The sequence below is a fragment of the Panthera leo genome, chromosome C1 (assembly GCF_018350215.1).
Source record: "Panthera leo isolate Ple1 chromosome C1, P.leo_Ple1_pat1.1, whole genome shotgun sequence".
Taxonomy (NCBI): domain Eukaryota; kingdom Metazoa; phylum Chordata; class Mammalia; order Carnivora; family Felidae; genus Panthera; species Panthera leo.
Genome location: NC_056686.1, coordinates 70,075,144 through 70,335,458, shown reverse-complemented (window position 1 = coordinate 70,335,458; position 260,315 = coordinate 70,075,144). Strand labels below are relative to the sequence as shown.

Genomic DNA, 260,315 nt, shown 5'->3' with positions numbered 1-260,315 from the left:
TAAGAAGGCCCTCAGTAAACTCTTAGTAACCATTTATTACCAATTACGTTAAATTAATTTAACAAACATTTATATTATGTGTACCGTATTCCAAGTACTGTACAAATAGTAACTCGTTGATCCTCAAAACCCTGGGAGATAAGGTAGCTTTACTGTCATTATTTAACGTGGGGACAGGTAAAACTGAGGGACAGAGAAGTTAAGCAACTTACCCTATGTTACACAGCTATCATCTGGTGGAAGCTGGATTTAAACCTATGTGGATGGTCTCCAAAGTCACCATTTGTCTATAACATTGATCAGAAACCTGTGGATGTTGTGGTAAATTGCTTTCTCACCATTTGAAATCCTTGACTTGAGCTACAAGAGATACAGTTTACTTTTTTAGGAATTTCATTATACTATAGTCCCCCCCCCCCTTATCCACAGTTTTACTTTCCATGGTTTCAGTTACCCATGGTCAGGAAGCAGATGATTCTCCTGATGTATCAGCAGAAGGTCAATAGTAGCCTAATCAAGTCATAGTATTTACGTCGTTCACCTTATTTCATCTCATCATGGAAGGCATTTTATCATCTTACATCATCACAAGGAGGGTGAGTACAGAACAAAAAGATTAGATAAAGACCACATTCACATAACTTTATTGCAATATATTGTTACAATTATTCTATCTTATTATTAGTTATTGTCAATCTATTATTGTACCTAATTTATAAATTAAACTATAACATATGTATGGATGCAGAGGAAAACTGTATCCACAGGGTTTGATACTATCCATGGTTTTAGGCATCTACTGGGATTCTTGGAACATATCCCCCATGGATAAGTGGGGGAGGGGGGTGGGGAACTACTGTATTGTTTCGAGGGTTCCCATGAAATCCAAGTATTATGAAAATAACAGAGAAAAAAGGGTTTGGACTAGATGTAAGGTTTTGTGTCAGCATGTAACAATGTTGCAACAATGTCACATCTTTCCAATCACATTTAGTTTTGTGTTGTAGATATGACATTTGCCCTACATACATGGAAAATTCAATAAATAGCATTAAGCCACATATAGACCAAATTAAAGACAACTTTTTGATATACTTTATTTTGGGAGGGACTCTATCTAGAATCCTGGAATATTCATACTGTCCTCATTGTTTAAAATGTGTGCCTTTTTAGAGACCAGCTTTAATAATAAAAGAGTAGTTATAAACATAATTTGTTCCATTCCTTAACATGATTTTGAGTTCTAGGTCTCTAATAAGAGGGCAGCCATCTGTGTTGCAAATCATTAATTTTCAAAGGAGACAGTTGACAACTGTTACAGAGTTAGATACATCATAACTACATTCTGGAAAATTAATAAACAAAATATTCAGCTTTACGAAATTTCTCCCTTATGCAATTTAACTTTATCACTGGTTAAGAAAATAAATGAATTACTAATAAAGAAAAAAATGATCAACAATTAGAAATATCTTGTGATTTTTCTTTCTTCCTTTTACTATTATTTGTTTCTTATATTAGCTTACATGTTTCTCTGATTCAAGGAAGATTATACTTTAAGAGTATAGTTTCATAGTTTTCAATTAGTTGACATTCACAATCATTTAATTATAATTATATACAAGCTGGTTGTTTATTATTAGAGAAGAAATCTCTATAGGTGACCATCATTTATAGCACATAGAAAACTATGTTTCACGAAGTTTTTTTATATACTAGAAGAGGCAGAAATTTCATTAACTGTTCAGTTATTCTTGAATGATTAGCGTTAACTAACATGAGACAATTGCTATCCTTTGCCACTGATGACTTTCCTATAACCTAGACAAGTACAAATATAGAACTAAATCTTATTTCCCTAGGAAAGCAGACACAGTAAGAAGGGAATCCTATAGAGAAAAGACTTTAAATCCTTTTCCATATAATATTTTACCGAAGAATCTGCAGCACTATGTAGCAGAGAAAATTGTATTTTGCTTTGGAAATAATTAGTTCTACATTTTCTAATACTTTATAAAAACATTTCACATGCCATTTTTTTCAAATCTGACCCTCACAACACACCTACGTAAGCTAGAAAGACTAGCCCCATTTTACAAATGAGTAAAATGAAAGTTCAAAGAAGTAAAGTAACTTGGCCAAGATCATTCAAATGGTGTCAGAGCACTAGATTTTATGCCATTTTGTGCAAGACAAATGTAATCTCAATCCTCATTAGATTAGGTTTTATTACCCCCATTTTACCAATGAGAAGAATAATGCCTAGGACCTAAGAACCTTGGCCCTTTTCTTCCTAGAGTTCTCTCTTCACTCAAGAGTGGAAAAGTGGAGAAGAATTAGTAAATTATTATTGCTATTTACTTTGTAGTTTTTATTATTATCAACTTGATTTCCAAGACTTTTTAAAACAAAACACCCTCAAAAGTAATGTATGTCAGAAATGTTTTTCGTTTACAATCACCAGGACAGATAAGCTGAAGTTGATAATTATTGGAGAAGATGACCAGGTCATTTATTTTTATATTGCGTTTTACATAAAATAAGTGCAAGTAAAAATTTATTAAACCATCATGAGATTGATTATTTTGAATGATAACCAGTAGTCCACAGAGTCTGATATTTCATTGTTACACAGTATTGTGTGTCCTAAACCAAATGATACCACATTAAATATCAAGCAAAGGGCAGAATAATACTTTGGAAATGAGGAAGTAATTTTATAGTTAATAAGTTACAAATATTATAATTGTTCAAAGCGTTGTAGTACAGTACGAAGTACTTGTACAAGTACAAGTTTCTTCTTGGGGATAATTCTAACCCCTTTGTTCGATAACAAATTTATTATCTGAAGTTCAGTATTCATCTTTTTGGGTATTTCTTTACAGATGAAGAGACTAAAATAGTTGACTGGTTAAGAAATATGCTCAAAGTTAACAAAAATGGGTTAGTAACAGTAGAATTGCAGCTTATCTCTTGTGTAAAATTTAGAACACAAACTGAAAGTGATTTAAGAAAAAAAAAAGAGAAAGCATGGAGGAGAGAACAAAACCAACAACTTTTTCCCTCTCTTAATATGCAATACATTTCCTCAGAAAAGATATGTTTGTTTTTGGATATTCAGGTTTTACTAGTGTGTTTTATCAAAACTATGGCTAAATTTCCACTCTTTCAGTTTTGTGCTGTGCATTTTTTGACAGTACCTATAGACCAAAAAGAACACCCAAATCAAAAAACATTTGTTTCTTTATGAAATCATGGAACAGATGGGGCAAGAGCTTTCATGAAATCTCAGCTTTTATAATTTAAGCCCATCTTTGGCCAACGTGCATCTGGCCCACTAAATTAAAATTACATTCATAGTATTGACAGTAACAAACCAGAGTGGAGTGTCATGAGTTAGAAAAGGTTTGAGTTTCGTATTCAGAAAAATCTGGATTTATGTTCTGTTATAGCCACCATCTGTGACCTTCACATAAATTATTTAATTTCCCTTGTTCTTTGTTTCCCAAAGTGTGAAATTATATGGATTAAATGCAATCATCTGTGAAAAGTACTTAGGATAACTTTTGTTATACAACTGTAACCCTACGTTCACCTTGCAATAACATGCAGTGTTTTCTTGTATTTATATTATTACAGCAATCATTCGGAGAGTTCCTACTGTATACAAAGCATAATAAGGGTACAAAGATTAATAAAACCTGTTCTCCTCCCTCAGTTTCTCTGTAAGGCAAGATGGACATGTAAGTCATTAAGTAAAATAAGACAAGTTTACTTTGTACTATAATATATATATAAACAACCCAGTGAGAAAATGTAAAGGAAAGTGCTGTTAAATCTCAACCACATGGAGATTTTAGCATTGGATTTTGCTGTTAAATGGGGAAAGATTACTGAGAACTAAGAACAGCATAAACAGAGTCTTGCAGGACAATTATCCCTCGATCATACTAGATCAAATGTTATAAAAGGATGTTGTAAGAGTTGCCACCTACCCACTGAAATGTAAGCTATTTTGTCATCACTGTATTTACTGTATCCAGAATGATGTAGGGTACATAGTAAGTATGCAATAAATATTTACTGAATGAGTGAATAAATGAATGAATGGCAGTTTCAGACTAGATAATGCTAATTTGGGGGAAGCCCTGGGTGGCTCAGTCGGTTAAGCATCGACTTTGGCTCAGGTCATGATCTCACGGTTTGTGGGTTCAAGCCCTGCATGGGGCTCTATGCTGTCAGCTCAAAGCCTGGAGCCTGCTTCCAATTCTGTGTCTCCCTCTCTCTCTGCCCTTCCCGCTCACACTCTGTCTCTCTCAAAAATAAATAAAACATTAAAAAAAAAAAAGTGGGCTTTGTTCACCACGCAATAGAGAACCATTGAGGATATTTAAGGAAAAGAGTAATATAACCTCACATTTTATTAATAAGGTAACTTTGATAGTGTGATGGTTCATACAGGATGAACATAAATAAGATTGGCAGCAAGCAGACCTGTAAGGTAGTAGTTGTAATAGAAGAACTACATGAAGTCATTGAGTAGTGTAGCAGCAGTGGGAGAGAAGAAAAGATACAGGTGAGACATTTGAATGTAAAATCAATAGGATTTAGTAACTGTTAAGGCTCTCTAATATAATGCAGCAAGTGATACAAGCCCAATTCAAAGTAGCTTACAAAAGATTAGCAGAATTTTTGAGTCAAAGAACTGGAGAGTTTAGATTGTCTATGGCTTTAGGCTTAGGTAGATCCAAGAGTTCAAAGGTATTTATCTCTGCTATCTGTCCTAAATATGCTATTATATATTGATTGTGTTTTGCCAAACAGGCTCTCTCCATGTGACAGATTTATATACTTCCAGCTTAGCAACCTGAAGATCAATGCCTTCTCTTTCCCAATATCCATACATTATACATATTATAGTATGGGGTGCCTGGGTGGCTTAGTCAGTTAAGCATCAAGCTCTTGGTTTTGGTCATGGTTCATGGGTTCAAGCCCCGAATCAAGCTCTGTGCTGTCAGTGTGGAGCCTGCTTGGGGTTCTCTTCTCTCCCTTTCTCTCTGCCCCTCCTCCCTTGCTCTCTCTCTCAAAAATAAATAAACATTAAAAAGTAAATATTATAGTATTTATGTTTCATTTATATAATTATAATAATATAATAAACATTAAATTCTAAATATTATAAATAACTATACATACTGGTTCTGTATAATCCACATGACCATTCCTGTGAAGAGAGGAAGCAAGGTACCATGACTGATATGGAATGAGAGAAGTGCAGTTTTCTAGAAGAAATTGTCAAATAGGGTAGACAAAAGCAACAGATACCGCATACATTGAAAATAAGAAACACTGCTTTCAATCAATTTTCCATCCTGGGTGACTGGATAACAGAAGTCAGGAAGGAAGGAGAGAAACTAGTTTTTAATTTAATGGGAGGCGTATGACTTGGGTCATAGTGAGGTTGAGTTGGTAGTGTAAATGCAGATGATGAATAGCAGGCAAATGTTGAGTTAGATGAATACAGAAGTTGTGAATTCCGTGTAAAGATGAGAGCCAAAGCCACAGCTCTGAATGAAATCTCACTGAAAATGTAAAGAATGAAAAAGCTGCCGAGAATGGACAGTTATAGAACAGGGAAAAGAAAGGGGGTCCAAGAAGGAGCCTGGTGTGGTAAAAGCCTGGAACTGTCAGACAAGCTGGGAGAAAAACAGGAAATGCAGTCACCGAGGTCAAAAAGAATGAGAGGGTACTAATTTGACTGAGTGCATGCCAGGAGTTAACAAATAAAAGCAAAATATGGCAGAATATACAGATGCTTGTAGGAAAGAAAAGAAAGCTAAAGAATCAGGCTTGGCACATTCAAGAGCCAGGCAGCTCCAAAGAGTCGAAATAGTTGTTGCTGATCGACATTTTCTGTATGATAGCCAATGGAACAGCAAAATATAGATTGTTTTCAGTCTTGTTCTTTTCCCACAATTCAGTTTCTAATGAGAGAATTCCATTGGCCTATCTTGGGTTCAGTTTCTGCTTCTTACCCAGGATAAGGCAATTAGTTAGCAGTCCTGGGACTCATCAGTGGAGAAGCAGAAATTTCCCATCTTCTAGATGAACTAGAAGTTAAGCACTCTGTAAAAGAAAAATGTCCACTAAAGAAAATGTATTTAACAGTGTTAGTAAACACAAGTATTTCTCCTCAGTGGTACTGTAAAGAACTACTCCTTCTCCTCCCTACCACCCAAATGTGATGGACTTTATCATAAAATCATAGAATTTTTTGGTTAAATATGTGAGAAATATTCTGTTACCTGATGTGGTAGACAGAATAATGTCCTCCCAAAGATGTCCAAGTCTTAACTACCAGAATCTGTGAATATGTTACCTAAGTTAACAAAGGGAAATTAAGATTGCAGATGGAATTAAGGTTGCTAATTAGCTGACATTAAAATAGGGAAATTATCCTGCACTATCTTTGTGGGTCCAACGTAGTCACAAGGGTCCTTAACAGTGGAAGAGGGAAACAAAGAAGTTGAGAGTGATGCAATGTGAGGACTCTACATCATTGCTGACATTAAACATGGAGGAATGGAGTCAGGAGCCTAGCAATGTGGGCAGCCTCTAGAAGCCAGAAAGGACAAAGAAACTGACTTTCTCCTAGAGTCTTCAGAAAGGAACACGACAATGCTGACACCTTGATCTTAACCCAGTGAGACCCAGGTCAGATTTCTGACCTACTGAACTGTAAGGTAATAATTTTGTGTCATTTTACTTACTTATTATTTATGTATTTAAGTGTTTATTTTTTGAGAGAGAGACAGAAAGTGAGCAGGGGAGGGGCAGAGAGAGGGAGACACAGAATCTGAAGCAGGATCCAGGCTCCGAGCTGTCAGCACAGACAGAGCCTGATGCGGGACTTGAACTCCCAAACTGTGAGATCGTGACCTGAGCTGAAGTCGGGCACTTAACCGACTAAGCCACCCAGGTGCCTAATTTTGTGTCATTTTAAAAGCCACCAAGCGTGTGGTAACTTGTTACAGCAGCAATGGAAAACTAATACACCTCACCCCATTTTCCCTGTTTTAAAAATAGAAGAGAGTTAGGTTAAGTGATTTGTTAAATTTTCTGAGGCAACACCAGGACCAAAACCCAGGCTTTCAAGTGCTCTACATTTCACACAGGTGTGTTAGAAATTCTTTCCACTAAAACTCATTATTTGGAAACACTGATTTCCTGGAAACAGGATAAAGGAGGAAAAGGTAGTTTAATTTTCTTCTAAATTATTCTGTTAAAAAACTATCAAGTATCCAACTAAAGAGAATGAAGTTAAATATGATTTTTTAGTTTTTGTGATCTGGAACTTGAAGGAAGGGGTTATTTGAATAATATATGTGGAATGTGGCAGAACCATGGTAGAAAGTTAAGGTCATTTTTCAATTTCTTTTTTTCTTTTTTCTTTCTGTCTTCTTTCTTTCTCTCTCTGCTTCCTTCACTCTTCCTCCCTTCTTTCTTTCTTTCTTTCTTTCTTTCTTTCTTTCTTTCTTTCTCTCTGGCTTTCTCTAAGAAGTGATGAATCTTGCTATATAAAAGGTACTGGGTTTTGTTTTGTTTTTTTTTTTTTTTTAATAAGTATCTCTGCAAGTTTAGGAGTAGCTAGAGAGAGCTGAATTGCTCAGTTCAATTAAGGGGGAATTCAAAATTTCAGAGTAATCCAGGAGGTAGGGAATAAAGGAGATGGAAGGGAAGAATTAGCAAGATGTCAGGAGACTAAGGTTTTTATATGGAGTGGTACAGACAATGGCAGCTAAAAAATCTAACATGTGATTCCAAGTTGTGTCCTACATGGCATTTAATCCTGGCACCAAATCTTCAACTAAATTTTTGCTACATGCAACAGCTTTGTATTTGTGGTTGCTCTGAAGGAGATGATAATGTATAAAGAGCCATTTTTACCTTTGCCTTAAAATTATAGCAAAGAAGTGAAAAGTCATAAGGTATTATACAATAAGGGACAAAAATTGCTCAGAAGCACAAAATCAGACCCAGAAAGGTCCATGAAAATATAAACCCATCAGAAATTTGTTTGAAATCATAAGGAGGCCCTTGGATACTAAAATGCATGTGATAGGCATTTGAATCAATTTTTTTGTAGGGAGTTAAGAAGCTGGATTGACTACAAAATCACCACCACCACCACCACTAACACCACCACTGTCAACAGTTCTCTTGAACAGAGACAGAAGATTCTCTACATACCAGGCTCTGCACTAACCTTTAAAATATATCACTTCATGTAACTCACACAGCAGTCCTATAAAGTGGGAACTGTTACAGTCCCATTTCACAAGATGAACATGAGTCATAGAGAGGTAAAATAACTGTCCCAAGATTTTATACCTAGGAAATAAAGAACTAGATATACTTCATTTGAACCCAGATCAGTCGCATTACAGAAATTTAATCATTAAAACCAGCATTTCCAAAAGTCTAGTCTAGACCATCTGCATGGATATGATTGGGGAGTGTTTGTTTTAAAAATGCAGATTCCTGGTGGGGGGGTGCCTGGGTGGCTCTGTCCATTAAGCATCCAACTTTTAATCTCAGCTCAGGTCAGGATTTCACGGTTCCTGAGATCAAGCCCCGTGTCAGGCTCTGAGCTGACAGCATGGAGCCTGCTTGGGATTCTCTCTCGTACTCTCTCTCTGCCCCTCCCCACCCCATGCATGCTCACTCTCTCTCAAAATAAATAAATTTTAAAAATGCAGATTCCTGGGTCCAATTCAAGTTTATTAAATCAGAATCTTCTGTGTGAATTCTAATTAATCTTCCTCTTAACAAAGTATGATCCTTATGTATGTGTGTAATCCTCATGTAACTTAAGTGTGATCCTTATGCACACTTAAGTTTGAGAACCACTACCCTACTGTGTTGCCTTCAAAGCCAAACTAACAGTCCCAATACAAGACTGGTCAGGCAACCTTTGAGAATACTTAGGATAGTACTGGACTTCTGGAATTGGTACTGAAAATTTATCTAATATATTCATTCTCTGCTATCTCCTTATATAGAATATGGGAATCAGTGAGAAAAGAGTTGAAGGTGGAAAACTTAACAATTATTGAGTTTTACCTTGGGCCATATACTATGCAAAGCCCTTACATTAACTCATTTATTTCAAATAATTATTCAAGCCACCCACCATACCCAGACCCCAACTTACAGATAACACAGAGCTATAGGTCTTTAGATTTCTTTTGTGTAGACAACTGCATTAGCCGTGTAGCCAATCTCCCACACCATCTGTCACCTTTCTCCGTATTTTCTACTGGAACACTAAGTGTTCCAAAATTGTTAAATAAAGTATATCTAACAAAGAATGTGTAAAATATAAATGTACAAATTCAATAATAGTAATAAGCCAAAATTAATATACCCATATCCAGACCAGAAACGGAATATTACGGTATCTCAGATGCATGCTATGAGACCTTCTCATTCATTGTCCCTATCTAAAGATACATAGTACCCTGAATTAGTCATTCTCTTGCTTTCTTTTATATTTATTGTGGGACTTTTGTTTTTATTTGTATTTTGCTACCTAAGCATATATATAGCTCTTAAAATACACTCTTCAGTTTTGCCTGGTTTTGAAATTTATAAGAATTTGTAAGAATTATTCTGTAACTTGCTTCCTTCACTCTAACATTGTTTTTGAGTTACAATCATGTGGATGTATATACTATAATTCATTCATTTTACATATTTGTAATATGAGTATACTTTTATATGAATATACCATACCTTATATACTTTTATACTGTTAATATATGGATATACTGATTTGCAGACTGTTTCTATGATTTTTAAACAATGGCAATAAGTATTCTTGCTTATAAACACACATATTTGACAATTATTTAGGTATATAGCTAATTGTGGAATTGTGGGGGTGTAGAATTTAAGTGTGTCCAATTTTCCTGTATGTAGCAAACTGTTTCCAAAAGTGGTTATACCAACCTATAGCCAATTCCTATTGCCCCACATCCTCATATACACTTACTGTTCTTTAATTTTTCCATTTTAACCAACCTGGAAAGTGGTTTAATTGTCATACTAAAGAAATTGAATATAAGTGCATATATTTGAGAGCCACTTATGCATCCTTATATGTGAAATTTCTATTTATTATTTTAACCCACTTTTCTATTGAGTTATTAGCTATTTTCTTATTGATTTTCAGGGGATCTGCATATTTACTGAATCCTAATTCTTTATAATCTATACTATGGCAAATTATCTTCTCTTCATTTATTATTTGAGTTTTTACTTTGTGATATATTTAATGTATTCAAATTTTTATCAGCTTTATTGAAGAAAAATTGACATATAATGAACTGTATATATTTAAATGTACAATGAATTTTTAAAAACATAATATACACATAAACACACACCCCTGAGGCCATCACCACAATCATGATATTGAACATATCCATTATCTTCAAAGTTTCAGCATGCCCCTTTGTAATCCTTCTCTCCCACCTCGCTTTGCCCATCTATTTCCAGACAATGACTTATGTGCCTTCTCTCATTATAGATTAATTTGTATTTTATAAAATTTTATATAATGTTCTCATGCAGTCTGTACTCTTTTTTTGCCTTCTTTCACTTAGCATAATAATTTTTAGATTAATCCATGTTTCATGTATCAATAGTTTTTTTTTATTGCTGAGTAGTATTCTACATATGGCTGTATTTATACCTATTGATCAACCTTTAGGTTGTTTTCAGTTTTTGGCTAGTTCAATAAGGCTACTATGAATATTTGCTTATAAGTCTTCATGTGGACATATACTTTAATTTATCTTGGGTGAATACATAGGAGTAGAATGGCTGGATTATATGGGACATATATGTTTAACTTTTAAAGAAACTGCTAAATTTTTTTCCTAAGATAGTCTACCATTTTACATTCCCAATAGAATTGTATGTTGCTCTACATTAGCACTTTTAATTTAATTTAATTTTATTTTTTAACAATTTTTTTTTAATTTTATTTATTTTTGGGACAGAGAGAGACAGAGCATGAACGGGGGAGGGGCAGAGAGAGAGGGAGACACAGAATCGGAAACAGGCTCCAGGCTCCGAGCCATCAGCCCAGAGCCCGACGCGGGGCTTGAACCCACGGACCGCGAGATCGTGACCTGGCTGAAGTCGGACGCTTAACCGACTGCGCCACCCAGGCGCCCCAGCACTTTTAATTTTAGATATTCTAACAAAATACATTATCTTACTGTGGTTATAATTTACATTTACCTAATGACTACTGATATCAAATGCCTCTTCGTGTGCTCATTGTCATCTATGTGTCTTTTTTGGCAAAATGTCTGTTCAAACTTTTTACCTACGTGTTACTGGTTTTTTTATTAGTACATTTTTGAAAGTTCTTTATATATCTTAAATACAGGTGTTTAATCAGATTTGGTTTTACAAATATATTCCTTCAGTTTGTAGTTTGCCTTTTTGCTCTATTAACAGTGTGTAGTTTGCCTTTTGCTCTCTTTCAAAGAAGTTCTTAATTTTAATCAAGTCCAACTTATCAATCTTTTTTACCATGTATTTGTGTCCTATCTAACAAATGTTTGCCCTAACCTTAAGTCATGAATGCCAAACTCTGCTGAATTCTATAAAGCATTTAGGAAAGAAAGAATATCAATTCCACACAAAATCTTCCAGAAAATTAATGAGGAGAGAATACTTCTCAACTCACTCTATGGGGCCAGCATTACTTTGATGCCAAAATCACGTAAAGATATTGCAAGTAAATAAAACTACAGAACAGTATCAATTATGAACATATATGTAAAAATTCTAAGTGAAATTTTAACAAATCAAATACAACAGTGTATAGAAGGGATAATATATCATGGTCAAGTGCGACTATGTCCTACAAATGCAAAGTTGTCTTAACATTTGAAAATCAATGTAATTCACCACATTAACAGAGTAAAATAAAAAACATAATCATTTCAATAGATGCAGAAAATCATTTGACAAAATCCAATTTCCATTCCTGATTTGGAAGAAAAAACAAAACCTTTCAGCAAACTGGGACAAGGGAATTTCTTCAACCAGATAAATGCCATATACAAAAATCCTACAGCTAATGTCATACACAGTGATGAAAGATCAAAATTTTTTTAAGGTTGGAAACATGATGAGGATGGCTGCTTTCACCCTTTCTATTCAACATTTTACTGGAGGTTCTAATCATTGCAATTAGGCAAGAAAAATAATAAAATCCATCCAAATTGGAAAGGAAGAAGTTATATTTTGTTTGTTTGAAGAATATTGTGTAGAAAACACCATGAGATTTATAAAAAAGCTTTTAGAACTAATAAATGAGTTAGCAAGGTTGCCTGATACCAGGTGGTTATTTAAAAAAATTAATAAATAATGTTTACTTTTTTTTGAGAGAGAGAGAGCAAGCTCTCTTGGGCAGAGAGAGAGGGAGACACATAATCCAAAGCAGGCTCCAGGCTCTGAGCTGTCAGCACACAGCCTGATGTGGGGCTCGAACCCAACTATGAGGTCGTGACCTGAGCCAAAGTCGCACGCTGAACCGACTGAACCACCCAGGCGCCCTTCCCCCCAGGTGATTATTTTACAATCCATTGTGTTTTTACATTTTAGTAATAAGCAATTAGAAATTGAAATTTTAAAAATACAATTTACAGTAGCATCAAATAATATGGGATGCTTAGGAATAAATCTGACAAAAGACGTGCAAGACCTATAAACTGAAACCTATGAAACATTACTGCAAGAACTTAAAGAACTAAATAAATGGAGAAATACACCATGTTCATGGATCAGAAGACTCTGTTTTAAGATGTCAGTTCCCCCCAACATTCATCTGTAGATGCAATACAATCCCAAGCAAAATTACAGTAGGTTTTTTATAAAATTGGCAAGCTGATTCTGAAATTCATATGGATCACAAAAGATGTAGAATACCTAAAACAACTCTGAAAAAGAACCAAGTTGGGAAACTTACCCTACTGGACTTAAAGATTTATTATAAAATTACAGAGTATTAGGGTTCTCCAGAGAAACAGAATAGGATATATAGAGATATATATAAGAGGAGATTTAATATAGAAATTGTCTCACACAGTGCTGGAGGCCAGGAAGTCCCACAATAACTGTCTGCAGGCTGGAGAACAGGGAAAGACAGTAGTATAAATTCAGTGTCTGACAGCTTGAGAACCAGGGGAGCTGATGGTGTAACAGTCTTCAGTTTGAGACCGAAGGTCTGAGAGCGCAAGAAGGCGGCACAGCTGCTATAAGTCCTGGAGTACAAGGGCCCCAGAACTGGGAGCTCGGGTCACTTGTGGGCAGGAGAAAATCGATGCCCCAGCTCACGAAAACAGGCGTCAACCTTCCTCTGCCTTTTTGTTCTGTTTGAGCCCTGAACAGATTGGTTGATGCCCACCCGCATTGGTGAGGGTAGATATTCTTTACTCAGTCTACTGATTCAAATGCTACTCTATTCTGGCAACACCCTCACAGACACCCAGAAGTTGTTTCACCAGCTAGCTGGGCATCCTTTACCCTAGTAAAGTTGAAATATAAATATTATGTACAGTAAATCAACAGAATGTACTATTGGTATAAAGATAGACAAGAGACCAACCGACCAGAATAGAGAAAGAGACTTATACATATATTTTCAATTGATCCTTCCCAAAGGTGCAATAAGGTTAAGTTACATATTCAGTGGAGAAAGATAGGCTCCACAGCAATTAGATATCCATATTAAAAGAGCTTTGATCTATATGTCATACAATATAGAAAAATTAACTCTGGGGCGCCTGGGTGGCTCAGTCGGTTAAGTGTCTGACTTCAGCTCGGGTCATGATCTCACAGTTTGTGAGTTCGAGCCCCGCATCAGGCTCTGTGCTCACAGTTTGGAGCCGGGAGCCTGCTTCAGATTCTGTGTCCTCTCTCTCTGCCCCTCCCCTGCTCATGCTCTCTCTCTCTCTCTCTGTCTCAAAAATAAATATTTTTTAAAAAAAATTTTTAAAAGAAAAATTAACTCAAAATATACGATATACATAAATGTAAAACCTAAAACTATAAGAGGTTTTCTAGTTAGATTTTGCTATAAGTGTCTAATATTGTTGCATAGTTGTCCGAATACATTCTTCGCATTATTTCACTGTTTGAATTTGTTTATACTTACTTTATGGCCAGTTAAATGGTCAAATTTTTTACATGCTACAAGTCTGCATGAAAAGAACTCTTCCAGTAATAAGTAGGAAAACCTGTTCCATGGCAGCATGTCCTACTGTCAACTCTGAGCTATTGAGCTTCCTCATTTGTGGATTCCTCATTGTCTCAGTGAAGAATGTGTCCTCTGGGCTCTTCTACAAAACAAAGTCAGATGGTGGGTTCTCTAGTCTCACATTAAATATCTATTCAAACTTCTAACATCTGGAGCTTTCTGAGTCTTTCTTTAATACTGTTCCAAAGCATTTCTAATATCTCCACCTCATTTATGTAGGCATCATCGTGTTCAAGCTTCAAAATGTTGTCTCAAACCATATTAGGACTGGCTCCAGGCATCCTTGCCAGAATGTTGAATCACAAGAAATGAGAAGATGTTCCCTGTGTCAATAAAATTTTCCCTATCCAGTCTTACATTTCTATAACTTCACTACCACCAGTCTATTCCCACAGGTGTTCCTCTAGTTCCTATACATACTTCTTAGCCATAACTTGAAATTCCTTTTGTGTATAAGGTGCAGTCAACTCTCGGTGTTTGAGGTAGTTATTTTCTATAAAGTCATTGAGCCATTACTTGTAGGATAAATACATAGTTAGATTTCTACTAGTCTGGAATCACAACACTTTCCTCAACTAATAAATACACACCTTGATTTATGTATGTTTCTGTTTTAAAATACCTTATTTAATATGTATTATTTATTCATTAACCTTGAACTCACAGCCAGTAGCACCATAACTCATGACTGAATGAAGCTAATCTAACATATACATTTACTCTGTAAGACATCACACCTTTCTTTCACTTAGTAACACTAGATAGCATTTCAAAACTACCTTTAAGGGCTATTTTATTTTATTTTATCTTTAATTTTTTCAAGTTTTTTTCATTTATTTTTGAGAGAGAGACAGAGAGAGCAAGCGAGGAGGGGCAGAGAAAGAGGGAGAGAGAAAATCCTAAGCAGGCTCTGTACTGTAAGTGCGGAGTCCAACGCGTGGCTCGAACTCACAAACCGTGAGATCATGACCCGAGCTGAAACCAAGAGTTGAATGCTTAACTGACTAAGCCACCTAGATGCCCCTGGGGGATATTTTAAACAGAAAAATCACCATCAAGAAACACAAAAATGTGAAAACATGACACTAAACAGACCGGAAAAGGACGCTTGTTTATAGTAGGAGTACTGAAACAAGAAGGTAGAGCATGGTCTTGTTTGACTTCAGCTTGTATGTGTGCAACAAGCAGCTCAAATTTTTTGCAGCTATGTGCATGATGACAAACGACCATGAAAGTTCTGTGAGTACTGATTTTGGGTTACAAATAAATTTTAATTGGTAGGCAAATTCACAAATATAGAGTCCATGAATAATCATGATTGTACTTTCTCCTCAAGCAGAAACTACATCTATCTGTTCAAGGCAATGAGGAGTGGAGAAGGTAGATCTTAATAATGACAAATGTTATCTTTGAGGCATATGTCTCAGATGAGGTTTTTGCAAGATTTTTAGCTAAGGGGAGATTGCTCTCTTCTAACAAGGGGCAGGGGTCTGTTCTGCTCTTTGGAGTAATTCTGATGGGTATTAGTTTCAGGCTTGCCTATGAGTTTTAGGATCCCATCCTTTTCCTATCAGGGCCATGACTTGACATTGGAGACCTGGAAAGGCTGAGCATTCCATATTTGTCATAGCACTGATACTTTACAAACATCTTGAGTATAATTTTCATAGAGCTTGCAGAAGATAAGGATCATCTTAAACAATACTAATTAAGTCACAAATATATGAATTAATAGCTGGATGACCTGAGCTTGTCTTTTTTGTCTTCAAGGCTTCTAAAAAAGTTAACAAAAGCCTACAGCAACTCCACAGTTCTTATAATTACCGTTGTTCCCATACTTGCCAAATGCCATAGCTCTCCTGTAATCCAATCTTTATTTTTCACCTTGACCTAGCCCAATCCCAATCTGCCACAAAAAAGAGAGAATAGCCAGCAAAATTCTAAAAACAAAAAGCAAAGAGAGAACTAGCTTTATTTATCAGATGTTACAATATATTTTAAAGCCAAGGTAAAGAAGTTACATCAGCATCATAGTGACATAAGACCACCATGGTTGTTTCTTTCCTTCTCACAATGAAGGGAACAGCATCTGTTCCCTTTGACCTGCATCATTGCCATTTGTTTGGGTTATTTAATTTGTCAGTTTGAGGGAGGTGGCGTAATTTGAGCTTTACAGAATGTTGATACCACTTAAAATCATTTTCTCCTTTATCTCTCTTAATGAGGTTTCCTGATATTCCATCTTCCAGTCCCTGCATTTGGAAAGTGTGTTGGATTGGAGAGTGAAATTGGTAGATTTGAAGTTGTTATTATATGAGACTTCAGTGCTGGTGACATCTTCTGAGGCTCTGCTTGGGTCATACTTGACCCCATGGGGTAGGGGATACAATGAAGACAGGGAAATCTTCTGGGAGCCTGATACCCTTCCCCCTGTAATGCTGTTAAGAAGTAGGGAGGAGGGAGTCTCTTCAGCTTTTGGGGGAAAAATGTTTTCCTAAGTACAAGGAAGCAGTGATGTACCTTACAAATTAAGTTTCATTCAGGCCTGAGTTATAGTACTATTGGTTATGAATTTAATGTGTTATTTCCCCCTCCCCAAAAACAAATACACAGAACCTATCCATGAATAAAAGGGACTTTGTGGGAGCTGTGTGATCCAGCACCACAGCTCTGGGCCAAGGGCATCAGGAGGAGTCTCACCCACCCATGCATCAGGTAATATAGGCAGATGGACCTTGATCTTGGCTAGAGACATTGAAGTGATGCATTAACTAGCTCCAACCCCTCTTGAACCCAGTCCAGGAGCCCCTAGAGAACGCTGATTTAGACCGTTGTTGAAGTCTAGGTTTCCAGAGGAGAAGATCTAGCACTCTGTTAGAGAAAAATAATGTAAAATTTGAGTTTAGATCCATTGGAGTAAGAGGAACAGTTTGATTTTACCCAAATAACTCCTCCCCCAAGGTGGCACAGTTTAGGGCTAAGAGAGCTCTTCCTGGGCCCATGATTTCTCCTGTGGGGCAAAGGGAGAGAGGTATGAGTGAGTACCCAGCTTCCACAGCTGTGTGGATGCTACCAAAGAAGCTCATTCCTCTCCCACCGCATTTAGAGAACTAAATGCTGAGCTCCATCACTGGAGGGCGGGAAAAGTCTGGGGAAGTGACACATGACTCAGAGGGCATTTAAGGGACAGTGGGGCCTATTTACTGCATTATGAACTCCATCAGGAAGTCTGTCCACAAAGTGCTGAGAAAGCCTCATCTGTGGATACCCCCAACTGACCCATGGGCAACCCCAGCACCTGTGTGCCTCACCTACATAGCCTCCCCACTCTGTGGCCAACACCCTGTGCAAGCTTTTGAAGATGGTGGGCAACAGCAAGCTTTAGAGGATGTCTAGTGAGCATGCAAAGCAGAAAGCAGGCCCAAATCTGCCGGCCAGCTAGAGACCAAAACTTGAGCTGTGGCACCACTTTTGGGAAAACAAAAGAGGCTGTCAGCATTGGGCTTGGTGTGTTGCAGGATTGAGAGAAGCCATAGTAGCTTAAGAATTCTGCCACAAGAGGGAGCAAGATGCATGGAGCAGATGTATTCATGGAAGGTCCGAGAAAAACTCAGAATCTCTAGCAGGCCTGATGGAAGGTACTTCTCACCCAAAGGCATTTACTATAGACTGGAGGAACTGATGCTACTTAAAATGAGAAGACAGCAACACAAAAATCCAAAGAACATAAAAAAATTCAGAAAACATGACACCACTGAAGGATCACAATAATCTTCCAGTAAATAAACCCAAAGACATGCAGATCCATGATTTACCCAATAAAGAATTCAAATTAGCTTTTTAAAGGAAACTCAATGAGCTACAAGAAAACACAGAAAAATTCTTCAATGAAATCAGGAAAACAATACATTAACAAAATTAGAAGTTTAACAAGTAGTTATAAATCATTAAAAAAAAAAAATTCTGGAACTGCAGCATTCAATGAATGAAATGAAAATGCAATAGAGAGCACCAATAGCCGACTTTATCAAGCAGAAGAAAGAATCAGTGAAATTGAAGACAAGAACTTTGAAATTATCCAGAGGAGAACAAAGGAAAAAGAATGAGATAGAGTGAAGAAAGTCTACCTAATCTTCAGGGTACCATCAAAAGGACCAATTTGCAAATCACTGAAGTTCCAGAAGGAGAAGAGAAGGGAGGAAAAAAGCTTATTTAAAGAAATAATGGCTGAGAACTTCCCAGATGTGGGAAGAGATTTGAATATCCAAGCTCATGAAGCTTACAGGTCACTCAGCAAAATCAACTTAAAAGAAGGAGGGTATTTTCAGTGGGTATGCATTCATAAGCATTCATAAGCAGACCTATCTGGGACTGGAGTGCAAAACATGGGCTAGAATATAGAAGAAAGTAAGTTGTGTGGGTTTAAATTCTAGAGGGCCTATAAGGCTTTTATTAGAAATTTTAATTGGATTGGACTGGCATTTGGAGACCATTTTATAGCATCTGAAAAGGAGAATATGATAGTACAATTTTTCCTTTAGGAATATGACTCATATTGTAATTTTCAAGTTAGGTTGGCCCAGAGAGTATACTATCTTTTTGAGACTTCCAATACAGCAAAGTAAATCAGAACACCAAGAAACATTTGTAGTTGATTTAATGGTATTTATCTATCTCTTCTGATTAATATTGTAGTTCCGATGAAAATAAGAAGCCTCATATATAGTCTCAGTGAAGGAACACACAGAATATGGTAGTGAACAATCAATATAATGTCTTTCCTGGACCCATGCCCCTTTTTAAACAACATTTTCTTTGAAGCTTAAAAATAAGAATAAAGATCCATTTTCATCCTCAGGGTGTGTGTGTGTGTGTGTGTGTGTGTGTGTGTGTGTGTGTGTGTATGTGTGTGTGAGTGTGTGTATGTTTCTAGATTTTGAAGACAATTACAAAGTCAAGAAAGTGTTTGGGATTTTTTTTCCTTTGGTTAGCCTAGATACCAGGTAAAACTAACTAGGACAAAATGCAGTTTAAGATCTCTCTGCAGTGTTACACTGGCTAATTTCTGACAACTTGCATATTCTCAAAGGCTTTGGTATGATGATGAAATATAGTTTCTGAATGGAAATAAAATTTCTATATTCCTTAGACTTAACAAGCTCTTCAATTAAAGACATACAATATTTACAAGAAAAAAGATCCAGAGGGAGAGTTCTGTGATTCCCTTGAGATGCTAGGTCTAATTTCTGAAATCTAAGCTATTTTTTTTTCTGGTTTCAGAAAACTAAATCGACAGAGCAAGTAACTTATATCATTTATCTTGTTCTTCTAAAAATACCAAAATATTCCATTTTTATCTTTAGAAAATAGAAGTGGCCCAAATAATTGGAGAAAAAAGGAAAATAATTTCTAGGCTTTAAATAAGAGGATCTGAATAAATCTAAAATTGATGATTTTTCTCCTGAAATATCAAAGCAAGAAAAAATGTGACTATACCAACATATCTAGAATATTCTAATTCAATTAAAGGAAAGCATTCTGCCTTTAGAAAGGGCATCTTTAAAAAGGGGGCATTATGCATAATTTTCCAATACAGAATCAGTGACTGTATAAAAATATTTATGAAATAAAGAGAATGAGATCTGATTCATGCATTTTTACTTCAGGTATTCTCTTAAGAGGGTATTTTACTACAACTACATTTCTAGAATAATGGACAGATGGCCATGGGATAAAACATGGGCCATGACCTAGAGAAACTTGATAGTATCTGGAAGGTTAGATTAAGTATTCTATAAAAGTAGATCTTTAAAAGTGCACAATAGGGGCGCCTGGGTGGCTTGGTCGGTTAAGCATCCGACTTCGGCTCAGGTCATGATCTCACGGTCCATGAGTTCGAGCCCCGCGTCGGGTTCTCTGCTGACAGCTCAGAGCCTGGAGCCTGTTTCAGATTCTGTGTCTCCCTCTCTCTCTGCCCCTCCCCAGTTCATGCTCTGTCTCTATCTCAGAAATAAATAAACGTTAAAAAAAAAAATTAAAAAAAAAAGTGCACAATCATGGGCCATGTCTGGTTCTGGAAATTTCAGAAGTAATTCCAGTCTACTGAAAGGAGAACATGAGGAAAAAAATGTGCACTTGAGTAGAGCATAGGTACAGAGCTGGAACTCTGGAGACAAAGATAACAAACACTGCTTTCAAGATCAGTGCTTGTGCTGGGATCAGATGCTTTACATTTTTATTCTATCGACTTTCTAACCCTTATTTCCCTCATCAACAAAATGAGAGAAACTAGTGTCTACTTTATGATGTTGCTGTAAAGATTAAAATGGAATAAGTCATGCAAAATTCTTAACATAGCGTATTATACAAACTAAATGCTAAATAAAAACGTTGATCACTTCTTGCCAGCATTGTTGCCACAACTTCCGTATCAACCAGATTCATTCAGAGAAGAAATACAACGCTGAGCTATATTGAATAAGGGACTTATGATATGGGGTAAACTTAACACAAATGTAGAAGCTCATCGAGAAGTCTATGTCAGACTGTGTGGCCTTTGCACCTGGTGGTGGGCCTAACGTCACTATAGGTTAGCTGAGCTGGCAGTTGAAGGGAGCTGGGTGAGAACTGGGGGGAGAGCAAGAACAATCTAGATCTTACAATGATGGCTAGAACCCATGGGAATAAACTGGATTCCATGAGGACAACTGGAACCTCCATGGTGTGAGGGACCTTTGGGAGAATCTGGTGTTCTTTACTATGGAGTTTCACTCATACCTGGCCCCAGGACACTAGAAGAGATCTGAGGAGAGCTGGAAAAGCTGTATACCCTGATTGTATCCCACACCAACAAGGTTAACTATAAGATCAGCAATAACAAGTCTGAGCAGCCGTCCTGATGGTGCCCCATACCAAACTTTAGAACACAAAAATGACAACTTTAAAATTTTTTCCACTGAACAGATTTGAGGACATTTCTCTTGTGGCCAACCTTAGCCTGAGACTACATAGGAAAGGGGATTACAGGAAACAGATCCAGCCTGGATAAGCTGAAACCGTAAAAAGCCACCACAGTTCACCTCCTGTCAACTTAACATTTGTACACACTTCTTTAAACTAGACTTAACAATCAAGTAAAGATGACAGCAAAATCAAGCTTCCATCTAACATGTTGCCAATATTTCTTATACAACCCAAATCATGCAAACTCTTTCTCTAAAGGAGATACAAATTTCCTTGTACATTGGATCATGTCCATTTTTTTTCTAGATGGATCAGAAACACTTTTGATAACCTATAACTTAAATTCTGAGATACTTGGCTAACTATTATTAACACATCTCTGTTAGATAATTTGCTTACTTCCGCAACTTGTCATATAGTTGTAGCTGGTATCTATAATCACTACCTTGTGCTACCTGTTTGCCCTCAGCACATACCTTGGTAGGTCATTGTTCCTTCTTTGATGGGTGACTAAAACTTTCATTTCTGCAGGGTCTGGTTCTTTAAGCGTCCTGCATATATTGGGTTGTTGTAGTTTTCCATTGACTTATTTAAAACAGCTTTGTTGAAGTATAATTTACATGCCATAAATTTTACTATTTTTTTGTGTACAACTCAATGATTTTTGGTAAATTTACTGAGTTGTGTAACCATCATCAAAATTCAGTTTCAGAACATCTCCATCATCCCAACAAGATCCCTCTTGTCCCTTTGGAAATAATTCCCTATTTCCACCCTCAGAGCCAGGAAACAACAAACCTACTTTATGACTCTGTGGATTTGCCCTTTCTGGAAATTTTATATAAATGAAATCATATAATATGTGATCTTTTGCATTTGGCTTCTTTCAAGTAGCATAATGTTTCTGAGGGTCATCCATGTTGTAGTATGTGTCGGTAGTTTTTTCTTTTGAGTTATATCACAGAACATAAAAGTATTTTCAGTTGCTCCCAGTGATCTCTTGCATTCCAGACATACTCTTCCTTATTTCATTGTATAGTAGCAACACGATGTTTTCTTGATAGTCAGAATCAATCACCCCAGTAATATATTTAACTCTCTTTCTTGGTGATTCAAAGGCATAACAAACCCCAAGCAGGCAGGTAGCCATCTCAACTTCTAATTTAATGGAACTGTTGCTGTGTCTCCTGGTGGAAATGGGCCACACTTGGGAACTAAGAATTCTTAACCAGCAAAGCCCAAACTCTAGATTAGCAAAGCCCAAAGTCTAGATCAGCAGCCCAGTCATAGACACAGTAAGCAAAAATTTTCATAGAGGATCACAAAGGGAAGTACCTATGTAAAGAGGGAAAATATGCAACAACAACAACAATATAAAGCATGACTATATAGGTACCTGAGGTTGCCTAATTTGTTTGCATGCCATTATAATCCACCTGGTGGGGGTGTGATATCCATTTGGGCCCAGGAATTCTGAGCTGATAGGAAATGACTGTTCTCTTTGCACAATAACATAGAGTTATAAGGCAAACAAAGATATTATTTAAAATTTTTGTGTATTATTTATCATTTTTTGTGTTAGTTTTTATTTTAAAATGTTGCATTAAAATATTAGTATTTATTATTAAGTTTTTTGACACTCAAATTTTGTACTGTAGTTGAGTGCTTCGTTCATCTCATCCTAATTCTGGCCCTGAGGTAATATTGAGGAGAAACATTCCCATTTAAGCCAATTGATTCCCAGGCCTATAAACTTTTGCAAATGGGAGAGCATCATATATTGGTCACTGATTTAGAACACACACTGTATCCTATGCGACATTACCCCAGCCTTGTAAAGTGTTGTCCTCTTTTGAAAACATGTTTTATTTTTTAAATTTTTTTCACAGTTTATTTATTTATTTTGGAAGAGAGAGAGAAAGAAAGAGAGAGAGTGGTGCAGAGAGAGAATCCCAAGCAGGCTGCATGCTGTCAGCACAAAGCCAGATGCAGGGCTCTCAGAAACCATGAGATCCTGACCTGAGCTGCGATCCAGACACTTAATGGACTGAGCCACCCAGGCACCCCCTAGCTGATGCTTTTAACTGAAACTTCAAAAGGCTCTTCCACTTCAGAGTAGTGGAGTACTTGATCAGACCAGTGAATTCCATGTTTTTGTTGCCATACTTCATTCACTATAAAATGAACCTCCTGATGAGAAGCAATGTGTGGAATATACAGATGGTGAATAAGGCATTCTCTAAGTTCATAGATGGCTTTGGCAGAAATGTTGCAGACAGGGAAGACAAATCCACATCTTGAGTATCTATTACAGTAAGAACAAAGTGCTCTGTCTTTCAAGATGTAAATAGGCAATACAATCAGTCAGGAGCTTCTTTGATTCCCCTGGGGAATGGCCCCATATGGTTGGTAGATTAATTAGCCAGCTCAGCCTTGGTGACTAGAAGTCTGTGTTGCTAAGCAAATATATAACCTTTATTCCTGCTGCCTTGAACAATTTGTCATGATTGTACTAGACAAGGATGAGGTGGCTAGGGAAAGAGTTTGACTGATGGCCACAGAATCGGTCATCATGTCCACCTGATTATTGAAAGCCTTTTCTGATGAGCTTGTTCTTTGGTGAGTATTTACCTGGAACACAAATATTGTCATTTCCAAAAACATCAATCTACATATAGTACCTCCTGTCAACTAGTTTCCCAGTTGTGTTGCTACCAATTCTCTGGCCATCTAATCAAATCATTAGGCAATGTTCATGACTTAGAGTAGACTTCTACCTCTGGTATGCCAGAAAAATGAGCAACCAGATATACTGGGTAAAGTTCTACCCACTGGAAGGATTTCCTTTTAAGGCCTCTCTAGAGTGGGGCTATAGTGCTGTAGTAGTCCACACTCCACTTTTGTGTAGTGTCAGCATATCATGCAGAATAATATGTAAAATTGAACATTTTTTTCCCCTAAGTCAACTGGCCATAGGGAACATCCCATAAGAGGAAGGAAAAATTTTAGCAGGAATAGAAGCTGTGGTACCTGGGCTATTTGCTCATGAAAACTACTTGTATCTTCAGGACCTTCTCAAGACCACAGTCTCATACATATAACTTTTATTTTATGACAGAGTGCTATTGTGCACACCAACATTTATGACTTGGTGGATTAGACAACACTCAGGTCATGATGGACAGCTCTGGATACATGTTACTTTATGGTCCATGGTAAGTCAATATTCCCTTTCTACTAGGGCCCAGTAACAAACCAGACGCCATTTCTTGAAAGAGGTGTAGTTCTATTTTGAGGGTGGCATCACTTTGTTCCAAAATCTTTCATGTCTGCACCGTAGTTCACTTATACATACCTGTCAAAGGCTCCATGTAGCATCCTTGTTTACTACATATACTTTCAGCACCATTACATTGCTGGGTTATATGACCCAAGTGGAAGAGCAGCTTGCATGGCAGCTTGGCCTATTCAAGAACCTTTATTTCTTCCAAATCTCATTCAAAATTGGCAGCTTTTCTAATTACATAGTAAATAGGTCAGAATAGCACAACCAAATGATTATTATATATTATCTCCAAAGTCCAAAGAAGCACACTAATCGTTAAGCTCTTTTCTTAGTAGTAAGGAGGCCAGATACAACAACTTGTCTTTCACTTTGGATGGGATAACTTAACATGTTCCTAGAAATGAGAAATTAGAACCCTAAAATTCACTGAGGTGTCAGGCCTCTGAATTTTTGTGAATTTATTTATTACCACCTGACATTCATGCATCTTACCAAAATGTCTAGAAGAGTTTCTACTTTCTGCAGACCAGGTAAATCATCAGGATATCATCAGTGAAATATAGCATAGTATAGGCCTATGGAATGTAGAAGCCATTAATGTCCTAAAGACTAGATGTTGGTATGGGATGAAGAGTTGCTGTAACGAGGTAGGAGCATGAAAATATATATCGGTCCTAATAGCTGAAAATAAACTGTTTATGACAGTTTTCCTAATAGGTTTAGAGAATAAAAGCATAAACTGGATCAACGACTTATATACAAGGCTCAGGGATGTGTTGATTTTCACTAGCAACAACACTTCATGTGAAAGAGGTACTGCAACTGATGTTAACATCTGATCAAGTATACCTTATTCTGCTGTCATTCTCTTCTCCAAGGCACATTTATCTTCTGCATGGGTCATGTCTATGCTTGAAACACTCCAATATCTCCCTCAACCTATAGGACAAAATCTAAAATCCGTAGCCTTACATACAAGAAACACCTTGTATTTTTTTCTCATTTTGTTTTATGAGTTTTAAAGATTTTTTCCCTTTTATTTACTGAATTTACTCTATTTTGAGTATATTTTTTGTACATGGGTAAGTACATTTTTTCATATAATTTTTTTATGTGAGTTGCAATTTTTTAGCAACATCTATTGAATATTTCATCCTTCCACCAATCATTTCTTATTCTATTCTTGCCACATACCAAGATTCCATATATTCATGCATCTATTTCTGAGTTTTTCATTTAGTTCCATATGTATGTATGTTTTGTTGTCCCCTGAGCCATTGGGGAAGTCCATGGAGAAGGTGGCATAAAGTCTTCCCTAGCTTTATTTATTTATTTTTTTTAAGATTTTATTTTTAAGTAATCTCTACATCCAACGTGGGGACTGAACTGACAACCCCGAGATCAAGGGCGGCATGCTCTAATGACTAAGCCAGCCAGGCACTCCCATCCCCAGCTTTATGTAACTACCTCAACTCTGTTGTCACCCCTGCATGGCACCCATTCCATGGGTTTAGCTCCTTATACAAATGTTAAAATCCCAGCTCTCTGTTTTTCAGGACTATATTCAGTCCTGATAACCTTACAAGTTATTGCTCATCCTTCTAACTTTTCAATTTCTGCTTGTTTCTGGCACTTTGGATTTTCCTTTCCTTAATGTTGAGTTCACCAATAAGTTGAAAACATATTTTGTATTTTATGCAGTGTTGTGTTTAACACAGGTACATGGTGTGTCTTCCATGGTAAATCCATCATATCTACCACATTTCTATCATTTGGGATTTTCTTTTCTTTCCTTGAAATTATTTTCTCTGCTCCTAAATTCTCCACCTACTGGCTTTAATATTCACTGCTTCAGGACAAAGTAGATAAAGTTCTACAACAAAGAAGTTTATAGAAATGTTAAGTGGAATTTTTAAAACACTCAGCAGGCATTACAGCCTGAAACCAAAGAGCTTTTGATTCTCAAGGGCTAGGAATTCAGAGGAAAGTTGTTTGTTTTGGTTTCTAAAAAGATTTAGGTTGGATCATCAAAGCCAAAGCCTGTAGGACTAGAGAATAGATATTATAAAAGATAAATGTTGAATAGAGCAAAATGCAGAATAGACATCAGCTCCTCAGAAGCACAGAAAATAATTGACAATCAAAAAGTCAGTATATCTATAAGGGAGTCACTATAGCAGGAGGCCAGAGAACCCTGTAATCAAGTTACAGGTAGACCACCCAAAATGGGGAGACTAGATGAGGATACAACTGAGTCTCAAAGAGTCAGCAAGCCTGTGAGAGCCAGTGATGCCTGGGGTAATTATCTAGTCTCACTCACTCCCAGACATCAGATCATCAGCAGGAGAGGCAAGTAAGGATAAAAGTGCATCAAGGGAACCAGAAGCCCCTCTTCCACTATGATGATAATGTCTAACATTTACTGAGCATTTACTATGAGCTAGTACTTGTTCTAAGCATACATACGTTTTATCTAATTTAATTCTAACAACCTATGAGATTGGTAGTGTTATTATCTCTATTTTATTTTATTTTATTATTATTTTTTTAAATTTTTAATGTTTATTTCTGAAACAGAGACAGAGCATGAGTGGGGGAGGGGCAGAGAGAAAGGGAGACACAGAATCTGAAGCAGGCTCCAGGCTCCCAGCTGTCAGCACAGAGCCTGACGTGGGGCTCGAACTCACAAACTGTGAAATCATGACCTGAGCCGAAGTCAGTCGCTCAACCGACTGAGCCACCCAGGCGCCCCTATTATCTCTATTTTAAAGATGAGACGATGGGGCTCCTGGGTGGCTCAGTCAGTTGAGCATCTGACTTGTGATTTCAGCTCAAGTCATTGTTCCCAGGGTTGTGGGGTCAAGACCTGTGTCAGGCTGTGTGCTAAGTGTACAGCCTGTTTGGAATTCTCTCTCTCTCTCTCCCTCTGTCCCCTCTCCTGCTCTCACATGCTCTATCCCTCTCTAAAATAAAAAAAGTTGAAAAAAAAAAAGATGAGGCAATGAAATACAGAAAATTCAAGGTTATATTGCTAGAATTTGATAGATTCAGGATTTTATTTCCTTTGTTTCCAGACACTACGAAGGAAAAAAAAAATGAGGAGATAATGCTTGAATTTCAGGATGAAAAGCTAGATAGGGGTTTGAATTTGAAAATAACTTACATCCTGAAGAAAATTGCCCACAATAGCCAATTTTTTCCAGAGAAACAGAGTACATGCATGTGCACGTGCACACACATACACACACTAATTAATTAATTAATTAAGGTATTCATTATAAGGAATTAGCTCACACAATTATGGAAAAGTTCCATGATCTTTATCTGCAAATTAGAAACACAAGAAAATTAGTGGTGTAGCTCCAATCTGAGACCAAAGGCCTGAAAACCGGGATAACAATGATGTAAATCCCAGTTCAAAAGCAGAATACCAATGTTCCAGCTCACACAGTCTGGTATAGAGAGGAAATTCTCTGATACCTTGTCTTTTTTCTCTTCAGGCCATCAGCACATTATATGAGCCTTGCCAACATTGGGGAGGGAAATCTGCTTTACTCGGTCTATCTATTTATTTATTATTTATTTATTTATTTATTTATTTATTTATTTATTTATTTAAATTTTTATTTTATTTATTTTATTTTAGAGAGAGAGCATACAAGCAGGGGAGGGGTAGAGGGAGAGAGAGAGAATGTTAAGCAGGCTCCATGCTCTGTGCAGAACCCAACAAAGGGCTTGATCCCATGACCCTGGGAATATGTCAATCTACCAATTTAAATGTTAATCTCATCTAGAAACATCCTTACATGCCTACCAAGAAATAATGTAACAACTATGTGAGCATCCCTTGGTCCAGGCAAGTTGACACATGAAATTAACTACCAGAAATTTACCCATAAAATTAACCATTACAAGTCCACCCTTTGTCAACTTGGCAGCCATATGCATCTTCTTAAAGCATACTTAATCTCCAAATGAAGACAACACAGGGTCATAATTTCACCTAACATCATACAACTATTCTGTATACAACTGAAATGCACTAACCCTTTCCCCTAAAGGAGATAATATCCTTAAGTCACGTTTACTCTTTTCCTTGATATCCCATAACATAAATACTATGGTGTAAGATTAATAATACTTTATTTATAAGTCAATATATCATATGTTAAATGATAGGAGAATGAGGGAGGGAAGAAGTCAGAGATATTTGCATATATATATATATGTATGCATACACATGTATACACAAACATGTTTATAACAAAATAAGGAGGAATACTCATTACAATTAAGTGCACATTTCTTTAACTGGTAACATGGTCGTAGCTGGTATTTATAACTACCTTCTTCCACTACACATTCTGTAGTCCCTTCAGAAAGCACCTAAGCTGGTCTTGGTTCTTACCTGGTGGAATGACCAAAATCTTCATTCCTGAAGGATCTGGGCCATTAGTAGTCCTATCTGGATTGGATTATTGTAGTTTTCTATTGACCATAAGTCACAGAACATGGTAATACTAAAAGATGTCCTGAGGGATTTCTTGTATTTCAGACACACTGGTCCTTACCTCCACTGTGGGGTAGCAGTCCAATTTCGCCTTGGTAGTCAGGATCAATCACTCAGCCAGCACAGTAATTCCCTTCTTCATTTTTTGATTCAGGAGCATGAAGGAGTCCAAAGTGGTTGCAAAGCCCAAACCTTGCTCCAGCCCTGCAAGATATTTCCACCTAGCTGATGTCATAACCAAGTTTTGAAAAGGCCATTCCAGTGTTCTATCAAAGCAGCAGCTTCCTGATGGTGGGGGATCATGATAAAACCAGTGAATTCCATGAGGATGGGCCCATTGCCATACTTCTTTTTGCTGTTATCTTAACTGAATAAGTTAAGATAAGATATATGTGTGGATAAGGCATTCTGTAAGTCTACAGATGGTAGTTTTAGCAGAAGTGTTAAATACAAGGAAGGCAAATCTGTATCCAGACTAGTGTCTAAGCCAGAAAGAACAAAATGAGGGAAGCAATCCAAGGTAATCAATCTGCCACCAGGTAGCTGACTGATCACCCTGGGGAATGGTGTCATTTGAGGGCTCAGTGTTAGTTTCTGCTGCTGGTAGACTGTATACTCAGCAGTGGTTACAGTCAGGTAAGCCTTAGTGAGTGGAAATCTATGTTGCCGAACCCATTCATAACCTTCATCTCTGTCATCATGGCCACGTTGTTCATAAGCCCATTGGATGATGCAGGGGTGAGTGGGGAAAGAAGCTGACTGATCGCTATAGACATTTATTTATTATTATTACTTTTAATGTTTATTTATTTTTGAGAGAGAGAGAGAGACAAAGTGCAAGCAGGGGAGGGGCAGAGAGAGAGGGAGACACAGAATCTGAAATAGGCTCCAGGCTCTGGGCCATCAGCACAGAGCCCAATGTGGGGCTCGAGCCCACAGACCATGAGATCATGACCTGATCCAAAGTCAGATGCTTAACTGACTGAGCCACGCAGGCACCCTTAAATTATGATCTATGATGAACATTGGAATTATCCAGAAATAATTCACCTAGAGGAGACTGGATGAAGAGAAAAGAGAGACACATATGGCCAAAGAGAGTAGAATTAGAACGACTGGCTATATGAAGTTAAGGTCAAACTAAATTCCACTAAATTTAAGGAGGAATTTTCTAGCACAGAAACCTCTCTCAAATGATGTAGGTTGCCTCAGGAAAGAGTGAATTTCTCATCACTAGAATTGTTTAAACTGATACCATATAGAATATTCAAATACTGTATAGAGAATTGAGCCAAAGGACATTAGGTTCCCTTTTCAAGCCTGATACTTTTGCCAGTAAATGTCCTCCCCCCTTTGAATTTTGAAGATATATGCTAAGAGCTCTCTATGGTGCATATGGAAGCCAACCAAAGATGCTTAAATGATTAAGGATGAGTATGTGTAAATAATCTGCATAATCCACATGGTGAAATATGAAGCAGGAAAATATCAAAGCCTCAATTATACCAGTCCATTTTTGCTAGGTGTGGCAGTTACAAACAGTCCCAAAGTCTTGATGCCTTACTGTAAAAAAGATTTCTTTCTTACTCTCATTACATGTTAGCTGAAGACTAAGTAAACTCTGGACCACATCATCTTATCTTATAGGCCAGACTGAAAAAAGAAGCCTGTACTGGAACATTGCTGGAATTATGGAACCACATGAAGGCCCTTAATACTTCTGCTTATTAAGTATCACCATTTCCACTCCATTTCGTTGGTCACAGCAAGATATATGGCTAAGCCTACCATATACGGCTGGAAGGGTGGCCATGAAAGAGAGGAAATATTTTGACTACACTTCAACATACTACATGAAATCATGTAGTCATGGTTTGACATTTCACCATTCCCCCAGTGACATAAATGATTCTAGGGAGTAAGAAAAACTTTTTTATATATAGCATTTATTTTGGAAGTGTTTTTTCCCACCAAAAAATAGAGTAACCTAAACACCTACTACCCACTTCACTGCAGAAAGAGAAAATGGAACTCCCAGGCATCTAGAGCAGGGATATTTGCAGGAAAAAGGCATCTCTTTACATTTCATCATTGTCTGTGAAGAAACTTATAGAAATATAAATTTACATGGCTACTTAATATAGTTAATAAAGCCTTTGTGCTTTAAAAATACAATTTTGAGAGGAGCCTGGGTGGCTCAGTTGGTTGAGTATCCGACTTCGGCTCGGGTCATGATCTCACCGTTCGTGAGTTTGCTGACAGCTCAGAGCCTGGAGCCTGATTCAGATTCTGTGTCTCCCTCTCTCTCTGCTCCTTCCCTGCTCACACTCTGTCTCTTCTCTCTCTCTCAAAAATAAATATACATTAAAAATTTTTAAAAATAAAATTTTGAATAACTAATCATAGAGATAGAGACTTCTCTGTAAGTCCATAACCAGAACTGTTTGGATGATGGCTATATGACCCTGTTCACGTGGGGACTGCACAGCTGGGTAGAGGAGCTGGTGGTAGAATTGGATCCAAATGAAAGAGGTAAGAAGAGGAAAGATTTCAAAGGATCTTTTATATCAAACTAAGAATCTGGACTTACTTTGGAGGCTATCGAGAGCTAACAAAGAGGCTTTTTAAGCAGGCAAGAGGCAAGATCATCTTTGAGAGGAAGCTACTTGTCCTCACTTCCTTGTTCCTTTTCTCATGGGAATTGGAGTGAGTGTCAGTCCTGTAAATAAGGACAAAAAAGATAGAAGAAACCCCAAGGACCTGAATGACCTTGTGGAGCAAAGGCACTTAGAGCCCATCTACCAGCAGACTGTTTGTTACATGGAGATCATTAGTTTCTATTTTGTTTTAGCCATTGTATTTTTCTCTCTTGATTATTTATAGCAAGTAAGCCTAATACATGAAATAAGATACCTGGTACAATGTCAATCAACTGTAAAAAACTCCCACATTTTTAAAAGACATAGAAGGATAAAATGTATCATTTAAAGGTGCTGTCTAAAAATTTGATTGTAATTAAGCTTTTATTCCCTTGGTACAGAAATCATCACACTGCTATAACACGAATGTCTATTGTTTGAATTTCACACATCAAATTTATTTGACTTTTGGAGGAATACATTGTGAGTGAAAGTAGGGGTTTCTCAAGTATGTTTTTATTTATTTATTTTTTTAATTTTTTTTTTAACATTTATTTATTTTTGAGACAGAGAGACAGAGCATGAACGGGGGAGGGTCAGAGAGAGAGGGAGACACAGAATCCGAAACAGGCTCCAGGCTCTGAGTTGTCAGCACAGAGCCAGACGCGGGGCTCAAACCCACGGACCGCGAAATCATGACCTGAGCCGAAGTCGGACGCTCAACCCACTGAGCCACCCAGGTGCCCCTCTCAAGTATGTTTTTAAAGACATCATGCCTTATGAGTGTTATGGCTCAGTTGACCCTCAGAAATTGTACCGCGGAGTACTTGTCTTGGTACCAGCACCAACAGAGCTCTATTTATCTGCCAGACAAGGCAGGGAGTCTGCTCCCACAATAAGTATACTGGATGTGTACAAAAGGTTTCAATCTGTATAACATAATGCAGCGATGGTCACAATGCTAGAGAAGCAGGGAAGATAAGTGCAAACAAAAAGAGAAAAAGCATTTTTATGTTCACAAAGAGGCCATGTTTCTTTTGCTGCCTGACGACCAAATCTTCCACCCAAATGTATTGAATACACCTAAAAATTCAGCCAGTGTTATTCTGGTACTTTTTTCATCTCCCAGGTTCTCTAATTGCACACATGATACTAGGTCCCCTGAAACTCCCCTGATCAGATTGTTTCCCCCTACAGTTACACCCCTGAATTTATATTTCCATAAATAGAAAGCTGCCAACTGAATTAAATGATAGGTGGACTTCAAAAGATCACTAACCTAGAAGTCAGGCTCCTGGTTCCAGTTCTGCTATGCATTACTATGTGACTTTGGTCTGGTCCCTAATTTTTATTTATTTATTTATTTATTTTTAATGTTGATTTATTTTTGAGAGAAATAGTGTGAGCAGGGGAGGGGCGGAGAAAGAGGGAGACACAGAATCTTTTTTGTTGTTGTTGTTTATTTATTTTTGAGAGAGAGAGAGGCAGAGAGAGAAAGGGAGACACAGAATCTGAAGCAGGCTCCAGGCTCTGAGCTGGCAGCACAAGCCTGATGCGGGGCTCAAACTCACAAACCGCGAGATCATGACCTGAGCCGAAGTTGAATGCTTAACCAACTGAGCCACCCAGGTGTCCTATGGGTCCTAATTTTTAAATGACAGAATTGATCATTTCCTAATAGCCATATTCTCTTATTCTATAAATATGGGTGTTATAAGAAGAATTTTATCCATAGGGAATCAAATTCTTTGTTTTAGCATATTCATTTCATGAATACTACATACAGAAAAGAATTTGTGGGGTGCCTGGGTGGCTCAGTCAGTTAGGCGTCCAACTTCAGCTTAGGTCATGATCTCATGGTTTGTGACTTCCAGCCCCACGTCAGGCTCTGTGCTGACAGCTCAGAGCCTGGAGCCTGTTTCGGATTCTGTGTCTCCCTCTTTCTCTGCCCCTCCCCCACTCACACTCTGTCTCTGTCTCTCAAAAATGAATAAATGTTAAAGTTTTTTTAAAAAGAAAAGAATTTGTTGCCAAGGGTGTATGCATCATATGTTTTCATGTATTTTAAAGTGGAAATTCCAAAATTATGAGACTTAAAAAAATATTCAAAAAACTTGTATTGAGTAACTGCTAAGTATAAGGCAGACTTGGTTCTGTCCCCCGCAGAGCTCAGGGAAGACAGATGTCAAAAGAAATAACAACATGCATGATGAGAAGTAGAGTAAGCTTTGGCTGTATAAATTAGGGGACTTAGGATAGTCTGTGGAGGAGACAGTGTTGGCAAAAAGAGAGAGAGGTAAGTTTGGAGAATGACTTTTAGGGAATAAATGAGCATTTCCTTTTTTCAGACGTCGAGTTTAGAGGTTGTGTAGACCTGGGTTTGAATTCCAGCTCTGCTACGCACTCTGTCATCTTGGGTAACCTCTCTAAACCACTTTTCGTAACTGTAAAATGGGGATGGTAACAGTACCTACCTTATAAGATTCTTAGCAGGATTGGATGAAATAGTGCTGTATCTAACACAATAATTATACCAGCTAACGTTATAATTGCTGTTAATGAATAGTATTGTGTCCTTGGCTCTCATCTAGCATTGATTTTGGTCTTTCAGCTGTCCTCGGGAGTCCTACAATTGGTGACATAGTCCATAGTTGGACTAGAAATTTTATTTTTTTAGAAAATTTTTAAGTTGCAAATTTGCAAGCAATCTGTAGTGTATGTGAGACAAGGTTTCATAAAACTTTCCTGGACTCTTGCCCCCACCCTTGCCCCAAGATGGGAGGCAGAGAAGGGAAGCAGGAAAGGAATGGGGAAGGAGCAAGGAGCAAGACCTCTCAGGGAGCCCAGCATATGTCCCAGAGCCCAACACAGTGGACCCAATTGCCATCCCAGTGAGATGTGGATTTGACTTTGTTTGCAAGATATAAACCTATGGTAGGTCATGACCTGTTTAATTTCAGATAGTGATCAAAAGAACATGAATTGGCAAAACAGAACAAACATAAAAAAGAATGACAAAAACAATGCTATGAGAGGCAAGAGAAAGTTTTTTTTTAGCTCAATTGTAGCCACATAAGAGAAGGTTGTATTCCATCCAAGTCAACCAGCAGCGTATCTCCTAGCTGCTCCCATGTTTCTGCAGGCAGACTTTCCAGTTTGTGAGACAATGAGGTGTATGCAGTTATATTTTCATCCCTTCTACTGGACCATTCCAGCTTCCTTGACAGCTTAGTCTTCAGTATTCCAAACCAGCTTCGGTTGCCTGAAACTTCTATCTTTCTATCAGCCATGATTAATACAGCATAATATGATACACTATAATATGATACAATATGATATGATAATACTGTACAAAAGAACACAGTTAGTTTGGGGAGAGCTGTGATCCTCTCCAGAATTAGTATATTAACATTTAAAATAACAAGGTGGTTGACACTCACCTCAGCACCTAATCTGGAATCTGAACTTATTAGAAATTGACAATAGTTATCATTTATATACATTAATTTTTTCATTTCTTTTTACTTCAAAGAAGTAGATAACTGTAATTTAACTTTTCTCAATGTTTTGAGGGTTTCTTTGGTAGAATTCTCCCCACAGAGACCCCAACCACTTGACAGAGAAAATAATAATAAATTTGAATTTATTATACAAACCAATAATAAAGTAAAAACTAATGAGGTGATGAATTTTATTTTGCATTCAGCCCAGTATGAACAATTAGGTATCCTCTCCTTGGGTATTTTCAGCCAATCTCTTTCTGAACTTCTAAATGATACTGACATTAATATCATTATTAACATTGCTATTTTTAATCTATCACTTTATAAAACTTTTGGCCAAAACCACCCTGAAGACCATCACACCTTGATGATTCTGACTTCTGGTATTTCTTTGAACTCAAGTCAGAACATGGTATGGTATGGCAGGAACATTCAGGGGGAACCTCCATTTGTGGACACCACATGGCTTCAGTGACTCTCAAATAGAAGGCTGAGAGAGGCCCTGGAAGGACACACCAAAGTGCTCCTTAGACACAGTTAGTCCAATCTTTTGGGGACATAGGTCATCTCCTCTCACAAAAGATAAGCATTCAATCTCACGAGAGATGACCTAAGGGCAAAAGCTCTCCACATCCCTTTCTTCATATTAAAATATCATTAATTTCTGCATTAATGACTTTAATACAAGATGTCAAAGGAGCAATTCAGTAAGACTCAACTTGTATTAATTTGAGATAAATATAAGAGAGGTAAAAATAAAGTGGTTGCAGAGAATTATCCGAAAAGAAAACTGGAAAATAAGGTAGAACTGGAGTAAGATTTGAATCATTTCAAAGATGAATTAAGAAAATAGCTCAAAGAGAAAGGGAAAAATGGCAGAAGTTTCTTTCAGCTGAAAACCTTATACCTTGAAGTCTTCAATTATGCTACATGGTGACAATGGAAGGCTTTATTTTCCTACTTAACACTCCCTGCAGTAAACCAGAGATGACAACATATCATTTGTTTCTCAAAGTAAAAAGCCAGCCAGACATTAAGAAAAACTAGAATTGCAAGGATTTTTGCCTTTTCTGAGCTAGTTTTTTTGGCTATTGGTATTGTTAAAGTAAAGCTCCTACTGTGAGGTGAAATGCAGAATGTTTTAATTTGTAACCTGGGATTTTTTTTTTTTTAAGTTTATTTATATATTTGAGGAGGGGGGAGGAGAAAGAGAAAGAGCAAGCAGGGGAGGGGCAGAGAGAGAGGGAGAGAGAAAGAGAATCCCAAACAGGCTCCATGCTGTCAGCACAGAGCTGGACCTGGGGGTTAGTCCCAGGAAGTGTGAGATCATGACCTGAGCTGAAATCAAGAGTTGGTCGCTTAACCAACTGAGCCACCCAGGCGTCCTGTCTACCTGGGATTTGTCTTAATTACACATGGTAGGATGCAAACAGAAATGGCTGTTATGAAGAAACTTTGTAGTCACAGATCCCTAGAGCCAGAAGGCCCAGCACACTCTGCAGGGCCACATAGGGAATTATCACAGTCCATCTGGAGGCAAAAGCAGGAGGGGAAAATGTGGGCAAGAACCTTACTATGGTTTCTGAGGTAAGGAACAGGAGAGGTGAGGTAAGCAGGTTTAGGATTTGCTAGTGTGAATAATTTCAGCAGTCTGTGGGAGATATGGGCTAGTTTTCTGGCACCTGGCCCTGCCTGGTTATTAGGGCAGAGTAAAAGTGGCCCTGAGTTTGAGAGCCCATTAGAGGAAGTGGTTGATTGTGTGGGCTCTTAATTGGTAGTTCGCATATGAAAGACAGGCCAGCAGCTTGCTGTCTCCAGGATTTAGCTTTTCCTATGAGTGGTAGTCCTTCCAGGTTCAGCAAGGCCCCAGATGGCAACGCATCAGTACAGAAGCTAGGGAGCATCATTATTGCACAGAAATATGTCATACTTCATAACTGACTCTGAAAAAAATACAGCCACAATTCATATTAAAAATATAGAAAACTGAAAAATTTTGAAGTTCTCATCAATATGTAAAAGCCATATCTCATTTGTTACACTCACAGATTTATATAAATGGTATGACATTTGACTAAATGCAAATTGTTGCAAAACTAACCACTCTGTACCTTTCTAAAAAAATACTGTAAGAAAAGCAAATACCATTTTTTCATACTAAATTATTTAACTTTGGCAAAATAAATAAGTAAATAGCTCAAAAATCTAGTACAGGTAAGAATATTGTGACTGCTTATTTAAATCAATCATATTTCCAGACCTTTAAAGTGACCAGTCAAATATGGCTCAGTGATAACTGTCAGAGTCAGGATTATACAACCCCTCATATAATCAGGTATCTCTGTGATAATGGACCAGTCTCCTTTGTTGGGTCCTCTTCTTGATCTTTTAAGTTCGGAATGCCTTAGGGCTTAGTTTTGGGGTCTTTTCTATGAATATACATTTCTCAGTACTTTTGGCTAGACTTATGACTTTAAATCCCATCTATGTGTTTTTAACTCCCAATTTTATTTCTCAAGCCCAGATATCTCTCCCAAATTCCAAACTCATACATCCAACTTTCTACTTGAGTGCTTCACTTGAATGTCTAGTAAATGTCTCAAACTTAACATGTCTAAAATGGAACTCCCTCTTGTCTCCCCACCAACCCCTGCCCCACCCACCACCAAACCTCAGTTAATGTGTGTCCATATTTCCAATTAGTCAGAATGAATAGGACCTTCTCGACCCCTCTTTTTCTCTCATATCCCACCTCCAATCCATAAGCAAATCCTTCTAGACAGACCTGCCCAGCTTTCACAGCTCTTTTTTTTTTTTTTTGCTGGTGCAAGCTTGGGAACCTGAAGTTTATTTTAAATCTCAAACAGTTAAGTGTTGTTTCAATCAGCATTCATAGTCTCTTTGATAATAGAATTTCACCAGAAATTTAGGAGGCTCTTGATCTATTTCTCTGCTGAATTTCCTCATTGATTTTTGTGTTCTATTAACTTCTACATTTGATCCTTTATTAACTATGATTATTTTAAAGATTCTGTCTGATAGTTGTGACATTTGTGTTTATTGTTTATTGTTCTATCTCCTCTCAGTAGGTTGTTTTTTCTTGCTTTTTAAAAGTCTTGTTGGGTTCCTGGGTGGCTCAGTCGGTTAAACGTCCAATTTTGGCTAAGGTCATGATCTCATGGTTTGTGAGTTTGAGTCCCTCGTCGGGCTCTGTGCTGACAGCCCAGAGCCTGCTTCAGATCTGTATCTCTCTCTCTCTCTCTCTGCCCCTCCCCTGCTTGCATTCTGTCTTTCTCTCTCAAAAATAGATAAAAAATAAATTAAAAAATTTTGTTTAAATTAAAAAAATAAAAATAAATGAAAATAAAAGTCGTGTAATTTTCTTATTGACCTGTGAGACATTATGCGTAGGACAGCAGAGACAAGGTAAATAGTATTTACTCCTGGATAGGGGAATACCTCTTCTTCCGTCAGACCATTAATGTGGGTTTGAGTTGATAAGGTCAAAAGCTGAATTAGGTTTGGGTATTGTTTTTGCTTTTTTTGTCTTCAGTGTAACACGGGCTTAAAATTCAGCAATGGAGCTAGTACTCCTTTGTGCTTGGGATGGGAGACAGAGTGCGGGAGGGTTTCTCTAATTGGTTCTGCTCCACTTTTAACTTTCAGTCTCTACTCACACTTTTGCCGCTTCCCCAATGGTAGAATGCTGTTGCAGGAGGGATTCTCTGTTGTCCTGTTGTAGCCTCATTCTCTGGCAGGCCCTGTTGTAGCCTCATTCTCTGGCAGCTGGTGCTTGGAGGTTGAGCTTTCTCAGTATGTCCGCACATCCTACCTGTGGCAACCAAACTCTGCCTTGGATCTGGGGTTGCTCTTGTGCAGGAGTTTCTTTTCTCTCCTCCAGTGGCAGCGGAACTTTGGTAACATTCAAGATCCAAGGTGGTTTTCTGCCTCTCCTCCAGAAGCAGGTGAATTTTGCTGCTGTTCCTTCCTTAGGTGCAATGAGGTTTTGTCTAAAACCTGCAGGTAAGAGGGTTTGCTCCCCCTCCTCCTAGCGATTTAAAGTTTTTGGTTCACAGGAGAGAAGAAAACAGGGAAGCAAATAAGGCCTTGTGCTCATTTCCCAACAGTCACCCATTACTTCTTCATACCTGCGTATGGCTCTCTCAAATCTCCCTCCCTGCTCCCAGTCTTTTTGTGAGCACCCTATAGAGGTCTATGGGAAAACCTGAGGATGAATGCAATCTCCCTTTGTTTCTGGGATGTTCAGCTATCCCAAACTGATGCATCAGCCCACATGTATCTTTAATTTTTTAAAAAAAATTAGCTATTCTTTTTCTTACTCGCTTGCCTGGTGGCAGCCAGTTTTTCCCCTACTCTGCCAAAGGTCAAAAGGTTCAGGTGTTCCTTCTCTCCTTGAAGGAACTCGTGCCTCATTGCAACTCAGATTACTCAGTTGCCTTGTGATCTCAATTCTTTGAAGCTCAACGAAAGTTATGCTTTTGTAGATTGACTACACTTTTTCCTTTTAGTGTTTAGCTTTAGTGTGATAGTCCTTACAACTTTGTACATCCTAAGTGGAAGCTGAATTATGTTCTTTTCCTTTTTTTTAAGTTTATTTATTTTGAGGGAGAGAGAGAGAAAGAGAGGGAGAACTGAAGCGAGGAAGGGGCAGAGAGAGAAGGAGAGAATCCCAGGCAGGACCCACATTGCCTGCACAGAGCCTGATGTGGGGTTTGAATCCATGAACAGTGAGACCATGACCTGAGCCAAAACCAAGAGTCAGACGCTTAACTGACTGAGCCACCCAGGCCCCGCCTGTTCTTCATCTTTAAGTTATAGAAATTGCTTCTGGATAATTTAAGCAGAAAAGACATCTTTAACATGTTGATACTGGGGAATCAATAAAATCCATGGGTAAGTTAAAGAATCAAGCTCAAATTATACAAGAACTAGAATAATTCCAAGTGTCCAGACAACAAGGACTACTTAATTATCTTGCTAAGTTACCTTTACTGGAAGGAATGAATTCCAACTATCCTCTAGATTCAAAGTCCTGGAGAATCTCTGCTTTGTTAGTTTTGTCCTCGTGTTTATCTTTTGGTTTTAAGAAGACACCATGTTTATACAAATGGTAGATAGAAATGCACCAAAATAGGTGTCATATCACTGGTATAGGATGAATATGTTTGAGGCAGGCAAGAAAAATAATTTTCTACTATGCTTATGAATATTGCTGATTTGCTGATTTTAATCTGTTACAATCAAGATTTCATTTGTTTGTTCAGCAAATATTTATTGGGTATTTGTTATATGCAAGACAACGTTCTTATTGGAATTATAGGCAAATGACCACAAAATAAGAAAGGTTTTATGTATCAAATTATCCATTTTTGGATGGATTCTGTTTTTGTTTGTGTCCTTCCATATTCCTGGTTTTAGTTTTGAATATTTAGATAATAATGAAAATGTGAAATGCTAATCTATTTTGTTTTGGCAGTGAGTTATAAGAGAAGAATCGGCAACAATATTAGGGAACCTATATTGCAAAACTATCATGTGGATTATTATATGATACTTTAAGGAAAAGAGAATAGCCTTGGAAGATAAATGTTCCCTAGTTTCAAAAATACTTAAATTTTTTTTAACATTTATTCATTTTTGAGAGACAGAGCACAAGCGGCGAAGGGGCAGACAGAGAGAGAGAAACAGAATCCGAAGCAGACTCCAGGCTCTGAGCTGTCAGCACAGAGCCCAACACGGGGCTTGAACTCATGAACTGTGAGATCATGACCTGAGCCGAAGTTGGACACTTAACTGACTGAGCTACCCAGGCACCCCAAAAATACTTTCTAAAATTTTGTACCATGAGATGAATTTCACTAATTATTCTCTATATCCTGAAAGTATTGTGGGATCTATTAGTCTTGGCAGTGATTTAAGCTGAAAGGCAAAGTCAGAGGCAGTACAGAACTATATTTGATAGAATTATTTGTTGTGAGTCAGATTTTCATTCCTTATACTTCTAAGGAAATTACTCTTCTTGGAATGTGAGGGTGAGCCAAAAGGTTTGCAATTTTAATTTTGCTTGGCAAATGGAACGGGTTTTCCTAAGGAATTAGCCTGGTGACAAAATGTCATATGTCTGGGATACTTGGATCCACAAATGGGATGGAATATACTAGCCTCTCTTTCTTGGTAAGGCAGTAGAATGGAACAGTAAGGATGGGAGCTCCTCCACAACGTGGGGGGGGGGGGGGCTCTAATTCACAAACCTTGAAATCATGACTTGAACCGAAGTCGGAAGCTCAACTGACTGAGCCACCCAGTTGCCCTAGACTGGGTAATTTTAAATAACAAAATTTATTTTTCATAGTTCTGGAGGATGGAAATCCAAGATCAAGATGTCAGTATGGTTGCCTTCTGGTGAGGGTCCTCTTCCTTGTTCATAGCAGGCACCTCTCATTGTATCCTTACATGGTGGGGGGCCCTAGGGATATTTCTGGAGCTTCTTTTATCCAGGCTCTAATCCCATTCATGAAGGCTCCATCCTCATAATTTACACAGCTTCCAAAGGCCCTACCTCCTAATACCATTGTCTTTGGAGGTTAGGATTTGAAGATACAAATTTGATGGGTGCGTAACATTTAGATCACAGCAAGGAGAAATATGGAAATGCTCAAAAGCATTGGAAAAATAAACACTATACTAAAACAATGGGGAACAGCAAAACTGAATTCAGAAGAAAATGTGTTGCCCTTAATTATGGAAGCAGAAAGGTGAACAAAGAAGGAAGGATATAAGTACTTAATGAATTCAAGTAAGAACAAAAACAACAAAAACAAAAACAAAAAACTTTGAAGAGGGAATTAATATTGATAAAGGCTGAGATTATTAAAATAAATAAAATAGAAAAGAATAATAAATTCAAAGATGGACTCATTAAAGAGATTAATAAAATAGATCAATACCATGTAAGTATGATAAAGAGAAGAGAATGAAATAAAAATTAAGCAAGATTAACAATGTGACATTAGGAAAGAGATGAAAAGAATTTTAGGTAAACACTAAAGCTGACTCTGGAGCAGTACATTAAAAAAAAGAAAAAACTAGAAAAGAATACTTACCTAGGAAAATGTACATTATCGCTAATGACATAAAAGAGGTGAAAACTTAAGTAGACCAATTATTATAGAAGACATGGAAGAAGTGATTAATGGTCTCCTATTGAAAAAGGCAGCAGGCAGATGGATTCACAGCTGAATTTTTAATCTGACCATTGAAGAATAGATGATTCCTATATTATTTAAACTATTGTGGGACTTGGAGAAATATTGAAAGTTCTCCAGTTAATTTTATGAACCCAGAATGTCTTAAATACAAAAGCCAGAGAGAGAATGCAACAATAGCAACAATGACAAAGTACAGGCCAGCTTCACCTCTAGCTACAAAAGCCACATGTTTAAATAATATATTAGAGAACAGAATGGTGGAGTGAATCAAAAGACTAATCCACCATGACAAAACAGTCTTTATAAGAGGAATGAAAAGACAGTTCAATTCCAGGAAGTCGATCTACATATTGATTCCATTAAAAATTAAAGGAGAGGGGCGCCTGGGTGGCGCAGTCGGTTAAGCGTCCGACTTCAGCCAGGTCACGATCTCGCGGTCTGTGAGTTCGAGCCCCGCGTCAGGCTCTGGGCTGATGGCTCGGAGCCTGGAGCCTGTTTCCGATTCTGTGTCTCCCTCTCTCTCTGCCCCTCCCCCGTTCATGCTCTGTCTCTCTCTGTCCCAAAAATAAATAAAAAATGTTGAAAAAAAAAAATTATTAAAAAAAAAAAAAAAAAATTAAAGGAGAAAAACCCAACCATTATCCATAGGTTGTGGGAAGACATCAGACAAAGGTCAAGCAACTGATGCCAAGGGAAACTTGAAGCAAAACAGAAACAGAAGGAAATTACTTCAAGTAACGAAGAAAAGCCCAATAACATCTTAAATGGCAAAAATTAAATCTTTCACTTAAAATCAGGAATGAGGGGCGCCTGGGTGGCTCCGTCGGTTAAGCGTCCGACTTCAGCTCAGGTCATGATCTCACGGTCCGTGAGTTCAAGCCCTTTGTCGGGCTCTGTACTGACAGCTCACAGCCTGGAGCCTGCTTTGGACTCTGTGTCTCCATCTCTCTCTGACCCTCCCCCATTCATGCTCTGTCTCTCTCTGTCTCAAAAATAAATAAACATTTAGAAAAAAATAAAATAAAATCAGGAATGAGACAGACATCGCTATAATCACTTGTATTGGTGATTCCAGTAAATGTAAATAAAATAATGGATGTAAGTAATGGAAAAAGAGATGAAGTTCCAGATACTGATGATATGCCTGTCTTCTTAGAAAACCCAAAGATTCTCCTGAAGAAAACATGTAATAAGAGACTTTGGTGTGTTGGATTAATAAAAAATAAATTATAGAAATAAACAATCTCTCTCTCTATTCAGGTCAAAATCTCATAGAGGAGGAAATGGGAAGAATATTTCATTCAGAAGACAAATGCTAAAAAAATAATTTGGTAAGAAAGGTGCAGAACGTATATGAACAAAACTATAAAAATATTCTTGGGTGGGTGGGTTTGGGGTTGCGGATTTGAGCCCCACATTGGGCGTAGAGATTATTTACAAATAAAATCTTAAAAAGTAGAAAAATGTTCTTGGGAAATGCAAGATAAAATATAAACAAATGAAGAAGCCTATTTATGTTAGATGGAATAACTTATTGTTACAAACATGTTAATTCTCCAAAAATTAATAAGTTAATTTAATGTTGTTTTAATTTGTATCTTTTTTCTCTTATGGAAAATACCATGTAATAATTGAAAAGAGTTCCAGGTATCTATATATAATAGTAATTGTGAATGAGTATAATCTTTAACTTGAGAATTTTTGAAGAATTTTCAAAATGATCAAAGTAATACTGAAAAAGGCAGTTAACAATTTTTTTTTTAATTTTTAAGTATATTTATTTTAAGAGAGAGGGAGAGAGAGAGAGTGAATAGGGGAAGGGCAGAGAGAGAGGGAGAGAGAGAAATGCCGAAGCAGGCTCCCCATTGTCAGTACAGAGCCCAAAGCAAGGCTCGAACTCAGAAAACCCTGAGATCATGCATGACCTGAGCTGAAACCAAGAGTTGGATGCTTAACCAGCTGAGTCACCCAGGCACCCTGGCAGTAACAATTTAATAAATACATTTTTGTATAATAAGTGTAATTATGTGTAGTGGGTTTCATTTATCTTTTTAAAGTTTTTATTTATTTATTTTGAAAGAGAGAGAGAGTGGGGTGGGGGTGGGGGGTTGCAGAGAGAGAGAGAAGGAGAGAGAGAGAATCCCAAGCAGGCTCCACACTGTCAGTGCAAAGCTTGATGTGGGGCTTGAACTCATGAACTGTGAGATCAGGACCTTAGCCAAAATCAAGAGTCAAACGTTTAACTGACTTCAGCCACCCATGCTCCCTGTATAGTGGGTTTTAAATACTGGTCTCCCATTTCCTTTTCAACAAGTGGTGGGTGGGGTTAAAGGGTTAAGTGTAGCAGACTGGACGTTTGTGAGCCACATGTTGTTCTTGTCCTGTATGGTGTGGTCACACTGGTCAAATGATTGTGCATTAGAATCACTTATGGTGCTTAATAAGAATACAGATTCCAAGGTCTCACCCAAGAGTTCCTAAAATGAGAATTTTTAGCAAGAATTTGGAAACACTGGCTAACTCTATGCTGCAATGGTCGTTTCTTGTTTCAGCGTTTCTTTTCTGAGCAGAGAAACCTAGAAAAGGGTACCCAATGTTTCCACTGGGAGGACTCTCATTTAAATCCTCTTTAAGAAATGACTCATTTCCTTTGAAGAATGAGAGTTGAAAATAGATTTTAAAACAGATACAAAATAGATTTTCTATTGTAGAGGAAAATGCAATGTACAGCTTGCTTTCTATGTAGCAGGAGGCAGTAAAAGTATGTCGAGAGTGATGTCATGCATTGGTTTGGGTTTGAAACCTGGCTTTGCCACTTTCTAGCTGTGTTACCTTTGACAAATTAATTGTTGTAATTCTCAGTTTCTTCATCTGTTAAATAAGGCTGAAAATGGTACTTCACATAATAATAATACTTACCTCAAAAACACTATGACTTAAAACGTGATAACTAGGGGCGCCTGGGTAGCTCAGTTGGTTAAGCGTGCAATCCTTGATTTCGGTTCCGGTTGTGATCTCATGGATCACAAGTTCTGACCCTTCATTGGGCTCTGTGCTGACAGCACAGACCGTGCTTGTGATTCTGTCTGCCCCTCCCCTGCTCAGGCTCTTGCTCTCTCTTTCAAAAATAAATAAATAAACATTAAAAAAAAGTGATAGCTAAAAGCAAACAGAAATGACACTATTAAATATTCTCAATAAGAGTAACTTGGGATGTTAACATCACCACACACCTTAGTGTGTTGGCCAACACATAGTTTGTATTAATATTTTTATTAATAAATTAATATTAATAAAATTTTTTATTAATATTAATAAAAAATTAATTATTTTTTTGCCATATATGTATTTTTTAATTCCAGAGAGAATTTATCCAGTTCTGTAAGACTGTGAACAGTATATTCCATGAAAATCCAGAAGAAAATGATTTGTATCAGGCCATTGCACAGTAACCACTCTGCTGCTGCAGATCTGGGAAGTGGGGCAGGGAAGTGTCAGCTCTGAAAACCGCTTCCCCAAATGTGGGAAGGAGCTGCCGGCTTCAGCTCTTTCTCCGGAGGGGGACTCAAGTTTTGCAGACACCAGCACTGGGAAGATGCCTTAGGACTCCCAGACATTTCCTTTATTTGACAATCAGCGATTAGTTCTTATCCACCTGAACTTTCTGTAGATTTTTGAAAGTGGTGACAGGTACACAGGTAACCAATGTATAGAGCTTGTTTGGTGAATCCTCATCCTTGTTATGTTTTCTAGACAACTGCACATGGATATGGAATGGAACACCCCTTATTCCTTTGGCCCAGACAGCGTTGTTGAGCCTGGTGTCAATGCACATATCTGTCGTTCCCCTTTCTTTTGTGGTAAGTTTCCGGATCTCTTTGAGTGCCCAAGGAGTACATTTCTTGAAACCCACTCCATCGTTGCACTTGTGGAGGTTGATGGTGTATTCTCTGGTCACTACTTCGCTGGTAGCAGAACGGCCCTTCTGTCACCCTTCCTTGGGGGAGCCATTCTGAAGGGCCAGGTTGGAAAGGAGTTACTTAGTTATTATTGAATCAAAAAGTTCAACATGGTGTGGCTCACCACTGTAGTTTTATCAAAGGTACTAAGTATTTTCTTTCTCTTTGGCTCTCTTATTAATATCATTTTAAAAGTGATATTATTTGAATGTCCGCATGTCATGCTGATTTTGTGAATACAAATAAATTCACCCTAATAATGCTGCCTAAATAAGATTTAATAATCACCTTAAGTTTAATAGTCATCCCTTCCCGCCCCCAAGCTCCCTCATTTGGGACAGGAAATACTCAGCTGGGTCTCCCAGGTGCTCCAGAATAATTCCACTCATGCTCTACGGCTCTGGGTTCCTAGTCAAGACATTTGACTGTATATTGGCCACCAATGCCCTTTATGAGAATATGCCTTCACTGGTGGAGCCATTCCTTATTGGTGGCAAGGTTGCACAACGATCTGTGGCAGACTGGGTGAGAGAATGGCCCTCTCCCTGGTTCTGTGTCACTAGGGCCCATAGTAATATATCTTACACTCGATATCCCACAAAGTCATTTGTGAAAATAATTCCTCAGTTTCTGGCCCTAACTTCTTTCCCCAACATGCTCAAAAGCATTTGCAGACTCTGTGGGAGAGTAGGGAATGCAGGCATCACACCATTCCCTCCTTTCCTTTTGCCAGTTTCTCAAGGTCACGGGCACAGCATGTCCCCTTCCTTCTTCATTTAGAAATACACACTCCACGAAGTTCAACTTATATAAACGGATGGCTGGAGATGTCCCTGATAACCAGGTTCTAAATCCCAGCGTGGTCTCAGGTAAACCACCTGAGACCTTATCCTTCTTTCTTATATCCCTGTCAATCAGACAGAGAATACTAATTCCAAAGGCATCTTGGCTACTTGTCTCCTTTTGTGTCCCCTTTGAAAGTGAAACAACTGCATGTGGAGAGAAGAGTCACACATTTCGGAGGCTGAAGCCATCCCCACCCTGAGTCATAGCTGCCTGGCCTCACTAGGGATCTAGACACCGGCTCCTCAGCAACATGGAGCTCTGGGGATTTCTGTTTTGCTGGGACTGATGTGTGAACATTTACAATAACAGTCAACATAAGAACAATGACACAACATAGGTAAGGATTTAATTTTATTCCTTATTTTTCAAAAAGCTTCCTTAACATGATGTGACAGTTACTAATGCCCTATTACTTTAAGTTCTGCTAAAGTATATGAGGACCCATGACATTACGTCCATTTAAAAACTCTTGTTCTTTTCTGGGAAGAACAATAGTGCAAAGTATAATATTGAACAATAGTTAAGGGGTAGTGTAAAGCACAATACAGTGTAAATGATGATGTAAAAATGATTAACAAAAAGGCAGTGGAGAATTTCTCCTCACCTTCACATGACCCAAATCATGTATTTTTTGTTTGTTTTGAAATTGATGTTTCCACGTTAGTTCTGAGGGAAGTACAGCCTCTTCTTTCTGATTCCTATTCCTAACCTCAGGGTGACATCCACCTTAGATACTTAAGTATCCGCAGTTTTCATAAAGAAGGGATAAGTAAACTCACATTCATGGACCAATCATGGTTATGATAAAGCTTAGTATATGTTTCCCTGAGGCATTCTAGTGGAAAGGCACTAGTCCGATTGCAATGCTTCCTCTGCTGCTCATTATCTATGAGATGTGAACCCAGCATGACAAACTTTCTGAGCCTAGTCTGTTTAAAAACTAGCAATGATATTGGGGCACCTGTGTGGCTCAGTCGGTTAAGTGTCCAACTTCGGCTTAGGTCACGATCTCATGGTTCCTGAGTTAAAGCCCCGTGTCTACCACTGTACTGACAGCTCAGAGCCTGGAGCCTGCTTCAGATTATGTGTCTCCCTCTCTTTGCCCTCCCCTGCTTGCACTCTCTCTCTCAAAAATAAGTAAACATTAAAAAAAAAAAACCTACCAACAATATCACCAATTTTACAGGAGTTTCTAGAAGAATAAATGTGGGAATGCAAGCTAGTGCAGCCACTGGAAAACAGTATGGAGGTTCCTCAAAAAACTAAAAATAGAACTACCCTACGACCCAGCAACTGCACTACTAGGTATTTATCCAAGGGATACAGGTATGCTGTTTTGAAGGGGCACATGTACCCCAATGTTTATAGCAGCACCATCAACAATAGCTAAAGTATGCAAAGAGCCCAAATGTCCATCGATGGATGAATGGATAAAGAAGATGTGGTATACACACACACACACACACACACACACACACACACACACTGGAGTATTACTCAGCAATCAAAAAGAATGAAATTTTGCAACTACGTGGATGGTACTGGAGGGTATTATGCTAAGTGAAATTGGTCAGAGAAAGACTAATATCATATGACTTCACTCATGAGGACTTTAAGAGACAAAACAGATGAACATAAGGGAAGGGAAACAAAAATATAAAAACAGGGAGGGGGACAAAAACATAAGAGACTCATAAATATGGAGAACAAACAGAGGATTACAGGAGGGGGTGTGGGAGGGGGGATGGGCTAAATGGGTAAGGGGCATCAAGGAATCTACTCCTGAAATCATTGTTGCACTATATGCTAACTAATTTGGATGTAAAGTAAAATAAATAAATAAATAAAATTAAAAATTAAAAAATAAAATAAACATTGAAAACAAAGAAGAATAAATGAATAAAACTGGAAACAGTCTCAGTACAGTGTTTGGTCCATAGTATGTGCTCAGTTTATGTTAAAAGATTATGTTAACTTAAAAACGGACAAATCTTAATCCAGAGAAAATGGCTTTTAACTGTGGAATTTCTACCGGGGGGATGTATTTTGAGGGTTTTTTTTTTTTTTTTTTTTTACTCCATTAAATTACATTTTAAAGGTAGTTGCCAACTCTGTTTTTTTTTTTGTTTTGTTTTGTTTGTGTGTTTTGATAAAGAAAACTATACACTTGTCTTAAATTTTACCATGGTCTGAAATGAGTCTGCTTAAGCCTGGTTGTGACCTGGGCAGGGACCAAAGGACCACAAACGGGCTTTCACAGCAGTCTAAGACATGTCCCGGTGGGAACTTCTCTTCCCAGCTCTATGAAGTTCATTTCATATTAGGATACTATCTCCTCCCCATTCCCAAGACACTAATCTTTAAAATGGTGAACAATGAGCCTGACGTATTTTTGACTTTCTTTAATAATCTTTTATAGAGCTGTTAAAGGGGCTTCCTAAGTCCACATTTTTTTCCAACTGCCGTGTTTCAACATTTGTGGAACGACCGTAAACGATTCAAAACTGTCCCTTATTTTCCTGGATCTACAAATCACCTATCGGAGGGGGCCCACCTGATTTTATTTTCTAACTTTCAGGCTGGGCGTGGATACCTTTTAATTCTTTGCTCCACAAAGATGCTTGGGTAAAAGGTCTGAGGAACCCCTTCAAGGACTCAGATGCCCCCTCTGATTTGTGGTAAGACGTCTGGAGTAAGATATGCACCAGGAACTGGCGCCACCGGGCCCCACCGCGGAGCAGAGGGCGGCACGAAGGCCGGGCTCAGGCCAGCGCCCTTTCGCATCCCCCCAGGAGGGGACACCGCCCAGGCGCACCCGTCGCTAGGTCCACTGTTTGCCGCGTTCGAAAGGAGCCCTGAGCGGGACCAAGGCAAACCGGGAGGGGGGGGTGGTGCCCGGAAAATCTAAAGGATTGTGTTAGTCCACAGCCAGGGAGAGCAGGGGCTCCTGGGTTGGTACCTTCTGCCCCCCACCCCCCAAGCCCTCCCGGCGCTGCTGGGCGGCGGCGGAGTCCCCTCGGCCTTGGTTTCTCCCAACCGTCGCCGGGCCTGGGCGCCCTCCGCGTCCGCCCCTCTCCGCACGTCGCGCACCCCCGGTCGCAGCCCACTAATGGTCTGGCCCGTCGGTAGCCACCACCCCCTTCGGCAGCGACAGCTGCTCCAGCTGCTCCGGGTGGAGCGCCCCAGCCCCGAGCCGTGGCTGCCTAGGGTGGCGGGCCCGCGGAGGGGAGCAGCGGACCACCAGCTCTGGCTGCGGGGTCCGGGGGCGACCGCCCGCGGGGATCCGGGACGCGGGGGAGCCGCAGACCGGCCGCCTGCAGCGCGGAGGGAGGCGAGGACCGGGGCTGGGCTTTCCTCACCCGGGTGAGTACCTGCTGCTCCGATCCTCCCAGACCCCCTTTCACTGCCCCACCCCACCCCGAGGTGTCGGCCCCCCCACCGGGGACGGTCACAGCTCTAGGGACACTGGCTCCCGTGGGAGCAGCCGAGCCGGGAGCTCGTACTGTTAGGGCTAATGATTCAGCAGCATTCGTGCCCCGAGAGAGATTTGGGCAGAATGGGGGAGGGCAGGGGGACGGGGTCAGTTGCTGTGCTCTCACCTCAGTTTCTAGGCTTCAGAGGTGCCACTGGGCGGGCAGGGTCGGGTGGGGTGAACCAGAAAGCTCCCTGCTGGCTTGTTCTGTATTTTGTCCTTTTCCCACAGCATGGTACGAACCTCTGTGAGTGTGCGGTGCAGTCTTCAAAGTGTGTCAGATTAGTGTGTTTTTCGCACTTGCGAGTGAAGCAGGGGGCCCTTGTCAGTTCCTTTACTTCTTGCTCCATTAGACGCCTAATTCATGCCTTCGTCCACTCAGTTTTTCTTCGCCTAGCGTTTCCCTGCTAATGTATGAAATAGATGCTGTATGCAAGTTGTCTTGTGTTCAGAGTGGGTTTGATTGGTCTTGGTATAGGAGGAAAAGATTTAAGGGAGGCAGGAAATAATACTTGCAGAGCCTGGACACTTACTTTTAGATAATATTATTTCATGAAATCATCACAACAACCTAGAACCAAAGGTGGAAAGTGAGGAGCCTGGAAGTTAAATTACATCCTCAAGGTCACAGAACAGGAATTTGAATGCAAGTCTCCGTGACTCCAAAGCCCATGGATCTTTCACCGTAACAAGGAGTTGTGTGTCCCAGTGTAAGTGTACCTATATATGGTCTATTAGATGTTCAACATAAAATTAATTTTCATGTGAGTAATCTCAAACAATAGCAACAACCTGTAAACTAACTGTGTATGGAATTATTGTTCTTTTAGTATGAAAGAGCATTCTTTGAATTGCATGGAAAAAAACCTATTTTCTTAGAAACCATATGCCAAAAAATAATATCTGGACAACACTGCATAGAAGAGCTAGGTCATAGCAGGAGATGTTTAACACATTTTTGGCAGTGATAAATGGTGGTTGCTCAAATGTTGGAAAAACCAATTAGGAAAGTTAAAAAAAAACCGGGAAATATTTTTTTTCTTCTTAAACTTTAGAGAAAACATTTGCAATGAGAACAGGTATTTAGTTCATGGGATGTGTGACTGAACTATTTTTGTGGGGTGTGTCATCCCATGATAGGGTGACAGATAAACTCAGACTGATAATGTTATTTGATTCGTTACAGCTGTGATTGGGCATAGTAGGTGATAACTCCATTTTACAGACTAAGGAACTGAAATACAGAGAAGACTCAAGATCATATAGCTAGTGAGTGGTGGAATCTGGACAAGCATTGACTTAGCAAAATAAGTGCTGTAGCGAAATGTAGTTCTGTATAGTGGGAAACTGCATTGATTTATTTTTGCCCTGCCCTTCAGAGTCAACAGTTATAATTGACCTGTGTGCTCTTTCTGAAAAAAATAATGGATGCTGGGTTTTGCTTTGTCTATTGCTTGGCCATTTGGTTTGCTTTGACTTATGATTTATGTATTCTCTCTTAAGATATGAAACTCTTGTTGATGTCTCTGGGGGCAGGTTGCTATAGTGCAAATGCTCATTATTCTCTTAGTACTGGAATAATATTTGATGGCAGATAGGAACATAATCATCTTAGTCCATCATGTATAGAGTATTGAACTACTTACATTGGAGAATTATTAATGAGGATATTGATAGACTAAAGCCCACTGCCTAAATAAGGCCATAAAATGGAGACACAAATTTGTATTTGTTGTTCACCCAAGACCTTAAGAGAAGTAGGATCTTGTGATTAGTCTTAAATTTGATTCCTAGGAAGTCATTTCTTTTTGTTCTTTATATGGCTGTAGACTCTATCCTGAACCTTGGTGAGGCATCTTGCAGTCCAATCTGTTTAATTCCCAGGAGGACAGCAGACTTGGTAGGAATAAATAAGCAAAACTACGATCCCACTACTATTAAAAAAAAGCAAAAGAAAGTACGTGTCCTAGTGGTGAAGGGTCAGTGGGAACCTTTTAAAACCAAGGCAACACATTTTATTTAGATAACATCACCGAGTATGAGTATAATACCAACCTGGCTTTAGCACTTCATCTTTTCTCTCTCCTCTCTCTCTTCCTGTATGTCTGAATGTTTTGTCAAATGACTATGGTCTGCAAACCATTCAAATTCTTGACTTCAAGGACCTTAAAGTCTAACTGGGGAGATATTTACTTACACAGGAGTAATTAACAAAATAATTAGAACTGGTCTAGGACCAAAAAAAGGTGGTGCTATGAATGCTATATCAACACCTTAAGAAGGAGAAAGCATAGAGATGGGGGTTCATAAGAGGATCAGGAAACTCTTCATGGATGGAAGTGAATTCAGTCACTCTGCAAGATGGGAAGGGTTTGGATAGGTAAAGAGAAAGCCAGACAAGGAGGTTCAGCTAAGTGCTCATAGACTATTTGGCTACCCAGTGACAAATTGTGAAGAACCTTACATACCAGGCAGGGAAATCCACTCCTCATCTGGTAATCATAGGGAACTAATGTAGGTTACTAAGCTCGCTAGGTTTCTCTTTGGCTAGTCTTGCTCACATTCTCCATATTCCTTGCTCCAAGTGCTCTTCCAGAAAATACTGTATTTCCTGGGTTCTGATATTAAAAAGGTCAGTTGTCAACTCAACCCAGAAGGAGTTTTCTATTCAAGTAACATTTTTCCTCTTTCAGAGAAGCTTGCCTTTCAAAAAGCTTTCCCTTTCCATTATAGATTTATGAACAATTTGGAAGCTATAAGAATATGAAAAGGCAAAAAATCACCATGCTTGTACTAACAAAGATAAGCAAAGTATTAATATTTTGATGTGATTCTGATGTTTCCTTCCCCTCTTTTTTCGGTGCATAGTTTTAATCATGATATATATATTCCTTTTTAAAATATTTTCACTTTACATTTTATAACATTAATTTTCACTTAATTACAACTAGACAGTCAACTTCTAAAATATCTACATAACATTCCATTAGGTAGATGTACCATAATTTCTTAACCATTCCTCAATGTTGCTATATTATTGACGATAATAAGTAATGCTGTGATGAACATCTTTGTTTGTAAGCTCTTTTCTATATTTTAGAAATTGGTTTCTTAGGATAGAGTCTCAGAAATGAAATTCTAGGTTAAAAAGTATGAATTCTTAGTTTAAATTTTTTTTAAAAAATTGAGATATAATTGACATATAACATATTAGTTTCAAGTGTACACCATAATGATTTGATATCATTTGATATTTACATATATTACGATTGATCACCACACTAAGTCTAGTTAATATCTGTCAACACCCAGTCACAGCTTCTTTTCTTGTGATGTGTAGTTTGGCTACTTTATGCAAGTTTTGAAGCTCTATTGGATTCATCATGTTCTCTTTGGACATTACAAATTAAATATAAGATATTGGCATATTATTAATTAATAACAGTCACTCCTGTCTGTGGTTCCTCAGATTATACTTTTTCAGGCAACCTCTTCTTTTGATTGGAGAAACTACTTAAATTATTGGTACTGGGCAAAATAGGTGAAGAGGATAAGAGGTATAAGCTTCTAGTTATAAAATAAAGAAGTCATAGGGATGAGAAGAAACAACTGAATGTAGTCATAGAGAATATAGTCAATAATATTATAATAATATTGAATGGTGACAGATGATAACTACACTTATTTGGTGTAGTGGTGAGCATTGCCTAATGTATAGCGTTGTTGAATCACTGTGTTGTACACCTGAAGCTAATGTAATATTGTATGTCAACTATACTTCAGTTAAAAAAAAAAATCTTGGGTAGTGAGAAAGGCAGGCGTAGGGGGCCACTGTGGAGAGATGGCAATAGGTTGGAGAACATGTTTGGTGAGAGCCAGCCAGACGGAGTTGATAGTCAGAGAAGGGAATACATGACTTTCTGGTTTTAGCACTGTGTCTGTGGACCTCGACTCTCTCCCCTTTAGCCTCCCCTACGGCATCTACCCCACCCTTATCTCTTTGAAACTTCACCTTCTTCTGTCCGCCTGTATCAGGTTTCCAGGTCTCCAACTTCAGTATCCTGGTAATGCGAGGCATATGAACACACTCTTGTACTCTAATTTAGAGAATCCACATAGGTGAGGGAGGGAACTTCAGATCTCCTTCAGGTTCTCAGCAGAAGCCCTGGGTATAAGGTACAAGAGAGTGTAGTGAACATTGATGATTTCTGCCCCTTCCCCATGTACACTGCTAGAGATAGTCTTTGAGATCAGGGTCCATTTGGACACACAGAGAACATTCCCAGCATTTCCCTTTGGGATTCAGACACTTCCCTTCCCTTGTTATAACTCTCCACCGAAGGAAATCTCCCTCAAGGAGAGAGACTAACCCCTAACCCCTAACCGCAGCAGTTGTAGGGATGGAGTAACATTACCTCCTCTGCTTTGGCCATCTCTTATTCCCCCAGTCTCTCACCTTTGCTTCCTCTGAGTCCCACCTCCACCTACTTGGAATACCGGAAGCCAGTGGGGACGTCATTAAGTTTCTCTGAGGACCAATGGAAGGGGAGTCACTGGGATGTGAATATGCTTTGAGGGCACAAGTAGGGAACCTGCACAAGTATGTAATATGTCATCAGTTTTGGGAGATCTGAAAGGAAACAATGAAAACTGAACCATCAACTTTACAAATCCAAAATAGGCACCCTCTTCCCCTTTTTAGGACCTGACAGATGATTTCTGGTGGAAGCCGGGCATTGAGGTACACAGTATTTTGGGAAGAATTTGCCCTGTGCTTAGTTGAGAACTGTTATTTAAAACAATTTCCTTAAACTTTAAGAAAGTGGTAAATTTATTTCCATTCCTCTCAGGCATTATCTGTCAAAGTTGAACTGGGCATAGCCAGCCATTTCCCTAGGGTTAACTCAAAAGTTAAAAAACTTAAATTTAAATAGGCTTGCCTATTTATTCTCCACTGCCCTTATTTCTGTTAATTCCCATTTGACGTTATTATTATTATAACACACTCCTGCCCATAGTACACATAGTAGTTAACAAAGCCAAGGTGTTGAGATTGTTTAGGCTCTGAGAAGGTGAGTGATAAATCTGTTTTACTCTTTTTTCCTTCACTCTGTACTTGCAAGTGACTGGTTGGCCTATGTTCCTTTGACTCCTTTGAAAGTTTAGAGTTAGGTGGTCAGGTGATCACTGGGTCTTCTCTAAGGCTGACTGAAAGCTCTGTGAGAACTCCTTCCTTTGAAATTGATGATATTCTTGGTCGGCTGGGTGTGCTGAACTGTCCACAATGTTTGGTTTTTTAAAATTGTGTTGTGGCTCCTGAGCTTCCAAACTTCCATGTTATTTTTGTTCCTCTGCTTAGCCATGTGAAATGGAACATTATTTTTGACAAAGGATTCTTTTGAACATTTCCATCTCTTTTACTCACTACTTTGCAAAGCCTGACCTATGTCAGGTCTAATTCAGCCAGATGGAATTAGCTTATTTTTACATGAATTCTCCTTTTCCTCCATTAGTGTATTTCTGTGAAATTGACTTCTTAAAGTAAATTCAGCATTTGTAGATTTGGAAGATGGATCAGCAGTAATCCAGGCAGCAGGTTCAAGATTATTTTGAGGTTTTTTTGTTGGATTAGAATTTTAGAGCTGCTTAGATATATCTCTCTTTTAAGGTAGCACTATCTTTCTTTTGTAAGAGGAGTGAACCCACTTAAAACTTATTTGTGTAAAATCTGCTTTAATTGATGTGGTCCTAGTACTAGGTTTGACTGATTTTGTGTTATGAATGGTTATATGTGTGGAGTATTGGTAGGAAAACGTGGATTTAATTTACATCATTGCATTTGATGGGAAAATTTTCATGTGTAATTTTGTCGTTATTATTTAAGCTAGTTTTTTCAAGGTACTTAATAAATAAAATCTGTAACCATGTGTGATTCTCATAGTGATTGCTAAAAAGTCAGGACAATAATTTTAGCACACATCTCAGTTTATATTTAGAGTCAGTCAGTCTGCAGTTACCCAACAAATATGTGCTAGCTACTCTGGAGAGGAACGATAGAAATTGGACACTTTCTATATTCAGCTTAGTTTACATGAAACCAAATGGGGGCATTTTCATTTAGCTTTTAGATTTGATCACATGTAAGATGACAATATGGTATTTAGGTACTTAGCATGTCTCAATCTAGAATATTAAATATTCTTTCCTCCATTTCGACAATATAAAAAATCAAGTGAGAGAAAAAAAACGGGCATAATTTGCATGCACATTCATTAAAATTAGTCTACAGCTGCCCCTTTAGATACTGATTTTGACAATAGATGCTAGCATTTACTATTATATGTAAATAAAAGGATAATCTTTATTCATTTAATGGATAGTTTTAATGGTTTTACTTTTAGGGTATTTGAGGAAAAAAAATAGCTTGTCAAATTCATTGAATACTTTTTAAAATCTCTGACATCTACATTTACTCCATATCAGCATCCCCTTTGGTCAGCAAACACATTTCAACCCATTATTTTTGGTAAGTTGAAACAAGTTATTTCTGGAACTTGCTACAAAAGGATACTAGATGTCTTAAATATTAAGGAAAGCTTGATGTGCAGGCGAGGGGGATCAGTGCTTAAAATCAAATGAACTGTATGCATGTAGAAAAGCTTTTTCACTTGTCAAAACTCAGTGCCAAATGAGTATTTTGGGAAGAAAGAAAAGTTTACTGCTCCATATGTGAGGGGGCTGTCATTTCAGAATAGAAGGCATTTTGTCTTTTAAAAATTTATCTTGGGTATAGAATATGTGAGAGCTATTTTCTTCCTTAACTAAGGAATTAAAAGTTAAATGTTCTTCATTAGTTATAGTAGGGCATACTTACTTCAATAACATGCTTGAGAGTGTGTTTGTGAATTTTGTTTTTAGTATCCATAAGGAACCAGAATAACTATAAATATGAAGTAAGGTTCTTAAAGTTAGCTTCTACTGGGAATAAAATTAAGCAAATATACTTAGCAATATCTATGAATATATATATTTAGATGTCCAAATAAAATTACCTAATGGTCCAAGAGTTTTCCTCTCTTTAGTATGACTGTACATATTATGGTGGTATGAGAGCGATTATCATGCTTTCTAGAAGAAAAAAGTAATAACTTTTTCTTTCAGAGCAGTATGAAAATATTGGGATTTATATAATTTTTTGGGTTATTTCTAACATTTTGTAAGTATTCCACAAATGCAACTTTTCCTTCCACTTAATATTTGGTATTATTTTTATATAATTTTTTATTGTGATTAAAAATTCATGACAAAATTTACCATGTTAACCATTTTTAAGCATACAGTTGGTAGTGTTAAATATATTTACATTGTTGTGAAGCAGATCTTCAGAAATTTCTCATCTCACAAATCTGAAATTCTGAACTAATTAAATAACAATTCCCTTTCCCCATCTCCAAGCCCTTGGTAGCCACCATTTTATTTTATATTTCTATGAATTTTACTACTTTAGATACCTTAGATAAATGGAATCATATAGTATTTGTCTTTTTGTGATTTATTTCTTTCACTTAATGTCCTAAAGCTTCATTCATTTTGTAGCATATGTGAGGATCACCCTCCTTTTTAAAGCCTAATAATATTCCATTGTATATGTAAACCACATTTTGTTTATCCATTCACCTGTGAATGGACATTTGGGTTGCTTTCACTTCTTCACTACTGCAAATAACATAGCTGTGCAAATATCTCTCTGAGACCCTGCTTTCAATTATTTTAGATACGTACCCAGAAGTGGTATTGCTGGATCACATGGTAGTTCTATTTTTAATTTTGAGGGAAACTTTCATCCGTTTTCCATAGTAGTTGCACTATTTTACATTCCCAATAGTGTGTAAGGGTTCTAATTTCTCCACACCCTCACCGACACCAGTTATTGATTGATTGATTACTTGATCCATTGTAGCCATCCCAGTAGGTATGAAGTGATATCTCATTGTGGTTTTGATTTGCATTTCTCTGGTGGTTAGTGCTGTTGATGTCTTTTCATGTGCCTGTTGTCTGTCAGTACATCATCTTTGGAGAAATGTCTATTTAGGTCCTTGGCCCATTTTTTAATGGGTTATGTGATTTTTTTTGTTTTTGAGTTGTTGGAACTCTTTACATATTCTGGATATTAACCCCTTATTGGGTATATGATTTTCTCCTACTCCATAGGTTGTCTTCACCATATTAATTGTGTCCTTTGATTTACAGAAGATTTTTGTTTAATGTAGTCCCATTTGTCTATTTTTGCTTTTGTTTTTTATATAGCATTGATTACTTTGAGCAGTTTAAAAGTGCATTGACAGGGGCGCCTGGGTGGTTCAGTCAGTTAAATGACTTAATTTCGCCTCAGGTCATGATCTTACAGTTTGTGGGATCAAGCCCTGCGTAGGGCTCTATGGTTATAGTGCGGAGGCTGCTTGCGATTCTCTGCCCCCATGTGCGTGCGCACACTCTCTGTCCCATTCTCTATCTCTCAAAATAAATACATGAACTTAAAATAAAGTATATTGACAGAATTATTTCAAGTTGCTGTTTATTAATTCTTTTCCACCTTATTCTTTAAAGTCCACATGATTATTTTTGAGACCTTATGTGATAATGACTAGTGTAATTATTTAACAAATTAAACCGAATTTTGATAGGAGTCCCTTTTAAAAATATCCAGTGTAGTATTTATTTGCTATAATTTACCATGTGTTAATAGGAATTGTCTTAAACTTATGTATCAATTTAGGGAGAATTAACATCTTTACCGTGTTGATTTTTCCAGTCTGTAAACATGGAATGTCTTCACAATTTAGGTTGTCATTGGTTTATTAGCAATTTATAATTTTCATTATATAGATATTACCAATGTTTTGTTAGACTTATACCTAATTACATCATTTTATTTGGAGTGTCTGTAAATGATATTCATTTAAAATGTGTTCTCATTACTTTGTTGTCAATACCTAGAAATGTAGTTGGTTTTTGTGGGTTGATCTTGTATCCTGAAATTTTACTGAACTCACATTTTGGATCTAGGATTTTAGGTCCTTTGAGAGTTATTTATTTGTTTATTTTATCATCTGCAAACCACGACAGTTTTCTTTCTTTCTTTCCAATATGTTAAGGTTAAAATAAATCTTTAATTTTTTTTTTTTTTGCCTTATTTCAAGAGCTAGAACTTCTCGTATTGTGCCAAATAAGAATGTTGAGAGTAGACATTCTTGCCTTGTTCCCAATATTAAAGGAAAATTATTCAGTCTTGTACTATTAAGTATGATGCTAGCTATAGGTTTTTTGTAGATGTATTTTATTAGGTTGAGAAAGTTGCCCTTCTGTTTCCAGTGTGCTGAAACTTTTTATCCTGATATTGGATATTGAGTTACATCAAATGTTTTTTCTGCATTAATTGATATGCACATATGATTTTTTTCCTTAGCCTATTGGTATGGTAGATTACATTGATTAATTTTTAAATAGTGAATGAGCCTTGCATACATGGAAGAAATCCTGTTGGGTCATATATACACATGACACACACACATACACACACACACATTGTTGCATACAATTTGCTAAAATTTTATTAAAGATTTTTGCATTTAACTTCATGAGAGATGTTGGTTTATAGTTTCCCTTTTGTTGTGCTTTCTTTATTTGGTTCTGGTTGTTAGAATACTACTAGCCTCATGTGGCACTAAGAAACTATAGTTTGTTGAGTTTGGATGTTGTATCAAATTCAAATATCCATAATTAACTGAGGAGACTATTAAAATACTTCTTTCTCAGGGCGCCTGGGTGGCTCAGTCGGTTAAGCCTCCGACTTCAGCTCAGGTCACGATCTCGCGGTCCGTGAGTTCGAGCCCCACGTCGGGCTCTGGGCTGATGGCTCAGAGCCTGGAGCCTGCTTCCGATTCTGTGTCTCCCTCTCTCTCTGCCCCTCCCCCGTTCATGCTCTGTCTCTCTCTGTCTCAAAAATAAATAAATGTTAAAAAAAAAAATTTAAAAAAAAATACTTCTTTCTCCTACTACATATACTTCAACCAAAACAGACTCTCATAATGAATGCAGAAGCAGATATGAGAACTTCAGCTCTGTGAAGAGGATATTACAAAGATTTTAAAAAGTACAAAACACCACTCATTTCTTTTTTTGAAAAAATTATAGTTATTTTAAAGTAAGATCTGTTTTTGTTAACCCATAATGGTTTTAAACATCTATCAATTTTAGTTTCTTGTAGGGTCAATATTAACAGGTATAACCAAAATCAAAGTCAACAAAATTAAAAACTGTAAAGGGTTCCAACACCAAAAAAAATTGAGGATCAGTACTAAGGCAACCAAGGCAAGGAGAAAAGTGAAGCCAGAAGTGTGGGCGTGTGCGTCTCACACTCGGCTGGGGGTTAACCGACTTGTTCCATGTGCGCATTTTCCTTTTTTCTCCACTAATACTTTCATTTCACAAAAGACGCTTTTTCCTCCACACCTTCTCATCAATATGTACTCCTCTCTCTTAGAATAAATATGGTAAAAAGGCCACGAGAACCCTACAATACAGTCTTTACAAAATGAAATCCCTTAAAATTATCCCCACTCTAACATTAATAAATCCACATATGTTTATGTAACTATATTTTAAGTTATAAGTTATAATAAAATAGAATAACAGTATTACTTCAGCGATTGCTTATGCAAGGATGAAGTAATTTAGAATGTTTTGTCAAGAACTGACTCAAAGATGTTATAAGAAACATTTCAACTGCTGTCCTTTGATTTTGATTATTATAAACGGCTTTTCTTTTGTACTTCACTACTTTTTAAAGTATAATTTATATATAGTAAAATGTACAACTTGGCGAATTTTTGCAAGATTTTGGTAAATGCCATTTGAAGATACATAGTTTGTAACAGGATGTACATGTAAGATGAGATGAAAAAGAATCTGAGAATATCGGTGAAGAAAAAAGTGAGATGAAATGAGCTAGGGGAAACATTAGCTCACAAAATCCTGAACTCCGGTATGTTTATTAGAACTGGGCACACATTTAATTCCAAAATTTCTAACTTCCAGGCAAAGAGGAAAACGTGAAAGATTTAATGATTGAGAAGCTCATTTATGAGAGGAGCAAACAAATTGCCTAAGAGGAGCAAAGTTTTTCCTGTCTAGAATCCAGAATGAAGTTTCTGCTATATATATATATAATATATATATATATATATTATATATATATATATATATATATTTTTTTTTTAAGTGGATTCAGTATAGCATAATGCAAAATGTCCTCAACAGCCTTACACTGAAAGTCAGCAGGATTCTTTGGGCTATTGGGTCCTTCATCTAGGCCCATTGTGTGGCTCTGTGTCTCTGGGAGAAATAACCTTGTAAGACCTGATTATTTTCTTCTCTAATATGAGAATAACATCTACCTTGAGAGCATTGTGATGTAGGTTAAGATTGTATGTGCTCAATGAATAAGCGTTCTTCCTAAAGAAGTTCTGTTAGGGTGGCCGTGACCAGCAGTGTGGTGTGGCCAGGCACACAACTCTGACAATCTGGCTTAATCTAGGGAATGGCCATTACGGTGGCTCAAAGAATGAAGGTTCTTCATATCTTTTCAGAATTCCTTCATACATACCATTTTTCTTAGCTGAGATTTTGAGGGGTAATGCATTTGAGGTTTTATTCCCTCAAATTATTTGTTTTTGGCCAAAGAATGCCATGATTTGGGAGCCTGCTGGGCTGAGTGATGGGAGTTTACCTAATATATGGTACCTAAACAGAAGGCCATGCAGCCCTGCACTGAAGTAGATGAAAGGAATGACTCTAGACTAGTTTTAAAACTTCCTCCAAAGTTAATTTGACATTTGTTCCAACACACACAAGTGGGTGATAGAAGTCGCAAACTTGTGACATGGAATTTGGCTCCAAATGCCCGTCTAAGCACAGCCTTCTGTACACATAAAAGAGATTCAACTACCACTTCCACCTCTCTTACAGAGAAATGTTAATTTTTTTTTTTTCCTCAGACCAAAATATTTTGTCTAGAGTGTTTTTTAAACCACCAGTCAAATCTCTATTGAGGGAGGCTGAAACCAAATGGTTGGGGTTTGGTAAATTCTCAGTTAGTAGAAGTTGAATTAGGCCCTAGACTTTATGAACAGAGCAGTAGAATTAGTTTGTAGTAAGTGTGCAAACATTCCAGAAGGTTAGTTTGCTTCCTTAGTGGTCTTTTAAAGGCAACTCTCAGAACAAGATAATAGGTGTTTGATTTTTTAAAATCTTCTGAATCTTTGCTAGAGTAGAATTTTCTGTCAGTAGTAATCCCCTGAGAATGCCTTAAGCCTACAATCTGTATATATTTTCCACATCATTAAAAGCCTTTTGGGGCTACCCACAGAGGACTAACTCAGATTCACTGCCATGTCTGCAGGCTGCTGAGGGTACAGCACGTTCTCCTCTCTGCTTCCTGGGGCTTACAAGATAATGAAGGGCCCAGATCTTGCTTGTCAAAACTAATTTAGTAGGAAAGTCATGGTCTTAAGTTCAGAGCCAGTTAGGTACTTTTAATATGTGTTGAACTAACAAATGAATTTAGAATCAAGTTTATATCCTAGGCCCCATAACTGTTTTGAAATTATAAGCAACTAATTTGATAATAACATAGCTAAATGTCTTTCATATTAGAAATTTCCATTTTCATCATTGCCAGATTAGAATTTCTGGGTTTAAATGAATAATCATTTATTTATAATATAAATAATATAATGTAGTCTTACTGACTATGTAATTATTAATTATTAACAACTAATTACTAATATATACTGTTATATATTATAATACAATAAATTTTAATTCTCACTTACTACTTCTGCAAATATGAAAACAGCTCTTGCTTTATTGGAATGCCTTCTGGTATACTCTTGATTTAAACTGATCCTTAAGGGGCGCCTGGGTGGCTCAGTCGATTAAACATCCCACTTCGGCTCAGGTTATGCATGACCTCACGTTTCATGAGTTCGAGTTCCGCATCAGGCTCTGTGCTGACAGCTCAGAGCCTGGAGCCTGCTTCAGATTCTGTGTCTCCGTCTCTCTCTGCCCGTCCCATGCCCTGTCTCTCTCTGTCTCTCAAAAATAAATAAATGTTAAAAAAAAATTTAAAGTCCTCAAAAAATGGGTTATAAAATGAATTACAAAAGTCAATTGCAAAGAAGTTTTGCAAGATTGAAAGATTACATTTGTGCTAATTATTTATTAATCGTGCTTTCATCATCATATTTGTAGTGTCTCATAGGAAAGCTAGATGAGTGCTTGATTTTTGGCAAAGAGCATTTCTTCTCTATAATATGTAAAATCTCCAATATACCATTTTAGAGGGTGACTAAGAGGGACAACCAAAAGGGACACCTACCTTCCTTCCTTCTCTCCTTCCTTCCTTCCTTCCTTCCTTCCTTCCTTCCTTCCTTCCTTCTTCTTTTCTCTCCCTTTCTTTCCCTCCCTCCCTCGCTCCCTCTGTCCCTTCCTTCCTTCCTTCCTTCCTCCCTCCGTTTCTTTGTGACTATAATTTATGTGTCTCATTTAAGTTTTGGATGTGGTTCTGGTTTAGGGTCCCTTTGTTAGGTTGCATCCTTTAATTTCTCTGAGGAGCCAGCTAAATGGACTGGGAAGCTGAGAAAGAAAGCTTCTTTGGTTCATATAGCACCCTCCCCCCTTCTTCCCACCAGCACATTTGTAACTCAATCTCCCTTTCTGACTAGTGTTCACATCATTTTTATCCTGATGGTCTGCTTATCCAGTTTGCCTCATATTCCATAATAGATGAAGGGTTATTATTTTAACCCTATGATGTTTAAGTATATATTTGGTGGGTGAGATAAATATTATATGAAATCTAATACACTAAAATGAAGAAATAAGAAATTATTTTGTTATAGGCTTCCTAGAGGGAGTTATATTTAAAGTACAAACCTAGGGGCCCCTGGGTGGCCCAGTCGGTTAAACGTCTGACTTTGGCTGGGGTCATCATCTCTTGGTTCATGAGTTCAAGCCCCGCGTTGGGCTCTGTGCTGACAGTTCAGAGCCTGGAGCCTGCTTCAGATTCTGTGTCTCCCTCTCTCTCTTCCCCTCCCCTGCTCATGCTCTCTCTCTCTCTCTCTCTGTCTCTCTCTCTCTCAAAAATAAATAACATTAAAGAAAAATTTTTTAAAAAGTACAAACTTAAATATTTAGTGTAGAATAGGTGAAATAGTCACATAACTCTTGTTAGTGGAATTAAATGAATAAGGAAAACATCGTTGTATCCTAAAAACATACCTAAGCTGTCCAATCTTAGGGTCACAGTATGGCTTTGGAAATTATTACTCTGTAGCGCCCCCCACGCCTTTTTTTTTTTTTTTTTTGGCCTCCAAAGCACCACATTTGAATTAAGATTCAAATGTAGCAAGCTGTAAGCTATGTCTACTTACAGTCCTTCTGTTTACGCTCCAAGAGGAAATTCTTGGCTTATGACCAATTCTTTACCCTCTTTGGACATCATCAGAACTGTGGATGCTGCAGCCTTTTCTTCCTGAGATGAATCAGCGATGCTGTCTGGCAGTCAGCTCCAGCCGTGGCTGGCTTTTGACTCTAATAGTTGGGCCCATAATGTTACATGAAGATGCATAATGTAGAAGATCGCTGAGCCACTTGATTTGGGCCAAAAATTTGAAACAAAGAAATGGTATGTGGTTTTCTTTTTCACATTTTAAGATTGCATAAATTTATAACTACAAAAATTGAAGGCTAACTTTGCAGAAAGACTGGCAGAATTTTTTAAATGGATTCCTGAAATAGATTTTTATGGAGCATGCTCTCTGGCATTCTTCCAATTTTAATTTTCATTTCTATCTTATTATCATTTTAAATTATTTTTTTCTAATGGTAAATAAACTTTAGTTCTAGTTTATTTAAATTTATATGTTGTTTCCATACTACCTGGTACTTACTAGATCTAGCGAATGGTATCTGTTAAACATCTTGATTATTCAGATTACTGTGATAATATTCGACTTTTGGCTGGTCAGGAATATAAAATATTAAAACCATATTTTTGTGTATTTGTATACATATATTTACATATTTTACATATTATATATATTTTAAAAATACTTTTTTGAATAATTACATGGTTCCAATATTTCAATAAAGAAATGGGAAAGACCTGAGAAAATGCCTTTATTTAGATGAACATAGGTGATAAAAAGACTACGATGGAGTTCAGAAGTTAAGATCAAGAGACAGTAAATGGTTTTTTGTTTCCTTTGGATTGGCATTTGAGTAAAAATGTTTTTTCCCTATTACCATTCATAAAATGGAAACGAACCACAACTTATTTAGGGTATTTTATTTGGTGAGTGTTCATAAATCTATTTTCATATCATTTCATTTTATTGCAAGTATAGAAACAGGAATTAGAGAAGGCGATTTAATATTAAAATAGGTAAGAGAGTAGACTGGTATAAACCATGTAAGCTAATCCATTAGAGTCAGTTTCAGAGTTTGTCCTCCTTCTTTTTTATGTAGGCTTTGGCAGACAAGAATATCATCTAGACCAGGTGTGGATAAACCAGATATTAAAGTACCTCTGATGCTAATTTGTGATTATTCAGAAAGAAAATTAAGATTCATTCTTAGTTCTGTATCTCCAAAATTTCACGAGTAAAATAATAGATAGCTGCTGTCCCTAACTGTAAAAAGTACTAAGCTTCACTATGTATCAGGCTCTGTGTTCATATTTCTGAGAATGAGAGACACTGCCCTTTCCAACAAAGAACTTTAAATCAAATACTTTAAAAATATGATACAGTGTAGTAGATGTTGTAACTGGTGATGCGCCAAAGAACTATTAATTCCATTTAGGAGATAGAAGGCAAAGAGGGACAACTAAGCTGTATTTGAATGCTGGGTACTGAAGGAAGATGTTCTAGGATTAAAGAACAACATAAGTAAATGGACGCAAATCAGAAAATGAATAACTATTTCAGGATTGTATTTTTATCCTGTAATTTTATCCCTACCTACAATAACTTTCAAACATATTTGGCTGCAACTCATGGTAAGAAATACCGTTTACTACTTGCCATAGCATACACACACGCACACACACACCCGCACACACACACACACACACAGAGATAGAAATAAAAGTTTCTAGACTCAGTACTTACAGTTAATACTATTGCATGCAATGCAATCTGGCACTGTTATATTTTTATCTCTTCTGTTATTTCATTTAAAAATGTTTACTGAGGGGCACCTGTGTGGCTCAGTCGGTTTAGCATCTGACTTCAGCTCAGGTCATGATCTCACAGCTCATGAGTTCAAGTCCCGCGTTGGGCTCTGTGCTGACAGCTTGGAGTCTGGAGCCTGCTTCAGATTCTGTGTCTTCATCTCTCTCTGCCCCTCCCCTGCTCATGCTTTGTTTTCTCTCTCTCTCTCTCTCTCTCTCTCTCTCTCCCTGTAAAATAGATAAACATTAAAAAAATTTTTAAAAACTGCTTACTGAATGTCACTAAATTGATTTCATGAGCCTCTGGGTCTCAAGGTTCATTTTTGAAAGCAAAATAAAAACAAATACCAAAGCTCAGAATTCATGGGAGGCCCTTTCAATACCAATATGCAGATTTGCAAAGGAACTATTTGACTTTTTTGTCAGCAGAGTTTGAAAATTGTAAGAAACATACTGATGGCTTTGGGATATTTGCAGTTCAGAAGGCAACATGGTATTGTGCAAAGAAAGGTTTTGAGAGTTGAACAGTTCTCTCCAAGTCTTTGGCAAGTTACTGACTGTATCTCTCTGAGTCTCAGTTTTCTGTTCTATAAAATGGAATTAGTAAAGTAATCCATAAGGACTAAATGAAATAACGTATCTCTTTAAACAGCAGTTGGAGTGCCTGGGTGGCTCAATCGGTTAAGTGTTTGACTTTGGCTCAGGTCATAATCTCGCGGTTTGTGAGTTCAAGCCCTGCGTTGGGCTCTGTGCTGACAGCTCGGAGCCTGGAGCCTGCTTCAGATTCTGTGTCTCCCTCTCTCTCTGCCCTTCCCCTGCTCATAGTCTGTGTCTCTCTCTCTCAAAAATAAATAAACAGTAATAACAGCAGTTGTCAAATTTGGCTGTACATTTAAATCACATGGGAGATTTAACAAATTTCTATGCCCAGGTTGCATCCTAAACCAATTAAATTGGAACGTTTGGGGCTGGGACCCAGGCATCAGTATTTGTTTTTCTCTTTTGAAACTTAATGCTCTTTGAATAGAAGCTTTCCAAATACCCTCCCTCTGGGTCTTGGCAGCTACCATTTTATTTTGTGTTTCTACTTGTCTGACTTTTTTAGATACTTCATAAAAATGGTACTGTGCAATATTTTTACTTCTGTGACTGGATTATTTCATGTAACATGATGTCCTCAAAGTTCATTCATATTGACATATATGGCAGGATTTTTATCTTTTTTAAAGCTGAATAATATTCCATTGTATGTATGCACCACATTCTTTTTGTCTGCTCATCCACTGATGGACATATAGGTTGTTTCCACATCTTGGCTATTGTGAATCATGCTGCAATGAACATGGGAGTGCATGTATCTCTTTGTAACCTTCATTTATTTTAATTTTTAAAATTTTAATTCCAGTTAATTAACGTATAGTATAATGTTATATAACTCTGATTTAAATTATTTTAGATAGATACCCAGAAGTGGGATTGCTGGATATGGGGTAGTTCTTTTTTTAACTTTTTGAGGAACCTGCCTACTGTTTTTCCCAGTGGCTATACCATTTTATATGCCCCTAACAGCATGCAAGAATTCCAGCTTCTCATCCTCATCAACATTGGCTATCCTTTGGTTTTTCTTTTTTTGATAGTAGCCATTCTGATGCGTGTGAGATGATATTTCTTTGTGGCTTTCATTTGCATTTCTCTGATAATTAGTGATGTTGAGCAACTTTTCATATACCTGTTGGCCATTTGCACATTCTTTGGAGAAATGCCTATTCAACTCCTATGCTCATTTTTAAATCGTTTGTTTGTTTGTTGCTTTTGAGTTGAAGGAGTTTCTTATATATTTGGATAATAAACCCTTATTAGATACATGGTTTGCAAATATTTTCTCTCATCCAGTAGGTTGTCTTTTCACTTTTTTTTTTTGATTGTTTCATTTGCTGTGCAAAAGCTTTTTACTTTGATGGAGTCCCACTTGTCTATCTTTGCTTTGGTTGCCTGTGCTGTTGGTGTCATATCCAAGAAATTATTGCCAAGACCGCTGTCATGAAGAATTTCCCCTCTGTTTTCTTTTAGGAATTTTACAGTTTCAGGTCTTACATTTAAGTCTTTAACCCATCTTGAGTTGATTTTTAATGTATTGTGTAAGATAAGCGTCCAATTTCATTCTTTTACACGTGGCTATCTAGTTTTCCCAACACTATTTGTTGAAGAGACTATCCCTTCCCATCGTTTATTCTTGGAATTCTTGTTGAAGATAAGTTTGCTGTATTTACATGGCTTTGTTTCTGGATTTTCTAATGTTCCATTGGTCTATATGTCCATCTTTATGCCAATATCATACTGTTTTAATTACTATTAAGTTTGTAATGTCTTTTGAAGTCAGGAGGTATGGTGTCTTCAGGTTTCTTGTTCTTTCTCAAAATTGTTTTGGTTTTTTTGGGTCCTTTATAATTTCATATGCATTTTAGGATGGATTTTTCTATTTCTGAAAAAGAGGTGCCTTTGGGATTTTGATAGGGATTGCACTGAATCTGTAAATAATTTTGGGTTGTATGGACATTTTAACTGTATTAATTCTTCCAGTATATAAACATGGGATTCTTTCCATTTGTTTGTGTCTTCTTTAATTTCTTTCCTCAACGTTTTGTAGTTTTCGGTCTTTCACATCTCAGTTAAGTTTATTCCTGAGTATTTTACAGGCATTGATATTTTTTAAAACTCCTCTGGTGCAGCCTATGTTGAAATGCCTCATTGTGAAGGCTATATAATGCAATGTGTGGAACACAGAAAGCATTTGGATCATGTCTGGTTTCCTTGGTGAATAATACCAACAATTATGAATAGCTAACTTTTTTTGTGGTGCCTACTATGTTTTAGGCAATGTGCTAACAAACACATTTTGTATCATGTAGAAAACACTGCGTTTTGTTTTTGTTATTGTTCTGCCAAATAATAGATTACCATATGGCTGACACAAAAAGGGAGAGCACTGCTTATTAGACAGGAAATGGCTACTTTTATCAGGAGCTTAGTTACCCACATAATTATTTCAATGAGTTATGGAGTTAGCTTTCATTGAACAGCCTCAATAATATAGATTGAATACTTTAAAATCATTTTAGATTAAAGTTTAAACTTTACAGAGTGACTTACAGGGCAGATAGAACAAATTAATTTGTTACAGATAAATAATACCTCAAATATGTAACAATCCTAATTTTAGCAGAAGTATATTGACGTTACATAGTGTATTGTATCTGGTATATATTTTCTAGATTGTACAAAGAAGTGAGTATTAACCTACAAATGCTTCTGCCATGTTATTATACACTTGACACCCAAATCTGTTAGGCTTAATGTCATGATGACAAGAACATTTTTTTATGTGTTTATTAGCAAGAACTATATTTTCCATTGTATGAAGTAGGTATATTTGGTAATTTTCTGTTGTTTGTTTTGATTTTGGTCTTAGAAAGCTTATTTATTTTACAATATTATTTTTCTATAGTAACTGCTTTAAAAAGAACATGTTAATTATGTATTTCAAATATATAACTTATTCATTTTCTTTGCATCTAAATAAAAATTTACTCATTCTTATTATAATCTTAATTTGCTTTTTTTTTTTTAAGATTTTATTTTTTAAGTAATCTCTACACCCAATGTGGGGCTCGAACTCACAACCCTGAGAGCAAGGGTCACATGCTCCCCCAACTGAGCCAGCTGGTTTTCAATAACAGCTTCTATAATGGTGGCTGAGAAAGCATTCTTTTAAAAACTGTATTTGTAAAATCAACGGGGAAAAAAAAAGAAACCATTCTTTTTTCATGGGTGTATGTGTTCTTTACATTTAGTATATTTTCAGATAACAACAAACCATTTCCTCTGTCCAGTAAATAGATTTGTAAATTGCTACATCAGCTTTGCTTAGATGAAATGCAGGCTTATTTTACCTTTTCCTTTGTGTATTTTCTTTCAACCTATTAATTATTAAATCATTTGTAGGATACCTATAGTTCTACATTTAAATGAGTTAATAGATGTTATGTTATTAGAATAGTATCTGGTGCTTATTAAGTATTTAGTACATGTTACTCATTGTCTAGTGCTAGTGACTTACAAAAATGCATAATGCAAAAATGTGCTATGGTAGAATCAGATATTTGCAAAGGAAGTTAAGGACCTAAGTTTTGGAGCGTCTGGGTGGCTCAGTTGATTGAGCCTCTGACTTTGGCTCAGGTCATGATCTCATAGCTCCTGAGTTTGAGCCCCTTGGGGTCTGTGCTGGCAGTGCAGAGCCTTGCTTGGGATTCTCTCTCTGTTCTCTCTCTCTGACCCTTTCCAACTTGTGCTTTCTCTCTCTCTCAAAATAAATAAAAACAAACAACCAAATGAGAACTTTAAGTTTTGTGACTGAGAATAAACATTTGTATTTCTGCTTGTTAGTGCACCTAAAAATGAGATGCTTAAAAAACCAACAGGCATCATATATTCAAAGTTGAAATTAGATATTTAAAGTTGAAGTGTCTGATTGTATGTAGAAGGAGAAATTAGGTTTTTGAGGTTTTACAGATAATTTAGCTTAAGAAACTTTTCTATTAAGGATATTAAGAAAATTAAAGAATTTTAAGCCCTAAGGAAATGTTTAATCCTATGCTTTTGTTAGCCTTTGTAAGACACAAGATTAAATTCACTCAAAAGCAATAGAACAGTTTGGAGGTAAAATATTAGAGAATGGAGGAACATTTTCTGAGTGTAGGTTTTGAATGAAGGATTATTTTTTTCCAGAGCATTCCAATATGATAGGAACCAAGCTAGGGATAATTCCCTTGGATTGGATTCTAGAGTTTGTGAGAAGTATCTAAACCATGGAGTTGAATTTTATGAAGACTGGCATGTGTCGTCAATGTGATTATCCGCCTTGTCGTCTTATTCTGCTGTCATCATTCTCAAATTATCTCCTCTGACATTGTGGAACTATAAGAACCTCTTGTGATTGAAAATTGAAATATAGAATGTGTCACACGGATAGGTTTTATGTCAGAGGCCATGAGATTTACTTAGGATTAATGACTAAGCATGTTTTGTAGAGGGTAATGAAATCATATTTCCTATGTGGCTGAAAAAGCTGGCTTGATTTTGCTAGGAAGAAAAATTTAACTTTCCACCCTTCCCTCCCACCTTCTTCTTTCCTCTTTCCTTCCTTACTTTTTCTCTTTCTTCTTCCTTCCTTCATTTCCCTTTCGGAAAAATTAACTGCATGCATATTCCCCCGTTCCCTTTTATTACGAGCTTGAGATGTGTTAAAATGATGCTAATAAAAAATAAACCATGGCTTTGTTGGTCATTAGCATACAACTATGTGTTGTTTAAGGTGCTCTGCCGTGTCTGTCCTCAACTTTATTGATTTCTAAAATGAAGGTAGTGCTGATTGAGAGTTTACTGTGCAAGTCCATCATGAAAGGAGAGATTTGGTGAATCTGAATGTGAATAGCAGTAGAGGGATAAATTTGGGGCCTGGTTGCAGGGAAGTAGAGGGATCAAGGTTTTAAAAAAGCAATGAGGGGTGCCTTGGTGGCTCAGTTGGGCGTCAGACTTTGGCTCAGGTCGTGATATCCAGGTTCGTGAGTTTGAGCCCCGTGTCTGGCTCCGTGCTCACAGCTTGGAGCCTGGAGACTGCTTCACATCCTGTGTCTCCCTCTCTCTGTGCTCTTCCCCCACTTGCACTAGGTCTCTCTCTCTCTCTCTCTCTCTCTCACTCAAAAATAATTAAACATTAAAAAAAATGTTAAAAAAGCAATGAACTTGGTGCTGGATCTGTGTTCTAGTTGTAACTGGTATTTTGCATGGCCTTAAGCAAGTTAACTAACTTCTTAAATATCAGTTTCTTCATTTGTCAAATGAAAAAATAAACAATCCTATTAAACCGGTCTTATGGTGTTGTGAAGGGCAAAGGGATTAAGAGTGTGAATGCCTGAGTAAAACTGTTCTCTGCACATAAATGGAAGGACAGGAGTCTTACCACTTGTGGCAATGTAACTTCATCTATTCATATGCAAAATGGGAATGATAATAGTGTTTTTGTATCATGTTTTGGTGACCTACATAATGTATTTAGCATAGTGCTTGGCACAGAGCTTCATTCACTTATTCAACAAATATTTACTGAGAGTTTACCTTGTCCCAGGTGCTTTTTTAGGTTCTTGGAATACACCTGTGAGCAGAGTCAAACAAAACCCCTGTTCTTTGCAAGTTTATAGGCTGATTAGATTAATTAAAAATAATGTATAATTGGGGTGCCTGGGTGGCTCAGTCGGGTAAGCGTCTGACTCTTGATGTCAGCTCAGGTCATGACCTCACGGCTTGTGAGTTCGAGCCCCGTGTTAAGCCCTGCGTTGGGCTCCGCGCTGACAGTGCAGAGCCTGTTTGGGATTCTCTCTCTCTCTCTGCCCCTTCCCCGCTTTCTCTGTCTCTCTCAAATAAATAAACTTGAAAAATAATGTATAATTACTACAATAGGTGCTATGAAGGAAAGGTACCTAATGCTGTGAGAATAACGTCAGGGAAGTTGGGCTGTCACGAGGCAAAGGCCAGGAACAGATGGGGGTGGAGTCCAGTCAAAAAGAATAGCATGTATAAAGTCTATGTAGTGGGAATATGCAGCGGGTGGTTGTGACACTGAGAGTGGCTGAGAATCAGGCTGGAAAGATAGGCAGGCTGGTAGGCACTTGTATCTGTTAAGGGTTCCTCCCATCAGGGAAGCAGAATCACTAAAAGGGATATGGAATAAGACATTTATGATAGAGATAGGAAGTTTACAGAGGGCTCGTATCTTGTATCTGGTGGTAGGTCAGCAGAGCTGGCAATCAGAAAGAACAACTGGACGTGAACTAGAACCCGCTAGGATAAATTGGAGCCCATAAGCACAAACTAGCGCCTGTCGCTGATTCCTGCCCCCTCCAGTCTTGACGGTGGGGGTGATCTCCAGGAAGAGCTGGTGTTCTTTGATGTGGAGCCTCACATGTGCCTGGCGCAGGAGGCTAGGTGTGCCAGGATTCAGGAAACTGAAGAAGATCCGGCAGGAGCTGGAGGAGCTGCAGGCTCAGATGCTTTCCTCCGTCCACAAGGGGAGCAAGCACGTCGGTGTCGACACGCACAAGCTCCGGCAGTGCGTGGTGCCTCACACTGACTTTTAGAGCATAGTGGCTGTTGCTTTACTTCTGCCTTCAAAATTGCATGCAGATTGCTTTTTTGGTGAACTAACCTGAAACTCATGTCTAGGAAATTATTTTTAACTCACTGGCTCTCAAACATATTTGAGTTTTTTTCTCCCCACTAAAACAAAAACCAAAAACCAAGAAAACCTAAAACTTACCTGTAGACCTTTCTGTTAAACTACACACCATCTTTTTTTCCCCGTTACTACTTTTTGAAGGTCATCTCCTCCTCCTGTCTAGTAAACCCATGGTAATCTGACTTTTTCTGTTGCTATCCTCAAAATAGTCATGACGTCCACTTTCCTAATAAATGACTACTGCTTGACCTTTTTCTTTTTGGATCTTTCCTTCTGTAGTACTCATATGGTTGCCTATACTGTATCTTTTTGCAAGTCTTGTTCTCCTTTGAATTCTGTGACCCTGGAATCTCTTCATCCTCCGATTTCTGATGATTATGTATTGCTACCTTTCTAAAACTTGAGGTCACAGACACACAAAAATGTATGTAACATATATAAACTTCGCAGATCCTAAGGGTACAGCTTGATGGAATTTTAAGTATGTATACATTTAGTAAACATCACCCAGGTCAAGATATGGAACATTTCTAGCATCCCAGAATGTTCCCTCATGACTATTCTCAATCAATGATCCCGAATCCTGCCTAGACTTGGCCTTTGTTCTGACTTCTATCACTTTAGACTTAGTTTTTACTGTTCTTTTTTTCCCTTTAATTCCAGTATGTTAACATACAGTGTTATATTAGTCTCAAGTGCATAATACAGTGATTTAACAATTCTGTACATCACCCAGTACTCATCATGAAAGGTGCATTCCTTAATCCCCATTACCTATTTCACCCATCCTTCCAGCCCTCTGCCTTTTGGTAACCATCAGTTTGTCCTCTATAGTTGAGTCTGTTTCTTAGCTTATCTCTTTCTCTTTTTTCCCTTTGCTCATTTATTTTGTTTCTTACGTTCCATATATAGGTGAAATCATATGATATTTGTCTCTCTTTGGCTGGCTTATTCACGTATTGCTATACTGTCTGGCTCCATCTGTGTTGCTGCAAATGGTAATATTTCATTCTTTTTTAAGGCTGAATAACATTCCACCCATTATACACACACACACACACACACACACACACACACACACACACACCCCACATCTTTTTTATCCATTCATCTATTGATGGATACTTGGGCTGCTTCCATAACTTGGTTATTGTAAATAATGCTACAATAAACATAGGGGTGCATGTATCCCTTTGAATTATGTTTTTGTGTTTTTTTGGATAAATACCCAGTAGTGCAATTACTGGATTGTAAGGTAGTTCTATTTTTAACTTTTAAAAAATATTTGAGAGAGAGAGCGAGAGAGCGTGAACATGAGTGGGGGAGGGGCAGAGAGAGAGAATCCCAAGCAAACTCCGCACTGTCAGCGCAGAGCTCAATGTGGGGCTTGATCCCACCAACCATGAGATCATGACCTGAGCTGAAATCAAGAGCCTGATGCTTAACCAGCTGAGCTGCCCAGGTGCCCCTATTTTTAACTTTTTGAGGAAACTTCATACTGTTTTCCCCAGTGGCTGCATCAGTTTGCATTCCCACCAACAGTTCAAAACAGTTCCTTTTTCTCCACATCCTCACTGACACTTATTGTTTCTTGTTTTGTTTTGTTTTGTTTTGTTTTGTTTTTTCCATTCTGACAGGTATGAGGTGATATCTCATTGTAGTTTTAATTTGCATTTCCCTGATAATAAGTGATATTGAACATCTTTTCATGTGTGTGTTGACCATCTGGATGTCTTCTGTGGAGAAATGTCTGTTCATGTCTTCTGCCCATTTTTAAATTGGATTATTTGTTTTTGGGGTATTGATTTGTGTAAGTTCTTCATATACTTTAGATGCTAACCCTGTATCATTTGCAAATATCTTTTCCCATTCTGTAAGTGGCCTTTTAGTTTTGTTGATTGTTTCCTTTGCTGTGCAGAAGCTTTTTATTTTGATGTAGTCTCAATAGTTTATTTTTGCTTTTATTTCCCTTGGCTCAGGAGACATATCTAGAAAAGTATTGCTATGGCCAGTGTGAGAGAAATTACTGCCTGTGTTCTCTTCTAGGATTTTTTTTTTGAAAATTTTTAAATGTTTTTATTTATTTTTGAGACAGAGCATGAGCAGGAGAGGGACAGAGAGAGAGGGAGACACAGAATCTGAAGCAGGCTCCAGGCTCTGAGCTGTCAGCCCAGAGCCCGATGTGGGGCTCAAACTCATGGACTGTGAGATCATGACCTGAGCTGAAGTCGGACACTCAACCGACTGAGCTACCCAGGCACCCGTCTTCTAGGATTTTTATGGTTTCAGGTCTCACATTTAGGTCTTTATTCCATTTTGAATTTATTTTTGTGTATGGTATAAGAAAGTGGTCCAGTTTTAGTTTTTCCCATTTTTGAACCTCATGTAAATGAAATCATACAGAATATATGGACACACTCTTTTGTACCCGGCTTTCTTCACTCATCATTATGCTGTGTTAAATTCATGTTGTGATTAGCTGTAGTTAATTCTTTTGTATTGTGCAGTTCCATCATATAAATATACCACGATTTATGTATTCCTTTTACATTGATATTTGGCTTGTTTCTGGTATTAGGCTATTATTACTAAAGCTGCTGTGAACATTCTCGTTTAGGTCTTTTGGTAGACAAATGCCCTTGTTGGGATTGTTTTCATTTTGAGATAGAAAATGACAGTAAGTATGAAATGTCTGAGGGAAGAGCTTTGACAATAGGATCTGGAGTTCTATGGAGAGTTAGGAACTAGAGGTCTAACTGGTCTAAATCCATTCATCCCATCTCTTCTTTTGTCTTTCTCTTACCTTCTAATTTTAGGATGTCTAGGACTGTTGATGGGTTTTGCAGGGGACTAGAATGGGAAGTTTCTTACTGGAGGGGCAGAGGCATCAAAACCTTAGAACTAGAAGAGCTAGAAGATAGGACTGAGTGGGCTGTAAAACTGTACAGTCCACAAGATGCATTCAGGGATGGGGTACAGAGCCAAGAGTGTGGCACTCTCCAGGGAATGCAGTAGAGTTGACAGTCAATTAAGGTTCCAGCTGTGGGCCACTGAGAGGTATCCTGTGGGTGTGAACCGCATGTGACCATTCCACATCAACTCCATCAAACACACGCACGCGCGTACACACACACACACACACCACAGACACCCAATCTAAGTAAATGTAGAATACCTGCTATGCAAACAAACAATATAAACAATTAAAGTATACTTGCTGTGCACTACCAAATCTCCTAGTACCACCCACCAAAACCAGATTGTCATTCTCAAATCCTCCACATAAAACTGGATCCCAGACCTTGCTGAGAACCAGTGCTAACATTTTAACTTGTTTTTATATGATAGGTAGGCCATAGATGATCTATTGGTTGAATTTAAAGGGCATTTGTGGATCCATCCTCAAGTAAGTGATAATTGAAGTCTTCGGCACAAATAATGTAATTTAGGGATAGTTGTTTGAGTAGAAGCTCTCAGTGCCTTGCCCATATCCCTGGCACCTTACCATTTCATTATGCTCTTCCTACTTCCAGTTGTCTGCCAATATCTACATTTCTTTTCCTAGGGCTTTTGAGGACTTTTCTAGAAGCCATGGGACTAGGGGCCCCTTGCCTGTACAGGCTGCCTTCCCCCAACTCTCACTCTCACTCCCCCGGGAGGACTGGAAGTACCAAGAAATTAATACCCACTCCACCCCTATAGCAGCCCTCAACAAATGATTGGGTTAACTTTGAAATGGTTGTATTTTACCCTGCTTCTCAGAGTTCCCTAGGGGATTACACTCCAGCCACCCACAATGTAGCTGGCTTTGTAACATAACCTTTATTGGCTGCCTTCCTTTCCCTGTCTCATTTCTCTGCTCCATCAGTATTTCCTTCACTTCTCTAAATAAACTACTTTTATGTAATCCTCATTCCAGAGTTTGTTTCCGGGGAACTCAAAACTGAAACAGATTTTTTGGATAATACCCACAGTAAAAGGCAGGAAAGGGAAGAACTACATGTCATTATTATTATTATTACTTTGATTAGCAATTATTTTAATTTCTGACTGTGTCCTGGAGTTTCTGTGTTGTGGACATGCTGTTGATGACCTCAAACCTGACATGGCCAAACTGAAATCAGTACTTAAAAAACACAGTGCTCCTGCTTTGATTAGGAGAAGAGTCCTAGGATTTTACCTTCTTTTGATTTGTCTCTAAAAGGAAAAAAAAAAATTAATGAATTCAGTATGTACTACGTGTTCCTAATTTTCTCTGATTTGGGGTGTGAATAGCACTTCAAACAAATATAACCTGTACTGTAACTTCACTGCTAGCTATTTTTACTTGACGATCTGAGTGTTGGCTTGAATTCCTGGGATCTGGGATCAGTTAGTTTACATTTTGATTTACTCCAGAGGTGTTAACTTCAGAGGTAGTTTAGCAAATATTCCAAGTACCAAAATAAATGTAAAATATTGTAATCCACGCTCACAATGCTTGTGTACTACTTAAGAATCAGTGTCTTTTGGAATTAGTCAATTTTATAGATTTCTTTTAAGAGGTTTTTATTATTATTTAGAAAAATTCATCTTGGCGTAGGATTCCTGATTGATAATTTCCATACCTTCGCTTTAAAATATCCTGAACTTTCATAAAACAAATGCGATGTGATGTGACATGGAAGGTAGATAGATGGTGAATATAATATCCCAGTTGAGGTTTATTTGTTTAGGTTTAGTAAACTAAAGTGGATCTTCTACAATTGTATCATTCATGCATGATAAAGTAAATGACATTATTTAAGTTATTGTGAATCATCCATATTCTTTCTCAAATAATGTGCCTGCCACATGAGTAAAAGTTCATCATAGTCAATTTTAGTGACCATGTAATAACCCATTGTTGGCCAAATCATAATTTACTAAATTTCTCTGTTGGATACATTTAGGTTGGTTTCAGTTACAGGTATAAATAATGTCTTGATATACATCCCTGTTCACTAGTATTCCTCAACATATTAATTATGGATTCCTGAACAATCCATCAATATTTTGGGTGATTTTATTAGGATAGATTCCTAGACGTGGAATTAGTAAGAGCATAAATGCATTACATATTTCAGGTTTTTGCTGCGCTTTTTAGTTGCTTTCTAGAGTACTTTGTTTAGTGACTGAAAAAAATTATAGGCTATTTAAAATAAGTAAACTTACTGTTTTGAGTTTGATTTCAGTTGTTGGGATTTTAATTTATTTTGCTAAGTTTTCTAATGTTAACAGTACTAAAGTCAATTGGTTGTTCTTAACGTGATAATTTATGTCCACAAAAGTGATATGTTTAATTTTGTATTATCTGAGCTATTACTTGTAAATAACACCTCAAATTTATTGATATAAAAATCAATAACATTGATTGGAGTCAGTATTACCTAGAGAGTAAATTGTGAAATTTAACCAGTGTCTGTCATGACTAGCTTGTTCTAGTGTATTTGCATCCTTGCTAGAAACCTAAATATTTTATATACCAGATTACTTTATTATCTCATGGTCATTTTACTGACAGTAAACCTGAGTAATGTAACCAGGAAAGTACTGACATTGAGTATGATTAAGTGGATGTTTTTGATAAATTTCTAAGAATATCCATGTTTACTTTTAGATCATAATTGTAAACAATAAAATTGAATAGAAATTTTTTGCAATAATTATTTAAAGTTATGAATTTAATTCAAGACGTATTTATTTATGGAGTGTCTACAATGCTCAGAAGGTGTTTCTGTATTCAAGGGAAAAGTACTCTTTTGTGTAAGTTTTTCTTATTTTGCATTATGATGGATAAGAATATTCTTATTTTGAGAATATAGATTTTTTTATTTTTTGCTGTTTTTTTTTTTTTGAAAGAGAGAGCACACGTGTGCGCAAGTAGGGGAAGCATAGAGGGAGAGAGAGAGAATCTTAAGCAGGGTCCATGCCCAGCAAGGACCCCAATGCGGGGTGGGGGGGTTCAACCTCACCATTGTGAGATCATGACCTTAGCCGAAATCAAGAGTGGGACACTTAACTGACTGAGCAATCCAGGTGCTCTGAGAATATAGATTTCGTATTAAAATAAACATCTGCTTATCTTTAACTCATTCTTGTCAGTAAGAAGGATAAATTATATAAAAATAAAGTATAATTGTTATAATTAACTATATAACTTTAAAGTTCATTATTAATATTTCTCACTACAGCTTACTGTCTCTTTGGGTGAAGGAAACTTCCATTTGACGGTGTTACAGATTGAGATTATGGAGTCAGTGTTCTTGTTTTTCTTTGACAGCATCAGCTGGGACTTCTGGGGGGGTTGGGGGGTAATCATGAGGAAGCCTGAGTTGAGAAAAATACCTCTGTTCCCTAGCCTCAGTGTCACAAGAGGCCAAAGAAATGATAATTTTCTAGGCCAGTATCCTAGCTGACTTCTATTAGTGTTTGTAAACCTCTTCTTGGAACTCAGCTGCTTCACAGTCTCCCCTAACTAGAACCCCGTTGTTAGTTCTACTTCTTAGTAGATAAAATTAGCTTCCGCATAGCCAAAGTGAGTAATGTCTTCATGGAAAACATGAATTCAGATATAATCTGTTTGCCTTTGGATCTCATATTAAAATTCTTATCCTCTTAATGGGTGGGTGAGATGAGTAAGGAGGGCAGAGAAGAAAGGGCAGGCAACTTTATTTGGGGATTAGGTGCGATGGAGGGTAGGTACTCATGATTCTAGTATTTTTCTGGCCCAGTAATGTTAGGCAGGGTCGCAACCACGACAGCTGTAATATTGGTCGTCCCTGATTATTTGCCATGGAGCTTGCCGTTCTTTTTGACAATACCTGTGGGCATGGTGCTTTCCCCCACTTTGCTCCAAATCAGGTCAGTTCCCTATGCATCAGAACTGGTGCCTTTCATGCTCTTCTCAGCCCTGGTGGAACTGCTGCACCGATGGGCGTGGAGGGTGGTGGTGTATGGGGACGGCTCCAGGCGCGAATGCCACTTCCACCGCTCTTACCCAGAGCTCAGTATCAGTAGTTTTTGTTGAATAAAACTTTCTTGTATGCCGTTGGACATTTTGCAGGGTCCTGAAGAGGTTTTCTGACAGTTCTGTGCAGTTTTATCATTGTTGTGGGAGAGGAGAATTGCTGAACTCCTCACCCCACCCCAAAATAGGAAGTTTCGCATTCAGGGTCCAATTTTAATGGGAATGTTGGAAGTTCTGTTGGGAGCGAGGCCTGAGTAGTAAACCTATCCAGATCACAAATGCCCTAAATTATCCTTCTTTATTCTTTTTCTTTTCTTCTTTTCTTTTCTTTCATTTTTTTGAGGCCAAAGATTTTAGAATTTTAGAGCTTAAGGGCTCTTAATTTCATTTTCTCTTTGTTCAGATTAATAACTGGAAATATCAGTGCCTTATGCAGTTACCACACAGGTTGTTGGTGTCAGAATTGGATTTGGACATGGATCACTTACTCATTACTTCCCCTTGCCCTGTGCAGGAGCAGGTACTGTTGTCCTTTCTCTGCAGGCTTAACTCTTTGCCCCTGAGGCAATCGTGCCCAGTTCAGAGAGTACATGAAGATTCTCAGCCCTGCTGGAGAGTGAGGTCTTCTATGAGTTGGGCTGCCTTGAACCAGATTGGGGCCTAGCAATCTTATTCAGACTCTCCAGGAGATTCTGGTGCATATTTAATTTTGAGAACTGCTGGCATATAGTAAAGGCCTGAAACGTTGTTGCAGTTGTCATCAGTTCTATACAGTACAAAGTCTTTTGGCCAATATACCATTATTTTTCATCACAGTTAAATCCATGTTCGTTGTAAGACATGTTGTTTTATTTCCTTGGGAAAAAAACCCTCTGCAATTTCAATTATGGAACAATGCTTACTTAGTATAACTTTATGCATGTTGGAAGAGCCTTTGAAAGGTAATTTTAAAAATAGCATTCATTACTTTATGCGTACAAAAAAGGAAAATATAAGTAAAATAAATTGATCAAGGTATTCCTTAAACTTCATTTTCGAAGACAAACACTTGAATCTCTTCTTTATTCACTGTCCATGTTTTTCTGAACAACCTCATCCTCTGTGTCATGAAGAGTTGGTGATGCAACATTTCTTTTTTTTTCTTTTCCTTTTCCTTTTCTTTTTTTTTTTTTTCTTTTTAAGAGAGAGAGAGAGATGGAGGGAGAAGGAGGGGGGGAAGGTCAGGTGGGGGGAGAGAGAATCACAAGCAGAATCACATGTCAGCATGGAGCCTGACATAGGGCTCAAACACATGAACCGTGTGGGATCATGACGTGAGCTGAAAATCAAGAGTCAGATGCTTAACTGACTGAGTCACCCAGGCACCCCACCTTTTTTTAAAGGGCAATGCAACATTTCTTAAAAGAGTGTTCCATTATTATGTTTGGGGTTTTCTCTCCACTTCTGGCATGGATTCTGCAGATTTTGATGTGTATGTGCAGGCATATGATAATTGTGTCAGGATTGCCACCTTGTAAGATCATCACAATTTTAGATGTTGTTAAGTGTTAAAAAAAACAGTATGCTCTCTGTCTCAAAAATAAAATAAACGTTAAAAAAAAATAAAAAAAAACCAGTATGGTTTAAAATCAGAGAAATATGGTTGTAATTATGGAGTACTCTGTGTTATCTACTCACTTCCTCACTTCTATTCTAGACATAGGTCCCATAGTTTGTTCTTTATACAGTGTCCCATTCATTCTCTGTATGATAATCTGCTATCTTTAAGTTGGTCTATATTTTCTTCCAGAAACTTCTTGTCTGAAGGTGTATCTTCAAATGGATTTTTAGTCTCATGAAATGTAGCTGACCCTATGGAATAATGAATGTAGTAGTCAGGGTTCTCTGGAGAAGCAGAACCAATAATATATATATGAAGAGAGGTTGAGAGGGATGGAAGTGGGGAGAGGGAAAGAAAGAATGAATGAGTATGAATTGGGTTATGTGACTGTGGAGGCTGACAAGTTCAAACTCTGCAGGGTAGTTTGGCAAACTGTGGACCTAGGGAAGAGTTGACGTTGCAGCTCAAGTCCAAAGACAGTCCGAGGCTGACTTTCCCTTCTTGGGGGACTTCAGTCTGCTTACTCTGAAGGCCCTCCATTGATTGGACGAGGCCCACCCACATTTTGAAGATGTGAAGTGCTATTGAGAGTGCAGAATATATACACTACACAAGAAGCTTATATTGTAGTTGTTCAAAGAAGACCTTCAAGTGAATCAAATAACAGCAGAGGAAAATAATGTAGGTAGAGATAGTATTTAAAATTGTATGTCAAGTGTATATTGCTATTGTAAATTCATCTTTTTTTTTTATATATTTTTAATGAAAAGAAAACCGTTTAATAGATTGGGAAAATATAAATGAAATTAAAAAAAATAATCTGTTGGTATAAGTTCCAACAATGTAACATAGTCATCAAAGCCAGTTCAAAACAGAAATAGATGATAATTCTGCAGTACAATGATTATAAAATTGCTGTAGAGAATGCACATTTTTTTCTAGACAGGCTTATATATGGATAATTTTGAATACTAGGTAAGATTAAAAAATAGTATACCCATGTGCCTATGAGGCACAACTGAAAATCAGCTTTGTTGATTTAGTATAATCCTTAACTTATAACACTGAGATGAATGTTTTGGATATATGGTTACATGCATAATTTTACAGATAGTTAGGGTCAACTTTCATTCTTGAGTGTATTTATGTTGATATTATTGTATGTCATATAGGTTTTCGATGACTTCTTGTCTTTTGATTGGTTTGGAATTTGCTAAGTAATTTCTCTAAAAGCAAATGTATGTATTGAAGGCCAGGCACGTTTTTTCTCACTAGAGCACCTACTAAAATGATGGTATTAAAAAATGTTTATTGCCTTAATTAGAAATGTAATGAAATAATGAAGGGAAAAGTAAACTTTTAAACAGATTGGTGATACACCTTTATAGTATTCACTTACTCCATGTAAGAAGGAGAAGTCGAGGCTAAGAAAGAACAATTAGACAAGTTTGTACTATTTGAGAGTATCACATCTGTGGATATTATGTCACTGTGTTCTGGTTAATTTCAGGCACCATTTCTGCATTCCATTAGTGTTTGCTAGAATAAAAGACCAAAATAGTTCTTTTCCTTTGAATTTCCATAAAAGGACTAGTTTCTCATCAAAGATCATGGTGCCAGATAGATACAGTGTTTTTAAATGCCTGGAATGACTTTTGGTAAAGAGTCTTACTTTTTTTTTTTAAGTTTTTTTTGTTTTGTTTTGTTTTGTTTTGTTTTGTTTTTAGTATTCTCTACACTCAACTTGGGGCTCGAACTCACACTCCCGAGATCAATAGTCTCATGCTTTTTTGAGCCAGCCAGGTGTCCTGAAAGATTCTTACTTTAAAATAGGCCAAGTTTATTAAAATATAGTTAAATTTAATTATTTTTCTTCATAGTGGGCCTGTCATAAAGGCTACTAGTATTTTATTTCTTTCCAAAGATTGATTTTATAAATCAATTTGCACCTAGCTTAGTGATCTAGAAACAAAATAGCCTAGTTATTCTTTTCCTCCTTGGGTCTAACGGTTATACACATCTTATTTTAGCTGATGGAGGTATGCAGCGCATTATATGAACTCAGCCTGTACATTTTCCTTTTCCTGTATTGATTTTCTAAACTTTGACTGCATGAGTCTCAGACCATGGCATAATTTTACTGGGCTTTAATTTAATTTACAGGGGTCTGAAAACTATGACAAATATACATGATACCAAAAGTTAATAAAATTGAAAATTTCTTACTTAAAGTTCAAAACCTCCCAACAAATTGTATCCCTCTGATGTGGTAACTTCAGGCTCTGTGTCTGAGATTGAAGAATATGTAAATTCAAAGACATTTTTAAAGCTGCTGCCTGGGAGCCAATTGTCTCACAGAGGAAACATACAATGTAGCCTCCTCTTATTTCACTTGAATTGTGGCATTTTATGCAAGGATATTTTGAAGTAATTCTCTTTATTTAAAAAAAAAAATGGAACCTAAGTTCATTAATATTTGTATTGGTTAGGCACCTGGTTTAAGCAAAAAAGAAATTTGTTAGTTTATGTGACTGAAAAGTTCAGGAATGTGTTATCTATCTTTCTGCCTCCTTTATATAACTTCATCCTCAGGTTCTGTGTAGGGGTGAGATGGGGACCACCAGTGCAGGTACGTATGTTCTCAGATTCAAATCCAGCTCAAGAGAGAACCTATATTCTTTAAGAATCTGAAAATGAGTTCTTGGCTTGAGTCTTGCTGGTCTTAGTTGGATCCTGTGTTCATCTCTGAACCAATCCCATGATCAAGGAGATGGGATTCCTCAGTAATTTTAGATGTAAGTCATTTGCCCAGTGTTGGGGCTGAGATCAGCATCCACCCCATTCAAAGCACATGGATCAAGGCGGAGTCGTGCTTTATCAGAGGAAATTCAGATTACTGTTCACAGAAAATGGGTAAGTGTAGGCTGTGGCAAATGATAAATGATAAACGATAAATGATCGAGGCTGAGTAGTGCTTTATCAAAGGAAATTCAGATTACTGTTCACAGAAAATGGGTAAGTGTAGGCTGTGGCAAATGATAAATGATAAATGATAAATGATCGAGGCGGAGTAGTGCTTTATCAGAGGAAATTCAGATTACTGTTCACAGAAAATGGGTAAGTGTAGGCTGTGGCAAATGATAAATGTCCAAGGGCAGTGTGCTAGTGACTTTGCATTTAGGCTGCTATATCTTGTTCAGAAACCAAAATAATAATTCTATTGGAATAGCATGTCCAATACAAGGTTCATTTAGATGGTGGTAACAGAAACGTAAAATAACAATAGCTTAACAAGATGGAGGTTTATTTTCTCTGGACATAGTCAGTCCAAGACTGATAAAGCATTTCCATGACAAAACCAATTTTCTTTGAATTGCTGCAGCTCCTGCAATTGCATTTACATTCCAGGATGGAAGAAAAAAAAAAGCAAATAAAATGAGTGTCCACCAGTTGTCTACGTTCCTGTTTAATAACTCCCACTTATATCTCATTGGCTGGAACCTGGTCATATGGCCATGTACACTTGTAAAGAAGTCTGGGAAATGTGGTTATATAGATTGGTACAGTGCCACCTTAATAACCCAGTCAATATTTTGTTAGTAAGGAAGAACGAGTGAATGGCTATCAGGCAGGCAGCTGGTAGTCTTTCAACATGTGTTAACTTATTAACCAATATGGATGACATAGGAGGCTTGTTTAAAAACCCAATGAATTTTATATATTTAAGATTTAAAACTTGTTTTAGAAATAGATAAAAATATAAACAGTAAAAATAATCATACCCTAAAATTGGCAACGAGGTATGCATTGAATCAGTATCAAATAAGGTCAGAGGAAGAGTAAAACATGATTCTAATTTATCTGTCTCTGTTTGGCTATAGTGAGGTCCTCTGTCAAGATAAGGAACATAAGAGGAGTGCCAGGTTTTCAGTGGAAGTTAAAGAGTTAAGTTTTGGACATTTAAAACTATAAATGTTGGCATCAGATGACATTCGGGTGATGTCATTTGGTCACCAGCTAAGCAGCTGCACATTTTGATATCTATTGTGCATTTTCTGGCAGAGAACAGAGAACTGGATATTTTAGAAATTCTCCATTTCCCCCAGTCCCTCTGTTTCACCTTGTGATCTAGGTTACTGAAAGTTAGGGAGAGCTAGGTCCAAAGGACCACAGTTCCAACTCCGTAGCTTAGAACAAGAGAAGTCTTTGTGTCGTCAAGCATAGGTTGGGTGTTTTGAGGATATGAGGTTCAGCTGTCTTAGATTTGGTACTGTTCTTTGCAGGGTGAGGGAATGGGAGGAGGCAAATGGATTCACAAGAGGAGTGATATATGCAAAAACTAACTGATAACATCACATGTTATTCCTAAGGAGCAAATGAGACTTTTTTTAGGCTACTGGAGAATTTTATAGAACTGCAGTATTACATTCTAAAGGAAATGTACCCAAAGAGGATTTTGTCTCTACTTAAGCCTTTGATGGTTACATTATCAAGTCACCTTGTCTTTTGCCACTTTGTTGACTGAATTATGGATGTTACTTCTTTGAACTTTATTTAGTTCAACATTTACTGAGTAAGCTTTTTGCCTTTTTTCATTATTCTAAGTACTGAAAATAAAACAACTATTAATAAGGGGAAAATGCCTTCAAGGTATGCTGTGTTATCATTTCCTATTTATCAGTTTCTATTGTTTTCATGTCATACTAGGCTAAATTTAAAGACAAGACATTCCACAGAGCCTAGTGGACATTTTGTTTGGATGCTGTAATTTAACCAAAAACATTGAACCAATACTAAGCAGGGTAAGGCGATTTGGAAAACAAATAAGCAGTACATTAGTGAGAGCTACTGTTGCTCAAAGTCAATATTAATTGTTACTAGAATGAATAAATAGTTCTTCTGTTTGTTTATTCTTATATAATGTCACACTTGGCTTTCTTTCAGGTTTTTAGAAGTGGTTGATCAAATGTTTTTTTCAAGTCTAAAACACTACAGAGCTAGCTTTTGGGAATATACCCAGTCTGAGAAACGGACACAGAAGTTTCTGTGTTCAGGAAGTAAGTAGCTTCTCTGAAAACCTTTCTAATTTATACACACAATGAGGGGTGCCAATGTACTATTGTTAGGATGGTTGTTTGGGTGATGTCATTTGTTCACCAGTCAGGCAGCTGGGCGTTTTGAAAATCTATTGTAATTTCTTGGCAGAGAGCACAGAAATGGGAGCAGTCAGCTTTGGAATGGACCTTTCTATGTTTAATTAAAATCATTTTATTTATGAAAGTAGAGGTTTTCCTTATCTACAGTCAATCACTCATTCTGTTGTGTTATTTTCTATTTTTTTTTTTCTATCTGTCCTTTTCTGAAAATATAAAACTGAAATCACCTTACCCGACACAATGACTCTTCCTTCTGCAGGCATTCTCTTGATGACTGGTGCCCGCTTCTACCCAGATCCTCTAAACCAGAAATCTCCAAGTCATCTGATATCACCTTTCCTTTCTTGATCACCAACTGTAGTAGCAGTATCCCTTTGCCCTGTGTCTGTTGCTTTTATCTGTGATCAAGCTCGTACCATCTCTCTTCTGGAGAACGATGTCTTTGTAACATCCTCTCAGGACCGGGTCTCCATTCTTGCCCCGTCCTATCCAGCTCCCGTGATTACTGCCAGTACAATCAATTAAAAAGAAATTTAGGGGACGCCTGGGTGGCTCAGTCAGTTAAGCATCTGAGTCTTGATTTCAGTGCAGGTCATGATCTCATGGTTCATGAGTTTGAGCCTCACATTGGGCTCACTGCTGTCAGCACAGAGCCTGCTTGGGATCCTCTGTCCTCCCATCTCTCATGCGGTCTCTCTTTCTCAGAAATAAACATTAAAAGAATATTTAGATTGTGTTACTCCTCTTAAAGTCCTTCAGTGACTCCACATTTCTTATGAGTTAGGATCAGACCTAAATTTCCGACTTAGAACATAATTCTATTCTAAGGAGACATGTGATGGTTCAAATGAAAGAATCTTGGCCATTTTACTTTCCCTATTGTTTCAGAAGGCTAAACCATGATAAGGGTGCATTCATTCTTTATGTTAGGAATGACATATTCGATGCTCATCCTCTGTAGAACAGGACTGGCTGTTGCCTCCTCCTCCTCCTTTCTTATCTTCCCCATGTAGTTCTTGACACTTATTTCATTATATGTTCATTTCTAAGTTCTCTCTCTCCCTCTCTCTCTCAATATATACTATATGTTATTTATGTACTTTTAAACCTTGTATAAATAGTATACTACTATATGTATTCCTCAACTTTTTTTCATCTGCGTTATTTGTGTGATTCATCATGTAATTCTAGTTTGTTTATTTTTACTGACGCATAGTACTTTCGTTGCATGCGTGCAGCAATGTACCACAATGTTGATGTTCATCTGCAACCCCTCTCCCCCATTTCTCAGCTAATCATGACTGTTTCAGATCAAGTTACCATGCTCCTGGCCCGGTGCTTGAGAGCAGAGGGTATATTATTAATCTTTGTGGTTACTGTTAATCCTCATATGTGTAATGATTTTTAGTAGACTGCTTATCTTTAAAATGAATGTCTTGGTTGGTCACCATTGGTGGCTGATTTGGGCTCAAACAGGGGTATCAGTTGCCTTTGTAGATTAATAAAACCTCACCTCACTTAGCTGTCTCCAGTAGTAAATCCTTTGTAGTAAGGAGAGATCCTTTGTAGTAAGTGTCTTCCTTTCCAGCTGTTCAGAGTCCTGCTTGGCAAATGCTTTCTTTCTAAGTCATGCACATGTTTCTACTTAAAAAGACCAGTGGGGAAGGAGTAGACTCCAGCAGTGGTGTCCTCCACTTTCCTGGAGTTTGCCCCTGCCACCAGCTGTTGGCCCGTAGTCCAGTAGTTCTCAAACTTTAGCCTACATCAGAATCACCTGGAGAGCTTGTCAGTTGTTGAGCCTCACTCAGCCTTGGAATGTGATTTGAAAATTCTGGGCTTGAACCCAAGAAAATGCTTTTCTAATAAGTGCAGGTGATGCTGATACTACTGTTCCTGGAGCCACACTTCGAGAATCTGTGCTCTAGGCCAACATTTCCTAATCTTTATTTTATTTTCTTGACTCGTGGAGCCCTTTAACATTAATATGTAATTTCATATCACTTACGTGAATTTTAAAGTCACTGTATAATTTTGTAATTTTTACATGTTATAAAGAAGGGCTTTAAGCTTAAAAAAAAAAGTGTCAGCTTAGTATATTAAACATTGTGGTCCCCTAGAGTCTTGCTACTCAAAGTGTGGTCTGTGGAGCAGCATACCTGGGAACTTGTTAGAAATGCAGACTCTGAGGCCCCACCCCAGAACTAATGGATCAGAATCTGGACTTCAACATCGTAGTTATATAGTATTCTCAGATGATTGGTATGCACATGAAAGTTTAAGAAGCCACTGGTCTAGAGCTCACATTAAATCCAATCCTGATAATATCAAAACAAATAAGAAACATTTCAAATTTTAATGTTTAAAAATTGGCGCATATTTCACTTACTTTCATTTTCTTACTGTCACTTAAGAAAAGCAGTATCTCAGGGCGCCTGGGTGGCTCAGTCGGTTAAGTGTCCGACTTCGGCTGGGGTCATCGCCTCTCAGTTCATGAGTTTGAGCCCCATGGCAGGCTCTGTGCTGACAGCTCAGAGACTGGAGCCTGCTTCGGATTCTGTGTCTCCCTCTCTCTCTGCCGCTCCCCCACTCACACTCTGTCTCTCTAAAATAAAATTAAAAAAATAAAAGAAAAAAAGAAAAGCAGTATCTCTTTGCAAATAAAAATAATATATCAAATTTGGTTTGGGGACCAAGTGCTAAAATTTAGTGATGTGTTACAGCACAAAAATAGATGAATGTATTCATGACCTGATGTCTGGAAATATTTCTTTTTCCACACAAAAAAATCAACTGCCTCAGTGTGCCTGTGTGGCCCAGTTGGTTAAACATCTGACTCTTGATTTTAGCTCAAGTTATGATCTCAGGGTTCATGAGTTTGAGCCCGCGTCAGGCTCTGAGCTGACAGTGTGGAGCCTGCTTGGAATTCACTCTTTTTTCTCTGTTTCTTCCTCTCTCGTTCTCTCTCTCCTTCTCAAATAAACATTAAAAAAAAAAAAATCAGCTGTCTCATTTGATAATTTTCCTGAAGTAATAGATTTCTGACTGCTACTTGTAGTAACCTCTCTGCAATAATACGTTATGTGTGTGTAGAGTGTTTTTTTCCCCTAAGTAAAAGCCTGATTGGGTATGATTTTTGTAACATTATTTTTCAATTATTTTGAAGTAGTACTAGAAACATCTTTCATGAGATAGTTACAGTTTAGAAATCCGGAGAGGATTATTTTGAGGCAAATTTGCAGAATTATCATTTAAAAATGTTCTTATACCTTGTGTTTCAATATCATTGTTCATCATACCTCTTTTTTTTTTTAATGTTTATTTACTTTTGAGACAGAGAGAGACAGAGCATGAACGGGGGAGGGTTAGAGAGAGAGGGAGACACAGAATCTGAAACAGGCTCCAGGCTCTGAGCTGTCAGCACAGAGCCCGACGCGGGGCTCGAACTCACGAACCGTGAGATCATGACCTGAGCCGAAGTTGGACGCTTAGCTGACTGAACCACCCAGGCGCCCCAGTACCTCTTTTCTTCAAACAGCTGTCTATAGGGATAATAATAACGGCACCTTTTAGGTTGTGAAGATCAGAGTTTTAGATGTAAAAACCTAGACGAGTGCCTGGCACATAGTATGTTTAACATTAAATGACTGAAATCACCCGATCCCTTCCCTTTTCTTTCTTGTGTTCTTCCTCTTCCTCATCAGTGTTGTTACAGTCCAGAGCAGGCGAAGGATAGAGAAATTTAATTATCCATTGTATAAAATTAAGGGGTATACTGGGCCTAGTACAGGGTCTCGCTATCTTTTTTTTTCTTCTCCAGGCAGAGGAGAATACTATAAAGTGGAGCTATGGAGAACTAGAAAATATTGCCCAGGGGGAGGTAGCAAGGTTCAAATAGGGAGTTTGTGATGGTTGTTAGTGTTACTGGTCATATGATAAGATTGTACTTCCTAACTCTTGTTGGCTGGGGTCATGTGACTTATTCAGGCCATTGACATGTGAGTAGAAATTTTGTGTGTCATTAGTTGCCTATATAAGAGCCTCCAAAACTCTTTCCCTCCGGTACAGTGACTGGTTTTAGGATGATGGCTGCTCTAACAGCTTGGCTTCCTGTGTGACTGTGAAATGCAGAGCAGCCCTGCCAGTCTTTGGTTGATATGTAGCATGATTAAGAGATAGACCTTAGCTGTTTTAAGCTCCTGAGATATGGGGGATATTTATTATTGCAGCAAAATGTAGCCTCTCCTAATATAGATTGTTGTTTTGAGATCTGAAAAGTCATATTATTAGTAGGATAGCAAGTATGGAAGGGGGACAGGAGTAACTTAGATGCCAAAAACTATGATGCTAGGAGACAAGAACCCAAGAGAGTCATCAGCAGTGTGTGCAAATCTAATGTCTGTCCTGGGGACACAAGGTGGAGAGAGGGGTTGGGATCTCCCTGCCCCTCTTCTCTCCTTCTCCGTCAGAAAATTGATACCCTATCAAAAGTACATAAAACTGGTTATATACACTGTGAAACATGTTTGTTCTCCTTGTCAGTGTGAAAATAGTAATTTTAAAACCAATGTAGAAAATAAATACATAGGAAAACCAGGATTTAGGAAGAAGAACCATATTGGAGGGCTTAGACATTGTTCAGTACCACAGAAATGGTATGTCTTCTCCATTCCTTCCCCTTCACACATGTTCATATCCTCATATGCTTACAGGCACATATGTGCACATACACATCAGATTTTTATCAACTCCATTTGTATTCAATCCATCTGGATTCAAATTTCACATTGCAACTCTTGGGGTACCTGAGTGGCTCAGTTGGTTAAGCATCTGACTCTAGATTTCGGCTCGGGTCGTGATCTCATGGTTTGTGGGTTTGAGCTCCACATCAGGCTCTGCGCTGGCAGTACAGAGCCTGCTTAGGATTCTCTCTCTCCCTCTCACTCTGCCCCTCCTTTGTTTGTGCTCTCTCTCTCTAAATAAATCAACTTTAAAAAATAAAAAATAAAAATAAAAGGCTCTTCATTAAATAAAAATAAAATGAAATTGTAACTCTTCTCCTTACTTTCCCCCCACGTTCCTGGTCTCCTAATCAGTTGTGTTCCCCCCCCCCCCCCCCAGTACTTAGCATTTTCTGACGTTTACTTATTTAATATGTTTGCTGTTATTGTTAGTCTCTTCCCAACTAGAGTGTAAGCACCACAAAGAAAATTTTTTTTTTTACCTATTTTGTTCACTAAGAACAGTGGCTGCTACATAAGAGTATTTGTTGAATTGTAGTACCTTCATGAAGGAAAAAAAACAGGAAGACAGTCTGGATATGGATAGCTGCCTTGGGGTTCTAAGAAGACAGATTAAATCTGATGCAACTTTGTGATCTCAACTACATTTTAAACCACAGCTTGATTCTCTTGCTCTCATTCTCTAGCTTTTAAAACAGCTCCAGTCAAGCAGAATTAAGCTTCTTTGTGAAATCTTTAATGTGTCATGTTTAAAGACTGAATTTTGAAGGTAGCATACAAAGTGGGAAATGTCATGGGCTTTAAAGACAAGCCACTTCATTGTCACCTATTAGGTGTGACTTTGGGCAAGTTACTTAGCCATGAAATCTAAATTTTCCTATATATAAAATGGGAATAAAACATACCAGGGCATTTATTAGGTGGACTAAATACACATGAAGTTATGTGAAAAATGCTTAGTACACAGGAGGTACTGGTTTATATTCGTTTCTTTCTTCTTCCTTCTCATCATAAAAACAGCTTTTATTAAATTTTTATTTAATATAATTTTACATATTTTCAACTTAACCCTAATTTTGGTTCCCACTGACCTTTGGTTAAGATTACTAAAATTTAGGGGCGCCTGGGTGGCGCAGTCGGTTAAGCGTCCGGCTTCAGCCAGGTCACGATCTCGCGGTCCGTGAGTTCGAGCCCTGCGTCAGGCTCTGGGCTGATGGCTCGGAGCCTGGAGCCTGTTTCCGATTCTGTGTCTCCCTCTCTCTCTGCCCCTCCCCCATTCATGCTCTGTCTCTCTCTGTCCCAAAAATAAATAAAAAACGTTGAAAAAAAAAATTAAAAAAAAAAAAAGATTACTAAAATTTAGTAGTCTATGGTAATTAGAATTCTGCCAATATGTTTGAAGAACCCATTCTATATAGCATTCACTGGGCACAGATTCCTGGGATGTTGGGAACATCTGAGTTTCTCTCATAATTTCCACAAAAGGTGTTTGGTATTCATCTTATTATCAAAAATACCAACCAATGCTATCCTCATTGGTTGGTATTTTTGACTGTAAGGCTGGAGAAAGTCAATTTCTTCCTTTTGCACAGTAAGAAATTAAGTCATGTATCTGTTAAGTGGCAGAATAAAGGATAAGAATCGAAACTGACCTCTTGTTCAGTGCTCTTTCTGTCATATTATATTTTGATCTAAATGACATGCAAAGTTTGGTGGGTTTGTTATTAACATTGTAATGATGAAACAAATTTTTATCACATGTATCTTACTTTTTCAAAAGGTAATAGCGCGGGATACTAATGGCTGTACACGAAAGAGTGTCTCCTTTAGCTGTGCACCTGCCACAACAGGCTGCCACCACTCGATGCATATTTCCCCCATGCTCTTCTGTTATTTTACCCAGATGTAAACTTCTAGGTACTTGGCCTTTTTCACTTAAAAATGTGAAAGTAGTATATTGTAAATGATATGTGTTTGTTTCTCAGAGCCCCACGACCACCTCTGGTTACTGCCAGGTGGCATCATGAACAAGTACTTACTTGGCATTGTGTGAGGCAATATTCTAGCCTCTGGAAGTGGAGGATTGAAGAAGATAGAAGAAAACCAGAACCACTTGTCTTCACAGAGCTTACCTTCTTAGTTTGTGGTTGGTGATATGATAGGGGTACAAATAATGGTCTCTGTGATAGACCAGAAGAGGGAGTAATGAATTTCTTCAAACATAATCAGAGGAAGCTCTAAGGAAAGAGTGGAAATTTGTGTCTGGACTTTAAGTGATGGGTTCTAATTCAACAGAAAGAACTGGGAAGAAAGAGCACTCCAACACAAATGTATTGGAATTACAGCTTTTTGTGTTTTAGTCTTATGTATCTATTGTTTTGCATGGTAGCCCTTGAACTTCTACATTCAAGGTGCCCATTTGCTTGACATTTCTGAGAATTGAGTCCTTCTGGAAATGGCTTATTTGCAGAACAAAATTGCTTATTTGTCTTAGAAATCAATTTCTGCTGATCTTCTAATTCTTTTTTTCCCCAATTTGTTTACTTCAACTAGAGATGAAGATTTTAATGGATGATTTTTTCTTTCTTTCTTTCTTTTTTTTTTTTTTTTTTTTTTTTTTTTACCTATTTGGCCTTTTTAAATACAGGTTCCAAAGTTTTCTTCTTTGTTTTACTTTTTTCTTGTCTGTGTATGTTATAACTAACTATTATTGGCTTCAGTGTCACTATGTGCTCGCAGCAGACGTTGTCAAATTTGGCTGCATGACACAATTATATGGAGAGCTAAAAAATGCTGATGCCTGGGCCCCACTTGGGTCTGGGGTGTGGCCTTGGCACTAGGAGTTTCAAAAGTTTCTCAGGTGATTCTACTTTGCAGCCAAGCTTAAGAAACCCTTGGCTTGAAGTATTTCGGAGGTAACTGAAACATACTGTGTGCTTCTGGAAAGTAGGTAACCATGGCTCATTTAAGTGATGTGATCAATCTTGCCGTCTCACATCCTTCACTAGGGATACAATGAAATAATTAGAATTGAGATAGTAGGATGAAATTCTTGAGTTTGTTAAAGCACTCTTACTGTTATTCACCAAAATATAAATGCAACTAAGTAAAGCATATAAAGATAGACTAAATTTAAGGTCTTTAAATTCCTGTGTGGTGAGTGAAGAGATAACAGTTCCTGTTTTGAGCTCTATACTAAAGCTGTTTGGCTCATTATTTAAGTCAGAAATTAACAAATCTGTTTTTAGAGCTGATAACAATTACTAACTTATTGTCAACGTAGTTTGGCAGATGTTGTCTCAAACTCTTCTTGACTTTGTCACCTACTTTCGATGTAATACGTACTCTGTTACCATAAGAGAATCTTTGTTTACTCCAGTAACAAGATGTTGGACAAGGACTTGTAAACCCAAATAGTTACCTCCCTGAGTTATCAAAGAGCTACCAGAAAGAAATCACACTGAACTTTAGACCACTCCTTTCTTTTATTCTGAAAAGTAATCTAGTCTATTTCCAGCTTGGAATTGGGAGCTGAGGTCAGGCTGGGGATGTTTACTGTGACTTCACTGTTTGATTTTGAAGTATTGTGATCTCCCACAATACACCCATATCTGGCAGTTTTGCACTGCAACTGGGTTACCAAGTTTTTGTGTTTTTTTTTAACATCTATATAGCATGTTAGCACGGGGTCTGAAAATAGTGGGGCTCTGTGAACAGTATGAACAATCAGTCAGAATTGGGTTCAAAGCCTAGGTTTCTATTTATAAACTGTGTTACCTTGATATATTTAACTTATTTAGCCTTGATTTCCATATCTAGAAAACTGCAGAAATGGTATCTCAATTCCAGGTGTGTTAATTAGGTAGGGTATTTTAGATTCTTAACAGTGCCTGTCCACAATTGTTCTGTAATAAGTAATAGTTAACTAGTTTTCATATTGAATTATTCTAGGTAATTATTCTAGTAAAAATGATACCCAAAAACTAAGTTCTAAATTTTCTTTAATAATGAATCCTATTATTAATAATGACTATTGAGGGTGATGTATTAAGAGTCACATTTTATATAGCTGAATTTCTGATAAACCTGATAACCTCCTGATAAAGGTATTGATACCATACCTTTGTTTATCATGATAGGCTTTATAGTTTTTCATTGTGTTTAGAGACATTTTACAAGAACTTAAAGATTCTTACAACATGAAGGGAGAAATTAGAAAGTTGACAGTATAGACTGGGCAATATAGTATAGTCAGGGCATAAATACCTAGGTTCATACATACACAGTGAAAATGAGTGGAGTGTAATATAGGCCTTGCTGAGGTGTAGCCGAATCAAATGAGCTCATTAAAAAATGTTTATTGCATTCCTCTGTGTGCCCAAATAAGATCAGCATAATGATGACTCCTCTCATTTTCTGCCTTTCAAAATTGTGTTCATTTTTTAAGGCACAATTCAAATGTGGTCTACTTTATGAAGTCATCAACTCCCTCCCTACCAACAAGCCCCCCTCACCCCCGCCACCCCTTCATGAGGAATCGCTTTTCTCTGTATTTCGTTGTATGTGATCTCTGCCTTGGCAGTCACTTCGCTGTGTCATGTTAAAAGTGATGCTGCACCTAACTTTCAGGTGTTGGGTTGAAGGTTGTGTGGGGTCCTAGTTAAGGCACTGACTTTGACACCAGAGAGTTGTTCACTTTAATCTCCACATTGTCACTTTTGTGTAAAGATTTGCCCTTTCTGAGATCAATTTACTTAACTGTAAGCTAGGGATAAAAGCTTCCACCTCATGGTTTTGCTGCAAGATTAAATGGCTTAAGTGGCCTACGATAGTCAGCGTTCAGTAGATGATAGCGAGTGTGGTTATCGTCATTATTTGTGTATGGCATGCTATTTATTGTGTGTAAATATGATATGTAACTTAAATAAAACCTCCTCCTCTAGACTACACTTTTTAGGACAGGGAACTATCACTTGGCATTTTGCGTAAGGTTTTATAAATTAACAAACATTTGTTGATTGAGTACAGTAACTTTCACCTTCACTTGACTTTTAAAGACAATAGAAAAATTTCATCAGAGTTGTTTTCTAAAATGACTTTGTTTTAAAATCCCTACAGGTACCTTCTCATCCCATAACTTCGGTGTCCTGAAATCTGAGGATTCCACCAAGATAATATGATAGGAACTTTCAGTGATTTGGAGCTGTATCCTACTTAGACTCATGCAGGCCTTCCAGATTTCCTGAGAGCTTGGTACAGCAACACACACTGGCACAGGCACAGACAATAATGCCATCTCTGCCTCAAGAAAGAGGTAAGCAGATTGACTTAATCACACTACAAAATGTGGATATATTATAGATCATCACTGAATTTTTTTTTAAGAATTAAAAATTAATTGAGGACTTTTAAGTAGAATTTATAATTTTACTTTTTTTTTGGCGGGGGGGGCATTTGTGTTCTCTGCTATGGAATTTTTGTTATTTCAGTGATATTTGGCTGGTTTACATTTCTTTTAAAGTTATTCAGGGACCCTCTCCCCTGGATCTGAATACAGAATTGCCTTATCAAAGCACAATGAAAAGGAAAGTCAGAAAGAAGAAAAAGAAGGGAATCATTACAGCAAATGTTGCTGGGACAAAGTTTGAAATTGGTAGGTCTCCTCAGAATCATAATTGTTGGGGAAACTGGTTTGATGTTGAAAACAATGTAGAAATTCTGGAGATAATAATCTTTTGTGTAATTGATTTTTTTTATGTTTATTTATTTATTTTGAGAGAGAGAGGGCGAGCATGAGTGGGGGAGGGGCGGTGAGAGAGGGTGAGAGAGAATGCCAAGAAAGCTCTGTGCTGGCAGTGCAGAGCCTGATGCAGGGCTCAAACCCACCAACCATGATATCATGATGTGAGCCGAAATCAAGAGTCAGCTCAGCTTAACCAACTGAGCACCCAGGTGCCCCTGTAATTGATTTTTAAATGTATTCTATAAAATTTTCTATTTTATGAGACATTTAACATGTTAATAATCAGAACATCAATGTAAACATTGCTAAAAGCTTTAGCTATTAATGGGGTAGTATTCAATAGATGTGATTTTGATTAATACTTAGTTTTTAAATCAAGTATCAAATCAACATGAAACAGATTAAAATGTTAGATGCAAAATAAAAAAACACAAAATTTGAGATTTTTATTAAACAATGAGAACCTGGCTTAAGGAGTAAAAATATATTTCTGTGTTTTAAAAAATTCTTTTGATGATGCTGTTGCTTTTTATTAATGAAATTGCAGTTCTTATGTGTAAACAGTATCTGTAGTATAGAGAATAGATAAGAAGAATAATCATTTTAAATTAAGATACATTTGTCCAGCATTGCAAACAAAACTCTTAACAAATACCGTAAGTACTCAAATAATCTTCCTCTCAACCATTTTGCACTAAAAGTTAAGGAAAATCATGTGAACCTCAAGGATGTTAATTATTCTTACCCTTATTAATCTTTGGGAATCTCATTTCATTTACAGTAATTCACCAAAGTTCTTGAGCAATCAGTGGAATACTTCAATGGAATTGAGGTCCCCTGATACTCTGTTCCAACAAGTGGTCCTCAGAGGAAGGGACTTGAAGCAAGTTAGCATGGGAGGGTGAAATATGAAAGATTCAGGGTTTATCTGCAGCATGTTTTCTAGGAACAAGAGTAAGGCGACTGTTGTTAAAGTGATTGATGGGTGGTGTTAACTTACCCTCTTGCTTTTACGGTTCTGGCGGGGTTCATAAGGAGCCTTGATCTATAGGAGAGTGTTTCAGTGCACTTCCCTGTCACTTTCCCAGGAAGTCTTCCCAGGGCTGAAGTTGCCTTAGCATTCTTTATAATGATTCCTACCTCCTTGCTGAGCCTGCTCATTTGTGTTTAACAAAATTCCTGTAGGGCCTTGAATCGGGGACTGTTGAGAGAATACAGTGCTAACTAAGTATAGGGGAGGGAAAGAGAGAATGGACCATGTGTCTAGGAGAAAATGCTACCTTGCTTTTCCCTTATTTAAGCTAGTGAATGCAACAGCGTACTTCTTACAATTTAATTACTGCTTCCTTGACAGTTGACTTATATAATGGAAATACACTTAAGCCGTTAGTCAACACACCTGTGTTTTTGCCCTGGTGTTGCCTATTTCCTCAGGCAGAAAACCTTGCTATAGTTCTAATAGTAATTTTTTATAACCATTGGCCAAACATTTCCACGTGTATTATTTCACTTAATCTTCCAAATAACCCTGCATATAGGCTGCATTACTCCCTTGCTCCCTTTCCCCCTGTCTTCCCTCACTCTAATAGTGACTTTGAAGTGGCTAATAGCCATAAGAAAATATGCATGGAAAAATAAAAACAGGAAAATAGGATGAATCTTGTGGCTGATAAGAATACAAAATACATTCCTTGAGACCCTCTATAGTTAGAGATGGATTTGACTCGCAGCCTCAACCGAAGCAAATATTAAAACACAATCCACTCTAGAATGCACAGCAGGAGATAAAATCATACTGGTTATTCAAAGGATATAGGACTTCTGTGTTCCTGTGTCTTGAGAGAAGTTTTTCTTATAGTTCCTTATGAAGACACATTGTGGAAGAGTGAAGTGCATTTCCACAGTTCTATAATTAATACATTATGACATTTCACATGGTTTTCTTAATATGTCCTTTATAGCAGAGTTGAAGAAACAAGCCCAGTGAGAGTTAGCAACTTACCCAAGTTCATACAGATGGCGAAAGTGGAACTTGAACCTGAATTCATTTCATTCCAGATTCAGTTTTCTTTTTACTATATCATGCTGCCTAAGTAAAGTAAGAATTGAAATTTAAAATGAGAAACAAATGTATCTTCTGTATCTAAAATTTAGATAGTTGCATGGATTCCTATTTGTAAAACTTCTGCTTAGCCTCTGAAAGCTCTATGGGTCTAGGGAAAAAAAATCATGGGACAAATTGTGAGGAATGTATTTTTGGTAATTTTTATTAAATGGGGACAAAAAAGATCCGAGAAGCAGGTATGTGATATGCAAAGGGAAATGTGAGAAAGTGGTTCATATGGTTAATCTCTATTGTTCCAGTAGGGTGTTTGGCTTGGTAGAAGTTCAATGTGGAGGCAACTGTTTCACCTCCTTTTTAAAAGAGAGCTCCTAACACATCAGCCTTATAGGCATGGAGTTAGGCTTTAGGTGTCAACAACTTTCTATTTTGAAACGACACATTGAAGGGGTTTCTTTTCCATGTAGTGGAGGATGATATCCTTAAAAGATTCCAACTGATTTCTAAAATTTCAATTCAAACAAAAATTTGATTAAATAAATTAAACTTAACTGGAGAAAAAAGTGACATTTTAACTCCCGACATTGTATTTTGAAGTTCGACTTTGTCAGCTCTCCAAGCTTTGAACTTCATAATGAAAGAGACTTATATATGACTGACCTTACATATTTGATTTTGTGAATCTAAAGAAAGAGTAGATCTTTTCCACTATGGCTATGTAACCTGAATGTCCTCAGCCTCACTGGTTCATGTATACATTTATGACCACGTTTGAGTAGCTCATTATACCTCCTCCTTCTAATTGCCACCTGCTCCAATCCTCTCTTTAAGGTCTTCTCAGTGATTTCTGAGCAGCCCCAGACAGTGTCTCTCCTATACTCAGGAGCAGGTCTACTCTTGGGCTGATGCTCTGGCCTCATTATTTTTTTCTGCTTATGAGCCAGTTAAAGGAGTCTCCCAGACTGTGTGGCTATTGCCCTTGCCCTTCCTGGGAGCCCTACGTGGCACGGCAGGTCCTGAGGCCTCAGCTCACTAACGCTGCATGGTGGTCTGGGGCAGACCAGAGAAGAACAGCCCTTTTCCAAACTCTTGCTTTGTACATTTTTACCTGGGCCTTCAGAACAGCCCCAAAGGTTCCCAAGCCTCTCATGGAAAACTACTGCTCCAGCTGCACATTCCTCCCCCAGCCCCAACTTCACCCACCACCAATCACTGTTCCCTCCTTTTATGTCTGGGTTCTCAGAACCAGTGCATAAAAAGCCCTTTCCTTCTCCTCAGCCAAATAAGCAATCAGAGTCTCTAGGACTTGAGACCAACAGGTGTCTGTTCATCAGTTTTATGCCTGAGCCAGGTAGATTCAGACAACTGACCCCCAATTACCATTTTACGAAGGGTACCAGTATGTTTAAAAACATTTAAAAATAAAATGTTGAAGTGCATCTATACAGTTACACCATTCTATGAAGACTCAGAATTTTCGTTTAGTTTTTAAAAATATTTATTTATTTTTGAGACAGAGACCGCGCACGAGCGGGGGAAGGGCAGAGAGAGGGAGACACAGAATCTAAAGTAGGCTCCAGGCTCTGAGCTGTCAGCACAGAGCCTGAAGCAGGGCTCAAACCCACGAACCACGAGATCATGACCTGAGCCCGAGTCAGACTCCCAACCGACTGAGCCACCCAGGCACCTGTGCTTGTCTTTATTCTAAACTTGAAATTTGTTGGATATTAATTGTGATATTCAAGTCAGAGAGGGGCATATAAATAGTTTGTACTAAAAAACAAGCTTTCCTCTGAGCATAAATTCTTTCAATAGGATTAAAGGGTTAGGAGCAGATAGGAGGGCCAGTTTCTAGATCTCTGCTGTGAATTCTGCTTCATTATTTCATATCCTGGGTCAACACAGCTGACTTGGTTTTAACTGCTAAAAATAATTTGAACTGGGGAGGTGGAAAGTAAAGGATAGGTCTAATGATCAGGGACTATTATTACCTTTTCCCTTTTGTACCTAGCCCAAGGTCACAAAAAAGCCCTGAAGTACATTTTCCTTAGTAGAGGTGTTGTCTCAGCTGTGTGTATGTTTTCACTGTGCCATGAATAATCCCTGAACTCTTTAGCAGTGTTGTGTACCCGCTAAATCTCGGAGGGCTGAAACCAGGGATTTTGAGTGCAACCTAAAAACAGTTCTCAGTTACTGTGAGTATAATTTGGCCCTAGATAAATTGTTGTAACTAAAAACAAGGTTATGCTATAACTAATGGATATTTTGCAAGTGAAATACTGTGAGATAAAATTTGCGCATATCAGAAAATGTTTCCACAACGAATATACTTCAGAAGTATTTTAATTTTCATTTAACATAACCATTTACTTGCAGTTCGTTTAGTAATAGATGAAATGGGATTTATGAAAACTCCAGATGAGGATGAAACAAGCAACCTTATATGGTGTGATTCTGCAGTTCAGCAGGAGAAGATTGCCGAGCTGCAAAATTACCAGGTGGGGAATTAATCATGACCAATTATTGGTTATCAGGAAAGTTATATGAATTCCATTATAATTTTACTTAGATAGGGTTGGTTCTTAATGTGTTGACATATTAAATTTCAGTTCTAACTTACCCAAACAACCTGTTTTGTTGCTGTCCGGTTGTACTGACTCGTCACATAAGGCCTGAATTCTTTCAAATCGAACTTTTAACATACCATGAGATCATGACCTGAGCCAAAGCCAAGAGTCAGATGCTTAACCGACTGAGCCACCCAGGTGCCTCATAACCTCTTTCCATCTTTAAGGAAGAATGAATAGGAGAAAAGTCTTCCTACACTGCTGCTTTGTGTTATGCTTAAAGATGGGTGATGTGGAGTAGCTTGCACAGACAGATCAGGAACTAGAAGTACCTTACCATGTCTGCTATGTGCAGTCTGGCTTCATTCTTTGATTTTTAGAATGTAATGCAAGCATATTAAAAAAATAGACATCAAACTAAAAAGCCAAATACACAGAACTTTAGAAAACTGACATTTTGTATAGTTCTTTGTTAGTGTGGTGGGAAATACAAAATTGACCATAGGGAACAAACAAGGCCATTTTCACCAATATTTATACAATGCTTATCTGTATGAATATAGAAAATTGAGGATAATAGAAATAATTTGGACATAGAATTACTAGTTATTTGACACAGAAAATTGTAACTTTGATACCTGTGTAAATACCCTTTTCTGATTTCTGAAAAAATTTGCAATTTCATTCTTTGCTTATTGTAGATTCTTGAATTCTACAGATTCCTTGTAGGTCATTTAATTTTAAATGTTTTACGTTAATAGCTTTAAAAAAATATTTAACTCAGAAGATGGATGTAACTCTATTATAGTATAAATGAATATATTCATTAAGTCAATGAGAACATTAATGTTTACCTTTTTATTTTCCAGAGGATCAACCATTTTCCAGGAATGGGGGAGATCTGTAGAAAGGATTTCTTAGCAAGAAATATGACCAAGTAATCTTCATTTACTTATAATAGAGAATTTCTTATAATTTTTGAAATTTGCATTTTCAATATTATAGTGTATCTTTCACCAGGTTACATTGATTTGAAATGATACTTTGATGGAAGAGAGAACTGTAGAGTTAGCAGGGGTTAGAAGTTCCCTGGTTCTTCCTTCACTTTACAGAGGAGGTAACTGAGTGTCACAAAAATGACTATCTTGCACAAGTCAAACAAATAGTTAATAGCAAACCTGGAGCAGAATCCTAGTCTCCAGAATCTTAGGCTTCTTTTTACTGCAGTTTGGCAACATAATACACTGTGTGTGTGTGTGTGTGTGTGTGTGTGTGTGTGTGTGTATTCATATACTGGTTGTTGAGCATCTAACATGTGCAAGACACTGTAGTAGGTGAATTTGTATGCATTCATACATATAGACACATGTGTATGTGCCTACCCAGGGATATACATAAATTTGTCTGAGACCAGTGTTTGGAGTAACAGTCTTTTATAGGAAACACTGTTCACAAGTTCTCAAGTGCTATACCAAATGAACTGCAGAATTTTTAACGTGATGTATATTTATATTGATTACATTGTTTTTAGTTTAAGGAAGTTAAGTGATAATTTGAGAACATTTTTAGAAAGAAAACTCAGAAAGGTTAGTAACCTTGGTGTGTAATTAGATATTTATATGCATCATGTGACAGTTTATACATCCATTCCCTCAACAAATATTTTTTGCATATCTACTGTAGACTAGAGACTGCTAACTTTGAGGTAAAGAAGACAAATAAAGCCTAGTCCCTGCCTAGAACTCAAATTTTAATAAGGGAGAAAGAGTGATACATATAATACAGTTTGATGGTGCCACATTAGGGGCAGAGTCAGTGTATGGTGGTGACAAAGATGATGACAGAGGTCATTTCTAGGAGAGCAGGGAAGGCTTTCTGGAGAAATGAAAATCAAAATGGATATCGAAAAGTATATAAGAGTTTATTCTTTGAAAAGAAGTCAAGGAGTCTAGGCAAAAACAACAGTGGTAGAAACTTTACGGAGGCTTAAACCAACATGATATGTTTGGGGAACTTTTAAGCAGTTTCTGTGGTTTTATAGGGTGTCAGGAGGCTTAGCCTGAGATGATGCTGGAGATAAATGCAAAGGCCAGGCTGCGGATGCCATGTAACTATATTTTGTTCAATTATTTAATTATTGATTCTTTAATCTATTTAACTACTCAGCAAACATTTGTGTTTATCCTGAGAGAAGTGAGACTTTTTTTAATGGATTTAAGCAGAGAAATGATATGTTTTAGATAATCTTGGTGGGACTATAGATAATGGACTCAAAGAATGTAGAAAGGAGGAGAAAGCCCTGGAGTAGGTGATTGTCAACATCTAATACACTAAAGGAGAGATAGTGGTAATGGGGAAGAGAAAATACATCTGGAAAACACGAAAGAGATAGAATTGACAGGACTGGAAAGCTGCTGTGATGTGAGAATCCAAGGGGAGTAGAGAAATGTTCAAGATGACTGGTAGGTAGCCTTCTGGTTTAGGAGATCATGAAGGTACAACACTTTAGTAACATAGGGATTATAGGAAGAACGGACATCAGAGGAACGGAAATTACCTCTGTAACGTTTGGGACGTGTTTCACTGAAGTCATTTACTTTCATCTAACACATACTTATTAAATATAATTTTTATATGTGAGTCACTGTGCTGGCCTCTGGGCTCATGAGGTGATCAAAAGCAGACTTGAGGCTTTTACAACATTGGGTTGCAACTGTGATAAGTGCTATGAAATAAAGGTACACAGTTGTAAGTCAGTGCATAGTGAAGGACTTCTGGCTTAGGGAGGCATTGGAGACTTTCCCCAAGGAAGTGATGTGGAAGCCTAAATCTGAATCCTGAGTAAGAGTTTATTGGTAAAATGGTATATAACAGCTTTCCGGGCAGGAAGAATAGTATGGGCTAAGGTCATGTTTGTGCAAGAAAGCAGGAATAGTCAGGATACTGAAATAAGGCCAAGTGTAGCTAGAGTACAGAGACATAGATGGGGACCAGGAGAGATTAGTTGAAGTGTGATGTTTAGGATTATAGTCCTTATCCCAAATTCCACAGGAGAGGAGGGGGAGATGAAATTGGTAATATGAGGAGATTTGCATTTCAAAAAGATCATTCTATCTGTTTTGTAGAGAACAGAAGTCTGTATGGTCAGGAGAGTCAAGAAAGTTGAATGTAGACCCATTAGTAGGCTATTAAAAATAGGCAATTTCTTATTTTTATAGAATCTTTGGAATTCTCCTTAAGGAAAAAATAATCTTCTATTAGATTGAGAGTTATGACCTATTTGAGAATTAACTAAATTACATGTTTAATATCATTTAGTAAATCCATGACAGCTATGAGCAGAAATTATTCCATATTTCCAAATTCCAAATTTCCAAAAGAGACTGCATGTCTCTTTTGAAGCTATCCATTTTTACATCAAATGATTTGTGCTAGATTGCTAAATGGAATAAAGTGTTTCTCTTCAATATATGTGTGCTTGGATTTTTTCCAAATATATGTGTGAAAGAATGGTATCACTCATAAATACTATATGATTAGTTTAAAATAGATTATTTTAATGAAAACTTTAAATTGATCTAATTTCATATCATTGGTAAAAATATAATAAATACACTTAAAGGTATTGGAAACAAAAACATGGACATTAGCACTGTTACTGTGCTTCCTTTAGATATATGTGTGTGTGTGTTTTCCAAACCAGTCAATGTTAGCCTATATTGTACTGAAATTAATTAGCTTGTTGGCTTATTCTGGATTTGATAGATGGAGTTGGTAATTACTTCCCTTATTATAATGGAAATATAAGTTTTTTACAGAGTTCTTTTGAAAGAGCACTTGAAATATAACCATAGGAGCCTACAGTTGTGGAGGCCAAGTGGCTCATGCATTCCACACCCTCCTTTTAGAATTTAGGCCCTACCTCTGTGCATACCATATATGGTGCTTCCATTTTAGTTTTGACTAATCTCATTTGAAGACAGTGTCATCTCATCTATAAAAGACTTATGTACATTTATTAAAAAGAACTTCCTTGAAACAATCAGATTTTCTTTGATTATATTTTAAAATATCTTCATTTTCAGTGGGAATCAATATGTACAAAACGGTTAACAATTGAGATTAATGAAAAGTAAACATTTTATACCTAGTTTTATCCTTATGTTTCAAATAGGCAGCCTGGTTTTTAGCAAATATAAAAATATCAGGACATACATTGCAGCCATAAAACCACATGTATAGGCATATGTAGTTCATATGAACAAAGAAACACAAACTTCTAGTATACTTAGGCTTCACATGGTTTTCTCAGAAAGGTAGTTAAACTTCAAAAAACACTGGAGTAAAAGATGATCAAAGCCACTCCTTGAGGACTCAAAATCATCTTTAAAGAAGCAATATGAATGGCACACCATTTCCTGGTACCCGTCCTGTCATCCCAGATGCAGAGTTAATTACTATTTCCACATATTACCTTGCCATGTATGTCTTTATTGTATCTATCACATTGTATTTAATAGCCTATATGTGAATTCTTTAGAGTTAAGACCATATTAAATTATCCTAATATCCCCAGTGCCTAGCATAAAGTATATACTTAAATAATCTACCAATATATAAATTAGTACATAGGACAGAGGTTCTTGTCTATTTTTTTTCACTGATGTATCCTTCCAGTGTCTAGAATAATGCCTAGCACATAGTAGGTGCTTTACAGACATGTGTTGAATGAATCAATAAATGAAAAGAAATGGAGGGAATTTAAATCCTTGTAATAAATGTCAGTAGCACAGAGAAAGAAAATTTAGACAAGTTTGAATGGAAATTACTTTTCATATTATCTCTAATTTACAGAATGATCAAGTCCCGGCCTCTGGATTATACCTTTGTTCCTCGAACATGGATCTTCCCTGCTGAATATACACAATTCCAGAACTATATGAAAGAATTGAAGAAAAAGAGAAAGCAGAAAACTTTTATAGTAAAACCAGCTAATGGTGCAATGGGTCATGGGTAGGTATTTATCACCCAGAACATATAAAAGTTTTTGAAAAATTGGGGAAAAAGAATAAATGTGAACATTCATTCATGGTTGAATATGAAAAAAATAATAAAATGGGTCTTTGTTGCTTTTTTGGTACTAAATATAAATATTTAATGAGCCATTTTACCCTGTCCCACAGGCTTCAGTAATTCATTTTAAAAATTAAATCAACAGGTTGTGAGACTTTAATAGGAGACAATAAAAAGATGTCTTCTAATTTTTTCTTAAACATAGAATTTTACATTTATAATAATTTAAGAGTAAACTTGGAGGGTAAAATTCAGTTGATGTGGTAGACCTAAACTGACTCAAAGAAAGAAATGGCAAGGGACTTACTCTTTCAATACCTAGAAATTTTAAAGCAAAATATGTATCCTCTTTGCTTTACAAATAAGTTTTTTTCTTTAGGTACCATGGTAATTGAATTGAAATTGAATAAAGCACATTTTAAGCTAAGACATGTTTAAGAACTAGACATGTTAGCTGAGCATAGATTTTACAACTTAATATTCCTGTTTCCTTTTGCTTTCTAATGTTAGTTTATTGCAATGTTTGTTTGTTTGTTTGTTTGTTTCAAAGAAAATGTGGCTGAGGTTGCTTTTAATAAAAACACATGAGTTATTTTAATTGTTTGATTAAAAAAAATTTTTTTAATGTTTATTTTTGAGAGAGAGAGACAGAGAGACAGAGAGCAAGCTGGCTAGGGGCAGAGAGACAGGGAGACACAGAATCTGAAGCATGCTCCAGGCTCTGAGCTGCCAGCATAGAGCCCAACGTGGGGCTTGAACTCACAAACTTTGAGATCATGACCTGAGCCAAAGTCAGATGCTTAACGATTGAGCCACCCAAGTGCCCCAGTTGTTTGATTTTTAAAATGCTGTGGTGAAAAAAGATGTTTGGAAATGTAACTGCCAGGTAAATTATTGTTCAACAAATTTCCTTGTAATTTTTAATCATAATTTAATCAAATTATTTTAACCATGGCTTATGTAGTATTAGTGGGAATTGTATATTAATTGTTTAAAGTTGGCTTGCTAAATGCTTGTATCAAAGGAAAATTTTTTGGGTGGGGCTTAGTAGATGTTCACATATTTCTAAATTTTAATGTTAATCATGTTTATATTTATATGTGCTAATATTTAATGTCAAAACATAAATAAGTAACAGTTTGGTTTGATGACAGTATAAAAATAGCTGAAAAAGCATACTGTATACATTCTGTGCTTCCAGAGTTTATCTCATGTAATGTAGCTGTACATAGTAAGGGACACCTCTCTCTGTGGTGTCCTTGCTGGTCTTCTGTTTAGTTGTTCTATCCATTATTGAAAGTAGAGTATTGAAGACTGTAACTGATATTGTTGAACTGTTTCTTTTTTCAATTCTATTGGTTTTTGCTATATATGTTTTGGAGCTCTGTTGTTAGGTGCATATATGTTTATAATTACTATGTCTTATTGATACATTGTATTTTTTATTATTATATATTGTCCTTCTTTGACTCTTGTAATAATTTTTGTCTTAAAGTCTATTTTGTTTGATACTAGTTTAACTACTCCAGCTCTCTTTCGGTTACTGTTGGCATAGGATATCTTTTCCATTTGTTCATTCTCTTTGAATCTAAAGTGAATCTCTTGTAGACAATGTGTGGTTGGACTATGTTTTTTTGTTTGTTTGTTTTTGTTTTTGTTTTCGTTTTTGTTTTTTTAAATACATTCTGCCAAGTCTTGGCTTTGCTTCTATATAGCGCTGTCCTTCTTTATGTTGTTTTTGTCATGAATTATATTTGCATATATTGTGTGCCCATCAACATAGATTTAAATTATAGTTTAATGCAATTGTATTTTAAATAATATAAGGAAAAAAATAGTTTCAAACCTAAACTACATTAATAGTGACTTTTATATTTACTTATGTAGTCACCTTTACCAGGTGTTTTTTATTTCTTTGTGTGGATTTGAGTCACTATTTTGTGTCCTTTTATTTCAGCCAGAAGGATTCACTTTAGCATTTCTTATAGGCCACATATACTAGTAGCAAACTCTTACCAGTTTTTATCTGGAAATGTCTTAATTTCTCCTTCAATTTTGAATATTTCTACAAGATAAAGAATTGTTGGTTCGCAGTTCCTCCAACCCCCCCCAACCCCCCACTCCTTTCTGTCAACACTTTGAATAATAGGTCATCTCACTGCCTCTGGTCTCCATTGTTTCTGATGAAAAATCAACTGTTTATCTATTGAGGATCACTAGGGTTTGATAAGTAGCTTCGTCTTGCTACTTTCAAGGTTCTCTTTGTCTTGGCTTTGGACAGTTTTATTATAATATGTTCTAGTGTGGATGTCTTTGAGTTTTATCCTACTTGGAGATCATTGAGGTCTTTGGATGTGTAAGTTAATATTTTTCATCAAATATTTTTCTCTCCTCTCCTTTTGGGATTCCCTTTTGAAGCTCTGTTCATTTTTTTCATTCTTTTTTTTTTTTTTTCCTGTTTCTCAGACTAGTTAGTCTCAATTGACCTAAACTTTAAATTCACTGATTTTTTTTTTTACTTCTTAAATCTTCTGTTTAATCTCTCTAATGAATTTTTTGTTCCATGAATTTTTTTTAACTCCAGAACTTCAGTTTGGATCCTGAAATAACTTCTTTCTCTATGGACATTCTCTATTTCATGAGATATCATTCTCATGATCTCCTTCAGTTCTCTGTACATTGTTTCCTTTAACTATTTGATTTAAAACAGTTGATCTAAATAGTTGATGGTCTAGTAAGCCCAATGTCTGGCTTTCTATTAATTGGTAATTTTCATGCCTATGAGCCATACTTTCTTTTTTCTTTGCATGACTTGTAAATTTTTTTATTGAAAACTGGACATTTAGAATGTTAATAATGTAGCAACTCTGGAGATCAAATTCTTCCTCCTTTACAAGGCTTTTCTTGCTGCTTATTATGGTTGTTCTTTATTTGTTTAGTGATCTTTCTGAAATAATTTTGTGAAGTCTGTATATTTTGTTGTGTGTGGCATTGAAGTTCCTGTTCTTTTAGGTCAGTACTCACCTGGTAAGTGAACAGAGCTTTCCTCAAACACTTGCAGCCAAAAAACAAAGAAACAAAAACCCAAGAAAACCTCCCCCAAACCAAACACTCCCAATCTTTGCAGATGGTGTGTGTGTGTGTGTGTGTGTGTGTGTGTGTGTATGTATATTGGGACATGTCTTCAACACTTAACTAGACAGTCTACAACTCTGCCTTATTCTCATTTCCTGCTCCTTCATTAACAACCAGAACCTGATGGACCTCTCAAGAGAGCTTTGGGTCTCTCAAGTCTTTCCTGAGCAAGCACTTAGCCCTGGGCACACACATGGTCTTCTAAATTCTCAGAAATGTCTGAGTTTTTCAAAGCTTTTATTCCCCCAAGATTCTCATACTTTACTCTTTCTTCCCAATCTTTTTAGTTAGTATATTGGTTTCCCCAACCTTTATTGGTTGCCATAGGCAGCAGGAACTATAATGCATTTGTCTTTAAAGGTTTTCAATAATGCACTCCCTCCCCCCACCTCCATGTAGCTGCCTCAACACTGGGAGAGTTCCCGTTTAGACAAAATATAATCAAGTTTGAGTTCCTTCAGGATATGACCACACAGGTGAAAAACAAACAAACAAGCAAAACAAACAAAAAACTACCACAAGAATAAAGTCTATTCTGCAGTCTAGAACCAGTACTTGTACTAGGAACATGAATTATTCTTCAAGGCCACTGCTGAGCCGAGGTTGAGAGATGGGACCAGAGTGAGTTAAAATGCCACAAAGCTGTTTTACATAGATTCAGCTGTTTTTTTGTTTAAGTGTTCCCTGGTTGTCACAAGCTTTTGGTCAGTTTCCAGAGTTCCAAAAAAAGTTGATTCTGACAATTTTTTGGCTGTTTTTGCTTTTGTAGGGGGACAGACTTTGGAATTCCCTACTCTACCATTTTTCTCTTTAGTATTATCTGTAGCTTTTTAAACATCTTGACACCATATCAAATTATCCTTTTAATTCTTTTTTTTTTTAACTTAGGATTTCTTTGATAAGAAATGGTGACAAACTTCCATCTCAGGATCATTTGATTGTTCAAGAATACATTGAAAAGCCTTTCTTAATGGAAGGTTACAAGTTTGATTTACGAATTTATATTCTGGTAACATCATGTGATCCACTGAAAATATTTCTCTACCATGATGGACTTGTGCGAATGGGGACAGAGAAATACATCCCACCTAATGAGTCTAATTTGGTAAGTGACACCAGCTAGAATCGATGATTTTATTCGTTTGTTCAACATGTACTTTTTAAAGTACCCATTGTTTATAATGATTATATGAATCCAAGTCCCTTTTCCCCAGTTTTTATAGTCAGGAATTGTGTGCATAAACAAGACTGCTTCTAATTTATAGACAGCTTTGTGAAAATTAGAAAGAATGATGTCTCCTCCAGCAGGCTAATTAGGAGAAGGCACTCCCTCTGGGTGCTGTGAGCATAAGGATGGATTTCAAAGCACACACGTGTATGTAAAGGGCTTGTGTAGAAATGACATATACACATGTGTATACAGTGACCCTATATAAAAATGGATTTCAAAGCACATATGTGTATACTTTGGATAGAAATGACTTATTTAGAGATATATGTAGAAATAATATCTCATTGAGAAGTACAGACAAAGTGTCATGGGGTTGAGTTTCGGGATAGTTTGTGTTTAGCTCCTTATGGAGAAAGCTTTGAGGAAGCTTTACATAAAAGGTACAGTTTAACATGTAGGATGTGGGAGAAAGTGTATGAAACAGAGGAAGCAAAAGTTATCAGAAAGTAGAGTTAAGTTTTGTTTGCACAAATGAAAAGATGGTAAATTTACATTCACCAAATGTAAAGTAGAGACATAAATTGGCAGTTTCTGGGTGCATTTTAAAATCTATTAAATGGAACTTTCTGTAGTTATTTTTCCATTAAGATTTCCTTTGTGCCGTCATAACATATAACTGTGGTTTATAATTTATGAAGGTCAAGCTGTAATTCGTTATGACAATTTTTCATGCAAATAACAAACTTTGATTTATAGTAAACTGTAATTTATTATCTATACTTAAAAGTTTAGTTAACCTCTACCCTGTTTTTGGATCTGCTAATTATAGTAAAAGTTACAAGTAATTAAGTATCGTTTCCCATTTTATCAAAGGCATGGTTATTGTTCTCTTCCAATGTTATACACAGAATTAATTGCATTAAGAGTGGTCATATTTTAAAAATTACATAATGACTGATCATAAATGTTGCTATGTTCAATTAACTGAGAAATATAAACCTGGCAAAGGAAGAATAAGGGAACTGTCAAATAAGGGAACTGTTTCCACTGGAAAGGAAGATAAAAGAAAGAACCATCTCTTTAAAGGTCATAAGGTGTGAATATATCCAGTCACCAAGTAATATTTGAACTCTACTGCGTTCCAGGCATTGTGCTGGTTTTGGAAAAACAGTGACCAAGACAGATACAGTGCTTGACCTCTCAAAAGCAACAGTCTAGTGGGGAGGCAGAAAATAAAATAAGCAGTTATAATACCTAATGGTAAGTGTAATGGTCTAAGAAACTGAGGGTGCTATGGCAGTGCATAGCAAGAGCATCTAACCCAGTTGGAGATAAAGGTTAGAAAAGGAGTTCGTAAAGTGAAATACGAACAACGAAGGGTCAGCCAGGCGTGGGGGGGGTGGGGGGGTGGTGGGTGGGATGGAACTCCAGAGAGAAAAATGGCCCAGAGATACGGTATATCTGGAGAAAGCAGACATGTTCAGTACTGCTCAATACAGACTATGAAGGGGTGGGTGTTCAGAAATGAGTATGAAGATCCTAGAGCACAGATCTTTCAGAGCTTTTTAGGCCATGTCTAGGATTTGGGGATTTAACCTAAGAAGAAAGGGAACATTAAAAGATTTTAAAGAAGGAAAGGAGGAATGAGATTTTTGTCTTCAAAAGTTCACCTAGTCTGTAGTGTGGGGAATGTGAGATGGGGGTGTAGATGGATGGGGGAGGTGAGGGTAAGGAAAAAGCTGTTGTTTATACTAACCACAAGTGAGAGAAAAGATGGCCTTATTTGAAGTAACAGTAGTAGGGCTAGCCAAAGAATAAGAACATAGATCTAAGATACATTTATGATAACATGGATAGCATTGATATAATAATATACTGTGAGGTTGGATTTGTAGAACAAAGGAAAGGGAGAGAGAAAGTAAGGATAAAAACTCAAGATTTTTGGCATGGGCAGTCAGGTAGATGGGGTGTTATTCACCATGATAGGTAATATAGGGCTATTAAAGGTCTTGCAAGCTGGTGTGTTTGGTTCAACATGCCTGCAAGGGCCTCCAAATGGATCTATGCTATAAGCATTTGGATGTATAGTATAGGTCTGGAGTTGAGACAAGAGAACTGAGCTATAGGCCTAATTTGAGACTTGTCAGCTCTTAGATTATAATTAAAATAATTGATGTGGGGAAGAATGGGTTATAATACATGTGAGGCAGGTAGTCATGTTTTAAGAGAAAAGAGTAAGGGAAGACATAGGAAAGGGTGAGATATGGAAGCTCATTTAGGTGACAAAGTGATTTATTCTAATATTTTAAATTATATGTATATGATTTACTTAAGTACGCTGAGTTAGGAAATCATAAGGAAAGACCATGAGTCAGCAAATGTATCTCACTTTGCCAAGTGCTTTTGAATCATGTACTCTGTGGCTCTGGGTCACATGTACGAAGAATGATCTCCTAGATAAATGTCAATGTTCCTTACATATCTTTAAAATTCAAAAGTTCACTTTTTTCGACTTCACGATCAAGTTCCTAGATTAAGATATGAAAAAGTAAAAAAAAAAAAAAAAGAAGTACAAAATTTTATCTAAAGTGAGATCACAGTTATGTAAAAGGTAAGCTTAAGAAAAAATGCTGGAAAAAATAAACCAAAATGCTCTCATTGGTGGTTTTTGGATGGCATAATGCTGCATGTTTGTTTCTTTTTCCTATTTCCAATTTTTAAAATAGTGAGCATATATTTTATAAAGAGCTGTGTGTGTTTATAAGAATTAAATATGGGTAAACTACATATAAGGAGATCATAAGACAGAATTTCAAACATTGAAATATAGTAAACATTTATTTTTTGCTACCAATGTAGCAGTTGGCAGGTTCTTGAAAAGTTTTATGCATCCCAATTCATTGTATTGAGCCTATATGCTAAAAAATAGGGTGGAGAATATTTATATCCTATTCATACCTTGCAGGTTGCTATTTGATTTATAGCTGTTTTCACTGCTTATGGCTAATGTCCAACTGGCAATAAAATGCTTAGAAGGGGATTTTTGTCAAGGTAGATGTGAAATTGGAATTTCTAATCCTACTTACAAAGCGACTGTTTTAAGAAAAATGCACAGTTCCATTTCTTACTCACTTTTTTCATTAGGATAGCTAGAGTTTTTATTACTGCTAATATTATTTATCTTAAAAAAATTCTTGCCAAATAGAGAACCCCCTCAAAAATTATTTTCCAATTTTTTTAAATTTAGAAGTGATTTCTATTTTGGAAACTAGGAAATGCTGTAGTTTGATTAATTTCCTTTTTCTTCAAATCAAGCAGTTAAAATTAGACAAGTGTAAGATTTATGCTCTTTCTTTCAAATATCACTTAGTTTAAAGCTTTTTCCAAGTTTCATTAGGGCAGAGACTGTGTCTGTCTTGTTCATCTTTGTATCCTCAGTGCCCAGTACAAGTTCTTGGAGATAGTAAGTAGGCACTCCTTAAATATTGTTTAATGATGAAAAAATAAATTCTTAATTAGCAATGGCGCATGGGTCAGTAAACAGCATGTAGCTGAGATGATAAGTTCTGCACATTTGCATCGAAGATGTGAATACTGTAGATGGAAGTAACTGCAATGGAAATAAAATATGATGCAAATATACTTTGCTATTAACAAGCCTAAATAATAGCCATGTACATGAAGTATTTGTTCATTGTGAAGCACCCTGCTATTTAAAGTAATTTCTGAGAATAGGATCATGAGGGCAGAATTTATAGATTTGATGAATGTCTATGATAGATTGGTAGGGAACCATTAGATGTGTCTTAGTTGACAGTTACAAGAGGTTTTAAATTTTGGATTACTTTTCCGGTTTATTTGAGGATAACAGTATCAACAAATGTAAGACTATAAAGAGACCAAGGCACGGCAGCTCCAATAAAGAGCACTATAAATTTATACTGTTAATCATTTGGACTCTGTACAGCATTGTGTGGTGCCTCTGTTTGCTGGCTGTAAGTGCACTCTGTCTTGCGAATGAGTTCAAGTGGCCTCCTGGTCAGCGTGGGAGGGCAGAGGTTGTGTTTGGTAGTCCTGCCTTTTGGTTTATGCTACTTACTTGAACTTTTTTTTTTTTTTTTTTCTTTTAAAAGATATAGAATGCTCTGTCAGAAAATGCCCTTCCCCAAACAAATTTGGGTGAAAACTGTAAGTGACTAAAGATGTTAAAAATAAATATGAAAACTGGGGCGCCTGGGTGGCTCAGTTGGTTGAGTGGCTGACTTCGGCTCAGGTCATGATCTCGCAGTCCGTGAGTTTGAGCCCCGCGTCGGGCTGTGTGCTGACAGCTCAGAGCCTGGAGCCTGTTTCAGATTCTGTGTCTCCCTCTTTCTTACCCTCCCCCGTTCATGCTCTGTCTCTCTCTGTCTCAAAAATAAATAAACGTTAAAAAAATTAAAAAATAAATAAATAAATATGAAAACAAATAGCATTTTTCCTGCTTAGCAATGTAGAATTTCATGCTTTCATGTAATTACTTTGTATATTCGTATTATTTTAATACTTTAAAAAATGCTTATTTATTTATTTTGAGAGAGAGAGAGAGTGTCCAAGTGGGGAAGGGGCAGACAGAGAGGGAGAGAGAGAATCCCAAGCAGGCTCTGCGCTGAGCAGAGCCCAATATGGGCTCAATCTGATGAACCATGAGATCATGACCTGAGCCGAGATCAAGAGTCAGACACATAGCCAACTAAGCCAATACTTTTTATGGTAGATACATTTTGAATAATATATAAAGTAACTTTGTAGATGACTATATTTGTAATCCTTTTATTGGAAATTTGCCGTTTTGCTTAATTTGAAACCTAAGTCATCGTGAAATTGTCAATTTGTATGTTTTAAATTTTAAAAATGTCTTTCATCTTTGGATGCTTTATGTTCTGTGAAACCTCACAGTTCTAGAGTCTCATAGGTGATAACTTTGGTTCTTACTTGTTACAGACGCAGTTATACATGCATCTAACAAACTACTCTGTGAACAAGCACAATGAGCGTTTTGAAAGGGATGAGACTGAAAACAAAGGCAGCAAACGTTCCATCAAGTGGTTTACAGAATTCCTACAAGCAAATCAACATGATGTTGCTAAGTTTTGGAGTGATATTTCAGTAAGATTATACCATTTCACAATTATAAGTGTCTTTCCTCAGATTAAAGGATCATCAGCATTTTAAATAAAGAACAGATTACATTAGGTTGGACAAATGAAGTATTGTCATGAAGGAGGTAGGAATTATGACAGACCTTGATGAGCAGTGTTTCTTCTGCTAGGGATGGGAGAAAGGGGTACTAGGTATAAGCAGAAGCATAGATGTAGGGGAATAGGGAAAAGTGGCCCAGGTCAGCACATATGGTATTTGTGGGAATTTTGTGGGGATTTATGGCTGAAAAGATATGTGGAGGCAAAATTTTAGGTCTGAAAATCAATGGTTAACTTGGTAGGCAGTAAGGATTCAATCTTTCCAGATTTTAAGGGAGAAGAGAAATAAGGCCAAAGACCCTGAATTTAAAAGATAAATCTGAAGATGGGTGTGGGACGGGTTAGAGTAAAGACTAAGAGTAGGTAAAGGAGGGCACCGGGGTGTAGTTTAAGTGAAAAGAGTGGCCTGAGGTGAACCAGCTCAGAGTAGAAGAGGTGACAACGAAGTAAACATTGAGGTTAACTGAATGTCCAAAATCGGGGAGAAGTATTCAGAGATTCCTCTGCAGTTTTAAGGAGGAGTTATAGGGAGCATGGGTTGGCTTTATCTGAAGTAGAGTAGAGAGGAATTAATTTTGAAAAGATGTAGAGCTTAGTTTTGCAAGTGAGGGAAAAGAGTTCTATTCATTTATTCATTCCATTCATTCTTTCAGTCACTCAGTAAACATTTATTGAACCCATAACCTTGTTTCTGACTGATAATTTGAAGATTTAGAAGATACAGCTCCAGTCCTCAAGAAATGTTAGAGTTTTGTAGGAAAGACCCACATACAAATTGTTAATAAAATATACCATAGCACGTACAACAGAGGCATGTGTTGGATTTTGTGGGAATGTAGAGGAAGACCACATATAGTAACTTTCCGTGGGAAGGGATAGGAGGAGGACTCCCAAGAGGCATTGGCACCCGAACTAAGTTTGTAAAAGTTCATGAGGCTATGATAATGAGGTCTAGAGATTTATTGTACTTGAAATATTTTCTCAGGTAGAAAGATTAAGCAGGTAGTTAAAAGTGCATGTTTGAAGCGTAATTGATAATTAAAGCCATGGCAGTGGGTGACACTGCAAATAAGGGTAAAGAGGGAAAAGAAGCAGATCTGAGAAGATAACCTGGGTGAAACTGCCCCTTTATAAATCCTAGCAGAAGTATCACAATGGTATTCAAAGTTAGAAGAGTGTGTTTCTTGAAAGTACTTAATACGATAGGATTATGCAATATGATTTAGCTTTTCTTTGGGAGCGGATACTGTATAATTTAAATAAATCTATCACAGAAAATGCACATGAAAGTTTATAGTTAGTTGAATTTAGTTCTCTTGAGATAATTAGAAAAATCAGCGTCATTAGACTTATCCTTTTCTTGTTTTGTTGGTTGAATTTCTTATACCTTATTTTCTATATCACAGAATGTAAATCCAGAGGTCCTTTGGTGTCAGATAAGTAAAAGGAGTGAAATGGTCTGGATAGAAGTAAATAGAGTATGCAGGGAACTATGGTAACTTGAAGTGTATGAGAAGTCTGAAGGGGGTGGACACTACTCAGCACCAGCCTTTTGTTGCCACATGGTATTGTGGGCCCAGTGTGGTTCATTCTTCTAATTTGACAATAGAAGCTCTAAGTCTCCTGATTTATTAAAATGTTGACACCACATTTAAAACTTTTTGAAAATGTAGGGGCTCCACCAAAAATGTGTATCAACTGGATTTTGTTGGAGGCCCACCAACTTGTTGACTTTCTATCCTATCTTCCTGGTGGCCTAAATACATCCAAACAAGAAATTTGATGACAATTCATTCTGTGTTTATTTATCTACTTATTTATTCTATCAAGGCCAATTTTGCAGAAATTCAAAAAATATTTTAATAATGATGGTTTATTATGTCAGATGCATCAGAGGTGTGAAATTTGTTATTGCACGAATAACAAATGGAAGATCATACATGTTGATACCTGGATGATTTAATGAATGGATCATTTGATGAATAGCTCAGCGAGACCAAGAAGGTTTTATATGCCCTGTGATACTCCTTTTTTGTTGTTGTTGTTTTTACCAAATTTGTCACTTCCATGTGGGTTTTACTTCTTTGGAGAAGGGGGTGTGAAAAGGTGGAACTTCTTGGACTGCCTTGGTGAGGAATGTGTAGAAAGAATCTGAGAGAAAAACGAGTGTCATTAGTTTTATATCCATTGGTTTTAAGTGGTACTTCCTGTACATAATTAATTAGAAGAAGGTATAGAAGTGAGACTAATATTAACAAGAGGGTATGGAAATGGACCTTTCTGGGAGAGCCTAAAATATAACATTCATATATAACTTGAACATGGCCAGTGTGTGCCTACTAAGTTCTGACACATTTGTGGTGTCTTCTATAAAGGGGTAAATTCTGCATCATTCTTGCTTACATTAGTTATAATGTGTAATAACAATCTACAAATAAGCAATTAGTTAATATTAGTAAATTACTAACTTTTCCAAGTATGTATCTTTAAAAAAATTTTTTTTTAATCTTTATTTTTGAGAGAGAGAGAGAGACAGAGTGTGAGTGGGGGAGGGGCAGAGAGAGAGGGAGACACAGAATCTGAAGCAGGCTCCAGGCTCTGAGCTGTCAGCACAGGCCTGTGAGCCCGACATGGGGCTTGAACTCACAAACTGCGAGATCATGACCTGAGCTGAAGTCAGACGCTTAACCTACTGAGCCACCCAGGCACCCTTCAAGTGTATATCTTTTAATTATGTTTACCTTTATTAAGAATTGTATATAAAGATATCTGTTTAAGATGAGTTAATGAAATAATAAATATATTATTAAAAAAAAAGGAGATAGAGAAGGCAGTCAATCAGTAAGTTTGTATCTTTGTGTCATAGTTTACAAATTTCATGAATTTAACTTTGGACTTTTTTTTCAATGACCTCTTTTTTGGGCAGCAATTTCTCTAAAAAGTAACTGTCTATATATGAAAACTGACGTTCAGTACCTCCTGTGTAGCACAGAGATGTGTGCTTTTGTGCTGGTCAAGAATGAGTGAGAAATCGGGGCTCCTGGGTGGCTCAGTTGGTTGAGCTTCCGACTTCGGCTTGGGTCATGGTCTCGTGGTCTGTGAGTTCGAGCCTGCATCGGGCTCTGTGCTGACAGCTCAGAGCCTGGAGCTGCTTCGGATTCTGTGTCTCCCTCTCTCTCTGCCCCTCCCCCATTCATGCTCGTCTCTCTCTGTCTCAAAAATAAATAAACATTAAAAAAATATTTTAAAAATAAAGGATGAGTGAGAAATCAATAGAAAATCAAGCCATGGAGGTTACTCATAAACCCCGTTCTCTCAATTCTTTTTATACACTGTAGATACAGACCTACAAATCATATTTCAGAGCAATGACAGTATGTTGGAAATTCTCAAAAAAACATTAGTGGAGTTTGATTTGTGTTTGGTTATATCACTCTTGATTTTCACATACACTTGTAGTCTTACCTTTGCATTCCTAAAAATGTGGTGTTTTATGTAGAAAAAGCACAGATTTGTAATTCTTCAGGGTCAATTAATATTCAGTCTCCCCCCCCATCTGAGTTGTTTCATGCAGACATTGATTAGTCAAGGCTTTAACTTTTTTTTCCCCTATTTTCCAGTATCTTCACTAATACATCCAAAGATTTATATTAAGTGATTTTTTTTTGTCTTTTATCTTTATATACTTTAGTGTTTTTGGTGTTCAATTTTTTACTTTGAGTAAAATTTTTCCGAGAATAACCTCTCATAACATCTCTGATACTTACCCCAAGTATGATCTGGGTTGGGATTCTGGATAACAGCAAGATTAATCTGTCCCCATTTTTTCTCCAATATAATGAATATTGCTCCCACCAGGTAATGGAATGTTTGTTTCTGACCTGAAATACGAAGTGGAGTGAGGAATGGCAGAATAATTATAACAATAGTAGTAGTTAACACTTACTGAAGGTTTGCTCTGTTCTAGGCACTATGCCAAGAGTTTTACATGGAGTCTCATTTTGCACTTACTTCAGTCTTTTGCAGTAGGTATTATTCCTATTTCCCCTTTCCCTTTGGGAAAGTGAGATTCAGAAAGCTTAAGCAACATAACTGAGGTTGTACACTAGCAAGGAGCAAAGCCAGGAATAAACCCAGAAAGTCTGATGTTAGAGCCAAGTTCTTAACTGCCATGTTATATTGCCTATGCCTGTAGAGAGGGACTTAAAAAGACAATATATTCTAAGACAAAAAAACCCAGCAAAACCACTTTTCCACAATCCATAGTTTGTTCTTAAACTTCAGTAAACCAACCTTTTGTTTTATTAGCATTAGTAACTCATTCTAGTAGTATTGTGTGTCCTCTTGTCTCCAGTAAACCTTATGAACTGCAAAAGCATCACCACACAAAGAAGCCCACCTCTCCTAGATTCTGTCCCATCCTTTCACCCATTGTCTAAGTGGAGGCTCTATAATGTCGTTTGTGAAGTAGTTGACCCTCGCTGTAACTTTTCTTCCCTGCCACTCCTAAACCCTCCCGTATGGTTTCTGAGAAGTCTAGCATGTGCTCCTACCCTTATTTATTTACCAGATAGAAACCACATTTGTCAACTTGATTTTTGTTTTTGCTTTTCTTGAGAGAGAGATAGACAGCATGAGTAGGGAAGGAGCAGAGGGAGAGAGGGAGAGAATCTTAAGCAGGCTCCATGCTCGGTGCAGAGCCCAATATGGGGCTCCAACTCAAGACCATGAGATCATGACCTGAGCTGAAATCAAGAGTTGGATGCTTAACTGAGCCACCCAGGCGGCCCATATCTTTTTATTTTTATTTTATTTTTATTTTACTTTTATTTTACTTAATTGTTCACAAATATTTTTGAGCATCTACTAAATGGCAGGCACTAGTGTAGGCACAAGGACATGGCTGTAATTAAAAAAGAAAAATATCAGCTGATTCTATGCTGTGTGAGATGGTACAGTAAGGGATAGCCATGACTACTTTTGACTCCAGGGTCAGGGAAGGCCTTTCTGAATATCAAGGAGCCAGACATGGGAATATTGGGAAGAGTGTTCCAGAAAGAGGGAACAGTTACTGTCAGAGAGCCTAAGCAGGCAAGCGTGGCTGGAGTGTAATGAGTAGAACAAGAGTTGCATGAAATGGAATCAGAGTAGCGGCAGGGGCCACATGTCATAGAGCTTTGTGAACTTGGCCAGTGTGCTGCTCTGTAAGTTTAGGCCTTATTTCCACATATGTAAATAAGATACAAAAAAGTAAGGCATTTTCACATTTTTTTTTTTAAACACTCTATTTGCAGGAATTGGTTGTAAAGACTTTGATTGTAGCAGAACCTCATGTCCTGCATGCATATCGAATGTGCAGACCCGGTCAGCCTCCAGGAAGTGAAAGCGTCTGTTTTGAAGTTCTGGGATTTGATATTTTGTTGGACAGAAAACTAAAGCCATGGCTTCTGGAGGTAAGGCATTTCTATAAGAAGAAAGAGAAGTTACTACTGTTCTTGTGCATTAAAACAAATGTTTTTTAAATGAGTAGTTGGCACAGTTGTCTCATTAACCGAGCAGAAAGAGGCCTGAATGGAACATGTGGGAGGAAGAGAACAAAAATTCAGAGAATAGAACAGTTCCAAGAACGGACCAATATGTGTTTGATATTACTTTTCCCAAGTTAATTTGAGTGCATTTCTGGGCCAGGAATTTTGAATGTATGTGTGGATCTGCTTCTACTGATTTATCTCCTTTCTCCACTATTTCCTCAGTCTCACATCCTTCATTACTTCATTACTCCATGACCTCTGGATGTTGTCTTTCCTCTGTGTGGGTGCCTGGGCTTGAGGACCATGGCCTCCTTGTCTTCATTGGTTTCCTATTCAAACTCTCCAAGAAGAGAGAGACTCTGATTGGTTCATTAATCAGTATTCAGTATCTCATACCCCAGCTGGCATGGCTTCTCCCTGAAGGCCATATTATATGCCTGGGACTCCCCCCATGTCCAGTCTGTTAACTGTGCGCCTTTGGGTTTGCTGCCAGTCCCTGGTATGGTCGGAGTCATCGTTATTCTTCTCTTGTTATAAAAGATCACTTAATATTAGGAAAATATGAAATGATATAAAAGAGAAATAAAAATAGTCTCTTCTTAAGATTTGTGTACCTTTCCTTCCAGTCATACTTATACTACATCCAGAAGAAAACTTAGAAGTTTTCTATCCCATTCAGCAGTTTCCTCTCAGACCCTTGATCTGGAGTCATAGAGTGCATGGGCACAGAACACTGTGTTTAGGAAACTTTATCAGGAAAATAGCACATATCTAAACAGTGTTTGCTAGATTAGTTACATTTTGGAACATATTGCTATAGAAGGTATAATCAACAAGTACCTTTCATTTTATGCTGATTATCTCTCTTTTTTTGTTAATGATTTCGAAGGTGGAAGTTCTGTCTGTAACGTGCAAAAGCAAATTGAATGAGTGATAGATAATCAAGACATTCAAAATATATTTTTAGGAAGGAGCACTTTTCCAATTAGAGGGCTAATGGGGGTGTGTGTGTGTGTGTGTGTTCAATCTGCTCTGCTCCAGCATGTTGTATTTCCAATCAAATACAGATGTCAGATGTTCAAATTTTGTTCCTGCTTGGGTCCTGGAAAATAAGATTTTGCTATCTTTTTGTGTCCTTCATCACTTGAACATGAAAGCATTTGACTCTGCGCCTTACTAGGCCTGACATTTTCTTCCCTAGGTTTCATACTTTGTCTGCAATTATTCTTCCTTGTTCTTAACTGTATTTTCCCCATGCTCCTGCTACTTGTCTTTTATCCTTGACAGGGTGGAGAAAAAGTGAAGGCACATGCATGAAGTGGCACTCAAAGTATAGTAGGGAGTAATGACTATAGATAGTTTAGTTACCTGTTTTTAAAAGCATTTGTCTAACTGGAGCTTTGTATGAGCTTGGTAAAGCAGAATTGACTGAATGGTTGAATTCTATATTTTTTCAAAGGCTCAAAACACCATTGTTGGCATTAGTGTTTCTTCATACTTTGTTCTCTCCTTTATCATGTCCAGATGAATAACCATTAAAAAACTCCACAATACTCAACAGCTAACTAGCACTGTTTGCATGAGCATATTTTCATTTTCAATTCATTTCTTCATCATTTCCAGATCAGTCAGAACCATTACAAAGACTTTATAGTAATCAATCACTATGGATAATGAACATTTATTGTATTAAAACAGTTAATCTTATTTAGATCTTGCTTCTTTGTGTTTTCTCCCAGCTGCAATTGTAGTGGTTCTAACATATGTTGTTAAAAACCTTTTGGCACCATCAAGTGGAATAAGATAGAAGGTGCATCTGAGGATATGATAACTTTTAGTTAACTGGAATAATTGCAGGTAATGATTCATAGTGACAAAATTGCAGAAATTTTCAAGCACAGAAACATTGTTAGGGAAAAGTATGAAAACTGGGCAGGGTATGAATATACTGCTAATACTTTAATTACCCTTGAATTATTTCAACGAGTCATTGTGTCAGGGGGTGGAGATAAAAGAAGACAGAATACTTGCCCTGGTTTAGTGGGGACTCAGATATGTGTCTTATGGTAATATTTACAGGTATAAGTAGGGAACAGGATACCAGCACAAACAATAGAGTGATTAATCTCTCTATGTACAAGTGCGTATTTGACAGTTAAAAAAAAATCTTTGCAGAGGAGGAACTCCTGAGCAGAGTATTTAAGGCTGTAGAAAGTACGGTGGGGACTGGAAGTTGGGAGAGATGGGGGCGGGATGAGGAGAAGTTACTGGGCAGAGGGAATAGCATTAATCTGTGAGCACAAAATCTGTTATGTATACTTTGTTATGTGCATGAAATTATTGTGCTTGTTTTGATAGTAAAACTATCATTTGGTTGGTTAATAAATAGTATTTATCAATTTAGTCTGCTTTCTAATAGTTTTCATTTTTGTGTGCATTTACAAGCTGCTGAACGTTAAGACCCTAACATCTGCAGAGTTTTGTCTGTTCTAGAATTGGGGTAGGAATGAGAGCCAAAGAAGCTGTCAACATCACAGAGTAGAATTTTGACTGAATGAAACCCTAATTTTCAGAGTTTCATCTGTCTTTAGTTTTTACTTTACCTTTCTCATAAAACTTTTGAGAAATCCAAAATGTTAATTGCAAAAAGTTTTTCTACCTTTTCATGTATTACTTGATCTTGTGTGAGTACATTTGTCCGTAGACCAATTTCTTTTTTATGGTAGTAGAGGGAAGATTCTGACATAGGTAAGAGAGGACCTGAGGTCACAACCATCCTGGAGGAGGGTTATGTCTGCCAGAGTTCCAGATGGCAGTTTTGGAATGGAACACCCAAGGAATTCTATAAAGATAGATTACATTTCAGTGAACCACTTAATCATTGTTTCCTAAATGTCTGGTTTATTTTATAATCCTGTTACAGGTAGCAGCTGAACTATCATTAATTGTATTACAAATTCCAGAGATTTGAATCAGTATGGAATGGTTAACTTGTTTTTTTCACATAAAATACATTGCCCTTTCTTTGCACTTGTAAGAGGAAATACTTAAAGAGTTTTGAAGTCGTGGATTAATAAACTTCCTTTCTTTAAAAAAAATTTTTTTTAAATATTTTATTTATTTTTTTTTTTTATTTTTTTTTTTTTAATTTTTTTTTTTAAGTTTATTTATTTTTGAGACAGAGACAGAGCATGAACGGGGGAGGGTCAGAGAGAGAGGGAGACACAGAATCAGAAGCAGGCTCCAGGCTCTGAGCCATCAGCCCAGAGCCCGACGCGGGGCTCGAACCCACAGACCGCGAGATCGTGACCTGAGCCGAAGTCGGATGCTTAACCGACTGAGCCACCCAGGCGCCCCATAAATATTTTATTTATTTTTGAGAGAGAGACCGAGCGCAAGTGGGGGAAGGGCAGAGAGAGCAGGAGACCTAGAATCCAAAGCAAACTCCAGGCTCCGAGCTGTCAGCACAGAGCCTGACATGGGGCACAAACCCACGAACTGCAAGATCATGACCTGAGCCGAAGTCGGACGCTTGACCGACTGAGCCACCCAGGTGCCCCAGTAGACTCCCTTTCTTAAATTTGCCTGGAATAAATGGAGGTTCTTGTAGTTACTAAGCTATTCCTTTCTCCTTGGGACCACATCGCATAGGCAGAAATATGTCCGTCACCTTCTAAATCAAAAATCAGCAAAGGCATAATGTAGTTAGGCATATCTCTATAAATGGAATACCATGCATCAAAATGATGGCATGAAAGATTTTCATGATATAGTGATAAGGGAAAAACTTGGACTATAAAATAGTATTGTTAGTATAGGCATGTATTTAGAAAGTAAAGTGAAAATTATAAATATGCATGCATGGCAGATACTTACACTTTATCAAATGGTGAGCAATACACTATCAAATAGATGACAGTATGCTAGGTGGTGGGATTACAGGTGATTTTTCTGTTGTTTGTTTAGCTTCTCTTTATATACTTATAGTTATACTTCCTACAATTGCCAGAGTTGTGAAATGCATACTATCAAGTTTTTTGTCTCTTATGGAATGGATTTGTAAAAGACAATCCTCTTTCAGGACTAGTAGCATATTTTTTTAGATCGTCTGTGGTGTTAGGTGGTGGTCATGAAAGCTGAGCTGTAGTTTAGAACTCAGCGCATTCTAACCAACCGAGTTAATTAAGTAATTTTCTTAAACACTTGCTATTCCAGTTACATTTTCATAACAACAGCAACAACAAACCCAATAGCAGCAAAGACAAAGACAGGAGCTCCAGCTCTTGGGGTGGTAGCATATTGTATAATGGGTTTCAGGGTACATACAGTTACTGTTACTTCTTATTTTTCATCTTTTTTTTTTTTAGATGTTTATTTATTTTTGAGAGAGAGAAAGAGCATGAGCAGAAGAGGAGCAGAGAGAGACAGGGAGACAAAGAATCAGAAGCAGGCTCCAGGTTCTGAGCCGTCTGCACAGAACCCAACACGGAGCTTGAACTCATGAGCTGTGAGATCATGACCTGAGCCAAAGTCGGACGCTTGACTGACTGAGTCACCCCGGCCTCTCTTTATTTTTTATCTTAATGAAATCCTGGAAATGATGTTGGAAAGAACACTCACAAATAACTCACTTATGCCCAGAATCCTTATATAGTTAGAGAAACTCATAGAGATTAGTCTGCAACTACCTTTAATGGTATCTTCTGAGTTATGCAGTTTTTGGAAATGAAAAATGATAAATTATTGTTTGATCCAGGTAGAAAAAAAATAGTTTATTTTTTAGACAGCAATAGACGAATTCATCCAGAAGATCTGAAGTAGTGAAAAGAGGGTACTGATAGTTTCTGTATGCTAAATAAATGCATGAGTATTGCTATATTGGTAACATGCATATCTTTTTTGTTACATCATCATTATTATTGTTAATACTGGTCTTCTAATCTCATGTCAGAATGAGTCACTTTTAACTTCCCTGAACTTAAAACCTAGCGCATGGGGTGTTGGGCTGAAAAAGGGCGGGGAGGAGGGGGAGGGCACATAGGCTGACTGAAGATCCTGAGCTAAGGCAGCAGGGGGAAGAGGGCCATGAGAGCAGTCAGTTCCTTGCAACTCCTTGACTTAGGGTGGCGAGAAGGGAGGTGTGACAGTGGTAACTGGGCCATCTAGTATGTGGAGCTTTGAGATTTATTGTAGAGTTTTTCTACTGGTTGGAGATCTTGCATTAATTTAAAAAATAGGAATTGAATATTTACCAACCTACCAACATTTGGCCATTCTCATTGTTTCCTTTGTAAATTTCAGATTAATCGAGCTCCAAGCTTTGGAACGGATCAGAAAATAGACTATGATGTAAAAAGGGGAGTGCTGCTAAATGCATTGAAACTGCTAAACATCAGGTAAAGTCTTTCCTTCATTGTTTGGAAGGTTTCCAGCACATTTGGCCTGGAACAATCACTTGTACATGGGCTTGGCTTGTAACTTTTTCATATTTTATGTTTTAAATTTCTTGATTCATTCTTCAAACCCATTTAGTGTTTTCTTTTTAAATATCATTTCCTCTCCTCTACATACTGCTTTTCCTTCTCCCTGTATCATGCTCTGAGTCTATAGTAAATATGGTTAAATTACAGTGTTGGTATAATTATTCAGTATAGAGTATAAGGTTGAATTGGAGACTACCTGAGGAAAATCTCTAGATTATCTTCCTCACCTTGCAAGAAGAAACTAAAGCAGACGTCATTCAGCATTCAAGAAGTAAACAACAACAACAACCCTCAAACACATGGATTTCCTACCTTTCTGTTCAGAAGTCTTCCCACTATATCATGCTGCCTGGGTAAACAGAAATGAGATGTTTATTAAGACAGGGTTAACCTTGCCATTGAAAATCATAGGCAGGATTTCCTATTTATTTATTTATTTATTTGTTTATTTATTTATTTATTTATTTATTTATTTAGGCCGGATAACATTCCATTGTATGTGTATACTACATCATCTTCATCATTCATCTGTTGATGAACATTTAGGTTGCTTCCGTGTCTTGGTTATCGTGAATCATGCTACAGTGAATGTGCGAGTGCAGACATCTCTTTGCATCCTGTTTTCAACTCCTTTGGATATATACTCAGAAGTGGGATTGCTGCACTAATATTATGATTAGTGTTATTATTAGCTGGTTGCAGTGTACATGATCATGGATCTCAAATATTGGAATTGCTATTTTGTGGGAAAGCTTTTGGCTCATTATGCAACAAATTTGTTAGAAGTTTAGTTGAAGTGCTTAATGAAGTAGTGAGTCACGTCTGCTTTTATAAGTGTTCAAACAGTGTTTAGGGTGTTGGATTAAAGGACCTCTGAGGTTATTTGAGCCCAGGGATTTTATGAATTCAGTTGATTCCCACTGTCATTTAAAGAACTCTAAATGAGTTGTGGGATGCTTCCAAGCAATTTATTTATTTTAAGTGTTTTCAAGCAGTTAGCAGATGCCTGCATGAGAAGTAGCTTTATATGGAAAGTATTATTGAAAGAAGAGACTGATACATAAATTTGTTTAGAAATTTTCATATGGCCCCTTCTTTTGCTTGATAAAAAATGATTTGCTTAAATTTAACTGATATTTCAATTACCCTAAAAGAAATGAATAGAAGAGATGTAGAAGGTGAAATTTTTGTTTATTTAGCTTACACAAGTAGTATGCCCATACATGGTTTTAACATTTACTGTTATCGTATAAGTAGGCCTAATGGTTTTTGTTTTTGTTTTTTGTATGTCATTGTCAGTGATGTTACCAATTTAGGACATAACCTATGGGTGTTTTGGTCTTTTTAAAAGTGAGATATATACAGTTCAAACAGTGAGAAATTTCTAGACTTAAAAATAAAGGAGAGTTGGAATTAATTTTCCTTATTTTTCTTTGCCTTGTTCCACGAAGAGAATTTAGTATAATTCTTAGCATTTAGAGCATGTGCTACTGAAGCTTACGTTGCACATGTGCCTTTTCTTCCATCCAGATGGAGTGCTCCATGGACATATAAATGTGTTAGACTTGTATTTCAAATCTGTGCACTTCTTAATACAATGTTTTACTTACAGTATGGCTCCACATACACCCCAAAGTTCATTTTGTGAGACTATTCTTTTAATCTCAAGAAAATCCAGAAGAATGTAGATTGTTCAGAGTATTCTATCACAAACCCTGGGAGTACAGAACCTCAACTACAGGGAGACCATTATTCAATGGATGATTAGATGAATATGATGTATATGAATATATATATATGTGTGTGTGTGTGTATATATAAAAAATATATGCATATATTTTTTTAATTTTGGAGAGACAGAGAATGCAAGCAGGGGAGAGGGACAGAGGGGTAGAGAAAGAGAATCTTAAGCAGGCTCCATGCTCAGCGTGGAACCTGATGCAGGGCTTGATCCCATGACCCTGGGATTATGACCTGAGCCAAAATCAAGAGTTGGATGCTCAAATGACTGAGCTACCCAGGTGCCCCTGAATATAATAAACATTGATTCATATTCCCACGTTGTCTCTTCTTTTGCTAATTCTCCTCATAGGAATAAGATCAGGGCTTATTTGAATTCCTATGTTTTCTATTTTAGGACCAGTGATAAAAGGAGAAACTTGGCCAAACAAAAAGCTGAGGCTCAAAGAAGGCTTTATGGCCAAAATTCAATAAAAAGGCTCTTACCAGGTTCCTCAGACTGGGAACAGCAGAGACATCAGTTAGAGAGGCGGAAAGAAGAGTTGGTATGAAAATTTTAACAACATACCCACAATTTGAATTGCATAATTCATTGGTCGGATTTTATTTGTAAAATTTCTTCATTTTTAGAAAGAGAGACTCGCTCAAGTACGAAAACAGATCTTAAAAGAAGAACATGAAAATCGACATATGGGGAATTATAGGTAACTGTGTTTCCATTTTCTTATATAAAATGGAAGAAGTAAAGTGTCAAAACAACTGTTCTACATTTTTTAGCCTTTTAGACTTATTTTGAGCACTGTTTGTTTCATTCTTGCTAGCTAGCTTCCTGGATGGTTATATGAGGTCTTTTAAACCTGATACTATCCTGTGGCCTTATTTGCTTATAATGAAGTATTTTGAGAAAGTCAGGTTTCAGGTCTCCTAGTTTTCCTTCTGTCAGTTCAGAGTGATTGCTCTACTTTGGTTAAACTTAGATGTGTCAGGAACCAGGCAAATAGTGAAAATGTTTGAAGGAGGCAGGTGTGAGACGATCCAGAGGAGTGTGGACTGTGTTGAACTGGAACCCTTCCACAATACCCTTTGACAGGATAAAAGAGGATCCCCCCCTTTTTAAATTCCTTGTGTCCCTGGAAAGACTGCCCCACCTCCCAACCATTAACAGAATGAGGAGGATTTGGGGCCACAGAGCTTCTCACACTCTTAGCAAAACATTCTTTCCTGCCTTAACATCCTCAGCAGCAACAATGACAACACATTCCTCTCATTCTACCTTTTACTCTGTTCTCTCCGGCAGAGAGGCAAATTGCAGCACCCCAAAAGAGAACCTCAGGATTAATGCCGGCATTCTTGTATGTCAGTAGCCACACTATACCTGTACAACTTCCAGATCGTCGCTCATTACCTGCTCACCCTCATGAAGATCTGCATTCCTTCAATATGCCCAGTTGTAATTTTTATGCAACCACTTCCCCACAAAAACCCTTATGCTATGCCTTCGGGAGCTTCATTGTTTAAGGACCATTCTCTAGATAAACTTTAATTTGCGTAGGTAAACAATGACAATTTGTGAATTTCTTATACCTGCGTTCATCGTTATTTCTAGCACCTAGTAAAATGACTGGCAGAGTAAGTGGTCAAAGAGTATCTATGTAATTGCCCTTAACTCTTGTACTACGATAGCTTCTTTGAAACAAGTTGGTTTGTCTGATTTATTGTAGACGAATTTATCCTCCTGAAGATAAAACTCTGCTTGAAAAGTATGAAAATTTGTTGGCTGTTGCCTTTCAGACCTTCCTGTCAGGAAGAGCAGCTTCATTCCAGCGAGAGCTGAATAATCCTTTGAAAAGGATGAAGGTAAAGGAATGAATGTTTATAAAGAGAAAAATGAATGAAGCCAAACAATATGTTTTTAAAAACAACCCACCTTAGTCCCACATATAAAAACATTTTAGTTTTAAGAGGCATTTCCCTTCTATTTTAACCATTGGTAGCATTTCATAACCAACCAAGTGATTTAATAAATTAGACATCTAACAGGACACATTATGTAGCAGAGAATGTTGATATTATATTGTAATATCAATCTATTGTAACATGCCTTCTCACAGAGGCGTGTATATATAACTGAATAAAAAAATCCATTGAATTAATCTAGTGGTTTGTGATGCTCTTGTTATTTGGATTGTAACTAACATTATACAGTATTTTTCCCTGATATACTGCATAGATCTGGCATATGGAAAGTAATTAAAACACACACACGCATACACATAGAGTAATCTGTTTACCAAAATGTCTATCGGTTTTCTTTTGTAGCATAATAAACCATTTATTTGCTCATATTCTGTACTCTTGGCTAGTGTCAGTTGAGTGGCTCTTTGTTTTGGCTTACTTGGAGTGAATCATATAGTTGCTTTTATCTGGAAGCTTACCTGGGCTGGAAATGCAGGAGGGTTTCACTCCTATGTCTGCTGCCTCAGTTAAGATAGGTGGAACATCTGGGGGGCTGGCTGGATGTTTCTTTCTCTCTACATGGTCTCTTAGCAGGGTACCCAGATCCCATAATATGGTAGCTTGGAGTTCTAAAAGGAAACATTTCAAGAGGATAAACCCAGTGTGCAAGTGCTAATCAAGCCACTGCTTGCACTGTGCTTGCTAATGTCCCATTGGATAAGTAAGTTTATGTGGACCTATTAAAACTGTTAGTACTTTATATTACTGTCATTTCATTACAGTGATAACCTCCATTGCTTGGATACACTGTTATATTGAGTGATTCAAAAGTCATGATAAAGTTTATTATAGATAGATTTTGCCATGGGCTTTTCACTCAAATTCTGCGACAGAAGGATATAAAGCCACTTTCAATCTGGCTACACCTAAAAGACAGAAGCATAAGGAATAATGTCTACTGCAATGTTCTTTTCCTTTAAAAGTGTTTCTTTTGACATACGCAGATGTTTCCACCATTAGAATTATATTCTGTGGCCCATTTGCTTTTCTTGATCAAGACATGGGAGACTTTGTTCATTTTCCTTCACCTGATCTGCACTGTTATTTGTCTCTCCTGTGGACACAGCGTCTGTTTCATCTTGTCATTACTCTGTTCCACAGCCCCACTTTTTCTGCTAGAAAGCCTAGGGATTTTGGAGCCAATAGACCTACATTCAAATTCTAGTTGCCCATGCATTAATTTTGTAACCTTAGACTAAACTATTCGATCAATAGTTTCCTCATCACTAATATAGTATTGTTAAAACTATACTTGACAGGTTAGTTGTTAAAATAAAATTGAAGTTAATTAAAGTAGTCTAAGTAAAGTACTTGGCACATAATAAATAGGCTTCAAATCTTAAATTCCTGTATTCTTTGGATTCTTCAAAATCTAGTTTAAATGTCACCACTTTGCCTGTCCTATTCCATTGATTTGTGAACCTCTTCTTATACAAATATCATACTATCTGTAGTACTGTTGCTTTTGACTTTTCTAGGTCCTTTATGCTTCCATATAAATTTTAGAATCCACTTGATTCTAGATTTTGATTAATTTTTATATTACAGAGTGGTTGCTGGGATTTTAATTGGGACTATAAGGAATCTATAAAATAATTACTGGGGAATTAACATCACTGAGTCTTCTGATCCATTAATATGGTATATTTCTCCATTTACTTGAGTCTTTAATTACTCATCTGTGCTTATAACTTTTGGTGTATAATTTTTGCACATGCTGAACTAAATTTTTTTTTAAATGTTTAGTTTGAGAGAGAAAGAGTGTGTGAACAAGGGAGGGGCAGAGAGAGAGGGAGAGAGAGAATCCAAAGCAGGCTCTATGCTGTCAGTGCAGAACCTGACATGGGGCTTGATGTCACAAACCTTGAGATCAAGACCGAGCTGAAATCAAGGGTCAGACGCTTAACCAACTGAGTCATCCAGTTGCCCCTAATTAAATTTATTCTTAAGTATTTGATGTTTTTGCTACTATTGTCAATAATACAGTTTTCAATTTTTTTCATTTTTAAATTTGCTTCCAAGATGTAAACATATGATTATTTTTGTATGTTGTCCTTATATCTAGTAATTTTTTAATATTGTATTTTTATTAACAGCCACCTCAAATTAATTTCTGGTTTTAATTTGGTTATTTATTTATATATTTATTATTTATATATTTGGAATATATATTATATATTTGGAAGTTTGTTGCTTAATTTTCATACATTAAAAATTTCTAGTTTTATTTTTGTTAAAAATTTCTAGTTGATTTCATTAGTGTAAGAAAACATTCTGATTTCAATATTATGAAATGAATTGATACTTGCTTTAACTCATAGACTACTTATTTTAGTGAATGTTCCAAGTGTACTTGAAAATAATGTGCTGCTACAGGTATTGGCTATAGAGTTTTATACATGTCATTTAAGTAAATTTGGCTATTAGCATTGTTCAGATATTCTATATCTTTCCTAATTTTTTTGGCCTACTTGTTCTAGCAGTTACTGAGAGATTGTTAAAACTTCCAACCGTGATTGTGGATTTCGTGTTGTCAATTTTTGGTTCATATACTTTGAAGTTACGAAGGTGTTTCTCTAATTCATTTTTTAAAATTTCTTTGTTATAAAGTGCTCATCTTTCTCTTGCCATATTCTGTGTCTTAAAATTTACTTTCTGTGACTAATGTAGCTGCCTAGTTTCTTTCTTATGGTTACTGTTGGAATGACATATCTTTTCCATCTATTTATCAACTCATCTGTGTTCTTATATTTAAGATGTCTCTGGTAAATAGCATGTAGTTGGGTCATATTTGCTTTAAAATTCAGTCTGACACTATCTGTGTCTTGATCATTTCACACATTTACTGGAATAGTTGGGTTTGTTTTCTCTCTTACCTTTGTTCTGTATCCCATCTGTTCATTATTCCTTTGATGTTCCCTTTATTCTTTTGGAAAAATCAATTATTTTTTGTTATGTTATTTTGTCTTCTCTTTTGGCTTTTTGTTATATTTTTAGCATAATGTTTATAAAAGAAATTACAACATACATCCTTTCATTATAATAATCAACCTTGAATTAAGGACCATAACAATTTCATTTCATTTAGTGACTCCCTCTGACTTTGTGCTGTTAACATCTATTTTACTTTTACATATGTTATAAACCTCAAAATACGTTGTTGTTAGTATTGTCTAAACAATTAGTGGTCTTTAATAGTTTTCTAACTAGCTTTTCCTATTTATTCACATTTATACCCTTTCTTGTATTCTTCATTTCTTCATGCAGATCCATGCCTCTAACAAGGGTTATCTGTCTTCAGTTTGAAGAAACTTACTTTAGTACTTCATATTCCTTCATATTCCTTTTATTTTATTTTATTTTATTTTATTTTATTTTATTTTATTTTAATAGAAGAAAATTTGGCATACAACATTGTGTAAAGACACATTTACATATTTAATATGAGCCTAGAGCCCAATTCAGACTCTGTCTCCCTCTCTCACTGCCCCTCCCCCACTTGCAGGTGTGCACGTGCTCTTTCTCTCTCCCCTTCAAAAATAGACATTAAAAAAATATTTTAAAAAAATATAAGACATTAAAAATAACAGGAAAAAGTGACCCATAATAAAAAGGAAAAAACACTTTAAAAAGCAGGTCTATAAATGATCTCCATGTTAAAATTAACATACAAGGATTTTAAAATAAATACTACACACATATTAAAGAAAATATACATATAAATAAAATTGATTAAAAATGAATAAAATGAATGGAAGATGCAGAATTTCAACAGAGAAATGAAATTTCAAAAACAATTGAAAATATTTTTTCAAAATACAATCAAATACTGAGCTGAAAAATACAATAAAAAATTAAGAAACAACCAGATAGGCTTATGGCAGACTGGGCAGAGCAAAGATATATCAGTGGAAATTATCCAAACTGAAGCACACAAAAAGATAAAAAAAGGAAAAACAGAACAGAGTTTCAAAGATAGATGGAATGCTGTCCAATGATCTAATATATGTGTAATTAGAGTCCTGTAAAGAGACAAATACAAAATAATGAAGCAGAAATATCTGAAGAAATAATGGAGGAAAATTCTCCAAAACCAATAGGATACATTAATCCAGAGCTTCAGGAAATTGAGCAAATTACAAGGAGAATTCATATAAAGAAAACTACATGGACACATGTGTAGCATAAGTGTGGTGGTGATTAATTTTCTCCTTTTTTGTTTGGTCTGAAATTGTCTTTCATTTTGCCTTCTTTCTTAAATGGTTGTTTGGGTATAGAATTCTATCTTGGCAGGCTTTTTTTTCTTTCAGCACTTTTATAGATGTCTTCTGGTTTCTATTGTTTCTATTCAGAAATCAACCATCATTATTCTTGTTTTCCTTCTGGCTGTAATACGTCTTTTTTCCCCAGCTGCTTTTTTTTTTTTCTCACTCAACATTTTTACTTTGATGTGTCCAAGTGTCACTTTTTCCTGTTATTTTTAATGTCTTATAATTTTTAAAAATTTTTTTTAGTGTTTATTTTTGAAGTGGAGAGGGAGGGAGAGAGTGCGCACATGAGTTGGGGAGGGGCAGTGAGAGGGAGACACAGAGTGAATTGGGCTCTAGGCTCATATTAAATATGTAAATGTGTCTTTACACAATGTTGTATGCCAAATTTGTTTCTATAAAATGAAGTAAAGTAAAGTAAAGTAAAGTAAAGTAAAGTAAAGTAAAGTAAAGTAAAATAAATAAAATAAAAGTTGAACTAGGTCCAGGCTGGGTTGTAGTAGTTTTATTAGCTTCTTGTTTCAAATGTGCCAAGGATAGACGTTACTTATTGATTATTATAGACCTCATTCTGTATCAGTATCTAAAATCTGTAAGGTTGCAGAGGAGTAGCACTGACTTTTACATACCTCTATCCTCCTACTCCACTACATATTCACTAAAATTGCTGTGGGGCTCCTCTAGATGTTACACTAGCCCACATGACCATTGAAAACTCTGTTGGATTCTCTTTATCCCACTAGAATCTCTCTATTATAGACATGGTCTCTGCCTTTCTGTGTGCAGACTAGACAAATGGTCCCAAAGTAGAAAGTGGCTACTCATGTCTGCTTACCTACAAGAACTTTCCCCCCTCTGGTATTCAGTTTCTTTTACATTCCTTTTAAACCACAGCTTTCTGATGTCTTTAAAAAAATGTGATTGTTTAATTTATCTGTCTTTTTCTAGCTGCTATAATGAAAGTATTATCTATTATGACCTTTTTTCTCCTAAGCAGAAACAGAACTCTTTGAGTTTCTTTTTCATTATCTTGTGTTGCTGTCCTTGGAATTCATTGTAGGATTATTATTTAATCAAAACATTATAACAAAAGTATTTTGGTATTTTAATAGCTAAACTTTATTGGATTGAGATGAAGAGTAACTTATTTTACAAATTTCCATTGTACCATGAGATTTCTATATTTTCAAAAACCTTTTTTTAAGGGACACTGAAATATGTCATAATACATAAGTGAAGATATGATATATTTATAGGTTGAATAAATAAAGAAACCATAAATTATACCTCTTTCAGTGTAGGTATTATATCATATTTCTCTGGTTTGCTCAAACATCTACTTCAGTATATGGTTTTATAACTTTTCCCTTTGACTTTAAAATGACTCTAGAAGAGCGTAAGAGAAGATACTATGCCCATAGAATGAAAACTTTTGATAAAGATACTCTTTCATAAAGATACTCTTGAGCAATAGTTAAAATAGTTAAATAGTTAAAATAGTTAAAATTTTGAAAGAATTTTCGTTAAATTGTGCCCATTAACCAAATACTAACATTAGATTGTTCTAAATGAAATTATTAGGCCAATCATCAGTTTTCTGCCTGAAGTTGTAATATTATTTTGCACTAATTAAATAGAAATAATTGAAGAAATTGTGCTTTGGAAACTAGAGTGTACTTTTAGAAATTTTAAAATGTTCAATAGGCTAATTTATTGAACTATTGTACTCTAAGATTTAGTAGTGTACTAGAACCTAAGGATACATTTATTTATGATATTAACACATTATAGATTTCAGGTATGTATTTTTTATATTGCCAGATTTTAGTGAAGTTTTCTTCAAGAGATTTTTCCATAACCCTTTATTTCTCCTTTGATCTGAGCAATCTTCATTAAATAGTTCTAGGACTCTTTGTTGTACACTATTTTATGGAGATTAATGAACTTGGAAAAATTCTAGAGTTCATTAGTGACCACAATTTTAATTTGTTTTTAAGGAGGAAGATATTTTAGATCTTCTGGAACAATGTGAAATTGACGATGAAAAACTGATGGGCAAAACTGTCAAGCCTCGAGGACCAAAGGTACAGTACCTCTACATTCTTGTTAGTTTCCCTCATTTTTTTTTTAATAGTTTCCCTCATTTTTTTATTCTTTCCCTAATGCTAGTGAAAACCCTATAAGTTAGGGCCAAGAGGGACTTAGAACTAGTACCTTTATTCTATATTCTGTATTACATTTTTCTCATATCCTAGATTTACAATGATCAGAGATGTGTAGCATTATAGATAAGGCAAATCATGACTCTGGAGACCCTCATGGGAAGCCCCACTTATCGTTGACCCAGCAGCATTGAAATTGTGTTCATTAAAATAGGTATGGTTTCTAGGAATAAACAGGAAGCTGTCATGCAGGCAGAAATGAGCAGGCGGTTGCTTTACCTTCATCTGCTCTTTAGTGATGATAGCTACATGCTATTTTTTTTTTTTTTTCATATGTCAAAGTCCTTGCTAGTAGAGTAGGAAAATATTGAGTTTCTAAAATCTTGGAAACATTTTTTATTGTTTTTTTAAACTGTGTTTTTTGTTTGTTTTTAGTTTATATTTCTGCAATACAAAGCTATCTTTATGTCCTTACACACATCAGCATGCTCTGTCATGCTTTTTTCATGCCTCTGGAATGCCTTCCTATTTAAAAAAATCATTCATTACTTGACTGATTAGAGATCCCCTTCTAATCTAGCTGACCCCTTGCTGCCTCTGTGTAATCTTCCCTCACTCCCCTAGTTAGACTTCCTTCTTCTGCTTCTTCTGCTGTGCCACAAGTAACACTTCGTAGAGCAGCTGTGACAGTTGTGTGCATATTTGCTTTAGTATGAATTTGTAAGTTCTTTGAGGGTAGGAAGCGTGTTGTCATTTTTATACCTCTAGCACCTAGTACAGTGTCTGGCACTTAGAAGGTTCTCAAAAACCATTAGTTAAATTTGTTGAATGTGTCCACCAAAACCTTATTGGCTGGTGGAAGAAAAAATAGGTGCACCAAAACCCAGGTATATTGTGGCAAGTGGTGTAATAAAGGAAGAGGAAAGGGCGACACTAACATAGAGAAGAAAAGGATTGGTAGACTATGAATGGCCTCGTAAAGGAAATGCCATTTAAACTTGGTCTTGAAAAATGAGTAATGCTTTAATCTTTAAAAGCAGGAGAAGGAGGGGCACCTGGGTGGCTCACTCCGTCTGTTAACCATCTGACTGGCTCTGGTCATGATTTCACGGTTCGTGAGTTCAAGCCCCATGTCAGGCTCTGTGCTATGAGCACAGAGTCTGCTTTGGATCTTCTGTCTCCCTCTCTCTCTCTGCCCCTCCCCTGCTCGTGCTATCTCTCTCGCTCTCTCTCTCAAAAATAAAATAAAAAAAAAAAAATGGGGCGCCTGGGTGGTGCAGTCGGTTAAGCGTCCGACTTCAGCCAGGTCACGTTCTCGCGGTCCGTGAGTTCGAGCCCCGCGTCAGGCTCTGGGCTGATGGCTCGGAGCCTGGAGCCTGTTTCCGATTCTGTGTCTCCCTCTCTCTCTGCCCCTCCCCCGTTCATGCTCTGTCTCTCTCTGTCCCAAAAATAAATAAAAAACGTTGAAAAAAAAAATTTTTTTTTAAAAAAAATAAAATAAAAATTAAAAAAAAAAAAAGAGCAGGAGAAGGATGTTCAGGGTAGAGGAAATATTTAAGGCAAGGACATGGAGGTGTGACACTGCATAGAGTATTGGAAAGAAAAGAAAGAATTTGGAATGACTCAAATGGAAGATTCCTGAGGAGTAAAACAGTGCAAGATGAATCTGGTGAAAAATATGTATCTGGTGGACAGCAGAGACCTTGGATCTTAGGCACCATTCTTCTGAAATATGTACTTTATACTGAAGAATTGTGGAAGATGTTGTTGATAATGCCTTTGGAACAGATATATTTCAGACTATCTGTAAAAGTGAATAGTTTTTAAACTTTATGTATCAATTATTGCAATTCAGCAAACCAGTTATGAGACAACTCGGGGACACAATATTTATGTTAGAACGACAAATGCAAAGGCCCTGAGACAGCCTTCTACTGTCATATTTTTCTTTGCCTCATCAAATAAGGCTTCTCATTCAAATAAAAATATAAGCTCCTGGAGAGCAGAATTCATATGATGTATTTTTTTCAACCCCTCTTATTTCTAGGCAAGTGGTGGAAACTGTATTTGTTGAAATGAAATGAATTGGTTGGTTTCTGTAGTTATTAATGTCAGTAATATTTCCAAGTGGTTGAAAGCTGCATAATTGGTCTGAAGTAAAAGCATTTTTATAACTTTTAACTTTATGTACACTGAAGGTCTGGGCTGAGCCAAACTTCAAAGCAGGCTTTCCTTCATAGAGGGATGACATCACAGGGGACGCCTGGGTGGCTCAGTCGGTTAAGCCTCCAACTTGGGCTCAGGTCATGATCTCGAGGTTTGTGAGTTTGAGCCCCACGTCGGGCTCTGTGCTGACAGCTCAGAGCCTGGAGCCTGCTTCGGATTCTGTGTCTCCCTCTGCCCCTCCCCTGCTCACACTCTGACTCTCTCTGTCTTTCAATAATAAAAAAATGTTAAAAAAAAATTTTTTAAAGGGATGATATCATATGCTACACATTAATTTCCAGTGTGTTTATAGTAGAAGCATAATTGAAAATAGTGCAGGTTAAATGAAATGCGTACTAGGAGAAATAATAATTTTCCCTTATTTGAGAAACTAAGAAATATTAATTAACGATATAAATAATAAATACCACATAAAGTATTAGCTATTAGCATTGTTGTTTTTTTTTTTTTCAGCTGAGTGGTAGGGACATAAATATTTGTTTTACTAATCTTTCTGCTATTTTTATATTTTTATGTCTGACCCAATTCATAATAAAATTGGACATAAAAATAAGTAGTATGGTTTGCGTCCTAAGTCAATGCCACTTTACAGATTCCATTTTGTAATTAGGCACTGTTCAAACTTTATGCTGCTATGACTTCTTATGAATTATTGCTTGAACAGTGTGTTGGTCAAAAAGTCCCAAGTGCACATATGACACAAAGGTTCAGCTGTCTGCTTCCCCTTGTGATTCTTTATAGGATCAAATAACTCATTACGTAGTCAGCTCTTTAAGAAACCTTAAAGCTGTTTGCCTACATGAAAGAGGGCATTACTAGCAAGCCCGGTCGTGCCAGTGTTTCTTCTGGTTCTGTGAGACTTCTGAAGAAACGTGTTTCCTGTAGAATCCATATTCCCCAGGACTGTCAGAATGTTTGATGATTGTGTACTAGTCAGTGTTTGCATATATATCTCTTTGAACATTGCCAGTGCTCAGTAAATATTAGACTATCAAAAGGAAAGCATACTTTGAAATACAGGTTGGTACCTTAGCGTATGAAATTACTTTCCTGCTTTTGTTATTTTTCATCCTGTGGAAAGGCAGTAACTTTAAGAGGATCATGCTTGGGCTCACTGTGTATTCCAGGCACTTCATGAAATGCTATTTCTCTCTTTATCTTTCATCCTACACTGATACACAAGAAGATATACCTTGATATTTCAGTGAAATCCCACGGTAACCAAGGATTTCATTATGGTGTATGCTAACATCAAAGCATTTTTGTTTAACAGAGAACAAGAATCTAGTATACAACTACAGGCACCTTTCCCAGCAGGAGTAAGAGGCATATGGTTTGTATAATAAATAGTCTCCTAAAATGACTAAGTCAGAAAAATGTCTTGTTCTTGGTTGTGCACATTCTTTCTGAAGTGAAGTTGTCCCACTTTCCTTTTATTCCTTCGGCTGGCATCATTGGAGACATATTGATTGGGAGGTTGGGAGACAAGTAATTCTAATGGAGATTTTGGAACATAATACCATTTTGAATCATTACAGATTTTCCCTTCTTCTTGGCACCTGTCCTCCAAAAATTCATGCCATATTGATTTTTACATTATATTAATTTTTTTTATGTAGCATGGGCAATGAAAAGCAGTGTTACTCCATTATGGCCAGACCTATATGTCATAGTTAGAAATGAGAAAAGACAGGAATTGTTCATGACCAATATGGAAAGTAGATAATTAACTAAAAATTTTTATTTGTGAAAATATCCACAGCAAATTAGACATGTGAGGAATACCTTGCTTCTTGTTATACGTTATCTGAGTGGATAGGCTCATAGACTCTGTTTTATGATGTGACCTTACTTGACTTACGGTGATTTATGTTACTTATAGTGGTTTAACTGGCTGCTGCTTTCTTACCCTTTTTTGCCTCTCTTCCCCTTGCCTCTCTCCTTCTCTCTTTCTCTTTCTCTCAGAAGCAACATACATTCACACACAGAATTATTGAGTGACTCTGAACATCAGTGGTACAATAAAAGTACATCTTCGTGTTTTGATAAGTACAAGTAATCTCTTTGTATGGAATGAAGAAAAGTGGTTATGCAGAATGATTACGTTTCTGATTTTTATATTTTCGTATCAAATATTTTCTTTTATTTTGTTATTCTGTGTGAATACTCTGGTCATTTATTCAAATCATGCAGAAACAGCATTCTCCTCGTTATGACTGAACTGTATCATTTAAGAAGGAAAATTTTGCAGAAACGAACAATTAGTGAATAGCACTGTAGCAGTCATACTTGGGGGATTATCAGGCTTTTGTGAAAAGCAGCAGGCATAAACAGGAAATTAAAAATAGTAGCTAATCATGCTAATAGTTTGTTAATTTTTTGAATTCTAACAGAATAACACATTTCCCTCTATTTTAGCCTCTGTCCTCCATGCCTGAGAGCTCTGAGGTAATGAGAAGACAGAAATACTATAGCAGTGACAGCAGTTATGACAGTAGCAGCAGCTCTTCGGAATCAGATGACAATGAAAAGGAAGAATACCAAAATAAGAAAAGAGAAAAACAAGTTACGTATGACCTTAAACAGTCCAACCACTACAAGTTAATTCAACAATCCAGTAAGTTAATTTCTTCTAATTTAGTTGTTATATGAAGAATTATGGAACTGAAATTACTGAACTCAATAAAAGACCTTGGGCCAAATGAACCCTTGTCGTGTGTGAGGAGACCTGGATTCTTTCCCGCTTCCTTCCCTAACCGGACCTGGGCACAACCCACAATCCCTTTCAGGCTCTGTAGATAGAAAACAAAAGGTTTGAGTCAAGGATCTCTTACAGTCCATTGTCTTATATTTCATAGTTTTTGTTAAGTGCTAGATTTTTGCATGGATTTTATAAAACGTGCCTCATGGCTGCTAATCTGGTAATTCATTCTCTTTTAAGAGAGAATTCTCTTTTAATTCATACTCTTTTAAGACAGTATGTTCTCTCATTCCATTCCCCATTTTCCCTTCCTCCTGGTCACCCATTTTAGTTTATATTCTCACCTATAAAAATGTGTATCTCTCTAGGCATTTGACTTGATCATCAATTCTGTGAGCCACAGAATTGTGAAATAGTTGAAGTTTTGTTCCCTCATTTCCATCAGGGCTAAACACTTATGTGAGGGCTTTTGGGATGCAGCAAGTATTCAGGAGAGTAGCCGACCAGCTGCTGTGTTGTCTTCTTTCTGGTTTCCTCTTTTCTCTTTCTTCTTTTATTTCTTTTCACATTTTCTCTCTCCTCCATTCTGTCGTTCATTCCTTCCTTGATTTCAGAGGTGTCCACAATTCTTCTTTCATCCCCAAATGTCCAGTGTGGTATTGCTCTTTTCCCAGGCTCATTGGATACTCCAGTGTAGGGCTTTTCTTAACTCCCATCTCTGCTGTCTCTCCCTTGTTCTCTGTTGTCCCAGGGCTCTACTAAAGAGACCAGTTCAATCATGCAGTAAACACAACTGTGAGCCTTTGTTGATCTCCAGCAATGGTTTGTTTAATATGTTATTTCCCTGGTATTGAGTGGATTTTAAACCTGGCCTTCCATGCTTTGGCATATAACATAAGGAATACAGCACAAACATGAAAATGTTTAATTATTCTTTTACCAAATTACCATGAAGATTTTTAATGGTCTTTCTTTTCTTTTTCCTTTACTTTCTTTTACTGAATTATTCCATAAATATACATGCTAATATATGTCCTGTCTTTGAGAGTTTATGTGTTTGGAGGGAACATAATGCATTATGTTCCATTTCATTTATTTAATTACTCATTTAAGATGTTTATTGAGCACTTGTTCTAGAATTTGCAAGCTATTTTATCAATTACTTCCTTTTTTTCTTAAAGACACCTTAAGTACTTTCAATATGTCTATACGTAAGGAGGGCTCTGTTTCTCTTTTGGAAGCTGACATTGTCCTGCCTAGATTTCATCAGTTTTTTGTTTTTTTTTTTTAATGTTTATTTATTTTTGAGACAGAGAGAGACAGAGCATGAACGGGGGAGGGGCAGAGAGAGAGGGAGACACAGAATCAGAAGCAGGCTCCAGGCTCTGAGCCATCAGCCCAGAGCCCGACGCGGGGCTCGAACTCACGGACCGCGAGATCGTGACCTGAGCTGAAGTCAGACGCTTAACCGACTGAGCCACCCAGGCGCCCCTCATCAGTTTTTTTTTTTAAGCCCTCTTCAGTTGCTTAAGGTGTGCATTCCTAAGAGCATGAGCCGACAGAGGATAGCATAGAGAATATGTTGCTAGGATTTCTATAGCTCTGAGAGTGTTCTTTGTTCTCAGACCAACAGGCTAATAAATTGAGATCAGAAAAATAGCGTATTAAAAATGTTTTTAAGTGTGAATTCACATTTTAAACATAGCTTAATTCAGTTACATATCTTTTTATTTATTAGTTATATTTTATTTTTATAGTCATTAGGAATTACCTCAAAGGTTTAAATTTGTTTTATATTCTGTCTTTAATATTACACTAGGGAATAGCCACAAACGCTCTTTGAGGCTTCTCTCGAAAGTAATGCTAATGACGGAGGACAAAATCCAGATTATGTGTAACATTTGTTAATTTAGGAAATTCAAACTTGCTATAGTTTCAGAGGTATATTGTGGGTTGATATAAGATGTTCATAAATGAAAAACGATAGGAAATATTTTCTCACATAATTTGTGTATGCAAGTTATAACCATTTTTTGTTTATCTACTTATTGGCATGTCTAGTGATTTAATTATTCTGTCTGAATTTCCAGTGTGTGCAGGGGAAAAATGGGAATCTGTGGTGATTCAAGAGAAAGGATATTTTTCCTTCTGCACCTGTGATCAGGTTATACAGGTCCAAACTGTCACCTTAAGCCCTCAAAGAGAGCAGGACCAAGGCGTAGGAGTAGCACACACTTTTGTGTGTTTTCTTGGTAGAAGGTTGAGCAGTGGTGTGTTTTCCACACAGCCCTTTTCTAGAAGCATAGTCCTTTCCAAAAAAAGATACGACTTTCAGGTTCAGAAGAAAGTTAATAGTTAGAAAAAATGGAAGTTTTTTTTAAACACCTTTTGTAATAAGCTTTAATGAGTATACTTTTTTGTATTTTCCAGAACCACATGGTTTTAGGCTTATCGTGTACTCAAAATATCCATTAGAAATACATCCCTAAATATAAGGTTTATGTCCATTGCCTTTATAAAGGTTTAAATTTTTTTCAACAGCTAATGAAGAGAATTATTTGGGTATTCAACCTGCCTTCATGTGAGTTTTATTAAATTATTTAATTAGTGAAGACTGATATATTCCCCAAGCAGAGAGAAAATATAGAACAGAGGGTATAAAGAATATATGAACTAAAAAAGATATAAATGTATACTATTGAGTGATATTCTATTTCCCTGTGCAAGGAATCAAAATTTACCTGGAACAGTTGGTTCTCTTTCATAAATGGTCTCAATATGCATTGGGGAAGATATTCTATGGTTTTCCCTAGTTTGTTCTGATAATCCTTTAGATCCAGACATTTTTTTTCTTGACTTAAATCTTTACTATGGGAATTTAAACCTATTTTTTTTCCTGTCCTGTGAATAAGAAGACATCTGTCTAGTCCCACTCTTGTAATAACCAATTACATACTTAAACTCCATTAGGATAATCTTTATGTTTTTCTTCTGTTTTATTTATTTTTTTCATGGTTTCTGAAATATAACATCCATTTATCCTGGCCACTCTCTAGACTCCTTTGCATCCCTCCCTATGAATCTTGCTATAAAGTATTCTATTTTTAACCTATACACAGATTATTCTAATAAACTGTCAGTCTAATCCAAAGATAGTAGATGGCATAATGCTTTAGAAAGAGGGAGGACACTGATGTTATGTAGGTCAGGACTTAAACCTGAGCTTTGCCACTTTCTCATCATGTGGCCTTGAGAAAGTTCTTCCTCTGAACCTCCAGGGGATGGAGATTCCTACTTCAGAGGGTTTCTGTGAGGATTAAGATAAAAGTGTATCACCAGGCAAGATGCCTGGCTTATAGAAGATGCTCCATACATGTTAGTTTTCCTTCCTTCTGGTTCTTTTATGTCACATTTCAAGAACAGAACTGTTTAAGAATTGTTCTCATGGTTGCCATTCTTCATACATGACAGGGGTTCTGCACCAAATTTACTGTTTATATTGAAGAATTAACTTCAAACTCATATTCTCATGATGATGTCTATGTTTTTTACATTTATGGCCATCCTGCTACCATGTGGTCTAATTGTTAGTTTAAATAAACTCAATGAAGTGGGAAACTTCTAACTGGCTACTGTACTATCATCCCTCTTCTCCATCATAATAGGCTCTATTAGGCGTTCAGTCAGTTGCCCTCGGTCCATCTCTTCTCAATCACCTTCCAGTGCAGACAACCGGCCGTTTTCTGCTCAGCAAATGATATCAGCATCCCGGCCGGCTTCAGGGTCTCGGTCGCATTCCTTAAACCGTGCTTCCTCCTACATGAGGCATCTGCCTCACACTAATGAAGCCAGCTCTACTAACTCTCAGATGGTAAGTCATCTATTTCGCTCCGAGATTACAGGAAGCACTACACTCAGGATTTAGGTGGTAAAGGGATCAGTGGGGAGGAGGACAGGTTGAACCTCAGATCCTTTCTATAATTCAACTCATGGTCTTCTGGAATTTGAGTTATTCATCCAACTTAGCCTGTAACTTAGTATGAGTTCTTCAAAAGCAGACTCTACTATATCATAGAACTTGAGGATGGACACTGAGAATAACGTTTTATGTCCATTTGCTGATGGTCTAGGGTAATTTTGTTGAAAATCATCTGAGTAAATGTATCACCTTGCAGTGTATTGTGCAGTATATATGTAAATTTGGGGGAATTTGTTGGATAGTAAATTTTCCTTAATGGGATGATTGATTAATAGGTTAAAAAAAACAAACCATTGATAACTTATCCTTAGGCTACTGAAATATAACATAGTTCATAATGTTTTCTTCATGTTAACATACAGCATATTCCCTCCTTAGCACAAATCCCAGAGATTCAGTGTTAAGGAGGTCAGTGAACTTATTTTGCAACCAGGCATAGTTGTAGGTGCTCAAATAGATATCTCAAGGCACCTACACATAGGCCAGGGATTTATTTGTTTATTTAATGTGGATTATGTTCCCAAAGAGAAAAGTCTAGAAAATATAAATGGATGAATTTCATTTGGTAACTATCAATAATTATTTTTTCTAATCAAGAATTGCATAAGGTATATGGAACAAATGGAACCGACCAGGAAGTCTTTTTTAAACACTTACATTTTATTTTAGTGTTTTGTGCTAAATAAACTACAACTGTGTGGAAGTGTGAAAGACATTCTTGGAAAATCATATCCATTTAATCCTAAGAATAAATGTAAAAAAAATTTTTTCTTTTTGTTATTTTTTTTAATTAAAAGTACATCATTTTTACCTAGAAATATCTTTCAGATTATAGTGGCACAATGAAATAAGACCCCCTCCAAATATCTGTATTCTTTCAAATTTAAGAGTGAGTCTTTGCGGCAACCGAGAACAAAGGAACAAGAAGACCATCTAACAAGTCAGACCTTATTTGTCCTCAAGGACATGAAGATCCGGTTTCCAGGAAAATCAGATGCAGAATCATTACTTCTGATAGAAGATGTGAGTATTTAACGTATGAAATTCCAAGGTGGTTGCACCTTTTTATTGTTCTTCTTAAAATATTAAAATTTATTTCCTGATAGCATCATTCTGAATGTCATGGTAAACTTAATGTTCTTTTCAACCTCCACAAGCTTTAGAAAATACAGGGGTTATTTTAATCTTTATGATTTATGAGCAGTGAGATCACCATATCAATAAAGCAGAATATCTTTTAGCGTATAGTCCTGTTTTAATATTAAAATGATGAAATTGCCTCATAAGTGAGAATAATTAGTGTTAAATAATTACTGTTCGTAATGATGAAAAAAATACCAAGTTAAGCCTCCTTCTGTAAAGATTTAGAAGGATCTAACATGGAAGGAATTGTAATGAAAAAAGTAGGGCCCTCAGTATAAAATATCAAGAATATTTGAATGTGGCTCCTTGAATGGTTTTGGTTTTGGTCAGATTTTGAAATGGCTTATGTTGGGGGTTTTTCTTGTTATAAACACATTTGCACCACCCAGTGGAACATTCTAAAATGACACAGTCCTAAAATTCATATTAAAGTCAAGGACTTTTCCTTACTTCTATTTTAGAAAGAATGTCCAACTTTTAGATATTTCTGGTGAAAGAGCATTTCTTCAGTCACAGATTAATTTCATTTAAACATCTATTTCAAATTGACATGCTTAGATAATCCCCCAGTAACAGAAGGTTGTTTTCTGGTTTCCCTGTTCTGTTTGGTTTGGTTTTGGTTTTGGTGGGTTTTTGGTTTTTTGGGTTTTTTGTTGTTGTTGTTGCTGTTGTTGTTGTTCCAGAGAAGAAGACACCATCTAGTGGCCAATTGTAGGATAAGAACCACAACAATGCACTTGGCCTTTTTCATGTTTTAGCATTACTTTAGACCTATCTAAAGGAACTGTCTAGAAACAAACAAAATAATAATAAAAATTTAACTTTCTTAGCTAAAAAATTAATAGTGGCAATTTCTATTTTGTAATCATGACATAGTTATAAGCAAAACCCCCCAAGTATTATTCATTGTATTGTTATATATATTTTTTAAAAAGTGAAAATGATATCTTGCTTACCAAGATATTTGTTACAGTGAGGAAAGAGGAGGAAAAGTGAACATTAATTATAAAGCTTTATGTACATTTGTTTTTATTTACATATTAATCTTATTCAATCAAGTTCTGGGTAAAAACAAAGTTTTTGTACATAAATTTTACTTAGAGATATTAGCTACATACCACCCTTTTGAATTAGGTAGAAGAAAAATTAGATAGAGAGTAGAACTAATATTTGTGGCTGATGTGATTATTTTATAAAGAATATATATGGGCTTATAGGGACACCTGGGTGGCTCAGTTGTTTAAACATCCAACTCTTGATTTTGGCTCAGGTCATGATCTTGCAGCTGTGCGATCGAGCCCCACATCCAGCTCCATGCTGGGAATGGAGTCTGCTTAAGATTCTGTCTTTCCCTCTCCCTCTGCCCCTCCCCCGTGCACATGTACTATCAAAACAATGAACAAAAAACCAAGGAAACAAAAAATAGAGAGTATAAATAAAATGTAACGAATAATTCTATAAGACATTAATTAGACCATTTACTATATGTTCACCATACACAGCAAATATTTTAATCTGTTTGCTATAGTATATATTACTGGAATATATATTTAGAAATTTTGAAGCTTTGTACCAACAAAAACCCAATAAACAAAACAAAGGGATAATAGAATATATATGGGCTATCTTTTAATGTGTTGTTCAATATTCTGTTACTATGGGTGCTGTGTAAATAGAGCTCTTAAAATTAAAATGGAAAATCTGTGTTTTGGACTTCTTCCCAAATCTTATGTACCTCAAGACATTTGACTTTCATTTATTAGAGACTGTGTACTTTTAACAGCAAAAAAGAGAAAACTTTGGATTCAGATGGCATGTCTTTATGAAAGTAAACATTCTTTGTTGCAAGTAATATTACAGTGCTTCCGTTTCACAAATTAATAATATTGGTTTCACCCCATTTATTTCTCTTTTGTTACTTTTAAGGAAAATTTTAGATTAAGTTTCTTAATCTTTCTCTCCCAAAACAGATCATTGATAACTGGAGGTATCATAAAACAAAAGTGGCTTCATATTGGCTCATAAAATTGGACTCTGTAAAACAACGAAAAGTGAGTAATTCCAAAAATAGTTTTGCCCTTTGGGATTATGTATTAAGATCATTCATCCATATCCATAATCAAGCTATATACATCTTCATTTGTTTACTCATTTCTTCCACAAATATTTGTTGCACACCTACTGTGTTTCGGGCACTGTTCTAGGTTCTGAGGATAAAAGAAGTGAATTTAAAACAAGCCCCGTGGTCTCATAGAGCTTATATTTTAGTTCAGGTGTTTGATAATAAACAATATATAATAGAATGAAGGGCAATTCTACTGGGTAAGTACCTGAAGAAAAATAAATCAGAGTGAAAAAAAGAAAGAAGGTAACATGGGAGCAGAGACCTTAAGGAAATGCTACTATGCAGATAACTGCAGTTACAATGTATCAATCAGGCAGAGGGAAGAGCAGATACAGAGGGCCTGAGGTGGATGTTAGCTTGAGGTGTCCCTGAAGCATAGAAGGACCATTTTATTCCCTTATTTATAGGATCATTGGCTTGTGTTGGTGAAGAGTGAGTGAGGGGTGGTGAACGCTAAAGTTGGGTATATGGGCAAGGGTCAGATCACAACTTCATGGGCTGTCTAAAGACTTTGGATTTTATTCCAAGTAAGGGAAAGCCACTGAAAATTTTGAGCAGAAGAGGTATACAGTCCATGTACTTTTTGTAATCTAGAAGATGGAAAACTGTAGGTAAGTTGATAATTAAAATGAAATAGGCCAGAAGCAGATTAAAGTATTTATAAGATACCTATAAATAAATACTTATTTATAAATACTTATAAAGTGTTTATACAATATACTTACAATACATGATAAATGTGACATTTTAAAGACTTGAAGAAATTATCATTTTCCCCCCAAAATGATACTGAAGCAATTGGCTACCTCTTTGTAAGAAAATTAAGTCAGAGTCTTATCTCTCACCATATGCAAAAATAAATTGCAGATAGACTGCAGTTTATATGTAAAAAAAGGAAAATATTAAAAGTTTTAAGGAAAAGAATATGTTTATAACCTTAGAATGGGGGAACCACTTCTTAAGAAAGACCTTAGACCCAGAAATCTTAAGGAAAATACTGACAGATTTGATTACATGAAAATTTAAACCAAATTAAAGGGCAGAAGCTGTGAGGGGCATGGGAGGAGGGGTGTGGAGGAAGACAGACATTTGTAACACATAAAACACAAAGTAATACCAATAAACCAAAACTTTCTACAAATCAACCATCAAAAGACAAACTATCCTATAAATATTAATAAATAAAATGGCAAAGTACATAAAAAGACCATGAAAAGACAATTTATGGATCTTCAAATAGCCAATTAACATGTAAATAGATCCTTGGCCTCACTAATGATGAAGGAAAAGCAAGTAAAAGCCATCATATTAGCAAAAATTAATCAGACAGATAATATCCAGTGATGGAAATAGTATGGATAAAGGGCCTTTGCTATATCATTAGAGGGAGGATACATTGATACAACTCCATAGACAGGTGATTTGCAGTCTCTATTAAAATTACAAATTTTCATAACCTTGATGCAGCAAAACCACTTACAGCATTCTGTCCAACAAAATAATTGTCTGTGTGTATGAAAGATTTACATGTGTGAGCATTCATTGCAGTGGTATGTGTGAAAGCAAAACATTTGAAGCAGCCTAAATATCTTATCAATAAATTTATGGTTAAATATAGTGCATCTACACTATTCAGTTTCATTAAATTGAATACTATTCTGGAATCATAGATCTTAACCTGAGAGATAGCATCAGATTATGGCTAGTAACATATGAAACAAACATACATTAGCAAAATCAGCCAGTGGTAGCTAATCATGAGTGAAAGGATACAATCAATAAGGTGTCACCCAAAGGCCATGAGTCCATCCGCTATCAGGCATCCCTTTTCACACGTCCAGAGGCATTCTGGCTTCAGAGTGATAAGTGCCAACTATGTGTGGTTCACCTGTGTACGGAGGGAGCCTTCCAAATGTGAGTGGCCTTCATTTTTCTTCTCCATTAGTCACCCATGTAGTCTTTGTGACTAACTTCTGTTCTCCAGTCAGCTGAAATAAAAAGATTGATTTACTATGAATGTTGTCCGATAGAACTTTCTGCAAAGATGGTAATATATGCTATATTTGTGACGTCCAAAGGAGTGGTCACAGACACGTATGGCCATTGAGTGAGCACTTAGAATGTGGCTATTGTGACTGAGGAACTGAACTTTTAATTTAAATTTAAATTTAAATAGCCAAATGTGTCTAGTGGCTACTGTAGTTGACAGGGTGGATCTAGACAGATCAGGGGCAGCCTTCTAATATGTTCTTAGATAAGAACTTTCTCAGTTATCTTCCTGCTGAGAAATTCCATTAAAGGGTTTGCAAGAGTGTCCAGTAAGGTCATGATCGCCTTGGGCATCTCAAAGAAGGAGCACCTCTGTCAACTTGTTCCTTTCTATATGCCATCCAAAAGGATATCAGGATAGTAAATTAAACAAATGTGTCATGTCGTACAATAATATGTGTTGTCCCATTTTAAGTGACTTATGTGTATATACTATTTTAAATATATATATCTAGCATAAAAAATTTTTAAAAACTAGGTACCAAATTGTTGAGAGGATATATTTCTAGAGGGTAGACTTATTGAGCCACAGGAAGGAAAGAGGTGACATTTGCTGTCATTCTTACCTTTTTTGTAGATTTCTATACTTTTTTCAAGTTAAAATAATCTTTTCAAAAGTGGCAGAATGACAGGGAGACACAGGCATTCCTGTGAAGCCTGTCTGGATTCCTCTACAATCACGTGTTATGTTTCCCTATTCTAAATCTTCATGGCACTTTGTACTCAGTTGTATTTATGATCTGCCTTGAGAGATTTTTCTATTAATTTTTCCCCACTTCTCTAAAAGCCAGGTGCTTGTCTTACTTTGTAGTTACCTGTAGGAAGCTTTCTGTAACCACTTATTAAGTTGATTCAATTCTAGGTTCTTTTATGAACTCTATCAATGGCAAGCTCACTTCTCTCTGCCTCCTCCTTTCTTCACTAGTGATGTGTGTTTATTTGAAAAATTTTTTAACATTTATTTATTTTTGAGACAGAGAGAGACAGAGCATGAATGGGGGAGGGTAGAGAGAGAGGGGGACACAGAATCCGAAACAGGCTCCAGGCTCTGAGCTGTCAGCACAGAGCCTGACGCGGGGCTTGAACCCACGGACCGCGAGATCATGACCTGAGCCGAAGTCGGACGCTCAACTGACTGAGCCACCCAGGCTCCCCGATGTGTGTTTATTTGAACAGCAGCTACAAACGAGGACGCCATTCTGTTTTTTCACGTGTGATTTGAGAAGGTCTGATAAACATTGTAGAGGATGATCAGAGGATGTGTGTGAATAGTAATGACTTTTGTGAACTGGAAGAAAACTATTTCACATTTTAGGATTGTTATGTTCAATTTATAAATTGAGTTTATAAATTTTGAGTAAAATTAAACAATTGCTTGTAAATTTACTTGCAAGTAGTACATCTACTTCTCCTGTACTGATGTCCTCTAAGAACATTTGGAGTGAGTTGTGTTTGTGTAGCCCTTTCCTTCATTTCCCAGATGTGTAGCCACATGTCCATGCTTGTCATACACTGTCATGTTACAGGAGTGGAAGCGCCAGTGTGAGGGGGCAGAATTTTTTAATACAACTTACATACCTAGGTATCCTTTCTTTGAGCCCTTTGGTGGCTTCTTCCATTCCGGCATAAACCAAAAGTACTCTGTGTCCTCTATGCTTGTAAAAAGTAGTAAGACATCGCATCTTCAATGCACAACGTGTTACAGTCCCATAGTTTACACTACCCAAGCAGTTAAGGAAGTTCTGCAGAAGGTAATTTAATACTTGTGTTTTTGGCAGAAGAATCTGTAGCTGAATATTGACTCTCAGAGAACAGAAAGTGCTGATCTTAGCTAGAGCAAGTTTATCCTGCCACGTTGCCTGCTTTCAAGGAAGCCCTGAAAGATGGCTCAGGAATAGTAGGCCTAGGCTATGATGGAAAGGAAAAGGCCAGAATTTACACATCTACAACTTGTTTGCAACAATTTTTCGTGGTAACGTCATGATCACTGCGTTTCTTTCTCTTCCCTCAACCCTTTTTTTTAAGACACTGTTTTTCCAAAACAAACTCTAATTTCTCAGATACATCATGAAAGGTGAAGTGCTCCTGGGAAAAGAAACAGAAGGCAGCTCTCAGCAGCATTTGTCATGTGATGACACTCTCCCCCTCACTGCCAGGGCCACTGAGGAGCTGTCACCCATGAGGAATTATTGGGATAATAAGGAAACAAATTTTTGTAAATTTCTCCTTTTTGTAAAATTTACCCTGCCAAATGTATGTGTTCTTTCACCCATGCCCACAAAATAAGCATAACAAATACACATACCATGAATGCAAATCATAAGGCCAGCCAACGGTGGAGGTCTTGAGCTCTAAGAGACATAAACACAGAGTTTTTAATTGGGATTTTTTTTGTTGTTGTTTTTATGTTTTGTTCATTTAATCAATAGCATTAGAATGAATGAAGTGAAGTACTTAAAATTTAGCCCAGATAGGATAAGTATAGAGATATATTATAAAATAATCATTGGGACAAACTTAAGTATGTTTGTCTGCTCTAGTTGTATATATGTATATGTATGTATTATAATATATACATACTTTTTCGCTACCTCTTCCCAATCTTGTTTTGTTTCAAATGAAATCAAGAGGTAAAGTGAGATAAGAGAATGACTGAAATATTTTTTTCTTGCAACAAGAGAGCTAGTATAATAATGAGTTGAAAAGTACATTGAAAAAAAATTAAGCTTTATATGTTGATAAGGGGCAATATTAGATAGTGGAAAGAGGTACTGGACTTGTAGTCATGTGGATTTGAGTTAAATACTGCCTCTGTCCTTTACTTGGGGCAGGTAACTTTTCAGAATTTCTGAGATTTTTAACCTTAAGATTTGGAGGGTTTTTGTAAAGAAATGAGACATCATATGAGAGGGTGTTCTGCCTTAGGAGGTATAAAATGCAGGCTTATTTTGTTTTCCTACTAAGGATCATCATACCAGGCTGTTTCTCCAATGTGTTTTATTTAACAGTGCTTCCCCCTTATTCGCGGGGGATTCCGAGTCCCCTAGTGGATGCCTGAAAATGGGGATAGTACTGCATCCTGTAGATATTCTGTTGTTTCTCATACATATATACATACCACTGGTAAAGTTGAATTTATAAACTAGGCACAGTAGGGGATTAACAGCAATAACTAATAATGAAATAGAATAATTATAACAATATGTTATAATAAAAGTTGTATAAATACGGTTTCTCTCTCTCTCAAAATATCATATTATACTGTACTCACCCTTCTTCTTGTGATGACGTGAGATGATAAAATGCCAACATGATGAGATAAAGTGAGATGAATGCCGTAGTTATTGTGACGCAACGTTAGGCTACCATTGACCTTCTGAGACTACGTCCGAAGGAGTATCCATTTGCTTCCGGACAGTGGTTGGCCTCGGGTAACTGAAACTGTGGAAGGTGGAACTGCAGATACAGCGAGACTACTAAGAGTTCAGTTCTTCAGATGTAGAATTATTTTATGTAGAGTATGTGGAAATGAGGTATAAAAAAATTGTCTGTTGGGTTGTAATATATTAACCATTTATTTGGCCATCTGTTTGAAACCTGTGCTATTGCTTTTTAAAGCCAAAAATTGCATCCCAGAAAACAAAAAGAAACCTAGAATGTGGGTCAGCTGTTGAATGTAGACTTAGATATTATAAAACGTTACTTATTCATAAGGTTGTGCACTTAACTAATTTACATCTAGATGTGGATTAATCAGCTCTGTGCTTCTTTGGGCTGGGATGATAGTGATCATTGGAAGGCTGTGTCCTTTCAGTCTCCTGGGGAGCAGACATAAGACAGATTTAGAAGTGAAAGAGATTTATAAGAGAAAACTCACAAGAAAGATAAAAGGGTAAGAGAGTTCAAGTAGATAGAACGGGCCTTCAGACTGCAGTATAGGTCTGACAGCTGTGAATGGAAGGCAAGAGGGTTGGGAGGAAGAACCTGAGACTAGTGAAGTTCTCAGAAAGCCTTGTAGCGCTGGTGGGGAGGCAGAACAAGCATTGCCTGCTAGGCAGAAATGACGCCTCTCAGGTGTCCCAGCCATGCCCAACCATTTGGTTGGGGACAGTCAGAGGAGAGCATAAGCTCGAATGATGCAGTGGATCCTGAATGGGGAGGCTAACTCACTCTTGGAAGCAACTTGACCCAAATGGCACGTCTTCATGGCTGCCACAAAGGCTGCATGTCATGCAATTTAGTTTGACAAACATTTATTGGTTGCCATTTTGTACGATTACTGTGCTAGGCACTACTGGGGATTTTGAGGGTTGTTCATTCATTCATTTAGTTACTTGCTCATTCTAACATGCATTCAACAATATTAATTGAGGGACTATCATGTCCCAAGCACTATATTCGGTGTGGAATGCATAATTTAAAGCTCTTAATTCTATTTATAGACTGTTGTTGAAATGTGTATCTCACTTTTTCTGTTCCAGGATCAAAGCATTTGCTGGTTGCTCATTAAAATGTTATAAAACTGTAAGATTAGAATCCTCATACACAAACTCTTTCACGTGCCTTATTTCAAATTTTCCTTATTGGATGTAAGCGTTAAAGGTCAAGAATGAGGGAATTAAATACTGAACAGAATCCTCACCAGGTGAAAATGGAAACAGCTAATCTTATTTAATATCATGTTGTGGTAACTCCACACTTGCATAATACAGCTTTCTGCCAAGAATGCAGCTGCTTTCTATAATTTGTAAGGAATATATGAGAAGTATGAAAATACTGCAGTGCTGGCGGGCTGTGAAGAATGCCAGATCTGCTGAGAAGCTTATTCTCTGACGTGATACCTAGGCCTAAACCTAAGATTGGAGGATGAAGAGAAATAAGTAGTGATATTAAGGTTAGACCATATTTGCATTTATTTGGGGGTTCTGAGATCCTTGTTTATCAAGTATTCCTTCTCTACATGGCAATTTCTTTTTAATACCTACTGTAGCTGCTTCTTTGTGCATTTTGATGTTATTATTTCCCATCTCTTTTTCATTTGAGCCGACATAGATGCTGCACAGAGCTGTTCGTGTTGCATCAGCAAAAGTGCCTTTCCCCCATAGCCATGGCTGCTGCATGCATCATTAGTACAGCATGTAGTGATTTTAATGTTATTTCTAAACCTCCCTCACCTCATGCCATTATTTTAATTTAGAACCAACTGTTCAGCCATATGGAGCAGTTTGTCACTCAACATCTGTATGTTCTTGCAAAATATGAATTTGTGTGCTCTATGCCTTCAATGTGCTATATTTCATATGGAAAAGACAAATCTTTTCATTTTATTAATGTTTTCATTGACTGAATCTCCTATTTATTTTTTCCCTTGGAGAGCTTAATGTTAGATCGGGATGCTTTTAAAAGTCACAATGTCAGGAAATGCATACCTATATTCTATAACTTAGCCTCACTTGAGTCCACAGATAAACACAAAGGGCAACTTGCTGACCATTTGTTTTCGTGTTTCACAAATCATTCATCTACCATTTTGTTCTAACACCAAAGCACCCAGGTATCCAAAATAGCATTGCAGATAGAACTGGCACTAATTTACTTCTTTCCAGTCTGATTTCTTGCCTGTCTGCCCTCTGCCTTCCTAAGATTATTCAGTGGATGTTTTGCTAAAGGTGCAGTCACTGTCTTGCCATCTGTGAGCCTCTTAAGCAGACTAGACCCTTCACCATGACCCTGATAGAGGGCGTGCCTGGGCAGCCTTCTTTATGTACAGTAACCCAACCCATTTTCCCAAGTATCACTTGATTAGAGGCAAATCTGAATCTAAGAAGTAACAATTTGATTCTCTTGTAGAGTTTGCTGTTCACACCTGGGCAGATCAAATTAGTTGTGAGGCAGTGTTGGGTAGTGCTTCCCCAGAAGTTCTGGCTACAGAACTGTCCATTTACTAGCTGTGTAATCTTGGCGAAGTTATTTACCTGCTCCATGCCAGAGTTTTCTCATCCATAAAATGAGATCCAGAAGTGTTCTCAGAACGAAAAAATGTCCAGGGTGCCTGGGTGGCTCAGTCAGTTAGGCTCCAACTTTTGATACTGGCTCAGGTCATGGTCTTGCAATCGTTGAGACTGAACCCCGCATCTGGCTCCACACTGAGAGGAACCCACTTGGGATTCTCTTTCTCCCTCTCTGTGCCCCTTCCCCACTGGCACCCCCTCTCAAAATAAATAAACAAAAAAATAAATGAAAAATTTTCATAACCGTTAGGCAGCAAAACCTAACCTACTTGAATTCATTTGATGACAATGACTTGACAGGAAGGTATGTGTTATTTTTGTCTCATGTCTTGGTTTGAATATTCATATTTTTCCTGTGGAAATAGAAATGTTTATGATTATGGAATCCAGCCTCGTGATTTTTTGGAAAAGGATTGTGGATTAATTTGTACCTACTTTATGTTTTTGTTCTGAGGATTAAGTGAATTGTTTTATGTAAAAGTGTTTAGAACAGTCCCTGGTTCACAGTGAGGTCTATAGGAAGCTCTCAAAAAGTGTGAGCTCTGATTTTTACTGTGTCTGCTTAGGTTTCACTTTGATGCAAGGAACAGTTTCACTAAGATAAACACCTATTGAGTGCTAGACCTATCTTCAGCCTTGAGGACATGATATGTTTTTTACCAAGATGGGCATAATGCCTCCCTTTATATGGATTAACAGTCTGTATTAATGAAACAGGAAATTAAAATAAAGCAAGGTAGTTATTAATAGAGGAGGAACCGGGGATTAAGGGATCATAGTTTAATGGCAGGTAAAGTTGTCCCTGAGTAGGTTCACCAGGTGAATAGATAAGGAAGACTGTTCCAAGCTGAGGAAAGAGTGCATATGAAGGCTCAGAGGGAAGATGAAGGGATTCAGGTACTTGTCCCCTTGGTTTACATGCCCTCATGCCCTCCAAATTACAGGTCTCTCTAACCCCCTCCTTTCTCCAGGAGCAGAGAGCTTGCCTCCTTTAAAATTGAGGGCAGGGGCACCTGGGTGGCTCAGTCGATTCTTGATTTTAGCTCAGGTCATGATCCCACAGGTCGTGGGTTTGAGCCCCGCATCAGGCTCTGCACTGATATCGTAGAGCCTGTTTGGGATTCTCTGTTTCTCTCTCTCTCTCTGCCCCTCCCCCACTCGCCCTTTATCTCTCTCCCAAAATAAGTAAATAAACATTAAAATAAAATAAGATAAAATAAGATAAGATAAAATAAAATAAAATAAAATAAAATAAAATAAAATAAAATAAAATAAAATAAAAATAGGGCAAAGAGAAGCAAAGTAGAATGTATGTTCCCAGTGGGCTGCTCAGGAAAAGAAGGAGCAAGTTCCTGGGTTGCCTAGATCATGCTAGTCTCATGATTCTGGGAAATCATTCAGGCAGAGATACTTGATGTGGTGCAAGAGGCCTAGCAAATGTATTCATCTCTCCATTTTGGAGGAAACATTAGGAGTAGAGCACAAGCATTCACCACTCCTAATTCCCTAGCTGCTTTCTGAAGTTGCCTTCAGTCATGTGTGGGCTAGGATATTAGATGATCATGGTTTTAAAATTCCCTCTAAACTAAGACTAAAACATGTACAGAGCAGTGGCCAAGAGGGTCTCCACTAAATAATGCACCTAGTATAGTGCTTAGTATAGAGCAGGCAGGCTCTTCTCTTTGGTTCTTATGTGTTGTGTGCATTTTACCATAAAATGTATTCAAAAAGAAATAAACAAATAACTTATAATCTCAAATGCTTTAAAGTTGAATAGCTATTTATTAATAGAATATGAAATTAACGTTAGCATGGCTACTTTTTAAATTTGTCCTGTGTTATGACTTTTGGCCTGTTATTACTCACTAATACATAGAAAGTAGAAAGGAAAATTTACTGAAATTTATCATTTACTGCTAGTGTGGATTCTTCCATCACATCAGTCATGAGTACTGCTTTCTACATTAAAAAAATATAGAGTTTGGGGTGCCTGGGTGGCTCAGTTGGTTAAGTGTCCAACTTTAGCTCCGGTCGTGATCTCGTGTTCGTGAGTTTGAGCTCACAACGGTCTCTCTGCTGTCAGTGTGGAGTCCACTTCAGATTCTCTGTCTCCCTCTTTCTGCTCCTCCCCTGCTTGCTCTCTCAAAAATAAATAACATTAAAAAATATACATATGAGTTAAACTAATAGCTTAAATGAAAATTGTAAAAAATAAAAGGTATTAATCAATATACATATCAGTATTGTGAATAATTCATATTAAAAATTTTTTTAAATACTTCTTAATTATTAAGCATTTGTTATCTGTAATAACGAGCTTTTCCAGGACAATTTTTTCCCCAGGCGACTTTATTACAGATTGCATTCTCTCTCCTTATTCGCTGCCCCTTCATCTGACATACCCTTAACCTGCAGTGGGAGTTGCAAATACTGTTTCCACTTCATGGTGAACAGGAAGGGAAGGCATGAGGCTCACACAATTCATCGTGAGAAGTTGGAGTCGACCTTCTTCTCTAAATAAAGTGTTTTGAAAGCTTTTTACTAAATTGATTTTAAACAGATATTTATTCCCCATTTGCCTTCTCAGAGAGAACTAGTATCACTTCTTTAAATATGGTTGTTTTAAAGACAGGCAAATTAAATTCTTCCTCTATCTGCCTCCAGTTCTCTCTACATTTGTGCCAATTGAGGGAAATCTGTCTTCCTTCAGCCTTGATGTTTGCAAGCTTCTTTCTCTTCTCACCACTCACTCACATACTTCCAGGCAGTTCCTTCAATTAGATAAATAAAATACAAAGTAAAAGTCTTGAATAACTGTTTGAATAACTGTATTTGTTGGTGCTTCCTATTTTTTTTTTAAGGCTTTTCATTGGAAATACTTCATTGTATAATTATTAAATAGATGTGAACTGGGCAAAGTCAATTTTGGGGTTTACAAATTTTTTTAGAACCTCTAGGATTTCAGTTGTCCAGAATTAGATTAATCATAGTTCTTATTTCATGATACTCTCTCATTAATGGTCTGTATATGACCTGCTTTTATTTAGTGTTTGTAAGGTCACTGTCCCGTTTGTGACCCCCACATCTAAAACAAAACTTATGTTCCTGGCAGTGACCTGTTATTCAATCACATGACTCTACTCCATTCCCCTGGACATCCTCCCCATATCTCAGGGAGCCATTTTCTTGAATTCAGGATTTATTAGTTCTTTACTTTCTTTCTTTATAAATTCTTATTTGTCTATCTTTATTCCCCATAAGTATTTTTAATATTTAGTTGTTTTTACTTCTATTAAAGGGATTTCATACTGTATATTATAACTCAGGTTTGCATTTTTAAAAATGTACTATTATATTACTAGGATGCTTGTGTTTTGCGTGTTGTTGTATTTCATTCATTTTGATTATTGTATAATAGTTCACTGGAATGAGGGTATCAGTTTATTTGTTCAGTCTCCCATTGAAGGACAATTAGGATGTTCCCAGCTGTTTGCAATTGTGAACAGCTGTTAGAACATTCTTGTACATGCCTCTTGTTTTTAACCTCTGAGAGGATTTCTCTTAGGACCAACGTTGCTGGGTTATAGGGTATATGAATTTTTAACTTTAGGAGATAATGCCAAGCCATTTTTGAATGACAGCACCAATTGCTACTCCCACCAAAAGTGTCTAAGACACCCTGCACGTCCCTGTCTCTCCAGCACTTGGTATTGTCAGACTTTGAATTTTTGTCAGTTAAATGGACATGAAGAGATATCTTATGGTTTTAATTTTTGTTTCTTATGTTTATTGGGCAAATTTATTCCCTCTTTTGTGAAATTCCAGTCCATGTATTTTTGTGCATTTTTTTCTAAGTTGGTGGTGTTTATGTTAACAATTTGTTAGGCATTCATTATGTATTTCTGATATTAATCTTTTGTTGGAGGTATATATTTTAAATCTATTTTCCCAGTTTGTAACTTGATCCTTTATTTTCTTGAATGTATTTTTTGATGGCCAGAAGTTCTTAATTTTAATATAATCAATCTATTATTCTTTTATGACCCACACTTTTTTGTGAGTTAAAGTAATCTTTTTTTAACCTAAGGACTAAAAGATATTCACCAATGCTTTTCACTAAGATATTTAGTGGTTTATTTTTATTTTATTTTTATTTTTTAAATTTATTTTATTTTATTTTATTTTTAATATAATTTATTGTCAAATTGGCTAACATACAGTGTGTAAAGTATGCTCTTGTTTTTTGGGATAGATTCCCTGGTTCATCGCTTACATACAACACCTAGTGCTCATCCCAAAAAGTGCCCTCCTCAATGCCCATCACCCATTTTCCCCCTCTCTCCTACCCCCTTCCACCCTCAGGTTGTTCTCTGTATTTAAGAGTTTATTATGGTTTGCCTCCCTCCCTCTCTGTTTGTAACTATATTTTCCCCTTCCCTTCCCCCATGGTCTTCTGTTAAGTTTCTCAAGATCCACAAATGAGTGAAAACATATATCTGTCCTTCTCTGACTGACTTATTTCACTCGGTATAATACCTTCCAGTTCCAGCCATGTTGCTACAGATGACATGATTTAATTCTTTCTTAATGGTTTATTTTTTAAACTTAAGACTCTAATCCCTCTAGAGCTGATTTTTTAAATCGAGTGAATGAGGATTCAGCTTTATTTTTTAAGTAAAGCTTACTATTTTTCAATCTCCATTTATTGATTTAATTTGCATTTAACTTAAATTTTAACTTCAAACTTAATCTCTTCTTACTCCAGTGGTCTGATTTGCCACCTGTGGCATACACCAAACTTACATAAATGCATGGGATTTTTACTCTGTGCTGTTGTTTAATGAATTAGTGTGTGTGTGTGTGTGTGTGTGTGTGTGTGTGTGTATTTATGCTTGAATTACATATATTCATCTTAGAATTTTAGACACACACTTACACACTTAGATTTTGAAATAACTTTGGTTTTTCCACTAGGTTTTGGACATAGTAAAAACAAGTATCCGTACAATTCTTCCACGCATCTGGAAGGTACCTGATGTCGAGGAAGTTAATTTATATCGGATTTTCAATAGGGTTTTTAATCGCTTACTCTGGAGTCATGGTCAAGGACTGTGGAACTGTTTCTGTGATTCAGGGTAAGTTCTAAATTATCTTTTATTATTGTTACTTTTAACATTTTATTATTTGGTTAGAGAAAGGCCAATAAAATGGTTGAATTTCCATAATGATCTCTTAAAATATGGATATTTTTTACTGCATATAATTTTTTTGTACTCAGCTGTAGTTTATAGCAGTTGAACTGATTTAGATGAGATAATGAATATGAACATAACACCTAACTAAATTGAATTCAATGGAGAGAAAGTAGTCTTAATGAAAAATCTCAACTACGAATCAATATTCTTAATGTTCTTCTGCTCTTTCCTTCATACAACAGACTTCCAAAATATGGCTACCGTCCCTCTCCAAAATTTCAGTCCTGCCAAAGCTATTGTGATTCATTGTTTCTTTAGCCTTAAGATAATTTAAAACCAAACATTCCCTACCTCTTTTTCAATTAGAAAGGGCTACCTTTCTGGCCTTCCCTTAATCCCTTTGTTATGCAGGTTTGATATTTTAGGGGCTTCTGCATCTTCAATTGTTTACTAAATCCTGTTAGTTTTTCTGTCACATTCCCATGGGGCTACTTTCTTTTTCATTGTTCTTAGCTATTGTTAAGTACTTATTACCGTGTTGAATACTTTTGGAGATAGAGAGTTGAATTCCCCACAGATCCCTGCAAGACTCTTAAAAATGATAATAGCTAAAGCTATACTACTTACTGTATGCCAAGCATTGTTCTAAACACTTTATGTATAATGAGTGATTTAATCCTCATAACAGGTTTTATGATTTATCACCATTTTATAGACAAGGAAACTGAGGCACAGATAGGTGCTAAGGACCTAGTGCAACTGGGATTTGGCCTCAAGGAACCTGGCCCAAGAATTTATGGTCTTAACCAATAAGCTTTGTTGCCTCTAGTAGACAAAAGAAGAGATATAAAAAAGTAATGATTATAAAAGAGACATAAAGTATTCTAGCCATTTATAGAAAGGCTAGGTAAGATTAGTAGATTTCTAGACATTTTTGCCTCCAGTTTTTTGTTTCCCATATCCATCCTACTGTCAGGGGTCATTTCCTAAAATCTGTAGTGAGTTCCCTCATTTATCATTAAAGTCTAGAGTTTTTATCTAGAGACACAACACTCTCTAATATGCTGATTCTTTCTTATTTCTCTAGTCCTCTTTCTCATTACTCTTCTACTTAAAGCTTGTGCCAGAAAAACAAGCTCGTTATTTTCAAATATCTTTAAAATGTTTTCTTTTCTTCATCGGAGCTTTGGTGTCCTTGAGTGTCTGACCGGGCTGCTTTCCACAACCCTATCCCTCCAAATTCCCTTTGCATTATTTAAATTCAGTGGAAAGACCCAGCCTGTACTTCCTTTTTGGTAAAATCATAACAACCTATTGTAGTCTGAAATGATGTCTGAATGTCCTCCATTTAAATATTCTGGTCATCTAGTACTGATTCATTCATATCATTTGCAGACTTACTCTCACTAAAATCTCCTCAGTAGCCATTCACAACAGGAAGACTTTCTAAGGTGCTCTGGGTTTGGGTAAAACCTGAGAGTAATCTTGGCTGTAAATTATTTCCTCAGAGAGTTAAGTGGAATATTTGAACTATGCTCTATGGCCTGTTAGTTGTTGCCTCTTTGTAGAAGTTCTCTCAATCTAGACTCACAGTTGGAATGTTTTTTTTTTTTTTTTTCTTTGTTTGTTGATCCATTGGTTGGAATGCTACATATGAATCCCAGCTATTTTTCACCAGGGAAAAAGTCAGACAGTCTGCTACTGAAACTAGTGCTGGTAGCTTTGAGTTCATGAGATAATCTCTGATTCCAGACCCTAAAGATGCCCATCAAGTGGTTCTTCTTTGCCTCTAGGGCTCCTCTTCCCTGAACTAGTTTGGTAAAATATTAACTGATTCAGAATCTTTTTCTCTTGTGTTTTGCACAATACTCCCCTTAAATTTCTCTGGTGGTATCTATTATTATTGGTATTGATGATGAGAGTTAACAACATTTATTGAAGACTTACTAAAAGCCTGACGCTGTTTTACATATTAAATAGTCTTATAGTTGCCACTTTAGTGTTTTGAGTAAATTATTATTGTTATTCTCATTGTATAGATGAGGAAATTAACGCATAGAGAGAGCATGTAGTTTATCCAGGTTCTTATAGTAACTAGGTGAGCATGGATTTAAACCCAGGTTGTCTGAGACAAGAGCCCAAGCTCTTAGCTGTGTGTTTCACTGATTCCCTTCAAAGCAGCATTCCCAGTGGTTGCCAGACTTGCTTGATTGCAAGTCCCATAGCCTTAGTCAGATCCCCAGCCCCACCACATCTGGGCAAATAGAGCAGGAGTAGCTTTGAGCCCAATTTGACCTCCATACTCCATCCATTTCTTTAAAATTTTGGCGGTTTGTAGAGGTGAGTTTAACACTGGGTTTTATTTTGCAGCCTTACGAATGGGTTTCTTAGGCTTCCTCAATTTCATGAAGTCACACAGCATTGTGTTTGATTCACAGGTTAGACCCAGAGTAGTGTTAGTAATCCTTTGAGTCATGTTTAGTCAATGCATACTCCTTTAACGTTTGGCCTAACAGCCCAATAGTCAAGGCAAAAATCTACTCTAAACTCAGTTCTAAGAGAATGATTTTAATAAAAGCACAACTGTCATTCACAGTTAGGTGTAAAATCTTGGAAAAATATAATTCAAATAAGTCTGGGCCACCTTGATTCTTTCCTCTGCCCATCAACACCCCAATAACAAAACAAATAAACCACTCCCTGTCCACATCCAGACACATCAAAGAATATCGTAGGAACCTTTGTGGCAGGTTTCCCTAGAGTTGACCCAGAAGTTTTACTGATGCACCAAATAGAAAACACCCTTATCCCTCTTTCTTACTTTTCCAGGCTGCTAAAGCCCATGCTCAGTGACCCTTGTTGTTACATGGAACCTTCTCTTGTTATCACATGATGCCCCACATTCTGAATGTGTTCTCTGTAGGGGAATAGCTCTTAGAATTTTCATGAATAAAATTATCTGCCATGTTTTGCTGGGATAGAGGAAGTCTTGGTGCTGTGGACTCAAACTCAGGTCTGAGAGCTCATGAAAGGTAGCTAAAGGATGTAACATTTCAGCTGAGACTTGTAGGAAGAGGAAGAATAGTTTTCCAGGTAAAACAAAGAAGAGGAGGCAGGCGGGGGGGTATGGGAGAAGAAATGTATTGTTTGGAAAAGCCTTTCCTCCACTCAAAACTATGATCTGTATACCCCAAAGAAAGAGAATCTGTTTGGACCTGTTAGCCAAAGGCATTTTCTAGTGGAAGTTTTTCATGGAAAAGCTTTTTCTCTTAGAATCTTCAGGCAAGAAGAAATGATAAGGAGTATTCTAAGCAGTCTGCTTTCAGGCTGAATTATATGCCTACTTAAAAATATATGCATAACATATAGACTAAAAATGACATGAATCTTCCTGTTCTCATATCACTTTCAATTGGATGTGTTGTTGTTAGTACTTTTCAGCTCAATTGTTGCTGTTTATTCCGTTGGTATAGGCCAGTTTTTGTTTTGTTTTGTTTTTATTTTCCTTTCTCCTTTCTGCTACTTAACTTTGGTCCACTCAGTCATCCATTCCGACTTCTATTAGAGAAGGAGAAAAAAGATGAATCAGTTTTACTTTTTAGATAACTACTTTATTAAATATTTTGATGAGAAAGTTGGTGAAAAATATTGGATTGCTGGACAATGAGAGGCTTTTCAAGTCTCTGGATTTCATTAATACCTCCCCTTTATTGCCAGAAGTATTCAGTATTCTGTATCTTATTGTTATATCACTAAAAATGGTTGTTTAAAGTTGTTTCCTGTTATGTATCTCTGAGCATTAGGGAGTACCAAACAAATTTTTAATGAGGTAATTTTTCTTTTTGAATTTATGGATTTTGGCTCTTCTGTTTTTCGGAAGTTAGATACAGAAAAAAGGCAGATAAGACCTTGGGTTCTTTAAAAAGGAACTGGTATTATAAGTTATTTTTACATCCTTTCACCTTCTTATTTCTATATGCCTCTATATGCCAGGTGTAGTGGATAGGAGGTGGGGGACATAGTTCTAACATAGTTTGAAAGATAGGTTTCCTTTGTGCAGAGAAAGTTAGCCTAGTACCAAATGAAGCAATTCCTATCCATTTTCTTTTTTTTCTTTATGAACACTGGTGTGCTGACACTTAAATATGAATTAATAGAGTAGAATGTGGTCTTTGGCCTGTGGTGGTGAACATACACAACAAACATTGGTACAAGACTTTGATCCGCATATTTATTTTAAATATTTAAGGAAGAATGAGAGATTGAGAAGCCAGAGCTGGTGATATTATAACTTATATAATATTCAGAATGTTCCATCAAATTCGAGTGTTATAGAAAAAGCTCTTTTTACCTTGCTTCCATTTTATTGGTTCTTTTCTTACCTCTCTATACTCCAAATCAGGAAAAGAAAAATTGCCATGATGTGTGTAACTTGATAGTGGATCTAATCAAATGGCTCCAAAGGATCAAAATAAAAATATATCCAAATTAAGAGAAGAGGATGTAGCAATACTCAGAATTTCAGTGGAGAGAAAAGTCCTAAGCAGACAGTCGTAACACAGGATGTTTTCCTGAATGTATTTGTATTTATATGAAATTTTTATTTATCTGGGCCTAAACATGTAGGACTTTGAAATTAAGACATATTAATTATAAACACGTTCCCTAATTAATTGGTATTCTCCAGTATTTTTCTTGATCAAATTAGGTTAAGTCAATTGCACACACACACACACACACACAGGTATATATGGGTATATACAAACATGTATGTGTTATATCTAGTTTTTCTTATATTTAGTAATAAATTAAAACTTATTTTAAAAGTTAATTTAGCTAGCACATTACTGCTTCTTGAATGCAATAACTTTCTTAAAATAATAAACAGTATTATATTTAGTCCTGAACATCTCAGGATATGGAAGAAAATTTATTCCTTTCAGTCTATTCATTTGAATCTCATTCCTTTTAAGAAAACCTGTCATTCACTGATGACATGCTATCTTTTTAGGACCACATTTCTCCCGAAAAAATAAACAGTAGCCTTTCTACTAAAAAAATGCCTTTCTGAGTTTTTAAAGCATTTTTAAAAATTCCAAAGATATCAAATATCCACAGAAAATTGAAAATGGAGTCTTTGAATTTCCCACTGGGAAGTAAATTTCTTCAGAAAAATATTTTCCTTAATATTTTTTTCTTTCTGAAAATCTACTGTTTTCTTTCTCTGAGGGTTAAGCGAGTTGGTTTATGTAAAACGAGACCTGAACCGTTACCAAGTCTCAAATAAAACTTTCCCCTTGAGACTTAAAAAGAATTTCATTTACACTAAGGAAATAAATCTCTTTCTCTCTTTCTCTGTGTCTCTCTCTCTGTGGTGGTGGGGGTGGGTGATGAGGTGTTTCCTGATTGGGATCATCATGGTAAATTTAGAATCGTAAGTATATTTATATATATTTGTGTACCTGCGTGTGCATAGACACACACACACACACACACACACACACACACACACACACACACACTAAGTTTACCAAGAAAGTGTGTACTACTACCTGCTTTGATATAAGTTGAGTGCATGAAAGGAGGAAGAACGCGATGTTTGAGATTTCAGTCAGGCAGTATTCATTGAGATAACATTACTTCTAGAATAGAGAAACTGTGCTCTAGAAATATCATGGATATATAATTACATCTGAAAGGGTTTTGAAAGGAGTGGTCATAGTCAAAGGATTAATTTACATGTTCCTAGCACAGAGACTACAAATGAAATCACAGCAAATTTTAAATTCTTTTGTGGGATCATTATTTTTTTCTATTTTTTCATCTTTTATTTTTTCCCCCTTTTTTTAAAAAAAATAAATTTTAGTTAGCATACAGTGCAATATTGGTTTCAGGAGTAGAATTGAGTGATTCATCACTTACATACAACACCCAGTGCTCATCACAAGTGCTCTCCTTAGTACCCATCACCTTTCTGGCCCATGCCCCACCCACCTCCCCCCATCAACACATAGTTTGTTCTCTGTCATTAAAAATCTCTTGTGGTTTGTTTCCCTCTCTTCCCTTCCCCACCTCCCCTTCTCATATGTTCATCTGTTTTGTCTCTTAAATTCCACATATGAACGAAATTTGTCTTTCTCTGATTGACTTATTTCACTTAGCATAATACATTCTAGCTCTCTCCATGTCATTGCCAATAGCAAGATTTCTTTCATTTTGATATCTGAGTAATATTCCATTATATATATGTATGTATATGTAATATTCCATATACATATATGTATGTATAAATATATCACATCTTCTTTATCCATTCCTCAGTTCATCAATTGATGGACATTTGGCTATTGTTGATAATGCTGCTATCAACATTGGAGTGCATGTACCCCTTTAAATATGTATTTTTGTATCCTCTGGGAAAGTACCTAATAGTGCAATTGCTGGATCCTAGGGTAGTTCTATTTTTAGTTTCTTGAAGAATCTCCATACTACTCTCCAGAGTGGCTGCACAAGTTTGCATTCCCACCAGCACTGCAAGAGGATTTCCCTTTCTCTGCATCCTTTCCCACACCTGTAGTTTCTTGTGTTGTTAATTTTAGCCATTCTAACAGATGTGAGGTGGTATATCATCGTGGTTTTGATTTGTGTTTCCCTGATGATGAGTGATCTTGAGTATCTTTTCATGTGTCTGTTAGTCATCTGGATGTCTTCTTTGAGAAAGTGTCTATTCATGTCTTCTGCCCATTTCTTAACTGGGTTATTTGTTTTTTGGGTGTTGCGTTTGATAAGTTCTTTATAGATTTTGGATACTAACCCTTTATCAGATATTTTGTTTGCAAATATCTTCCCCCATTCTTTGGGCTGTCTTTTAATTTTGTTGATTGTTTCTTTCACTGTGCAAAAGCTTTTCACCTTGATGAAGACTCAAGTAGTTCGTGTTTGTTGTTGTTTCCCTTGCCTTCAGCAACTTGTCTAGTAAGAGGTTGCTGCAGCCTAGGTCAAAGAGGTTGTTGCCTGTTTTCTCCTCTAGGACTTTGATGGTTTCCTGCCTCACATTTAGGTCTTTCTTCCATTTTGAATTTATTTTTGTGTATGGTGTGAGAAAGTGGTACAGTTTCATTCTTCTGCATGTTGTCGTCCAGTTTTCCTGACACCATTTGTTGAAAAGACTGTCTTTTTTTCCATTGGATATTCTGTCCAACTTTGTCAAAGATTAGTTGACCATATAGTTTCTGTTCTGTTCCATTGATCTATGTGTCTGTTTTTGTACCAGTACCATATTGTCTTGATGACTGCAGCTTTATAATATAGCTTGAAATTCGGAATTGTGATGCCTCAAGTTTTTTGTTTTTTTGTTTTTTGGTTGTTTTTAAACATTTGGTTATTTGGGGTCTTTTCTGGTTCCATACAAATTTTAGGACTGTTTGTTCCAACTCAGTGAAAAATGCTGGTGGTATTCTGATAGGGATTGCATTAAATGGGTAGATTGATGGGTGCCTGGGTGACTCAGTCGGTTAAGCATCTGACTTAGGCTCAGGTTATGATCTCGGGGTTTATGGGTTCGAGCTCCATGTCAGGCTCTGTGCTGACAGCTCAGAGCCTGGAGCCTGCTTTGGATTCTGTGTCTCCCCCTCTCTCTGACCCTTTCATGCTCATGCTCTGTCTCTCTCTGTCTCCCAATGATAAATAAACACTAAAAAAAAATTTTTTTTTTTTAATGGGTAGATTGCTTTGGGTAGTATAGACATTTTAACAATATTTGTTCTTCCAATCCATGACTATGGAATGCTTTTCCATTTGTTTGAAGAATGCTTCTTCAATTTCTTTTATGTGTGTTCTGTGGTTTTCAGAGTATAGATCTTTTATCTCTTTAGTTAGATATATTCCTAGGTATCTATTGTTTTTGGTGCAATTACAAATGGGATCAATTCCTTGATTTCTTTTTCTGCTGCTTTGTGATTGGTGTATAAAAATGTAACAGATTTATTCACGTTGATTTTATATCCTGCAACTTTAGTGAATTCTTGTTTTCGTTCTAGCACTTTTTTTTGCAGTTGAACTTTCGGGTTTTCTGCATAGAGTATCATGTTGTCTGCAAATAGTGAAAGTTTGACTTCTTCCTTGCTTATTTGGATGCTTTTATTTCTTTTTGTTGTGTGATGCCAGTATTGTGTTAAATAGTAATGATGAGAGTGGACATACTTGTTTCTGACCATAGGGGAAAGACTCTCAGTTTTTCCCCGTTGACAATGATATTAGCGGTGGTTCTTTTGTATATGGCCTTTATGATGTTGAATTATGTTCCATCTATCCCTAATTTATTGAGGGTTTTTATCAAGAATGGATGCTGTATTTTGTCAAATGCTTTTTCTGCATCTATTGACAGGATCGTGTGGTTCTTATCATTTCTTTTATTAATGTGGTATATCACATTGATTGATTTGTGAATATTGAACCAGCCATACAGCCCATGAATAAATCCCCCTTGATCATGGTGAATAATTCTTTTAATGTACTATTGAATTTGATTTGCTAATATTTTTGGGGGAATTTTTGCATCCATGTTCTTCAGGGATATTGGCCGGTAATTCCCCTTTTTAGTGGGGTCTTTGTCTGATTTTGCATTCAAGATAATGCTAGCTTTGTAGAATGAGTTTGGAAGATTTCTTTCCATTTCTATTTTTTGGAAAAGTTTGAGAAGAACATGTATTTACTCTTCATTAAATGTCTGGTAGAATTCCCCTGGGAAGCCATCTGGCCCAGGACTCTCGTTGGGAGATTTAAAAAAAAAAAAAAATTTTTTTAATGTTTATTTATTTTTGATAGAGAAAGAGAGAGAGAGAGAGAGAGAGAGCGAGCGAGCATGAGTGGGGGAGGGGTAGAGAGAGAGGGAGACCCAGAATTCAAAGCAGGCTCCAGGCTCTGAGTTGTCAGCACAGAGCCCGATGCGGGGCCTGAACTCATGGAGTGCGAGGTCATGACCTGAGCCAAAGTTGGACGCTCAACTGACTTGAGCCACCCAGGCGCCCCTCTTGTTGATTTACTGATTCAAATTCTTTGCCAGTTATGGACCTGTTCAAATTTTCTGTTTCTTCCTGTTTCAGTTTTGGTAGTGTGTTTCTAGGAATGTGTCCATTTCTTCCAGATTGCCCAGTTTGTTTACATATAATTTTTCATAATATTCTCTTACAATTGTTTGTATTTCTGTGGCATTGGTTCCTCTTGCATTCATGATTTTATCCATTTGGTTCCTCTTTCTTTAGTTTTTGATAAGTCTGACTAGGGGTTTATCAATTTTGTTTACTCTTTAAAAAAACTAGCTTTTAGTTTCATTGATTTGTTCTACTGTTTTTGTTTGTTTCTATAGCATTTATTTCTGCTCTAATCTTTATTAAATTTCCCTTCATCTGCTGGATTTAGGCTTTATTTGCTGTTCTTTTTCTAGCTCCTTTAGTTGTAAGGTTAGGTTGTGTGTTTGGGAACTTTCTTGCTTCTTAGATAGGCCTGAATTACAGTGTACTCTTAAGACTGTCTTTGCTGTATCCCAAAAGATTTGGACTGCCATGTTTTCATTTTCATTTGTATTTTTATATTTCTTCTTTAATTTCCTGGTTAACCCATTCATTCTTTATAGAATGTTCTTTAACTTCCATGTATTTGAGGGCTTTCCAAATTTTTTCTTGTGGTTGATTTCAAGTTTCATAGCATTGTGATCTGAAAATATGCATGGTATGATCTCCATCTTTTTGTATCTGTTGAGGGCTGATTTGTGACCCACTATGTGATCTATTCTGGACAGTGTTTCATGTGCACTGGAGAAGAATGTGTATTCTTCTGCTTTAGGATGAAATGTTCTGAATGTATCTGGTAAGTCCATCTGGTCCATTGTGTCATTGAAAGCCATTGTTTCCTTGTCGATTTTCTGCTTTGGTGAGGTGATCTGTCCATTGTTGTAAGTGGGGTATTAAAGTCTCTTATAATTATGGTATTGTTATCAATGACTTTCCTTATTTTCATCATTAACTGATTTATATATTTGGTTCTTCCAAGTCGGGGGCATAAATATTTACAATTGTCAGATCTCCTTGATGGATAGGGCCATTATGATATAATGCCCTTCTTCATTTCTTATTATAGTCTTTGTTTTAAAATCGAGCTTGTCTGATTAAGTATGGCTATTTTGCCTTTCTTTGGACATCCAGGAGCATGATAGATGGTTCTTCATCCCCTCACTTTTAATCTGCATGTGTCTTTAGCTCTAAAATGCTCTTGTATGCAGCATATAGGTGGATCTCATTTTTTATCCATTCTGATACCTTTTGTGTTTGGATTAGAGCATTTAGTTCATTTATATTCAGAGTGTTAATTGAAAGATATGAGTTGAGTGCCATTGTATTACCTGGTGATGCTCTCTGGTCCTTTCTAATCTCTGTGCTTTTGGTCTTCCCCTCACTCCCCCTCAGAGTCCCTCTTAAAATTTCTCGTAGGGCTGGTTTAATGGTCACAAACTCCTTTAGTTTTTGTTTGTCTAGAAAACTCTTTATCTCTCCTTCTGTTTTGGATGACAGCCTTGCTGGATAGTGTATTCTTGAGTGTATATTTTTTCCATTCAGCACATTGGATATATCTTGCCACTCCTTTCTGGCCTGCCAGGTTTCTATGGACAGATCTGCTGTTAACCTGATCTGTTTTCAGGTTAAGGACTTGTAGGTTAAGGACTTTTTTTCCCTTGCTGCTTTCAGGATTCTTTCCTTGTCTGTTTATTTTGTGAATTTGACTACATATCTTGGTGATGGCTAACTTTTTTTCAATTTAATGGGAGTTCCCTGTGCTTCTTGGATTTTGATGTCTGTGTCCTTTCCCAGATTAGGGAAGTTTTCAGTTATAATTTGCTCAAATAAACCTTCTTTCCCTTTTTCTTTCTCTTCATCTTCTGGGACTCCTATGATACAAATGTTATTATGTTTTAATAAATTGCTGAGTTTCCTAAGTCTGTCTTTGTGATCCCTGGCCTTTGTTTCCCTCTTCTTTTCAGCTTCATTATTTTCCATAATTTTTATCTTCTGTATCGCTTATTTGCTCCTCTGCCTTATCCATCCTCGTTTTTATGTCTTCCACTGGGTTGGCATCTCAGTGATAACATTTTTAATTTCAGCCTGACTAGAATTTACTTCTTTTGTCTCTGCAGAAAGAGATTCTCTGGTGTCTTCAGTGCTTTTTTCAAGCCCAGCTAGTATCCTTATAATCATTGTTTTAAATTCTAGTTCAGACATCTTACTTATATCTGCATTGATTAAATCCCTGGCCATCATTTCCTTCTGTTCTTTCTTTTGAGGTGACTTTCTCCATCTTGTCATTTTGGAGGAAGAAAACAACAACAACAGTAATAATAGAATGGAATAAAAGTTTAAAAATTTTTAAAAATCAAATAAAGGAAGCTAGATCCTAGGTGTATTTTGGTCTGCTAGTTAAGAGAAGCTTGATAGGAAAAAGTGAAAAGAGGAAAGAAGAGAGAAAAAAATTAAAAATTAAAAAAAAATAAATAAAGTGTCCATTCTGTATCCAAGAAACAAAAGAGAAGAAAAACACAACAAAAACAGAGGCACCAACAACAAAATGAGCAAACTAACAAACAAAAAAACCAAATGAAACTAGATCAGGTTTCCCCTAGAGCTGAAAATTTGCAGTAGTCTATGGTAGGCTAAACTCAGGGAAAGGATTTGTGCTGGGCTTCTGGGAGAGGGGTCTGCTGCTCAGATTCTCAGGCCAACTTGTCCTAATGGAGATGTGCCTGGAGGGCACAAGGGGAGCTTTGTGTAATGGCTCTATTCTCCACTTGGAGGCACTGTTTAGCTCATTGGGGTGGATCAGTGTTGGTGGGCTAATAATGATAAATGGCTTCACCCCACTCTCTAGTCTCCAGGGAGGGAAGTTTGTGCCCTCACAGATGCATGATCAGCCACCCTTCCTGTGTCCACTGCTTCCATCAGCTCCCTGCCTTACCCCTGTCTGTGTCTGAGCTGTCCACCTATCAAACAGTGCCTCTCTCCAGAGTTTTATCTCAGGCACAGCTGTGTTTCAAAACCCCACACTTCAGAGACCTTTACAGTTCAGACCCTCAGTGATCTTCTGGGGGAGGATCTCACTGCCCTGTGGCCGGCTTGTCCCAGGAAATGGTCATGCCACCGTGCAGTGGCAGTACTCAGAGTTTATGGTAAATCACAACACACAGCTGGCTCCAGGATTTGCTGGCCTCAACTGGCATCTTTCTTCCTATATCGGTGACAGCTTGGTGGTGCCCACCTTGTCTTTTACCCACAGAGAGGTTGTATCACCTCTACCAAATGTACTCCAAACAGAGGAACCATTTCTCCCTATGGGACCTAGGGGATCCTCAGGCCAGTTGCTTGCTCCTGGGGCCCGGACAACACCAGAGTCTGATCTCTGAAACTTCAGACTCTGTGCTCAGCTGTTTATAAAAAAAAAAAACTGGCAGTATTGAAACCCTCTCCTTCCCCCGCTCCGGTGGTTTTGGGAAACCATTTTCTTGTGCAGTCCCCTGTGTGTGTTTTCACTCTTTCTCTCTAGCTGCTTTCAGGGGGAGTGTTTTCTTATGCAAACCCGAGTGCTGCTCTCTCGCTGCAGCCACCTCTGTCTTTCCCCTCTCCATGAAAATAGCTCCCTCCGCTCTGCAGCACCGCAGCTTTTCTCTCCCCCAGTTCACCTGTCTGCACCAAGTACCTGCCTCTGCCTTCCTCTGTATCTCAAATTATGCAGATTGTTCTGTTAGTCCTCAGATCTACTTCCTAGGTGTTCAGAATGGTTTGAGGTTGGTCTAGGGAAGAGACAAGTTGGTCTAGGGAAGAGAACAAGTTGTTCAAGGGAAGAGACAAGTATAGGGTCCCCTTACTATTCCACCATCTTAACTCCTCAGATCTTGGGATTATTATTAATATAAAGGTAAAGATAACAAGGACTTTAGAAAGCTTAACGTTTTAGAATACCTAACTTTTGAGAAATAAGCTCGATATTTTACATATACTTTAATATAGAGTAATGGAAATTTTTAGGAGGTGTTGGGAAGCCATGCTGATAGCTACCCACAGTTGGTATCAATAAAGTCTTTAGAGACAAATAGCATATGAATTCTATGTTGTGTTTTTTAATATAAAGATTAATTTTCAAATATATATTTATTTTATGCCTTTCAACCACCTGCGGTCACTTCACATGTTCTGAGGCCACTTCCACTTTTCCTTATTGGTTTGTTGCTAGGTAAGTGATAAAGCTGGTTGCCTTTTTTAACAGCCACATGAGGTCGTGTCTGTTTCCATGCCCACAGATCCTCTTGGGAGAGTATTTTCAGTAAAAGCCCGGAGGTGGTGACTCCTTTGCAGCTCCAATGTTGCCAGCGCCTGGTTGAGCTTTGTAAACAGTGCCTGCTAGTGGTTTACAAGTATGCAACTGACACAAGAGGATCACTGTCAGGCCCTGGTACTGATTGGAGTAACTCCAGGTACTTGTATACATTTCTACACCCTGTGAGTTTTATATAAAGTAATGCCACAATGCAGTTTGCAATTGAAAGTCTCTTTTCATTTATATAGCTAGAGAAAAAGCTAAAGACCAAAAATTCATACCCGCTATTATCTACAAAAGACTTTTAATTTGCACAGTCTTTACCTTTGAAGGACCAAACAAGGACAACAGCCACAAACCTGAAGGTGACAGAAATAACCTACATGGAAATGAGATTATTTGGTTTATATACTTTTGCTTTCAAAAGCCAAGTAAAAGCATCCAAAAAATGGTAATAAACTTTTTGCTCCAATAAGGATATTTATCCATCAGCCTGATAAGTTGGGAAGATGCCTTTAGTTTAATTTTTGTTGTTCCGTATGCCTCCACTACTCCTTTCATCACCAAACAAATCTATGGGAGGTGAATTTTGTTAAGTTCCATTTAAAAACTGAATTTTAATAAATATTGTCCAGTTAAAATAGGTAGTTTTCCAAATCATAAAAAATAATATTGTTTTTAAGCTGCAAAAATACAGAGTAAAAAAGAAGTACATTTTAGCATTTTTCTGTACAATCATAGTTCCCATTAGAATTAAAGATGGATGGGGCGCCTGGGTGGCTCAGTCGGTTAAACATCCGACTTCAGCTCAGGTCACGATCTCACAGTCCGTGAGTTCGAGCCCCACGTCAGGCTCTGGGCTGATGGCTCAGAGCCTGGAGCCTGCTTCCGATTCTGTGTCTCCCTCTCTCTCTGCCCCTCCCCCATTCATGCTCTGTCTCTCTCTGTCCCAAAAATAAATAAACGTTAAAAAAAAAATTTTTTTTTAAAAGAATTAAAGATGGATATGCGACTTCATTTTTAGTATATATACATTGAAGTACTATTCAAGATAGAAGAGAATAAACCAGGGGTGCCTGGGTGGCTCAGTCGGTTAAGCGGCCAACTTCGGCTCAGGTCATGATCTCGCGGTCCGTGAGTTCGAGCCCCACGTCGGGCTCTGTGCTGACAGCTCAGAGCCTGGAGCCTATTTCAGATTCTGTGTCTCCCTCTCTCTGACCCTCCCCTGTTCATGCTCTGTCTCTCCCTGTCTCAAAAATAAATAAAACGTTAAAAAGAAAGAAAGAAAGAAAGAAAGAAAGAAAGAAAGAAAGAAAAAAAGAAAAAAAGAAGAGAATAAACCATGACTTTGAAAAACTAAGTGATAGTCAAAAGATGATAGTATTCAACTAACAGTTGAATAGGCAATGAGGAAAATAGAACCACCATAGCTTGGATTTTCTTTTTGAAATACCTAGAAATTAATCTGTTTATTATAAAAATCACAGAGAGTATATTAAAGCTAACTTTCTATAAACTGACTTACAACAGCAGAATGGCTTGGAATATATTTAACAAAAAGTATTGAAATATGTATTTTTAATCTTTGTATTGGATTCTGACTGTTGCATTACCTTTAGAAGCTGCTTGATCAGAACAATGGTAAAGATAAAGCTAGCCATTAATATTTGAAATATGTGAATATCAAAACAATATTCTACAGTTTAATGGTTTGAAGCAAATTATTGAACTACAACTTATATTACTTTCATTAGTATTTTCATATGGTTTGAAAGAATGATGGTCATCATTGAAATATTACAGTATATAAATGAAGAGGCTTCATTTTAAAGAGTGATACCCTGGAAGGATGATCAGAAAAATCTTAAGTTCCAGTCTAGGAAGCATGGTTTCAAAATCTTTAATGTCACACTTGCAATTACAGATTTTGTAACCATTTTCTGTTGAGGGATCTTATAACTTTTGTAGACAGCCAAAAATAGGATGAGGTCATTCTGGAGGAAGAAGTTACACCTTGCAGTTGGTTCAGGCCTTTTTATTTTCTCCCCCTTTTGGTGGTCAGAAGAGATATTCTTGACTCTGGAACCTTGAGTTCTGGACTTCTGATAAATGCTCACTATAACCCAAGTATGGTTATATTTGGGGGATGGATATTAGTACACACACCCTCTATTTCTGCCCAAGTTCAGAACCATTTGAGAGAGAAATGTAGGAATCAAACAGATGATCATCAGAATGTGGCTTTGTTACTGAGTAAAGCTACATTAAAGGACATGGTATAGATTTGAGCCAAGTGAGTTCTCTAAAATTGACTTTGAGAATTAAATGTACTGATCCGGTCATAAGCAGAGCTGGATCAACCCAAACCTTCCACACTAACCCATAAAGTCTAGTTCTGTTGGTGTTGGCTAAAGAACAAATAAGGATGCACCCTTTCTGCAGATAGACTAATCCAACAAGAGAAGGGGGCCAGGCCAAGCATACCTGGTTCCTTCTTTTAAACCTGAAAATCAGGGACCCCTGGGTGGCTCAGTCAATTAGGCGTCCAACTCTTGATTTCAGCTCAGGTCATGATCTCACAATTTGTGAGATTGAGCCCCACATCGAGCTTTGTGCTGACAGTGCAGAGCCTGCTTGGGATTCTCTGTTTCTCCCTCTCTCAACCCCTCCCTCTCTCTCTCTCTCAAAATAAATAAACTTTAAACCTGAAAATCAGATAACTCACTTCTGGGAAAAGGCCAGAAATTTGGTGGAAATTCTTCTACTTGGAAACACAAGGAGGGAAGAGAAATGAACCTGTCTTCCTAATATCTAGCTATTAAAACCCAAGTCAGTGTCACATTAATTTAAAAACAGGTGACAACTAGCTGTATCTTCTTTCCCTTGTCAATTAAGAACCTATAGCATTTTACTTTATATGTAGAAGTCACTTAACTTACATTTATTAATGCATAGATAAATTTCATTTATTAAGTTACCTAGTAAAGTATAAATTAATATTTATAATTTAATATATACTTAATATAAATAATGTATGGGGTATACCTAAATACTTTATGAGGAGATATAAATTTAGTTCATTTATCTATAAAATTAAAAGAGAAGAAAATAGAGATAACATAATAGAGATAACATACACATATATATGTTATCTCTATTTTCTTCATATATATATCTATTTTATATATATATATATAAATACACACACACACATATATATGTATATATTTTCTATCTCTCTCTATCTCCAGGATACTAGAATTAAAATGTGTTTCTATATTTCATATACTGAGCTTTCATATAAACTCATTTCACAAGGTGTTTCATGGCTAAAAACATTTTTAGTTCAAAACATTTTGAGTTCAAACTTCTGCCTTCGGTAATGAGCACTAGGTTTTTGGACAAATCTTCCTTTTAATACGAACTAGAAAAGCTAGACAAAATACCGATACCTTGCTTGAAGACATTGGAGAGTTAATTGGGTACATAATGAGTGCTTGTTAGTATTGAGTAGTACTTTTTTTTTTTAATGTTTATTTTTAAGAGAGAGAGAGAGTGAGGGAAGGGCAGAGAGGTGGGAGGACAGAGGATCTGAAGCAGGCTTTGAGCTGAGAGCAGAGAGCCTGATGCAGGGCTCGAACTCACAAACTGTGAGATCATGACCTGAGCCAAAGTCAGACACTTAACCAGTTGAGCCATCCAGGTGCCCCAGTACTGAGTAGTACTTTTGATAGACTCATGGCCTAAGGGAAAAAAGTAGCAGTTCGAGGTCTGCCAAAGATGGGAATATTGGTAAACACCCTAGATTCCTAGGAGTAACAGTCATCCAGATGTTTTGCAAAGCAGAAGTTAACAGAATTACAAGGAAAAATAGATCTACAACCATAGATGCAGATCTATCTATATATATATAAATTAAAGATATAGAACATCTTAACAATATAACAGACTTAACTGTCATATATATGACTTAACTGTCATATACAGAAGTGAATCTAATAATCTCAGAATATAAAATACCAAGCACACCAGGAATTTTTACAAAAATCAATCATATAGTGGAATAAGAAAACATATTTCAACAAATTTCACAAGACTTAACTCATACAGAGTTTTTTTTCAGACCCCATGCCATTAAACTAGAAAATAATAGCAAAAATTATAATTGGAATATCCATACTTTGGAAAGATAAAAAAATTATACTTCTAAGTAACTGATGAATCAAAGAAGATCAAAGATCTTAATGGTCATAAGAAAATATTTTGAATGGATTTATAACAAAAATACTATAATAAAAATTGCAGTATATAAAAAATCATTATTATAAGCATATTTATAGACAATTTATATAAATTGTCATTAGGCAAGAGGAAGGCACAAATTTAATGATATCAGTAACCATTTTGAAAAATGACAAAATGACATTAAGATAAACCCAAAGAATACAGAGAAAGGAGAGAGCAGAAATTAACAATAATGAAACAAACAATAAAGATTAACTTGGCCAAAAATGTGTTTTTGAAAAGACTAGTAAAATTGATAAACAACTTGTGAGACTGATCAAGAATACAAGAGACAGAAATAGTTAACATCAAGAACAAAAATGGAGACATTACTACAGATCCTACAAACATTGAAAATTTTGTAAGAAAACAGAAACAATTTCATGCCAATAAATTTGGTAATTGAGATTAGGTTAACAAATTCCTGGAAAAAGACGTATGTATTACCAAAAGTGACACAACTTCTTGTTAGGAAGTCTTATATAGAAATTATTAAATAGTCTTGACTATTTAAGAAATTGAATCAGTAATTAAAAACCCTCTCAAAGGTCACTCTAGATTCATAGGTTTTCACTATCCAATTCTATTAAGCCCATCTAGAGAACAGACAAGGAGGGAACATTCTCCAACTTGTTTTATGAGGCCGCCATACATTTGATACTAAAACCTAACCAGGACATTATGGCAAAGGATAGTAACAGCTCAATCTTATTCCAATGTAGATGCAAAAGTCTTAAATGAAATATTAGCAAAATGAACCCAGAAACTTTAAATTGGATAATGTATCATGACCAACTTCTGTTTATTGCTTCCATTTAAGGGTGCAATAACAGTAAAAAGTGGTCAATGTAATTTTTATAGGATAAAAGATCATTTTAAAAGATACATATACATCACTTGATAGAATTCAGGGTACATGTTTTTTTAAAAAATGCAAACTAGAAACAAAAGGGAAATTCTTTAATTTAATGAAGAATAACTACAAAAAACCTACAACCAACATGCCTAATGATGAAATGTTGAAGGATTTCCTTATGAGATTAGGAACAAGACAAGATTGCCTGTTATTACCACTTCTATTTATTACTGTACTAGAGGTCCTAGCTGGTTCAATGAGGCAAGAAAAAGAAATAAAAGGCACTAAAGTAAAACTCAATGCTAGTGGATATGATTATGTTCATAGAAATTTAAATAAATCTACAGATAAATTATAAAGTAAATTTAATAGTTTTAATGAAATCAAGGTCAAGAAAATCAATTGTATTTTTTCTATATAAACAGCTCAAATATGAAATTTTAGATACGATATTATTTTCAGTAGCATCAAAGAATAGTTAATACTTAGGAATAAATGTAACAAAAATGTGTAAGACTTTTAGGGAGGAAAATGTAAACTCTGGAAAGATATACCTTGTTCATCATTGGAATCAATATCATCAAATGTCACATCTCACATAGATCTGAACATCTCTAAATTCAGTGTAATCATAGTATAAATTCCAACAAATTATTTTTTTTGGGGGGGCACAGTATTTGACCAAAGCTTATTCTAACATTTACATAGAAAAGCAAAGGGCCAAGAATAGTTAGGACACTCTTGGAATAGAAAAATAAAATGGTAGGGTTTATTAACTATAGTGTACTAAGACTTTTAATAAGTTAAAGTAATTTAATTTAATAGTGTAATATTGCCAAATAGATAAATAGACTGACAGAAGCATTCAGAAAGTCATAAGTAGACCCAGGCATATATAGAGACTTGATTTATGAGAAAGGGAGGTGCATTTGATTTATGACAGATGGGAAAAAAGAAATTTGTTTTAAAAAATAGTGTGGAGGCAATTAGGTTTCTAAATAGTAATAAAAAAAGGAAACTTGAACTTACTGATACCATGTACAAAAATCATTTCCAGTGAATTGACTATACAGATGTGAAAGGCAAAACCAAAGATTACGCAGATAATATAGTAAAATATTTTCATGACTTTGAGGTATGCAAAGATTATAAAAAATAAGACCAAAAGTGCACATCATAAATGAAAAAATGAATTTTGCTACATTAAAATTAAGAATATGTGTTCATTAGAATATGTCCTAAGAGGGTTAAAAAACAAGCCACTGAATGGAAGAAGGTATTTGCAGCCTGCATAACCTGTGTAAGATTTTTAGAAAAATCTTACAAACTTCTAAGAAAAATCAGAACAGTCTATAAAAAAAATGGGGAAGATACTGGAAAGGAGGGCGGGTGCTATAGTATAGGGTTCTGGACTGTTAGGAATATTCAGTTATTTAACCTGGGTATCAGTTTTACAAGTAATCACTTTATAATATTCATTAAGCTAGACGTTTATGTTTTATACATTTTCAAATGTGTACTATACAATTGAGTTAAAGACATGGTACCATTATGGCCCTAGGCCAAGATAGCTTGAAACATCTATCTCAGAACAGGGGTAGTCTTGCCTAGTGAGGCTGATTTCATAACACATAAATAATATTTCACCCTTGTGCACTATTTCTTTGGCTCTATACTGTATTAAACAGGCATGGCGAATCTATTGGACTCTTCAGAAGAGAAAACTGAAAACTGAGGCTCTTGGAGGTCAAATAGCTTATCTAAATCCACATTGCTAACAATGGCAGAAGTGGGACTAGAGCTTCCCCCACCCCGTACCCCAAATCAAAGTTAAAACAATGGGACAATCCACACTCATTAGGATGGCTGTTATCCCCAAAATGCAAAATAATAAGTGTTGGTGAGGATATTTAGAAGCTGGAACCCTCATGCATTGCTATCTCAGAATGTGAAGTGATGTGGCTGCTATGGAAAACAATTGGTAATTGACCAGAAAGTTAAATATAGAATTGCTGTATGACCCAGCAATTTCACTCCTCAGTATAAACCCAAAAGAATTGAAAACAAGTACACAAACAGATGCTTGTGCAGCAATATTTATAACAACATTATTCACAATAGCCAAAAGGTGGAAACAACTTAGGTGTCCACCAACAGATGAATGGATAACACCATGTGATATATACATACAATGGAATATTATTCAAATAGTCTATATAAAAGAATAAAATTGTGACTCATGCTACAACATGGACAAACCTTGAAAGCATGCTAATTAAATAAGCCAGACACAAAAGGACAAGTATAGTATGATTTCACTTATATAAGGTATCTAGAAAATATCTAGACAAATTCATAGAGACAGTAGAATAGAGGTTACCAGGGAATGGGAGGAGGAGGAAATGGGGATTTCGTGTTTAAGGGCAAGGAGTTTCTGTTTGGGATGAAAACATTTGGAACTATATCGCAGTGATGGTTACACAACCATTGTGAATGTATTTAATGCACTGATTTGTACACTTAAAAATGATAAAACTAGTAAGTTCCATGTTATATATCTTTTACCACAATAGAAAAAAAAATTAAATACAGGAAAAATATTATGATGAGCTTCATTTACCTTTGTTCCCCAAACTGGGAAGCTGAGTTTATTTTGGGGTCTCAGGGGCCCTGATCTTACTCTAGGACAATCTTGGAAGGTGGGTGTAGTTTAAGTTTTCAAGGCTAATTCCCTACCAGTCTTGTAATGCTCACATTCCAGAGATCCTCCGTGGTCAGCAATAAGTTGGCATTGACAGGCCACCCAATTCTACGTCAAGTAGAAATTAGACAAATGCATGTTTTATGTCTATGTGATGGATATGTGAGGTTGTGCACACCTAGCCTCAGAGATGAGAAGTGAGGGTATAAGTGTGAGGTATTTTTCCTTGGTATCTACAAATTAGCTATTTTTGTACATCAAGAGTAAGCTAGAGTAAAGGTAGAACTAAACTTTTCACATTTTTTTGGTGCTTTAACACAAAATCTTTAGATAGATATATATAGGCTATAAATGTACTTCCCAGAGATCTTCTTCTTGCTAAAAATGATCAAATTGTATTATTTAATATCATTGCAAAGAACATTTCAAAAATAATCTTTGATGTTCAGCTAGTGTGGAATCTCCCAAGAGATATTAATGGAGATTTTAAGGCATATAATCCATTGTGTTTCCCTGTTATGCTTTAAAATATCCCACAGCACTTGCTTTAGGGAAACAAAGTGTTTCTTTCAATGTAATTTCATATGCTTTTTTTAGTTCATACTGAACTTTTTTCCTCAGAAAAAGTTTCATTTTAGCTTTTTCTGCCTCTATTAAAAAGTTTAGGTTTGTGGATGTATAATTTTTTTCTACTTTCTAGGTTATTTTACACTTCAGTTTTGAAAAACTGAGTATAATCATTGTATCCATTGGTTTTAAAATTGAGATTCACACAGAGAAATGGCCATATAATACAGTAGCTAGGAGCACTGATTCTGGAGTTGGTGCACATGGATTTGAATCTGAGCTCTGCCATTTACTGGCTGTGTAACTGCGTGCAAGACATTTGACCCCCATATGCTTTAGTGTATTCATGTGTAAAATGAAGCATACAATAATATCTACTGTATAGAATTGTTCTGAGAAGTAAATGAGTTAATATTTGCAAAGCAATTGGAATAGTGGTGAGCACACAGAAAACACTAAATGTTACATAGGTTAAATAAAATAGTATAGCTACCCCTGGACTTCGTGTTCTTATTTTATTTTATTTTTTTCATCTGCGGAATGGAGATCTTTAACTCAAACAGATATGTGGATGTTATTGTAATGTCAGTAGTAACTATTGCTCAGAAATTCTTCAAAAGGAAGTTGGTAGAAGTTATTGTTTACTCTGAAAATTATCAATATAATCAGGATGCATTTTCAGTAGAAGAATAACTCTCAACCAATATAAAGTAGTGGGTTTTGGTCAAACACCTTATTTTCTTTTGCACCTCTGCCTTAGATAGGAAAGGAGTCTTTTCATGACAGAAGACATCAGATTAATCATCATGATTCCACTAACTCTTGACATAATAATTAATCCATATAAATTACCCAAGTGATATTAAGAAAATAATTTATATAATCTGTGATGTGAGAAATCAATTGTTTCATTATTCATCACCCATTGTGCAATTTTGATTTAATTTGGTTTGTTGTATTATTTTACTGCTCTATTAACTTAATGATTTGAGCAATTATTTATAGTTTGTGGTACTAGGTAATAGATTTAGAGGATATTATTAGATAATTCATGATAAAGTGATGTTTATGAATATTATAGAGAATTCTTCCATTTTAATTTGAATGCTGTATGCAACTTGATCATAATGAATTCATATTCTTCTATAAAATTCATATAATACAACTATAAGTGTAATTTTCTGTTGACATAGAGGTATAGTAATTATCAACATTATTTAATGTAGAATAGGTAGCTAATTGTACTCTTGGCTGTCAGTTTCTTTGTGTATCTCTGGAAGTGTGATACCGTTGCTGTTCTAAAGTCAAGTGAAAAAAATAAATGAGTTGATGCTCTACCATTGTTTATTTTTTCAAAAATTTCAAACCTCCTTCTATTGCTGACTATAGTTTTGGAAATTCCTCATAGATGTCTTTGTCCTGACTTTATACCATGTCCTTCTCATCATTACCAAGACTTATACTTTTAGTAGCTATGTTTATGTGCATTTGCTCATGTGGATTTCCTTGTGGATTTCCATTTTTCCCTAGATATATAGATTGTAGTGGCCTAATGCTAATCAAAGTTTTTCCAGAGAGAAACAAATTATACAGGTGCACATTCTTGTTTACAATTCCTTATTCTCAAATCTCTGAAAACTAAAAAGGAAGAGTAACCTTTTTATTGGCAAATCTGACCTGACCTGAATTGACATGAAGTTATTTATTGTTTTCATCCTGTTTATTGTAAGTATGCATACATTTAAATACAGAAATATTAATGATTGATTTCAGGATGCTTCCCCAAGCCCCCATGGAGATATTATATCATATATAGTATATACATTATATTGTTCTAAAATCTGGATAATTCACGTATTTTCAAATACGTTTGGCTGCAAGGATTGCATGTAACCTGTAATCATGATTGTTTTTGGTGTTCTGTTACCGTAAGAACTATGTGGTCTAGGAATATAAATTTTATAGTTATGAATTTTAATCTTTAATTTTTCTCTTAGATTACCTTAGTCCTAATATATTGATGAAATGTTTTTAAATTATAACTAGTGGTTCTGACATCCTTGAAACAAACAATTATTAGTAATGTGGCTAGCTAAATTCTCATATCACATACTTTTAAGAAATATTTGACTGGTCTCACACATTATTTATAGAGATTAACAATGAATTCCAAATTAATATGAGCCATGCAAATAGTTTCCTAGCATGTGAGTATAATGGCCCTCTATGGGATGTCTTAGGACACTGAGATCGTCATATATTGCATCTATAGGCAGCTCTTTAGGTAAGGCTTTTTGAGCACCTTTCCACCTCCCCACCTCAGTCTGGGAGAGGGCATTTTTTATGTTGAATGCATTGTTGTTATAGTATTGTTTTTCATGTAGGATATATAAAGTATTAACCAAGAACACTTTAGTGAGACATGTTCATATTAACTTGTTTGTGAAAGTATAACTTTTTACCTGTCATTTACAGGTATTTATTACCAGGAAGTACACAATTCTTCATGAGAACACCAACCTACACCTTGAAATACAGTTCACCTGGAATGACTCGCTCCAATGTTTTGTTTACGTCCCGATATGGCCATTTGTGAAACAGAAAGGAAGATCACCATGGATTATGCATAATAGCAATTCATTTTTTCCCTCCAATTTAAACATGCAAAGAAAGTGACCATTAAGTGCTGTTTTATGTATATATGACATATATGTGTGAAAATATATACACATGTGCACTCAAATAATACATATATATTTATTATAATATATGAAAGAAGAATTAGCAGAAAACTGGATATAAGACTTAACCTTTCTGGAAATGTAATAAACCATGCTAAAATTGTTTACACAAATATGTGAATGTCTAGAATTTGCTAGGTTTATAATTAATACGTTCCTACTAGAAATGTTATTTTTGCTGCAGAATATATAAAACAGAATTGATCTTGAAGATCCCATTTCAGTGTTAAATTATTTTCTAGACAACACATCTTTTGACTTGAAAAAGCATTAATAGTATAATACCTTATTAATTCTCTTATATATAGTAGCCATTTAAAATGAAAAAGCTAGAAGCCTGGTGTTGCTTGATGATAGGATTAAATATAAAACGGGTTTATCATTACTACAGCACACTGCAAACTACTATAAAAATCCCAGCCTGAAATTCCCAACATTTTTATTTCTCCATATGAAAATTTAGCTACTTGTGATGATGTACATTTTCAGTAAGGATCTAGTAAGATCATATAATGATCTAAAATAGAAGACAATCCAGTGGGTTAAAGTAAACAAAACATAAACTAGCTTTCATTTTTTATGTTTCATTGGGAGTCACATAAAGGAACAGAAAATGACGGTAATAACAAAATCTTTCCATCTGATTTTTGTATCTCATATCACTCACTTTTATTTGGAAAGTATATCTCCAATGGGTACATATGGTTAAATACAATTTCTTCTGTTCTTCAGAAGTAGAAGAGTTGACATTTCAAACTCATTTTGGAGTTATAGGGTAATGTGTCACACTTACAAGTCTCTCAATGTTGAGACCAACTAACATTGCAAAGTCTAATAAAGAGTTTCACAGTGTACCATAGAAAATAATCTAAATTATTGCAAATGGAAGATTTGGATTACTAAATATTATTAGTCATGGATGTACCCTTGAGAATTTTCAAAAATCAAAATAGAGTGTGAAGTTTTCTTCATGTGTAAAGTTATTCTGCATGAATTTCTTAGCAGTTTACTTCCTTTTCTTGCTTACAGTTTTAAAAACGATGGGTGAGCATTCAGTTTTCCATAAAAATATCAACACAGCAGTATCATTGACATGGAAGTCCTTAGAAATTGTGATATTCATCTTTTAGAAGTTTGTTTAAACTTCTCCCAACAGTCTTATTTTCTCACAGATGCTAATTATTGGCAAAATGTAGGAAAGTTTTACCTTTTACTATCCTAGAAACTGTTTTCAGTAAATCAAGAAATGGCCCCAAAGCAGGAGAACTTAAGAGAGGCAAACTGTCCTGTTTTAATTTACAAATTGGAGAATTAGCAACCTGAAGTTGTAAGTTAGATACATTTTGCTTTTAGAGCCATATTCTGAGGCTGTGATAGGCTAAAATAGGTTTTTCCTTAAATTATCGCTACTTGATTCTTTATGACTACCTAACATCCATATTCCAATAGATACTTTTCCTTGCTAGATGCATCCCAAAGAAGAATTTGTTATTATCTTTGTGGAAAAAGAGGATGAGGATGTCAGGATAAAGGAAGTTACATTTTAACTCTGAGTATTTGTGACTCCGCTTTGTGAATTACTAAATTCATTGCAGATTTCTTAGAATTAATAATGTAAAAATTGGGATATTACAAAATCATTTTAAGAGTGATCAGCAAGTGGGTCTTTTCATGAAGTATTTTTTTAAATCATCTTTCTTTTAAATTCATGATTTCTCCATGAATGAGACATAATTTCAAGTGTCTGGTATATGATATCAACCCAGTTTGTTGGTCACTCACTTGCATTAATTTAAATCAAAATGGTTATTTCTTATGCTAGAGTGGGTGCTTTGGAACTTCTGTCCTTAGTGAAAGAAGACTAAAATTTTTATTTAAAACAAAAAAGAAGAATGTTTAACATGGGGATGAACCCTCTCCCCCTAGAAAACACACACACACACACACACACACACACACACACACACAATTTAAAAACCAAAAATAAGTTAAAATGTGTGAAACTACTCAATGAACAAATTTCACTTCTCTAGCTACTTAGAGCTGGCTTTTTTTGAACACCAGAATTTTATTGCTCACATTTGCATATTTATACTGATCTAGTTTGATGTGATAAAGTTGTGAATAAAAGCCATGTGCTCATTATTTATATATGCTACCTGGTATGCTGTGGACTATGGTTGCTATAGTGCTTATTCCCTAATGAGAAACTAAGAAGAGAAGATACACTAGTAAACCATGAAAGTCTCTAGAGGCCACGGAAATGTTTTAGAGGTATAAAATATTCCTTAGTTTTTATTATAAATTTTTTATTCATAGGGTTAAAACATATTAATATAAGTGATAGTACGGGTCTGATTCTCTCTCTCTCTTTTCCAGGAGAGAAAATAACTTTATTTGAAAAACTCCAGAAGTTATTCAATATTCACAGGAGTTTTTAATAGGGAATTTGGGTTACTTAAGTTGAAAGTGTATTTTCATTCTGTTAGAGAAAACATATCTCTACTCATTCTGTTAATCTAAGATCAGAATGCTTTCCAGAACCGTATATGATTGCAATGATTTCCAGAATTATATAAAAAGCAATCTTTATTTTAAATCATCATCTATGAATATGGTATGAGATTACAGATTTGTTTTCACTTTAATTATCAAGCATTGTAATTAATTAGCATTTGCTTTATGTAATCCAACTATTGTGATTCATATTTTTATTTATTTTTATTAGCAACAAATTTTATTTTACTAGCATTTCATTTACCTTGTGTGTATGAAAATGAAGCTATAACAGGATCAAATATGGAAATAACCTCTGCCAGATGCAAAGACTTATACATATTTTTTCCATATGTCTAAATTAGGTCTAACTACACAAAAATTGCCTACTAATTTCTCCTCCCTAAAACTAAAATGAGCCAAACTCAGACAAAAACAAACAAAAAAACACTCAATTTTCTTTTCATGTAGTATTTACAAACAACTAGATGATAGTGGCTTTTAGACATCAAGGATTTCATTCTAATTCTCTTTTTAATTTGGAAAGCATATGATTATAGAATTTCAAGTTGGAAGTTATCTAACTTGAAATTTTACATTGTAATATAAATTAATCCAAGTGCTTTTGTCTTTAGCATGTCAAAACCATTATGTAAAATTCTTTTTAAATCTAAACATACACATTATTTGACCTTTTCAGTGTAACAAAAATTGATAGTTGCATAAACTCTATTATTTCTAGGTTTCTGTAAAGCACTGATTCATTTTTAAAAGGGTATTCTTTAAAAATAATAGCAAATACCTCAAGAAGAGTGACAGAAAATACCTTCCTTTTCTTTTCTGTAATGATAATTTACATTTCAAATCTTAGCTTACCTAGTTTTAAGGGCTAAGCAATAAAAAGTGTAACTTCAAATAGTTGTGTTGCTGTGACTTAATTTTTGAAAATTGGCTTTGCTCTTTAAATTGAGAAATTTATGTTTTCAAGTTCTGAATTAGTTATCTAAATATTTTGGGTTAATAGTACTTACAAATAAATTAAAAATTGGAAATATATTCATGATGAAAATTTTATTTCTTACACTGCTTTTTATTTCTTCCTTTTTTCTTTGCTTCTCATCTTCTTCACTTTAAGCTCCTTTTGAAGTTTTGACCTTTGCTTGGAGAAGGTCAAGAAAAGATATCTGCTGCCTCTTAAATATTGATTTTCCTTGTATTTTATGGTGGTGTATTTTTGCCTCGGCAACAGTAAAACTTAGATAAAATGTGTTTAGATCAAGTTCTATTCATCTGCTATTTTTAAGAACCATGTTTCTATGCCTAGAAAGCATTGATTGTCTAGACCATTTGAACCAAGATGTATGGATACAAAGAATAACCTTGCAACCAAAAAGTAGTATATTAAAACTTATTGCACTCTTTGAGATTGTTGCCCTTTTTTGGTGATTTTTCGCCATGTCATAAATGGGTGTATGGTATATTGAAGGAAAATGATTCGGGTAACACATTTTGTATTAACTGGGCGGTATTATCTAAGAAGGGCTACATAAAACTTTTATTTTATCCATCCCTACTAACTTGAAAACTGTTGGTAAAATCATTATTCAACAGACTAATATTTTTTAAATAAGTAAGAAGGCTTACTTTACAAAAGTAATCAGATAATGCTCTTATTTCTCTTTCAAAGGCTAACAATGGCAGTTCTTGGTCCTGAACTGGTTGGTTCATCCAGTTAATACTGTACACGCTACAATATCGAATATTAATAGATTTGCTGAAGATTCTGGGTTTCAAGAATAGCTTGAAAGCAATACATTTTGCTACCATGAATCATGACTCAAATTATCCCCCATGTGCTTTACTACCTGTGTATGAATGCAAATGTTGTTACAGAAAATATGCTTGAAATGTCAACACAATGTGCAATTACTATTGCATTGTCATGCTTTAGCATGTGATATCTGTATGGTGAAGTTATTTCAATTACTATAATAAAAAATGTTTAACATAAGAAAGCTACAACATGTCATCAAATGGTTATTTCTGTTTTACACATACACACCGTGTTTTTAGTAGTGGAGGAGAATGGTCAATTAAGCTTTCAGGTGATGAAATATATTTTCACAGTAATTTTCTTCTGCTGTGTAGACAGCAATAGCACTATGGGGATAACTTTACCTTCTATTAAAGTCAGGTCGAGTAAACAAAATTGGTGTCAGTTCTTTTCCTAGTTAGCTGAAAGGCAAACCTTTCTAAAATTTAGAAATGATATTTTCATATGTCTCTAGTATCATTCCTTATAACAAAGTATTACTAATCTGAATAGAATTATATTAGCATCTTAGTTATGAAGTTTATTTTTCTTAAGACTTTATCATTTTGTCATCGTTAAAACATCATACTAAGCCTCAGTAAGAAGCATATCCTAGTCTCATCGCCATTCATACCATTGTTCTTTAAGGTGATTATACAGAAAGAAGTTTAGAATATTTTTCCTTTAAAGAAAGGAAGCACTTCGGTTAAAAATCCTGTCACATGATAGGAACTTGAATGCATGAATGCCTTCGTTTTTGGAATTGACGATAACATGGTATAAATATTGACTTAAAAATGGTTTTAAAAATTATAAATTATTTTTATAATGTTAAAGTATTCCATGAATGCCTTAAAAGTTAATTTTTTGACTTTTTTTTTCAGTGACAGGTAAAGATGAGGCTAGTGTGGGTAGTTTGGTATCTCCTTATTTTATCAAATAATTTGTAAGATATATGTATAAATTCAATTAAATGACTAGACATCTTTTTAAATTATAAAATAAATCCTGAAATAATTTCAAGTGTAGAAAACTTCATACAGTGCCGTAAAACTAAAATAACACAGCTATTTTGCAGAGAGGAAGATAATAGATCTTTAAATTAATTTGGAGAGAGTTATCCCTTCATGATTATTCATGTATGTATAGAATATGGTGACAACAATGCCTATCACCATGATCCTGTAGGTTTGTAAAACATTGGGTGTAAAATTTGGGTTGTGTTTCTCTGCTTTCAGGACCTGAGTCCTTAGTATCTTAAGATATGTTGAGAGTTTTCAGCAAGAGATGAGAACGTACATCAGTTTCTAAACTAATTTTACTATGGTACCTTTCATTGAAATTCATTTCCCAGCACTAATCTTCTGTTGACCAAACTTTGGAAAACAAAAAACTAAACCATTCATTTATTAATAAAGTAATCAAGGTATTTACTTAATCATTTATCAAATATGCACTGGTGGTATAATTATGAACACTGATAAATCTAGTGCAGGAATTTACTTGAACCTGTCAGTTGAGAAAGTTTTGGTCATTTCCGGAGGAATCTTTGAAGCAGGGTTTCAACAGGGATGGCTTGATCCAAGAATGATGGTCACAGGTAAATTACCTTAATGGTAAACCTGAGCTGTATTAGACATTTGCAACACAATTGTGATATGCAAAGTGATATAAAATGCTTAAGAATGTAGTCAGAATGAGGTCCGAGCTTTTAGAAAAAGATATTAATGATTTCTTGGGTCTAACATGATAAAAGTTTGTCTCTAATGAGATTCTCTTGTCACCCATCAGCAGATAAGAGCTTTGTACGTAACACACAGTCTATCTAGAAGCACTAGCCATTTGAAAGCATCTTCTTATGCAAACAAAAAAGGCCTCTTGGTTTACACCAAATTTCCCTCAAAGCTGGAATTGATTAAAAGTGTGTTGGATTATTTGTGAGAGGCAAGATTTATTGAACCAAATTTTCCCCATATCTAGGTTTTCTTTAAGCAGTATGTTAGACACTTTGGAAGCCTTAAGAATTTTCATCACATTCAGTTCTGTTTGGTCCTATGTGAAATATTGCCAAATTAATCTCCCTCCTAAAAATGTAGTAAATCTATGACTATTCCGTGTGTCTACAGAGTTGTATATTGAGTGGTACTAAGACTGATCTAAACTGAACTGTCTTACGTAGTTATCAAAAATGTTGAAATTTTGACCTAGAAAGTAGTGTCTTGACTGTTGTAAGGAAATGATGCCATTTTCATATCTTTACAGCAAGCGGGTCTTCAGTATTTGATATAGTAATAAAAACATACAGTAAGAAAAAGCAAACTCCAATTCTTGTCCTAAGAACAGGTGCAAGTAGACATAAACCTTTTAAGTACTAAATTGACACTGTTATGACAAAAACTTGCAAGGATGATTCAAAGCGATATAAATTTAGCCAAGCTCTGTTATATTATAGATAGACTGTTGCTAGCATTAGAATAAATAACTTTAAAAAGGTCAAGGAACATAATAAAATTCATTTTCAAGCCTGCAGTATTCTGTTAGGAGTAAAAATATATCTACATGTGTGTAATATATTTGATTTAGGGGAAAAATGTATAGCACAGCATATGTGAAAAATCTAGAATATATAAACCTTACTACAATCTAAGAAAATACCATTTCAGCATATAACTTCATTTTCATTAAAATGATGAAAATGTGAAGTCAGAAAATCATTTAGTCCTTAGGCTAAAAATAGGTAGATCATCAAAACCTAATATCATTTTAGCTCAAATTGGTATTTATTCAGTAAATGTTCTACATTTTTTTGATTCTTCCCAAACTGAAGCAATAGACTTGTCATAAAACATTTAGTACAAATAAAGGATAAGTAGATTCCTCAGAAATTAGCTTGATTTTATATTTTAGCCTCAGGTTTCTCAGCCAAAGATTACTTATAATTTGCTTTGGAATTTGTTTTTTCTGACCATGTCTACGTTTCTCCATTTCATCTCATTCAGTTCCACGTTTCCCATGTGATGCATTGCCATGGTGCCCTCACTTGAAGAATGGTAATCATTGCCTACTTTGGTTGTTTTAACTAAAACATTGAATACTTATCATACATGTATGGGAAGAGTAAAGGCAGATCCCACTTCTGCATTATTATTTGTACTTTGGATGAATATTTTTTTTTTAGCAATTTGGCTTACAGTCCTAGTGTCCTATTTCTCTGGATAGCAGGTAAATGGTCACAACTTCTCTGTAAAGTTCTGTGGCTTCTTGGAACCTCTTGAGACTATATGCCCTGGAAAAACCATGAGAGGCCACTTCTAGACCTTGCTTCGCCCTGCATTTGCTAAAAATTTCCACAGCAGTTTGCAGATCTGACCTAGGTGCGTAATTATTAAATGGGGGTTACAGATTTCTGAAAGACTCCATAGCACCATAACACCTTGCCAAGTAATCCCAGGGCTTTGGGAAAATGAAATTAAGCACCTTACAAAGACTGGAGTCTTTACTGTCTTCCGTAGTTTATTATTTCTCATCTACGTTTTAAATTTACTTTTCCTACATAATAGAAAACACACTGAATAGGAAGCAGATGACATAAGTTTCAACCCTGGTTTTGCTGTGAACTTCCTGGGTGGGAGAGAGTTCATTTCCTAAAAATAATAGCAACTTTGTCTACATGAGAGTCTTGTTGTGAGGAAAATAGGAAGCACTAGTGTCGGTAGCAAACTACTGTAAATTCCTCATTGTATATAAAAAAATGTCTCACTGATGATCTGAAGACTCTATGATTCTAAATCCGGAGGGCTATCATTGGGCTTCAGGTTCTCCAAGAATGGGACTAAGGAAACTTGTTACTGGGTGGTAATCCTCTTCATTCCTTCAATAAAAACCTTTTGCGGACCCACTAAATTCACTTTCAAAATCACAAAGTAAGGTATTTACACAGCGAAGAATTTTAGACAAAACAAAACCAAAACCCTTAGATTTTGTTATTCCCAATTAAATAAGATGCTGAGTAAAAGAGTGACCTCAGACGCCAGACGACCTGGGTTTCAATGATTCTGGGCCTCAGTTTCTTCATGGTAGAGTAGGGCTTTCTCTGCAGTTTTATGGGGAATTATTGGAATGTTCTATGTAGAGTTCTGAGCCTGGCACGGACCTCCCAATAAATGTTTGTTGTTATTTTTATTGCCACATGAAACACAATTCTGTTGATATATTTTAGGACTGCGGGCTCCTAAAGCCAATCTGGCATCTGGGGCATCCTTCAGGGTCTCCCACTGCACATTTTCCAGCCTTGCTCTCTGCTTTGTTCTTTCTTTTATAGTATGCCAGTTTCAGACAAGGGGCAGTGTAGTTGTTCATTTCCCAAAAGGTTTCTCTAACCGTTGAGATCTCTGAGTAAATACTGAATTGAAGGGCGAATTGACCAATCGGTAAAGAATTAGTCATGTTTGTTCTTAGGAAATGGTAGTTATAAACATTATAGAATTACCACACACATGCCTCTTCTGAAACAAGAAGGTGTAGAGAAAAATCAATAAATGAAAGATTTTTATTGGCTATTCCTGGTTTTGTTCAACAGGGCCTGATGAGCACCACAAACAAAACTAGGCCTCCTATCTGCCAAACACCACTGAACTGTGCTCTGAGATAAAAAGAACTCATATTCTTGGTGGGGAGTTACAGAATCACTATTATATAATACTAATGAAGACACGTAGTACAATGGAGATACGAGAGGATATGTGGGAGTATAGCAGAAGTAATGAGTATGCTTTGTGGGAGAACTGGTGTCAGTGTCACAAGGGAGCAATTGAGTTGGGTTGAGTTGGGTTGGCCTTGATATGTGAGCAGGATTTCAACATACAGAGCCAAAAAAAAAAAAAAAAAAAAAAAAAAAAGGACTCCAGACACAGGGGGATGTCAGAGGTGAGATGGCCTGAATGACTGAGGCAACAGAGAAGCTTAGTGTGATGTTGGGGTGTTGATGGAAGAAGAGAGGTAGGTTGGGGCCAAATCACGAAAGCCTTAGATGCCACTCTTCAGAGTTTGGGTTTTACCCTTTATACAATGGAATCAATGGACATTTTTTATATCAAGTAATGAGGAGATGGGATCTGCATGTTATGGTGTTGCCTATGTTGGCCTTGTGGAGAGGAAGGAACACAGGCCTTGGAGGCAGGAAAGTAGGACACTGTGACTGCAGGGCACATAGGTTAGGACAAGGGCCTAAACTTAAGTGGGGTGGAGATCAGATTTAAGAGGGGTTTCTGAGGAATAATGCCTCAGACTTTTTGATCTATTTTGTGTGAGGAATGAAGGAGAACAATCAAGGAATTGTCTAAACATGTTTTCGTTGTTGTGAAAAAAAAAATCTTATTTGGTCTAAAAAATGATTGTGTGTTTAATATGCAGGCTAAAGGTTGTTTCCTTCAAGGCTGCTTACCTTGGCTATGGCATGTAATTTCATTTTGACAAACACGTATTAAGTATCAGCTCTGTGTCAGGGACCATGCTAAATACCAGAGAAACAAATTATTATTAATAAGATAACGCCCTCACTTTCCATGAGCTCAAATTCTAGTACAGGAAAAAGTCACCTAAACAAATAATTACAACAAAAGGTAATTATTTGTAAGGAATTGCCTAAAATGTTCTATTGCTGTTAGCACGGAACACCTCTAGGTAACGTGAGGACCTAGCTCTGGTTCCCACATGGAATGGCCCTTACAGCAGCAGGGGTAATGAGTAATGCAGAAAGCAGAATTGATGTTTAATGTTGTAGACTCTCAGGAGGCGAAAGCAGCTCAAGATAAACTTTCTCTTCAGAAAGGACTCTGGACACTCTACAATTTTATCTTTAATCCAAATGATGAGAAGTATGCACTGTGGTAGCTAAGAGGCAGGATTCAGGAAGTGAACTGCCAGCATTTGAATCTCAGCCCCGTCACTTCCTACCAGTCTGCTCTTTAGTAAGTTCCTTAATACCCTGTTTCTCATTTTCCTAATCTGTAAAATGGGGATAATAATGATAGTAGAAATAGGGTGGTTACGAAGATTGATTTGTGCATTTCTGAAGACATCAGTGAGATGAAGTCTTATGTTCATTTTTTTTATAGGGAACCTTCAGAATAACTATACCAGAAGTCAGGTTTTTATTTTATTAAATAAATACCTTAGTGATTTGGTGCAGTTTTTAAAAAGTTATCTTTATTGTATGGTTTCACAATAGATTCTGATTATATGTTGTATTTAAAACTGATCCTCATATATCTTCAAGTTAATGATTTGTAACATTGAAAATTGCACTCCCATTGATTGTTCTCTGCAGTGATAGCTCTTTCTTTCTATGTTACTGACACGATGATCTTCCTGTCCTTCTGTCAATAATATTAGAAACAATCTTACATCACTAGATATCTTTCCATTCCGAGGGTTTAATGATAAAGAGACAAGTCTTGCTGCTTTAACGATTATATTTTCTCTAACATCTTTTTTGTCTTTAAAATACACTTTTGTTATTGGTTTTCATCATGAAGAAATACATGGAAAGATTAATTTAAAAGGCACTATATCTGCCCTCGATGTCTGGTACTATTTATCAATTGCTCAGCTGTGCTGTCACTGTTAGTGACATTGTTGGAACCATTTAACTGAACCATCCCTCAATTAGTCTCTTGCCATTATTTATATGTAATCATTAATTAATTAATATTATATTCTTTTCAATAAAATAGTCACCTTGAGGTATAACATCTTCAAGTGGGTCCAAGGGGAAGGCAAAACTGGCCTAATAATCAATCAAACCTTCCCTTGAGAATCCTCCCCACACAGTGAACTGGACCTAATGCAAACACGAGCTGCTGGACCGTGCATGAAGAGTTCATTTCAGTGCCTTTGACGTACGTGAGCTGCAGAACACTGTGATACTTTAGAAGTTGCGTTTTCTTGTCTTGTACAAAGGATGCTCTGCTCTGAGGTTTAAACAGCAAAACAGTGGTTTCCTGAGTTTATTTCGTTAAATGTACGAGTAAGTCTTTTAAGGGAAAGGAAGACTGAGGAATCTTGAGTCTTGCCTCCCAAAGGTGAGTGTACCCCAAGGAGCACACAAAAAGGGCTTGGCTTATGGAACATCATTTTCAAGTCTTTGTCAAACAAACTTTGGCTTACATTGTATATGCCTTAATTTATGCCATTGAACATCCTCTTTATTCAGTCTCGTATTAAAAATAACAAAAGTGTGCAGAACACTCTCTCATATTGGTTGAGCGTGGTCTTTTGAGAAATTAAAAATTCCCAAAGTTTACCCAGCCCTATTTGACTGCTGTAGGGAACTTGATTTAGGCTGGTCAAGATCTCACAGTTCATGGGATAGAGGCCCGCCCACCTGGGGCTTGGCTTCCACAGAGTGGGATACTCTCTCTCCCTCTCTCTCTGCCCCTCCCCTGCTCTTGTGTTCTCTCTCTCTCTCTCTCTCTCTCTCTCAAAATAAACAAACTTGAAAAAACATATGATGGAAGTGCGTCTCTGCAAAGAATCTTGTTTTGGAGGAGAGAACATGAAGAAATAGTCACGGTGAATAGTTTCTATTCTGACAACAAAATGCCATAAATCATTGGATTTATAAGTGGTTTAAAGAGAGGGGGAAAGATGCCCTTTTGTTTCAGATACTACACTAAATTTGGTAATATCTTCACTTATACAATGGTTAACATGTAATGATTTCTTCTGAGAGATCCTTTTTCAGTCTTCTCATTCATTGCAATGCGGAAAAGTTGCTAATTATGTATCAATTATCATTGATCAAAGGGAAAGGTTGTTTTTTTTTTCTTTTTTTTGGCATGCTCTTTCACATTTTGGCATTTCTAGTAGTATGCTGGTAACTGTTTGATTACAAGCTCCCCCAAACACACACACACACACACACACACACACACACACACACAGAAACAAAACCCTATTTTATAGTGTTTGCCAATTTCTGCAGTGTAAACACTCCCGCCATGACAGATTTCAACTATCAAAGCTATGTCACTAAACATGCAATTCGGAAGTTGTGAACACAGTTAGCTCTTGCAAGCTGGTACCAATCGGCTCCACTAAATCACTGGTTCTGATTTGAAAATTGGTGATCACCCAAGTTTTTTTTCTTTTCTGTTTTTTAAACATTTGTACCTTCTGCTACTACTTATGTCTCTCCACTAAATTTTCTTTTCAAATGGATTATGGTTTGTTACTGCAAACATGTTAAATCGGTAGAGCACTTACAAGACTGCAATTATATTTACCTTCTTCCAGTCAATTAGGTTTCAGTGCTGAGTTTCTTTCATAGTTAGTATCCTCCTATCCATTCCCTTTGCTACTTTTGTTTATTATGAAATGAAATTTCCTGTGAGTCCATAAATGAAAACGTTTGAGTGTGTGCTCTAACTGGCTTTTAATTCATGTCAATTTAGAAACTCAGAATTATTTAAAGCGGTTCTAACCGTTCTAAGGTTAGCAATTAGCACTTTAATTTGTGCAAATGGCCCTGAAAATGCTGTATCAAAACAAGACTGTTCCCCTTAACAAGAAAACCTTTAAGAAAGTTTAAAAAATCAGTGACACTCAATTTGAACAGTACTACTATTTCACCAAGAGAGAGCAACATAAGCACACTTTACAAAAATACATTTCCACGGCCATAAGTGGTGGCATCGTGTCCATGCTTTATTTAGGAACCTATTACTTTACCTGCCTCTGAACTTGACAGACCAAGTGCAGTGATTAGTTAGGAGTATGGCAGTTGATGATGCATTCTGTAAAGGATCATATTTTTATCTCCAGGTATTTTCTATGCACAACATGTTTCTTCTTTATGACTTCACTTATCCATGTTTATGAGTTTCTGAATATCGGCATTGTTTTTCCTGTCAGAAGTGGTTTTCAACAGGATCTATTCTCTCCAACGGGTATAATGAAGTTAAGTAAAACTGGAAGAGTTTTAGATTGTGTAAGTGGTGGATTTTTAATTTTTATATTGTTTCAACATAATCAAGCTGCATCATATCTAACTTTAAGAGAACTGGTATGTCTGGAGATTTTCTTTAGGAAAATGTTAGTACTATTAAGTGTACTTGCAACTCTGAATAAAAAAAACGAAAGTGTGAAGATTTCACCAATAAAGTGTGTACTTTCAAATCATGAATTGTGATTAGCTTTAAAATTTTTGCTAGATTCTGTGGCTTAAAGTTTTACCTTAAGTATTTTAAGGACACTATTTCCTCTCAAGGTTTTCATACTTCAGTAAAACACAGTGTCTTTAGATTGCAATAACTAAATATCTAACTTATATTGCTTCCATATAACAGCAGGAGTACCTGCAAAACATATCAGTTAAAACTCGATAAGGCCAAATCTTAAAAATGCCAGTGACAAATGATGTATTATACTTATTACATTCATGTTTTATGGATCTTTAGATACTTGTCAACCTCTGGGGGGTCATTTACCAGGGTGAGGGCAGAAAAAGAAAAAAAAACAAGGTCATGGCTACAATAAATGTATTAATTCTGTGCTTTTCGGAAAGGTATTTTCATGTATGTGATTTTAAATTCAGAAAATTTTTAAAAATTAAAATACATCTGAGGCATTTATTTTTAAGAGGTTTATTTTTAGAAGTCTTTATAGGAAGAAGCTTGTGGATTTAAAAAATTCCATGTAAATATTTGCCTGGTTTCTGTAGCTTGCTCTCAGGAATATTGACGGGCATAAGTTAGGAATATTAATGCCACAAGGAGGCGTTGCCTTGTGTCTTTGTACCCTTGAGGTCTGATGCTGCTCTTGTCCTTTCAATATTTAGTTTTGAAAAAACAGTAATTATATCTAAGACCCTGGGTCTAATTCTATACTTGACATAGTTACCTCAGAATATAATGAATTTTATGTATTCAATGAGCCACCTACTTTTTTTTAAAGCATCCCTGGATCCTTTTCAAGATCCCTAGATCCCTAGATTAAAGCATCCTGATATATCAAATATATATAGTCAGTGAATACATGTATATATCAATATACATATATATTTGATAACCAAAATAACTGTAACTGACAAAGTTGTAATTTTATAATTATAATTTAGGAATTGTTCTAGACATTAAAAAAAATTCACTTCAAAAAAAATTTCACTTCACAGTTCCTTTACACAGAATGCTCCCCTAAAGAATTTAATGATAGATTTCATCTAAAGAACAATTCATCTAATAGATTAGATGAATGAAATCTTGACTTACAGACTTGAAAAAAGGCTCAATCAATCAAGCCATCAAACAGGTATATACTGATCACATACTATGTTCCCGGCAGTCTTGTAAGAACGAGACATCCCAGTGGTAAAATATCTCTGCCGATGAAAGAACATTCCATTGAAAGGTCCTGGAATGGTACAAGATGGTGTGTTGAAGGAACAGAGAAAGGCCAGTGGCTGGCCTGGAATGAGTCAAGGAGGGAGGTACAGATGAAGATGGAGAGGAAGGGGCTATTCACACAGGGCCATCTAGGCCATAGTGTGGACTCTGATTTTAAGTTCAGTGGGAAGCCATTGGAAGTTTTAAGCGGAGGAGTGATACGCTGCTATGCCTTTTAAGAAAGGTAATTCAAGGGGCACCTGGGTGGCTCAGTCGGTTAAGCAGCCATCTTCAGCTCAGGTCACGATCTCGCAGTCTGTGAGTTCGAGCCCCGTGTCGGGCTCTGGGCTGATGGCTCAGAGCCTGGAGCCTGCTTTTGATTCTGTGCCTCCCTCTCTCTCTGCCCCTCCCCCCATTCATGCTCTGTCTCTCTCTGTCTCAAAAATAAATAAACGTTAAAAAAAAAAAGAACAATAATTCACACTCCTATATGGAAAATAGATTGTAGTGTGACAAGAGTGAATAGAAGAAGGTCAGTTGAAAGGCTACTAACGTTGATGAAGTAAGAAGTGATGGTAGTTTTGATTAGGGTGGGAAAGAGGTGAAGAAAACTGGAACATTTTGGAATATATTTGGAACATAGAGCAGAGGAAACCCGCTCATGTTGGGAGTTAGTAAAGGCAAAGAAACAGGATGTTTTAAGATTTAAAAAAATTTTTTTAAGTTTATTTTTGAGAGAGGAGAGAGAGAGAGCACAACTGGAGGACGGGCAGAGAGAGAGAGGGAGACACACAATCTGAAGCAGGATCCAGGCTCGGAGCTGTCAGCACACAGCGTGATGCGGGGCTTGAACTCACTAACTGTGAAATCATGACCTGAGCTGAAATCGGACGCTTAACCAACGGAGCCATCTAGATGCCCCTGGATGTTTTCAGATTTTTTTTTTTTTTAATTTGAACATCTGAGTGTATGATGGTGCCATTTATTGATGTGAGGAGGAACAGTTCTGTGAGGGCTAGGGAATATAGAATTCAGTCTGGGACATGTTAAATGTGATATGCAAAGTGGAAGTATGGATAAAATGGTTGAATATAAAAACAGCTACTATTATCATCTCCGTTTACAGGGAGAAGTGAGGTATAGGAAGGTTAAGCAGTTAGCTCAAGGTCGCCAGCTTAGTTTTTAGTCAGTGGAGCTGGGATCAGAACCCAGGAAGCCTGGCTGACCCAGAGTCTACACTTTTAGTCACTCCTCTGTCATTTTGGTACACAGGGTTGGAGATACTTAAAACGTTGGTATTGGGGCGCCTGGGTGGCTCAGTCAGTTGAGCGGCCGACTTCGGCTCAGGTCATGATCTCGCCGTCTGTGAGTTCTAGGCCCGCGTCAGGCTCTATGCTGACAGCTCAGAGCCTGGAGCCTGCTTCAGATTCTGTGTCTCCCTCTCTCTGACCCTCCCCTGTTCATGCTCTGTCTCTCCCTGTCTCTCCCTGTCTCAAAAATAAATAAATGTTAAAAAAAAAAAAAAACAACAACAAAACAAAAAAAACCAACGCTGGTGTTGGAATGGGCTCACTTGGGAAAAGAAGTTAGGAGAGTAGAAAGACAGACCACCGTGCCTATGTACTCTTCCATATGAGGTGGCCAAGGAGATAAGAAGGGAGACTGAAAAAGAGCAGCCACTGGAGTCTGAGGAAAACCAGGAATATAATGGGTCACAGGAGCCCAGAGGAGGGATTATTTCAAGGAGATGAGAAAGCTCCATCGATGTGGAGGAAGGTAAGGAGGGAAGTGGAATGGTCAACAAACATGGGGCTGTTTGTGACCATCACAAGAACAGTTTCAACTGAGCGATGGGGAAGGGAGCCTGTTGAAATTAGGTGGAACATACTCTGGGAAACACAGGCACAGGCACAGCCTTGAGAAGGCATCTCATGTTGCCATTGGTGTGTAATGTGGACAGAGAATTGCATTCCGTTCTAAGGCAATAGTATGGAGAGCATGGACTCTGGAGCCAGACAGACCTGGGTATTAATTCTCTGCCATCTTAAGCCTTTTACATAACCTCTCTGAGCCTCTTTTTTAAATCCATAACGTTTGTTTCATGCAATTCTTGGAAGAAGCTGTTGTTTACTTCCTTGCTTTTCCTTTTGTAAAATGCTTATTCCCTTTACCTGAAACCTGTTGAGATCTCTACCTGCCTCTAACACCCTCCTGAATAACTGCCTCAGTCCTTTATGTTATGGCTGTTAGGTCTTTCTAAAGTTGCATGAAAAAAAATTTTTTTTTTTTGCGATTATTCACATACTTTTCCTCCTATTAAATTGTGTGCTCGTTAATTAAAACGAGGTTCCTCTCTGCATTTTGTATCTCTAAACACCCATCAGATTGTGTGCATTGAGTATGTATTCCTCAGGCTGTGTGAGTTCAGCCGGAAGTCAGCGCCGCCCAGGGTGGGGAGAAGGAGAGAGCAGCGAAGGGAGCTCACAGGGCTGGAGGTAGCCGTGCAAGCGCACAAATCCACTTTCAGTTTAAACTCCAAACGCAGACAGGGGACAAAAGAGCCTTAAAACTTCTCATCACACGATCCAGAGAGAAGGCAGCTCTCAGAACAAAGGATGGAAGGTCCCCACAGAGCGAATTCAGACTTGTGTGCGGCCTCAGAGAAACGGGGAGCTGCCTCAATCCACAGCCGGAGTTCACGAGCAGATTGGAGGTAAAATTTCCAGGGGAAACGAGTTATGGTATATCCACTCAGTGGTTTGAGCTAAAGCTAAGACTTAATAATAAAGAGTACCCAGGGGCGCCTGGGTGACTCAGTCATTTGAACTTTGGACTTCGGTTCAGGTCAAAGGTCAAGGTCAAGATCTCAGCATTTGTGCGATCAAGCCTCCCCCCTCCCCCCCTCAAGGCTTTGTGTTCAAAGAGCAGAACCTGCTTTGGATTCTCTGTCTCCCTCTCTCTGCCCCTCCCCCTCTCAGGCGCAAGCGCTAGCCCGCCCGCCCGCGCTCGCGAGCGCTCTCTCTCTCTCTCTCTCTCTCTCTCCAAAATAAATACAAACATTTAAAAAAATAGAAGAAAAAAGAGTCCCAAAATAAGAATGAATGAAGTGAATAACCCGATTTTAGAATGTTGGGGTTTCATAAACTAGGGTGTGACAAATATACTTGTAAAACTTGATTTCATTTTGTACCGGAGAGTTAATTATACAGGGGCATGAAGTAGATAAAACGGTGATTGAGCCAGGTTTGTTCATATGCTATTTTCCAGGTATTACAGAATTTTTCTTTTTGTTCGTAATCCATCCATTTCCTGATTTCTTTTTAAGGGTATTTCTTATTGCTCTCAAATTGAATCGCTTTATCCTGGCTCACATATTATGAAGATGAAAGAAATCGGGTCAAGCCTAATGAAACTCATAGACTAGGACTTTTGCTATCAGACAATAAGTAGAAATGAGAAATGAATGTAATCGTCCCTCTATTATTTATGGGTTTTTATTATTATCATTGTATTTCATACGGGCCAGTTGGGGATAAAATTTAAGCATATGCATATATACATACACACACATATACACACATACACACACAAAAACCTCAAATCTATAAGTTCAGAAGATAGGGAGTGTATTTTTCTGTCAAGTTCTACTGACATGTAGAGGGTGAAAATCCTATAAAGGCTACATAAATAATAAAGAAAAATTAAGTATAAAAATTGAAATTTAAAATCACAAAAATGTAACAAGTCTAAAAAATAAGATCCACCTTCACTTAACTCATTCAGGAAGAGAGAATAAATACGAAGAAGTCTGAGGTGGAGAGGGAGAGAATCAGAAAAAGAAATAGGCCTCAGACATCATATGGAAGAGACAAAGAGAGGGAGAATAAGATTTCTCCTCAAACAAAACGATGTAAGTATGAATGCAAAGTTTCACATGCATGCTCTCTTTATTTGGATAAATTGCATAGAAAAAAGAAGAGAACGCCATATAAATACACCAAATAAAAGAGATTATGAACTTCCTAAAGGCAAGGCTTGTTTCCCATTTATCTTTGTGTTCTCAGCTTCTAGCACACCAGAATAGGGTTTTGTAAATGTTTGTTAAATTGTTGAAAAAACAGAAAGCAATGTAATTGAGTACCATCTTACCTTATAGCCTACAAAGCACCTTGAAACTACAGGCATGAATAGATTGTATAAACTGTAGTGACTTCTCCAGGGACTATAAGAAATTAACTGAATGTTGAAGGTTTTCCACCTATGCTTCAGCCTGTTAATATGGAAAGCATTGGAAGATAGGGGTTCTGACTTGGAATTGTTGAGGTCAGCATTGATAGGTTCTGAAATGGTCAGTACAAATTCATTTCAAAAGACCTTATGGAAAATTTCTCTGAGACTGAATGTCATACATGCTTGTGAATATCCAGAGAAATGTGGAATGCGCTATCAGTGTTTTCTAGGACCTGGTAAATTTTAGGTATTTAATTTTGAACATGGAGTATTACCAAATTCAGTATATAGTGTGTCTAAATACCTGTGTGGGCTTGACTTCAGAATTCCTCGTAGCCATACCACTTCTACATATTTTCCTTCTTCTTGGTTTTCTTTTGATGAGGCAAGAAACATATTTGACATAGCTTCTAGAAAAGAATTGAAGTATTCTTGTTACACTGTTCTTAATATATGAAACCAAGGGAGAAATTGGCTTGAAGCCTGGCTCCCCAGGAAAGCCCATTTGCCCACTTGTTCAGCTGGTGAAAGGGGTTGTAATAGCTGATGTGAATAACTTGTAGTACGTGAGTATCTTGCCTTATTCTGCTTTTTCCAAATTGGCAGGTTTTATTTTTGTTGTTGTTATGCTTTTCTACTAGGTAAACTGTGATTTATTGTTTTAAGGTGTGTTTAGACCTAATCCTAATAGAAACAATATACAGCTTTGGAGTTTTGGCATGGGATGCTGCTAGGGGCATTGGGTGAAACTAATCGCTCAACATAATCCATATGAAGAAGTTGAGGGCTGGTGGCATCTCCTTTTACTGGGATACTATCACTTGAAGACTCTGGGACACTGTGTTGGGACTTTCAAGCGTCCTGAACTGCTGAAGGGTCAGGGGGAGGGGGTGGATTAGGCACAAAGGATGATTCAGTGTGGGGCTGAACATATAGGCAAGATCACCAGGTGATAAATAGACTGTAGTGCATAGTAAGTTCCCAGATGGTAATGGAAAGACCTGCTGATGGAATTTCGCAGCATAAGTGATGTGCAGTGGTCCATTGGATGCTCTTAGAATAGACATAGGCAATAACATGCTTCTCTATGCCTCTCTGATGCTGGTAAAATATGGCTTTAGATCTGGAAAAGGCTGGGCAGTTTCTGGGTACACTATGTTTTTCCTCCAGGCTCAGGCCCCCATCCTGGGCCTCATTGGTGTCTCCTGCTGGTCAGATTCTCCTCTTCCGGCCCTCTGAATCCTTATCTCCTCTGGAGTGACATAACCAGGCTCTCTTTTGGTCTTTCTAATTAGTGTTTATGGCATAACTTTATGTCCTGAGCTTCTTCAGTGCTTTGCCTTTTTATTCCTTGCCCAATTCCCCAAACCATGCTTTCTGAGTTAAAAAAAAAAGTATATAGTTCTTTTTTTGCAAAATAGCCTGGTTCTTGCAAGGAAAAACTTTAGCCTTCACACTTTTGTCTCTGCTGTCGGTTTCACAAATGTACTTTAAAATTTAAAAACTGAGCATCAACTGGTTCTTTTCTCTTTTCATTCCTGTTACAACGAGGCTGATCTCCCAGAGACAAAGAAGGCTATTCATTATTGAGTGATGGGTTCACCAGGATTTTGTGGGGCTTATGCAGCCACCTGTGCAGGGAGAGGGGACAGCATTCAGGGAAGCCTCTGCTCCCATTCATCTGGTGTCATACAAATATGTATTTTCTGTAGTGCAAGGCACAGAGTACCCGGCTCTGGCTGCCTTGAGGGGACTTGTGTGTGTGTGTGGGTGGTAAAAAGTTAGGGGAAGAGGGCCCACATTAGTGCGGTAGGGGCTTGTAGTAGCCACAAATGGACTCTGAAAGAAAGATAATGTGAACATCCAGATGGTATATAAATAGTCAGGAATAGTCAACACAGAGCTATAATCAGCACCACCTAGGTGAAAATGTTTTGTCCCTTTCTCTAGACATTCCTTGTTTTGCTCCAACTCTAGCAAAGCCACAAATAGGTAGGTGACGGAGACGAAAAGAGACCATGCCCAGCTTCTCCTTTACAGGAGCCTGGCGTCAGGTTGGGCCTGAGTCTGTTGGCGGAGGGGAGAAGGTTTGAATGAGATGTGAGATTAAAGTCTTAAATTTAACAGAGCCTTCTACTACCTTGAAGTGAGTCATAATTACCGTCACGAGGCCAATTTTTGTTGTTGTTGCTGAAAATGACCAAAAAGCTCTGGAACTGCCTGCGATGTCATTAAGGAATGGGAAAGGGGAATCTGACATATTGAAAGGCAGTGGTAGGAGGAAAATACAGCTGCTTCCTGTTTGTACTCATTACGTTCAGCCCTTTTCAATAAACTGGTTACACATCTATTGATTCTTATGTAGTTCTACAGTGACTAATAGCAACCCACACTGCATCTCAATAGCATGAGAGCTAAAAGACAGAGAATCATAGGCAGAGCATGGAAAGGTTCTAATTTCCCAGCCTATGGAGACGGATGGATGAGCTGGTCCGTGTGTCTGTGCGTCTGTGCCTGGAACCCAGAACTCTCTTTCTCCTCCTCCTCAAGTCCCAGGCCACATTTGTCAACATTTTCCTTTTAACCTCTTTCTCATCCCATGTTTTCTGATTTGCTTTGACAAGATCATCTTCACCATCACCTAAGCTTGACTTCGCCTTTGACGCTCCTCTTTGCTTTACCACTGGTGTTTAACAGGCACCCAACCTACCTGGTAGCCCTCCCTTACCTGTGGTTTTGCGTTTTCTGGTTTCAGTTACCCAAGGTTTTGAAGCAGATGATCCTCTTTCTGAAGAATCACCTGAAGGTCAATAGTACCCGACCACTACGTCACTATAATGCTTATGTCATTCACCGCACTTCTCATCACATAAGCATTTTATCTTCTCACATCATCACAAGAAGGGTGAGTACTTGTAATACGATGTTTTGAGAGACAGAGACCACATTCACATAACTTTTATTATGGTACATTGTTATAATTGTTCTATTTTATTATTTGTTTTTGCTGTTAATCTCTTACTGTGCATAATTTGTCAGTTTAACTTTATCATAGATATGTATATGTAGGAGAAAACACAGTATATATATTGGTACTATCTGTCGTTTCACGTATCCTCCATGGATACGGGAGGACTAACTACAAATCTATCTCGGCAACAGCCCTCCAAACACATCTCCCTGCAAAAATGATTCTCACTGAGCCATTTATTAATTTATTTACAAATGTTGGTGGGCTCAGTGCAAGTGATAAAGCTCACAGCTGCACAACGCTTGCTTCTTGTTTTCTGGGCGCTCGTGGTTTAGATGGGTTTAGATGGATTTAGATGGGTTTAGATGGGTTGGATGCCATTCTAATGCAGCGTAATTGAGTGTGCTTGTGGAGATATGGTCAAAGTGCTATGAAGTCTGGTGAAGTGAATAGCTAGCTGCTTAGGATGGAGACGATTTGTCAAGGGGGACGTTTGAATCGGTCCTTTAAGACTAAAATACAGGACCACCTGGGTGGCTCAGTCAGTTAAGAGGTTGACTCTTGATTTCAGCTCAGGTCATGATTTCACGGTCTGTGAGACTGAGCGTTGCATCGGGCTCTGCACTGACAGTGCAGAGCCTGCTTGGGATTCTCTCTCTCTGTCTTTCTCTGACCCTCCCCTCAGGTTGAGATCTTGCGGTTGACAGACTTCGAGCCCCGCGTCAGGCTCTGCGCTGACAGCTCAGAGCCTGGAGCTTGCTTCGGATTCTGTGTCTCCCTCTTTCTCTGCCCCTCCCCCACTTGTGCTCTGTCTCTCTCTGTCTCAAAAATAAATAAACATTAAAAAATGTTTTAAAAGGCAGTGTGGAGCCCTACATAGTTTTGAAGTAGGCTGGTGAGGAGCATACATACGTTTTAAAAACATGATTCTAGCAATAATGAGGAGACAGCATGCTGTTATACTCCAGGTGACAGGTAACCAGGGTCTGAAGTAGGACTGTGGGAGTGGGTAGGAATTAAGGAGACAATTGAATGATGCAATCAAAAGCAGCCAAGGCTTCACCTAGCTATTGGCTGAGTTTCCAAATGGCCTGTGGGTGATTAAACCAAACTTTGGAACCATAGCACTAATTGGTCTGGCTTTGCCTCCTCTTCTGTTTTCTTTTACATGTAGCTATGATCCAGCGTAATCATTTAGGCTGTAGTAGTAACTATGAATTACAGCCAACTACCATTAGTACTCTCCTACAAGTATCTTTTTTGCCCCTATACATGTGCCACTACCTTCTCCTGGAATGATCTGTCTCCTCCTTTTCCACTTGTCCAATTCCTTACACATCCTTGGAGTACCAACCACCTCAACTGAAATCTGTCATGTAAAGCTTTCCCGTGTCTCTCCTCCTTCCTCACATGACCCTGCCCTGCCTCCCCCAGTGGATGAGATGGTAATCCTGTCCAGCGCTGGACTTTTCCTCAAACTCCAGAATAATTTACCTATAATTTACTTATGGGACCATTGCCTTCTACCTTGTAATAAAGTTATAATGGATATATCTTATCTCTTCTATCAGGCTGTAGACTCCTTAGGAAAGGAATTATGTCTGGCATATAGTAGGTCCTCAGCAGGTAATAAATAAGCAAATATCAGTATTCTTTATCAACTCATGATTAAAGAATGGTATGAGTTTTTTTCCTTGTTACTGGGGGAGGTACAACAACTTTAAAAGATGTAAAATGTAGTCTTTTAATGAAGTCTTCAAGTTTGATCAGTACATTTGTATAATTGTGCACAATTGAGGAATATATCTTCTGACTTTAAGGTCTAAATATATCAATGCTATTCATGCCTTTATTTTAAGTGGGGATTAATTCTCTTTCAGGGGAAAACTGTAATCCTTTCATGTTACAATTCACAAAAATGAGTCCCATAATTCTGTTCTAAATAGGAGGGAAAATCTCAGAAAAATAAATGTTATCAGGTAACTGCATCCGTGTTATTGTGATGTGTTAGAGCTCTCCAGGGAGTGCATATTGGATAGCTTTGCTATTTTCCAGCAAGCATCTTTATTTTTTCCCCTGTATACTAAGTTGCTTGCTTAGGGTTTACTAGAATGCTAAATTATTTCTAGCAAATTATAAGCAACATGGATGAATGGACATGTAGTATTTCATTTTTGCCTCATTATACTTTAGATTTGGGATCTCCAGTTTTGTAAATGATAACTACGATATATCACTCCATCTTTACACGTGCTTATGCTTGAATGCATCCTGCTTCTCCTCCCATATGGAACGGTGTCAATCATGAGGTACAACTGTTAAGATACGTCTTGTGTCTACAGAAAATAACCCATAAGTATTTGTTATGGAATAATGTATAACATTGCAGGAAAACACGAGAGAATTAATATTGGCCTTAAAAAAAGCAAACAAAACCCCAAAAACCTCTGGCGTATTTTTAGGTGGAAGGATGTAGTAGGTTATTCCCTTTTCTCAAGGATCCAGGCTCCCCTCATTGCTCCTCCTATTCCCTGGGTGACTGAGATGTTTTCCATCATCATCTGGTACCTCAGTTTCTTCTTTGTAAATAAGACTTAGAGTTGACAGCATTTTGGAAGAAACAACAAATAAAAATGCCTTGAAAGAGCTTTGCGAGTCTACAGTACTCTAAATGCTTAATGATAATAATATACAGTAGGGCATCTTCCCTTGAAAACAGCAGGAGTGTTTCCTTACATAATGACCTGACAGATGGGTTATGGTGTCTAATCCCCTTAAACCCCCAAAGCTCTTTGATAGTGGATGTTGTAAAAGGCCAGATTAGAGCACATGCTGCTCTTTTATTGAGCCCTTTCTTTCAGTATCTATGCTATATTCAATTGCTTCTTTCTCTAAGTACGTTATGTGTTAACCTACTACCTGCAGGAACAATTAGGAGCAAAAATAGAGACTAAAGGACAGTGCACTCCAGTAGGAAAAATTAGTTAATGCTTGTTGTCCCCAATATTAAAAATCCACTTTGGCCTTTACATGTGGCTTTTATCGAAGGTTCCTGCCCTCCTAATTCCTGACTATTAATCTCAAGCTGTGGGTATTTGTTGATGTTGAGCACAGGCTGTGTGGTGTGTGTGTGTGTGTGTGTGTGTGTGTGTGTGTGTGTGAGAGAGAGAGAGAGAGAGAGAGAGAGAGAGAGAGAGTGAGTTTTGTGTGTGGTGAGAATGGAGTATTGATATTAATTCTAAACCAGTGAGGCTTGCAGAAATCACAGGCAGTTAAGAATATGTTCAGCATTTATGGAAGAGTTGGAGCTTTTAATCTGTTCAAAATGAGCAAAGGATGATTAGCACTTGTTCTCCTGTAACCTTAATTCTGCTCTTGAACCTGATTTGGACTGAGAAGTTCTTTTACATTTCCCCTTATTGCTGTGCTTGTCTTTTGAGAAAAGCTATTGGAGTTACCAGTTTCTAAAACCTTTGTCACAATTCCTTGACCCAAATCCATCATCTTTCATTAGTTAACAAACTTTGCTTTCTTTGCATGCTGGGAGAAGGATATGTTGTTATAAAATCACCCATGGTGTGTAATCTGTGTAATCAAAAAAAATAAATAAATAAATAAAAGAAAGAAAAAGGAACAGCAATGATGTTTGTTTGACAACTGAATATAACTGCAGTAAACATTTTAAGTGCACTACAGTGAACATTTTAGGTGAACTATCTTCACTTGGGATGTTTAAAGAAACCAGGATGTTTGCTCAAAGGCCTCTGCTCATACGCTGGATCCTCCCATCTCTCACCTTCTCAAACATATCACTTCTGCATTTGTGTCCGCTTCCCCTACATCTTCATATGCTTCCTCTTTTCCAAAACATGGCACAAATATTCCAGAATATCACCCAACTTTATAAAAACAGCCTTATCTTGATTCCACCTTTCCTTCATGCTCCATCTTTCTGAATCTCTTTAGAGCAGAACCTCCCCAAAGAGTTCTCCCTATTTGTCATCTCTACTGTCTCTTTTCCTATTCTCTTTCTACTTCTCTCTCCTTTTCTAACTCTCTCTGTCTCTTATTGAGATGAATCTGAATGATCCCCAACTGCTTAGGCAGTCAGTCAGTGTTCTGATTTTTCATGGCCAGATTTGTTCTCCCTGCTTCTGGATTTTGTATAAATGGAATAATAAAGTGTGTATTTAGCTGTTTTTTGCCCAACATAATGCTTTTGAGATTCATCCAATTGCTGCTTATACCAATAATCCATTCTTTTAGTTATTGTTCAATAGTAACCCATTGTATGGATACACCATCGTTGTATCATTTTGTTTGTTTCTACTGTGTCCTTTTGTTGATGGATATTTGTGTGGTTTCTATTTTTTTGCCTATTATGAATAAGGCAACTATGAACATTCTTGTGCAAATATTTTTGTTGACATATGTTTTTATATCTGTTGGGTAAACATCTAGGAGAGAAACTGCTAGGTAATTGGGTAGATGTTTGTTTAGCTGTGTAAGAAACTGCTAATTTTGAAAGTGGTTGTAGTATTTTTATATGTGGTATTTTTATGCCAGAAGTGTATGAGAGTTCCAGTTGCTGCACATTCTCACCAACATACGATGATGTCAGTATATTAATTTTAGCCATTCTAGTGTGTGTGAAGTGGTAGGACATTTTGGTTTAAATTTGTGCTTCCCTGATGAGCACCTTTCATGTGTTCACGTGGCCATTTGCATATCTTTTTGTAAATTGTTCAAATCTTGAGCCCATTTTTAAAAATGGGGTTGTTTTTCTTTTTATTATTGATGATAGTAGTTCCTTTGATATTGTTTCCCAATCTTTTGTTAGATGTTTGTATTGCAATAACTTCTTGTAGTCCATTGCCTGCCTTTTTATCTGATTAAATTGTATATATTTTTAAGAATGACTCTTTAATATTGAAGCTCTCTATTTTATCAACATTTTTTTTTTTATGGTCAGTGTTGCTTTTTGTGTTCAATTAAAGAAACCTTTGCATACTGCAAGGTGATGAAGATGTTCTTTAATGTTTTCTTCTCCAAGGATTTAGCTTTTACATTTAGGTCTATAATCTATCAGAAATTAATTTTTGTGTACTGAGCGAAATAGAGGCTGAAGTTTATTTTTCCATAAAGATGTCTTATTGTTTCAGTACCATTTGTTGAAAAGATTTTTTTCCTCCCCATTGAATCATCTGTGTACTTTGGTCAAAAATCTCTAGGGGCACCTGGGTCACTCAGCTGGTTGAACATCAGACTCTTGATTTCAGCTCAGGTCATGATCTTACAGTTTGTGAGATGGACAACCATATCAGGCTGACAGCATGGAGCCTGCTTGGGATTCTCTCTCCGTCTCTCTCTCTCTCTCAGCCCTGTGCCCCCTCCTTGTGCTCTCTCTCTCTCTCTCTCAAAATAAATGAACATGAAAAACAATTTTTTAAATCTCTTGATCATAAATATACATACCCTCAACATATCTTTTTCATAGATTTTTTTGGGGTCTATCTTTACACTGATACCACATGCATATCACTTTATAGTAACTTTATAGTAAAGTCTTGAAATCCAACTTTATTTTGTTTTCTTTCTTTTTTAATGTTGTTTGGCTGTTTTAAGTCCTTTATGTTAAAATATAAATGTGAAGATTTATAGATAATTTTAATAAAGTGCTTCTGGGGCTTCGATTGGGATTACATTGATTTTACACATCAATTTAAGCAATTAACAACTTGACATTAATAAGTCTTCTACTCTATAAACATGGTTTATTCATCCATTTGTTAAGGATCTCTTTAATATTTCTCAGAATTATTTGAATTTTCAATGTCTCACTTGTTGTTTGTTAAATGTACTGCTAAGCATTATAAATTTTTGGTGCTTTTTAAATGGTAAACTCTTACCTTCCAATCTTCTGCTAAAAACTCTTTCTTTCCAATTTTTTACTACCAAGATATAGACATATAATTGCATTTATTATCATGTATCCTAATTTCATAGGGTAGAGTCTTTATCCTTCATATTTCTGCCTGGGATGAGAGCTTCTGAGTGTATTTCCTTTTCTATATAACATGGCTTCTCAATTTCTGGATTTTAATTCATTTGTGGTTGTTTCTGTTTTCAGTATTTTAATTGGTTTTTTAATACTGTGATTTTGTAGTTCATCTGATCTGCCTTGTCTTGATTGGTAAAGTTAGAGTGATGGTTTTTGCAACTTTCTATATATAAACTAGTAGTGGAGTGGCCCTAATATGGTTTTCATGTCTATAGTGTCTGGAGTGGTCGCCCCTCTTACTGATTTGCTTTTCTGTCTTGATTTCTTGTTCAGTTCACTAGAAGTTTATGAATTATTTTAATTTTTCAAACAACCATATTTTGATTTTGTTACTGTTCTCTATTATTTGTTTTCTATTTTATTGATTTCTGCTTTGATGTTTATTATTTCCTTCCCTCTGTTTGCTTTGGTTTTCATTTGCACTTTCTTTTCTAGCTTCTTAAGGTAGAAGCTTAGATCACTATTGTTATACTCTTTTTCTTTCTAATATATGTATTTGAACTTATAAATTTCCCTATAAGCACTACTTTAGTTGCATCATACACATTTTGATGTATTGTATTTTTGTTGCCATTCAATGAAATATTTGATTAAAATCTATTTCAATTGAACGAAAACAGTAATTTATTTTTGGCTCATGAGTTACTTAGAAATATTTTGGCATTTGGTAGATCTTTTTCTGTTATTGATTTTTGATTTACTTCCATTGTGCTCAGATAACATATTCTATAAAATTTTAGTCTGCAGTTATTAGCTTTTAATTAATTAATTATTTACTTATTTATTTATTTAATTTTATTTTTTTGTAAATGTCAATTAGGTCAATTTTGTTTTTCAAATCTTTATTATCCTGATTATACTGACAGATATTTTTGTTTAATTATTCCATCAATTCCTAAGAGAAGGATGTTAATAAAAAACAACTTTGATCATGGATTTGTCTATCCCTTTCATTTGGTTAGTTCACATTTCATGTATTTCGTTTCATTTCATGTATTTTGAAGTTCAGTAAGATTGTTGTATGTGTATTGAAAGGCAAGATCAATAGACTGAAATGGAATGGGAGAAAATATTTCCAATTCATATATCTGATAAGGGATTAACATACAAAATATATAAAGAACACCTACAAATCAATAGCAAAAACCAAACAACCCAACCAAAAAAACGGGCAGAGGAACTGAATAAAACCTTCCTCCAAAGAAGACACAGACAGTCAATAAGCATATGAAAAGATGATCAACACCACACCACACCACTAACCTTTAGAGAAATGTGAATCAAAACCACAATGAGATACTACTTCATTAGGACAGTTGTTACAAGAGAGAGAGAGAAAGAGAGAATGAGAGAGGAAGGAAGGAAAGAAGATAAGAAGGAAGGAAGGAAGGAAGGAAGGAAAGGAAAAAGAGAGACCTGGGTGCCACAGTTGGTTAAGCAGCTGACTCTTGATTTTGGGTCAGGTCATGATCTCATGGTTCCTGAGATGGAGCCCCAAGTTGGGTACTGTGCTGACAGTGCAGAACCTGTTTAAGATTCTCTCTCTCTCCCTCTGCCCCTCCCCTCTTGTGCTCATGCTCTCTCTCTGAAAAATAAATAACATTAAAATAAATAACATTAAAAAATAAATAAAGAGTGTTATTGAGGATGAGGAGAAATTGGAACCCTTGTGCATAGCTTGTGGAAATGTGAAGTGGTGTAGCCACTGCAGAAAATAGTGTGGCTATTTCTCAAAGAATTAAACATAGAATTACTACATTATCCAGCATTTCCACCCCTGGGTATAAACCCAAAAGATTTGACAGCAGGTAATTGAACAGATATTTGTACGCGTATGGTCATAGTAGTGTTATTTATAATAGCCAAAAAGTGGTAACAACCCAAATGTCTATTGACAGATGAATAGGTAAACAAGATGTAGTATATACATACAATTGAATGGTATTCAACTTGAAAAAGGAATGAGATTTTGACACATGCTACCAAATGATTGAAATTTGAAGTTATTTTCCCAAGTGAAATAAGTGAGACACAAAAGGAAAAATATTGTATGATTCCACTTATATGAGGTGTGTAGAGTAGTTAACATCATAGGGACAGGAAATAGAATGGTGGTTGCCAGGAGATAGTGGCAGGGGGGAAATTGGAAGTTATTGTTTAATGAATGTAAAGTTTTAGTTTGGGAAGATGAAAAAGTTCTGGAGATGAATGATGGTCATGGTTGCATAACACTGTGAATGTACTTAATGCCACTGAATTGTATACCTTAAAGTGGTTAAATAGTACATTTTATGTTATATACATTTTATCACAATAAAAAATGATTGTGGTGTCTTTCTGATGAATTTACCCTTTTAATATTATGAAATGTCCTTCTCTATACTGATAATGCTTCTTGTCCTGAAGTCTCTTTTTGATATTAATATAGCCATACTAGGTTTCTTATGGCTAGTGATTATGTGATACATTTTTTTTTGGCCATCCTGTTACTTTCAATCTTACTGAATCATTATATTTAAAGATTCTTATACACAGCTGTTTCTTACAGATAGCATATAGTTGGGTCTTGCTTTTTAAACCAGACTGACAATTCTGATTTTTAATTGGTTTAGACCATATGTAGTTAATGTAACTATTGATATGGTTGGATTACATCTTCCATCTTGCTATTTGTTTTCTATTTGTCCCATCTGTTTACTTTTCAATTTTTCCTGTATTGCTTTTCTGTTTTTCAGTATTCCATTTTATTTTACTCACCACCCTACTTTGCTCACTCTACTTTATCCACTGTAGTGAACAAGCCAAACACAGTCCCACCTCAAGGCTTTGCTTTTATTTTCTCTGCCTATTAAGTTCTACCCCATAAATCCTTACAGTTCATTCGCTCACTTCTACTCTGCTCAAATGTGACCTGGAGAGGCCTTCCTTCATCACCCTTATTCATTATCCCTCTTGCACGGCCTTATTTTTCATTATAGCACTTGTCACCACCTGATGTTATATTTATACTTGTTTGCTGATTTTTTTTTTCTCCTCAGACTAGAATGGAGGCTCCAAAGAGTGGACCTTTGTCCTTGTTTTGTTCATAAATGTATTCAGCTTAGAAGAGGATCTGGCAAATATAAGGCTCCCAGGAATATTTTTTGGAATAAGTGAATTAAAAGGACATGTATAAATGATTGAAAGAAAGATATTTAATCACAGCAATTAAAAGAAAATGGATTCGACCTGTACTATTAGTGTCAATCAGATTAAAACACAAATTTTCTTTCTTTCTTTCTTTCTTTCTTTCTTTCTTTCTTTCTTTCTGACACAAAATTTATTTAATTGTTAAGGACTGATGGTATAATATTGAAAGAAAAGAAAAAAAATACTCCAGAACCTCTTAATTGTTTTTGCTTCTGTGTTATTTGTGAAGGAAACTAAACTTGAAACTAAATGTGGTAGAGCTGAAATTATATAGAGAAAATAGAGCCATGGAGACAAAGAAATTTTAAGAACACCAAGATATTCTACATGATGTTGATTCTCCTAGCACGGAAGGTTATACTCTAAATGTCATTGTTCCCATGACATTGGAACATGTTAGGAACCCAGAGATTTGGTGAATGGGAGCTAAAGAAACTAAGAAGAATACATTAGAACTTATAGAAGAGCTACTCTTTTTTAAATTATTGTTTTTATGTTAATTCCAGTATAGTTAACATACAGTGTTATATTAGTTTCACGTGTACAATATAGTGATTCAACAATTCTATACATTACTCAGTGTTCATCACCATAAGTGTATTCTTAATCCCCATCAGCTATTTCATCTGTTCCTCCCACCCACCTCCCCTCTGGTGACCATCTGCTTCTCTATAGATAAGAGTCTATTTCTTTCTTTCTTTTTTTTTTAATATATGAAATTTATTGTCAAATTGGTTTCCATACAACACCCACTGCTCATCCCAAAAGATGCCCTCTTCAATACCCATCACCCACCCCCCATCAGCCCTCAGTTTGTTCTCAGTTTTTAAGAGTCTCTTATGCTTTGGAAGAGTCTATTTCTTGATTTCTCCTTCCCTCCTTCCCTCCCTCTTTCTCTCTCTCTCTTTACTTTGCTCATTTGTTTTGTTTCTTAAATTCCATATATGAGTGAAATCATATGGTGTGTGTCTTTTTTGACTGACGTATTTCACTTGGCCTTATAATCTCTAGCTCCATCCATGTTGTTGCAAATGGCAAGATTTCATTCTTTTTTTTTTTTATGGCTGAATAATATCCCATTGTGTATACATACCATATCTTTATCCATTCATCTATGGATGGATGCTTAGGCTGCTTCCATGTCTTGGCTATTATAAATAATACCACAATAAACATAAGGGTGCGTGTTTCCCTTTGGATTAGTGTCTTTGTATTTTTTTTTTTTTTTGTAAATACCAAGTAGTACAATTATTGGATCATAGGGTAGTTCTATTTTTAACTTTTTGAAGAGCCTCCATACTGTCTTCCACAGTAGCTACGCCAGTTTGTATTCCCATGAACAGTACATGAGGGTTTCTTTTACTTCACATCCTTGCCAACACTTGTTTCAGAAGAGCTATTCTTATCCATGATGAAGCCAGAATGTCATCAAAGGCCTTTAAATATAAGAAAAGTTAGCAAATTCTAATTCTAGCCAGGACTCTGGTGATGCTAAGAGGCCTTTTAAGGTGATAGGGTGTGGCAACAATATGTAATTGGTAAGTCATATTGCTGTATAAAGTCAGTAAAAGGAATATCAGAAGCAGAACCCAGTCTCTGGCTGGCAATAAAGAGAAAAGTCTAGTACCCTAAGCCTCTGAATTAGTGATAGAACTCAGTTCCAGTTAAAAATTGGATTCAAGAGTAGTCAGGTATATACTACCACATAGTCCAATACATGAGGTCAGTGTTAAATAAGGGGCTGGAGGTCAGATCTCTATCAGGGCACAAAATTTATTATAGGATCACATAAACACAATTTTGTACACACACAATTAATTGGTTGGGAGGGATAGGACTTTGCTGTTATCACCTCAGGGTTCATTCAAGGCTGATCCTGTCTATAACTGGAGGTTATTTCTGGCTCATCTGGAATGGAGAACTTCTTGGACATTTGTGTAGGAATCAGAAAACTAGAAACAGATAAATGCCATTTTGATTTTTCAAAACTGGAAAAAGAGTAAATTCACCAAAACATACACTCATTCATTTAGCCAACCAACCCACTCACCAACCAGCCAACCAATCAACCAACCAACCAGCCAACCAACCAACTTTTATTGAGTGCCTACTGGATGCTAGGCACTGTGCATGGCTCTCAGGATACAAGGCAGTTATGGGCCCCGTTCTCATGAGCTTTCAATATATTAAATTTAAAGATAAACTCTAGAAATTAATGTCAATTCCAGGCAAAATTCTAGAATAGCCATTGCATGGATGGATGGATTTACTAAAAACAAAACATGTTAATCCAATTCTTTCTTTTTAAAAACAGTTTTGATGGAAGATGTGGAAATGTATGATTTTATTTTGACTTTTTCCAGTTGTATCCTGATAATTTAAATTGAGGAGACAAAAAGACTGTATGGACATAAAATTAGTGTCATAATGAGTTGAGCAATTACTTACAAGTATTTCTGATGAGTGAATCAATATTAATCTGATAACAGGTTTGTAAAATTCTGTCTTCGAACCGGTTCTATATAACATTCTGTTAATAGTTTGCTTAATAATAGGAAAGGCATGATTTTCAAATTTTCTGGTAAGGTGAATATCAAATATTTGATGGATGGAGACACCAAGAGATGAATTGGAAGACCTGTCCTCCACATTTTATTGGCCTCCATCAGAAGTTTTCTTGGTCTTGTGAAATATGTTCAGCAAGTACGTCTTTAAGCACTCACCTCCAAGTAGATTCCTGTCCTCAAGGACTCTCCTGTGTAAGAATTCTGCAGCCCCTTTGACTTGGAGGACAAAATTACTAGTGTGGATGAAGATGTTGACAAGCTGAAGGGATAAGCAGAATCTAAAAAGACAAGTTTTTATCAGTTAACTGTAAGGTTATCCATGTGAGTCTAAATAAAAATTAAACAAACTGCAGTGATACAGAGTTAGGGAAAGAGGTAGGGAACTAGCTTGGCAACAACTTCTGTTAAAAAAAATGATTTGGGGGCACCTTGGTGGCTCAGTCTGTTGAGCATCTGACTAGGTTTTGGCTCAGGTCGTGATTTCACGGTTCTTGGGTTTGAGCCCGCATTAAGTTTTGTGCTGACAGTTCTGAGTCTGTTTGAAATTCTCTGTCTCCCTCTCTCTCTGCTCCTCCCCTGCTCACTCTCTTTCTCTCTCTCAAAATAAATGGATAAACTTATTAAAAATTTTTAAAAAATGATTTGGGGTTCTTCATCAATGGACCCTGTGTGATATATCCACCTATAAGCTACTGTGATCTTTGTTTGCACAATTGAAAGTACATAATCTGAATGGATCAAAGATCTAAAACTAATAGAATCAACTTGAAGAGCATCAGAGAAAGGCAACCTGGAAGAAAAAGGGACTTAAATCTTTGCATCAGGGGAAAGATTAGCAAAACTGGAAATGACTGGCTTGGAGATGGTTTGAAAGTGGAGATGGAGATTGCGTTGCCTGAGTGGCTCAGTCGGTTGAGCATCTGACTCTTGGTTTCAGCTCAGGTCATGATCCCAGGGTTGATCTCAGGGATCAAGCCCAGCATTGGGCTCTGCTGAGCGTGAAGTGTGCTTAAGATTCTCTCTCTCCCTGTGCCCCTCCCCCACTCATGCACACACTCTGTCCTCTCAGAAGGACATAGAAGGACAAAGTAGTTGCCTTTATGTATCTGAAAGCTGTTGGGGAGAAGAGGGAAGAATCATTATTCATTTTACTCTCAAGAGTTAAAATTTATATCAACGGGTATAAATCTACAGTTTTAGGACATTTTGAGTCAATAGAAGGAAGATCTTTCTAATATTCAGAATAGTCTGAAGGTGGAGTGGGATGTATCAGAGTGACCTAGAGAGGTTGTGTAAGTATATAGATACCTAAGCCCACCTCAGAATTCCTTCTGGCACTGGGAGTCTAGGAGTTGTATTGTTTTTAAGCTTCTTTGATTATTTTGATATAAAACCAAGTTTGGGGGGTACCTGGGTGGCTCAGTCAGTCAACAGCATATGAGTTTTGATTTCAAAAGTCACAGTTGGTGAGGTTGAGCCCCACATTGGGTTCTGCGCTGGCAGCATGAAGCCTGCTTGGGATTCTCTCTCTCTCTCTCTCTCTCTCTCTCTCTCTCTGTCTCTCTCTCTCTTCCCCTCCCACTTTAAGATAAATAGATAAACTTAAAACAAAAACAAAAACAAAAAACCAGGTTTGGAAACAACCACCAGGTCAAACAATATTTTTCAGATATGATATGTAATAAGATACCAATAATTGATGGGGGGAGGTGGGTAGAGATGGAGTTGGACAAGGCTATATGTAAAGCCTCTTAATTCTCAAACTCATAAGGTGGCATTTGTCTTTGTGAATTCACTTTGGCTCAGGCCCTGACCCTCACCCTCGCAGGCTTAAGAACTTAAGTTGGTCTTTGTCTCATAGGTAACCAGATTTGGGCCTCCTGAGTCATGTTAGAAAAACTCAGGACAAAACTAAAAGTTTGTCAAAAAAATGAGCAGAAATTCCACAGACTTGAAGAAAATATTTGCAGAAGACCCATCTGATAAAGGACTGTTATCCAAAATATAAAAAGGTCTCTTGAAATTCAACAATTAGAAAGCAAGCAACTGGATTAAAAAATGAGCCAAAGACCATAACAGAAACCTCACCAAAGAAGATATTCAAATTTTCAATAAGTATATGAAAAGATACTCCACATCCTAGGTCATCAGGGAAATGCAAATTCAAACTAGATACCATTACACACTTATTAAAATAGCACAAATCTGGAGCACTGACAATACCAAATGCTGACGAGGATGTAGAGCAACAAGAATTATCATTCCTTGCTGATGAAAATACAAAATGGGACAGTCATTCTAGAACAGTTTGGAGTTAATTACAAAACCAAACATACCATATGATCCAACAATTGCTTTCCTTGGTATTCACCCAGAGGACTTGAAAACTTATGTCCACACAAAAACCTGTACATAGATATTTATAGCACCTTTATGAATAACTGCCCCAACTTGGTAGCCACCAAGATGTCCTCCAATAGGTGAATGGATAAGTAAACTTTGGTGCGTGCGGATAATGGAATACTATTCAGGGCTAAAAAGAAATGAGATATGAAGCCATGAAAAAACATGGAGGAAACTTAATTGCATATTACCAAGTGAGCACTGGGTGTTGTATGTAAGTGATGAATCATTAAATTCTACCCCTGCAACTAATATTACACTGTATGTTAACTAACTGGAATTTAAATAAAAACTTGAGAAAAGGAAGTCAATCTGAAAGGCTATATACTGTATTATTCCAACTGTGTGACATTCTGGAAAAGACAAAACCATGGAGACAATAAAAAGATCAGTGGTTTGCCAGTGTTGGGGAGAGAGATGAATATGTGGAGCACAGAGGATTTGTAGGGCACTGAAACTACTCTGTGTGATACTATAATGATGGATGCCATTATACATTTGTCCAAACCCACAGGATGTAGAACACCAAGAGTGAACCCTAATGTAAACTATGAAGTTTGGGTGATTATGATGCGTAGGTTTGTCAGTTGTAATAAATGTACCACTTTGATGTGTGATGTTGATAATGCAGGAGGCTATGTATATGGGGGTAGGAGGTATATGGGAAATTTCTGTACCTTCCTGTCAATTTTTTTGTGAACATAAAACTTCTCTTAAAAAAAAAAAACAAACCTATGTCTTTAAAGATCTGAAAAAAAAGAGAAACGTTTGCTACCCTATACAAAGTTTATCAAATCTGTGTCATTATTTAGGGATATTTCTAGACATAATGTTTAAATTCACCAGTATTTAGAATGATATGCTGTATTGGACATGATGCAATGAATTTAAATATAACTGCAATCTCTTTAGGGTCAAGCTGGGTCAGATTAATTTTTTTGGCCTTTCCCCATTACCTAATTGTCCTGTAATTGACCTACTGTTTATTAGAAGATGTACAGTATGAGACAGTCTCAAGTTGAGAATATTTGCATATTTATTGTAACTATCATACTTATTGAATCTGGGCCCTCCTCACATGACTAGAGAATAAATTCTTCATTTTATCTAAACAATTAGAGCTAGAACATGAAGAATCAACTTACAAATGATTGGTCCCTTAGATAGAGAGGATCTAGCTACATGTTTAGGCTAATGTCCAAATAATATCTACTTGAGATGCTATGTTTCTAGTAACAAATAATTCAGCATGTCAGCCTGTGGATACCAATTTAATCAGATAAGAGATTCACTATAAAGAGGACAAAGTATGTGATACTAGTGACAGTATGTCAAATAAGAAGTCAAATAGTAAAGTTCAGTTCAAAACAGAACTGAGAGTCTTGTCTTCACCCCTGACTTATTAGTTGTGTGAAAATGGGCAAGCTTCTTAACCTTTGAATTCCACTTTCATTGCCCATATAATGGGGTTAAAAAATAAGCATGCTGTCATATTTTGTACCAATAGAATGACAGTGACATTATCTTAAGAAAGACTTTGAGACTGCTCCTTTGAGTAGCAGCGTTTCTGCTGCTCCATACAACATCTCTCTACTGAGGTATCTACTGGACATAACAGGATGTCAAATTGAACTGTTTCTGTGCCTTGGATGTGCAGCTAACTCCCCGAAAATGAGAGCAGTAGGCCTTCCATTCTAGAAACAGGCTCCCCCGAATCCTTGCAGAACCTACTTAAAAAATGGCCAAACTACCTGTGCTATCATCATCTTCACTTTATAAATTAGGAGTCAAGTAGAATAATTAGAGAATTTGTCAGCTTAGTGGGTGGTACATTCTTGGAGCACCTACCTCTGCCACACACCAGATTGAGTGAGGGGAGATCTAAGAGAACCTCTTAAATTTGTAAGGGGTACTTTAAAAAAGGGGAGACTGGCTTCTTTTCTACAGGTGGACATCTGCATGTAAAGTGGATTTGCTGATTGGAATAAAGGGAAAAGTAGCTGGTGAGAAATGGGAGTGAAATATTATCAGGAAGAAAGGGAATAAGAGATACTGCTTACAGTCACACTACTGTTTGTTCTAGTAGGGGTCTGTGGGTTTCTTTTGGACCTTTAGGCCTTTGTAGGAGCTAGCTAGCCTTGTACCATCTGGCCAGGATGCTGACCAAGTGCCAGATGAAGGGACACCAGCAGCAAGGAGGCGCAGGTAGAGAGGAGGTTGGAAGAAATCATGTCAGGAAGTATCTCCCTGGGGCACCTGGGTGGCTTAATTGGTTGAGGACTGACTCTTGATTTCAGCTCAGGCCATGATCTCATGGTTCAGGATAAAGCCCCATGTCTGTCTCTGTGCTGACAGCATGGAGCCTGCTTGGAATTCTCTCTCTCCCTCTCCCTCTGCCCCTCCCCTGTACGTGAATGTGCGTGCATGCACGCGCACTCTCTCTTCCAAAAATAAATAAGTAAACTAAAAAAAAAAAGACAGAAAGTGTCTCCCTTACAAGAAAGTATGCAGCAGGACTGAGCCCTTTAGTGTTCAGATTTTTCAGTATATCACTTACACTTGCTTTCCATGGGATTCTTATCTGCAACCCCAACAGGATCACAATAATGGTAGAAAACGATAATCTCTGGCTTAGCACCCACCCTATGAAATCATTGGAACCCTAGTTCCCCCAAATCCTTCCTATCAATGAAAGAAATATCCTGTGGTCTCTTATCAAGTCTTTTGATACAACTCACATCTACCTGTCTCACCTAGTTATTTCTGCTCTGATGTTGAGCAATGGCCGTGATGCTCCCAGGTATCTGTGGTAATCTCTTTTGCTATTTTCAAGTGACTTAGTTCCAGTTGTTATTTGGTCTTGCTCCAGCTGTCTCCATGTGGAAGCAGGTGAACACCCTCTTCTGTCTCTTGTTTTGTTTCTTTCTCATCTCTGATGGCTTGACTCTTCCATGTGACTCAATATTTATTATAGACATTTTTCTTTGAAGATAATGAGTGTTAGCAAACTGAGAGATGTTCAAAGTCATTTATTTCCTGTGACCACCCACCGCCCTGCCTCAATCATGTCCTTTGGCTAAGTGTTGGACTTCTGCTTTCTCTTTTTAGGATGGCTTCTTTCCCCCATCAGACCATCAGCATCATCTTTATCCCTTCACAGCGTCTATCCAGATGCGCTGCTTGTGGCCTGTGGGACACCTCATTCCTAGAGAGTGCAGGGATCTTAGCCCTGGCCGTCATGTGTCAGTCTCAGTATTTCTAAGGCTTTCCAGACTCTTTGAGTCTTCTTGCAAAAGGACCTGGCTGACCTTCCTTACCAGCCTCTGGGACAAACAAAGCCCATTGGATTTTGCGATAGTATGTATTCAGTTTAAAACCTGATTTTGGCAACTCCTCAGAGAGCAAACAATTCTTGCAGGTGATGCTAATGGGGGAAAAGTTCTGAAGAAGAGTGGATGTGTTCATAGTATTTGAAAAAAATTCTCTTCATTTATCTTCTCTAGCAAATCATTATCTTTATAATCCAGCATTACCATGTTGGCAAATCTAAAGGCTTTGCTTTCAGAAACGCCAATAGCTGCAGGTGATTGCTAACAACCATATATGTTATGTTGTAATATAATGAATAGTTACAGAATTTAATAAAAGGGAAAGGGCCAAGCAAAAATTTTAACAGATATAGGGAAATGGAGCATTTAACAGGATTTGTTTTCAAGCTGTTATTTGGGAGATTTAAATAAATCCTCTTAAGTCCTCCAGTTTTTGAGCCCTTAAGTGTGCCTTAGTTCATTTTAAGATTTTTTTTTTTTTTTTTTAATTTGGTATATGGCAGTCTTAGGAAAGACCATCCCGGTTGCTGGGTGAGATGAAGACATCTCTCAGGTCCATGGATGGTTTTGCTTCTACACTAATTATACTACTTAAAAAGCTGTCTGCAATTCTTGGGGCTTTTAAAGACAATGACAGTATCTTCAGGATTCATCCATTTTGAGATCAAAGTCCACATTCCGGGTCAGGCTAATTTGGGCAGAAATTTCAGCGCTTAACAATCATAGATGCACTCCTTAACTATAAATTTCAGTTTCCTGTCATAGAAACCCCAAGAGTATATCTGTCAAAAATGTAATATTTAGATTAATTGGGGCTTTGCAATGGCATCTGGCCCAGGAGGACCTAGTCACCCAGGGTAGGTTGTGGATTGTCCTTTGGAAGACCTCCAAGCGTGGAGGTTCCAAAACCTTCTTCAGTTTTTCTCATCATTGAAATGTCCTGTGCATTTGAGGACTTCCTTTCCTAATTTAATTTTCCCCTTTTTGGGGAAGATAAAGGACAGCTGGTCCATATCTGTATAAAATTCCTTTATTCATGATAAAAAATGATTAAAAAATGAAATCCTGGTTTCTTTATTTGAGATATTCCTTAATTAATTAAAAAATGAAACCCCAGTTTCTTGTAAGTTTAGTAAAAATTCCTACTTATTGAAACCATAGGGAACACACTGTTTCGAAAATGTCATTTGCCACTAAACAAAGTTTCAAGTCTCATTGTAATAAATATTTATTGAGCTGAGCAGTTTTCTTACAAGAAGACTGTCTTTTTGGAAACTTAGGTAATTGGATGTGAACCATGTGGTACTTTTCAGAAGGCTTATTTTCCAGAAGGTCCTCAGAGACCTTAAATGACACTGTTTCCTACAGGGTCCCAAATTTACCTAATAACATACAAGGTGTGACCCTGGTCATTTTATTAATGCTTTTAACTGGCTAATCCTGATGTGTGAGGATTAATTTAAATAACAGTGAAGTATTGAAATAGCAATTAAGAGAACAATAAAGGGGTGCCTGGGTGGCTCAATCAGTTAAGTGTCCAACTTCAGCTCAGGTCATGATCTCATGGTTCGTGGGTTTGAGCCCTGTGACAGGCTCTGTGCTGACAGCTCAGACCCTGGAGCCTGCTTCAGGTACTGTTTCCCTCTCTCTCTGCCCCTCCCCTGCTCGCTCTTTCTCTCTCTCTCTCTCTCTCTCTCTCTCTCTCAAAAATGAATAAACGTTAAAAAAAAAGAGAGAACAACAAAATCATGTCTAACATTCCTAAACTATCACAAATCTTAATAATTTTGTAGTTTCGTGTGTGGATAAAGTGTTTAAAAGTCAACTTTTGGTTTACAATACGTAGATGTTCACAGCTGTGCAAACTGGCTTTCCTCATATTTCCCAATTTATGACCATTCAAAGAGAATAATGTTATTTCATATCTAGAGACATTTTAATAAAAGCCTTCAGCATTTTATGTCCTTTCTTCAAATGTTTAACAGATGACAGTGTATCACTCTTGATTCTTAAAGAGACAACCTGCTTTAAGCAGTATGAAAAGCACGAACTTAATGTAAAACATTAATGTATATTTTTTGGCCAGAGGCTGAAGACAGAAAAAAATTGCAACCATGTAAATGGGGGATTCGTGTCCTTTTACAGAAATTTCCTACATTTAACAATGCAAGTGAAAGCAGCAGTATAAATTATTGAGTGGTTCTTATGTGTTGATCATGGTGCTAAGCTCTTTACAATATTTTATGACCCTAAGAGATAGTTATTACCTTCTCTACTTATGGCTGTATTAAATAACTGAACTTCCACAGGATTAGTGATTTGTCCAAGGTCATTCATTTAATAAGTGGCTGAGCTAAGATTTGAACCCAAGGTATCTAACTCCAAAGTCATACTTTTAAGCCATCTGATGTCACTTCATTTTCCACTAGAGAGATATATCAGTTATTCACTCCTTCAGGTCTTTAAAGGTTTTCCATTTTAAAGCTACAAAGTCATATGTAAGCAGTTTAAAAGGATGTTGAGCTCAGCCATCCTGAATGTCAAGACCTTGTCTTTTCCTGGGAGATTTAGTCTGGTCACCAGTGTTTCAGAGACACGTATTAGTTGCAGCAATTATATTTCTCCATTAGCAGAATTTGGAGAACAACACCTTATTCTAAAGGTGTTTTTTTTTTTCTTTTTTTAATGCCTTGGAAGAAGACCTTAAAAAAAGTTAAGCCTTGCCCTAATTTATGTGGAAGTGCCTACACCCAGTCTGTCTCGTGTTGACCTTTGCTCATTAATTTCATTTCTCTTATCCCAGAAGGACTAGTCTGTGATTAAACAATTTGAATGGACATGATGACTAAGAACACCTCACATTAAGTCCAGTCTGTTAGAGGATGAGTTGTGGATGGGGGTGCTTCAAATATATCGCCTATCTAAAGATTGTGACCATTTCTCTTTCATTTTTTGTTTGATTTTTCTGTGACCAAAAAGCACGCAAGTCCTATGATTCATACCAAATGTAACTTAGGGCTACAACCATCTTCAGCTTATCATATCTACAGTTTGCTAGCCAGAAGGTTCTGGTTCCCTCTAAATACTGCAATCCAAAAAAATAAATAGCCCAGTGAGAAGCTGTTTTATAATATCCATTAGTCTTATTATTAGAGATTCTATATACTGGAAACCACCCTCATTATTTATACAATTGGAGAATTTCAAAATCCAGTATATTGTATAATCAGGGTTACTTACAGTTTAAATTAGTACGGAATTCTTAAAATTAAGACCCTATAGTTTCTCCTAAATTTTCAAGTTCAATTTATAAACACTGTTATTGCTAAAAGGGTACATTTTTTTAAATAATTAAGAACCATAACTTTAAGCAATTGATATATATGTTTGGTCAAGTTAATAAACTAATTTCTCTTGTAAATAATCAGTATCATTTGCAAATGTGGGCATTTTAAACTACAGCTATAAATGTAATATATTCCGTTTTCTTTTTAAGCACTTTAGGTGCTTGACCAAACAAGTTTATGTCTTTAATGAGCAGAACTGTCTTGAGAATTTAAATGAGTCATTTCAGTCTAATAAATTACTAAACTTATAAATATTATAAATCTAGTTCTCTTAAATACTCTTATTCTGTTTACAAACTTCGTCAAAAATCTTACATCTTCAACTTGAACCACAAGTCAATTACATCTTTTAAATTGGAATCACAAGGCTAATCTGTCAGAATCCCTATTATGCCAGTTTCTAAATCATTACAAACACTTTAAATACTGAATATAGACAGATTGTCCCAATGATTAAAAACCTATTCCTGAACTTGACACAAAAGTATTAATACTTCATCATCTGTATAATTAATACTAACCCATCCTGGATTTGGAAAGACACTCATGAAGGGAAGAGTTTATTCAGCTCAGATGTGGAATCTGAGGCTTTGCATGTTCAGGGTTATTCTTTTTATCTTAAATATGGACACCTGGAGCCCTTTTTAGCAGTTGCTAGGAAAACAAAGACTTCAAGTTACACCCTTTACATGAGGTTTGTCTAGCAGCTCCTATCTTTTGGGTTCAGGATCTGTTTTTATCAAATTGCCTCAGATAATTTGGTTCGGTGCCAGTCCCCGCCCCCAACCAGGACATAACGAACTGCTCTTTATTTTCTAAATTTCCTGATTAAATTCTGGATCATTTCACTGTCTCCTTGCCTTTTTGGGCCATAGCACTTACAGATATTTTAATCACATCTAACTGTATTCTGCATGTTTCTCATACCTGTCTGATTCTACATTTAACTACAAAGACATACTAATGACACATACATATTTTGGGGACATACATTACAAATTGAAAACTAATTTTAGTACATTTTTGATCAAAGATAAGCGATGAGGATCACAGAAGACTGCTTTACTCTTTCTAGGTTTGATTAATAAATTCGTTTTTCTTTCCAATTAGTTTGTAAGTCAAACTTTAAAAAAAAATAGGTATCTTTCAAGAAGCTTTTTCAGACAGACCAAAAGCACATGCAAAAAGAAAAAGTAGATAAATTGGATTTTAGCAAAATTAAAATTTTTGTTCATCAAAGGACACTATCAAAAAGTGAAAATACAACCTGCAGAATGGAAGAAAATATTTGCAAATCATATATAATAAGGGCTTAGTATCCAGAATACATAAAGACCTCTTACAACCCCACAACAAAAAGACATAAACCCAATTAAAAATGGGCATAGGACTTGAATAGATATTTCTCCAAAGACGATATACAAATGTCCAACAAGCACATGAAAAGACACCCAACATCATTAACACTAGAGAAATGTAAATCAAAACCATAATGAGTTACTTCTTCATACCCACTAGGATGGCTACAATTAAAAAAAATACAGAAAATAATGTGTTGATGAAGATATGGAGAAATTGAACAGTGGCATATTCCTATTGGGATTATAAAATGGGGCAGTCATTGTGGAAAACAGTTTGGCAGTTAAATATAGAATTACCGTAAGACCTAGAAATTCCACTCCTAGATATATACCTTAGTGAATTGAAAAAAGATATAAAAAAAACCTTATACATAAATGTGCATGACAGCATCATTCACAATAGCCATAAGATGGAAACAATTCAAAAGTCCATTTACTATAGACTCAACGATGGAGGACAAACTGGGGATTGATGGAGGGAGGTGGGTGGGAGATGGGCTAGATGGGTGATGGGTATTAAGGAGGGCACTTGTGATGAACTCTGGGTGTTGTATGTAAGTGATGAATCATTGGTTTCTACTTCTGAAACTGATATTGCACAGTATGTTGACTAACTAAAATTTAAATAACAAAAAAGTCAATTTACTAATAAATGGATATACAAAATGTGGTAAATCCATACAATGGAGTATTATTTACTCTTTAAAGGATCCATAGATGAACCTTGAAAACATTATATCAAGCAAAAGAAGCCAGGCACCGAGGTCACATATGACATGATTTTTTTTATATGAAATATCTAGAATGTATTAATCCAGAGGGACAGAAGATAGGGGGTTGATTTTCAAGGGCTCAGGAGTAGTAGGGGATGGGGAGTGACTGCTTAATAGTTATGAAATTTCCTTTAGGGCTGTGAAAATGTTTTGGAAGTAGGTTGCACAACATTTTGAATATATCAAACACAACTGAATTGTACATTTAAAAATGATTAATTCTTAAACTTTTGTTGAAAGAGAGAAAGCACGAATGGAGAAGGGGCAAAGGGAAAGAGAGAGAGATAAAGAGAGAGAGAATCCCAACTAAGCCCCACGTTCAGTATGGAGCCTGAGGCAGGATTTGATTCCATGACCCTGGGATCATGACCTGAGCCAAAATCAAGAGACAGATTCTCAATGGACTGAACCACTCAGACACCCCTTAAAATGATCAATTCTATGTTATGTTATGTGAATTTTACATCAATTTAAAAATTGACAAAAATAAAAAAGGCTTTTTCAATGAAGTCCCATTTTTTTTCTCTACTAAGGATGGTATGAAAAATCAGATTAGGGGGTGCCTGGGTGGCTCAGTCGGTTACGTGTCCGACTTTGGCTCAGGTCATGATCTCATGGCTTGTGTGAGTTTGAACCCCGCATCGGGCTCTGTGCTGGCAGCTCAGCAACTGGAGCCTGCTTTGGATTCTGTCTCCTTCTCTCTGCCCCTCCCCCACTCACACGCTGTCTTTCTCTCTCTCTCTCTCTCTCTCTCTCTCTCAAAAATAAATAAACATTAAAAAAAATAAAAATTCAGATTAGGACTTGGCATTCTTTCTCATAAGTTTTCTGGTGGAATTTTGCCACAAATTTGGAGGCTCTCTCATCTGTGTAAGGGGTGAATAGTGTTCTATAGAAATAATTGCTCCCAGCTTTATAGGAGCAAAGTGACCTAACTCACACCTGTAAGTGAAATGATTGATAGTAATGACATCAATTATGACTTTTCTTTCTCATTTGGGCCACCAAGGAGCCAGTTTCTTCTGTTCTTTAATAGAATTTTTACTAAGCACCAAGGCACATAATTACTCAGGATTGAGATCGATCAAATTTTCAAAATGTTTCATATGTGACTCTCTACACCCCCCTTTTTTGTTTATAGATCTGTAAATTATCTTTTGCAAGTGAAATGGTTCAATTCTCGTGGTATCATGTGCTAGAAACACTGATATTAAAAATTCATAGCACATTTAGTTCTCAGAACAATGTTATTAGATATGAAGTATTTTATCCCCATTTTATAGGGAGGAGATTGAGGGACGAAGTGTTGAAGTAAATTGGGCAATACACTTGGTGGTGGATCCCTACTAAGTAGCTGTCACTCAAACCCAGTCTCACTTCAAAGCCCAGATTTTAAACTGGTGCTTTTCTATTCTACCCCCTAGAATTGCTTATCAAAGCTCTCATGTTCTAAGTGAAGGAAGATAGAGCAAGGGTAATTTGTGCTCCCCAAACACCCATATGCTTCTCTATATTTTCCAGCTGGATTTGCAGTTGAGTTGTAGTCATGTGACTAAATCTAGTCTATTCACTTGGATTAGAAGTGATACATATCACTTCTACATATTAGAAGGGAATCTAAAGCAGTTGAGAGTGAGGGTGAGTTCTCCATGCTCTTTCTTGCCCATTTGCAGAGCTGGAAAGGAAGAAGTTTGAGATGTTGGAGATGCAAGGTAAAAGCAGTCTGGAGGATCCCTGAGTCACTGTTAAAGGACAGTTGTCTCTGTCTATCCCTAAAATAGCTACCAGACCCACATCAGACTTTGACATGAGTGAGGAATGAACCGTCAGTATGTTAACCCATGAGTTAATTTGTTACCAGAGCATATCCTAGTCTCTTCTGATTGGCTCAGGATTGTCACTGATAAATGACATAAAGTCTTGACCCATGGGATGGGATTTTTCCAAGGGCCTCCTGGTGTCTCCTCTGTGATTGTTATGGGTTGAATTGTGTCTCCCTCCCTCCTTCCCATGTGTTGGGAAGTCCTAACCCAGAGTACCTCAGAATGCGGCCTTACTTGGAAATAGCTCCATTACAGATGTAATTAGTTAAGATGAGGCCATTAGTGTGGGCTTTAATCCAATATAACTGGCATCACTATTAAAGGGAGGGATTTGGACACAGAGGCACTCACACAGGAAGAATGCCATGTGAAGATGAAGACAGAGAGGAGAGGCCTGGGACAGATCTCTGCATCCTTACCACTGTCAGAGGGCACTCTGCTGACACATTGGTCTCAGTTGTCCAGCCTCCAGAACTGTGAGACGATAAGTTTCTTTGTTTTAAGTCACCCAGTCTGTGGCTTTTTTATGTGGCACTCCTCGCAAATGAATGTAGTGATCCACATATGCCCTGTCCACGAGGGACAGCAGTCACACTACACTCACAGCTCCGCTGACTGACCAGCATGTGGGCACTGCCCACGTGCAGCTATCCTTCCCCCACTAAGTCCATTAACAACTACCGCAAGCCTGTCAAGAATCCTTTGGGACACTGGATAAAACCGCTCAAATCAAGCAATAATTCCTCTGTTTTAAAACAAAATCCCTTTATAAACAAACACGGCAAGGATTATAGGGTGAAAAAAGATGTTCAAACAGTGATAGGAAGTGTATTATAAATACATGGTATGGACAGAACTTGAGGCCAAGCAAGACAATTTTAAGGTCTGAAATTGAAATTTTTCATTAATAAATTCTTTACCCTGTGACAAAGGGGAGTCTCAAATGGGAGAGCTCACTAACCCCTGGGAGCTTGTTCAGACACTGATAGCAAACTCAATCTTCTTGGACCAGGCAGAGGTCGAGCCCAAAATGGAATCCTTTTTTTCTTTCTGCCTGTGGATTCTAGCTACTCCCCTGACTGTCTGAGCTACTCTCTCTGCATCCTAAGTGAGCCTCGTAGGAAAGAAGGATGCCTTCCTCACCTTGGCAGCCTGAGCTTGCAAAAGGAACAAGCTTCAAATTCCAACCTTAGAAAGGAAACATTCTGGTGCAAACAGCATCCTTGTAACAAGTCCATACAATCCAGGAAAGGCCCTGACATAAGGATCTAGACCTAAAAAGGTGTGAAGAACAGTTTTTCTTTGAGCAAAAACTAAGAAGATGGTTAACCAATCACCCCCAGATAACCCCAAGTGCTCTGTCTTGAATCTGAGCCGAGCAATCCAGATCCATGTGCAATTTATAATCTTTATTGTTTTCACCTCACATACTAAGAGTTGAAGTAGATTAACCACTATGAAACATGGTTGTTCTTTGCTATTTATTTATATAAAAGGTTTTTATTCCCTAAACAGAGGTTTTGGAAAAGTGGTTTTGCTTTGCCTGTGTACTCCTCAGGTTCCCTGGCTATGCCTTTCTGCAAATACCTTCCAGCAAGATTTGTTTAGTGAAGGTTGTAAGTAGGTAAGATATTGATTGCCAGGGGGATACTACAAACCAATAATCCATCCTAGACAGGGACATGGAGGAGCATAATGAGTTATAGTTGTTGGCTGGGACCATGAAAGGAAGGGAAATCCTTTACACAGGACTTGTATTTTCTCTCCAGATAGTACGAGACTGCCATGGCTGTTTTCCCACTGTGTGCTTCCTTGTGCTAAAGGAGGAAAATCTGAAAACTGGAAATAGTTGCCTCTGTGGTCTCTGAACTCAGGAAATACATGCCAAAATAGCAATCCTCACCCTGTAGTCAATCAGCAACCATTTAATGAGTTCATCTGTTCAGTTCAGTTCAGTTATTAGTTGGGCTGTCATTAGGTGCAAAGCAGTGATAGGGGCTGTAGACATGTAAACTTGAGGCAGATAGAGTCCTGACCTGTGGAAATTCATGAAGAAGAAACACTTGATATGCAGGTAACTAACACAAGGCATATTGCGAAGAGTATCCTAATCTAACCCAATTTCATTGAGCAAATATTTATTCATTTCTTACAAGGAGCATGGAAGGACACTAAAAGTAAAACTCTGGTTGTAAAAGCAAAATTTGGGATGACCTCATGGAAGAGGTGGGGTTTTAGCAGGGCTTGAAGGATGGGTCTTTGACTGATCTAGTAGGGCATTCCCAGGTGGTAAGGGTGAGCATAGACTTCCAGGCTGGAAAGTTCAGGACCCTGGAGGGGAGATGAGTTGCTGGGGAGGAAGGAACCCAGGATGCATCCTCAGGAAGGTTGTGAGCATGGTGACTGGGAAGGGGACATATCTTAGAAGAGATTTCAAGAGTGATCCACATAGATCTCTGCTTTGGAATAGTAGCCCACTGTTTATATAATTTGAGGGGCTTTCTTTAAAAAAAAAAGAATAGAAAATTGTGGATGTAAACTTACATATATAAATTAGAAATTATTCAGAATGAGAAAAATAAACTCACCAAATTATTGGAGCCTTGAAGATTCAGATCTCCATTCTCTAAGATTTTTTTTAGGTGAGTTACCAGCAATGCATACATAGAAATGCTCATGAATGCAACCTTTACTCCCTCTCCACCAGGACACTCTATAACTCCCAGCATGTCCAAGACTCTCAGGAACTGTCTAGTAATGGGCCCTAACGATTCGACCTCTTGAGGTTCACAGTAAATATACCTGTGCAGAAGTCTCAACTTTTGCTGATAATTAACCAGTAAAAATTTTGAGCATGTAACTTGGCTGTGGCAAAGGGAATGGAGTGCCATAATTAGCCCTTTCCAAGTGAAGTGCTTACCCCTGTGTTTAGGAGGGGATATTTATGATTAGCGGTACCTTTCCCTCAGCCTGAAACACATGGTTTAATCGGGAACCAACAGTTCCCTAAAAGAATGGAAGCAGAGGGATGTTTGCACCAACCAAATAGTATTTAGAGAGAAAACCAAGGTAAGGTTGTAATGAAGAAACTGGAGAAGTCTTTAGGTAGGAGTCTTGTTAAACAGGTCTGAAATGATAATGCCTTAGATGAAGTTCTTGACTGTGGGAAAAGAAATGAAGGAGCAAAAGGGATTAAGAAAACTTGGACCTTGGGGAGCCTAGGTGGCTCAGTTGGTTGAGTGCCCAACTCTTGATTTTGGCTCAGGTTATGATCTCACAGTTTGTGAGTTCGAACCATGTGTTGGGCTCTGCATGGACAGTGTGGAGCCTGCTTGGGATTCTCTCTCTTCCTGTCTCTCTGTCCTTCCCCTGCGCTCGCTCTCTCTCTCTCTCTCTCTCTCAAAAATAAGTAAATAAGCTTTAAAAAAAAATGAAAAGAAAACTTGGACCTCACAGCATTTGCCACCATTAGTATATCCATAACAGCTTAGCAAATAGCTAAATGCTAGCCACTGTTTAAGTATAGATCCAGCTTTTGATCTGTTTTGAGTTTTATTTCATATCTACTTAAAGTGAGCCCTGTATGCTAGCTGTGACTTGTTTCAAACTCTATAAACATATGCCCACTCACCAATTCTCAGGGTAGAAGTTCTTTCCTTTTTCTCTTTCTTCCAGTGGGTCAAAGCATATATTGTCCCTGTACATCAAGGGGGCAGAAAACTAGTGCCTTGATTACTCAAAACGATCTCCTAGGACAATGTTCGTCTCTCTTTGCAATAGGAACATTATTATTTTTTGAATATCAGTCTGTGGCCCCCTTGTAAGTAACAGTCAGGTCAGCTTCCATATGTAATGGCTCCCACTCAGGCTATAAAGCTTTGATATACTTAAACTAGTCTTTCACCAAAAGTTAGCAGTAAACAACTGGCCTATAAAGCTTTCTAAGAGGCAAGAGAACACCCGCTCTGTTGCTATAATTATTACTTCTCTCTTCGTGATGACCCTTGAGGAACATAGTTAAAAGGCAGAGATACTACCTTTCTATTTTTCTCCATCTGTTTATTTTGCACAGTAAATTGCCAGCTCTGTGTTTGACATAGGAGTAAAACACTGCTGTGCTTCTTATCTGTAACTCTTGAGAGTGCAGCAAAGCATATACCCTTTAATTCCAACATAATCAAGAATTTACTTCCCACAAACTACATTTCATCTTTTTCCCCTCTCACGTGGCTGTTGGTATTTGGAGTAGTTTCAAGTTGTTTGCGAATGTGCTTGCATCAACGAAATCGGCAATTTATTTCTGCACACCGTGTAAAGACAGAGAAATGGGGATTCCAGCAAGGGTAACAGGTAACCTACCTGTGGCAGAATTGTTCTCCTGGCCTGTGACACTATTACTCAAAGTATGCTTAATTAGGCGTCACCTCATAACAATAGAAGCTGTGATCATAGAAGTGGCAGGCCAAGTGACTAGGATGCTAGCATCATTTTGTGTATCTCAGAGCCTTCACAGCTGAGGAAAATGGAACTTTCCTCATTACTTGAGGCCCAGTTTGGCAATATCAGTTAAGCAATTGTGCCTCTGAATGGCATTGAGTGGGGCAAGCTCCTTCCTCAGGAGAGTTTAGAAAGTGGAATAATTGATTGTGCGCTAAGTAGTTATGCACTCAGAGATTGTTGAGATGCTAATTAATACACACATCTGCAACCATCAGTTCAATTTTATTCAACAAATACTTATTGAGGTTTTTATCCTCTGTACCAGATACCAACATTATGGGCTGAATACCCAGCGCTGAATAAAATCCGGTCTTATTCCTCTCTCAGTGTGGATTCTGTTGGAGCAAGAATAGCTCACAGATTATTTTAATGCAGTGTGGCAAACTCAGTGACAGCACGGTGTATGATACGGGGTAACTAGGGATCAGGGGTGCCTGCCCCGGTCTCCAGGGGGCTGGAGGGGGAGGTCAGGAAGGCCTTACTGGAGGAAGGGCTGCTGGAACCAAATCTTTGAAAAGGTGTAGGGTTTAGGGAAATGATGAAGACAAAGGCTGGGAGGCATGAAACAGCATGGAGCCACAAGCAGCTTGAATTGCTAGTGATTAGAGAGTGAGATGAACAGTGGAGGAGATGAGGGTAGAAAAGGAAGCAGAGAAACATCCTTGCCGTGTTAGAGAGGTGAAGCAAGCCATCATCGGTGGTAGTAGGAGGGAGTGGGGTATTCAAAGTAATGACGTGAGTGACTGGTATGGTTTCGTTTGCGTTTAGCAGCTTGGGTGGGATGGATTTGAGATGGCAAGACTGGAGGGGACAAGTAACACTTTAATAGTCCACAAGAGAGCTGATGAGAACGTGGGGAAGGACAGTGGAGGAGGACAGAGGGAACGGCACACACAGGAAGCTCACGGGAGAGTCCAGGCTGGAGAGGGAGACCTGGGAATCATTACCATGTAGGCCACGGTTCAGGCCACATTAAGCACACACATGGAGTGTGTGCAGTAGGGAGAACACGAAGGCAAGCTCAGTCCTCTGGGGGATACAGCCTCTTTGAGCAGACAGAGAAAAAGAATGCCGATGAAGGAGACCAGGTGAGAAGAAAAATGAGAATCAGCAAAGCGTGGGGTGACAGAAGCCAGGTGAGCAGAGCTGATGATGTTTTAACAATGGTGTTGAATCATCACATCTGTCACCGTCCTGCTAAAGCGAGGAGAAATTAAGTCATTCAACAAATAGTCACCGAGTACCAATTACGCATCATGCACGTGGTAGTTTGCGGTATTTTTGGCTTCTAACTTTCCTAAGATCGACTTGCAAATGACTAGCAAAATACAAGCTGCCAAATCAGTTTGTTGGATTCCGCTGTGTCAAGTATTTCTCTGCTATTTTGTTTTGGCCCCATCGTTGTTTGTCACTTATTTCCACTTGTATCTTAAAACATTTTTTTACACAGTACAAAAATGGCAGAGACTTCCATGTGAGCATGGCATTCAGAAAGGCAATGGCAGTGATGTTGACTGCTGGTGAAATAAATACAATAGAATGAGAAAAGCAGTTGTTTTTTTCTGTTCCTCAAAGTAAACAGGCTGGGCTGTGTGGAAAGAGACTTGGGTGTTTCTCAATGTTTAACGCAAAGATGGCTCTTCATTAGAGAGTTTTCCTCTCTTTGTGTGTGCTTCTTGCCTCCATAATGGTCCGCGCAAATGTGTCGTATTCTTTCCACATCGTCATGTGCAAACCTACACTTAATACCTGCTAACTACCTGACGCTAGACGCTGAAACCCTACTCAGGCCAATCTTCATGTCAGACTAGTGAATTTTGCTTCTTATACAGTCTCTTAATGTAGCAGGAAGGAACTGAGCTATATATAGAGACAGTTAGGGATGTTTTATTATGTAAATAGTTGGTTTTTATCCCTTGGCATGTCCAAGCTGCACCCTCAAGTAAAAGAATCATCACAGATCTGCTGATCAATGAGACCAGTCGTTCCTTAGTCAACAGACTTTTGCTGAGCAACTTGTTAGGCCCACACTGGGAGCTGGGGTAACAAAGATGGATTAGTTTTACTTATGGCCTTTGAATTATTCATGGGGTAGTGAGATAATGCATATATGTCAGAGTTCTTTGTAAACTCTTAAGTTCTTTCCCTTTACCACCTGGCCCTTTAGATCTCATACATCCCAATGTGCAGATAAAAACAAGATGGCTCACATGAAAGGCACAGCATCTGTTGTAGGCAGTTGCTGGTCTCTGCCATGGCATCCTTGTTTTGGGGGACTGATTTCAGCTCCCTTCAGACTTCTTTTTCTTGCACAGCTCCTGGCTCTATTCTCTGAGTTGGCGGGCCCTGAACTGTCACGGATGAGACATTCTCAGCTTCTGTCATGGCCTCACAGGACCCTCCGCTGGGAGAAGTGAGTGGGAAGATTCATATTTCTGTACAAACATTAACATCAGTAATTGTACATCAAATGCCAATATCACCACATTTGAGCACTTGTAATTTCATGATGACCAGTATCTTATTAATTAGTAAAGGACTTGTTTAATGTAATATTCTCAGCAATATGCCCTGTTCTCCTTCTAGCTAAGTGTTTATGTATATGGATTTGTTTTTATGGTAAAAAATCTTATAATTACATTCTTTTCATACTCTCAAAATACCATTTGGCTTAAAGAACTGATGTTTTCTGTGGTAACTTCCACATGGCATCTGCTCAAACTACCCTTCAAATTACTGCATTAATTTGCTAAATGTTTATCTCTTTGCACTTGCCTTGTGGAAACCGATCTTTTACTGGTTCCCTTTCCCCTAAATCAGCAAAACTTCAGTCTGTTCCATCTGGCAATAAAATCATTTTCCACTTGGCAATATAGTGTAGTGGGTTATGAGCATAGGCATTAGAGTCCATGAGGCCTGTGTTTGAGTCCTAGTTCTAGAACCTTCTAGACATGCGATCATGAACAATTTACTTCCAACTCTCTGTGCTAGGCTTTCCATAAGTAAAATGGTAAACTAATGATAACCATTTTATAGGGTTATTGTAATGCGAGTAGCACAGTGTCTGGTCCAGAATAAATGTTTAATAAAATCTTTTTCTTTTTTCCTAGTTATTGTTACAATTTTCTTGGCATGGTGATAAGCACACACACATTGAAACCAGATGGACTTGTTTGAACTATGTCACTGGGCAAGCCACTTGCCTGTTTGAGTCTCAGTTTCCTCATCTGTTAAATAGAAATAACAGTTTCTTAGTGTGATAACATACTATTACAAAGCCTGAGATAAAATATGTAAAAAAATAAATCTGATACCTGGCATGCCAAAGTGATAAATATGGCTTATCAAATCTTGTCATGGATTTCTGCCATGACTCAATCCCCACACCTAAAACTTCCCTCCTTATAATCAATTGCCATAATCTACAAGAATATTAGTACCAAAGAAGGTTTTAGTCCATGTAAAAAATGTGGTCTCCTTGAGATCACAACCAGCACAGCAGAAATAAAAACAATAATAAGAGAATACTATGAACAATTAAATGCCAATAAAATGGGCAATCTGGAAGAAATGGAAAAATTCCTAGAAACATATACACTACCAAAACTGAAACAGGAAGAAATAGAAAATTTGAACAGTCCCCCAGAACCAGTAAAGAAATTGAATTAGCAATCAAAAATCTCCCAAAAAACAAGAGTCCAGGGCCTGACGGCTTTCCAGGGGAATTCTACCAAACATTTAAGGAAGAGTTAACAGGTATTCTCTTGAAACTGTTCCAAAAAATAGAAATGGAAGGAAAACTTCCAAACTCTTTCTATGAGGCCAGCATTATCTTGATTCCAAAACCAGATAGAGACCCCACTAAAAAGGAGAACTATAGACCAATTTCCCTGATGAACATGGATGCAAAAATCCTCAACAAGATACTAGCCAACTGGATCCAACAGTACATTAAAAAAATTATCCACCATGACCAAGTGGGATTTATACCTGGGATGCAGGGCTGGTTCAATATCTACAAAACAATAACGTGATTCATTACATCAATAAAAGAAAGGACAAGAGCCATATGATCCTCTCAATAGATGCAGAGAAAGCATTTGAAAAAACACAGCATCCTTTTATCCTTGATAAAAACCCTCAAGAAAATAGGGATAGAAGGATCATACCTCGAGATCACGAAAGCCATATATGAAAGACCCAATGTAGTATCATCCTCAATGGGGAAAAACTGAGAGCTTTCCCCCTAAGGTCAGGAACAAGACAGGGATGTCCACTCTTGCCACTGTTATTCAACATAGTATTGGAAGTCTTAGCCTCTGCAATCAGACAACACAAAGAGATAAAAGGCAGGAGGAGGTCAAACTTTCATTCTTCGCAGATGACATGATACTCTATATGGAAAACCCAAAAGATTCCACAAAAAAACCTGCTAGAACTGATTCATGAATTCAGCAAAGTTGCAGGATATAAAATCAATGCACAGAAATTGGTTGCATTCCTATTCACCAACAATGAAGCAACAGAAAGAGAAATCAAGGAATCGATCCCATTTACAATTGCACCAAAAAACCATAAAAAAGCTAGGAATAAATCTAACCAAAGAGGTGAAAAATCTATACACTGAAAACTATAGAAAGCTTATGAAAGAAATTGAAGAAGACACCAAAAAATGGAAAAAGATTCCATGCTTCTGGATAGGAAGAACAAATATTGTTAAAATGTCCATACTACCCAAAGCAATCTACATATTCAATGCAATCCCTATCAAAATAACACCAGCATTATTCACAGAGCTAGAACAAACAATCCTAAAATTTGTGTGGAACCAGAAAAGACCCAGAATAGCCAAAGCAATCTTGAAAAAGAAAACCAAAGCAGGAGGCATCACAATCCCAGACTTCAAGCTATACTGCAAAGCTGTAATCATCAAGACAGTATGGTACTGGCACAAGAACAGACACTCAGATCAATGGAACACAATAGAGAACCCAGAAATGGGCCCACAAATGTATGGCCAACTAATCTTTGACAAAGCAGGAAAGAATATCCAATGGAATAAAGACAGTCTCTTCAGCAAGTGGTGCTGGGAAAAATGACATGCAGAAGAATGAACCTGGACCACTTTCTTATACCATACACAAAAATAAACTCAAAATGAATGAAAGACAAGACAGGAAGCCATCAAAATCCTCGAGGAGAAAGCAGGCAAAAACCTCTTTGATCTTGGCCGCAGCGACTTCTTATTCAACATGTCTCTGGAGGCAAGGGAAACAAAAGCAAAAATGAACTACCGGGACCTCATCAAAATAAAAAACTTCTGCCCAGCAAAGGAAACAATCAGCAAAACTAAAAGGCAACCGACAGAATGGGAGAAGATATTTGCAAACGACATATCAGGTAAGGCGTTAGTATCCAAAATCTAGAAAGAACTTATCAAACTCAACACCCAAAAAACAAATAATCCAGTGAAGAAATGGGCAAAAGACATGAATAGACACTTCTCCAAGAAGACATCCAGGTGGCCAACGGACACATGAAAAAATGCTCAGCATCACTCATCATCAGGGAAATACAAATCAAAACCACACTGACATATCACCTTACACCTGTCAGAATGGCTAACATGAACAACTCAGGCAACACCAGATGTTGGTGAGGGTGCAGAGAAAGAGGATCTCTTTTGCATTGTTGGTGGGAATACAAGCTGGTGCAGCCACTCTGGAAAACAGTGTGGAGGTTCCTCAAAAAATTAAAAATAGAACTGCCTTATGACCCAGCAATTGCACTAGTAGGTATTTATCTAAGGGATACAGGTGTGCCATTTTGAAAGGACGTATGCAGCCCAATGTTTATAGCAGCACTGTCAACAATAGCCAAAGTATGGAAAGAGCCCAAATTTCCATGATGGATGAATGGATAAAGAAAATGTAGTATATATATACAATGGAGTATTACTCGGCCATCAAAAAGAATGAAATCTTGCTATTTGCAACTACGTGGATGGAACTGGAGGGTATTATGCTAAGCAAAATTAGTAGGAGAAAGACAAATATCATACGACTTCACTCATATGATGACTTTAAGAGACAAAACAGATGAACATAAGGGAAGGGAAATAAAATAATATGAAAACAGGGAGGGGGACAAAACATAAGAGACTCTTAAAATATGGAGAACAAACAGGGTTACTGGAGGGCTTGTGGGAGGGGGGATGGGCTAAATAGATAAGGGGAATTAAGGAATCTACTCCTGAAATCATTGTTGCACTATATGCTAACTAATTTGGTGTAAATTTTTAAAAATAAAATTAAAAAAAAAAAATAAAAAGAAAAAATAACAAGACAGAAAAAAAAATGTGGCCTCCTTGACTGGTACTATATGCTGTTTACTAACCTTGGATCTGTTTTCAAGTTACTTCTCCTTAGGTACATGTATAAATGTTTTAATAGAGAATATTTTATCTCTTAGCAGTCTGAAATTGTCTGTAGGTTATGCTATCTCAGTTGCTTACCTTAAAGCACTGCTGGGTGTGAGCCAATTCACACATATATTCATTCACTCATTCAGCAATATTTGTTGTATATCTACTACGTCTTAGGCTGTGCTCTAGGTGTTTGGAATAATTAATAAACCAACCAAACATGTTGTTCCTTTTTTTTTAAATGTTTATTTATTTTGAGAGAGCGAGAGAGAGAGAGAGAGAGAGAGAATTCCAAGCAGACTCTGTGCTGTCAGTGCAGAGCCTGATGTGGGGCTCAAATTCACAAACCATGAGATCATGACCAGAGCCTAAATCAATAGTCAGACACTTACCCCATTGAGCCACCCAGGCACCCCTAAACATCTTTTTCTTTACACAACTTATATTTCAATGAAGGAAGACAGATTAAAAAAATAAACAATCAAAAATGTAAATCATATAGAATGTTCGCAGTTATACTGATATGTTTTATGAAAAAAAGAAAGCGTAAGGCAGATTAAGGGATCAGGAGTCTGAGGTGAAGTTGCAGTTTTAAATAGTGTGTGTTCAATGTGCAATGGACATTAATAAGGGCACTTTTTGGGATGAGCACTGGGTGTCATATATGTAAGAGATTAATCACTGGGTTCTACTCCTGAAGCCATGACAACACTGAGTGTTAACTAATGTGAATTTAAATTTTAAAAAAAGTCCAAAAAAAATAGGGTGAGTTAGAAGTGACCTCATGGAGAAAATGACATTTAGGCAAACATTTGAGATAAAAGTTACTCAGAAGCAATTTGAAGAGTGTACTATACTTTTTCTAGCTGAGCAAAACCTCCGTACTTCTGACTTTGTTGCTTTACCCTTCCATGGACCCTGATCTGCCTTGTCTTACTTGGGTGTTATTGTGGTACCCTTGCCTCCTTCTGGTCTCCTCAACCCCAGCCTTGAGTCTTTACAATTGGCAGTTCCACACTGCCACAGCGATATTCCAAATGATATTTGATATTTGCCACAAATAATATTCCACAACTATAGATTGAATTGTGTAACCTTTCTCTCCTCAAAGGATCCAGTGGCTATCTCCCTTGGGGCCCACACTTCATCCACTCTGAGCCTCCTGCTCTTTATACCTCTTTATCTATGCCATTATTCCCATCAGAAATGCTTCTCCCCACATTTCATGCTTATTAGAAATTGTATTCATCTTTCAAGTCCCAGCTGTAATGGTGTCTTGTTTATGGAGACTTTTTTTTTTATTTTAAAAAATGTTTATTTATTCTTAGAGAGAGACAGAGCATGAGCAGGGGAGGTGCAGAGAGAGGAGACAGAGCATGAGCAGAGGAGGAGCAGAGTGAGAGAGGGACACAGAACTGGAAGCAGGCTCCAGGCTCCGACCTGTCAGCACAGAGCCCAATGTGGGGCTCGAACTCCTGAGCCATGAGATCATAACCTGAGCCGAAGTCAGATGCTTAACCGACTGAGCCACCCAGGCGCCCCATGGAGCCTACTTATGCCTTCCAAGTGAAGTCAGTTGTTCCATGCATTTCTCCATTTCCTATGCCCTGAATGCTATATAGTTAGTGGGTTAGATGGCTACTTTCTCTTGAAATTGCCAGTTCTACAGAAGATGGTTCTTACTTACTGTGGGATCTTAGTTTAGCACACTGCTTGGTCCACTGGAGACAACCCTGTTTTCTTGAAATAATCAAATCGAGCAAGCCACCTACCAACTTTGATCCCCAGTTTCCTCACCTTAAAATGGGTTAATACCACATTTTCATGAGCTCTAGTTAAGGATTAAATGAGATTACATGAGATAATGGCTCATCATTTGAATGCTTCTTGTGGTGGTTGGCATGTAGCATGCCTTCAGTAAATATTCTAAGAATCTAGTTTTGTTTTCTAGATTGTCTTTGAATAACAGGGTTTTGTCACCTAACTTTGTACTCTCTTCATTGCATGATGGTGTCCTAATTGTCACCATTCTTTCTTTCTTGACTTTTAGAGGAAAATGCTCCTTTAGTTTTTTGTTTCTAGATGACTTTCATATGTTCCCTCTCTTTTTTAAATTAATAGCTTTTATTTCTTAGAGAGGTTTTAGGGTCACAGAAAAATTTCATGGAAAGTACAGAGAGTTCCCATATACTCCTGACATGCACAACCTCTCCACTATCAACATCCCACACCAGAGTGGTATATTTGTTATAGCCGATGAATCTACACTGACACACCATTATCACCCAAAGTCCACAGTTTACATTAGGGTTCACTCTTGATGTTATTTATTCTGTGTAATTTGGACAAATGTATAAGGACATATAACCACCATTAAAACATCATACAAAATAGTTTCTGTGTCCTAAAACTCCTCTGCACTCTGCCTGGTCATGCCTCCCTCCTCCTTAACCCCTGGCAACCACTGATCCATTCTTTTACTGTCTCCATTGTTTTACCTTTTCCAGAATAAAATTATACAGTATGTAGACTTTTTAGATTGGCTTCTTTCATTTAGCAATATGCATTTAAGATTCCTCCATATCTTTTCATGGCTTGATAGCACATTTCTTTTTAGGACGATAAGTTTTAACATAATACATTTCTAAAATACACTGTCTTGACCCAGTTTTGAGGCTGTGGCCAGAGACCATTCTGTTCCCCTTATTGAGCAGCTGATTAAATCCACATCCCCAGTCATCTCACTTATTAGGCTCTCACACTCTGGGCCAAGTACCAGACAACCAGGGACAGCCCCTGTGTCCTAGGGCCAGCTGAAATTATTCAAAGCAGTAGTATGTATTAAAGCAATAGGTGAAAGCATATTGACTACTAAAACCACTGTTGCCACTTACCAGATGTCAATCAATCAACCAACGAATCAATCAAATATTATTTGGCATTTAATATTTTTTAGACACTATAGGAAATAACAAGGAAGTAAAAGGAGGGCCCCTGCTTCCAAGGGATTTATAGCCTATTTTGAGAGAGAATTTAATAAAAATGTAATGCTGGCTTTGTGGTACTACTATAAGTACAATAGAAATGCAGACAACACTTCATATGGATTACAGTCATTGAGAAAAGATTCATGGATGGGTGCCATGAGGAGCGACCTAGGCCTGGAAGGTCAAGTAACTGGGGACAGGTGAAAAAAACAAATGTAAAGCACCAAGTAGAGCACCTTTTTGCTAACTGCCTCAAGCACTATAAACACAATAGTTATATTAGATGGCTAGCTCCTCAAGACAGCAAAGCAGAGAGAGAGCCCCTGCTAAATAGTTGATTTGAAAGAGCCAAAATACCTCAATCCTGTATAAAAATATTCCTACTGCTGTAGACAGTATTCTGTCTATATTCATCCATATTCATCTGTGTTCACCCCATGTTCATATGTGGACATCCTAACTCCCATTGTGATGGTTAGGAAGTTGGGCCTTTGCGATGTGATTACATCATGAGGATAGAGCCTTCATGAGTGAAATTAGTGTCCTTATAAAAGAGACCCCAGAGAGCAACTTTGCCCATTCTGCCACGTGCAGACACAGCAAGATGATAGTCATCTGTGAACCGGGAAGAGAATTCTCAGCAGACACTCACTCTGCTAGCACCTTGGTCTTGAATATCCAAGCCTCCAGAATTGTGAGACATAAGTTTCTGTTGTTTAGGAGTCACGTAGCTTATGGTATTTTTGTTATAGCAGCCCAAATGGACTAATGGACTCAGATGCTTACTACTTATCTACTCCTACTAAACTACACTATTTTATTCATTTGGCTCTAGAAAACATTTAATCTTTAAGAGACATTAGTTAAAAGGAAAATGCTTCTAAAGAGTAAAGGGATAGTTATAACTTAAGTGTCATCATTCTTTTATGTAATATTTATTTATTCAACAAGTATATGTTGTGACTCTACTCTATGTCAAGGATTATGCCGGATCATGGATATAAAAAATGCGTAGGCTATAATCCCCACGTCAAGTAGGTCAGAGTCAGTGAGAAAGGCAGATATGTGTACCAATGGTTATCATACAACGGGATTCATGCCATTTTATGCATAAGAGAGGAGTGATGGGGGATTCTGGAGGCCAAGGAGTAGTGTGAGGCTGGAGCTGAGTATGGAAGTTGGTCATGTGGGGAAAAAAGGGGGCAGAGAGTTTCTTCTTTTTCTTCATTTCCCCCCTTTGCATTCCCTCCTGAACAATTCTCCACAAAGCCTTTAGGGAGGACCGAGCCTACCAGTTGTGTTCAGGAGGTAAGAGGAAGCCTCTGTGGTCCTTCCAACCGGGAGGAGGAAGGTATCCATGCAGCTGGTCACAGCCCAGTTTGGGATGTTGGAGCCAAAGTGAGGCAAACAGGGCTGCCCACAGGAAGTGTCTCCATGTGGAGTCAGGGCTCAAGCACGGGAGGGAGGTGTCTGCATGAGGAGCTTGTGGTGGCTGCTGTAGAGATGGATCAGATAAGTAAATATATTCAGTATAACGTGAGGCAGATTTTTCCACTGCTGAGACAGGAATTCTACATATGAAAATGAGAAAATGAGGTTGAACACTGTAGTGTTGTATTAGAATTGGGGGTTTCAGTGTGAACTCATGATTTTCAATATGTGGAGAGATACAGGAACAAATATAAGAGTGTGTATTGTTGGGTTTTTTGTTTGTTTTTGGTATGTGTATATACATATTTCCCAGTCTTGTACACCAAGGGTCACACGCCAATGGCAATGAATACACCAAACACCCAGATCTTTGGCTGATTCAGTAGCAGGGGCAGTGGAAGAACAAGATGAGTCCCAAAATCTTGTTGCTCTGGAAGCAATGAGTTCAAAGAATGATGAGAACATTCTTTGGGCATAGGATCCAGCCTGGTAGGGCTCCTGCTGGCCAATCCTGGGACAATATAAGCATCAAAATGAATAACACTGGTCACAGATTCTATACAACCTTTTGAATAAACTAGGAATCTATGTACTCATGCTGGTATACATAACTGAATAAATACATTAAAAGCTTGATGAACTTGATGAGGAACATAGGCTGGATAATGCCTCACAAAATGCTAATTAATTACAAAAAGAAAGAAAAAAGCACTTTTCGGTGGAGAAGCCTGGCAGAAACTACTTTAATTAAATAATTAATGCCAATACCATCAGGAGTAGGAAGACCCAAAGTCGTATGCAGCCTGATACGAGACACACACAGCATCATTTTTCTGATATTTTGGCCAAAGGTATACAAACGTGACTTTTACCAGACAAAGATAAAGTGAGATCCATTCTGTAAAACTGCCCTGGAATCGTTGAAAGTATTGAGGTCACAGAAATCAAGAAAATAGTGAGGAACCATTCCATGTTGAATTAGACAATGACAACTAAGTGTATTTCGTTGATTCTGACCGGACTCTTGTCCTGGAGAGGATGTTTTTGGGAAACTGAGGGGGATCTGTGGATTAGATGGTGGTCATGTATTAGTGTTGGTTCCCTGATGTTGATGTTTGTATTTGACAATGTAAGAGAAACACATTGTCATTTTTAAAATAATGTAAGAGACTTTACCTGTGTTTATAGGACACATAAACTAAAGGACATAAGGATCCAGGCTGTCATGTTAGTAATTTATCCTCAAATGCTTTAGGGAAAATGGCTCTTTGTACTCTATGCACAACTTTTCTACAAGTTTGAGTTTATTTTTATAAAAAGTTGGGGAAGGGAAGTGCCTAAACATGTTATTAGCTAACCTGTTAGTGGGAGCTTCTTGAATAGTCCACTGAGAACAGAACTCAGGGATTTGCTCGTGATGGCTCTGAGCACACAGCTGGGGTGGGGGTTCTACGGCGATGGAGGCCAGTCCTGGCTTTGCAATTTAAAGTGGAATGTTTTTAGAGAAAGCACCTACTTTCTCTGGATGGCTCTTCCCTCATCTGTAAAATGAGAGGTTGCTGTAGCTCTCTTTCAGCTCTCAAATTCAACCCTCTGATTCCATTTTTTCATGTATTATAGCTCGTCACCAGCTCTGTGGTGGTCTTTGTTTCAAAGTTCTCAGTTCTCTGTATCTAGCCATCCCAGGGAGGTCTCTGACTGACGTGGTGCTGCCTAATTTGGCAGTTTGGTCACCTTGGCCTGATTCAATTCTCCTCAGGCAGGAGGATTAGTGTCTCTGACACACAGAACTCCAGGAAGGGAGCACACCCAGGTCTAATAGCACAGTGATGGCCTTCGAGATAAATCCATACTCTCTTCTGGCATGAATAATTCCAGCAGCGTGACTCGAGGTTCAATTGGGTACTGGCCACAGAGAACATTTCCTTGGAGGGGCTCCAAATATTAATTCTGGAGATATTGGTGGAGCCAGAAGGTGACGAGCCAGATGGGCAACACTGGTCCACGAAGCGATTCTCATCTCCCCACACTCAGGCCTGTCTGAGTTTCAGAACTCATGAGGAAACGTGAGCAACCTCCGTACGCACACATGCCAACCACACATAAAAATCAGTCATTCCAGTTGACATTTTGCCAAAGGAAATTAATATGCCGTGGTGTGCTGAGAATCCTCTTGACTTAATAATAACCAGACTTAAGAGAATGAGAACAAGATGCAAGACTACTGAAAAATAAAGGGCAATAAACTGTGTGTTGTATTTTCTCATATAGTGTAAATTTCCAAATTCCAAAGGCAGTGGATTTTATATACAATTTAACTGGAGATCTTTTTTGTTTGGTAGTTGTTAAGAATCAGTGATGTGTCAGGAGGACCTGGTTGCTTCAGAATGAACACCAGCAGGATTTAGACGTTCCTTTGCCAAATTGCCCCAGTGCCTGGCACAAAATTGTTGCTCAATATCCATTCGTTGAATGAAGGCATAAAAGAATGTGTTAACCAGTGGTGATGATATTCATGGAGGTGGACTCAGGCTGCTGACTATGTTTTAAAAACATTTTTGCAATTTAGGTTCTTCTTAGAATTGCAAAGCAAATAGAGATTTAATAACTGGTTGAAACTAACAATAAATGTTTCCTGAATGAAAGGGAGAGCTCGATACGAGAGATCTTCTTTCTTTAGCTGGAATTTTGTTTCCCTTTTTGTTTTTTCAGCTCCAGGTAAAAGAGTTTTGGGGATGTTTCCTCCTCCAGACCCCACCCCTCCCATCCAGCAGGTGAGGGCCCCGTAAACTAAACGATGCTTCTTTATGTGTGCTCTGAGATTTCTCTATGCGGCACAGTCCTGCCACAGGGCTGATGGCTTGTTTATAAATCTTGGGTAGTGAATAGCCCAAGATTTATTTTTACATTTATTTGGGACAGTCTTCTCACTGTCACTGTGACAATGCCATCAGTGTAACTAGATGTTGCATAAAAGAGTACAAACTTTGAGGAAAAAGAAAAAAATGCCTGAGCTTAAATCTCTGCTCTGTCACTCACCAATTGCATGGGGCTGGTTGTTGAACATATCCGAGCCTCATTTTCCTCACAGGGTTGTAGTTTCATTTAAACCAAGGTCACATCTGTACAGTGCCTGGCCCTAGTAGGCCTGTAGCGTTAATTCTCTCCTAATTTCCTGTAGGCCTACTTTGCTTCCCATCGCCTTGGCTTTCTTGTTTCATGCCTATCCTTCCCTGTTCTTCTCTCCTGTCCCTAACCTGAGGCAAATGATCACTAACGTACTCCACAGTTGGACTATTCCTGTGGTCAGGACCATTTCTCCATCAGTGTCCCCTTGTCCATCTCATGGGGGTGGGATGAGAGTTTGGGATTCTTGGAGGTGCCCTAGGTCGCCTTCTGCCAGGACAGAAGTCTGTTACTTTATACCATAATGGTTTCAATAGAAACATGTGTACTTTTTAAGTTTACATTTATATTTTAAGTTCACATTCCTGCTCAATTCATACAGCCCCACTGTAAGATTTTCCCTTAGGGGCAGGTTTGAATTGTGTTGGCTCAGTTTCTGTGTGTGCTGAGGGTGGAGATACTAGCAATCAGTGCAGTTGACATTCAGTACCCGTTACCTCCAATCCACTGAGTGGCTGTCACCAATCATTAATAGGAAGAGATATGATGGTCTATCTACCTATCTATCTATCTATTATTTTTTATTGAAGTTTACTTGGCCCAAAGTGTTACATTAGTTTCGGGTGTACAACGTAGTGATTGGACAAGTCTATACATTATGCTATGCTCCTGATAAGTTATTGTGGTCTATTTTTGAAACAGCAGCCAGAGTGGAGTGCTTCCTTTAAATTTGTCAGATAATAAATACTGGCCTGCTCAGTGCCATCCAGGGGCTTCCCATCTTACTAGAATCAAAGTCAGGGCCTTACATCTCACGGCCTAGGTGCACCTTAGGTACCAGGCTCTGTTTACTCTGCAATCTCATCTCCTCCTTTTCTCCCTTCATCACTGTGTCCCAACCCCATGGGACTCTTTGCTATTTCCCCGCCTCATAGGAGTCAAGGTCCCACATCAGGACTTTCCCATTTGTTGCTCCCTATGCCTGGATACCCATCCTCCTATATAGCCACGGTATTCCAGTCTCTGCCCAAATATCACTTCTTCAGGGAGGGCTTCCCTGACTATTCTGTCTATATTAGGGCCAGCTAATTAGCACTACTACTTTCTGTCCCTTACTTGGCTTAACTCTTCTGTACATAAAAACACGTTTGTTGTTTGTTTAAAACATGTCTTTCCCTCTAGAATGTAGGATCTCTAGAATGTAGAGGGATTTTATTACCTTCACTATAGTAGTATCTCCAGAGCCTCGAAGACTGTTTGGTGATTGAATGAAGAGATAGATTAATTTAGGATTAGCCTTGGTGTGTTCTGTGGTTTGGTGAGAGAAGAGCTGTGGAAATGCTTTTGCTCTAAAGACATGGAGATACTAGTTTCCATAATAAGAACAAATACAATAGCAATGTAATAGTTTCAATTTCTTGAGCATTAGGACGCCTTGCTCAGTAGAAATCTACAAGTTGTTGGTGATCATTCATGAGCTTATAATTTTATCACTTTTGTCCTGGAAAAATTTGCAACAGATTATTGTAAGATTATTACAAAGAAAATGTGCAGTCTTTAAACGACTGTACTAAGATAGTGCATCATGAAAATTATACTCTCATTTATTGATGTACAAAGAATGTCGTGTCACATAAAGTCCTTCTACAATCTTAGTCCTTTCCCTAACACATACCTGGACACTCTGCCCTCATACTTCCTCCTATCTCCTGCTAAACAAATCTAGACAAAGCATCTGGTAGCCTAAGTTTGGGTTCTGAAACTTGAGTGCTAGAGTGCGACAAGTCTGTCTCAAATGTATATGACCTTGAATAGGTTAGTTTCTATACCTCAACTTCCTTATCCCTTAAATGGGGAGAAAAATAATACCAACATCATAGCTACATACTATGTCATGAGTAAATGAAATAATATATACTGTGATTAGCATAAAGTCATCACTCAATAACTGTTGACATTAAAAACGAAAGGGGACTAAATATTTGAGGATTAAGAAAGTCAGTTCTTGTCCCTCCCCATAAAATGTTCTTCTCTAACATGAGACAAAGAAATACTTCTCTTTAGGATATATTTAAAATCTTTACAATCTGTAGAGATTCATACAGATTTGCCAATAGGCAAATTTAAAATGGTGGCAGATTTCTGCTCTATAAAATGCCGTTTGACTCTAACGTATGCTTGTACTTACAGCTTTGACTATGGTCACCTACATGACCATAGCACCTTCAGGTCTCAACCTTTGGGTGATATGAGCGACTCTTCAGAATTTGAGAATTTAATCAATTCTCACTGATTTTTTCCCCCTTATTTGTTTTGTTTTTGATTTTGTTTTTATTTTTAGCACAGTTTGTACCAATTGCTCACAGAAAACCTTTTTCTCCCTCCTGAATAGTGTAAGAGAAGTAGTTCCAGGAGCAGGCCTAAGGGATGGCTGGTTTGCCTGTGCACGGGGTCAGATGAGAGGGCTCACTGGGAATGGATTCAGCCCAGGGCCTTTTGTGTCGCTCAGAGAGTGATGCTAAGAGTTCACGTCCTTCTCTTAAACCACATGTAAAAGCACGCATTACTGACCTCGTCTAGGTACTAGGGCAATTTCATTAGTATTCCTTTTATTTACTATAAGCTTTTATTTGGAGGAAGAAATATATATTATTTCAAATGGTTAAACACATACACACACACCTGAGGCTGAAGAAGATCCAGAGAGACTAAAAAATATAAGATAATCCAAGGACATATCCCTGAAATGATCTTGAATCAACTTTTAAAGGCAAAAATTGCTCAATAAGAAAACTTGGCTCTCCAGGGGAAATTTTGCAGTCATAAAGGAAATGTTAGTGCAAAGGTCTACAGGAGCCCAGGTGTATATGTGTGCATGGCTGCAGGGACCAGGATAAAGGGAGGACAGGGAACAGATATTACTCCAACAGAAATAATTTCCTAGTTCTTGCATATCCTCCCATTCACAATAAAATACACTTTTCCAAATTACACGTCAGCTGTTTGCAGTGTCTGAGACCAAATGCCTAGGCTGTGATTTTTTTTTCCCAGCAGGAAACTAGGAAATGAGTCATAAAACATTAATACTGCCTTAAAATAACTTAGGGTAGGGTGATCCCAAGATGAACTCGAGTTGAGAACCAGAGGGAAAGAAGCTGTACCTCCAGAGGAGACATTTCATTAAAGAGGACTTGCCCTTTCTGTGGAGAGTTCTGGGTCTGGCTTCTTGAAGCTGGGCACGCTGTGTCATGCTGAGTGGGAATCCTGGCTGCTTCACACATCTGTGGAGTGTTCCTCGTCTCAGAAACAGAAATAAGTGAAGAAGTGAGGCAACCTCTTTTTCTAAACGAAGGGATTCTAACACATCATCTGTGCCCATTATAAATGTTTTTTAAGTTTCCATGAGCTCGACCAAATTTAGGACTTCACTTGTTCAGGCATGTGATGACTTGGGCGGAGCGAGGCTGAAATATGGGGTAGTGGTTAAGAGCACAGGTTTGGGAGCCAGACAGATCTAGGTTAGAACCCCGGCTTTGCCTTTTATTAGCTGTGTTCTTGAACAATTTGTTTGCTCTAGGTTTGTTTTCTCTTCTGTAAAACTGGGACAGTGGCAATTATAAAGTAATTTTGAGGATTAAATGAGGTGATGAATGCACAGTAGTTCATGATTAAAAAGTAAAGTCACATTCCCTTTCATAAATTAACCCTAAGCCCTTATCTTAGTGGTTATAGGAGGTCCAGTTTTCCACTGGATCCCCTTTCTCCAAGTCATTTCTGGGAATACCAGAGAAAATACTTACAAGTCCTGCAAATCAATCCTGATTTCCAGAGAAATCAAATTATTTCTCTGAAGGATTTCTGCTTCATGTATCTCCTGTAACCCCATGCCGTTGTGTAACTCATATCTCTGTGCCTGAATCACTTAGAATGTAGCCACAGCTAGCCCATATAGGGCTTTTGTATGCATCGGCAAAAGATGTCCCCTTGAGATAGGGCCATGGACTCCATGAGAAGACTAGGCCTTTGGATGAATGAGAAAAATGGTGTCCTCCCTATCCAAATGGACTCAGCTCCATCTCAGGATTCATGGTTTGTTGAGCGGGTCCAGGTTGGATTTCAGGCCCCATCCCTCTTATTCAGCCAGATACTTTTGGGCAATGAAAAAACAATACAACCATGACAAACAGGGTAATCCCTTGCTACATGTAACAGGAAATCCCAAAGCAATACTGGCTTAAATAAAATAATAGTCCTGCTCATGCACATGAAATAGGCCTCCTAGGACTGATTTGACCACTTCATAGTGTCATGAGAGCACTAGGTTCCTGTTTTTCTGTTCCACCATCCTCAGTATGAAGCTTCCATTGTCAAGGTCATCTAATGGTCCAAGATAGCTGTGGAACTCACACTATTTTATTCAAGTTCTAAGTAGCAGGAAGGAGGAGGGAATGGAGTGGGCATGACCCTGTACACATAAGGATATTTTGCATAAATTTTATTGACCAAAAATTAATCGTATGACACACATGTCTGAAAAGGAAACTGAGAAATGTTGTCTTTTTAGTTGGGCACATGGTTTATATGGTGATTCTATTACTAAGGAGGAGGGGAAAATGAATGTTGGAGGTAGGCAACCATAATTTCTCAAAAGGCTTTTCTTGTTCCCGGTTCTACTTTGCTCTAAACATGGACCCAGTCACTCCGTTACCATTATTCCATCTCCCAGCTCAGAACCACTGTCTTATTTGATGAAGTCTAATAGAATACAGAGAAGAATAAGAAAATAATGCTACAGAGAGCTGAAGGCAGTTAAGATGATCCAGTTAAATGGGTTCTAGAATCAGATTGCTTGTGTCCAAACACTGGCTGTATAATAATTCTTAGCTGGAAACATTTGGCAGCTTTTTCCAAAACTTTCTGGGCTTCTGGTTTCCCAATCTGCAAAATAATAACCTTGTTAAGAAATTAACATTCTAAGGGATATAGGAGTGGGCAGGCTGACAGGCCTCTGGCCATTAATTTCATGTAGATACCATTTATAAGAATGTTGGCATATCCTTCCATTCTGCAGGGATATTTATGAGGGCCTTCTTACTGTCAAAAGACCTACCAGTACCCTTGGTTTGCTTACTGTATCCTTGACGGACAGAAAACTTGCATTTGAACAGTTGAGTATTGTTCTCATTCTTTGTGGCAAATTAAAACCCTTATTTGCTTACCTTTGTCCACTATTATTTGTCAAAACTATTTGCCAAAAATTCATGGCAGGAAGAGAAGCAACAGAGGAGTGAAGAGGACAGATCGCGCTCCACTCTGAGAGTGTCTGCAGCATCCAACCCCCTCGTTCCTCGGCACCCCCAGCTCTCATGTATTATCCACATGGAAGTACGTGGACTATCTTGGATGGCCAATTAAATGCTTATGTTCTAATTTTTTTTATTTTGAGGGAATTATTTTAGAGACCGACAAATACGAGTCACTATTGTGGCCAGTAACATTAAGGGATTAGAAGCATATATAAAAATCACACTATTTAATTAAGAGAAAGTCCTCAATAAATGTTCAATGAAGACATAAAAATGAGAATATATACCACTGTCAATTGTAATTACTTTAAGGGTTCATAGGCTCTGACTCCCATTGGAAGGTCTTTGCTTTTCTTTCCACTGGCTTCCATGAAGGAGAGGCCCCTCTTACCATGAGAATGTCCAGAGCACTCATGGAGCTTCTCACTTCAGATCCCCCACCCCCACCCCCGTCTCCATCCTCAGCATGAGATTAGTGGGGAGCCTCCCCTCCCTCTGTCTAAAGCCATGTTGTTTCCTATTTGACAGTGGAAACTTTCATTTCCTTCAGGGAATCTCCTAACCCCACCCAGAGGTGTGGTCTGAACTCCATTGTCCTGACAAGACAATCACAAAAGTTGAGAGTATGTTGCTCAAAAAGTAGGCTTTTTCCAACTTGAGCAATGTTATGTGTGAGCTCTAAAATCCAGTCTAAATCTATATTTTGGAAACACATATTTTGACATTTGCCAAGATATAGCATAGCTAAAGCTCAATCTAGTTTATATTGTAGAAATAAACAAGACACTCACTATCTTAGTTTCATCATCATTAAAATTATGGCAACATCCAGTTTTTTTCTCCCAAAAAACCTGT

The 260,315-nt window shown here is 37.0% G+C and overlaps 2 protein-coding genes across 3 annotated transcripts; both read left to right on the top strand.

Annotated features, from left to right (window-relative positions):
- Positions 1-50,400: 50,400 nt before the first annotated feature.
- TTLL7 (tubulin tyrosine ligase like 7) lies at positions 50,401-192,493 on the top strand. 2 transcript variants are annotated; one of them, XM_042952397.1, is made up of 21 exons: positions 50,401-50,639; positions 97,935-98,130; positions 98,338-98,469; positions 102,998-103,119; positions 104,058-104,125; positions 108,043-108,201; positions 112,285-112,501; positions 117,548-117,712; positions 123,099-123,257; positions 128,637-128,731; positions 130,956-131,103; positions 131,189-131,262; positions 132,280-132,415; positions 138,840-138,926; positions 143,649-143,847; positions 147,597-147,802; positions 148,799-148,933; positions 151,024-151,104; positions 164,213-164,373; positions 177,776-177,949; positions 188,676-192,493. In XM_042952397.1, exons 2-21 carry the CDS (start codon positions 98,106-98,108, stop codon positions 188,794-188,796), a joined length of 2,664 nt encoding a protein of 887 aa, XP_042808331.1. In that variant the 5' UTR covers positions 50,401-50,639; positions 97,935-98,105; the 3' UTR covers positions 188,797-192,493. The 2 variants fall into 2 exon arrangements, with proteins under 2 accessions (XP_042808331.1, XP_042808333.1); XM_042952399.1 differs by lacking the exons at positions 164,213-164,373; positions 177,776-177,949; positions 188,676-192,493 and adding an exon at positions 157,709-158,122.
- Positions 192,494-205,339: 12,846 nt separating this feature from the next.
- LOC122225908 lies at positions 205,340-228,315 on the top strand. The gene is made up of 5 exons (XM_042948616.1): positions 205,340-205,408; positions 206,061-206,345; positions 210,618-210,767; positions 227,179-227,258; positions 228,162-228,315. Exons 1-5 carry the CDS (start codon positions 205,340-205,342, stop codon positions 228,313-228,315), a joined length of 738 nt encoding a protein of 245 aa, XP_042804550.1.
- The last annotated feature ends 32,000 nt before the right edge of the window (positions 228,316-260,315 follow it).

Bases quoted from the DNA above. Each gene is read 5' to 3' on its own strand.
- TTLL7 (XM_042952397.1), top strand. From the start codon at position 98,106: ATGCCATCTCTGCCTCAAGAAAGAG. The intron at 128,732-130,955 runs GTAAAGTCTTTC...TTTCTATTTTAG, and splicing joins TTGAAACTGCTAAACATCAG to GACCAGTGATAAAAGGAGAA. The intron at 131,104-131,188 runs GTATGAAAATTT...CTTCATTTTTAG, and splicing joins AGAGGCGGAAAGAAGAGTTG to AAAGAGAGACTCGCTCAAGT.
- LOC122225908 (XM_042948616.1), top strand. From the start codon at position 205,340: ATGGGTCACAGGAGCCCAGAGGAGGGATTATTTCAAGGAGATGAGAAA. The intron at 205,409-206,060 runs GTAAGGAGGGAA...GTGTGAGTTCAG, and splicing joins CTCCATCGATGTGGAGGAAG to CCGGAAGTCAGCGCCGCCCA. The intron at 227,259-228,161 runs GTAGAGAGGAGG...TTCTCTTTTTAG, and splicing joins CCAGCAGCAAGGAGGCGCAG to GATGGCTTCTTTCCCCCATC.